Below are 288,358 nucleotides of genomic sequence, written 5' to 3' on the forward strand. Positions count from 1 at the left end.
CGAGAGAACGAGGAGACATGAACGTGCATCCATGTATGCGGGTGAGAAGGGAAGGAGCATTGGTCATGCATCCCTGCATGAGGGTGAGACAGGGAGGAGATAAAATCCCTGTATGAAGCCAAGAGAACGAGGCGGCATGAACATGCATCCTTGTATGCAGGTGTGACATGTAGTCATCATGAACATGCATCCCTTTATAAGGACATAACATGGAGGACGCATGAACATGAATGCCTGAATTTTATGGTGGTGGCCTTCGGGTGATTTGGCGCGTGCAATTGGTGAAGAGCACTTCTCCTGCGCAAAAAAATAAATTTACTATTAGCACCCCGGAGGGAGCCTCTGCAGTTCTTATAGGGAGAAAACTCTGCAATGGAAGGGGACAGGGTCAATAACAGCTGTAAACTCTCACAAGACCATCACTGCTCTCACACTTTCCTGCTCTCAGGCTGGCGGGCCATTATCGGCCTTGGCTGCCGCACCATTGCCAGGTTTGTGTAACTATATTATTTCTAATTGGCTCCACTTTGATGACTTTCATTTGGATTCTGACTTGATTATTGAGATCTTAAATAAGTGACTGGGGATCAGGTGTCCACTTATTCTCATGGATAACATCACAACCAAGCTTTAATTCAAACATGAGTCATGACATCACAGATGGAGTACAGCTTATGATAGAGGTGGAACGTCACATTGTAGCACCCCAAGTAGCTCGCTGTGATCGTATTGTGGTTAGTACTCTGCGTTGTGGCCGCAGCAACCTCGGTTCGAATCCGAGTCACGGCATTGCGGTGAGGCAATGTCACGGCAGTTGGGCAGATATTTTAGAATTTCCATTAATACATTGGCAATCTCTGTGGAGGACTGAAACAATTCGATATGTCCTGTTACTGTTATGAACCTTTTGTTTCTTTAATGCTCTTTGCACACTTTTTCATCGGGTGACTGTAATGTATTTCAACCAAATCTAATTAAGAGCGCATTATGTGGTGACATTTGCAGTACATGAAACATTATAACACTGCCATTTACGTCAATAACCACTAGCTTGATTAAGACATATGTATTGCAGCGACAGTATTTCCCAGTTACAAATGGGAATAAAAACAACATCCGCGAGGGATTGAACCAACGACATTTAACTGATGTTGCCAATGGAGCACGTTACAGAGAGCGCAAAGTCCCGCCTTTACAGTCACACGCTGATGATAATACAGATGTTTAAATAAACAGGCATATCTGTGGACTTGTGGTCTTTCTACATTGGGACTCATAGTCTAGTCCTAGGCTATTGTAGGCACTGGCGTATCTTTTAGTGGAATGAGAGGCATTCTGTAGTCGCGGGAAAGGACCTTTCAAGTCAATCTGATCTGTATTGTCCTGTGAAAAAAAGCGTTCTTAGACACAGTGAGGAGTTTTTGGGGATAATGGGAAAATCATTTCCAACTAAATGACAGGAATTTCTTAGTCCAATCATGAGGTGTGCTAGGCTTTTTTATACTGTGGCGGAAAGAGAGAGAGTATAACAGTCATTATAAATAAAGGGCCAAGGAAGTGACAGTTTATGGAAGGAACAATTTGCACATAGTTTTAGAATGTGGTCAGGAGGAGGACAATGTGCTTACACATATGAAACATTAGAAGGTAGACATTATGGAAGCACATATATTTCTTTATTTTTATTGTATTTGGGGAGAGGGGGTTAATATAGCACGTCCAATGTGGAAAAGTGCTTTCCATAGCACCTTGCAGGTGGGCGACATCCAGAGCTGTGCAGTAGCCACCCATGCCCCAGACGTCAAAGAGAACAAGAAGTTACACATGTTGGAAGTGAGGGTGAGACATTGAGGAGATATGATCCCCCTATGAAGCCGAGAAAAGGAGGAGGCGTGAACGTGCATCCATGTATGCAGGTGAGAAGGGAAGGAACATTGGTCATGCATCCCTGCATGAGGGTGAGACAGGGAGGAGATATGATCCCCGTATGAAGCCGAGAGAAGGAGGAGGCGTGAACGTGCATCCATGTATGCGGGCGAGACAGGAAGGAGCATTGGTCATGCATCCCTGCATGAGGGTGAGACAGGGAGGAGATATGATCCCCGTATGAAGCCGAGAGAAGGAGGAGGCGTGAACGTGCATCCATGTATGCGGGCGAGACAGGAAGGAGCATTGGTCATGCATCCCTGCATGAGGGTGAGACAGGGAGGAGATATGATCCCCGTATGAAGCCGAGAGAAGGAGGAGGCGTGAACGTGCATCCATGTATGCGGGCGAGACGGGAAGGAGCATTGGTCATGCATCCCTTCCCGAGGGTGAGACAGGGAGGAGATAAAATCCCCGTATGAAGCCGAGAGAACGAGGAGACATGAACGTGCATCCATGTATGCGGGCGAGACGGGAAGGAGCATTGGTCATGCATCCCTGCATGAGGGTGAGACAGGGAGGAGATAAAATCCCTGTACGAAGCCAAGAGAACGAGGCGGCATGAACATGCATCCTTGTATGCAGGTGTGACATGTAGTCATCATGAACATGCATCCCTTTATAAGGACATAACATGGAGGACGCATGAACATGAATGCCTGAATTTTATGGTGGTGGCCTTCGGGTGATTTGGCGCGTGCAATTGGTGAAGAGCACTTCTCCTGCGCAAAAAAATAAATTTACTATTAGCACCCCGGAGGGAGCCTCTGCACTTCTTATAGGGAGAAAACTCTGCAATGGAAGGGGACAGGGTCAATAACAGCTGTAAACTCTCACAAGACCATCACTGCTCTCACACTTTCCTGCTCTCAGGCTGGCGGGCCATTATCGGCCCTGGCTGCCGCACCATTGCCAGGTTTGTGTAACTATATTATTTCTAATTGGCTCCACTTTGATGACTTTCATTTGGATTCTGACTTGATTATTGAGATCTTAAATAAGTGACTGGGGATCAGGTGTCCACTTATTCTCATGGATAACATCACAACCAAGCTTTAATTCAAACATGAGTCATGACATCACAGATGGAGTACAGCTTATGATAGAGGTGGAACGTCACATTGTAGCAGCCCAAGTAGCTCGCCGTGATCGTATAGTGGTTAGTACTCTGCGTTGTGGCCGCAGCAACCTCGGTTCGAATCCGAGTCACGGCATTGCGGTGAGGCAATGTCACGGCAGTTGGGCAGATATTTTAGAATTTCCATTAATACATTGGCAATCTCTGTGGAGGACTGAAACAATTCGATATGTCCTGTTACTGTTATGAACCTTTTGTTTCTTTAATGCTCTTTGCACACTTTTTCATCGGGTGACTGTAATGTATTTCAACCAAATCTAATTAAGAGCGCATTATGTGGTGACATTTGCAGTACATGAAACATTATAACACTGCCATTTACGTCAATAACCACTAGCTTGATTAAGACATATGTATTGCAGCGACAGTATTTCCCAGTTACAAATGGGAATAAAAACAACATCCGCGAGGGATTGAACCAACGACATTTAACTGATGTTGCCAATGGAGCACGTTACAGAGAGCGCAAAGTCCCGCCTTTACAGTCACACGCTGATGATAATACAGATGCTTAAATAAACAGGCATATCTGTGGACTTGTGGTCTTTCTACATTGGGACTCATAGTCTAGTCCTAGGCTATTGTAGGCACTGGCGTATCTTCTAGTGGAATGAGAGGCATTCTGTAGTCGCGTGAAAGGACCTTTCAAGTCAATCTGATCTGTATTGTCCTGTGAAAAAAAATGTTCTTAGACACAGTGAGGAGTTTTTGGGGATAATGGGAAAATCATTTCCAACTAAATGACAGGAATTTCTTAGTCCAATCATGAGGTGTGCTAGGCATTTTTATACTGTGGCGGAAAGAGAGAGAGTATAACAGTCATTATAAATAAAGGGCCAAGGAAGTGACAGTTTATGGAAGGAACAATTTGCACATAGTTTTAGAATTTGGTCAGGAGGAGGACAATGTGCTTACACATATGAAACATTAGAAGGTAGACATTATGGAAGCACATATATTTCTTTATTTTTATTGTATTTGGGGAGAGGGGGTTAATATAGCACGTCAAATGTGGAAAAGTGCTTTCCATAGCACCTTGCAGGTGGGCGACATCTAGAGCTGTGCAGTAGCCACCCATGCCCCAGACGTCAAAGAGAACAAGAAGTTACACATGTTGGAAGTGAGGGTGAGACATTGAGGAGATATGATCCCGGTATGAAGCCGAGAAAAGGAGGAGGCGTGAACGTGCATCCATGTATGCAGGCGAGAAGGGAAGGAGCATTGGTCATGCATCCCTGCATGAGGGTGAGACAGGGAGGAGATATGATCCCCGTATGAAGCCGAGAGAAGGAGGAGGCGTGAACGTGCATCCATGTATGCGGGCGAGACAGGAAAGAGCATTGGTCATGCATCCCTGCATGAGGGTGAGACAGGGAGGAGATATGATCCCCGTATGAAGCCGAGAGAAGGAGGAGGCGTGAACTTGCATCCATGTATGCAGGCGAGAAGGGAAGGAGCATTGGTCATGCATCCCCTCATGAGGGTGAGACAGGGAGGAGATATGATCCCCGTATGAAGCCGAGAGAAGGAGGAGGCGTGAACGTGCATCCATGTATGCGGGCGAGACGGGAAGGAGCATTGGTCATGCATCCCTTCCCGAGGGTGAGACAGGGAGGAGATAAAATCCCCGTATGAAGCCGAGAGAACGAGGAGACATGAACGTGCATCCATGTATGCGGGCGAGAAGGGAAGGAGCATTGGTCATGCATCCCTGCATGAGGGTGAGACAGGGAGGAGATAAAATCCCTGTATGAAGCCAAGAGAACGAGGCGGCATGAACATGCATCCTTGTATGCAGGTGTGACATGGAGTCATCATGAACATGCATCCCTTTATAAGGACATAACATGGAGGACGCATGAACATGAATGCCTGAATTTTATGGTGGTGGCCTTCGGGTGATTTGGCACGTGCAATTGGTAAAGAGCACTTCTCCTGCGCAAAAAAATAAATTTACTATTAGCACCCCGGAGGGAGCCTCTGCACTTCTTATAGGGAGAAAACTCTGCAATGGAAGGGGACAGGTTCAATAACAGCTGTAAACTCTCACAAGACCATCACTGCTCTCACACTTTCCTGCTCTCAGGCTGGCGGGCCATTATCAGCCCTGGCTGCCGCACCATTGCCAGGTTTGTGTAACTATATTATTTCTAATTGGCTCCACTTTGATGACTTTCATTTGGATTCTGACTTGATTATTGAGATCTTAAATAAGTGACTGGGGATCAGGTGTCCACTTATTCTCATGGATAACATCACAACCAACCTTTAATTCAAACATGAGTCATGACATCACAGATGGAGTACAGCTTATGATAGAGGTGGAACGTCACATTGTAGCAGCCCAAGTAGCTCGCCGTGATCGTATAGTGGTTAGTACTCTGCGTTGTGGCCGCAGCAACCTCGGTTCGAATCCGAGTCACGGCATTGCGGTGAGGCAATGTCACGGCAGTTGGGCAGATATTTTAGAATTTCCATTAATACATTGGCAATCTCTGTGGAGGACTGAAACAATTAGATATGTCCTGTTACTGTTATGAACCTTTTGTTTCTTTAATGCTCTTTGCACACTTTTTCATCGGGTGACTGTAATGTATTTCAACCAAATCTAATTAAGAGCGCATTATGTGGTGACATTTGCAGTACATGAAACATTATAACACTGCCATTTACGTCAATAACCACTAGCTTGATTAAGACATATGTATTGCAGCGACAGTATTTCCCAGTTACAAATGGGAATAAAAACAACATCCGCGAGGGATTGAACCAACGACATTTAACTGATGTTGCCAATGGAGCGCGTTACAGAGAGCGCAAAGTCCCGCCTTTACAGTCACACGCTGATGATAATACAGATGTTTAAATAAACAGGCATATCTGTGGACTTGTGGTCTTTCTACATTGGGACTCATAGTCTAGTCCTAGGCTATTGTAGGCACTGGCATATCTTCTAGTGGAATGAGAGGCATTCTGTAGTCGCGTGAAAGGACCTTTCAAGTCAATCTGATCTGTATTGTCCTGTGAAAAAAAATGTTCTTAGACACAGTGAGGAGTTTTTGGGGATAATGGGAAAATCATTTCCAACTAAATGACAGGAATTTCTTAGTCCAATCATGAGGTGTGCTAGGCATTTTTATACTGTGGCGGAAAGAGAGAGAGTATAACAGTCATTATAAATAAAGGGCCAAGGAAGTGACAGTTTATGGAAGGAACAATTTGCACATAGTTTTAGAATTTGGTCAGGAGGAGGACAATGTGCTTACACATATGAAACATTAGAAGGTAGACATTATGGAAGCACATATATTTCTTTATTTTTATTGTATTTGGGGAGAGGGGGTTAATATAGCACGTCCAATGTGGAAAAGTGCTTTCCATAGCACCTTGCAGGTGGGCGACATCTAGAGCTGTGCAGTAGCCACCCATGCCCCAGACGTCAAAGAGAACAAGAAGTTACACATGTTGGAAGTGAGGGTGAGACATTGAGGAGATATGATCCCCGTATGAAGCCGAGAAAAGGAGGAGGCGTGAACGTGCATCCATGTATGCAGGCGAGAAGGGAAGGAGCATTGGTCATGCATCCCTGCATGAGGGTGAGACAGGGAGGAGATATGATCCCCGTATGAAGCCGAGAGAAGGAGGAGGTGTGAACGTGCATCCATGTATGCGGGCGAGACAGGAAGGAGCATTGGTCATGCATCCCTGCATGAGGGTGAGACAGGGAGGAGATATGATCCCCGTATGAAGCCGAGAGAAGGAGGAGGCGTGAACGTGCATCCATGTATGCAGGCGAGAAGGGAAGGAGCATTGGTCATGCATCCCCTCATGAGGGTGAGACAGGGAGGAGATATGATCCCCGTATGAAGCCGAGAGAAGGAGGAGGCCTGTACGTGCATCCATGTATGCGGGCGAGACGGGAAGGAGCATTGGTCATGCATCCCTTCCCGAGGGTGAGACAGGGAGGAGATAAAATCCCCGTATGAAGCCGAGAGAACGAGGAGACATGAACGTGCATCCATGTATGCGGGCGAGAAGGGAAGGAGCATTGGTCATGCATCCCTGCATGAGGGTGAGACAGGGAGAAGATAAAATCCCTGTATGAAGCCAAGAGAACGAGGCGGCATGAACATGCATCCTTGTATGCAGGTGTGACATGGAGTCATCATGAACATGCATCCCTTTATAAGGACATAACATGGAGGACGCATGAACATGAATGCCTGAATTTTATGGTGGTGGCCTTCGGGTGATTTGGCACGTGCAATTGGTGAAGAGCACTTCTCCTGCGCAAAAAAATAAATTTACTATTAGCACCCCGGAGGGAGCCTCTGCACTTCTTATAGGGAGAAAACTCTGCAATGGAAGGGGACAGGGTCAATAACAGCTGTAAACTCTCACAAGACCATCACTGCTCTCACACTTTCCTGCTCTCAGGCTGGCGGGCCATTATCGGCCCTGGCTGCCGCACCATTGCCAGGTTTGTGTAACTATATTATTTCTAATTGGCTCCACTTTGATGACTTTCATTTGGATTCTGACTTGATTATTGAGGTCTTAAATAAGTGACTGGGGATCAGGTGTCCACTTATTCTCATGGATAACATCACAACCAACCTTTAATTCAAACATGAGTCATGACATCACAGATGGAGTACAGCTTATGATAGAGGTGGAACGTCACATTGTAGCAGCCCAAGTAGCTCGCCGTGATCGTATAGTGGTTAGTACTCTGCGTTGTGGCCGCAGCAAACTCGGTTCGAATCCGAGTCACGGCATTGCGGTGAGGCAATGTCACGGCAGTTGGGCAGATATTTTAGAATTTCCATTAATACATTGGCAATCTCTGTGGAGGACTGAAACAATTCGATATGTCCTGTTACTGTTATGAACCTTTTGTTTCTTTAATGCTCTTTGCACACTTTTTCATCGGGTGACTGTAATGTATTTCAACCAAATCTAATTAAGAGCGCATTATGTGGTGACATTTGCAGTACATGAAACATTATAACACTGCCATTTACGTCAATAACCACTAGCTTGATTAAGACATATGTATTGCAGCGACAGTATTTCCCAGTTACAAATGGGAATAAAAACAACATCCCCGAGGGATTGAACCAACGACATTTAACTGATGTTGCCAATGGAGCGCGTTACAGAGAGCGCGAGGTCCCGCCTTTACAGTCACACGCTGATGATAATACAGATGTTTAAATAAACAGGCATATCTGTGGACTTGTGGTCTTTCTACATTGGGACTCATAGTCTAGTCCTAGGCTATTGTAGGCACTGGCGTATCTTTTAGTGGAATGAGAGGCATTCTGTAGTCGCGTGAAAGGACCTTTCAAGTCAATCTGATCTGTATTGTCCTGTGAAAAAAAGCGTTCTTAGACACAGTGAGGAGTTTTTGGGGATAATGGGAAAATCATTTCCAACTAAATGACAGGAATTTCTTAGTCCAATCATGAGGTGTGCTATGCTTTTTTATACTGTGGCGGAAAGAGAGAGAGTATAACAGTCATTATAAATAAAGGGCCAAGGAAGTGACAGTTTATGGAAGGAACAATTTGCACATAGTTTTAGAATGTGGTCAGGAGGAGGACAATGTGCTTACACATATCAAACATTAGAAGGTAGACATTATGGAAGCACATATATTTCTTTATTTTTATTGTATTTGGGGAGAGGGGGTTAATATAGCACGTCCAATGTGGAAAAGTGCTTTCCATAGCACCTTGCAGGTGGGCGACATCTAGATCTGTGCAGTAGCCACCCATGCCCCAGACGTCAAAGAGAACAAGAAGTTACACATGTTGGAAGTGAGGGTGAGACATTGAGGAGATATGATCCCCGTATGAAGTCGAGAGAAGGAGGAGGCGTGAACGTGCATCCATGTATGCAGGCGAGAAGGGAAGGAGCATTGGTCATGCATCCCTGCATGAGGGTGAGACAGGGAGGAGATATGATCCCGTATGAAGCCGAGAGAAGGAGGAGGCGTGAACGTGCATCCATGTATGCGGGCGAGACAGGAAGGAGCGTTGGTCATGCATCCCTGCATGAGGGTGAGACAGGGAGGAGATATGATCCCCGTATGAAGCCGAGAGAAGGAAGAGGCGTGAACGTTGCTCCATGTATGCAGGCGAGAAGGGAAGGAGCATTGGTCATGCATCCCTGCATGAGGGTGAGACAGGGAGGAGATATGATCCCCGTATGAAGCCGAGAGAAGGAGGAGGCGTGAACGTGCATCCATGCATGCGGGCGAGACAGGAAGGAGCATTGGTCATGCATCCCTGCATGAGGGTGAGACAGGGAGGAGATATGATCCCCGTATGAAGCTGAGAGAAGGAGGAGGCGTGAACGTGCATCCATGTATGCGGGCGAGACGGGAAGGAGCATTGGTCATGCATCCCTTCCTGAGGGTGAGACAGGGAGGAGATAAAATCCCCGTATGAAGCCGAGAGAACGACAAGACATGAACGTGCATCCATGTATGCGGGCGAGAAGGGAAGGAGCATTGGTCATGCATCCCTGCATGAGGGTGAGACAGGGAGGAGATAAAATCCCTTTATGAAGCCAAGAGAACGAGGCGGCATGAACATGCATCCTTGTATGCAGGTGTGACATGGAGTCATCATGAACATGCATCCCTTTATAAGGACATAACATGGAGGACGCATGAACATGAATGCCTGAATTTTATGGTGGTGGCCTTCGGGTGATTTGGCACGTGCAATTGGTCAAGAGCACTTCTCCTGCGCAAAAAAATAAATGTACTATTAGCACCCCGGAGGGAGCCTCTGCACTTCTTATAGGGAGAAAACTCTGCAATGGAAGGGGACAGGTTCAATAACAGCTGTAAACTCTCACAAGACCATCACTGCTCTCACACTTTCCTGCTCTCAGGCTGGCGGGCCATTATCAGCCCTGGCTGCCGCACCATTGCCAGGTTTGTGTAACTATATTATTTCTAATTGGCTCCACTTTGATGACTTTCATTTGGATTCTGACTTGATTATTGAGATCTTAAATAAGTGACTGGGGATCAGGTGTCCACTTATTCTCATGGATAACATCACAACCAACCTTTAATTCAAACATGAGTCATGACATCACAGATGGAGTACAGCTTATGATAGAGGTGGAACGTCGCATTGTAGCTGCCCAAGTAGCTCGCCGTGATCGTATAGTGGTTAGTACTCTGCGTTGTGGCCACAGCAACCTCGGTTCAAATCCGAGTCACGGCATTGCGGTGAGGCAATGTCACGGCAGTTGGGCAGATATTTTAGAATTTCCATTAATACATTGGCAATCTCTGTGGAGGACTGAAACAATTCGATATGTCCTGTTACTGTTATGAACCTTTTGTTTCTTTAATGCTCTTTGCACACTTTTTCATCGGGTGACTGTAATGTATTTCAACCAAATCTAATTAAGAGCGCATTATGTGGTGACATTTGCAGTACATGAAACATTATAACACTGCCATTTACGTCAATAACCACTAGCTTGATTAAGACATATGTATTGCAGCGACAGTATTTCCCAGTTACAAATGGGAATAAAAACAACATCCGCGAGGGATTGAACCAACGACATTTAACTGATGTTGCCAATGGAGCACGTTACAGAGAGCGCAAAGTCCCGCCTTTACAGTCACACGCTGATGATAATACAGATGTTTAAATAAACAGGCATATCTGTGGACTTGTGGTCTTTCTACATTGGGACTCATAGTCTAGTCCTAGGCTATTGTAGGCACTGGCGTATCTTTTAGTGGAATGAGAGGCATTCTGTAGTCGCGGGAAAGGACCTTTCAAGTCAATCTGATCTGTATTGTCCTGTGAAAAAAAGCGTTCTTAGACACAGTGAGGAGTTTTTGGGGATAATGGGAAAATCATTTCCAACTAAATGACAGGAATTTCTTAGTCCAATCATGAGGTGTGCTAGGCTTTTTTATACTGTGGCGGAAAGAGAGAGAGTATAACAGTCATTATAAATAAAGGGCCAAGGAAGTGACAGTTTATGGAAGGAACAATTTGCACATAGTTTTAGAATGTGGTCAGGAGGAGGACAATGTGCTTACACATATGAAACATTAGAAGGTAGACATTATGGAAGCACATATATTTCTTTATTTTTATTGTATTTGGGGAGAGGGGGTTAATATAGCACGTCCAATGTGGAAAAGTGCTTTCCATAGCACCTTGCAGGTGGGCGACATCCAGAGCTGTGCAGTAGCCACCCATGCCCCAGACGTCAAAGAGAACAAGAAGTTACACATGTTGGAAGTGAGGGTGAGACATTGAGGAGATATGATCCCCCTATGAAGCCGAGAAAAGGAGGAGGCGTGAACGTGCATCCATGTATGCAGGTGAGAAGGGAAGGAACATTGGTCATGCATCCCTGCATGAGGGTGAGACAGGGAGGAGATATGATCCCCGTATGAAGCCGAGAGAAGGAGGAGGCGTGAACGTGCATCCATGTATGCGGGCGAGACAGGAAGGAGCATTGGTCATGCATCCCTGCATGAGGGTGAGACAGGGAGGAGATATGATCCCCGTATGAAGCCGAGAGAAGGAGGAGGCGTGAACGTGCATCCATGTATGCGGGCGAGACAGGAAGGAGCATTGGTCATGCATCCCTGCATGAGGGTGAGACAGGGAGGAGATATGATCCCCGTATGAAGCCGAGAGAAGGAGGAGGCGTGAACGTGCATCCATGTATGCGGGCGAGACGGGAAGGAGCATTGGTCATGCATCCCTTCCCGAGGGTGAGACAGGGAGGAGATAAAATCCCCGTATGAAGCCGAGAGAACGAGGAGACATGAACGTGCATCCATGTATGCGGGCGAGAAGGGAAGGAGCATTGGTCATGCATCCCTGCATGAGGGTGAGACAGGGAGGAGATAAAATCCCTGTATGAAGCCAAGAGAACGAGGCGGCATGAACATGCATCCTTGTATGCAGGTGTGACATGTAGTCATCATGAACATGCATCCCTTTATAAGGACATAACATGGAGGACGCATGAACATGAATGCCTGAATTTTATGGTGGTGGCCTTCGGGTGATTTGGCGCGTGCAATTGGTGAAGAGCACTTCTCCTGCGCAAAAAAATAAATTTACTATTAGCACCCCGGAGGGAGCCTCTGCAGTTCTTATAGGGAGAAAACTCTGCAATGGAAGGGGACAGGGTCAATAACAGCTGTAAACTCTCACAAGACCATCACTGCTCTCACACTTTCCTGCTCTCAGGCTGGCGGGCCATTATCGGCCCTGGCTGCCGCACCATTGCCAGGTTTGTGTAACTATATTATTTCTAATTGGCTCCACTTTGATGACTTTCATTTGGATTCTGACTTGATTATTGAGATCTTAAATAAGTGACTGGGGATCAGGTGTCCACTTATTCTCATGGATAACATCACAACCAAGCTTTAATTCAAACATGAGTCATGACATCACAGATGGAGTACAGCTTATGATAGAGGTGGAACGTCACATTGTAGCAGCCCAAGTAGCTCGCCGTGATCGTATAGTGGTTAGTACTCTGCGTTGTGGCCGCAGCAACCTCGGTTCGAATCCGAGTCACGGCATTGCGGTGAGGCAATGTCACGGCAGTTGGGCAGATATTTTAGAATTTCCATTAATACATTGGCAATCTCTGTGGAGGACTGAAACAATTCGATATGTCCTGTTACTGTTATGAACCTTTTGTTTCTTTAATGCTCTTTGCACACTTTTTCATCGGGTGACTGTAATGTATTTCAACCAAATCTAATTAAGAGCGCATTATGTGGTGACATTTGCAGTACATGAAACATTATAACACTGCCATTTACGTCAATAACCACTAGCTTGATTAAGACATATGTATTGCAGCGACAGTATTTCCCAGTTACAAATGGGAATAAAAACAACATCCGCGAGGGATTGAACCAACGACATTTAACTGATGTTGCCAATGGAGCACGTTACAGAGAGCGCAAAGTCCCGCCTTTACAGTCACACGCTGATGATAATACAGATGTTTAAATAAACAGGCATATCTGTGGACTTGTGGTCTTTCTACATTGGGACTCATAGTCTAGTCCTAGGCAATTGTAGGCACTGGCGTATCTTTTAGTGGAATGAGAGGCATTCTGTAGTCGCGGGAAAGGACCTTTCAAGTCAATCTGATCTGTATTGTCCTGTGAAAAAAAGCGTTCTTAGACACAGTGAGGAGTTTTTGGGGATAATGGGAAAATCATTTCCAACTAAATGACAGGAATTTCTTAGTCCAATCATGAGGTGTGCTATGCTTTTTTATACTGTGGCGGAAAGAGAGAGAGTATAACAGTCATTATAAATAAAGGGCCAAGGAAGTGACAGTTTATGGAAGGAACAATTTGCACATAGTTTTAGAATGTGGTCAGGAGGAGGACAATGTGCTTACACATATCAAACATTAGAAGGTAGACATTATGGAAGCACATATATTTCTTTATTTTTATTGTATTTGGGGAGAGGGGGTTAATATAGCACGTCCAATGTGGAAAAGTGCTTTCCATAGCACCTTGCAGGTGGGCGACATCTAGATCTGTGCAGTAGCCACCCATGCCCCAGACGTCAAAGAGAACAAGAAGTTACACATGTTGGAAGTGAGGGTGAGACATTGAGGAGATATGATCCCCGTATGAAGTCGAGAGAAGGAGGAGGCGTGAACGTGCATCCATGTATGCAGGCGAGAAGGGAAGGAGCATTGGTCATGCATCCCTGCATGAGGGTGAGACAGGGAGGAGATATGATCCCGTATGAAGCCGAGAGAAGGAGGAGGCGTGAACGTGCATCCATGTATGCGGGCGAGACAGGAAGGAGCGTTGGTCATGCATCCCTGCATGAGGGTGAGACAGGGAGGAGATATGATCCCCGTATGAAGCCGAGAGAAGGAAGAGGCGTGAACGTTGCTCCATGTATGCAGGCGAGAAGGGAAGGAGCATTGGTCATGCATCCCTGCATGAGGGTGAGACAGGGAGGAGATATGATCCCCGTATGAAGCCGAGAGAAGGAGGAGGCGTGAACGTGCATCCATGCATGCGGGCGAGACAGGAAGGAGCATTGGTCATGCATCCCTGCATGAGGGTGAGACAGGGAGGAGATATGATCCCCGTATGAAGCTGAGAGAAGGAGGAGGCGTGAACGTGCATCCATGTATGCGGGCGAGACGGGAAGGAGCATTGGTCATGCATCCCTTCCTGAGGGTGAGACAGGGAGGAGATAAAATCCCCGTATGAAGCCGAGAGAACGACAAGACATGAACGTGCATCCATGTATGCGGGCGAGAAGGGAAGGAGCATTGGTCATGCATCCCTGCATGAGGGTGAGACAGGGAGGAGATAAAATCCCTTTATGAAGCCAAGAGAACGAGGCGGCATGAACATGCATCCTTGTATGCAGGTGTGACATGGAGTCATCATGAACATGCATCCCTTTATAAGGACATAACATGGAGGACGCATGAACATGAATGCCTGAATTTTATGGTGGTGGCCTTCGGGTGATTTGGCACGTGCAATTGGTCAAGAGCACTTCTCCTGCGCAAAAAAATAAATGTACTATTAGCACCCCGGAGGGAGCCTCTGCACTTCTTATAGGGAGAAAACTCTGCAATGGAAGGGGACAGGTTCAATAACAGCTGTAAACTCTCACAAGACCATCACTGCTCTCACACTTTCCTGCTCTCAGGCTGGCGGGCCATTATCAGCCCTGGCTGCCGCACCATTGCCAGGTTTGTGTAACTATATTATTTCTAATTGGCTCCACTTTGATGACTTTCATTTGGATTCTGACTTGATTATTGAGATCTTAAATAAGTGACTGGGGATCAGGTGTCCACTTATTCTCATGGATAACATCACAACCAACCTTTAATTCAAACATGAGTCATGACATCACAGATGGAGTACAGCTTATGATAGAGGTGGAACGTCGCATTGTAGCTGCCCAAGTAGCTCGCCGTGATCGTATAGTGGTTAGTACTCTGCGTTGTGGCCACAGCAACCTCGGTTCAAATCCGAGTCACGGCATTGCGGTGAGGCAATGTCACGGCAGTTGGGCAGATATTTTAGAATTTCCATTAATACATTGGCAATCTCTGTGGAGGACTGAAACAATTCGATATGTCCTGTTACTGTTATGAACCTTTTGTTTCTTTAATGCTCTTTGCACACTTTTTCATCGGGTGACTGTAATGTATTTCAACCAAATCTAATTAAGAGCGCATTATGTGGTGACATTTGCAGTACATGAAACATTATAACACTGCCATTTACGTCAATAACCACTAGCTTGATTAAGACATATGTATTGCAGCGACAGTATTTCCCAGTTACAAATGGGAATAAAAACAACATCCGCGAGGGATTGAACCAACGACATTTAACTGATGTTGCCAATGGAGCACGTTACAGAGAGCGCAAAGTCCCGCCTTTACAGTCACACGCTGATGATAATACAGATGTTTAAATAAACAGGCATATCTGTGGACTTGTGGTCTTTCTACATTGGGACTCATAGTCTAGTCCTAGGCTATTGTAGGCACTGGCGTATCTTTTAGTGGAATGAGAGGCATTCTGTAGTCGCGGGAAGGGACCTTTCAAGTCAATCTGATCTGTATTGTCCTGTGAAAAAAAGCGTTCTTAGACACAGTGAGGAGTTTTTGGGGATAATGGGAAAATCATTTCCAACTAAATGACAGGAATTTCTTAGTCCAATCATGAGGTGTGCTAGGCTTTTTTATACTGTGGCGGAAAGAGAGAGAGTATAACAGTCATTATAAATAAAGGGCCAAGGAAGTGACAGTTTATGGAAGGAACAATTTGCACATAGTTTTAGAATGTGGTCAGGAGGAGGACAATGTGCTTACACATATGAAACATTAGAAGGTAGACATTATGGAAGCACATATATTTCTTTATTTTTATTGTATTTGGGGAGAGGGGGTTAATATAGCACGTCCAATGTGGAAAAGTGCTTTCCATAGCACCTTGCAGGTGGGCGACATCCAGAGCTGTGCAGTAGCCACCCATGCCCCAGACGTCAAAGAGAACAAGAAGTTACACATGTTGGAAGTGAGGGTGAGACATTGAGGAGATATGATCCCCCTATGAAGCCGAGAAAAGGAGGAGGCGTGAACGTGCATCCATGTATGCAGGTGAGAAGGGAAGGAACATTGGTCATGCATCCCTGCATGAGGGTGAGACAGGGAGGAGATATGATCCCCGTATGAAGCCGAGAGAAGGAGGAGGCGTGAACGTGCATCCATGTATGCGGGCGAGACAGGAAGGAGCATTGGTCATGCATCCCTGCATGAGGGTGAGACAGGGAGGAGATATGATCCCCGTATGAAGCCGAGAGAAGGAGGAGGCGTGAACGTGCATCCATGTATGCGGGCGAGACAGGAAGGAGCATTGGTCATGCATCCCTGCATGAGGGTGAGACAGGGAGGAGATATGATCCCCGTATGAAGCCGAGAGAAGGAGGAGGCGTGAACGTGCATCCATGTATGCGGGCGAGACGGGAAGGAGCATTGGTCATGCATCCCTTCCCGAGGGTGAGACAGGGAGGAGATAAAATCCCCGTATGAAGCCGAGAGAACGAGGAGACATGAACGTGCATCCATGTATGCGGGCGAGAAGGGAAGGAGCATTGGTCATGCATCCCTGCATGAGGGTGAGACAGGGAGGAGATAAAATCCCTGTATGAAGCCAAGAGAACGAGGCGGCATGAACATGCATCCTTGTATGCAGGTGTGACATGTAGTCATCATGAACATGCATCCCTTTATAAGGACATAACATGGAGGACGCATGAACATGAATGCCTGAATTTTATGGTGGTGGCCTTCGGGTGATTTGGCGCGTGCAATTGGTGAAGAGCACTTCTCCTGCGCAAAAAAATAAATTTACTATTAGCACCCCGGAGGGAGCCTCTGCAGTTCTTATAGGGAGAAAACTCTGCAATGGAAGGGGACAGGGTCAATAACAGCTGTAAACTCTCACAAGACCATCACTGCTCTCACACTTTCCTGCTCTCAGGCTGGCGGGCCATTATCGGCCCTGGCTGCCGCACCATTGCCAGGTTTGTGTAACTATATTATTTCTAATTGGCTCCACTTTGATGACTTTCATTTGGATTCTGACTTGATTATTGAGATCTTAAATAAGTGACTGGGGATCAGGTGTCCACTTATTCTCATGGATAACATCACAACCAAGCTTTAATTCAAACATGAGTCATGACATCACAGATGGAGTACAGCTTATGATAGAGGTGGAACGTCACATTGTAGCAGCCCAAGTAGCTCGCCGTGATCGTATAGTGGTTAGTACTCTGCGTTGTGGCCGCAGCAACCTCGGTTCGAATCCGAGTCACGGCATTGCGGTGAGGCAATGTCACGGCAGTTGGGCAGATATTTTAGAATTTCCATTAATACATTGGCAATCTCTGTGGAGGACTGAAACAATTCGATATGTCCTGTTACTGTTATGAACCTTTTGTTTCTTTAATGCTCTTTGCACACTTTTTCATCGGGTGACTGTAATGTATTTCAACCAAATCTAATTAAGAGCGCATTATGTGGTGACATTTGCAGTACATGAAACATTATAACACTGCCATTTACGTCAATAACCACTAGCTTGATTAAGACATATGTATTGCAGCGACAGTATTTCCCAGTTACAAATGGGAATAAAAACAACATCCGCGAGGGATTGAACCAACGACATTTAACTGATGTTGCCAATGGAGCACGTTACAGAGAGCGCAAAGTCCCGCCTTTACAGTCACACGCTGATGATAATACAGATGTTTAAATAAACAGGCATATCTGTGGACTTGTGGTCTTTCTACATTGGGACTCATAGTCTAGTCCTAGGCAATTGTAGGCACTGGCGTATCTTTTAGTGGAATGAGAGGCATTCTGTAGTCGCGGGAAAGGACCTTTCAAGTCAATCTGATCTGTATTGTCCTGTGAAAAAAAGCGTTCTTAGACACAGTGAGGAGTTTTTGGGGATAATGGGAAAATCATTTCCAACTAAATGACAGGAATTTCTTAGTCCAATCATGAGGTGTGCTAGGCTTTTTTATACTGTGGCGGAAAGAGAGAGAGTATAACAGTCATTATAAATAAAGGGCCAAGGAAGTGACAGTTTATGGAAGGAACAATTTGCACATAGTTTTAGAATGTGGTCAGGAGGAGGACAATGTGCTTACACATATGAAACATTAGAAGGTAGACATTATGGAAGCACATATATTTCTTTATTTTTATTGTATTTGGGGAGAGGGGGTTAATATAGCACGTCCAATGTGGAAAAGTGCTTTCCATAGCACCTTGCAGGTGGGCGACATCCAGAGCTGTGCAGTAGCCACCCATGCCCCAGACGTCAAAGAGAACAAGAAGTTACACATGTTGGAAGTGAGGGTGAGACATTGAGGAGATATGATCCCCCTATGAAGCCGAGAAAAGGAGGAGGCGTGAACGTGCATCCATGTATGCAGGTGAGAAGGGAAGGAACATTGGTCATGCATCCCTGCATGAGGGTGAGACAGGGAGGAGATATGATCCCCGTATGAAGCCGAGAGAAGGAGGAGGCGTGAACGTGCATCCATGTATGCGGGCGAGACAGGAAGGAGCATTGGTCATGCATCCCTGCATGAGGGTGAGACAGGGAGGAGATATGATCCCCGTATGAAGCCGAGAGAAGGAGGAGGCGTGAACTTGCATCCATGTATGCAGGCGAGAAGGGAAGGAGCATTGGTCATGCATCCCCTCATGAGGGTGAGACAGGGAGGAGATATGATCCCCGTATGAAGCCGAGAGAAGGAGGAGGCGTGAACGTGCATCCATGTATGCGGGCGAGACGGGAAGGAGCATTGGTCATGCATCCCTTCCCGAGGGTGAGACAGGGAGGAGATAAAATCCCCGTATGAAGCCGAGAGAACGAGGAGACATGAACGTGCATCCATGTATGCGGGCGAGAAGGGAAGGAGCATTGGTCATGCATCCCTGCATGAGGGTGAGACAGGGAGGAGATAAAATCCCTGTATGAAGCCAAGAGAACGAGGCGGCATGAACATGCATCCTTGTATGCAGGTGTGACATGGAGTCATCATGAACATGCATCCCTTTATAAGGACATAACATGGAGGACGCATGAACATGAATGCCTGAATTTTATGGTGGTGGCCTTCGGGTGATTTGGCACGTGCAATTGGTAAAGAGCACTTCTCCTGCGCAAAAAAATAAATTTACTATTAGCACCCCGGAGGGAGCCTCTGCACTTCTTATAGGGAGAAAACTCTGCAATGGAAGGGGACAGGTTCAATAACAGCTGTAAACTCTCACAAGACCATCACTGCTCTCACACTTTCCTGCTCTCAGGCTGGCGGGCCATTATCAGCCCTGGCTGCCGCACCATTGCCAGGTTTGTGTAACTATATTATTTCTAATTGGCTCCACTTTGATGACTTTCATTTGGATTCTGACTTGATTATTGAGATCTTAAATAAGTGACTGGGGATCAGGTGTCCACTTATTCTCATGGATAACATCACAACCAACCTTTAATTCAAACATGAGTCATGACATCACAGATGGAGTACAGCTTATGATAGAGGTGGAACGTCACATTGTAGCAGCCCAAGTAGCTCGCTGTGATCGTATAGTGGTTAGTACTCTGCGTTGTGGCCGCAGCAACCTCGGTTCGAATCCGAGTCACGGCATTGCGGTGAGGCAATATCACGGCAGTTGGGCAGATATTTTAGAATTTCCATTAATACATTGGCAATCTCTGTGGAGGACTGAAACAATTCGATATGTCCTGTTACTGTTATGAACCTTTTGTTTCTTTAATGCTCTTTGCACACTTTTTCATCGGGTGACTGTAATGTATTTCAACCAAATCTAATTAAGAGCGCATTATGTGGTGACATTTGCAGTACATGAAACATTATAACACTGCCATTTACGTCAATAACCACTAGCTTGATTAAGACATATGTATTGCAGCGACAGTATTTCCCAGTTACAAATGGGAATAAAAACAACATCCGCGAGGGATTGAACCAACGACATTTAACTGATGTTGCCAATGGAGCGCGTTACAGAGAGCGCAAAGTCCCGCCTTTACAGTCACACGCTGATGATAATACAGATGTTTAAATAAACAGGCATATCTGTGGACTTGTGGTCTTTCTACATTGGGACTCATAGTCTAGTCCTAGGCTATTGTAGGCACTGGCATATCTTCTAGTGGAATGAGAGGCATTCTGTAGTCGCGTGAAAGGACCTTTCAAGTCAATCTGATCTGTATTGTCCTGTGAAAAAAAATGTTCTTAGACACAGTGAGGAGTTTTTGGGGATAATGGGAAAATCATTTCCAACTAAATGACAGGAATTTCTTAGTCCAATCATGAGGTGTGCTAGGCATTTTTATACTGTGGCGGAAAGAGAGAGAGTATAACAGTCATTATAAATAAAGGGCCAAGGAAGTGACAGTTTATGGAAGGAACAATTTGCACATAGTTTTAGAATTTGGTCAGGAGGAGGACAATGTGCTTACACATATGAAACATTAGAAGGTAGACATTATGGAAGCACATATATTTCTTTATTTTTATTGTATTTGGGGAGAGGGGGTTAATATAGCACGTCCAATGTGGAAAAGTGCTTTCCATAGCACCTTGCAGGTGGGCGACATCTAGAGCTGTGCAGTAGCCACCCATGCCCCAGACGTCAAAGAGAACAAGAAGTTACACATGTTGGAAGTGAGGGTGAGACATTGAGGAGATATGATCCCCATATGAAGCCGAGAAAAGGAGGAGGCGTGAACGTGCATCCATGTATGCAGGCGAGAAGGGAAGGAGCATTGGTCATGCATCCCTGCATGAGGGTGAGACAGGGAGGAGATATGATCCCCGTATGAAGCCGAGAGAAGGAGGAGGTGTGAACGTGCATCCATGTATGCGGGCGAGACAGGAAGGAGCATTGGTCATGCATCCCTGCATGAGGGTGAGACAGGGAGGAGATATGATCCCCGTATGAAGCCGAGAGAAGGAGGAGGCGTGAACGTGCATCCATGTATGCAGGCGAGAAGGGAAGGAGCATTGGTCATGCATCCCCTCATGAGGGTGAGACAGGGAGGAGATATGATCCCCGTATGAAGCCGAGAGAAGGAGGAGGCGTGAACGTGCATCCATGTATGCGGGCGAGACGGGAAGGAGCATTGGTCATGCATCCCTTCCCGAGGGTGAGACAGGGAGGAGATAAAATCCCCGTATGAAGCCGAGAGAACGAGGAGACATGAACGTGCATCCATGTATGCGGGCGAGAAGGGAAGGAGCATTGGTCATGCATCCCTGCATGAGGGTGAGACAGGGAGAAGATAAAATCCCTGTATGAAGCCAAGAGAACGAGGCGGCATGAACATGCATCCTTGTATGCAGGTGTGACATGGAGTCATCATGAACATGCATCCCTTTATAAGGACATAACATGGAGGACGCATGAACATGAATGCCTGAATTTTATGGTGGTGGCCTTCGGGTGATTTGGCACGTGCAATTGGTGAAGAGCACTTCTCCTGCGCAAAAAAATAAATTTACTATTAGCACCCCGGAGGGAGCCTCTGCACTTCTTATAGGGAGAAAACTCTGCAATGGAAGGGGACAGGGTCAATAACAGCTGTAAACTCTCACAAGACCATCACTGCTCTCACACTTTCCTGCTCTCAGGCTGGCGGGCCATTATCGGCCCTGGCTGCCGCACCATTGCCAGGTTTGTGTAACTATATTATTTCTAATTGGCTCCACTTTGATGACTTTCATTTGGATTCTGACTTGATTATTGAGATCTTAAATAAGTGACTGGGGATCAGGTGTCCACTTATTCTCATGGATAACATCACAACCAACCTTTAATTCAAACATGAGTCATGACATCACAGATGGAGTACAGCTTATGATAGAGGTGGAACGTCACATTGTAGCAGCCCAAGTAGCTCGCCGTGATCGTATAGTGGTTAGTACTCTGCGTTGTGGCCGCAGCAAACTCGGTTCGAATCCGAGTCACGGCATTGCGGTGAGGCAATGTCACGGCAGTTGGGCAGATATTTTAGAATTTCCATTAATACATTGGCAATCTCTGTGGAGGACTGAAACAATTCGATATGTCCTGTTACTGTTATGAACCTTTTGTTTCTTTAATGCTCTTTGCACACTTTTTCATCGGGTGACTGTAATGTATTTCAACCAAATCTAATTAAGAGCGCATTATGTGGTGACATTTGCAGTACATGAAACATTATAACACTGCCATTTACGTCAATAACCACTAGCTTGATTAACACATATGTATTGCAGCCACAGTATTTCCCAGTTACAAATGGGAATAAAAACAACATCCGCGAGGGATTGAACCAACGACATTTAACTGATGTTGCCAATGGAGCGCGTTACAGAGAGCGCGAGGTCCCGCCTTTACAGTCACACGCTGATGATAATACAGATGTTTAAATAAACAGGCATATCTGTGGACTTGTGGTCTTTCTACATTGGGACTCATAGTCTAGTCCTAGGCTATTGTAGGCACTGGCGTATCTTTTAGTGGAATGAGAGGCATTCTGTAGTCGCGTGAAAGGACCTTTCAAGTCAATCTGATCTGTATTGTCCTGTGAAAAAAAGCGTTCTTAGACACAGTGAGGAGTTTTTGGGGATAATGGGAAAATCATTTCCAACTAAATGACAGGAATTTCTTAGTCCAATCATGAGGTGTGCTATGCTTTTTTATACTGTGGCGGAAAGAGAGAGAGTATAACAGTCATTATAAATAAAGGGCCAAGGAAGTGACAGTTTATGGAAGGAACAATTTGCACATAGTTTTAGAATGTGGTCAGGAGGAGGACAATGTGCTTACACATATGAAACATTAGAAGGTAGACATTATGGAAGCACATATATTTCTTTATTTTTATTGTATTTGGGGAGAGGGGGTTAATATAGCACGTCCAATGTGGAAAAGTGCTTTCCATAGCACTTTGCAGGTGGGCGACATCTAGAGCTGTGCAGTAGCCACCCATGCCCCAGACGTCAAAGAGAACAAGAAGTTACACATGTTGGAAGTGAGGGTGAGACATTGAGGAGATATGATCCCCCTATGAAGCAGAGAAAAGGAGGAGGCGTGAACGTGCATCCATGTATGCAGGTGAGAAGGGAAGGAACATTGGTCATGCATCCCTGCATGAGGGTGAGACAGGGAGGAGATATGATCCCCGTATGAAGCCGAGAGAAGGAGGAGGCGTGAACGTGCATCCATGTATGCGGGCGAGACAGGAAGGAGCATTGGTCATGCATCCCTGCATGAGGGTGAGACAGGGAGGAGATATGATCCCCGTATGAAGCCGAGAGAAGGAGGAGGCGTGAACGTGCATCCATGTATGCGGGCGAGACAGGAAGGAGCATTGGTCATGCATCCCTGCATGAGGGTGAGACAGGGAGGAGATATGATCCCCGTATGAAGCCGAGAGAAGGAGGAGGCGTGAACGTGCATCCATGTATGCGGGCGAGACGGGAAGGAGCATTGGTCATGCATCCCTTCCCGAGGGTGAGACAGGGAGGAGATAAAATCCCCGTATGAAGCCGAGAGAACGAGGAGACATGAACGTGCATCCATGTATGCGGGCGAGAAGGGAAGGAGCATTGGTCATGCATCCCTGCATGAGGGTGAGACAGGGAAGAGATAAAATCCCTGTATGAAGCCAAGAGAACGAGGCGGCATGAACATGCATCCTTGTATGCAGGTGTGACATGTAGTCATCATGAACATGCATCCCTTTATAAGGACATAACATGGAGGACGCATGAACATGAATGCCTGAATTTTATGGTGGTGGCCTTCGGGTGATTTGGCGCGTGCAATTGGTGAAGAGCACTTCTCCTGCGCAAAAAAATAAATTTACTATTAGCACCCCGGAGGGAGCCTCTGCACTTCTTATAGGGAGAAAACTCTGCAATGGAAGGGGACAGGGTCAATAACAGCTGTAAACTCTCACAAGACCATCACTGCTCTCACACTTTCCTGCTCTCAGGCTGGCGGGCCATTTTCGGCCCTGGCTGCCGCACCATTGCCAGGTTTGTGTAACTATATTATTTCTAATTGGCTCCACTTTGATGACTTTCATTTGGATTCTGACTTGATTATTGAGATCTTAAATAAGTGACTGGGGATCAGGTGTCCACTTATTCTCCTGGATAACATCACAACCAACCTTTAATTCAAACATGAGTCATGACATCACAGATGGAGTACAGCTTATGATAGAGGTGGAACAACACATTGTAGCAGCCCAAGTAGCTCGCCGTGATCGTATAGTGGTTAGTACTCTGCGTTGTGGCCACAGCAACCTTGGTTGGAATCCGAGTCACGGCATTGCGGTGAGGCAATGTCACCGCAGTTGGGCAGATATTTTACAATTTCCATTAATACATTGGCAATCTCTGTGGAGGACTGAAACAATTCGATATGTCCTGTTACTGTTATGAACCTTTTGTTTCTTTAATGCTCTTTGCACACTTTTTCATCGGGTGACTGTAATGTATTTCAACCAAATCTAATTAAGAGCGCATTATGTGGTGACATTTGCAGTACATGAAACATTATAACACTGCCATTTACGTCAATAACCACTAGCTTGATTAAGACATATGTATTGCAGCGACAGTATTTCCCAGTTACAAATGGGAATAAAAACAACATCCGCGAGGGATTGAACCAACGACATTTAACTGATGTTGCCAATGGAGCGCGTTACAGAGAGCGCAAAGTCCCGCCTTTACAGTCACACGCTGATGATAATACAGATGTTTAAATAAACAGGCATATCTGTGGACTTGTGGTATTTCTACATTGGGACTCATAGTCTAGTCCTAGGCTATTGTAGGCACTGGCGTATCTTCTAGTGGAATGAGAGGCATTCTGTAGTCGCGTGAAAGGACCTTTCAAGTCAATCTGATCTGTATTGTCCTGTGAAAAAAAATGTTCTTAGACACAGTGAGGAGTTTTTGGGGATAATGGGAAAATCATTTCCAACTAAATGACAGGAATTTCTTAGTCCAATCATGAGGTGTGCTAGGCATTTTTATACTGTGGCGGAAAGAGAGAGAGTATAACAGTCATTATAAATAAAGGGCCAAGGAAGTGACAGTTTATGGAAGGAACAATTTGCACATAGTTTTAGAATTTGGTCAGGAGGAGGACAATGTGCTTACACATATGAAACATTAGAAGGTAGACATTATGGAAGCACATATATTTCTTTATTTTTATTGTATTTGGGGAGAGGGGGTTAATATAGCACGTCCAATGTGGAAAAGTGCTTTCCATAGCACCTTGCAGGTGGGCGACATCTAGAGCTGTGCAGTAGCCACCCATGGCCCAGACGTCAAAGAGAACAAGAAGTTACACATGTTGGAAGTGAGGGTGAGGCATTGAGGAGATATGATCCCGGTATGAAGCCGAGAAAAGGAGGAGGCGTGAACGTGCATCCATGTATGCAGGCGAGAAGGGAAGGAGCATTGGTCATGCATCCCTGCATGAGGGTGAGACAGGGAGGAGATATGATCCCCGTATGAAGCCGAGAGAAGGAGGAGGCGTGAACGTGCATCCATGTATGCGGGCGAGACAGGAAGGAGCATTGGTCATGCATCCCTGCATGAGGGTGAGACAGGGAGGAGATATGATCCCCGTATGAAGCCGAGAGAAGGAGGAGGTGTGAACGTGCATCCATGTATGCAGGCGAGAAGGGAAGGAGCATTGGTCATGCATCCCCTCATGAGGGTGAGACAGGGAGGAGATATGATCCCCGTATGAAGCCGAGAGAAGGAGGAGGATTGAACGTGCATCCATGTATGCGGGCGAGACGGGAAGGAGCATTGGTCATGCATCCCTTCCCGAGGGTGAGACAGGGAGGAGATAAAATCCCCGTATGAAGCCGAGAGAACGAGGAGACATGAACGTGCATCCATGTATGCGGGCGAGAAGGGAAGGAGCATTGGTCATGCATCCCTGCATGAGGGTGAGACAGGGAGGAGATAAAATCCCTGTATGAAGCCAAGAGAACGAGGCGGCATGAACATGCATCCTTGTATGCAGGTGTGACATGGAGTCATCATGAACATGCATCCCTTTATAAGGACATAACATGGAGGACGCATGAACATGAATGCCTGAATTTTATGGTGGTGGCCTTCGGGTGATTTGGCACGTGCAATTGGTGAAGAGCACTTCTCCTGCGCAAAAAAATAAATTTACTATTAGCACCCCGGAGGGAGCCTCTGCACTTCTTATAGGGAGAAAACTCTGCAATGGAAGGGGACAGGTTCAATAACAGCTGTAAACTCTCACAAGACCATCACTGCTCTCACACTTTCCTGCTCTCAGGCTGGCGGGCCATTATCAGCCCTGGCTGCCGCACCATTGCCAGGTTTGTGTAACTATATTATTTCTATTTGGCTCCACTTTGATGACTTTCATTTGGATTCTGACTTGATTATTGAGATCTTAAATAAGTGACTGGGGATCAGGTGTCCACTTATTCTCATGGATAACATCACAACCAACCTTTAATTCAAACATGAGTCATGACATCACAGATGGAGTACAGCTTATGATAGAGGTGGAACGTCACATTGTAGCAGCCCAAGTAGCTCGCCGTGATCGTATAGTGGTTAGTACTCTGCGTTGTGGCCGCAGCAACCTCGGTTCGAATCCGAATCACGGCATTGCGGTGAGGCAATGTCACGGCAGTTGGGCAGATATTTTAGAATTTCCATTAATACATTGGCAATCTCTGTGGAGGACTGAAACAATTCGATATGTCCTGTTACTGTTATGAACCTTTTGTTTCTTTAATGCTCTTTGCACACTTTTTCATCGGGTGACTGTAATGTATTTCAACCAAATCTAATTAAGAGCGCATTATGTGGTGACATTTGCAGTACATGAAACATTATAACACTGCCATTTACGTCAATAACCACTAGCTTGATTAAGACATATGTATTGCAGCGACAGTATTTCCCAGTTACAAATGGGAATAAAAACAACATCCGCGAGGGATTGAACCAACGACATTTAACTGATGTTGCCAATGGAGCGCGTTACAGAGAGCGCAAAGTCCCGCCTTTACAGTCACACGCTGATGATAATACAGATGTTTAAATAAACAGGCATATCTGTGGACTTGTGGTCTTTCTACATTGGGACTCATAGTCTAGTCCTAGGCTATTGTAGGCACTGGCGTATCTTCTAGTGGAATGAGAGGCAATTTTTAGTCGCGTGAAAGGACCTTTCAAGTCAATCTGATCTGTATTGTCCTGTGAAAAAAAATGTTCTTAGACACAGTGAGGAGTTTTTGGGGATAATGGGAAAATCATTTCCAACTAAATGACAGGAATTTCTTAGTCCAATCATGAGGTGTGCTAGGCATTTTTATACTGTGGCGGAAAGAGAGAGAGTATAACAGTCATTATAAATAAAGGGCCAAGGAAGTGACAGTTTATGGAAGGAACAATTTGCACATAGTTTTAGAATTTGGTCAGGAGGAGGACAATGTGCTTACACATATGAAACATTAGAAGGTAGACATTATGGAAACACATATATTTCTTTATTTTTATTGTATTTGGGGAGAGGGGGTTAATATAGCACGTCCAATGTGGAAAAGTGCTTTCCATAGCACCTTGCAGGTGGGCGACATCTAGAGCTGTGCAGTAGCCACCCATGCCCCAGACGTCAAAGAGAACAAGAAGTTACACATGTTGGAAGTGAGGGTGAGACATTGAGGAGATATGATCCCCGTATGAAGCCGAGAAAAGGAGGAGGCGTGAACGTGCATCCATGTATGCAGGCGAGAAGGGAAGGAGCATTGGTCATGCATCCCTGCATGAGGGTGAGACAGGGAGGAGATATGATCCCCGTATGAAGCCGAGAGAAGGAGGAGGTGTGAACGAACGTGCATCCATGTATGCGGGCGAGACAGGAAGGAGCATTGGTCATGCATCCCTGCATGAGGGTGAGACAGGGAGGAGATATGATCCCCGTATGAAGCCGAGAGAAGGAGGAGGCGTGAACGTGCATCCATGTATGCAGGCGAGAAGGGAAGGAGCATTGGTCATGCATCCCCTCATGAGGGTGAGACAGGGAGGAGATATGATCCCCGTATGAAGCCGAGAGAAGGAGGAGGCGTGAACGTGCATCCATGTATGCGGGCGAGACGGGAAGGAGCATTGGTCATGCATCCCTTCCCGAGGGTGAGACAGGGAGGAGATAAAATCCCCGTATGAAGCCGAGAGAACGAGGAGACATGAACGTGCATCCATGTATGCGGGCGAGAAGGGAAGGAGCATTGGTCATGCATCCCTGCATGAGGGTGAGACAGGGAGAAGATAAAATCCCTGTATGAAGCCAAGAGAACGAGGCGGCATGAACATGCATCCTTGTATGCAGGTGTGACATGGAGTCATCATGAACATGCATCCCTTTATAAGGACATAACATGGAGGACGCATGAACATGAATGCCTGAATTTTATGGTGGTGGCCTTCAGGTGATTTGGCACGTGCAATTGGTGAAGAGCACTTCTCCTGCGCAAAAAAATAAATTTACTATTAGCACCCCGGAGGGAGCCTCTGCACTTCTTATAGGGAGAAAACTCTGCAATGGAAGGGGACAGGGTCAATAACAGCTGTAAACTCTCACAAGACCATCACTGCTCTCACACTTTCCTGCTCTCAGGCTGGCGGGCCATTATCGGCCCTGGCTGCCGCACCATTGCCAGGTTTGTGTAACTATATTATTTCTAATTGGCTCCACTTTGATGACTTTCATTTGGATTCTGACTTGATTATTGAGATCTTAAATAAGTGACTGGGGATCAGGTGCCCACTTATTGTCATGGATAACATCACAACCAACCTTTAATTCAAACATGAGTCATGACATCACCGATGGATTACAGTTTATGATAGAGGTGGAACGTCACATTGTAGCAGCCCAAGTAGCTCGCCGTGATCGTATAGTGGTTAGTACTCTGCGTTGTGGCCGCAGCAACCTCGGTTCGAATCCGAGTCACGGCATTGCGGTGAGGCAATGTCACGGCAGTTGGGCAGATATTTTAGAATTTCCATTAATACATTGGCAATCTCTGTGGAGGACTGAAACAATTCGATATGTCCTGTTACTGTTATGAACCTTTTGTTTCTTTAATGCTCTTTGCACACTTTTTCATCGGGTGACTGTAATGTATTTCAACCAAATCTAATTAAGAGCGCATTATGTGGTGACATTTGCAGTACATGAAACATTATAACACTGCCATTTACGTCAATAACCACTAGCTTGATTAAGACATATGTATTGCAGCGACAGTATTTCCCAGTTACAAATGGGAATAAAAACAACATCCGCGAGGGATTGAACCAACGACATTTAACTGATGTTGCCAATGGAGCGCGTTACAGAGAGCGCGAGGTCCCGCCTTTACAGTCACACGCTGATGATAATACAGATGTTTAAATAAACAGGCATATCTGTGGACTTGTGGTCTTTCTACATTGGGACTCATAGTCTAGTCCTAGGCTATTGTAGGCACTGGCGTATCTTTTAGTGGAATGAGAGGCATTCTGTAGTCGCGTGAAAGGACCTTTCAAGTCAATCTGATCTGTATTGTCCTGTGAAAAAAAGCGTTCTTAGACACAGTGAGGAGTTTTTGGGGATAATGGGAAAATCATTTCCAACTAAATGACAGGAATTTCTTAGTCCAATCATGAGGTGTGCTAGGCATTTTTATACTGTGGCGGAAAGAGAGAGAGTATAACAGTCATTATAAATAAAGGGCCAAGGAAGTGACAGTTTATGGAAGGAACAATTTGCACATAGTTTTAGAATTTGGTCAGGAGGAGGACAATGTGCTTACACATATGAAACATTAGAAGGTAGACATTATGGAAGCACATATATTTCTTTATTTTTATTGTATTTGGGGAGAGGGGGTTAATATAGCACGTCCAATGTGGAAAAGTGCTTTCCATAGCACCTTGCAGGTGGGCGACATCTAGAGCTGTGCAGTAGCCACCCATGCCCCAGACGTCAAAGAGAACAAGAAGTTACACATGTTGGAAGTGAGGGTGAGACATTGAGGAGATATGATCCCCGTATGAAGCCGAGAAAAGGAGGAGGCGTGAACGTGCATCCATGTATGCAGGCGAGAAGGGAAGGAGCATTGGTCATGCATCCCTGCATGAGGGTGAGACAGGGAGGAGATATGATCCCCGTATGAAGCCGAGAGAAGGAGGAGGTGTGAACGTGCATCCATGTATGCGGGCGAGACAGGAAGGAGCATTGGTCATGCATCCCTGCATGAGGGTGAGACAGGGAGGAGATATGATCCCCGTATGAAGCCGAGAGAAGGAGGAGGCGTGAACGTGCATCCATGTATGCAGGCGAGAAGGGAAGGAGCATTGGTCATGCATCCCCTCATGAGGGTGAGACAGGGAGGAGATATGATCCCCGTATGAAGCCGAGAGAAGGAGGAGGCCTGTACGTGCATCCATGTATGCGGGCGAGACGGGAAGGAGCATTGGTCATGCATCCCTTCCCGAGGGTGAGACAGGGAGGAGATAAAATCCCCGTATGAAGCCGAGAGAACGAGGAGACATGAACGTGCATCCATGTATGCGGGCGAGAAGGGAAGGAGCATTGGTCATGCATCCCTGCATGAGGGTGAGACAGGGAGAAGATAAAATCCCTGTATGAAGCCAAGAGAACGAGGCGGCATGAACATGCATCCTTGTATGCAGGTGTGACATGGAGTCATCATGAACATGCATCCCTTTATAAGGACATAACATGGAGGACGCATGAACATGAATGCCTGAATTTTATGGTGGTGGCCTTCGGGTGATTTGGCACGTGCAATTGGTGAAGAGCACTTCTCCTGCGCAAAAAAATAAATTTACTATTAGCACCCCGGAGGGAGCCTCTGCACTTCTTATAGGGAGAAAACTCTGCAATGGAAGGGGACAGGGTCAATAACAGCTGTAAACTCTCACAAGACCATCACTGCTCTCACACTTTCCTGCTCTCAGGCTGGCGGGCCATTATCGGCCCTGGCTGCCGCACCATTGCCAGGTTTGTGTAACTATATTATTTCTAATTGGCTCCACTTTGATGACTTTCATTTGGATTCTGACTTGATTATTGAGGTCTTAAATAAGTGACTGGGGATCAGGTGTCCACTTATTCTCATGGATAACATCACAACCAACCTTTAATTCAAACATGAGTCATGACATCACAGATGGAGTACAGCTTATGATAGAGGTGGAACGTCACATTGTAGCAGCCCAAGTAGCTCGCCGTGATCGTATAGTGGTTAGTACTCTGCGTTGTGGCCGCAGCAAACTCGGTTCGAATCCGAGTCACGGCATTGCGGTGAGGCAATGTCACGGCAGTTGGGCAGATATTTTAGAATTTCCATTAATACATTGGCAATCTCTGTGGAGGACTGAAACAATTCGATATGTCCTGTTACTGTTATGAACCTTTTGTTTCTTTAATGCTCTTTGCACACTTTTTCATCGGGTGACTGTAATGTATTTCAACCAAATCTAATTAAGAGCGCATTATGTGGTGACATTTGCAGTACATGAAACATTATAACACTGCCATTTACGTCAATAACCACTAGCTTGATTAAGACATATGTATTGCAGCGACAGTATTTCCCAGTTACAAATGGGAATAAAAACAACATCCCCGAGGGATTGAACCAACGACATTTAACTGATGTTGCCAATGGAGCGCGTTACAGAGAGCGCGAGGTCCCGCCTTTACAGTCACACGCTGATGATAATACAGATGTTTAAATAAACAGGCATATCTGTGGACTTGTGGTCTTTCTACATTGGGACTCATAGTCTAGTCCTAGGCTATTGTAGGCACTGGCGTATCTTTTAGTGGAATGAGAGGCATTCTGTAGTCGCGTGAAAGGACCTTTCAAGTCAATCTGATCTGTATTGTCCTGTGAAAAAAAGCGTTCTTAGACACAGTGAGGAGTTTTTGGGGATAATGGGAAAATCATTTCCAACTAAATGACAGGAATTTCTTAGTCCAATCATGAGGTGTGCTATGCTTTTTTATACTGTGGCGGAAAGAGAGAGAGTATAACAGTCATTATAAATAAAGGGCCAAGGAAGTGACAGTTTATGGAAGGAACAATTTGCACATAGTTTTAGAATGTGGTCAGGAGGAGGACAATGTGCTTACACATATCAAACATTAGAAGGTAGACATTATGGAAGCACATATATTTCTTTATTTTTATTGTATTTGGGGAGAGGGGGTTAATATAGCACGTCCAATGTGGAAAAGTGCTTTCCATAGCACCTTGCAGGTGGGCGACATCTAGATCTGTGCAGTAGCCACCCATGCCCCAGACGTCAAAGAGAACAAGAAGTTACACATGTTGGAAGTGAGGGTGAGACATTGAGGAGATATGATCCCCGTATGAAGTCGAGAGAAGGAGGAGGCGTGAACGTGCATCCATGTATGCAGGCGAGAAGGGAAGGAGCATTGGTCATGCATCCCTGCATGAGGGTGAGACAGGGAGGAGATATGATCCCGTATGAAGCCGAGAGAAGGAGGAGGCGTGAACGTGCATCCATGTATGCGGGCGAGACAGGAAGGAGCGTTGGTCATGCATCCCTGCATGAGGGTGAGACAGGGAGGAGATATGATCCCCGTATGAAGCCGAGAGAAGGAAGAGGCGTGAACGTTGCTCCATGTATGCAGGCGAGAAGGGAAGGAGCATTGGTCATGCATCCCTGCATGAGGGTGAGACAGGGAGGAGATATGATCCCCGTATGAAGCCGAGAGAAGGAGGAGGCGTGAACGTGCATCCATGCATGCGGGCGAGACAGGAAGGAGCATTGGTCATGCATCCCTGCATGAGGGTGAGACAGGGAGGAGATATGATCCCCGTATGAAGCTGAGAGAAGGAGGAGGCGTGAACGTGCATCCATGTATGCGGGCGAGACGGGAAGGAGCATTGGTCATGCATCCCTTCCTGAGGGTGAGACAGGGAGGAGATAAAATCCCCGTATGAAGCCGAGAGAACGACAAGACATGAACGTGCATCCATGTATGCGGGCGAGAAGGGAAGGAGCATTGGTCATGCATCCCTGCATGAGGGTGAGACAGGGAGGAGATAAAATCCCTTTATGAAGCCAAGAGAACGAGGCGGCATGAACATGCATCCTTGTATGCAGGTGTGACATGGAGTCATCATGAACATGCATCCCTTTATAAGGACATAACATGGAGGACGCATGAACATGAATGCCTGAATTTTATGGTGGTGGCCTTCGGGTGATTTGGCACGTGCAATTGGTCAAGAGCACTTCTCCTGCGCAAAAAAATAAATGTACTATTAGCACCCCGGAGGGAGCCTCTGCACTTCTTATAGGGAGAAAACTCTGCAATGGAAGGGGACAGGTTCAATAACAGCTGTAAACTCTCACAAGACCATCACTGCTCTCACACTTTCCTGCTCTCAGGCTGGCGGGCCATTATCAGCCCTGGCTGCCGCACCATTGCCAGGTTTGTGTAACTATATTATTTCTAATTGGCTCCACTTTGATGACTTTCATTTGGATTCTGACTTGATTATTGAGATCTTAAATAAGTGACTGGGGATCAGGTGTCCACTTATTCTCATGGATAACATCACAACCAACCTTTAATTCAAACATGAGTCATGACATCACAGATGGAGTACAGCTTATGATAGAGGTGGAACGTCGCATTGTAGCTGCCCAAGTAGCTCGCCGTGATCGTATAGTGGTTAGTACTCTGCGTTGTGGCCACAGCAACCTCGGTTCAAATCCGAGTCACGGCATTGCGGTGAGGCAATGTCACGGCAGTTGGGCAGATATTTTAGAATTTCCATTAATACATTGGCAATCTCTGTGGAGGACTGAAACAATTCGATATGTCCTGTTACTGTTATGAACCTTTTGTTTCTTTAATGCTCTTTGCACACTTTTTCATCGGGTGACTGTAATGTATTTCAACCAAATCTAATTAAGAGCGCATTATGTGGTGACATTTGCAGTACATGAAACATTATAACACTGCCATTTACGTCAATAACCACTAGCTTGATTAAGACATATGTATTGCAGCGACAGTATTTCCCAGTTACAAATGGGAATAAAAACAACATCCGCGAGGGATTGAACCAACGACATTTAACTGATGTTGCCAATGGAGCACGTTACAGAGAGCGCAAAGTCCCGCCTTTACAGTCACACGCTGATGATAATACAGATGTTTAAATAAACAGGCATATCTGTGGACTTGTGGTCTTTCTACATTGGGACTCATAGTCTAGTCCTAGGCTATTGTAGGCACTGGCGTATCTTTTAGTGGAATGAGAGGCATTCTGTAGTCGCGGGAAAGGACCTTTCAAGTCAATCTGATCTGTATTGTCCTGTGAAAAAAAGCGTTCTTAGACACAGTGAGGAGTTTTTGGGGATAATGGGAAAATCATTTCCAACTAAATGACAGGAATTTCTTAGTCCAATCATGAGGTGTGCTAGGCTTTTTTATACTGTGGCGGAAAGAGAGAGAGTATAACAGTCATTATAAATAAAGGGCCAAGGAAGTGACAGTTTATGGAAGGAACAATTTGCACATAGTTTTAGAATGTGGTCAGGAGGAGGACAATGTGCTTACACATATGAAACATTAGAAGGTAGACATTATGGAAGCACATATATTTCTTTATTTTTATTGTATTTGGGGAGAGGGGGTTAATATAGCACGTCCAATGTGGAAAAGTGCTTTCCATAGCACCTTGCAGGTGGGCGACATCCAGAGCTGTGCAGTAGCCACCCATGCCCCAGACGTCAAAGAGAACAAGAAGTTACACATGTTGGAAGTGAGGGTGAGACATTGAGGAGATATGATCCCCCTATGAAGCCGAGAAAAGGAGGAGGCGTGAACGTGCATCCATGTATGCAGGTGAGAAGGGAAGGAACATTGGTCATGCATCCCTGCATGAGGGTGAGACAGGGAGGAGATATGATCCCCGTATGAAGCCGAGAGAAGGAGGAGGCGTGAACGTGCATCCATGTATGCGGGCGAGACAGGAAGGAGCATTGGTCATGCATCCCTGCATGAGGGTGAGACAGGGAGGAGATATGATCCCCGTATGAAGCCGAGAGAAGGAGGAGGCGTGAACGTGCATCCATGTATGCGGGCGAGACAGGAAGGAGCATTGGTCATGCATCCCTGCATGAGGGTGAGACAGGGAGGAGATATGATCCCCGTATGAAGCCGAGAGAAGGAGGAGGCGTGAACGTGCATCCATGTATGCGGGCGAGACGGGAAGGAGCATTGGTCATGCATCCCTTCCCGAGGGTGAGACAGGGAGGAGATAAAATCCCCGTATGAAGCCGAGAGAACGAGGAGACATGAACGTGCATCCATGTATGCGGGCGAGAAGGGAAGGAGCATTGGTCATGCATCCCTGCATGAGGGTGAGACAGGGAGGAGATAAAATCCCTGTATGAAGCCAAGAGAACGAGGCGGCATGAACATGCATCCTTGTATGCAGGTGTGACATGTAGTCATCATGAACATGCATCCCTTTATAAGGACATAACATGGAGGACGCATGAACATGAATGCCTGAATTTTATGGTGGTGGCCTTCGGGTGATTTGGCGCGTGCAATTGGTGAAGAGCACTTCTCCTGCGCAAAAAAATAAATTTACTATTAGCACCCCGGAGGGAGCCTCTGCAGTTCTTATAGGGAGAAAACTCTGCAATGGAAGGGGACAGGGTCAATAACAGCTGTAAACTCTCACAAGACCATCACTGCTCTCACACTTTCCTGCTCTCAGGCTGGCGGGCCATTATCGGCCCTGGCTGCCGCACCATTGCCAGGTTTGTGTAACTATATTATTTCTAATTGGCTCCACTTTGATGACTTTCATTTGGATTCTGACTTGATTATTGAGATCTTAAATAAGTGACTGGGGATCAGGTGTCCACTTATTCTCATGGATAACATCACAACCAAGCTTTAATTCAAACATGAGTCATGACATCACAGATGGAGTACAGCTTATGATAGAGGTGGAACGTCACATTGTAGCAGCCCAAGTAGCTCGCCGTGATCGTATAGTGGTTAGTACTCTGCGTTGTGGCCGCAGCAACCTCGGTTCGAATCCGAGTCACGGCATTGCGGTGAGGCAATGTCACGGCAGTTGGGCAGATATTTTAGAATTTCCATTAATACATTGGCAATCTCTGTGGAGGACTGAAACAATTCGATATGTCCTGTTACTGTTATGAACCTTTTGTTTCTTTAATGCTCTTTGCACACTTTTTCATCGGGTGACTGTAATGTATTTCAACCAAATCTAATTAAGAGCGCATTATGTGGTGACATTTGCAGTACATGAAACATTATAACACTGCCATTTACGTCAATAACCACTAGCTTGATTAAGACATATGTATTGCAGCGACAGTATTTCCCAGTTACAAATGGGAATAAAAACAACATCCGCGAGGGATTGAACCAACGACATTTAACTGATGTTGCCAATGGAGCACGTTACAGAGAGCGCAAAGTCCCGCCTTTACAGTCACACGCTGATGATAATACAGATGTTTAAATAAACAGGCATATCTGTGGACTTGTGGTCTTTCTACATTGGGACTCATAGTCTAGTCCTAGGCAATTGTAGGCACTGGCGTATCTTTTAGTGGAATGAGAGGCATTCTGTAGTCGCGGGAAAGGACCTTTCAAGTCAATCTGATCTGTATTGTCCTGTGAAAAAAAGCGTTCTTAGACACAGTGAGGAGTTTTTGGGGATAATGGGAAAATCATTTCCAACTAAATGACAGGAATTTCTTAGTCCAATCATGAGGTGTGCTATGCTTTTTTATACTGTGGCGGAAAGAGAGAGAGTATAACAGTCATTATAAATAAAGGGCCAAGGAAGTGACAGTTTATGGAAGGAACAATTTGCACATAGTTTTAGAATGTGGTCAGGAGGAGGACAATGTGCTTACACATATCAAACATTAGAAGGTAGACATTATGGAAGCACATATATTTCTTTATTTTTATTGTATTTGGGGAGAGGGGGTTAATATAGCACGTCCAATGTGGAAAAGTGCTTTCCATAGCACCTTGCAGGTGGGCGACATCTAGATCTGTGCAGTAGCCACCCATGCCCCAGACGTCAAAGAGAACAAGAAGTTACACATGTTGGAAGTGAGGGTGAGACATTGAGGAGATATGATCCCCGTATGAAGTCGAGAGAAGGAGGAGGCGTGAACGTGCATCCATGTATGCAGGCGAGAAGGGAAGGAGCATTGGTCATGCATCCCTGCATGAGGGTGAGACAGGGAGGAGATATGATCCCGTATGAAGCCGAGAGAAGGAGGAGGCGTGAACGTGCATCCATGTATGCGGGCGAGACAGGAAGGAGCGTTGGTCATGCATCCCTGCATGAGGGTGAGACAGGGAGGAGATATGATCCCCGTATGAAGCCGAGAGAAGGAAGAGGCGTGAACGTTGCTCCATGTATGCAGGCGAGAAGGGAAGGAGCATTGGTCATGCATCCCTGCATGAGGGTGAGACAGGGAGGAGATATGATCCCCGTATGAAGCCGAGAGAAGGAGGAGGCGTGAACGTGCATCCATGCATGCGGGCGAGACAGGAAGGAGCATTGGTCATGCATCCCTGCATGAGGGTGAGACAGGGAGGAGATATGATCCCCGTATGAAGCTGAGAGAAGGAGGAGGCGTGAACGTGCATCCATGTATGCGGGCGAGACGGGAAGGAGCATTGGTCATGCATCCCTTCCTGAGGGTGAGACAGGGAGGAGATAAAATCCCCGTATGAAGCCGAGAGAACGACAAGACATGAACGTGCATCCATGTATGCGGGCGAGAAGGGAAGGAGCATTGGTCATGCATCCCTGCATGAGGGTGAGACAGGGAGGAGATAAAATCCCTTTATGAAGCCAAGAGAACGAGGCGGCATGAACATGCATCCTTGTATGCAGGTGTGACATGGAGTCATCATGAACATGCATCCCTTTATAAGGACATAACATGGAGGACGCATGAACATGAATGCCTGAATTTTATGGTGGTGGCCTTCGGGTGATTTGGCACGTGCAATTGGTCAAGAGCACTTCTCCTGCGCAAAAAAATAAATGTACTATTAGCACCCCGGAGGGAGCCTCTGCACTTCTTATAGGGAGAAAACTCTGCAATGGAAGGGGACAGGTTCAATAACAGCTGTAAACTCTCACAAGACCATCACTGCTCTCACACTTTCCTGCTCTCAGGCTGGCGGGCCATTATCAGCCCTGGCTGCCGCACCATTGCCAGGTTTGTGTAACTATATTATTTCTAATTGGCTCCACTTTGATGACTTTCATTTGGATTCTGACTTGATTATTGAGATCTTAAATAAGTGACTGGGGATCAGGTGTCCACTTATTCTCATGGATAACATCACAACCAACCTTTAATTCAAACATGAGTCATGACATCACAGATGGAGTACAGCTTATGATAGAGGTGGAACGTCGCATTGTAGCTGCCCAAGTAGCTCGCCGTGATCGTATAGTGGTTAGTACTCTGCGTTGTGGCCACAGCAACCTCGGTTCAAATCCGAGTCACGGCATTGCGGTGAGGCAATGTCACGGCAGTTGGGCAGATATTTTAGAATTTCCATTAATACATTGGCAATCTCTGTGGAGGACTGAAACAATTCGATATGTCCTGTTACTGTTATGAACCTTTTGTTTCTTTAATGCTCTTTGCACACTTTTTCATCGGGTGACTGTAATGTATTTCAACCAAATCTAATTAAGAGCGCATTATGTGGTGACATTTGCAGTACATGAAACATTATAACACTGCCATTTACGTCAATAACCACTAGCTTGATTAAGACATATGTATTGCAGCGACAGTATTTCCCAGTTACAAATGGGAATAAAAACAACATCCGCGAGGGATTGAACCAACGACATTTAACTGATGTTGCCAATGGAGCACGTTACAGAGAGCGCAAAGTCCCGCCTTTACAGTCACACGCTGATGATAATACAGATGTTTAAATAAACAGGCATATCTGTGGACTTGTGGTCTTTCTACATTGGGACTCATAGTCTAGTCCTAGGCTATTGTAGGCACTGGCGTATCTTTTAGTGGAATGAGAGGCATTCTGTAGTCGCGGGAAAGGACCTTTCAAGTCAATCTGATCTGTATTGTCCTGTGAAAAAAAGCGTTCTTAGACACAGTGAGGAGTTTTTGGGGATAATGGGAAAATCATTTCCAACTAAATGACAGGAATTTCTTAGTCCAATCATGAGGTGTGCTAGGCTTTTTTATACTGTGGCGGAAAGAGAGAGAGTATAACAGTCATTATAAATAAAGGGCCAAGGAAGTGACAGTTTATGGAAGGAACAATTTGCACATAGTTTTAGAATGTGGTCAGGAGGAGGACAATGTGCTTACACATATGAAACATTAGAAGGTAGACATTATGGAAGCACATATATTTCTTTATTTTTATTGTATTTGGGGAGAGGGGGTTAATATAGCACGTCCAATGTGGAAAAGTGCTTTCCATAGCACCTTGCAGGTGGGCGACATCCAGAGCTGTGCAGTAGCCACCCATGCCCCAGACGTCAAAGAGAACAAGAAGTTACACATGTTGGAAGTGAGGGTGAGACATTGAGGAGATATGATCCCCCTATGAAGCCGAGAAAAGGAGGAGGCGTGAACGTGCATCCATGTATGCAGGTGAGAAGGGAAGGAACATTGGTCATGCATCCCTGCATGAGGGTGAGACAGGGAGGAGATATGATCCCCGTATGAAGCCGAGAGAAGGAGGAGGCGTGAACGTGCATCCATGTATGCGGGCGAGACAGGAAGGAGCATTGGTCATGCATCCCTGCATGAGGGTGAGACAGGGAGGAGATATGATCCCCGTATGAAGCCGAGAGAAGGAGGAGGCGTGAACGTGCATCCATGTATGCGGGCGAGACAGGAAGGAGCATTGGTCATGCATCCCTGCATGAGGGTGAGACAGGGAGGAGATATGATCCCCGTATGAAGCCGAGAGAAGGAGGAGGCGTGAACGTGCATCCATGTATGCGGGCGAGACGGGAAGGAGCATTGGTCATGCATCCCTTCCCGAGGGTGAGACAGGGAGGAGATAAAATCCCCGTATGAAGCCGAGAGAACGAGGAGACATGAACGTGCATCCATGTATGCGGGCGAGAAGGGAAGGAGCATTGGTCATGCATCCCTGCATGAGGGTGAGACAGGGAGGAGATAAAATCCCTGTATGAAGCCAAGAGAACGAGGCGGCATGAACATGCATCCTTGTATGCAGGTGTGACATGTAGTCATCATGAACATGCATCCCTTTATAAGGACATAACATGGAGGACGCATGAACATGAATGCCTGAATTTTATGGTGGTGGCCTTCGGGTGATTTGGCGCGTGCAATTGGTGAAGAGCACTTCTCCTGCGCAAAAAAATAAATTTACTATTAGCACCCCGGAGGGAGCCTCTGCAGTTCTTATAGGGAGAAAACTCTGCAATGGAAGGGGACAGGGTCAATAACAGCTGTAAACTCTCACAAGACCATCACTGCTCTCACACTTTCCTGCTCTCAGGCTGGCGGGCCATTATCGGCCCTGGCTGCCGCACCATTGCCAGGTTTGTGTAACTATATTATTTCTAATTGGCTCCACTTTGATGACTTTCATTTGGATTCTGACTTGATTATTGAGATCTTAAATAAGTGACTGGGGATCAGGTGTCCACTTATTCTCATGGATAACATCACAACCAAGCTTTAATTCAAACATGAGTCATGACATCACAGATGGAGTACAGCTTATGATAGAGGTGGAACGTCACATTGTAGCAGCCCAAGTAGCTCGCCGTGATCGTATAGTGGTTAGTACTCTGCGTTGTGGCCGCAGCAACCTCGGTTCGAATCCGAGTCACGGCATTGCGGTGAGGCAATGTCACGGCAGTTGGGCAGATATTTTAGAATTTCCATTAATACATTGGCAATCTCTGTGGAGGACTGAAACAATTCGATATGTCCTGTTACTGTTATGAACCTTTTGTTTCTTTAATGCTCTTTGCACACTTTTTCATCGGGTGACTGTAATGTATTTCAACCAAATCTAATTAAGAGCGCATTATGTGGTGACATTTGCAGTACATGAAACATTATAACACTGCCATTTACGTCAATAACCACTAGCTTGATTAAGACATATGTATTGCAGCGACAGTATTTCCCAGTTACAAATGGGAATAAAAACAACATCCGCGAGGGATTGAACCAACGACATTTAACTGATGTTGCCAATGGAGCACGTTACAGAGAGCGCAAAGTCCCGCCTTTACAGTCACACGCTGATGATAATACAGATGTTTAAATAAACAGGCATATCTGTGGACTTGTGGTCTTTCTACATTGGGACTCATAGTCTAGTCCTAGGCAATTGTAGGCACTGGCGTATCTTTTAGTGGAATGAGAGGCATTCTGTAGTCGCGGGAAAGGACCTTTCAAGTCAATCTGATCTGTATTGTCCTGTGAAAAAAAGCGTTCTTAGACACAGTGAGGAGTTTTTGGGGATAATGGGAAAATCATTTCCAACTAAATGACAGGAATTTCTTAGTCCAATCATGAGGTGTGCTAGGCTTTTTTATACTGTGGCGGAAAGAGAGAGAGTATAACAGTCATTATAAATAAAGGGCCAAGGAAGTGACAGTTTATGGAAGGAACAATTTGCACATAGTTTTAGAATGTGGTCAGGAGGAGGACAATGTGCTTACACATATGAAACATTAGAAGGTAGACATTATGGAAGCACATATATTTCTTTATTTTTATTGTATTTGGGGAGAGGGGGTTAATATAGCACGTCCAATGTGGAAAAGTGCTTTCCATAGCACCTTGCAGGTGGGCGACATCCAGAGCTGTGCAGTAGCCACCCATGCCCCAGACGTCAAAGAGAACAAGAAGTTACACATGTTGGAAGTGAGGGTGAGACATTGAGGAGATATGATCCCCCTATGAAGCCGAGAAAAGGAGGAGGCGTGAACGTGCATCCATGTATGCAGGTGAGAAGGGAAGGAACATTGGTCATGCATCCCTGCATGAGGGTGAGACAGGGAGGAGATATGATCCCCGTATGAAGCCGAGAGAAGGAGGAGGCGTGAACGTGCATCCATGTATGCGGGCGAGACAGGAAGGAGCATTGGTCATGCATCCCTGCATGAGGGTGAGACAGGGAGGAGATATGATCCCCGTATGAAGCCGAGAGAAGGAGGAGGCGTGAACTTGCATCCATGTATGCAGGCGAGAAGGGAAGGAGCATTGGTCATGCATCCCCTCATGAGGGTGAGACAGGGAGGAGATATGATCCCCGTATGAAGCCGAGAGAAGGAGGAGGCGTGAACGTGCATCCATGTATGCGGGCGAGACGGGAAGGAGCATTGGTCATGCATCCCTTCCCGAGGGTGAGACAGGGAGGAGATAAAATCCCCGTATGAAGCCGAGAGAACGAGGAGACATGAACGTGCATCCATGTATGCGGGCGAGAAGGGAAGGAGCATTGGTCATGCATCCCTGCATGAGGGTGAGACAGGGAGGAGATAAAATCCCTGTATGAAGCCAAGAGAACGAGGCGGCATGAACATGCATCCTTGTATGCAGGTGTGACATGGAGTCATCATGAACATGCATCCCTTTATAAGGACATAACATGGAGGACGCATGAACATGAATGCCTGAATTTTATGGTGGTGGCCTTCGGGTGATTTGGCACGTGCAATTGGTAAAGAGCACTTCTCCTGCGCAAAAAAATAAATTTACTATTAGCACCCCGGAGGGAGCCTCTGCACTTCTTATAGGGAGAAAACTCTGCAATGGAAGGGGACAGGTTCAATAACAGCTGTAAACTCTCACAAGACCATCACTGCTCTCACACTTTCCTGCTCTCAGGCTGGCGGGCCATTATCAGCCCTGGCTGCCGCACCATTGCCAGGTTTGTGTAACTATATTATTTCTAATTGGCTCCACTTTGATGACTTTCATTTGGATTCTGACTTGATTATTGAGATCTTAAATAAGTGACTGGGGATCAGGTGTCCACTTATTCTCATGGATAACATCACAACCAACCTTTAATTCAAACATGAGTCATGACATCACAGATGGAGTACAGCTTATGATAGAGGTGGAACGTCACATTGTAGCAGCCCAAGTAGCTCGCTGTGATCGTATAGTGGTTAGTACTCTGCGTTGTGGCCGCAGCAACCTCGGTTCGAATCCGAGTCACGGCATTGCGGTGAGGCAATATCACGGCAGTTGGGCAGATATTTTAGAATTTCCATTAATACATTGGCAATCTCTGTGGAGGACTGAAACAATTCGATATGTCCTGTTACTGTTATGAACCTTTTGTTTCTTTAATGCTCTTTGCACACTTTTTCATCGGGTGACTGTAATGTATTTCAACCAAATCTAATTAAGAGCGCATTATGTGGTGACATTTGCAGTACATGAAACATTATAACACTGCCATTTACGTCAATAACCACTAGCTTGATTAAGACATATGTATTGCAGCGACAGTATTTCCCAGTTACAAATGGGAATAAAAACAACATCCGCGAGGGATTGAACCAACGACATTTAACTGATGTTGCCAATGGAGCGCGTTACAGAGAGCGCAAAGTCCCGCCTTTACAGTCACACGCTGATGATAATACAGATGTTTAAATAAACAGGCATATCTGTGGACTTGTGGTCTTTCTACATTGGGACTCATAGTCTAGTCCTAGGCTATTGTAGGCACTGGCATATCTTCTAGTGGAATGAGAGGCATTCTGTAGTCGCGTGAAAGGACCTTTCAAGTCAATCTGATCTGTATTGTCCTGTGAAAAAAAATGTTCTTAGACACAGTGAGGAGTTTTTGGGGATAATGGGAAAATCATTTCCAACTAAATGACAGGAATTTCTTAGTCCAATCATGAGGTGTGCTAGGCATTTTTATACTGTGGCGGAAAGAGAGAGAGTATAACAGTCATTATAAATAAAGGGCCAAGGAAGTGACAGTTTATGGAAGGAACAATTTGCACATAGTTTTAGAATTTGGTCAGGAGGAGGACAATGTGCTTACACATATGAAACATTAGAAGGTAGACATTATGGAAGCACATATATTTCTTTATTTTTATTGTATTTGGGGAGAGGGGGTTAATATAGCACGTCCAATGTGGAAAAGTGCTTTCCATAGCACCTTGCAGGTGGGCGACATCTAGAGCTGTGCAGTAGCCACCCATGCCCCAGACGTCAAAGAGAACAAGAAGTTACACATGTTGGAAGTGAGGGTGAGACATTGAGGAGATATGATCCCCATATGAAGCCGAGAAAAGGAGGAGGCGTGAACGTGCATCCATGTATGCAGGCGAGAAGGGAAGGAGCATTGGTCATGCATCCCTGCATGAGGGTGAGACAGGGAGGAGATATGATCCCCGTATGAAGCCGAGAGAAGGAGGAGGTGTGAACGTGCATCCATGTATGCGGGCGAGACAGGAAGGAGCATTGGTCATGCATCCCTGCATGAGGGTGAGACAGGGAGGAGATATGATCCCCGTATGAAGCCGAGAGAAGGAGGAGGCGTGAACGTGCATCCATGTATGCAGGCGAGAAGGGAAGGAGCATTGGTCATGCATCCCCTCATGAGGGTGAGACAGGGAGGAGATATGATCCCCGTATGAAGCCGAGAGAAGGAGGAGGCGTGAACGTGCATCCATGTATGCGGGCGAGACGGGAAGGAGCATTGGTCATGCATCCCTTCCCGAGGGTGAGACAGGGAGGAGATAAAATCCCCGTATGAAGCCGAGAGAACGAGGAGACATGAACGTGCATCCATGTATGCGGGCGAGAAGGGAAGGAGCATTGGTCATGCATCCCTGCATGAGGGTGAGACAGGGAGAAGATAAAATCCCTGTATGAAGCCAAGAGAACGAGGCGGCATGAACATGCATCCTTGTATGCAGGTGTGACATGGAGTCATCATGAACATGCATCCCTTTATAAGGACATAACATGGAGGACGCATGAACATGAATGCCTGAATTTTATGGTGGTGGCCTTCGGGTGATTTGGCACGTGCAATTGGTGAAGAGCACTTCTCCTGCGCAAAAAAATAAATTTACTATTAGCACCCCGGAGGGAGCCTCTGCACTTCTTATAGGGAGAAAACTCTGCAATGGAAGGGGACAGGGTCAATAACAGCTGTAAACTCTCACAAGACCATCACTGCTCTCACACTTTCCTGCTCTCAGGCTGGCGGGCCATTATCGGCCCTGGCTGCCGCACCATTGCCAGGTTTGTGTAACTATATTATTTCTAATTGGCTCCACTTTGATGACTTTCATTTGGATTCTGACTTGATTATTGAGATCTTAAATAAGTGACTGGGGATCAGGTGTCCACTTATTCTCATGGATAACATCACAACCAACCTTTAATTCAAACATGAGTCATGACATCACAGATGGAGTACAGCTTATGATAGAGGTGGAACGTCACATTGTAGCAGCCCAAGTAGCTCGCCGTGATCGTATAGTGGTTAGTACTCTGCGTTGTGGCCGCAGCAAACTCGGTTCGAATCCGAGTCACGGCATTGCGGTGAGGCAATGTCACGGCAGTTGGGCAGATATTTTAGAATTTCCATTAATACATTGGCAATCTCTGTGGAGGACTGAAACAATTCGATATGTCCTGTTACTGTTATGAACCTTTTGTTTCTTTAATGCTCTTTGCACACTTTTTCATCGGGTGACTGTAATGTATTTCAACCAAATCTAATTAAGAGCGCATTATGTGGTGACATTTGCAGTACATGAAACATTATAACACTGCCATTTACGTCAATAACCACTAGCTTGATTAACACATATGTATTGCAGCCACAGTATTTCCCAGTTACAAATGGGAATAAAAACAACATCCGCGAGGGATTGAACCAACGACATTTAACTGATGTTGCCAATGGAGCGCGTTACAGAGAGCGCGAGGTCCCGCCTTTACAGTCACACGCTGATGATAATACAGATGTTTAAATAAACAGGCATATCTGTGGACTTGTGGTCTTTCTACATTGGGACTCATAGTCTAGTCCTAGGCTATTGTAGGCACTGGCGTATCTTTTAGTGGAATGAGAGGCATTCTGTAGTCGCGTGAAAGGACCTTTCAAGTCAATCTGATCTGTATTGTCCTGTGAAAAAAAGCGTTCTTAGACACAGTGAGGAGTTTTTGGGGATAATGGGAAAATCATTTCCAACTAAATGACAGGAATTTCTTAGTCCAATCATGAGGTGTGCTATGCTTTTTTATACTGTGGCGGAAAGAGAGAGAGTATAACAGTCATTATAAATAAAGGGCCAAGGAAGTGACAGTTTATGGAAGGAACAATTTGCACATAGTTTTAGAATGTGGTCAGGAGGAGGACAATGTGCTTACACATATGAAACATTAGAAGGTAGACATTATGGAAGCACATATATTTCTTTATTTTTATTGTATTTGGGGAGAGGGGGTTAATATAGCACGTCCAATGTGGAAAAGTGCTTTCCATAGCACTTTGCAGGTGGGCGACATCTAGAGCTGTGCAGTAGCCACCCATGCCCCAGACGTCAAAGAGAACAAGAAGTTACACATGTTGGAAGTGAGGGTGAGACATTGAGGAGATATGATCCCCCTATGAAGCAGAGAAAAGGAGGAGGCGTGAACGTGCATCCATGTATGCAGGTGAGAAGGGAAGGAACATTGGTCATGCATCCCTGCATGAGGGTGAGACAGGGAGGAGATATGATCCCCGTATGAAGCCGAGAGAAGGAGGAGGCGTGAACGTGCATCCATGTATGCGGGCGAGACAGGAAGGAGCATTGGTCATGCATCCCTGCATGAGGGTGAGACAGGGAGGAGATATGATCCCCGTATGAAGCCGAGAGAAGGAGGAGGCGTGAACGTGCATCCATGTATGCGGGCGAGACAGGAAGGAGCATTGGTCATGCATCCCTGCATGAGGGTGAGACAGGGAGGAGATATGATCCCCGTATGAAGCCGAGAGAAGGAGGAGGCGTGAACGTGCATCCATGTATGCGGGCGAGACGGGAAGGAGCATTGGTCATGCATCCCTTCCCGAGGGTGAGACAGGGAGGAGATAAAATCCCCGTATGAAGCCGAGAGAACGAGGAGACATGAACGTGCATCCATGTATGCGGGCGAGAAGGGAAGGAGCATTGGTCATGCATCCCTGCATGAGGGTGAGACAGGGAAGAGATAAAATCCCTGTATGAAGCCAAGAGAACGAGGCGGCATGAACATGCATCCTTGTATGCAGGTGTGACATGTAGTCATCATGAACATGCATCCCTTTATAAGGACATAACATGGAGGACGCATGAACATGAATGCCTGAATTTTATGGTGGTGGCCTTCGGGTGATTTGGCGCGTGCAATTGGTGAAGAGCACTTCTCCTGCGCAAAAAAATAAATTTACTATTAGCACCCCGGAGGGAGCCTCTGCACTTCTTATAGGGAGAAAACTCTGCAATGGAAGGGGACAGGGTCAATAACAGCTGTAAACTCTCACAAGACCATCACTGCTCTCACACTTTCCTGCTCTCAGGCTGGCGGGCCATTTTCGGCCCTGGCTGCCGCACCATTGCCAGGTTTGTGTAACTATATTATTTCTAATTGGCTCCACTTTGATGACTTTCATTTGGATTCTGACTTGATTATTGAGATCTTAAATAAGTGACTGGGGATCAGGTGTCCACTTATTCTCCTGGATAACATCACAACCAACCTTTAATTCAAACATGAGTCATGACATCACAGATGGAGTACAGCTTATGATAGAGGTGGAACAACACATTGTAGCAGCCCAAGTAGCTCGCCGTGATCGTATAGTGGTTAGTACTCTGCGTTGTGGCCACAGCAACCTTGGTTGGAATCCGAGTCACGGCATTGCGGTGAGGCAATGTCACCGCAGTTGGGCAGATATTTTACAATTTCCATTAATACATTGGCAATCTCTGTGGAGGACTGAAACAATTCGATATGTCCTGTTACTGTTATGAACCTTTTGTTTCTTTAATGCTCTTTGCACACTTTTTCATCGGGTGACTGTAATGTATTTCAACCAAATCTAATTAAGAGCGCATTATGTGGTGACATTTGCAGTACATGAAACATTATAACACTGCCATTTACGTCAATAACCACTAGCTTGATTAAGACATATGTATTGCAGCGACAGTATTTCCCAGTTACAAATGGGAATAAAAACAACATCCGCGAGGGATTGAACCAACGACATTTAACTGATGTTGCCAATGGAGCGCGTTACAGAGAGCGCAAAGTCCCGCCTTTACAGTCACACGCTGATGATAATACAGATGTTTAAATAAACAGGCATATCTGTGGACTTGTGGTATTTCTACATTGGGACTCATAGTCTAGTCCTAGGCTATTGTAGGCACTGGCGTATCTTCTAGTGGAATGAGAGGCATTCTGTAGTCGCGTGAAAGGACCTTTCAAGTCAATCTGATCTGTATTGTCCTGTGAAAAAAAATGTTCTTAGACACAGTGAGGAGTTTTTGGGGATAATGGGAAAATCATTTCCAACTAAATGACAGGAATTTCTTAGTCCAATCATGAGGTGTGCTAGGCATTTTTATACTGTGGCGGAAAGAGAGAGAGTATAACAGTCATTATAAATAAAGGGCCAAGGAAGTGACAGTTTATGGAAGGAACAATTTGCACATAGTTTTAGAATTTGGTCAGGAGGAGGACAATGTGCTTACACATATGAAACATTAGAAGGTAGACATTATGGAAGCACATATATTTCTTTATTTTTATTGTATTTGGGGAGAGGGGGTTAATATAGCACGTCCAATGTGGAAAAGTGCTTTCCATAGCACCTTGCAGGTGGGCGACATCTAGAGCTGTGCAGTAGCCACCCATGGCCCAGACGTCAAAGAGAACAAGAAGTTACACATGTTGGAAGTGAGGGTGAGGCATTGAGGAGATATGATCCCGGTATGAAGCCGAGAAAAGGAGGAGGCGTGAACGTGCATCCATGTATGCAGGCGAGAAGGGAAGGAGCATTGGTCATGCATCCCTGCATGAGGGTGAGACAGGGAGGAGATATGATCCCCGTATGAAGCCGAGAGAAGGAGGAGGCGTGAACGTGCATCCATGTATGCGGGCGAGACAGGAAGGAGCATTGGTCATGCATCCCTGCATGAGGGTGAGACAGGGAGGAGATATGATCCCCGTATGAAGCCGAGAGAAGGAGGAGGTGTGAACGTGCATCCATGTATGCAGGCGAGAAGGGAAGGAGCATTGGTCATGCATCCCCTCATGAGGGTGAGACAGGGAGGAGATATGATCCCCGTATGAAGCCGAGAGAAGGAGGAGGATTGAACGTGCATCCATGTATGCGGGCGAGACGGGAAGGAGCATTGGTCATGCATCCCTTCCCGAGGGTGAGACAGGGAGGAGATAAAATCCCCGTATGAAGCCGAGAGAACGAGGAGACATGAACGTGCATCCATGTATGCGGGCGAGAAGGGAAGGAGCATTGGTCATGCATCCCTGCATGAGGGTGAGACAGGGAGGAGATAAAATCCCTGTATGAAGCCAAGAGAACGAGGCGGCATGAACATGCATCCTTGTATGCAGGTGTGACATGGAGTCATCATGAACATGCATCCCTTTATAAGGACATAACATGGAGGACGCATGAACATGAATGCCTGAATTTTATGGTGGTGGCCTTCGGGTGATTTGGCACGTGCAATTGGTGAAGAGCACTTCTCCTGCGCAAAAAAATAAATTTACTATTAGCACCCCGGAGGGAGCCTCTGCACTTCTTATAGGGAGAAAACTCTGCAATGGAAGGGGACAGGTTCAATAACAGCTGTAAACTCTCACAAGACCATCACTGCTCTCACACTTTCCTGCTCTCAGGCTGGCGGGCCATTATCAGCCCTGGCTGCCGCACCATTGCCAGGTTTGTGTAACTATATTATTTCTATTTGGCTCCACTTTGATGACTTTCATTTGGATTCTGACTTGATTATTGAGATCTTAAATAAGTGACTGGGGATCAGGTGTCCACTTATTCTCATGGATAACATCACAACCAACCTTTAATTCAAACATGAGTCATGACATCACAGATGGAGTACAGCTTATGATAGAGGTGGAACGTCACATTGTAGCAGCCCAAGTAGCTCGCCGTGATCGTATAGTGGTTAGTACTCTGCGTTGTGGCCGCAGCAACCTCGGTTCGAATCCGAATCACGGCATTGCGGTGAGGCAATGTCACGGCAGTTGGGCAGATATTTTAGAATTTCCATTAATACATTGGCAATCTCTGTGGAGGACTGAAACAATTCGATATGTCCTGTTACTGTTATGAACCTTTTGTTTCTTTAATGCTCTTTGCACACTTTTTCATCGGGTGACTGTAATGTATTTCAACCAAATCTAATTAAGAGCGCATTATGTGGTGACATTTGCAGTACATGAAACATTATAACACTGCCATTTACGTCAATAACCACTAGCTTGATTAAGACATATGTATTGCAGCGACAGTATTTCCCAGTTACAAATGGGAATAAAAACAACATCCGCGAGGGATTGAACCAACGACATTTAACTGATGTTGCCAATGGAGCGCGTTACAGAGAGCGCAAAGTCCCGCCTTTACAGTCACACGCTGATGATAATACAGATGTTTAAATAAACAGGCATATCTGTGGACTTGTGGTCTTTCTACATTGGGACTCATAGTCTAGTCCTAGGCTATTGTAGGCACTGGCGTATCTTCTAGTGGAATGAGAGGCAATTTTTAGTCGCGTGAAAGGACCTTTCAAGTCAATCTGATCTGTATTGTCCTGTGAAAAAAAATGTTCTTAGACACAGTGAGGAGTTTTTGGGGATAATGGGAAAATCATTTCCAACTAAATGACAGGAATTTCTTAGTCCAATCATGAGGTGTGCTAGGCATTTTTATACTGTGGCGGAAAGAGAGAGAGTATAACAGTCATTATAAATAAAGGGCCAAGGAAGTGACAGTTTATGGAAGGAACAATTTGCACATAGTTTTAGAATTTGGTCAGGAGGAGGACAATGTGCTTACACATATGAAACATTAGAAGGTAGACATTATGGAAACACATATATTTCTTTATTTTTATTGTATTTGGGGAGAGGGGGTTAATATAGCACGTCCAATGTGGAAAAGTGCTTTCCATAGCACCTTGCAGGTGGGCGACATCTAGAGCTGTGCAGTAGCCACCCATGCCCCAGACGTCAAAGAGAACAAGAAGTTACACATGTTGGAAGTGAGGGTGAGACATTGAGGAGATATGATCCCCGTATGAAGCCGAGAAAAGGAGGAGGCGTGAACGTGCATCCATGTATGCAGGCGAGAAGGGAAGGAGCATTGGTCATGCATCCCTGCATGAGGGTGAGACAGGGAGGAGATATGATCCCCGTATGAAGCCGAGAGAAGGAGGAGGTGTGAACGAACGTGCATCCATGTATGCGGGCGAGACAGGAAGGAGCATTGGTCATGCATCCCTGCATGAGGGTGAGACAGGGAGGAGATATGATCCCCGTATGAAGCCGAGAGAAGGAGGAGGCGTGAACGTGCATCCATGTATGCAGGCGAGAAGGGAAGGAGCATTGGTCATGCATCCCCTCATGAGGGTGAGACAGGGAGGAGATATGATCCCCGTATGAAGCCGAGAGAAGGAGGAGGCGTGAACGTGCATCCATGTATGCGGGCGAGACGGGAAGGAGCATTGGTCATGCATCCCTTCCCGAGGGTGAGACAGGGAGGAGATAAAATCCCCGTATGAAGCCGAGAGAACGAGGAGACATGAACGTGCATCCATGTATGCGGGCGAGAAGGGAAGGAGCATTGGTCATGCATCCCTGCATGAGGGTGAGACAGGGAGAAGATAAAATCCCTGTATGAAGCCAAGAGAACGAGGCGGCATGAACATGCATCCTTGTATGCAGGTGTGACATGGAGTCATCATGAACATGCATCCCTTTATAAGGACATAACATGGAGGACGCATGAACATGAATGCCTGAATTTTATGGTGGTGGCCTTCAGGTGATTTGGCACGTGCAATTGGTGAAGAGCACTTCTCCTGCGCAAAAAAATAAATTTACTATTAGCACCCCGGAGGGAGCCTCTGCACTTCTTATAGGGAGAAAACTCTGCAATGGAAGGGGACAGGGTCAATAACAGCTGTAAACTCTCACAAGACCATCACTGCTCTCACACTTTCCTGCTCTCAGGCTGGCGGGCCATTATCGGCCCTGGCTGCCGCACCATTGCCAGGTTTGTGTAACTATATTATTTCTAATTGGCTCCACTTTGATGACTTTCATTTGGATTCTGACTTGATTATTGAGATCTTAAATAAGTGACTGGGGATCAGGTGCCCACTTATTGTCATGGATAACATCACAACCAACCTTTAATTCAAACATGAGTCATGACATCACCGATGGATTACAGTTTATGATAGAGGTGGAACGTCACATTGTAGCAGCCCAAGTAGCTCGCCGTGATCGTATAGTGGTTAGTACTCTGCGTTGTGGCCGCAGCAACCTCGGTTCGAATCCGAGTCACGGCATTGCGGTGAGGCAATGTCACGGCAGTTGGGCAGATATTTTAGAATTTCCATTAATACATTGGCAATCTCTGTGGAGGACTGAAACAATTCGATATGTCCTGTTACTGTTATGAACCTTTTGTTTCTTTAATGCTCTTTGCACACTTTTTCATCGGGTGACTGTAATGTATTTCAACCAAATCTAATTAAGAGCGCATTATGTGGTGACATTTGCAGTACATGAAACATTATAACACTGCCATTTACGTCAATAACCACTAGCTTGATTAAGACATATGTATTGCAGCGACAGTATTTCCCAGTTACAAATGGGAATAAAAACAACATCCGCGAGGGATTGAACCAACGACATTTAACTGATGTTGCCAATGGAGCGCGTTACAGAGAGCGCGAGGTCCCGCCTTTACAGTCACACGCTGATGATAATACAGATGTTTAAATAAACAGGCATATCTGTGGACTTGTGGTCTTTCTACATTGGGACTCATAGTCTAGTCCTAGGCTATTGTAGGCACTGGCGTATCTTTTAGTGGAATGAGAGGCATTCTGTAGTCGCGTGAAAGGACCTTTCAAGTCAATCTGATCTGTATTGTCCTGTGAAAAAAAGCGTTCTTAGACACAGTGAGGAGTTTTTGGGGATAATGGGAAAATCATTTCCAACTAAATGACAGGAATTTCTTAGTCCAATCATGAGGTGTGCTAGGCTTTTTTATACTGTGGCGGAAAGAGAGAGAGTATAACAGTCATTATAAATAAAGGGCGAAGGAAGTGACAGTTTATGGAAGGAACAATTTGCACATAGTTTTAGAATGTGGTCAGGAGGAGGACAATGTGCTTACACATATGAAACATTAGAAGGTAGACATTATGGAAGCACATATATTTCTTTATTTTTATTGTATTTGGGGAGAGGGGGTTAATATAGCACGTCCAATGTGGAAAAGTGCTTTCCATAGCACCTTGCAGGTGGGCGACATCTAGATCTGTGCAGTAGCCACCCATGCCCCAGACGTCAAAGAGAACAAGAAGTTACACATGTTGGAAGTGAGGGTGAGACATTGAGGAGATATGATCCCCGTATGAAGCCGAGAGAAGGAGGAGGCGTGAACGTGCATCCATGTATGCAGGCGAGAAGGGAAGGAGCATTGGTCATGCATCCCTGCATGAGGGTGAGACAGGGAGGAGATATGATCCCCGTATGAAGCCGAGAGAAGGAGGAGGCGTGAACGTGCATCCATGTATGCGGGCGAGACAGGAAGGAGCATTGGTCATGCATCCCTGCATGAGGGTGAGACAGGGAGGAGATATGATCCCCGTATGAAGCCGAGAGAAGGAGGAGGCGTGAACGTGCATCCATGTATGCATGCGAGAAGGGAAGGAGCATTGGTCATGCATCCCTGCATGAGGGTGAGACAGGGAGGAGATATGATCCCCGTATGAAGCCGAGAGAAGGAGGAGGCGTGAACGTGCATCCATGTATGCGGGCGAGACAGGAAGGAGCATTGGTCATGCATCCCTGCATGAGGGTGAGACAGGGAGGAGATATGATCCCCGTATGAAGCCGAGAGAAGGAGGAGGCGTGAACGTGCATCCATGTATGCGGGCGAGACGGGAAGGAGCATTGGTCATGCATCCCTTCCTGAGGGTGAGACAGGGAGGAGATAAAATCCCCGTATGAAGCCGAGAGAACGAGGAGACATGAACGTGCATCCATGTATGCGGGCGAGAAGGGAAGGAGCATTGGTCATGCATCCCTGCATGAGGGTGAGACAGGGAGGAGATAAAATCCCTGTATGAAGCCAAGAGAACGAGGCGGCATGAACATGCATCCTTGTATGCAGGTGTGACATGGAGTCATCATGAACATGCATCCCTTTATAAGGACATAACATGGAGGACGCATGAACATGAATGCCTGAATTTTATGGTGGTGGCCTTCGGGTGATTTGGCACGTGCAATTGGTGAAGAGCACTTCTCCTGCGCAAAAAAATAAATGTACTATTAGCACCCCGGAGGGAGCCTCTGCACTTCTTATAGGGAGAAAACTCTGCAATGGAAGGGGACAAGGTCAATAACAGCTGTAAACTCTCACAAGACCATCACTGCTCTCACACTTTCCTGCTCTCAGGCTGGCGGGCCATTATCGGCCCTGGCTGCCGCACCATTGCCAGGTTTGTGTAACTGTATTATTTCTAATTGGCTCCACTTTGATGACTTTCATTTGGATTCTGACTTGATTATTGAGATCTTAAATAAGTGACTGGGGATCAGGTGTCCACTTATTCTCATGGATAACATCACAACCAACCTTTAATTCAAACATGAGTCATGACATCACAGATGGAGTACAGCTTATGATAGAGGTGGAACGTCACATTGTAGCAGCCCAAGTAGCTCGCTGTGATCGTATAGTGGTTAGTACTCTGCGTTGTGGCCGCAGCAACCTCTGTTCGAATCCGAGTCACAGCATTGCGGTGAGGCAATGTCACGGCAGTTGGGCAGATATTTTACAATTTCCATTAATACATTGGCAATCTCTGTGGAGGACTAAAACAATTCGATATGTCCTGTTACTGTTATGAACCTTTTGTTTCTTTAATGCTCTTTGCACACTTTTTCATCGGGTGACTGTAATGTATTTCAACCAAATCTAATTAAGAGCGCATTATGTGGTGACATTTGCAGTACATGAAACATTATAACACTGCCATTTACGTCAATAACCACTAGCTTGATTAAGACATATGTATTGCAGCAACAGTATTTCCCAGTTACAAATGGGAATAAAAACAACATCCGCGAGGGATTGAACCAACGACATTTAACTGATGTTGCCAATAGAGCGCGTTACAGAGAGCGCGAGGTCCCGCCTTTACAGTCACAAGCTCATGATAATACAGATGTTTAAATAAACAGGCATATCTGTGGACTTGTTGTCTTTCTACATTGGGACTCATAGTCTAGTCCTAGGCTATTGTAGGCACTGGCGTATCTTTTAGTGGAATGAGAGGCATTCTGTAGTCGCGTGAAAGGACCTTTCAAGTCAATCTGATCTGTATTGTCCTGTGAAAAAAAGCGTTCTTAGACACAGTGAGGAGTTTTTGGGGATAATGGGAAAATAATTTCCAACTAAATGACAGGAATTTCTTAGTCCAATCATGAGGTGTGCTATGCGTTTTTATACTGTGGCGGAAAGAGAGAGAGTATAACAGTCATTATAAATAAAGGGCCAAGGAAGTGACAGCTTATGGAAGGAACAATTTGCACATAGTTTTAGAATGTGGTCAGGAGGAGGACAATGTGCTTACACATATGAAACATTAGAAGGTAGACATTATGGAAGCACATATATTTCTTTATTTTTATTGTATTTGGGGAGAGGGGGTTAATATAGCACGTCCAATGTGGAAAAGTGCTTTCCATAGCACCTTGCAGGTGGGTGACATCTAGAGCTGTGCAGTAGCCACCCATGCCCCAGACGTCAAAGAGAACAAGAAGTTACACATGTTGGAAGTGAGGGTGAGACATTGAGGAGATATGATCCCCGTATGAAGCCGAGAGAAGGAGGAGGCGTGAACGTGCATCCATGTATGCAGGCGAGAAGGGAAGGAGCATTGGTCATGCATCCCTGCATGAGGGTGAGACAGGGAGGAGATATGATCCCCGTATGAAGCCGAGAGAAGGAGGAGGCGTGAACGTGCATCCATGTATGCGGGCGAGACAGGAAGGAGCCTTGGTCATGCATCCCTGCATGAGGGTGAGACAGGGAGGAGATATGATCCCCGTATGAAGCCGAGAGAAGGAGGAGGCGTGAACGTGCATCCATGTATGCGGGCGAGACGGGAAGGAGCATTGGTCATGCATCCCTTCCTGAGGGTGAGACAGGGAGGAGATAAAATCCCCGTATGAAGCCGAGAGAACGAGGAGACATGAACGTGCATCCATGTATGCGGGCGAGAAGGGAAGGAGCATTGGTCATGCATCCCTGCATGAGGGTGAGACAGGGGAGGAGATAAAATCCCTGTATGAAGCCAAGAGAACGAGGCGGCATGAACATGCATCCTTGTATGCAGGTGCGACATGGAGTCATCATGAACATGCATCCCTTTATAAGGACATAACATGGAGGACGCATGAACATGAATGCCTGAATTTTATGGTGGTGGCCTTCGGGTGATTTGGCACGTGCAATTGGTGAAGAGCACTTCTCCTGCGCAAAAAAATAAATGTACTATTAGCACCCCGGAGGGAGCCTCTGCACTTCTTATAGGGAGAAAACTCTGCAATGGAAGGGGACAGGGTCAATAACAGCTGTAAACTCTCACAAGACCATCACTGCTCTCACACTTTCCTGCTCTCAGGCTGGCGGGCCATTATCGGCCCTGGCTGCCGCACGATTGCCAGGTTTGTGTAACTATATTATTTCTAATTGGCTCCACTTTGATGACTTTCATTTGGATTCTGACTTGATTATTGAGATCTTAAATAAGTGACTGGGGATCAGGTGTCCACTTATTCTCATGGATAACATCACAACCAACCTTTAATTCAAACATGAGTCATGACATCACAGATGGAGTACAGCTTATGATAGAGGTGGACGTCACATTGTAGCAGCCCAAGTAGTTCGTCGTGATCGTATAGTGGTTAGTACTCTGCGTTGTGGCCGCAGCAACCTCGGTTCGAATCCGAGTCACAGGATTGCGGTGAGGCAATGTCACCGCAGTTGGGCAGATATTTTACAATTTCCATTAATACATTGGCAATCTCTGTGGAGGACTGAAACAATTCGATATGTCCTGTTACTGTTATGAACCTTTTGTTTCTTTAATGCTCTTTGCACACTTTTTCATCGGGTGACTGTAATGTATTTCAACCAAATCTAATTAAGAGCGCATTATGTGGTGACATTTGCAGTACATGAAACATTATAACACTGCCATTTACGTCAATAACCACTAGCTTGATTAAGACATATGTATTGCAGCGACAGTATTTCCCAGTTACAAATGGGAATAAAAACAACATCCGCGAGGGATTGAACCAACGACATTTAACTGATGTTGCCAATGGAGCGCGTTACAGAGAGCGCAAGGTCCCGCCTTTACAGTCACACGCTGATGATAATACAGATGTTTAAATAAACAGGCATATCTGTGGACTTGTGGTCTTTCTACATTGGGACTCATAGTCTAGTCCTAGGCTATTGTAGGCACTGGCGTATCTTTTAGTGGAATGAGAGGCATTCTGTAGTCGCGTGAAAGGACCTTTCAAGTCAATCTGATCTGTATTGTCCTGTGAAAAAAAGCGTTCTTAGACACAGTGAGGAGTTTTTGGGGATAATGGGAAAATCATTTACAACTAAATGACAGGAATTTCTTAGTCCAATCATGAGGTGTGCTAGGCTTTTTTGTACTGTGGCGGAAAGAGAGAGAGTATAACAGTCATTATAAATAAAGGGCCAAGGAAGTGACAGTTTATGGAAGGAACAATTTGCACATAGTTTTAGAATGTGGTCAGGAGGAGGACAATGTGCTTACACATATGAAACATTAGAAGGTAGACATTATGGAAGCACATATATTTCTTTATTTTTATTGTATTTGGGGAGAGGGGGTTAATATAGCACGTCCAATGTGGAAAAGTGCTTTTCATAGCACCTTGCAGGAGGGCGACATCTAGAGCTGTGCAGTAGCCACCCATGCCCCAGACGTCAAAGAGAACAAGAAGTTACACATGTTGGAAGTGAGGGTGAGACATTGAGGAGATATGATCCCCATATGAAGCCGAGAAAAGGAGGAGGCGTGAACGTGCATCCATGTATGCAGGCGAGAAGGGAAGGAGCATTGGTCATGCATCCCTGCATGAGGGTGAGACAGGGAGGAGATATGATCCCCGTATGAAGCCGAGAGAAGGAGGAGGTGTGAACGTGCATCCATGTATGCGGGCGAGACAGGAAGGAGCATTGGTCATGCATCCCTGCATGAGGGTGAGACAGGGACGAGATATGATCCCCGTATGAAGCCGAGAGAAGGAGGAGGCGTGAACGTGCATCCATGTATGCAGGCGAGAAGGGAAGGAGCATTGGTCATGCATCCCCTCATGAGGGTGAGACAGGGAGGAGATATGATCCCCGTATGAAGCCGAGAGAAGGAGGAGGCGTGAACGTGCATCCATGTATGCGGGCGAGACGGGAAGGAGCATTGGTCATGCATCCCTTCCCGAGGGTGAGACAGGGAGGAGATAAAATCCCCGTATGAAGCCGAGAGAACGAGGAGACATGAACGTGCATCCATGTATGCGGGCGAGAAGGGAAGGAGCATTGGTCATGCATCCCTGCATGAGGGTGAGACAGGGAGAAGATAAAATCCCTGTATGAAGCCAAGAGAACGAGGCGGCATGAACATGCATCCTTGTATGCAGGTGTGACATGGAGTCATCATGAACATGCATCCCTTTATAAGGACATAACATGGAGGACGCATGAACATGAATGCCTGAATTTTATGGTGGTGGCCTTCGGGTGATTTGGCACGTGCAATTGGTGAAGAGCACTTCTCCTGCGCAAAAAAATAAATTTACTATTAGCACCCCGGAGGGAGCCTCTGCACTTCTTATAGGGAGAAAACTCTGCAATGGAAGGGGACAGGGTCAATAACAGCTGTAAACTCTCACAAGACCATCACTGCTCTCACACTTTCCTGCTCTCAGGCTGGCGGGCCATTATCGGCCCTGGCTGCCGCACCATTGCCAGGTTTGTGTAACTATATTATTTCTAATTGGCTCCACTTTGATGACTTTCATTTGGATTCTGACTTGATTATTGAGGTCTTAAATAAGTGACTGGGGATCAGGTGTCCACTTATTCTCATGGATAACATCACAACCAACCTTTAATTCAAACATGAGTCATGACATCACAGATGGAGTACAGCTTATGATAGAGGTGGAACGTCACATTGTAGCAGCCCAAGTAGCTCGCCGTGATCGTATAGTGGTTAGTACTCTGCGTTGTGGCCGCAGCAAACTCGGTTCGAATCCGAGTCACGGCATTGCGGTGAGGCAATGTCACGGCAGTTGGGCAGATATTTTAGAATTTCCATTAATACATTGGCAATCTCTGTGGAGGACTGAAACAATTCGATATGTCCTGTTACTGTTATGAACCTTTTGTTTCTTTAATGCTCTTTGCACACTTTTTCATCGGGTGACTGTAATGTATTTCAACCAAATCTAATTAAGAGCGCATTATGTGGTGACATTTGCAGTACATGAAACATTATAACACTGCCATTTACGTCAATAACCACTAGCTTGATTAACACATATGTATTGCAGCCACAGTATTTCCCAGTTACAAATGGGAATAAAAACAACATCCGCGAGGGATTGAACCAACGACATTTAACTGATGTTGCCAATGGAGCGCGTTACAGAGAGCGCGAGGTCCCGCCTTTACAGTCACACGCTGATGATAATACAGATGTTTAAATAAACAGGCATATCTGTGGACTTGTGGTCTTTCTACATTGGGACTCATAGTCTAGTCCTAGGCTATTGTAGGCACTGGCGTATCTTTTAGTGGAATGAGAGGCATTCTGTAGTCGCGTGAAAGGACCTTTCAAGTCAATCTGATCTGTATTGTCCTGTGAAAAAAAGCGTTCTTAGACACAGTGAGGAGTTTTTGGGGATAATGGGAAAATCATTTCCAACTAAATGACAGGAATTTCTTAGTCCAATCATGAGGTGTGCTATGCTTTTTTATACTGTGGCGGAAAGAGAGAGAGTATAACAGTCATTATAAATAAAGGGCCAAGGAAGTGACAGTTTATGGAAGGAACAATTTGCACATAGTTTTAGAATGTGGTCAGGAGGAGGACAATGTGCTTACACATATGAAACATTAGAAGGTAGACATTATGGAAGCACATATATTTCTTTATTTTTATTGTATTTGGGGAGAGGGGGTTAATATAGCACGTCCAATGTGGAAAAGTGCTTTCCATAGCACTTTGCAGGTGGGCGACATCTAGAGCTGTGCAGTAGCCACCCATGCCCCAGACGTCAAAGAGAACAAGAAGTTACACATGTTGGAAGTGAGGGTGAGACATTGAGGAGATATGATCCCCCTATGAAGCAGAGAAAAGGAGGAGGCGTGAACGTGCATCCATGTATGCAGGTGAGAAGGGAAGGAACATTGGTCATGCATCCCTGCATGAGGGTGAGACAGGGAGGAGATATGATCCCCGTATGAAGCCGAGAGAAGGAGGAGGCGTGAACGTGCATCCATGTATGCGGGCGAGACAGGAAGGAGCATTGGTCATGCATCCCTGCATGAGGGTGAGACAGGGAGGAGATATGATCCCCGTATGAAGCCGAGAGAAGGAGGAGGCATGAACGTGCATCCATGTATGCGGGCGAGACAGGAAGGAGCATTGGTCATGCATCCCTGCATGAGGGTGAGACAGGGAGGAGATATGATCCCCGTATGAAGCCGAGAGAAGGAGGAGGCGTGAACGTGCATCCATGTATGCGGGCGAGACGGGAAGGAGCATTGGTCATGCATCCCTTCCCGAGGGTGAGACAGGGAGGAGATAAAATCCCCGTATGAAGCCGAGAGAACGAGGAGACATGAACGTGCATCCATGTATGCGGGCGAGAAGGGAAGGAGCATTGGTCATGCATCCCTGCATGAGGGTGAGACAGGGAAGAGATAAAATCCCTGTATGAAGCCAAGAGAACGAGGCGGCATGAACATGCATCCTTGTATGCAGGTGTGACATGTAGTCATCATGAACATGCATCCCTTTATAAGGACATAACATGGAGGACGCATGAACATGAATGCCTGAATTTTATGGTGGTGGCCTTCGGGTGATTTGGCGCGTGCAATTGGTGAAGAGCACTTCTCCTGCGCAAAAAAATAAATTTACTATTAGCACCCCGGAGGGAGCCTCTGCACTTCTTATAGGGAGAAAACTCTGCAATGGAAGGGGACAGGGTCAATAACAGCTGTAAACTCTCACAAGACCATCACTGCTCTCACACTTTCCTGCTCTCAGGCTGGCGGGCCATTTTCGGCCCTGGCTGCCGCACCATTGCCAGGTTTGTGTAACTATATTATTTCTAATTGGCTCCACTTTGATGACTTTCATTTGGATTCTGACTTGATTATTGAGATCTTAAATAAGTGACTGGGGATCAGGTGTCCACTTATTCTCCTGGATAACATCACAACCAACCTTTAATTCAAACATGAGTCATGACATCACAGATGGAGTACAGCTTATGATAGAGGTGGAACAACACATTGTAGCAGCCCAAGTAGCTCGCCGTGATCGTATAGTGGTTAGTACTCTGCGTTGTGGCCACAGCAACCTTGGTTGGAATCCGAGTCACGGCATTGCGGTGAGGCAATGTCACCGCAGTTGGGCAGATATTTTACAATTTCCATTAATACATTGGCAATCTCTGTGGAGGACTGAAACAATTCGATATGTCCTGTTACTGTTATGAACCTTTTGTTTCTTTAATGCTCTTTGCACACTTTTTCATCGGGTGACTGTAATGTATTTCAACCAAATCTAATTAAGAGCGCATTATGTGGTGACATTTGCAGTACATGAAACATTATAACACTGCCATTTACGTCAATAACCACTAGCTTGATTAAGACATATGTATTGCAGCGACAGTATTTCCCAGTTACAAATGGGAATAAAAACAACATCCGCGAGGGATTGAACCAACGACATTTAACTGATGTTGCCAATGGAGTGCGTTACAGAGAGCGCAAAGTCCCGCCTTTACAGTCACACGCTGATGATAATACAGATGTTTAAATAAACAGGCATATCTGTGGACTTGTGGTATTTCTACATTGGGACTCATAGTCTAGTCCTAGGCTATTGTAGGCACTGGCGTATCTTCTAGTGGAATGAGAGGCATTCTGTAGTCGCGTGAAAGGACCTTTCAAGTCAATCTGATCTGTATTGTCCTGTGAAAAAAAATGTTCTTAGACACAGTGAGGAGTTTTTGGGGATAATGGGAAAATCATTTCCAACTAAATGACAGGAATTTCTTAGTCCAATCATGAGGTGTGCTAGGCATTTTTATACTGTGGCGGAAAGAGAGAGAGTATAACAGTCATTATAAATAAAGGGCCAAGGAAGTGACAGTTTATGGAAGGAACAATTTGCACATAGTTTTAGAATTTGGTCAGGAGGAGGACAATGTGCTTACACATATGAAACATTAGAAGGTAGACATTATGGAAGCACATATATTTCTTTATTTTTATTGTATTTGGGGAGAGGGGGTTAATATAGCACGTCCAATGTGGAAAAGTGCTTTCCATAGCACCTTGCAGGTGGGCGACATCTAGAGCTGTGCAGTAGCCACCCATGGCCCAGACGTCAAAGAGAACAAGAAGTTACACATGTTGGAAGTGAGGGTGAGGCATTGAGGAGATATGATCCCGGTATGAAGCCGAGAAAAGGAGGAGGCGTGAACGTGCATCCATGTATGCAGGCGAGAAGGGAAGGAGCATTGGTCATGCATCCCTGCATGAGGGTGAGACAGGGAGGAGATATGATCCCCGTATGAAGCCGAGAGAAGGAGGAGGCGTGAACGTGCATCCATGTATGCGGGCGAGACAGGAAGGAGCATTGGTCATGCATCCCTGCATGAGGGTGAGACAGGGAGGAGATATGATCCCCGTATGAAGCCGAGAGAAGGAGGAGGTGTGAACGTGCATCCATGTATGCAGGCGAGAAGGGAAGGAGCATTGGTCATGCATCCCCTCATGAGGGTGAGACAGGGAGGAGATATGATCCCCGTATGAAGCCGAGAGAAGGAGGAGGCGTGAACGTGCATCCATGTATGCGGGCGAGACGGGAAGGAGCATTGGTCATGCATCCCTTCCCGAGGGTGAGACAGGGAGGAGATAAAATCCCCGTATGAAGCCGAGAGAACGAGGAGACATGAACGTGCATCCATGTATGCGGGCGAGAAGGGAAGGAGCATTGGTCATGCATCCCTGCATGAGGGTGAGACAGGGAGGAGATAAAATCCCTGTATGAAGCCAAGAGAACGAGGCGGCATGAACATGCATCCTTGTATGCAGGTGTGACATGGAGTCATCATGAACATGCATCCCTTTATAAGGACATAACATGGAGGACGCATGAACATGAATGCCTGAATTTTATGGTGGTGGCCTTCGGGTGATTTGGCACGTGCAATTGGTGAAGAGCACTTCTCCTGCGCAAAAAAATAAATTTACTATTAGCACCCCGGAGGGAGCCTCTGCACTTCTTATAGGGAGAAAACTCTGCAATGGAAGGGGACAGGTTCAATAACAGCTGTAAACTCTCACAAGACCATCACTGCTCTCACACTTTCCTGCTCTCAGGCTGGCGGGCCATTATCAGCCCTGGCTGCCGCACCATTGCCAGGTTTGTGTAACTATATTATTTCTATTTGGCTCCACTTTGATGACTTTCATTTGGATTCTGACTTGATTATTGAGATCTTAAATAAGTGACTGGGGATCAGGTGTCCACTTATTCTCATGGATAACATCACAACCAACCTTTAATTCAAACATGAGTCATGACATCACAGATGGAGTACAGCTTATGATAGAGGTGGAACGTCACATTGTAGCAGCCCAAGTAGCTCGCCGTGATCGTATAGTGGTTAGTACTCTGCGTTGTGGCCGCAGCAACCTCGGTTCGAATCCGAGTCACGGCATTGCGGTGAGGCAATGTCACGGCAGTTGGGCAGATATTTTAGAATTTCCATTAATACATTGGCAATCTCTGTGGAGGACTGAAACAATTCGATATGTCCTGTTACTGTTATGAACCTTTTGTTTCTTTAATGCTCTTTGCACACTTTTTCATCGGGTGACTGTAATGTATTTCAACCAAATCTAATTAAGAGCGCATTATGTGGTGACATTTGCAGTACATGAAACATTATAACACTGCCATTTACGTCAATAACCACTAGCTTGATTAAGACATATGTATTGCAGCGACAGTATTTCCCAGTTACAAATGGGAATAAAAACAACATCCGCGAGGGATTGAACCAACGACATTTAACTGATGTTGCCAATGGAGCGCGTTACAGAGAGCGCAAAGTCCCGCCTTTACAGTCACACGCTGATGATAATACAGATGTTTAAATAAACAGGCATATCTGTGGACTTGTGGTCTTTCTACATTGGGACTCATAGTCTAGTCCTAGGCTATTGTAGGCACTGGCGTATCTTCTAGTGGAATGAGAGGCATTCTGTAGTCGCGTGAAAGGACCTTTCAAGTCAATCTGATCTGTATTGTCCTGTGAAAAAAAATGTTCTTAGACACAGTGAGGAGTTTTTGGGGATAATGGGAAAATCATTTCCAACTAAATGACAGGAATTTCTTAGTCCAATCATGAGGTGTGCTAGGCATTTTTATACTGTGGCGGAAAGAGAGAGAGTATAACAGTCATTATAAATAAAGGGCCAAGGAAGTGACAGTTTATGGAAGGAACAATTTGCACATAGTTTTAGAATTTGGTCAGGAGGAGGACAATGTGCTTACACATATGAAACATTAGAAGGTAGACATTATGGAAACACATATATTTCTTTATTTTTATTGTATTTGGGGAGAGGGGGTTAATATAGCACGTCCAATGTGGAAAAGTGCTTTCCATAGCACCTTGCAGGTGGGCGACATCTAGAGCTGTGCAGTAGCCACCCATGCCCCAGACGTCAAAGAGAACAAGAAGTTACACATGTTGGAAGTGAGGGTGAGACATTGAGGAGATATGATCCCCGTATGAAGCCGAGAAAAGGAGGAGGCGTGAACGTGCATCCATGTATGCAGGCGAGAAGGGAAGGAGCATTGGTCATGCATCCCTGCATGAGGGTGAGACAGGGAGGAGATATGATCCCCGTATGAAGCCGAGAGAAGGAGGAGGTGTGAACGAACGTGCATCCATGTATGCGGGCGAGACAGGAAGGAGCATTGGTCATGCATCCCTGCATGAGGGTGAGACAGGGAGGAGATATGATCCCCGTATGAAGCCGAGAGAAGGAGGAGGCGTGAACGTGCATCCATGTATGCAGGCGAGAAGGGAAGGAGCATTGGTCATGCATCCCCTCATGAGGGTGAGACAGGGAGGAGATATGATCCCCGTATGAAGCCGAGAGAAGGAGGAGGCGTGAACGTGCATCCATGTATGCGGGCGAGACGGGAAGGAGCATTGGTCATGCATCCCTTCCCGAGGGTGAGACAGGGAGGAGATAAAATCCCCGTATGAAGCCGAGAGAACGAGGAGACATGAACGTGCATCCATGTATGCGGGCGAGAATGGAAGGAGCATTGGTCATGCATCCCTGCATGAGGGTGAGACAGGGAGAAGATAAAATCCCTGTATGAAGCCAAGAGAACGAGGCGGCATGAACATGCATCCTTGTATGCAGGTGTGACATGGAGTCATCATGAACATGCATCCCTTTATAAGGACATAACATGGAGGACGCATGAACATGAATGCCTGAATTTTATGGTGGTGGCCTTCAGGTGATTTGGCACGTGCAATTGGTGAAGAGCACTTCTCCTGCGCAAAAAAATAAATTTACTATTAGCACCCCGGAGGGAGCCTCTGCACTTCTTATAGGGAGAAAACTCTGCAATGGAAGGGGACAGGGTCAATAACAGCTGTAAACTCTCACAAGACCATCACTGCTCTCACACTTTCCTGCTCTCAGGCTGGCGGGCCATTATCGGCCCTGGCTGCCGCACCATTGCCAGGTTTGTGTAACTATATTATTTCTAATTGGCTCCACTTTGATGACTTTCATTTGGATTCTGACTTGATTATTGAGATCTTAAATAAGTGACTGGGGATCAGGTGCCCACTTATTGTCATGGATAACATCACAACCAACCTTTAATTCAAACATGAGTCATGACATCACCGATGGATTACAGTTTATGATAGAGGTGGAACGTCACATTATAGCAGCCCAAGTAGCTCGCCGTGATCGTATAGTGGTTAGTACTCTGCGTTGTGGCCGCAGCAACCTCGGTTCGAATCCGAGTCACGGCATTGCGGTGAGGCAATGTCACGGCAGTTGGGCAGATATTTTAGAATTTCCATTAATACATTGGCAATCTCTGTGGAGGACTGAAACAATTCGATATGTCCTGTTACTGTTATGAACCTTTTGTTTCTTTAATGCTCTTTGCACACTTTTTCATCGGGTGACTGTAATGTATTTCAACCAAATCTAATTAAGAGCGCATTATGTGGTGACATTTGCAGTACATGAAACATTATAACACTGCCATTTACGTCAATAACCACTAGCTTGATTAAGACATATGTATTGCAGCGACAGTATTTCCCAGTTACAAATGGGAATAAAAACAACATCCGCGAGGGATTGAACCAACGACATTTAACTGATGTTGCCAATGGAGCGCGTTACAGAGAGCGCGAGGTCCCGCCTTTACAGTCACACGCTGATGATAATACAGATGTTTAAATAAACAGGCATATCTGTGGACTTGTGGTCTTTCTACATTGGGACTCATAGTCTAGTCCTAGGCTATTGTAGGCACTGGCGTATCTTTTAGTGGAATGAGAGGCATTCTGTAGTCGCGTGAAAGGACCTTTCAAGTCAATCTGATCTGTATTGTCCTGTGAAAAAAAGCGTTCTTAGACACAGTGAGGAGTTTTTGGGGATAATGGGAAAATCATTTCCAACTAAATGACAGGAATTTCTTAGTCCAATCATGAGGTGTGCTAGGCTTTTTTATACTGTGGCGGAAAGAGAGAGAGTATAACAGTCATTATAAATAAAGGGCGAAGGAAGTGACAGTTTATGGAAGGAACAATTTGCACATAGTTTTAGAATGTGGTCAGGAGGAGGACAATGTGCTTACACATATGAAACATTAGAAGGTAGACATTATGGAAGCACATATATTTCTTTATTTTTATTGTATTTGGGGAGAGGGGGTTAATATAGCACGTCCAATGTGGAAAAGTGCTTTCCATAGCACCTTGCAGGTGGGCGACATCTAGATCTGTGCAGTAGCCACCCATGCCCCAGACGTCAAAGAGAACAAGAAGTTACACATGTTGGAAGTGAGGGTGAGACATTGAGGAGATATGATCCCCGTATGAAGCCGAGAGAAGGAGGAGGCGTGAACGTGCATCCATGTATGCAGGCGAGAAGGGAAGGAGCATTGGTCATGCATCCCTGCATGAGGGTGAGACAGGGAGGAGATATGATCCCCGTATGAAGCCGAGAGAAGGAGGAGGCGTGAACGTGCATCCATGTATGCGGGCGAGACAGGAAGGAGCATTGGTCATGCATCCCTGCATGAGGGTGAGACAGGGAGGAGATATGATCCCCGTATGAAGCCGAGAGAAGGAGGAGGCGTGAACGTGCATCCATGTATGCATGCGAGAAGGGAAGGAGCATTGGTCATGCATCCCTGCATGAGGGTGAGACAGGGAGGAGATATGATCCCCGTATGAAGCCGAGAGAAGGAGGAGGCGTGAACGTGCATCCATGTATGCGGGCGAGACAGGAAGGAGCATTGGTCATGCATCCCTGCATGAGGGTGAGACAGGGAGGAGATATGATCCCCGTATGAAGCCGAGAGAAGGAGGAGGCGTGAACGTGCATCCATGTATGCGGGCGAGACGGGAAGGAGCATTGGTCATGCATCCCTTCCTGAGGGTGAGACAGGGAGGAGATAAAATCCCCGTATGAAGCCGAGAGAACGAGGAGACATGAACGTGCATCCATGTATGCGGGCGAGAAGGGAAGGAGCATTGGTCATGCATCCCTGCATGAGGGTGAGACAGGGAGGAGATAAAATCCCTGTATGAAGCCAAGAGAACGAGGCGGCATGAACATGCATCCTTGTATGCAGGTGTGACATGGAGTCATCATGAACATGCATCCCTTTATAAGGACATAACATGGAGGACGCATGAACATGAATGCCTGAATTTTATGGTGGTGGCCTTCGGGTGATTTGGCACGTGCAATTGGTGAAGAGCACTTCTCCTGCGCAAAAAAATAAATGTACTATTAGCACCCCGGAGGGAGCCTCTGCACTTCTTATAGGGAGAAAACTCTGCAATGGAAGGGGACAGGGTCAATAACAGCTGTAAACTCTCACAAGACCATCACTGCTCTCACACTTTCCTGCTCTCAGGCTGGCGGGCCATTATCGGCCCTGGCTGCCGCACCATTGCCAGGTTTGTGTAACTGTATTATTTCTAATTGGCTCCACTTTGATGACTTTCATTTGGATTCTGACTTGATTATTGAGATCTTAAATAAGTGACTGGGGATCAGGTGTCCACTTATTCTCATGGATAACATCACAACCAACCTTTAATTCAAACATGAGTCATGACATCACAGATGGAGTACAGCTTATGATAGAGGTGGAACGTCACATTGTAGCAGCCCAAGTAGCTCGCTGTGATCGTATAGTGGTTAGTACTCTGCGTTGTGGCCGCAGCAACCTCTGTTCGAATCCGAGTCACAGCATTGCGGTGAGGCAATGTCACGGCAGTTGGGCAGATATTTTACAATTTCCATTAATACATTGGCAATCTCTGTGGAGGACTAAAACAATTCGATATGTCCTGTTACTGTTATGAACCTTTTGTTTCTTTAATGCTCTTTGCACACTTTTTCATCGGGTGACTGTAATGTATTTCAACCAAATCTAATTAAGAGCGCATTATGTGGTGACATTTGCAGTACATGAAACATTATAACACTGCCATTTACGTCAATAACCACTAGCTTGATTAAGACATATGTATTGCAGCAACAGTATTTCCCAGTTACAAATGGGAATAAAAACAACATCCGCGAGGGATTGAACCAACGACATTTAACTGATGTTGCCAATAGAGCGCGTTACAGAGAGCGCGAGGTCCCGCCTTTACAGTCACAAGCTCATGATAATACAGATGTTTAAATAAACAGGCATATCTGTGGACTTGTTGTCTTTCTACATTGGGACTCATAGTCTAGTCCTAGGCTATTGTAGGCACTGGCGTATCTTTTAGTGGAATGAGAGGCATTCTGTAGTCGCGTGAAAGGACCTTTCAAGTCAATCTGATCTGTATTGTCCTGTGAAAAAAAGCGTTCTTAGACACAGTGAGGAGTTTTTGGGGATAATGGGAAAATAATTTCCAACTAAATGACAGGAATTTCTTAGTCCAATCATGAGGTGTGCTAGGCGTTTTTATACTGTGGCGGAAAGAGAGAGAGTATAACAGTCATTATAAATAAAGGGCCAAGGAAGTGACAGCTTATGGAAGGAACAATTTGCACATAGTTTTAGAATGTGGTCAGGAGGAGGACAATGTGCTTACACATATGAAACATTAGAAGGTAGACATTATGGAAGCACATATATTTCTTTATTTTTATTGTATTTGGGGAGAGGGGGTTAATATAGCACGTCCAATGTGGAAAAGTGCTTTCCATAGCACCTTGCAGGTGGGCGACATCTAGAGCTGTGCAGTAGCCACCCATGCCCCAGACGTCAAAGAGAACAAGAAGTTACACATGTTGGAAGTGAGGGTGAGACATTGAGGAGATATGATCCCCGTATGAAGCCGAGAGAAGGAGGAGGCGTGAACGTGCATCCATGTATGCAGGGGAGAAGGGAAGGAGCATTGGTCATGCATCCCTGCATGAGGGTGAGACAGGGAGGAGATATGATCCCCGTATGAAGCCGAGAGAAGGAGGAGGCGTGAACGTGCATCCATGTATGCGGGCGAGACAGGAAGGAGCCTTGGTCATGCATCCCTGCATGAGGGTGAGACAGGGAGGAGATATGATCCCCGTATGAAGCCGAGAGAAGGAGGAGGCGTGAACGTGCATCCATGTATGCGGGCGAGACGGGAAGGACCATTGGTCATGCATCCCTTCCTGAGGGTGAGACAGGGAGGAGATAAAATCCCCGTATGAAGCCGAGAGAACGAGGAGACATGAACGTGCATCCATGTATGCGGGCGAGAAGGGAAGGAGCATTGGTCATGCATCCCTGCATGAGGGTGAGACAGGGGAGGAGATAAAATCCCTGTATGAAGCCAAGAGAACGAGGCGGCATGAACATGCATCCTTGTATGCAGGTGCGACATGGAGTCATCATGAACATGCATCCCTTTATAAGGACATAACATGGAGGACGCATGAACATGAATGCCTGAATTTTATGGTGGTGGCCTTCGGGTGATTTGGCACGTGCAATTGGTGAAGAGCACTTCTCCTGCGCAAAAAAATAAATGTACTATTAGCACCCCGGAGGGAGCCTCTGCACTTCTTATAGGGAGAAAACTCTGCAATGGAAGGGGACAGGGTCAATAACAGCTGTAAACTCTCACAAGACCATCACTGCTCTCACACTTTCCTGCTCTCAGGCTGGCGGGCCATTATCGGCCCTGGCTGCCGCACGATTGCCAGGTTTGTGTAACTATATTATTTCTAATTGGCTCCACTTTGATGACTTTCATTTGGATTCTGACTTGATTATTGAGATCTTAAATAAGTGACTGGGGATCAGGTGTCCACTTATTCTCATGGATAACATCACAACCAACCTTTAATTCAAACATGAGTCATGACATCACAGATGGAGTACAGCTTATGATAGAGGTGGACGTCACATTGTAGCAGCCCAAGTAGTTCGTCGTGATCGTATAGTGGTTAGTACTCTGCGTTGTGGCCGCAGCAACCTCGGTTCGAATCCGAGTCACGGCATTGCGGTGAGGCAATGTCACCGCAGTTGGGCAGATATTTTACAATTTCCATTAATACATTGGCAATCTCTGTGGAGGACTGAAACAATTCGATATGTCCTGTTACTGTTATGAACCTTTTGTTTCTTTAATGCTCTTTGCACACTTTTTCATCGGGTGACTGTAATGTATTTCAACCAAATCTAATTAAGAGCGCATTATGTGGTGACATTTGCAGTACATGAAACATTATAACACTGCCATTTACGTCAATAACCACTAGCTTGATTAAGACATATGTATTGCAGCGACAGTATTTCCCAGTTACAAATGGGAATAAAAACAACATCCGCGAGGGATTGAACCAACGACATTTAACTGATGTTGCCAATGGAGCGCGTTACAGAGAGCGCAAGGTCCCGCCTTTACAGTCACACGCTGATGATAATACAGATGTTTAAATAAACAGGCATATCTGTGGACTTGTGGTCTTTCTACATTGGGACTCATAGTCTAGTCCTAGGCTATTGTAGGCACTGGCGTATCTTTTAGTGGAATGAGAGGCATTCTGTAGTCGCGTGAAAGGACCTTTCAAGTCAATCTGATCTGTATTGTCCTGTGAAAAAAAGCGTTCTTAGACACAGTGAGGAGTTTTTGGGGATAATGGGAAAATCATTTACAACTAAATGACAGGAATTTCTTAGTCCAATCATGAGGTGTGCTAGGCTTTTTTGTACTGTGGCGGAAAGAGAGAGAGTATAACAGTCATTATAAATAAAGGGCCAAGGAAGTGACAGTTTATGGAAGGAACAATTTGCACATAGTTTTAGAATGTGGTCAGGAGGAGGACAATGTGCTTACACATATGAAACATTAGAAGGTAGACATTATGGAAGCACATATATTTCTTTATTTTTATTGTATTTGGGGAGAGGGGGTTAATATAGCACGTCCAAAGTGGAAAAGTGCTTTTCATAGCACCTTGCAGGAGGGCGACATCTAGAGCTGTGCAGTAGCCACCCATGCCCCAGACGTCAAAGAGAACAAGAAGTTACACATGTTGGAAGTGAGGGCGAGACATTGAGGAGATATGATCCCTGTATGAAGCCGAGAGAAGGAGGAGGCGTGAACGTGCATCCATGTATGCAGGCGAGAAGGGAAGGAGCATTGGTCATGCATCCCTGCATGACGGTGAGACAGGGAGGAGATATGATCCCCGTATGAAGCCGAGAGAAGGAGGAGGCGTGAACGTGCATCCCTGTATGCGGGCGAGACAGGAAGGAGCATTGGTCATGCATCCCTGCATGAGGGTGAGACAGGGAGGAGATATGATCCCCGTATGAAGCCGAGAGAAGGAGGAGGCGTGAACGTGCATCCATGTATGCAGGCGAGAAGGGAAGGAGCATTGGTCATGCATCCCTGCATGAGGGTGAGACAGGGAGGAGATATGATCCCCGTATGAAGCCGAGAGAAGGAGGAGGCGTGAACGTGCATCCATGTATGCGGGCGAGACGGGAAGGAGCATTGATCATGCATCCCTTCCTGAGGGTGAGACAGGGAGGAGATAAAATCCCTGTATGAAGCCGAGAGAACGAGGAGACATGAACGTGCATCCATATATGCGGGCGAGAAGTGAAGGAGCATTGGTCATGCATCCCTGCATGAGGGTGAGACAGGGAGGAGATAAAATCCCTGTATGAAGCCAAGAGAATGAGGCGGCATGAACATGCATCCTTGTATGCAGGTGTGACATGGAGTCATCATGAACATGCATCCCTTTATAAGGACATAACATGGAGGACCATGAACATGAATGCCTGAATTTTATGGTGGTGGCCTTCGGGTGATTTGGCACGTGCAATTGGTGAAGAGCACTTCTCCTGCGCAAAAAAATAAATTTACTATTAGCACCCCGGAGGGAGCCTCTGCACTTCTTATAGGGAGAAAACTCTGCAATGGAAGGGGACAGGGTCAATAACAGCTGTAAACTCTCACAAGACCATCACTGCTCTCACACTTTCCTGCTCTCAGGCTTGCGGGCCATTATCGGCCCTGGCTGCCGCATGATTGCCAGGTTTGTGTAACTATATTATTTCTAATTGGCTCCACTTTGATGACTTTCATTTGGATTCTGACTTGATTATTGAGATCTTAAATAAGTGACTGGGGATCAGGTGTCCACTTATTCTCCTGGATAACATCACAACCAACCTTTAATTCAAACATGAGTCATGACATCACAGATGGAGTACAGCTTATGATAGAGGTGGAACGACACATTGTAGCAGCCCAAGTAGCTCGCCGTGATCGTATAGTGGTTAGTACTCTGCGTTGTGGCCGCAGCAACCTCGGTTCGAATCCGAGTCACGGCATTGCGGTGAGGCAATGTCACGGCAGTTGGGCAGATATTTTAGAATTTCCATTAATACATTGGCAATCTCTGTGGAGGACTGAAACAATTCGATATGTCCTGTTACTGTTATGAACCTTTTGTTTCTTTAATGCTCTTTGCACACTTTTTCATCGGGTGACTGTAATGTATTTCAACCAAATCTAATTAAGAGCGCATTATGTGGTGACATTTGCAGTACATGAAACATTATAACACTGCCATTTACGTCAATAACCACTAGCTTGATTAAGACATATGTATTGCAGCGACAGTATTTCCCAGTTACAAATGGGAATAAAAACAACATCCGCGAGGGATTGAACCAACGACATTTAACTGATGTTGCCAATGGAGCGCGTTACAGAGAGCGCGAGGTCCCGCCTTTACAGTCACACGCTGATGATAATACAGATGTGTAAATAAACAGGCATATCTGTGGACTTGTGGTCTTTCTACATTGGGACTCATAGTCTAGTCCTAGGCTATTGTAGGCACTGGCGTATCTTTTAGTGGAATGAGAGGCATTCTGTAGTCGCGTGAAAGGACCTTTCAAGTCAATCTGATCTGTATTGTCCTGTGAAAAAAAGCGTTCTTAGACACAGTGAGGAGTTTTTGGGGATAATGGGAAAATCATTTCCAACTAAATGACAGGAATTTCTTAGTCCAATCATGAGGTGTGCTAGGCTTTTTTATACTGTGGCGGAAAGAGAGAGAGTATAACAGTCATTATAAATAAAGGGCCAAGGAAGTGACAGTTTATGGAAGGAACAATTTGCACATAGTTTTAGAATGTGGTCAGGAGGAGGACAATGTGCTTACACATATGAAACATTAGAAGGTAGACATTATGGAAGCACATATATTTCTTTATTTTTATTGTATTTGGGGAGAGGGGGTTAATATAGCACGTCCAATGTGGAAAAGTGCTTTCCATAGCACCTTGCAGGTGGGCGACATCTAGAGCTGTGCAGTAGCCACCCATGCCCCAGACGTCAAAGAGAACAAGAAGTTACACATGTTGGAAGTGAGGGTGAGACATTGAGGAGATATGATCCCCGTATGAAGCCGAGAAAAGGAGGAGGCGTGAACGTGCATCCATGTATGCAGGCGAGAAGGGAAGGAGCATTGGTCATGCATCCCTGCATGAGGGTGAGACAGGGAGGAGATATGATCCCCATATGAAGCCGAGAGAAGGAGGAGGCGTGAACGTGCATCCATGTATGCAGGCGAGAAGGGAAGGAGCATTGGTCATGCATCCCTGCATGAGGGTGAGACAGGGAGGAGATATGATCCCCGTATGAAGCCGAGAGAAGGAGGAGGCGTGAACGTGCATCCATGTATGCGGGCGAGACGGGAAGGAGCATTGATCATGCATCCCTTCCTGAGGGTGAGACAGGGAGGAGATAAAATCCCTGTATGAAGCCGAGAGAACGAGGAGACATGAACGTGCATCCATGTATGCGGGCGAGAAGGGAAGGAGCATTGGTCATGCATCCCTGCATGAGGGTGAGACAGGGAGGAGATAAAATCCCTGTATGAAGCCAAGAGAATGAGGCGGCATGAACATGCATCCTTGTATGCAGGTGTGACATGGAGTCATCATGAACATGCATCCCTTTATAAGGACATAACATGGAGGACGCATGAACATGAATGCCTGAATTTTATGGTGGTGGCCTTCGGGTGATTTGGCACGTGCAATTGGTGAAGAGCACTTCTCCTGCGCAAAAAAATAAATTTACTATTAGCACCCCGGAGGGAGCCTCTGCACTTCTTATAGGGAGAAAACTCTGCAATGGAAGGGGACAGGGTCAATAACAGCTGTAAACTCTCACAAGACCATCACTGCTCTCACACTTTCCTGCTCTCAGGCTGGCGGGCCATTATCGGCCCTGGCTGCCGCACCATTGCCAGGTTTGTGTAACTATATTATTTCTAATTGGCTCCACTTTGATGACTTTCATTTGGATTCTGACTTGATTATTGAGATCTTAAATAAGTGACTGGGGATCAGGTGTCCACTTATTCTCCTGGATAACATCACAACCAACCTTTAATTCAAACATGAGTCATGACATCACAGATGGAGTACAGCTTATGATAGAGGTGGAATGACACATTGCAGCAGCCCAAGTAGCTCGCCGTGATCGTATAGTGGTTAGTACTCTGCGTTGTGGCCGCAGCAACCTCGGTTCGAATCCGAGTCACGGCAGTTGGGCAGATATTTTAGAATTTCCATTAATACATTGGCAATCTCTGTGGAGGACTGAAAATATTCGATATGTCCTGTTACTGTTATGAACCTTTTGTTTCTTTAATGCTCTTTGCACACTTTTTCATCGGGTGACTGTAATGTATTTCAACCAAATCTAATTAAGAGCGCATTATGTGGTGACATTTGCAGTACATGAAACATTATAACACTGCCATTTACGTCAATAACCACTAGCTTGATTAAGAAATATGTATTGCAGCGACAGTATTTCCCAGTTACAAATGGGAATAAAAACAACATCCGCGAGGGATTGAACCAACGACATTTAACTGATGTTGCCAATGGAGCGCGTTACAGAGAGCGCGAGGTCCCGCCTTTACAGTCACACGCTGATGATAATACAGATGTTTAAATAAACAGGCATATCTGTGGACTTGTGGTCTTTCTACATTGGGACTCATAGTCTAGTCCTAGGCTATTGTAGGCACTGGCGTATCTTTTAGTGGAATGATAGGCATTCTGTAGTCGCGTGAAAGGACCTTTCAAGTCAATCTGATCTGTATTGTCCTGTGAAAAAAAGCATTCTTAGACACAGTGAGGAGTTTTTGGGGATAATGGGAAAATCATTTCCAACTAAATGACAGGAATTTCTTAGTCCAATCATGAGGTGTGCTAGGCTTTTTTATACTGTGGCGGAAAGAGAGAGAGTATAACAGTCATTATAAATAAAGGGCCAAGGAAGTGACAGTTTATGGAAGGAACAATTTGCACATAGTTTTAGAATGTGGTCAGGAGGAGGACAATGTGCTTACACATATGAAACATTAGAAGGTAGACATTATGGAAGCACATATATTTCTTTATTTTTATTGTATTTGGGGAGAGGGGGTTAATATAGCACGTCCAATGTGGAAAAGTGCTTTTCATAGCACCTTGCAGGTGGGCGACATCTAGAGCTGTGCAGTAGCCACCCATGCTCCAGACGTCAAAGAGAACAAGAAGTTACACATGTTGGAAGTGAGGGTGAGACATTGAGGAGATATGATCCCCGTATGAAGCCGAGAGAAGGAGGAGGCGTGAACGTGCATCCATGTATGCAGGCGAGAAGGGAAGGAGCATTGGTCATGCATCCCTGCATGAGGGTGAGACAGGGAGGAGATATGATCCCCGTATGAAGCCGAGAGAAGGAGGAGGCGTGAACGTGCATCCATGTATGCAGGCGAGACAGGAAGGAGCATTGGTCATGCATCCCTGCATGAGGGTGAGACAGGGAGGAGATATGATCCCCGTATGAAGCCGAGAGAAGGAGGAGGCGTGAACGTGCATCCATGTATGCAGGCGAGAAGTGAAGGAGCATTGGTCATGCATCCCTGCATGAGGGTGAGACAGGGAGGAGATATGATCCCCGTATGAAGCCGAGAGAAGGAGGAGGCGTGAACGTGCATCCATGTATGCGGGCGAGACGGGAAGGAGCATTGATCATGCATCCCTTCCTGAGGGTGAGACAGGGAGGAGATAAAATCCCTGTATGAAGCCGAGAGAACGAGGAGACTGAACGTGCATCCATGTATGCGGGCGAGAAGGGAAGGAGCATTGGTCATGCATCCCTGCATGAGGGTGAGACAGGGAGGAGATAAAATCCCTGTATGAAGCCAAGAGAACGAGGCGGCATGAACATGCATCCTTGTATGCAGGTGTGACATGGAGTCATCATGAACATGCATCCCTTTATAAGGACATAACATGGAGGACGCATGAACATGAATGCCTGAATTTTATGGTGGTGGCCTTCGGGTGATTTGGCACGTGCAATTGGTGAAGAGCACTTCTCCTGCGCAAAAAAATAAATTTACTATTAGCACCCCGGAGGGAGCCTCTGCACTTCTTATAGGGAGAAAACTCTGCAATGGAAGGGGACAGGGTCAATAACAGCTGTAAACTCTCACAAGACCATCACTGCTCTCACACTTTCCTGCTCTCAGGCTGGCGGGCCATTATCGGCCCTGGCTGCCGCACCATTGCCAGGTTTGTGTAACTATATTATTTCTAATTTGCTCCACTTTGATGACTTTCATTTGGATTCTGACTTGATTATTGAGATCTTAAATAAGTGACTGGGGATCAGGTGTCCACTTATTCTCATGGATAACATCACAACCAACCTTTAATTCAAACATGAGTCATGACATCACAGATGGAGTACAGCTTATGATAGAGGTGGAACGACACATTGCAGCAGCCCAAGTAGCTCGCCGTGATCGTATAGTGGTTAGTACTCTGCGTTGTGGCCGCAGCAACCTCGGTTCGAATCCGAGTCACGGCATTGCGGTGAGGCAATGTCACGGCAGTTGGGCAGATATTTTAGAATTTCCATTAATACATTGGCAATCTCTGTGGAGGACTGAATCAATTCGATATGTCCTGTTACTGTTATGAACCTTTTGTTTCTTTAATGCTCTTTGCACACTTTTTCATCGGGTGACTGTAATGTATTTCAACCAAATCTAATTAAGAGCGCATTATGTGGTGACATTTGCAGTACATGAAACATTATAACAATGCCATTTACGTCAATAACCACTAGCTTGATTAAGACATATATATTGCAGCGACAGTATTTCCCAGTTACAAATGGGAATAAAAACAACATCCGCGAGGGATTGAACCAACGACATTTAACTGATGTTGCCAATGGAGCGCGTTACAGAGAGCGCGAGGTCCCGCCTTTACAGTCACACGCTGATGATAATACAGATGTTTAAATAAACAGGCATATCTGTGGACTTGTGGTCTTTCTACATTGGGACTCATAGTCTAGTCCTAGGCTATTGTAGGCACTGGCGTATCTTTTTGTGGAATGATAGGCATTCTGTAGTCGCGTGAAAGGACCTTTCAAGTCAATCTGATCTGTATTGTCCTGTGAAAAAAAGCGTTCTTAGACACAGTGAGGAGTTTTTGGGGATAATGGGAAAATCATTTCCAACTAAATGACAGGAATTTCTTAGTCCAATCATGAGGTGTGCTAGGCTTTTTTATACTGTGGCGGAAAGAGAGAGAGTATAACAGTCATTATAAATAAAGGGCCAAGGAAGTGACAGTTTATGGAAGGAACAATTTGCACATAGTTTTAGAATGTGGTCAGGAGGAGGACAATGTGCTTACACATATGAAACATTAGAAGGTAGACATTATGGAAGCACATATATTTCTTTATTTTTATTGTATTTGGGGAGAGGGGGTTAATATAGCACGTCCAATGTGGAAAAGTGCTTTCCATAGCACCTTGCAGGTGGGCGACATCTAGAGCTGTGCAGTAGCCACCCATGCCCCAGACGTCAAAGAGAACAAGAAGTTACACATGTTGGAAGTGAGGGTGAGACATTGAGGAGATATGATCCCCGTATGAACCCGAGAGAAGGAGGAGGCGTGAACGTGCATCCATGTATGCAGGCGAGAAGGGAAGGAGCATTGGTCATGCATCCCTGCATGAGGGTGAGACAATGAGGAGATATGATCCCCGTATGAAGCCGAGAGAAGGAGGAGGCGTGAACGTGCATCCATGTATGCGGGCGAGACAGGAAGGAGCATTGGTCATGCATCCCTGCATGAGGGTGAGACAGGGAGGAGATATGATCCCCGTATGAATCCGAGAGAAGGAGGAGGCGTGAACGTGCATCCATGTATGCAGGCGAGAAGGGAAGGAGCATTGGTCATGCATCCCTGCATGAGGGTGAGACAGGGAGGAGATATGATCCCCGTATGAAGCCGAGAGAAGGAGGAGGCGTGAACGTGCATCCATGTATGCGGGCGAGACAGGAAGGAGCATTGGTCATGCATCCCTGCATGAGGGTGAGACAGGGAGGAGATATGATCCCCGTATGAAGCCGAGAGAAGGAGGAGGCGTGAACGTGCATCCATGTATGCGGGCGAGACGGGAAGGAGCATTGGTCATGCATCCCTTCCTGAGGGTGAGACAGGGAGGAGATAAAATCCCTGTATGAAGCCGAGAGAACGAGGCGGCATGAACATGCATCCTTGTATGCAGGTGTGACATGGAGTCATCATGAACATGCATCCCTTTATAAGGACATAACATGGAGGACACATGAACATGAATGCCTGAATTTTATGGTGGTGGCCTTTGGGTGATTTGGCACGTGCAATTGGTGAAGAGCACTTCTCCTGCGCAAAAAAATAAATGTAGTATTAGCACCCCGGAGGGAGCCTCTGCACTTCTTATAGGGAGAAAACTCTGCAATGGAAGGGGACAGGGTCAATAACAGCTGTAAATGCTCACAAGACCATCACTGCTCTCACACTTTCCTGCTCTCAGGCTGGCGGGCCATTATCGGCCCTGGCTGCCGCACCATTGTCAGGTTTGTGTAACTATATTATTTCTAATTGGCTCCACTTTGATGACTTTCATTTGGATTCTGACTTGATTATTGAGATCTTAAATAAGTGACTGGGGATCAGGTGTCCACTTATTCCCATGGATAACATCACAACCAACCTTTAATTCAAACATGAGTCATGACATCACAGATGGAGTACAGCTTATGATAGAGGTGGAACGTCACATTGTAGCAGCCCAAGTAGCTCACCGTGATCGTATAGTGGTTAGTACTCTGCCGAGTCACGGCATTGCGGTGAGGCAATGTCACGGAAGTTGGGCAGATATTTTAGAATTTCCATTAATACATTGGCAATCTCTGTGGAGGACTGAAACAATTCGATATGTCCTGTTACTGTTATGAACCTTTTGTTTCTTTAATGCTCTTTGCACACTTTTTTATCGGGTGAATGTAATGTATTTCAACCAAATCTAATTAAGAGCGCATTATGTGGTGACATTTGCAGTACATGAAACATTATAACACTGCCATTTACGTCAATAACCACTAGCTTGATTAAGACATATGTATTGCAGCGACAGTATTTCCCAGTTACAAATGGGAATAAAAACAACATCCGCGAGGGATTGAACCAGCGACATTTAACTGATGTTGCCAATGGAGCGCGTTACAGAGAGCGCGAGGTCCCGCCTTTACAGTCACACGCTGATGATAATACAGATGTTTAAATAAACAGGCATATCTGTGGACTTGTGGTCTTTCTACATTGGGACTCACAGTCTAGTCCTAGGCAATTGTAGGCACTGGCGTATCTTTTAGTGGAATGAGAGGCATTCTGTAGTCGCGTGAAAGGACCTTTCAAGTCAATCTGATCTGTATTGTCCTGTGAAAAAAAGCGTTCTTAGACACAGTGAGGAGTTTTTGGGGATAATGGGAAAATAATTTCCAACTAAATGACAGGAATTTCTTAGTCCAATCATGAGGTGTGCTAGGCTTTTTTATACTGTGGCGGAAAGAGAGAGAGTATAACAGTCATTATAAATAAAGGGCCAAGGAAGTGACAGTTTATGGAAGGAACAATTTGCACATAGTTTTAGAATGTGGTCAGGAGGAGGACAATGTGCTTACACATATGAAACATTAGAAGGTAGACATTATGGAAGCACATATATTTCTTTATTTTTATTGTATTTGGGGAGAGGGGGTTAATATAGCACGTCCAATGTGGAAAAGTGCTTTCCATAGCAACTTGCAGGTGGGCGACATCTAGAGCTGTGCAGTAGCCACCCATGCCCCAGACGTTAAAGAGAACAAGAAGTTACACATGTTGGAAGTGAGGGTGAGACATTGAGGAGATATGATCCCCGTATGAAGCCGAGAAAAGGAGGAGGCGTGAACGTGCATCCATGTATGCAGGCGAGAAGGGAAGGAGCATTGGTCATGCATCCCTGCATGAGGGTGAGACAGGGAGGAGATATGATCCCCGTATGAAGCCGAGAGAAGGAGGAGGCGTGAACGTGCATTCATGTATGCAGGCGAGAAGGGAAGGAGCATTGGTCATGCATCCCTGCATGAGGGTGAGACAGGGAGGAGATATGATCCCCGTATGAAGCCGAGAGAAGGAGGAGGCGTGAACGTGCATCCATGTATGCGGGCGAGACGGGAAGGAGCATTGATCATGCATCCCTTCCTGAGGGTGAGACAGGGAGGAGATAAAATCCCTGTATGAAGCCGAGAGAACGAGGAGACATGAACGTGCATCCATGTATGCGGGCGAGAAGGGAAGGAGCATTGGTCATGCATCCCTGCATGAGGGTGAGACAGGGAGGAGATAAAATCCCTGTATGAAGCCAAGAGAATGAGGCGGCATGAACATGCATCCTTGTATGCAGGTGTGACATGGAGTCATCATGAACATGCATCCCTTTATAAGGACATAACATGGAGGACGCATGAACATGAATGCCTGAATTTTATGGTGGTGGCCTTCGGGTGATTTGGCACGTGCAATTGGTGAAGAGCACTTCTCCTGCGCAAAAAAATAAATTTACTATTAGCACCCCGGAGGGAGCCTCTGCACTTCTTATAGGGAGAAAACTCTGCAATGGAAGGGGACAGGGTCAATAACAGCTGTAAACTCTCACAAGACCATCACTGCTCTCACACTTTCCTGCTCTCAGGCTGGCGGGCCATTATCGGCCCTGGCTGCCGCACGATTGCCAGGTTTGTGTAACTATATTATTTCTAATTGGCTCCACTTTGATGACTTTCATTTGGATTCTGACTTGATTATTGAGATCTTAAATAAGTGACTGGGGATCAGGTGTCCACTTATTCTCCTGGATAACATCACAACCAACCTTTAATTCAAACATGAGTCATGACATCACAGATGGAGTACAGCTTATGATAGAGGTGGAACGACACATTGTAGCAGCCCAAGTAGCTCGCCGTGATCGTATAGTGGTTAGTACTCTGCGTTGTGGCCGCAGCAACCTCGGTTCGAATCCGAGTCACGGCATTGCGGTGAGGCAATGTCACGGCAGTTGGGCAGATATTTTAGAATTTCCATTAATACATTGGCAATCTCTGTGGAGGACTGAAACAATTCGATATGTCCTGTTACTGTTATGAACCTTTTGTTTCTTTAATGCTCTTTGCACACTTTTTCATCGGGTGACTGTAATGTATTTCAACCAAATCTAATTAAGAGCGCATTATGTGGTGACATTTGCAGTACATGAAACATTATAACACTGCCATTTACGTCAATAACCACTAGCTTGATTAAGACATATGTATTGCAGCGACAGTATTTCCCAGTTACAAATGGGAATAAAAACAACATCCGCGAGGGATTGAACCAACGACATTTAACTGATGTTGCCAATGGAGCGCGTTACAGAGAGCGCGAGGTCCCGCCTTTACAGTCACACGCTGATGATAATACAGATGTTTAAATAAACAGGCATATCTGTGGACTTGTGGTCTTTCTACATTGGGACTCATAGTCTAGTCCTAGGCTATTGTAGGCACTGGCGTATCTTTTAGTGGAATGAGAGGCATTCTGTAGTCGCGTGAAAGGACCTTTCAAGTCAATCTGATCTGTATTGTCCTGTGAAAAAGAGCGTTCTTAGACACAGTGAGGAGTTTTTGGGGATAATGGGAAAATCATTTCCAACTAAATGACAGGAATTTCTTAGTCCAATCATGAGGTGTGCTAGGCTTTTTTATACTGTGGCGGAAAGAGAGAGAGTATAACAGTCATTATAAATAAAGGGCCAAGGAAGTGACAGTTTATGGAAGGAACAATTTGCACATAGTTTTAGAATGTGGTCAGGAGGAGGACAATGTGCTTACACATATGAAACATTAGAAGGTAGACATTATGGAAGCACATATATTTCTTTATTTTTATTGTATTTGGGGAGAGGGGGTTAATATAGCACGTCCAATGTGGAAAAGTGCTTTCCATAGCACCTTGCAGGTGGGCGACATCTAGAGCTGTGCAGTAGCCACCCATGCCCCAGACGTCAAAGAGAACAAGAAGTTACACATGTTGGAAGTGAGGGTGAGACATTGAGGAGATATGATCCCCGTATGAAGCCGAGAAAAGGAGGAGGCGTGAACGTGCATCCATGTATGCAGGCGAGAAGGGAAGGAGCATTGGTCATGCATCCCTGCATGAGGGTGAGACAGGGAGGAGATATGATCCCCGTATGAAGCCGAGAGAAGGAGGAGGCGTGAACGTGCATCCATGTATGCAGGCGAGAAGGGAAGGAGCATTGGTCATGCATCCCTGCATGAGGGTGAGACAGGGAGGAGATATGATCCCCGTATGAAGCCGAGAGAAGGAGGAGGCGTGAACGTGCATCCATGTATGCGGGCGAGACGGGAAGGAGCATTGATCATGCATCCCTTCCTGAGGGTGAGACAGGGAGGAGATAAAATCCCTGTATGAAGCCGAGAGAACGAGGAGACATGAACGTGCATCCATGTATGCGGGCGAGAAGGGAAGGAGCATTGGTCATGCATCCCTGCATGAGGGTGAGACAGGGAGGAGATAAAATCCCTGTATGAAGCCAAGAGAATGAGGCGGCATGAACATGCATACTTGTATGCAGGTGTGACATGGAGTCATCATGAACATGCATCCCTTTATAAGGACATAACATGGAGGACGCATGAACATGAATGCCTGAATTTTATGGTGGTGGCCTTCGGGTGATTTGGCACGTGCAATTGGTGAAGAGCACTTCTCCTGCGCAAAAAAAATAAATTTACTATTAGCACCCCGGAGGGAGCCTCTGCACTTCTTATAGGGAGAAAACTCTGCAATGGAAGGGGACAGGGTCAATAACAGCTGTAAACTCTCACAAGACCATCACTGCTCTCACACTTTCCTGCTCTCAGGCTGGCGGGCCATTATCGGCCCTGGCTGCCGCACGATTGCCAGGTTTGTGTAACTATATTATTTCTAATTGGCTCCACTTTGATGACTTTCATTTGGATTCTGACTTGATTATTGAGATCTTAAATAAGTGACTGGGGATCAGGTGTCCACTTATTCTCCTGGATAACATCACAACCAACCTTTAATTCAAACATGAGTCATGACATCACAGATGGAGTACAGCTTATGATAGAGGTGGAACGACACATTGTAGCAGCCCAAGTAGCTCGCCGTGATCGTATAGTGGTTAGTACTCTGCGTTGTGGCCGCAGCAACCTCGGTTCGAATCCGAGTCACGGCATTGCGGTGAGGCAATGTCACGGCAGTTGGGCAGATATTTTAGAATTTCCATTAATACATTGGCAATCTCTGTGGAGGACTGAAACAATTCGATATGTCCTGTTACTGTTATGAACCTTTTGTTTCTTTAATGCTCTTTGCACACTTTTTCATCGGGTGAATGTAATGTATTTCAACCAAATCTAATTAAGAGCGCATTATGTGGTGACATTTGCAGTACATGAAACATTATAACACTGCCATTTACGTCAATAACCACTAGCTTGATTAAGACATATGTATTGCAGCGACAGTATTTCCCAGTTACAAATGGGAATAAAAACAACATCCGCGAGGGATTGAACCAACGACATTTAACTGATGTTGCCAATGGAGCGCGTTACAGAGAGCGCAAGGTCCCGCCTTTACAGTCACACGCTGATGATAATACTGATGTTTAAATAAACAGGCATATCTGTGGACTTGTGGTCTTTCTACATTGGGACTCATAGTCTAGTCCTAGGCTATTGTAGGCACTGGCGTATCTTTTAGTGGAATGAGAGGCATTCTGTAGTCGCGTGAAAGGACCTTTCAAGTCAATCTGATCTGTATTGTCCTGTGAAAAAAAGCGTTCTTAGACACAGTGAGGAGTTTTTGGGGATAATGGGAAAATCATTTCCAACTAAATGACAGGAATTTCTTAGTCCAATCATGAGGTGTGCTAGGCTTTTTTATACTGTGGCGGAAAGAGAGAGAGTATAACAGTCATTATAAATAAAGGGCCAAGGAAGTGACAGTTTATGGAAGGAACAATTTGCACATAGTTTTAGAATGTGGTCAGGAGGAGGACAATGTGCTTACACATATGAAACATTAGAAGGTAGACATTATGGAAGCACATATATTTCTTTTTTTTTATTGTATTTGGGGAGAGGGGGTTAATATAGCACGTCCAATGTGGAAAAGTGCTTTCCATAGCACCTTGCAGGTGGGCGACATCTAGAGCTGTGCAGTAGCCACCCATGCCCCAGACGTCAAAGAGAACAAGAAGTTACACATGTTGGAAGTGAGGGTGAGACATTGAGGAGATATGATCCCCGTATGAAGCCGAGAGAAGGAGGAGGCGTGAACGTGCATCCATGTATGCAGGCGAGAAGGGAAGGAGCATTGGTCATGCATCCCTGCATGAGGGTGAGACAGGGAGGAGATATGATCCCCGTATGAAGCCGAGAGAAGGAGGAGGCGTGAACGTGCATCCATGTATGCGGGCGAGACAGGAAGGAGCATTGGTCATGCATCCCTGCATGAGGGTGAGACAGGGAGGAGATATGATCCCCGTATGAAGCCGAGAGAAGGAGGAGGCGTGAACGTGCATCCATGTATGCAGGCGAGAAGGGAAGGAGCATTGGTCATGCATCCCTGCATGAGGGTGAGACAGGGAGGAGATATGATCCCCGTATGAAGCCGAGAGAAGGAGGAGGCGTGAACGTGCATCCATGTATGCGGGCGAGACAGGAAGGAGCCTTGGTCATGCATCCCTGCATGAGGGTGAGACAGGGAGGAGATATGATCCCCGTATGAAGCCGAGAGAAGGAGGAGGCGTGAACGTGCATCCATGTATGCGGGCGAGACGGGAAGGAGCATTGGTCATGCATCCCTTCCTGAGGGTGAGACAGGGAGGAGATAAAATCCCCGTATGAAGCCGAGAGAACGAGGAGACATGAACGTGCATCCATGTATGCGGGCGAGAAGGGAAGGAGCATTGGTCATGCATCCCTGCATGAGGGTGAGACAGGGGAGGAGATAAAATCCCTGTATGAAGCCAAGAGAACGAGGCGGCATGAACATGCATCCTTGTATGCAGGTGCGACATGGAGTCATCATGAACATGCATCCCTTTATAAGGACATAACATGGAGGACGCATGAACATGAATGCCTGAATTTTATGGTGGTGGCCTTCGGGTGATTTGGCACGTGCAATTGGTGAAGAGCACTTCTCCTGCGCAAAAAAATAAATGTACTATTAGCACCCCGGAGGGAGCCTCTGCACTTCTTATAGGGAGAAAACTCTGCAATGGAAGGGGACAGGGTCAATAACAGCTGTAAACTCTCACAAGACCATCACTGCTCTCACACTTTCCTGCTCTCAGGCTGGCGGGCCATTATCGGCCCTGGCTGCCGCACCATTGCCAGGTTTGTGTAACTGTAATATTTCTAATTGGCTCCACTTTGATGACTTTCATTTGGATTCCGACTTGATTATTGAGATCTTAAATAAGTGACTGGGGATCAGGTGTCCACTTATTCTCATGGATAACATCACAACCAACCTTTAATTCAAACATGAGTCATGACATCACAGATGGAGTACAGCTTATGATAGAGGTGGAACGTCACATTGTAGCAGCCCAAGTAGCTCGCCGTGATCGTATAGTGGTTAGTAGTCTGCGTTGTGGCCACAGCAACCTCGGTTCGAATCCGAGTCACGGCATTGCGGTGAGGCAATGTCACAGCATTTGGTCAGATATTTTACAATTTCCATTAATACATTGGCAATCTCTGTGGAGGACTGAAACAATTCGATATGTCCTGTTACTGTTATGAACCTTTTGTTTCTTTAATGCTCTTTGCACACTTTTTCATCGGGTGACTGTAATGTATTTCAACCAAATCTAATTAAGAGCGCATTATGTGGTGACATTTGCAGTACATGAAACATTATAACACTGCCATTTACGTCAATAACCACTAGCTTGATTAATACATATGTATTGCATCGACAGTATTTCCCAGTTACAAATGGGAATAAAAACAACATCCGCGAGGGATTGAACCAACGACATTTAACTGATGTTGCCAATGGAGCGCGTTACAGAGAGCGCGAGGTCCCGCCTTTACAGTCACACGCTGATGATAATACAGATGTTTAAATAAACAGGCATATCTGTGGACTTGTGGTCTTTCTACATTGGGACTCATAGTCTAGTCCTAGGCTATTGTAGGCACTGGCGTATCTTTTAGTGGAATGAGAGGCATTCTGTAGTCGCGTGAAAGGACCTTTCAAGTCAATCTGATCTGTATTGTCCTGTGAAAAAAAGCGTTCTTAGACACAGTGAGGAGTTTTTGGGGATAATGGGAAAATCATTTCCAACTAAATGACAGGAATTTCTTAGTCCAATCATGAGGTGTGCTAGGCTTTTTTATACTGTGGCGGAAAGAGAGAGAGTATAACAGTCATTATAAATAAAGGGCCAAGGAAGTGACAGTTTATGGAAGGAACAATTTGCACATAGTTTTAGAATGTGGTCAGGAGGAGGACAATGTGCTTACACATATGAAACATTAGAAGGTAGACATTATGGAAGCACATATATTTCTTTATTTTTATTGTATTTGGGGAGAGGGGGTTAATATAGCACGTCCAATGTGGAAAAGTGCTTTCCATAGCACCTTGCAGGTGGGCGACATCTAGAGCTGTTTAGTAGCCACCCATGGCCCAGACGTCAAAGAGAACAAGAAGTTACACATGTTGGAAGTGAGGGTGAGACATTGAGGAGATATGATCCCCGTATGAAGCCGAGAAAAGGAGGAGGCGTGAACGTGCATCCATGTATGCAGGCGAGAAGGGAAGGAGCATTGGTCATGCATCCCTGCATGAGGGTGAGACAGGGAGGAGATATGATCCCCGTATGAAGCCGAGAGAAGGAGGAGGCGTGAACGTGCATCCATGTATGCAGGCGAGAAGGGAAGGAGCATTGGTCATGCATCCCTGCATGAGGGTGAGACAGGGAGGAGATATGATCCCCGTATGAAGCCGAGAGAAGGAGGAGGCGTGAACGTGCATCCATGTATGCGGGCGAGACGGGAAGGAGCATTGATCATGCATCCCTTCCTGAGGGTGAGACAGGGAGGAGATAAAATCCCTGTATGAAGCCGAGAGAACGAGGAGACATGAACGTGCATCCATGTATGCGGGCGAGAAGGGAAGGAGCATTGGTCATGCATCCCTGCATCAGGGTGAGACAGGGAGGAGATAAAATCCCTGTATGAAGCCAAGAGAATGAGGCGGCATGAACATGCATCCTTGTATGCAGGTGTGACATGGAGTCATCATGAACATGCATCCCTTTATAAGGACATAACATGGAGGACGCATGAACATGAATGCCTGAATTTTATGGTGGTGGCCTTCGGGTGATTTGGCACGTGCAATTGGTGAAGAGCACTTCTCCTGCGCAAAAAAATAAATTTACTATTAGCACCCCAGAGGGAGCCTCTGCACTTCTTATAGGGAGAAAACTCTGCAATGGAAGGGGACAGGGTCAATAACAGCTGTAAACTCTCACAAGACCATCACTGCTCTCACACTTTCCTGCTCTCAGACTGGCGGGCCATTATCGGCCCTGGCTGCCGCACGATTGCCAGGTTTGTGTAACTATATTATTTCTAATTGGCTCCACTTTGATGACTTTCATTTGGATTCTGACTTGATTATTGAGATCTTAAATAAGTGACTGGGGATCAGGTGTCCACTTATTCTCCTGGATAACATCACAACCAACCTTTAATTCAAACATGAGTCATGACATCACAGATGGAGTACAGCTTATGATAGAGGTGGAACGACACATTGTAGCAGCCCAAGTAGCTCGCCGTGATCGTATAGTGGTTAGTACTCTGCGTTGTGGCCGCAGCAACCTCGGTTCGAATCCGAGTCACGGCATTGCGGTGAGGCAATGTCACGGCAGTTGGGCAGATATTTTAGAATTTCCATTAATACATTGGCAATCTCTGTGGAGGACTGAAACAATTCGATATGTCCTGTTACTGTTATGAACCTTTTGTTTCTTTAATGCTCTTTGCACACTTTTTCATCGGGTGACTGTAATGTATTTCAACCAAATCTAATTAAGAGCGCATTATGTGGTGACATTTGCAGTACATGAAACATTATAACACTGCCATTTACGTCAATAACCACTAGCTTGATTAAGACATATGTATTGCAGCGACAGTATTTCCCAGTTACAAATGGGAATAAAAACAACATCCGCGAGGGATTGAACCAACGACATTTAACTGATGTTGCCAATGGAGCGCGTTACAGAGAGCGCAAGGTCCCGCCTTTACAGTCACACGCTGATGATAATACTGATGTTTAAATAAACAGGCATATCTGTGGACTTGTGGTCTTTCTACATTGGGACTCATAGTCTAGTCCTAGGCTATTGTAGGCACTGGCGTATCTTTTAGTGGAATGAGAGGCATTCTGTAGTCGCGTGAAAGGACCTTTCAAGTCAATCTGATCTGTATTGTCCTGTGAAAAAAAGCGTTCTTAGACACAGTGAGGAGTTTTTGGGGATAATGGGAAAATCATTTCCAACTAAATGACAGGAATTTCTTAGTCCAATCATGAGGTGTGCTAGGCTTTTTTATACTGTGGCGGAAAGAGAGAGAGTATAACAGTCATTATAAATAAAGGGCCAAGGAAGTGACAGTTTATGGAAGGAACAATTTGCACATAGTTTTAGAATGTGGTCAGGAGGAGGACAATGTGCTTACACATATGAAACATTAGAAGGTAGACATTATGGAAGCACATATATTTCTTTATTTTTATTGTATTTGGGGAGAGGGGGTTAATATAGCACGTCCAATGTGGAAAAGTGCTTTCCATAGCACCTTGCAGGTGGGCGACATCTAGAGCTGTGCAGTAGCCACCCATGCCCCAGACGTCAAAGAGAACAAGAAGTTACACATGTTGGAAGTGAGGGTGAGACATTGAGGAGATATGATCCCCGTATGAAGCCGAGAGAAGGAGGAGGCGTGAACGTGCATCCATGTATGCAGGCGAGAAGGGAAGGAGCATTGGTCATGCATCCCTGCATGAGGGTGAGACAGGGAGGAGATATGATCCCCGTATGAAGCCGAGAGAAGGAGGAGGCGTGAACGTGCATCCATGTATGCGGGCGAGACAGGAAGGAGCATTGGTCATGCATCCCTGCATGAGGGTGAGACAGGGAGGAGATATGATCCCCGTATGAAGCCGATAGAAGGAGGAGGCGTGAACGTGCATCCATGTATGCAGGCGAGAAGGGAAGGAGCATTGGTCATGCATCCCTGCATGAGGGTGAGACAGGGAGGAGATATGATCCCCGTATGAAGCCGAGAGAAGGAGGAGGCGTGAACGTGCATCCATGTATGCGGGCGAGACAGGAAGGAGCCTTGGTCATGCATCCCTGCATGAGGGTGAGACAGGGAGGAGATATGATCCCCGTATGAAGCCGAGAGAAGGAGGAGGCGTGAACGTGCATCCATGTATGCGGGCGAGACGGGAAGGAGCATTGGTCATGCATCCCTTCCTGAGGGTGAGACAGGGAGGAGATAAAATCCCCGTATGAAGCCGAGAGAACGAGGAGACATGAACGTGCATCCATGTATGCGGGCGAGAAGGGAAGGAGCATTGGTCATGCATCCCTGCATGAGGGTGAGACAGGGGAGGAGATAAAATCCCTGTATGAAGCCAAGAGAACGAGGCGGCATGAACATGCATCCTTGTATGCAGGTGCGACATGGAGTCATCATGAACATGCATCCCTTTATAAGGACATAACATGGAGGACGCATGAACATGAATGCCTGAATTTTATGGTGGTGGCCTTCGGGTGATTTGGCACGTGCAATTGGTGAAGAGCACTTCTCCTGCGCAAAAAAATAAATGTACTATTAGCACCCCGGAGGGAGCCTCTGCCCTTCTTATAGGGAGAAAACTCTGCAATGGAAGGGGACAGGGTCAATAACAGCTGTAAACTCTCACAAGACCATCACTGCTCTCACACTTTCCTGCTCTCAGGCTGGCGGGCCATTATCGGCCCTGGCTGCCGCACCATTGCCAGGTTTGTGTAACTGTAATATTTCTAATTGGCTCCACTTTGATGACTTTCATTTGGATTCCGACTTGATTATTGAGATCTTAAATAAGTGACTGGGGATCAGGTGTCCACTTATTCTCATGGATAACATCACAACCAACCTTTAATTCAAATATGAGTCATGACATCACAGATGGAGTACAGCTTATGATAGAGGTGGAACGTCACATTGTAGCAGCCCAAGTAGCTCGCTGTGATCGTATAGTGGTTAGTACTCTGCGTTGTGGCCGCAGCAACCTCGGTTCGAATCCGAGTCACGGCATTGCGGTGAGGCAATGTCACGGCAGTTGGGCAGATATTTTACAATTTCCATTAATACATTGGCAATCTCTGTGGAGGACTGAAACAATTCGATATGTCCTGTTACTGTTATGAACCTTTTGTTTCTTTAATGCTCTTTGCACACTTTTTCATCGGGTGACTGTAATGTATTTCAACCAAATCTAATTAAGAGCGCATTATGTGGTGACATTTGCAGTACATGAAACATTATAACACTGCCATTTACGTCAATAACCACTAGCTTGATTAAGACATATGTATTGCAGCGACAGTATTTCCCAGTTACAAATGGGAATAAAAACAACATCCGCGAGGGATTGAACCAACGACATTTAACTGATGTTGCCAATGGAGCGCGTTACAGAGAGCGCAAGGTCCCGCCTTTACAGTCACACGCTGATGATAATACTGATGTTTAAATAAACAGGCATATCTGTGGACTTGTGGTCTTTCTACATTGGGACTCATAGTCTAGTCCTAGGCTATTGTAGGCACTGGCGTATCTTTTAGTGGAATGAGAGGCATTCTGTAGTCGCGTGAAAGGACCTTTCAAGTCAATCTGATCTGTATTGTCCTGTGAAAAAAAGCGTTCTTAGACACAGTGAGGAGTTTTTGGGGATAATGGGAAAATCATTTCCAACTAAATGACAGGAATTTCTTAGTCCAATCATGAGGTGTGCTAGGCTTTTTTATACTGTGGCGGAAAGAGAGAGAGTATAACAGTCATTATAAATAAAGGGCCAAGGAAGTGACAGTTTATGGAAGGAACAAAATTCACATAGTTTTAGAATGTGGTCAGGAGGAGGACAATGTGCTTACACATATGAAACATTAGAAGGTAGACATTATGGAAGCACATATATTTCTTTATTTTTATTGTATTTGGGGAGAGGGGGTTAATATAGCACGTCCAATGTTGAAAAGTGCTTTCCATAGCACCTTGCAGGTGGGCGACATCTAGAGCTGTGCAGTAGCCACCCATGCCCCAGACGTCAAAGAGAACAAGAAGTTACACATGTTGGAAGTGAGGGTGAGACATTGAGGAGATATGATCCCCGTATGAAGCCGAGAGAAGGAGGAGGCGTGAACGTGCATCCATGTATGCAGGCGAGAAGGGAAGGAGCATTGGTCATGCATCCCTGCATGAGGGTGAGACAGGGAGGAGATATGATCCCCGTATGAAGCCGAGAGAAGGAGGAGGCGTGAACGTGCATCCATGTATGCGGGCGAGACAGGAAGGAGCATTGGTCATGCATCCCTGCATGAGGGTGAGACAGGGAGGAGATATGATCCCCGTATGAAGCCGATAGAAGGAGGAGGCGTGAACGTGCATCCATGTATGCAGGCGAGAAGGGAAGGAGCATTGGTCATGCATCCCTGCATGAGGGTGAGACAGGGAGGAGATATGATCCCCGTATGAAGCCGAGAGAAGGAGGAGGCGTGAACGTGCATCCATGTATGCGGGCGAGACAGGAAGGAGCCTTGGTCATGCATCCCTGCATGAGGGTGAGACAGGGAGGAGATATGATCCCCGTATGAAGCCGAGAGAAGGAGGAGGCGTAAACGTGCATACATGTATGCGGGCGAGACGGGAAGGAGCATTGGTCATGCATCCCTTCCTGAGGGTGAGACAGGGAGGAGATAAAATCCCCGTATGAAGCCGAGAGAACGAGGAGACATGAACGTGCATCCATGTATGCGGGCGAGAAGGGAAGGAGCATTGGTCATGCATCCCTGCATGAGGGTGAGACAGGGGAGGAGATAAAATCCCTGTATGAAGCCAAGAGAACGAGGCGGCATGAACATGCATCCTTGTATGCAGGTGCGACATGGAGTCATCATGAACATGCATCCCTTTATAAGGACATAACATGGAGGACGCATGAACATGAATGCCTGAATTTTATGGTGGTGGCCTTCGGGTGATTTGGCACGTGCAATTGGTGAAGAGCACTTCTCCTGCGCAAAAAAATAAATGTACTATTAGCACCCCGGAGGGAGCCTCTGCACTTCTTATAGGGAGAAAACTCTGCAATGGAAGGGGACAGGGTCAATAACAGCTGTAAACTCTCACAAGACCATCACTGCTCTCACACTTTCCTGCTCTCAGGCTGGCGGGCCATTATCGGCCCTGGCTGCCGCACCATTGCCAGGTTTGTGTAACTGTAATATTTCTAATTGGCTCCACTTTGATGACTTTCATTTGGATTCCGACTTGATTATTGAGATCTTAAATAAGTGACTGGGGATCAGGTGTCCACTTATTCTCATGGATAACATCACAACCAACCTTTAATTCAAATATGAGTCATGACATCACAGATGGAGTACAGCTTATGATAGAGGTGGAACGTCACATTGTAGCAGCCCAAGTAGCTCGCTGTGATCGTATAGTGGTTAGTACTCTGCGTTGTGGCCGCAGCAACCTCGGTTCGAATCCGAGTCACGGCATTGCGGTGAGGCAATGTCACGGCAGTTGGGCAGATATTTTACAATTTCCATTAATACATTGGCAATCTCTGTGGAGGACTGAAACAATTCGATATGTCCTGTTACTGTTATGAACCTTTTGTTTCTTTAATGCTCTTTGCACACTTTTTCATCGGGTGACTGTAATGTATTTCAACCAAATCTAATTAAGAGCGCATTATGTGGTGACATTTGCAGTACATGAAACATTATAACACTGCCATTTACGTCAATAACCACTAGCTTGATTAAGACATATGTATTGCAGCGACAGTATTTCCCAGTTACAAATGGGAATAAAAACAACATCCGCGAGGGATTGAACCAACGACATTTAACTGATGTTGCCAATGGAGCGCGTTACAGAGAGCGCAAGGTCCCGCCTTTACAGTCACACGCTGATGATAATACTGATGTTTAAATAAACAGGCATATCTGTGGACTTGTGGTCTTTCTACATTGGGACTCATAGTCTAGTCCTAGGCTATTGTAGGCACTGGCGTATCTTTTAGTGGAATGAGAGGCATTCTGTAGTCGCGTGAAAGGACCTTTCAAGTCAATCTGATCTGTATTGTCCTGTGAAAAAAAGCGTTCTTAGACACAGTGAGGAGTTTTTGGGGATAATGGGAAAATCATTTCCAACTAAATGACAGGAATTTCTTAGTCCAATCATGAGGTGTGCTAGGCTTTTTTATACTGTGGCGGAAAGAGAGAGAGTATAACAGTCATTATAAATAAAGGGCCAAGGAAGTGACAGTTTATGGAAGGAACAAAATTCACATAGTTTTAGAATGTGGTCAGGAGGAGGACAATGTGCTTACACATATGAAACATTAGAAGGTAGACATTATGGAAGCACATATATTTCTTTATTTTTATTGTATTTGGGGAGAGGGGGTTAATATAGCACGTCCAATGTTGAAAAGTGCTTTCCATAGCACCTTGCAGGTGGGCGACATCTAGAGCTGTGCAGTAGCCACCCATGCCCCAGACGTCAAAGAGAACAAGAAGTTACACATGTTGGAAGTGAGGGTGAGACATTGAGGAGATATGATCCCCGTATGAAGCCGAGAGAAGGAGGAGGCGTGAACGTGCATCCATGTATGCAGGCGAGAAGGGAAGGAGCATTGGTCATGCATCCCTGCATGAGGGTGAGACAGGGAGGAGATATGATCCCCGTATGAAGCCGAGAGAAGGAGGAGGCGTGAACGTGCATCCATGTATGCGGGCGAGACAGGAAGGAGCATTGGTCATGCATCCCTGCATGAGGGTGAGACAGGGAGGAGATATGATCCCCGTATGAAGCCGATAGAAGGAGGAGGCGTGAACGTGCATCCATGTATGCAGGCGAGAAGGGAAGGAGCATTGGTCATGCATCCCTGCATGAGGGTGAGACAGGGAGGAGATATGATCCCCGTATGAAGCCGAGAGAAGGAGGAGGCGTGAACGTGCATCCATGTATGCGGGCGAGACAGGAAGGAGCCTTGGTCATGCATCCCTGCATGAGGGTGAGACAGGGAGGAGATATGATCCCCGTATGAAGCCGAGAGAAGGAGGAGGCGTAAACGTGCATACATGTATGCGGGCGAGACGGGAAGGAGCATTGGTCATGCATCCCTTCCTGAGGGTGAGACAGGGAGGAGATAAAATCCCCGTATGAAGCCGAGAGAACGAGGAGACATGAACGTGCATCCATGTATGCGGGCGAGAAGGGAAGGAGCATTGGTCATGCATCCCTGCATGAGGGTGAGACAGGGGAGGAGATAAAATCCCTGTATGAAGCCAAGAGAACGAGGCGGCATGAACATGCATCCTTGTATGCAGGTGCGACATGGAGTCATCATGAACATGCATCCCTTTATAAGGACATAACATGGAGGACGCATGAACATGAATGCCTGAATTTTATGGTGGTGGCCTTCGGGTGATTTGGCACGTGCAATTGGTGAAGAGCACTTCTCCTGCGCAAAAAAATAAATGTACTATTAGCACCCCGGAGGGAGCCTCTGCACTTCTTATAGGGAGAAAACTCTGCAATGGAAGGGGACAGGGTCAATAACAGCTGTAAACTCTCACAAGACCATCACTGCTCTCACACTTTCCTGCTCTCAGGCTGGCGGGCCATTATCGGCCCTGGCTGCCGCACCATTGCCAGGTTTGTGTAACTGTAATATTTCTAATTGGCTCCACTTTGATGACTTTCATTTGGATTCCGACTTGATTATTGAGATCTTAAATAAGTGACTGGGGATCAGGTGTCCACTTATTCTCATGGATAACATCACAACCAACCTTTAATTCAAACATGAGTCATGACATCACAGATGGAGTACAGCTTATGATAGAGGTGGAACGTCACATTGTAGCAGCCCAAGTAGCTCGCCGTGATCATATAGTGGTTAGTACTCTGCGTTGTGGCCACAGCAACATCGGTTCGAATCCGAGTCACAGCATTGCGGTGAGGCAATGTCACGGCAGTTGGGTAGATATTTTAGAATTTCCATTAATACATTGGCAATCTCTGTGGAGGACTGAAACAATTCGATATGTCCTGTTACTGTTATGAACCTTTTGTTTCTTTAATGCTCTTTGCACACTTTTTCATCGGGTGACTGTAATGTATTTCAACCAAATCTAATTAAGAGCGCGTTATGTGGTGACATTTGCAGTACATGAAACATTATAACACTGCCATTTACGTCAATAACCACTAGCTTGATTAAGACATATGTATTGCAGCGACAGTATTTCCCAGTTACAAATGGGAATAAAAACAACATCCGCGAGGGATTGAACCAACGACATTTAACTGATGTTGCCAATGGAGCGCGTTACAGAGAGCGCAAGGTCCCGCCTTTACAGTCACACGCTGATGATAATACTGATGTTTAAATAAACAGGCATATCTGTGGACTTGTGGTCTTTCTACATTGGGACTCATAGTCTAGTCCTAGGCAATTGTAGGCACTCGCGTATCTTTTAGTGGAATGAGAGGCATTCTGTAGTCGCGTGAAAGGACCTTTCAAGTCAATCTGATCTGTATTGTCCTGTGAAAAAAAGCGTTCTTAGACACAGTGAGGAGTTTTTGGGGATAATGGGAAAATCATTTCCAACTAAATGACAGGAATTTCTTAGTCCAATCATGAGGTGTGCTAGGCTTTTTTATACTGTGGCGGAAAGAGAGAGAGTATAACAGTCATTATAAATAAAGGGCCAAGGAAGTGACAGTTTATGGAAGGAACAATTTGCACATAGTTTTAGAATGTGGTCAGGAGGAGGACAATGTGCTTACACATATGAAACATTAGAAGGTAGACATTATGGAAGCACATATATTTCTTTATTTTTATTGTATTTGGGGAGAGGGGGTTAATATAGCACGTCCAATGTGGAAAAGTGCTTTCCATAGCACCTTGCAGGTGGGCGACATCTAGAGCTGTGCAGTAGCCACCCATGCCCCAGACGTCAAAGAGAACAAGAAGTTACACATGTTGGAAGTGAGGGTGAGACATTGAGGAGATATGATCCCCGTATGAAGCCGAGAGAAGGAGGAGGCGTGAACGTGCATCCATGTATGCAGGCGAGAAGGGAAGGAGCATTGGTCATGCATCCCTGCATGAGGGTGAGACAGGGAGGAGATATGATCCCCGTATGAAGCCGAGAGAAGGAGGAGGCGTGAACGTGCATCCATGTATGCGGGCGAGACGGGAAGGAGCATTGATCATGCATCCCTTCCTGAGGGTGAGACAGGGAGGAGATAAAATCCCTGTATGAAGCCGAGAGAACGAGGAGACATGAACGTGCATCCATGTATGCGGGCGAGAAGGGAAGGAGCATTGGTCATGCATCCCTGCATGAGGGTGAGACAGGGAGGAGATAAAATCCCTGTATGAAGCCAAGAGAATGAGGCGGCATGAACATGCATCCTTGTATGCAGGTGTGACATGGAGTCATCATGAACATGCATCCCTTTATAAGGACATAACATGGAGGACGCATGAACATGAATGCCTGAATTTTATGGTGGTGGCCTTCGGGTGATTTGGCACGTGCAATTGGTGAAGAGCACTTCTCCTGCGCAAAAAAATAAATTTACTATTAGCACCCCGGAGGGAGCCTCTGCACTTCTTATAGGGAGAAAACTCTGCAATGGAAGGGGACAGGGTCAATAACAGCTGTAAACTCTCACAAGACCATCACTGCTCTCACACTTTCCTGCTCTCAGGCTGGCGGGCCATTATCGGCCCTGGCTGCCGCACGATTGCCAGGTTTGTGTAACTATATTATTTCTAATTGGCTCCACTTTGATGACTTTCATTTGGATTCTGACTTGATTATTGAGATCTTAAATAAGTGACTGGGGATCAGGTGTCCACTTATTCTCCTGGATAACATCACAACCAACCTTTAATTCAAACATGAGTCATGACATCACAGATGGAGTACAGCTTATGATAGAGGTGGAACGACACATTGTAGCAGCCCAAGTAGCTCGCCGTGATCGTATAGTGGTTAGTACTCTGCGTTGTGGCCGCAGCAACCTCGGTTCGAATCCGAGTCACGGCATTGCGGTGAGGCAATGTCACGGCAGTTGGGCAGATATTTTAGAATTTCCATTAATACATTGGCAATCTCTGTGGAGGACTGAAACAATTCGATATGTCCTGTTACTGTTATGAACCTTTTGTTTCTTTAATGCTCTTTGCACACTTTTTCATCGGGTGACTGTAATGTATTTCAACCAAATCTAATTAAGAGCGCATTATGTGGTGACATTTGCAGTACATGAAACATTATAACACTGCCATTTACGTCAATAACCACTAGCTTGATTAAGACATATGTATTGCAGCGACAGTATTTCCCAGTTACAATTGGGAATAAAAACAACATCCGCGAGGGATTGAACCAACGACATTTAACTGATGTTGCCAATGGAGCGCGTTACAGAGAGCGCAAGGTCCCGCCTTTACAGTCACACGCTGATGATAATACTGATGTTTAAATAAACAGGCATATCTGTGGACTTGTGGTCTTTCTAAATTGGGACTCATAGTCTAGTCCTAGGCTATTGTAGGCACTGGCGTATCTTTTAGTGGAATGAGAGGCATTCTGTAGTCGCGTGAAAGGACCTTTCAAGTCAATCTGATCTGTATTGTCCTGTGAAAAAAAGCGTTCTTAGACACAGTGAGGAGTTTTTGGGGATAATGGGAAAATCATTTCCAACTAAATGACAGGAATTTCTTAGTCCAATCATGAGGTGTGCTAGGCTTTTTTATACTGTGGCGGAAAGAGAGAGAGTATAATAGTCATTATAAATAAAGGGCCAAGGAAGTGACAGTTTATGGAAGGAACAATTTGCACATAGTTTTAGAATGTGGTCAGGAGGAGGACAATGTGCTTACACATATGAAACATTAGAAGGTAGACATTATGGAAGCACATATATTTCTTTATTTTTATTGTATTTGGGGAGAGGGGGTTAATATAGCACGTCCAATGTGGAAAAGTGCTTTCCATAGCACCTTGCAGGTGGGCGACATCTAGAGCTGTGCAGTAGCCACCCATGCCCCAGACGTCAAAGAGAACAAGAAGTTACACATGTTGGAAGTGAGGGTGAGACATTGAGGAGATATGATCCCCGTATGAAGCCGAGAGAAGGAGGAGGCGTGAACGTGCATCCATGTATGCAGGCGAGAAGGGAAGGAGCATTGGTCATGCATCCCTGCATGAGGGTGAGACAGGGAGGAGATATGATCCCCGTATGAAGCCGAGAGAAGGAGGAGGCGTGAACGTGCATCCATGTATGCGGGCGAGACAGGAAGGAGCATTGGTCATGCATCCCTGCATGAGGGTGAGACAGGGAGGAGATATGATCCCCGTATGAAGCCGATAGAAGGAGGAGGCGTGAACGTGCATCCATGTATGCAGGCGAGAAGGGAAGGAGCATTGGTCATGCATCCCTGCATGAGGGTGAGACAGGGAGGAGATATGATCCCCGTATGAAGCCGAGAGAAGGAGGAGGCGTGAACGTGCATCCATGTATGCGGGCGAGACAGGAAGGAGCCTTGGTCATGCATCCCTGCATGAGGGTGAGACAGGGAGGAGATATGATCCCCGTATGAAGCCGAGAGAAGGAGGAGGCGTGAACGTGCATCCATGTATGCGGGCGAGACGGGAAGGAGCATTGGTCATGCATCCCTTCCTGAGGGTGAGACAGGGAGGAGATAAAATCCCCGTATGAAGCCGAGAGAACGAGGAGACATGAACGTGCATCCATGTATGCGGGCGAGAAGGGAAGGAGCATTGGTCATGCATCCCTGCATGAGGGTGAGACAGGGGAGGAGATAAAATCCCTGTATGAAGCCAAGAGAACGAGGCGGCATGAACATGCATCCTTGTATGCAGGTGCGACATGGAGTCATCATGAACATGCATCCCTTTATAAGGACATAACATGGAGGACGCATGAACATGAATGCCTGAATTTTATGGTGGTGGCCTTCGGGTGATTTGGCACGTGCAATTGGTGAAGAGCACTTCTCCTGCGCAAAAAAATAAATGTACTATTAGCACCCCGGAGGGAGCCTCTGCACTTCTTATAGGGAGAAAACTCTGCAATGGAAGGGGACAGGGTCAATAACAGCTGTAAACTCTCACAAGACCATCACTGCTCTCACACTTTCCTGCTCTCAGGCTGGCGGGCCATTATCGGCCCTGGCTGCCGCACCATTGCCAGGTTTGTGTAACTGTAATATTTCTAATTGGCTCCACTTTGATGACTTTCATTTGGATTCCGACTTGATTATTGAGATCTTAAATAAGTGACTGGGGATCAGGTGTCCACTTATTCTCATGGATAACATCACAACCAACCTTTAATTCAAACATGAGTCATGACATCACAGATGGAGTACAGCTTATGATAGAGGTGGAACGTCACATTGTAGCAGCCCAAGTAGCTCGCCGTGATCGTATAGTGGTTAGTACTCTGCGTTGTGGCCACAGCAACCTCGGTTCGAATCCGAGTCACGGCATTGCGGTGAGGCAATGTCACAGCATTTGGTCAGATATTTTACAATTTCCATTAATACATTGGCAATCTCTGTGGAGGACTGAAACAATTCGATATGTCCTGTTACTGTTATGAACCTTTTGTTTCTTTAATGCTCTTTGCACACTTTTTCATCGGGTGACTGTAATGTATTTCAACCAAATCTAATTAAGAGCGCATTATGTGTTGACATTTGCAGTACATGAAACATTATAACACTGCCATTTACGTCAATAACCACTAGCTTGATTAAGACATATGTATTGCAGCGACAGTATTTCCCAGTTACAAATGGGAATAAAAACAACATCCGCGAGGGATTGAACCAACGACATTTAACTGATGTTGCCAATGGAGCGCGTTACAGAGAGCGCAAGGTCCCCCCTTTACAGTCACACGCTGATGATAATACTGATGTTTAAATAAACAGGCATATCTGTGGACTTGTGGTCTTTCTACATTGGGACTCATAGTCTAGTCCTAGGCAATTGTAGGCACTGGCGTATCTTTTAGTGGAATGAGAGGCATTCTGTAGTCGCGTGAAAGGACCTTTCAAGTCAATCTGATCTGTATTGTCCTGTGAAAAAAAGCGTTCTTAGACACAGTGAGGAGTTTTTGGGGATAATGGGAAAATCATTTCCAACTAAATGACAGGAATTTCTTAGTCCAATCATGAGGTGTGCTAGGCTTTTTTATACTGTGGCGGAAAGAGAGAGAGTATAACAGTCATTATAAATAAAGGGCCAAGGAAGTGACAGTTTATGGAAGGAACAATTTGCACATAGTTTTAGAATGTGGTCAGGAGGAGGACAATGTGCTTACACATATGAAACATTAGAAGGTAGACATTATGGAAGCACATATATTTCTTTATTTTTATTGTATTTGGGGAGAGGGGGTTAATATAGCACGTCCAATGTGGAAAAGTGCTTTCCATAGCACCTTGCAGGTGGGCGACATCTAGAGCTGTGCAGTAGCCACCCATGCCCCAGACGTCAAAGAGAACAAGAAGTTACACATGTTGGAAGTGAGGGTGAGACATTGAGGAGATATGATCCCCGTATGAAGCCGAGAGAAGGAGGAGGCGTGAACGTGCATCCATGTATGCAGGCGAGAAGGGAAGGAGCATTGGTCATGCATCCCTGCATGAGGGTGAGACAGGGAGGAGATATGATCCCCGTATGAAGCCGAGAGAAGGAGGAGGCGTGAACGTGCATCCATGTATGCGCGCGAGACGGGAAGGAGCATTGATCATGCATCCCTTCCTGAGGGTGAGACAGGGAGGAGATAAAATCCCTGTATGAAGCCGAGAGAACGAGGAGACATGAACGTGCATCCATGTATGCGGGCGAGAAGGGAAGGAGCATTGGTCATGCATCCCTGCATGAGGGTGAGACAGGGAGGAGATAAAATCCCTGTATGAAGCCAAGAGAATGAGGCGGCATGAACATGCATCCTTGTATGCAGGTGTGACATGGAGTCATCATGAACATGCATCCCTTTATAAGGACATAACATGGAGGACGCATGAACATGAATGCCTGAATTTTATGGTGGTGGCCTTCGGGTGATTTGGCACGTGCAATTGGTGAAGAGCACTTCTCCTGCGCAAAAAAATAAATTTACTATTAGCACCCCGGAGGGAGCCTCTGCACTTCTTATAGGGAGAAAACTCTGCAATGGAAGGGGACAGGGTCAATAACAGCTGTAAACTCTCACAAGACCATCACTGCTCTCACACTTTCCTGCTCTCAGGCTGGCGGGCCATTATCGGCCCTGGCTGCCGCACGATTGCCAGGTTTGTGTAACTATATTATTTCTAATTGGCTCCACTTTGATGACTTTCATTTGGATTCTGACTTGATTATTGAGATCTTAAATAAGTGACTGGGGATCAGGTGTCCACTTATTCTCCTGGATAACATCACAACCAACCTTTAATTCAAACATGAGTCATGACATCACAGATGGAGTACAGCTTATGATAGAGGTGGAACGACACATTGTAGCAGCCCAAGTAGCTCGCCGTGATCGTATAGTGGTTAGTACTCTGCGTTGTGGCCGCAGCAACCTCGGTTCGAATCCGAGTCACGGCATTGCGGTGAGGCAATGTCACGGCAGTTGGGCAGATATTTTAGAATTTCCATTAATACATTGGCAATCTCTGTGGAGGACTGAAACAATTCGATATGTCCTGTTACTGTTATGAACCTTTTGTTTCTTTAATGCTCTTTGCACACTTTTTCATCGGGTGACTGTAATGTATTTCAACCAAATCTAATTAAGAGCGCATTATGTGGTGACATTTGCAGTACATGAAACATTATAACACTGCCATTTACGTCAATAACCACTAGCTTGATTAAGACATATGTATTGCAGCGACAGTATTTCCCAGTTACAAATGGGAATAAAAACAACATCCGCGAGGGATTGAACCAACGACATTTAACTGATGTTGCCAATGGAGCGCGTTACAGAGAGCGCAAGGTCCCGCCTTTACAGTCACACGCTGATGATAATACTGATGTTTAAATAAACAGGCATATCTGTGGACTTGTGGTCTTTCTACATTGGGACTCATAGTCTAGTCCTAGGCTATTGTAGGCACTGGCGTATCTTTTAGTGGAATGAGAGGCATTCTGTAGTCGCGTGAAAGGACCTTTCAAGTCAATCTGATCTGTATTGTCCTGTGAAAAAAAGCGTTCTTAGACACAGTGAGGAGTTTTTGGGGATAATGGGAAAATCATTTCCAACTAAATGACAGGAATTTCTTAGTCCAATCATGAGGTGTGCTAGGCTTTTTTATACTGTGGCGGAAAGAGAGAGAGTATAACAGTCATTATAAATAAAGGGCCAAGGAAGTGACAGTTTATGGAAGGAACAATTTGCACATAGTTTTAGAATGTGGTCAGGAGGAGGACAATGTGCTTACACATATGAAACATTAGAAGGTAGACATTATGGAAGCACATATATTTCTTTATTTTTATTGTATTTGGGAAGAGGGGGTTAATATAGCACGTCCAATGTGGAAAAGTGCTTTCCATAGCACCTTGCAGGTGGGCGACATCTAGAGCTGTGCAGTAGCCACCCATGCCCCAGACGTCAAAGAGAACAAGAAGTTACACATGTTGGAAGTGAGGGTGAGACATTGAGGAGATATGATCCCCGTATGAAGCCGAGAAAAGGAGGAGGCGTGAACGTGCATCCATGTATGCAGGCGAGAAGGGAAGGAGCATTGGTCATGCATCCCTGCATGAGGGTGAGACAGGGAGGAGATATGATCCCCGTATGAAGCCGAGAGAAGGAGGAGGCGTGAACGTGCATCCATGTATGCAGGCGAGAAGGGAAGGAGCATTGGTCATGCATCCCTGCATGAGGGTGAGACAGGGAGGAGATATGATCCCCGTATGAAGCCGAGAGAAGGAGGAGGCGTGAACGTGCATCCATGTATGCGGGCGAGACGGGAAGGAGCATTGATCATGCATCCCTTCCTGAGGGTGAGACAGGGAGGAGATAAAATCCCTGTATGAAGCCGAGAGAACGAGGAGACATGAACGTGCATCCATGTATGCGGGCGAGAAGGGAAGGAGCATTGGTCATGCATCCCTGCATGAGGGTGAGACAGGGAGGAGATAAAATCCCTGTATGAAGCCAAGAGAATGAGGCGGCATGAACATGCATCCTTGTATGCAGGTGTGACATGGAGTCATCATGAACATGCATCCCTTTATAAGGACATAACATGGAGGACGCATGAACATGAATGCCTGAATTTTATGGTGGTGGCCTTCGGGTGATTTGGCACGTGCAATTGGTGAAGAGCACTTCTCCTGCGCAAAAAAATAAATTTACTATTAGCACCCCGGAGGGAGCCTCTGCACTTCTTATAGGGAGAAAACTCTGCAATGGAAGGGGACAGGGTCAATAACAGCTGTAAACTCTCACAAGACCATCACTGCTCTCACACTTTCCTGCTCTCAGGCTGGCGGGCCATTATCGGCCCTGGCTGCCGCACGATTGCCAGGTTTGTGTAACTATATTATTTCTAATTGGCTCCACTTTGATGACTTTCATTTGGATTCTGACTTGATTATTGAGATCTTAAATAAGTGACTGGGGATCAGGTGTCCACTTATTCTCCTGGATAACATCACAACCAACCTTTAATTCAAACATGAGTCATGACATCACAGATGGAGTACAGCTTATGATAGAGGTGGAACGACACATTGTAGCAGCCCAAGTAGCTCGCCGTGATCGTATAGTGGTTAGTACTCTGCGTTGTGGCCGCAGCAACCTCGGTTCGAATCCGAGTCACGGCATTGCGGTGAGGCAATGTCACGGCAGTTGGGCAGATATTTTAGAATTTCCATTAATACATTGGCAATCTCTGTGGAGGACTGAAACAATTCGATATGTCCTGTTACTGTTATGAACCTTTTGTTTCTTTAATGCTCTTTCCACACTTTTTCATCGGGTGACTGTAATGTATTTCAACCAAATCTAATTAAGAGCGCATTATGTGGTGACATTTGCAGTACATGAAACATTATAACACTGCCATTTACGTCAATAACCACTAGCTTGATTAAGACATATGTATTGCAGCGACAGTATTTCCCAGTTACAAATGGGAATAAAAACAACATCCGCGAGGGATTGAACCAACGACATTAAACTGATGTTGCCAATGGAGCGCGTTACAGAGAGCGCGAGGTCCCGCCTTTACAGTCACACGCTGATGATAATACAGATGTTTAAATAAACAGGCATATCTGTGGACTTGTGGTCTTTCTACATTGGGACTCATAGTCTAGTCCTAGGCTATTGTAGGCACTGGCGTATCTTTTAGTGGAATGAGAGGCATTCTGTAGTCGCGTGAAAGGACCTTTCAAGTCAATCTGATCTGTATTGTCCTGTGAAAAAAAGCGTTCTTAGACACAGTGAGGAGTTTTTGGGGATAATGGGAAAATCATTTCCAACTAAATGACAGGAATTTCTTAGTCCAATCATGAGGTGTGCTAGGCTTTTTTATACTGTGGCGGAAAGAGAGAGAGTATAACAGTCATTATAAATAAAGGGCCAAGGAAGTGACAGTTTATGGAAGGAACAATTTGCACATAGTTTTAGAATGTGGTCAGGAGGAGGACAATGTGCTTACACATATGAAACATTAGAAGGTAGACATTATGGAAGCACATATATTTCTTTATTTTTATTGTATTTGGGGAGAGGGGGTTAATATAGCACGTCCAATGTGGAAAAGTGCTTTCCATAGCACCTTGCAGGTGGGCGACATCTAGAGCTGTGCAGTAGCCACCCATGCCCCAGACGTCAAAGAGAACAAGAAGTTACACATGTTGGAAGTGAGGGTGAGACATTGAGGAGATATGATCCCCGTATGAAGCCGAGAAAAGGAGGAGGCGTGAACGTGCATCCATGTATGCAGGCGAGAAGGGAAGGAGCATTGGTCATGCATCCCTGCATGAGGGTGAGACAGGGAGGAGATATGATCCCTGTATGAAGCCGAGAGAAGGAGGAGGCGTGAACGTGCATCCATGTATGCAGGCGAGAAGGGAAGGAGCATTGGTCATGCATCCCTGCATGAGGGTGAGACAGGGAGGAGATATGATCCCCGTATGAAGCCGAGAGAAGGAGGAGGCGTGAACGTGCATCCATGTATGCGGGCGAGACGGGAAGGAGCATTGATCATGCATCCCTTCCTGAGGGTGAGACAGGGAGGAGATAAAATCCCTGTATGAAGCCGAGAGAACGAGGAGACATGAACGTGCATCCATGTATGCGGGCGAGAAGGGAAGGAGCATTGGTCATGCATCCCTGCATGAGGGTGAGACAGGGAGGAGATAAAATCCCTGTATGAAGCCAAGAGAATGAGGCGGCATGAACATGCATCCTTGTATGCAGGTGTGACATGGAGTCATCATGAACATGCATCCCTTTATAAGGACATAACATGGAGGACGCATGAACATGAATGCCTGAATTTTATGGTGGTGGCCTTCGGGTGATTTGGCACGTGCAATTGGTGAAGAGCACTTCTCCTGCGCAAAAAAATAAATTTACTATTAGCACCCCGGAGGGAGCCTCTGCACTTCTTATAGGGAGAAAACTCTGCAATGGAAGGGGACAGGGTCAATAACAGCTGTAAACTCTCACAAGACCATCACTGCTCTCACACTTTCCTGCTCTCAGGCTGGCGGGCCATTATCGGCCCTGGCTGCCGCACGATTGCCAGGTTTGTGTAACTATATTATTTCTAATTGGCTCCACTTTGATGACTTTCATTTGGATTCTGACTTGATTATTGAGATCTTAAATAAGTGACTGGGGATCAGGTGTCCACTTATTCTCCTGGATAACATCACAACCAACCTTTAATTCAAACATGAGTCATGACATCACAGATGGAGTACAGCTTATGATAGAGGTGGAACGACACATTGTAGCAGCCCAAGTAGCTGATCGTATAGTGGTTAGTACTCTGCGTTGTGGCCGCAGCAACCTCGGTTCGAATCCGAGTCACGGCATTGCGGTGAGGCAATGTCACGGCAGTTGGGCAGATATTTTAGAATTTCCATTAATACATTGGCAATCTCTGTGGAGGACTGAAACAATTCGATATGTCCTGTTACTGTTATGAACCTTTTGTTTCTTTAATGCTCTTTGCACACTTTTTCATCGGGTGACTGTAATGTATTTCAACCAAATCTAATTAAGAGCGCATTATGTGGTGACATTTGCAGTACATGAAACATTATAACACTGCCATTTACGTCAATAACCACTAGCTTGATTAAGACATATGTATTGCAGCGACAGTATTTCCCAGTTACAAATGGGAATAAAAACAACATCCGCGAGGGATTGAACCAACGACATTTAACTGATGTTGCCAATGGAGCGCGTTACAGAGAGCGCGAGGTCCCGCCTTTACAGTCACACGCTGATGATAATACAGATGTTTAAATAAACAGGCATATCTGTGGACTTGTGGTCTTTCTACATTGGGACTCAGAGTCTAGTCCTAGGCTATTGTAGGCACTGGCGTATCTTTTAGTGGAATGAGAGGCATTCTGTAGTCGCGTGAAAGGACCTTTCAAGTCAATCTGATCTGTATTGTCCTGTGAAAAAAAGCGTTCTTAGACACAGTGAGGAGTTTTTGGGGATAATGGGAAAATCATTTCCAACTAAATGACAGGAATTTCTTAGTCCAATCATGAGGTGTGCTAGGCTTTTTTATACTGTGGCGGAAAGAGAGAGAGTATAACAGTCATTATAAATAAAGGGCCAAGGAAGTGACAGTTTATGGAAGGAACAATTTGCACATAGTTTTAGAATGTGGTCAGGAGGAGGACAATGTGCTTACACATATGAAACATTAGAAGGTATACATTATGGAAGCACATATATTTCTTTATTTTTATTGTATTTGGGGAGAGGGGGTTAATATAGCACGTCCAATGTGGAAAAGTGCTTTCCATAGCACCTTGCAGGTGGGCGACATCTAGAGCTGTGCAGTAGCCACCCATGCCCCAGACGTCAAAGAGAACAAGAAGTTACACATGTTGGAAGTGAGGGTGAGACATTGAGGAGATATGATCCCCGTATGAAGCCGAGAAAAGGAGGAGGCGTGAACGTGCATCCATGTATGCAGGCGAGAAGGGAAGGAGCATTGGTCATGCAACCCTGCATGAGGGTGAGACAGGGAGGAGATATGATCCCCGTATGAAGCCGAGAGAAGGAGGAGGCGTGAACGTGCATCCATGTATGCAGGCGAGAAGGGAAGGAGCATTGGTCATGCATCCCTGCATGAGGGTGAGACAGGGAGGAGATATGATCCCCGTATGAAGCCGAGAGAAGGAGGAGGCGTGAACGTGCATCCATGTATGCGGGCGAGACGGGAAGGAGCATTGATCATGCATCCCTTCCTGAGGGTGAGACAGGGAGGAGATAAAATCCCTGTATGAAGCCGAGAGAACGAGGAGACATGAACGTGCATCCATGTATGCGGGAGAGAAGGGAAGGAGCATTGGTCATGCATCCCTGCATGAGGGTGAGACAGGGAGGAGATAAAATCCCTGTATGAAGCCAAGAGAATGAGGCGGCATGAACATGCATCCTTGTATGCAGGTGTGACATGGAGTCATCATGAACATGCATCCCTTTATAAGGACATAACATGGAGGACGCATGAACATGAATGCCTGAATTTTATGGTGGTGGCCTTCGGGTGATTTGGCACGTGCAATTGGTGAAGAGCACTTCTCCTGCGCAAAAAAATAAATTTACTATTAGCACCCCGGAGGGAGCCTCTGCACTTCTTATAGGGAGAAAACTCTGCAATGGAAGGGGACAGGGTCAATAACAGCTGTAAACTCTCACAAGACCATCACTGCTCTCACACTTTCCTGCTCTCAGGCTGGCGGGCCATTATCGGCCCTGGCTGCCGCACGATTGCCAGGTTTGTGTAACTATATTATTTCTAATTGGCTCCACTTTGATGACTTTCATTTGGATTCTGACTTGATTATTGAGATCTTAAATAAGTGACTGGGGATCAGGTGTCCACTTATTCTCCTGGATAACATCACAACCAACCTTTAATTCAAACATGAGTCATGACATCACAGATGGAGTACAGCTTATGATAGAGGTGGAACGACACATTGTAGCAGCCCAAGTAGCTGATCGTATAGTGGTTAGTACTCTGCGTTGTGGCCGCAGCAACCTCGGTTCGAATCCGAGTCACGGCATTGCGGTGAGGCAATGTCACGGCAGTTGGGCAGATATTTTAGAATTTCCATTAATACATTGGCAATCTCTGTGGAGGACTGAAACAATTCGATATGTCCTGTTACTGTTATGAACCTTTTGTTTCTTTAATGCTCTTTGCACACTTTTTCATCGGGTGACTGTAATGTATTTCAACCAAATCTAATTAAGAGCGCATTATGTGGTGACATTTGCAGTACATGAAACATTATAACACTGCCATTTACGTCAATAACCACTAGCTTGATTAAGACATATGTATTGCAGCGACAGTATTTCCCAGTTACAAATGGGAATAAAAACAACATCCGCGAGGGATTGAACCAACGACATTTAACTGATGTTGCCAATGGAGCGCGTTACAGAGAGCGCGAGGTCCCGCCTTTACAGTCACACGCTGATGATAATACAGATGTTTAAATAAACAGGCATATCTGTGGACTTGTGGTCTTTCTACATTGGGACTCAGAGTCTAGTCCTAGGCTATTGTAGGCACTGGCGTATCTTTTAGTGGAATGAGAGGCATTCTGTAGTCGCGTGAAAGGACCTTTCAAGTCAATCTGATCTGTATTGTCCTGTGAAAAAAAGCGTTCTTAGACACAGTGAGGAGTTTTTGGGGATAATGGGAAAATCATTTCCAACTAAATGACAGGAATTTCTTAGTCCAATCATGAGGTGTGCTAGGCTTTTTTATACTGTGGCGGAAAGAGAGAGAGTATAACAGTCATTATAAATAAAGGGCCAAGGAAGTGACAGTTTATGGAAGGAACAATTTGCACATAGTTTTAGAATGTGGTCAGGAGGAGGACAATGTGCTTACACATATGAAACATTAGAAGGTAGACATTATGGAAGCACATATATTTCTTTATTTTTATTGTATTTGGGGAGAGGGGGTTAATATAGCACGTCCAATGTGGAAAAGTGCTTTCCATAGCACCTTGCAGGTGGGCGACATCTAGAGCTGTGCAGTAGCCACCCATGCCCCAGACGTCAAAGAGAACAAGAAGTTACACATGTTGGAAGTGAGGGTGAGACATTGAGGAGATATGATCCCCGTATGAAGCCGAGAAAAGGAGGAGGCGTGAACGTGCATCCATGTATGCAGGCGAGAAGGGAAGGAGCATTGGTCATGCATCCCTGCATGAGGGTGAGACAGGGAGGAGATATGATCCCCGTATGAAGCCGAGAGAAGGAGGAGGCGTGAACGTGCATCCATGTATGCAGGCGAGAAGGGAAGGAGCATTGGTCATGCATCCCTGCATGAGGGTGAGACAGGGAGGAGATATGATCCCCGTATGAAGCCGAGAGAAGGAGGAGGCGTGAACGTGCATCCATGTATGCGGGCGAGACGGGAAGGAGCATTGATCATGCATCCCTTCCTGAGGGTGAGACAGGGAGGAGATAAAATCCCTGTATGAAGCCGAGAGAACGAGGAGACATGAACGTGCATCCATGTATGCGGGAGAGAAGGGAAGGAGCATTGGTCATGCATCCCTGCATGAGGGTGAGACAGGGAGGAGATAAAATCCCTGTATGAAGCCAAGAGAATGAGGCGGCATGAACATGCATCCTTGTATGCAGGTGTGACATGGAGTCATCATGAACATGCATCCCTTTATAAGGACATAACATGGAGGACGCATGAACATGAATGCCTGAATTTTATGGTGGTGGCCTTCGGGTGATTTGGCACGTGCAATTGGTGAAGAGCACTTCTCCTGCGCAAAAAAATAAATTTACTATTAGCACCCCGGAGGGAGCCTCTGCACTTCTTATAGGGAGAAAACTCTGCAATGGAAGGGGACAGGGTCAATAACAGCTGTAAACTCTCACAAGACCATCACTGCTCTCACACTTTCCTGCTCTCAGGCTGGCGGGCCATTATCGGCCCTGGCTGCCGCACCATTGCCAGGTTTGTGTAACTATATTATTTCTAATTGGCTCCACTTTGATGACTTTCATTTGGATTCTGACTTGATTATTGAGATCTTAAATAAGTGACTGGGGATCAGGTGTCCACTTATTCTCATGGATAACATCACAACCAACCTTTAATTCAAACATGAGTCATGACATCACAGATGGAGTACAGCTTATGATAGAGGTGGAACGACACATTGTAGCAGCCCAAGTATCTCGCCGTGATCGTATAGTGGTTAGTACTCTGCGTTGTGGCCGCAGCAACCTCGGTTCGAATCCGAGTCACGGCATTGCGGTGAGGCAATGTCACGGCAGTTGGGCAGATATTTTAGAATTTCCATTAATACATTGGCAATCTCTGTGGAGGACTGAAACAATTCGATATGTCCTGTTACTTTTATGAACCTTTTGTTTCTTTAATGCTCTTTGCACACTTTTTCATCGGGTGACTGTAATGTATTTCAACCAAATCTAATTAAGAGCGCATTATGTGGTGACATTTGCAGTACATGAAACATTATAACACTGCCATTTACGTCAATAACCACTAGCTTGATTAAGACATATGTATTGCAGCGACAGTATTTCCCAGTTACAAATGGGAATAAAAACAACATCCTCGAGGGATTGAACCAACGACATTTAACTGATGTTGCCAATGGAGCGCGTTACAGAGAGCGCGAGGTCCCGCCTTTACAGTCACACGCTGATGATAATACAGATGTTTAAATAAACAGGCATATCTGTGGACTTGTGGTCTTTCTACATTGGGACTCATAGTCTAGTCCTAGGCTATTGTAGGCACTGGCGTATCTTTTAGTGGAATGAGAGGCATTCTGTAGTCGCGTGAAAGGACCTTTCAAGTCAATCTGATCTGTATTGTCCTGTGAAAAAAAGCGTTCTTAGACACAGTGAGGAGTTTTTGGGGATAATGGGAAAATCATTTCCAACTAAATGACAGGAATTTCTTAGTCCAATCATGAGGTGTGCTAGGCTTTTTTATACTGTGGCGGAAAGAGAGAGTATAACAGTCATTATAAATAAAGGGCCAAGGAAGTGACAGTTTATGGAAGGAACAATTTGCACATAGTTTTAGAATGTGGTCAGGAGGAGGACAATGTGCTTACACATATGAAACATTAGAAGGTAGACATTATGGAAGCGCATATATTTCTTTATTTTTATTGTATTTGGGGAGAGGGGGTTAATATAGCACGTCCAATGTGGAAAAGTGCTTTCCATAGCACCTTGCAGGTGGGCGAAATCTAGAGCTGTGCAGTAGCCACCCATGCCCCAGACGTCAAAGAGAACAAGAAGTTACACATGTTGGAAGTGAGGGTGAGACATTGAGGAGATATGATCCCCGTATGAAGCCGAGAGAAGGAGAAGGCGTGAACGTGCATCCATGTATGCAGGCGAGAAGGGAAGGAGCATTGGTCATGCATACCTGCATGAGGGTGAGACAGGGAGGAGATATGATCCCCGTATGAAGCCGAGAGAAGGAGGAGGCGTGAACGTGCATCCATGTATGCGGGCGAGACAGGAAGGAGCATTGGTCATGCATCCCTTCCTGAGGGTGAGACAGGGAGGAGATAAAATCCCCGTATGAAGCCGAGAGAACGAGGAGACATGAACGTGCATCCATGTATGCGGGCGAGAAGGGAAGGAGCATTGGTCATGCACCCCTGCATGAGGGTGAGACAGGGAGGAGATAAAATCCCTGTATGAAGCTAAGAGAACGAGGCGGCATGAACATGCATCCTTGTATGCAGGTGTGACATGGAGTCATCATGAACATGCATCCCTTTATAAGGACATAACATGGAGGACGCATGAACATAAATGCCTGAATTTTATGGTGGTGGCCTTCGGGTGATTTGGCACGTACAATTGGTGAAGAGCACTTCTCCTGCGCAAAAAAATAAATGTACTATTAGCACCCCAGAGGGAGCCTCTGCACTTCTTATAGGGAGAAAACTCTGCAATGGAAGGGGACAGGGTCAATAACAGCTGTAAACTCTCACAAGACCATCACTGCTCTCACACTTTCCTGCTCTCAGGCTGGCGGGCCATTATCGGCCCTGGCTGCCGCACCATTGCCAGGTTTATGTAACTATATTATTTCTAATTGGCTCCACTTTGATGACTTTCATTTGGATTCTGACTTGATTATTGAGATCTTAAAAAAGTGACTGGGGATCAGGTGTCCACTTATTCTCATGGATAACATCACAACCAACCTTTAATTCAAACATGAGTCATGACATCACAGATGGAGTACAGCTTATGATAGAGGTGGAACGTCACTTTGTAACAGCCCAAGTAGCTCGCTGTGATCGCATAGTGGTTAGTACTCTGCGTTGTGGCCGCAGCAACCTCGGTTCGAATCCGAGTCACGGCAGTTGGGCAGATATTTTAGAATTTCCATTAATACATTGGCAATCTCTGTGGAGGACTGAAACAATTCGATATGTCCTGTTACTGTTATGAACCTTTTGTTTCTTTAATGCTCTTTGCACACTTTTCCATCGGGTGACTGTAATGTATTTCAACCAAATCTAATTAAGAGCGCATTATGTGGTGACATTTGCAGTACATGAAACATTATAACACTGCCATTTACGTCAATAACCACTAGCTTGATTAAGACATATGTATTGCAGCGACAGTATTTCCCAGTTACAAATGGGAATAAAAACAACATCCGCGAGGGATTGAACCAACGACATTTAACTGATGTTGCCAATGGAGCGCGTTACAGAGAGCGCGAGGTCCCGCCTTTACAGTCACACGCTGATGATAATACAGATGTTTAAATAAACAGGCATTTCTGTGGACTTGTGGTCTTTCTACATTGGGACTCATAGTCTAGTCCTAGGCTATTGTAGGCACTGGCGTATCTTTTAGTGGAATGAGAGGCATTCTGTAGTCGCGTGAAAGGACCTTTCAAGTCAATCTGATCTGTATTGTCCTGTGAAAAAAAGCGTTCTTAGACACAGTGAGGAGTTTTTGGGGATAATGGGAAAATCATTTCCAACTAAATGACAGGAATTTCTTAGTCCAATCATGAGGTGTGCTAGGCTTTTTTATACTGTGGCGGAAAGAGAGAGAGTATAACAGTCATTATAAATAAAGGGCCAAGGAAGTGACAGTTTATGGAAGGAACAATTTGCACATAGTTTTAGAATGTGGTCAGGAGGAGGACAATGTGCTTACACATATGAAACATTAGAAGGTAGACATTATGGAAGCACATATATTTCTTTATTTTTATTGTATTTGGGGAGAGGGGGTTAATATAGCACGTCCAATGTTGAAAAGTGCTTTCCATAGCACCTTGCAGGTGGGCGACATCTAGAGCTGTGCAGTAGCCACCCATGCCCCAGACGTCAAAGAGAACAAGAAGTTACACATGTTGGAAGTGAGGGTGAGACATTGAGGAGATATGATCCCCGTATGAAGCCGAGAGAAGGAGGAGGCATGAACGTGCATCCATGTATGCAGGCGAGAAGGGAAGGAGCATTGGTCATGCATCCCTGCATGAGGGTGAGACAGGGAGGAGATATGATCCCCGTATGAAGCCGAGAGAAGGAGGAGGCGTGAACGTGCATCCATGTATGCGGGCGAGACAGGAAGGAGCATTGGTCATGCATCCCTGCATGAGGGTGAGACAGGGAGGAGATATGATCCCCGTATGAAGCCGAGAGAAGGAGGAGGCGTGAACGTGCATCCATGTATGCAGGCGAGAAGGGAAGGAGCATTGGTCATGCATCCCTGCATGAGGGTGAGACAGGGAGGAGATATGATCCCCGTATGAAGCCGAGAGAAGAAGGAGGCGTGAACGTGCATCCATGTATGCGGGCGAGATGGGAAGGAGCATTGGTCATGCATCCCTGCATGAGGGTGAGACAGGGAGGAGATAAAATCCCTGTATGAAGCCAAGAGAACGAGGCGGCATGAACATGCATCCTTGTATGCAGGTGTGACATGGAGTCATCATGAACATGCATCCCTTTATAAGGACATAACATGGAGGACGCATGAACATGAATGCCTGAATTTTATGGTGGTGGCCTTCGGGTGATTTGGCACGTGCAATTGGTGAAGAGCACTTCTCCTGCGCAAAAAAATAAATGTACTATTAGCACCCCGGAGGGAGCCTCTGCACTTCTTATAGGGAGAAAACTCTGCAATGGAAGGGGACAGGGTCAATAACAGCTGTAAACTCTCACAAGACCATCACTGCTCTCACACTTTCCTGCTCTCAGGCTGGCGGGCCATTATCGGCCCTGGCTGCCGCACGATTGCCAGGTTTGTGTAACTGTATTATTTCTAATTGGCTCCACTTTGATGACTTTCATTTGGATTCTGACTTGATTATTGAGATCTTAAATAAGTGACTGGGGATCAGGTGTCCACTTATTCTCATTTATAACATCACAACCAACCTTTAATTCAAACATGAGTCATGACATCACAGATGGAGTACAGCTTATGATAGAGGTGGAACGTCACATTGTAGCAGCCCAAGTAGCTCACCGTGATAGTACTCTGCGTTGTGGCTGCAGCAACCTCGGTTCGAATCCGAGTCACGGCATTGCGGTGAGGCAATGTCACGGCAGTTGGGCAGATATTTTAGAATTTCCATTAATACATTGGCAATCTCTGTGGAGGACTGAAACAATTCGATATGTCCTGTTACTGTTATGAACCTTTTGTTTCTTTAATGCTCTTTGCACACTTTTTCATCGGGTGACTGTAATGTATTTCAACCAAATCTAATTAAGAGCGCATTATGTGGTGACATTTGCAGTACATGAAACATTATAACACTGCCATTTACGTCAATAACCACTAGCTTGATTAAGACATATGTATTGCAGCGACAGTATTTCCCAGTTACAAATGGGAATAAAAACAACATCCGCGAGGGATTGAACCAACGACATTTAACTGATGTTGCCAATGGAGCGCGTTACAGAGAGCGCGAGGTCCCGCCTTTACAGTCACACGCTGATGATAATACAGATGTTTAAATAAACAGGCATATCTGTGGACTTGTGGTCTTTCTACATTGGGACTCGTAGTCTAGTCCTAGGCTATTGTAGGCACTGGCGTATCTTTTAGTGGAATGAGAGGCATTCTGTAGTCGCGTGAAAGGACCTTTCAAGTCAATCTGATCTGTATTGTCCTGTGAAAAAAAGCGTTCTTAGACACAGTGAGGAGTTTTTGGGGATAATGGGAAAATCATTTCCAACTAAATGACAGGAATTTCTTAGTCCAATCATGAGGTGTGCTAGGCTTTTTTATACTGTGGCGGAAAGAGAGAGAGTATAACAGTCATTATAAATAAAGGGCCAAGGAAGTGACAGTTTATGGAAGGAACAATTTGCACATAGTTTTAGAATGTGGTCAGGAGGAGGACAATGTGCTTACACATATGAAACATTAGAAGGTAGACATTATGGAAGCACATATATTTCTTTATTTTTATTGTATTTGGGGAGAGGGGGTTAATATAGCACGTCCAATGTGGAAAAGTGCTTTCCATAGCACCTTGCAGGTGGGCGACATCTAGAGCTGTGCAGTAGCCACCCATGCCCCAGACGTCAAAGAGAACAAGAAGTTACACATGTTGGAAGTGAGGGTGAGACATTGAGGAGATATGATCCCCGTATGAAGCCGAGAAAAGGAGGAGGCGTGAACGTGCATCCATGTATGCAGGCGAGAAGGGAAGGAGCATTGGTCATGCATCCCTGCATGAGGGTGAGACAGGGAGGAGATATGATCCCCGTATGAAGCCGAGAGAAGGAGGAGGCGTGAACGTGCATCCATGTATGCAGGCGAGAAGGGAAGGAGCATTGGTCATGCATCCCTGCATGAGGGTGAGACAGGGAGGAGATATGATCCCCGTATGAAGCCGAGAGAAGGAGGAGGCGTGAACGTGCATCCATGTATGCGGGCGAGACGGGAAGGAGCATTGATCATGCATCCCTTCCTGAGGGTGAGACAGGGAGGAGATAAAATCCCTGTATGAAGCCGAGAGAACGAGGAGACATGAACGTGCATCCATGTATGCGGGCGAGAAGGGAAGGAGCATTGGTCATGCATCCCTGCATGAGGGTGAGACAGGGAGGAGATAAAATCCCTGTATGAAGCCAAGAGAATGAGGCGGCATGAACATGCATCCTTGTATGCAGGTGTGACATGGAGTCATCATGAACATGCATCCCTTTATAAGGACATAACATGGAGGACGCATGAACATGAATGCCTGAATTTTATGGTGGTGGCCTTCGGGTGATTTGGCACGTGCAATTGGTGAAGAGCACTTCTCCTGCGCAAAAAAATAAATTTACTATTAGCACCCCGGAGGGAGCCTCTGCACTTCTTATAGGGAGAAAACTCTGCAATGGAAGGGGACAGGGTCAATAACAGCTGTAAACTCTCACAAGACCATCACTGCTCTCACACTTTCCTGCTCTCAGGCTGGCGGGCCATTATCGGCCCTGGCTGCCGCACGATTGCCAGGTTTGTGTAACTATATTATTTCTAATTGGCTCCACTTTGATGACTTTCATTTGGATTCTGACTTGATTATTGAGATCTTAAATAAGTGACTGGGGATCAGGTGTCCACTTATTCTCCTGGATAACATCACAACCAACCTTTAATTCAAACATGAGTCATGACATCACAGATGGAGTACAGCTTATGATAGAGGTGGAACGACACATTGTAACAGCCCAAGTAGCTCGCCATGATCTTATAGTGGTTAGTACTCTGCGTTGTGGCCGCAGCAACCTCGGTTCGAATCCGAGTCACGGCATTGCGGTGAGGCAATGTCACGGCAGTTGGGCAGATATTTTAGAATTTCCATTAATACATTGGCAATCTCTGTGGAGGACTGAAACAATTCGATATGTCCTGTTACTGTTATGAACCTTTTGTTTCTTTAATGCTCTTTGCACACTTTTTCATCGGGTGACTGTAATGTATTTCAACCAAATCTAATTAAGAGCGCATTATGTGGTGACATTTGCAGTACATGAAACATTATAACACTGCCATTTACGTCAATAACCACTAGCTTGATTAAGACATATGTATTGCAGCGACAGTATTTCCCAGTTACAAATGGGAATAAAAACAACATCCGCGAGGGATTGAACCAACGACATTTAACTGATGTTGCCAATGGAGCGCGTTACAGAGAGCGCGAGGTCCCGCCTTTACAGTCACACGCTGATGATAATACAGATGTTTAAATAAACAGGCATATCTGTGGACTTGTGGTCTTTCTACATTGGGACTCATAGTCTAGTCCTAGGCTATTGTAGGCACTGGCGTATCTTTTAGTGGAATGAGAGGCATTCTGTAGTCGCGTGAAAGGACCTTTCAAGTCAATCTGATCTGTATTGTCCTGTGAAAAAAAGCGTTCTTAGACACAGTGAGGAGTTTTTGGGGATAATGGGAAAATCATTTCCAACTAAATGACAGGAATTTCTTAGTCCAATCATGAGGTATGCTAGGCTTTTTTATACTGTGGCGGAAAGAGAGAGAGTATAACAGTCATTATAAATAAAGGGCCAAGGAAGTGACAGTTTATGGAAGGAACAATTTGCACATAGTTTTAGAATGTGGTCAGGAGGAGGACAATGTGCTTACACATATGAAACATTAGAAGGTAGACATTATGGAAGCACATATATTTCTTTATTTTTATTGTATTTGGGGAGAGGGGGTTAATATAGCACGTCCAATGTGGAAAAGTGCTTTCCATAGCACCTTGCAGGTGGGCGACATCTAGAGCTGTGCAGTAGCCACCCATGCCCCAGACGTCAAAGAGAACAAGAAGTTACACATGTTGGAAGTGAGGGTGAGACATTGAGGAGATATGATCCCCGTATGAAGCCGAGAAAAGGAGGAGGCGTGAACGTGCATCCATGTATGCAGGCGAGAAGGGAAGGAGCATTGGTCATGCATCCCTGCATGAGGGTGAGACAGGGAGGAGATATGATCCCCGTATGAAGCCGAGAGAAGGAGGAGGCGTGAACGTGCATCCATGTATGCAGGCGAGAAGGGAAGGAGCATTGGTCATGCATCCCTGCATGAGGGTGAGACAGGGAGGAGATATGATCCCCGTATGAAGCCGAGAGAAGGAGGAGGCGTGAACGTGCATCCATGTATGCAGGCGAGAAGGGAAGGAGCATTGGTCATGCATCCCTGCATGAGGGTGAGACAGGGAGGAGATATGATCCCCGTATGAAGCCGAGAGAAGGAGGAGGCGTGAACGTGCATCCATGTATGCGGGCGAGACGGGAAGGAGCATTGATCATGCATCCCTTCCTGAGGGTGAGACAGGGAGGAGATAAAATCCCTGTATGAAGCCGAGAGAACGAGGAGACATGAACGTGCATCCATGTATGCGGGCGAGAAGGGAAGGAGCATTGGTCATGCATCCCTGCATGAGGGTGAGACAGGGAGGAGATAAAATCCCTGTATGAAGCCAAGAGAATGAGGCGGCATGAACATGCATCCTTGTATGCAGGTGTGACATGGAGTCATCATGAACATGCATCCCTTTATAAGGACATAACATGGAGGACGCATGAACATGAATGCCTGAATTTTATGGTGGTGGCCTTCGGGTGATTTGGCACGTGCAATTGGTGAAGAGCACTTCTCCTGCGCAAAAAAATAAATTTACTATTAGCACCCCGGAGGGAGCCTCTGCACTTCTTATAGGGAGAAAACTCTGCAATGGAAGGGGACAGGGTCAATAACAGCTGTAAACTCTCACAAGACCATCACTGCTCTCACACTTTCCTGCTCTCAGGCTGGCGGGCCATTATCGGCCCTGGCTGCCGCACGATTGCCAGGTTTGTGTAACTATATTATTTCTAATTGGCTCCACTTTGATGACTTTCATTTGGATTCTGACTTGATTATTGAGATCTTAAATAAGTGACTGGGGATCAGGTGTCCACTTATTCTCCTGGATAACATCACAACCAACCTTTAATTCAAACATGAGTCATGACATCACAGATGGAGTACAGCTTATGATAGAGGTGGAACGACACATTGTAGCAGCCCAAGTAGCTCGCCGTGATCGTATAGTGGTTAGTACTCTGCGTTGTGGCCGCAGCAACCTCGGTTCGAATCCGAGTCACGGCATTGCGGTGAGGCAATGTCACGGCAGTTGGGCAGATATTTTAGAATTTCCATTAATACATTGGCAATCTCTGTGGAGGACTGAAACAATTCGATATGTCCTGTTACTGTTATGAACCTTTTGTTTCTTTAATGCTCTTTGCACACTTTTTCATCGGGTGACTGTAATGTATTTCAACCAAATCTAATTAAGAGCGCATTATGTGGTGACATTTGCAGTACATGAAACATTATAACACTGCCATTTACGTCAATAACCACTAGCTTGATTAAGACATATGTATTGCAGCGACAGTATTTCCCAGTTACAAATGGGAATAAAAACAACATCCGCGAGGGATTGAACCAACGACATTTAACTGATGTTGCCAATGGAGCGCGTTACAGAGAGCGCGAGGTCCCGCCTTTACAGTCACACGCTGATGATAATACAGATGTTTAAATAAACAGGCATATCTGTGGACTTGTGGTCTTTCTACATTGGGACTCATAGTCTAGTCCTAGGCTATTGTAGGCACTGGCGTATCTTTTAGTGGAATGAGAGGCATTCTGTAGTCGCGTGAAAGGACCTTTCAAGTCAATCTGATCTGTATTGTCCTGTGAAAAAAAGCGTTCTTAGACACAGTGAGGAGTTTTTGGGGATAATGGGAAAATCATTTCCAACTAAATGACAGGAATTTCTTAGTCCAATCATGAGGTGTGCTAGGCTTTTTTATACTGTGGCGGAAAGAGAGAGAGTATAACAGTCATTATAAATAAAGGGCCAAGGAAGTGACAGTTTATGGAAGGAACAATTTGCACATAGTTTTAGAATGTGGTCAGGAGGAGGACAATGTGCTTACACATATGAAACATTAGAAGGTAGACATTATGGAAGCACATATATTTCTTTATTTTTATTGTATTTGGGGAGAGGGGGTTAATATAGCACGTCCAATGTGGAAAAGTGCTTTCCATAGCACCTTGCAGGTGGGCGACATCTAGAGCTGTGCAGTAGCCACCCATGCCCCAGACGTCAAAGAGAACAAGAAGTTACACATGTTGGAAGTGAGGGTGAGACATTGAGGAGATATGATCCCCGTATGAAGCCGAGAAAAGGAGGAGGCGTGAACGTGCATCCATGTATGCAGGCGAGAAGGGAAGGAGCATTGGTCATGCATCCCTGCATGAGGGTGAGACAGGGAGGAGATATGATCCCCGTATGAAGCCGAGAGAAGGAGGAGGCGTGAACGTGCATCCATGTATGCAGGCGAGAAGGGAAGGAGCATTGGTCATGCATCCCTGCATGAGGGTGAGACAGGGAGGAGATATGATCCCCGTATGAAGCCGAGAGAAGGAGGAGGCGTGAACGTGCATCCATGTATGCGGGCGAGACGGGAAGGAGCATTGATCATGCATCCCTTCCTGAGGGTGAGACAGGGAGGAGATAAAATCCCTGTATGAAGCCGAGAGAACGAGGAGACATGAACGTGCATCCATGTATGCGGGAGAGAAGGGAAGGAGCATTGGTCATGCATCCCTGCATGAGAGTGAGACAGGGAGGAGATAAAATCCCTGTATGAAGCCAAGAGAATGAGGCGGCATGAACATGCATCCTTGTATGCAGGTGTGACATGGAGTCATCATGAACATGCATCCCTTTATAAGGACATAACATGGAGGACGCATGAACATGAATGCCTGAATTTTATGGTGGTGGCCTTCGGGTGATTTGGCACGTGCAATTGGTGAAGAGCACTTCTCCTGCGCAAAAAAATAAATGTACTATTAGCACCCCGGAGGGAGCCTCTGCACTTCTTATAGGGAGAAAACTCTGCAATGGAAGGGGACAGGGTCAATAACAGCTGTAAACTCTCACAAGACCATCACTGCTCTCACACTTTCCTGCTCTCAGGCTGGCGGGCCATTATCGGCCCTGGCTGCCGCACCATTGCCAGGTTTGTGTAACTATATTATTTCTAATTGGCTCCACTTTGATGACTTTCATTTGGATTCTGACTTGATTATTGAGATCTTAAATAAGTGACTGGGGATCAGGTGTCCACTTATTCTCATGGATAACATCACAACCAACCTTTAATTCAAACATGAGTCATGACATCACAGATGGAGTACAGCTTATGATAGAGGTGGAACGACACATTGTAGCAGCCCAAGTATCTCGCCGTGATCGTATAGTGGTTAGTACTCTGCGTTGTGGCCGCAGCAACCTCGGTTCGAATCCGAGTCACGGCATTGCGGTGAGGCAATGTCACGGCAGTTGGGCAGATATTTTAGAATTTCCATTAATACATTGGCAATCTCTGTGGAGGACTGAAACAATTCGATATGTCCTGTTACTTTTATGAACCTTTTGTTTCTTTAATGCTCTTTGCACACTTTTTCATCGGGTGACTGTAATGTATTTCAACCAAATCTAATTAAGAGCGCATTATGTGGTGACATTTGCAGTACATGAAACATTATAACACTGCCATTTACGTCAATAACCACTAGCTTGATTAAGACATATGTATTGCAGCGACAGTATTTCCCAGTTACAAATGGGAATAAAAACAACATCCGCGAGGGATTGAACCAACGACATTTAACTGATGTTGCCAATGGAGCGCGTTACAGAGAGCGCGAGGTCCCGCCTTTACAGTCACACGCTGATGATAATACAGATGTTTAAATAAACAGGCATATCTGTGGACTTGTGGTCTTTCTACATTGGGACTCATAGTCTAGTCCTAGGCTATTGTAGGCACTGGCGTATCTTTTAGTGGAATGAGAGGCATTCTGTAGTCGCGTGAAAGGACCTTTCAAGTCAATCTGATCTGTATTGTCCTGTGAAAAAAAGCGTTCTTAGACACAGTGAGGAGTTTTTGGGGATAATGGGAAAATCATTTCCAACTAAATGACAGGAATTTCTTAGTCCAATCATGAGGTGTGCTAGGCTTTTTTATACTGTGGCGGAAAGAGAGAGAGTATAACAGTCATTATAAATAAAGGGCCAAGGAAGTGACAGTTTATGGAAGGAACAATTTGCACATAGTTTTAGAATGTGGTCAGGAGGAGGACAATGTGCTTACACATATGAAACATTAGAAGGTAGACATTATGGAAGCGCATATATTTCTTTATTTTTATTGTATTTGGGGAGAGGGGGTTAATATAGCACGTCCAATGTGGAAAAGTGCTTTCCATAGCACCTTGCAGGTGGGCGAAATCTAGAGCTGTGCAGTAGCCACCCATGCCCCAGACGTCAAAGAGAACAAGAAGTTACACATGTTGGAAGTGAGGATGAGACATTGAGGAGATATGATCCCCGTATGAAGCCGAGAGAAGGAGAAGGCGTGAACGTGCATCCATGTATGTAGGCGAGAAGGGAAGGAGCATTGGTCATGCATACCTGCATGAGGGTGAGACAGGGAGGAGATATGATCCCCGTATGAAGCCGAGAGAAGGAGGAGGCGTGAACGTGCATCCATGTATGCGGGCGAGACAGGAAGGAGCATTGGTCATGCATCCCTTCCTGAGGGTGAGACAGGGAGGAGATAAAATCCCCGTATGAAGCCGAGAGAACGAGGAGACATGAACGTGCATCCATGTATGCGGGCGAGAAGGGAAGGAGCATTGGTCATGCACCCCTGCATGAGGGTGAGACAGGGAGGAGATAAAATCCCTGTATGAAGCTAAGAGAACCAGGCGGCATGAACATGCATCCTTGTATGCAGGTGTGACATGGAGTCATCATGAACATGCATCCCTTTATAAGGACATAACATGGAGGACGCATGAACATAAATGCCTGAATTTTATGGTGGTGGCCTTCGGGTGATTTGGCACGTGCAATTGGTGAAGAGCACTTCTCCTGCGCAAAAAAATAAATGTACTATTAGCACCCCAGAGGGAGCCTCTGCACTTCTTATAGGGAGAAAACTCTGCAATGGAAGGGGACAGGGTCAATAACAGCTGTAAACTCTCACAAGACCATCACTGCTCTCACACTTTCCTGCTCTCAGGCTGGCGGGCCATTATCGGCCCTGGCTGCCGCACCATTGCCAGGTTTATGTAACTATATTATTTCTAATTGGCTCCACTTTGATGACTTTCATTTGGATTCTGACTTGATTATTGAGATCTTAAATAAGTGACTGGGGATCAGGTGTCCACTTATTCTCATGGATAACATCACAACCAACCTTTAATTCAAACATGAGTCATGACATCACAGATGGAGTACAGCTTATGATAGAGGTGGAACGTCACATTGTAACAGCCCAAGTAGCTCGCTGTGATCGTATAGTGGTTAGTACTCTGCGTTGTGGCCGCAGCAACCTCGGTTCGAATCCGAGTCACGGCAGTTGGGCAGATATTTAAGAATTTCCATTAATACATTGTCAATCTCTGTGGAGGACTGAAACAATTCGATATGTCCTGTTACTGTTATGAACCTTTTGTTTCTTTAATGCTCTTTGCACACTTTTCCATCGGGTGACTGTAATGTATTTCAACCAAATCTAATTAAGAGCGCATTATGTGGTGACATTTGCAGTACATGAAACATTATAACACTGCCATTTACGTCAATAACCACTAGCTTGATTAAGACATATGTATTGCAGCGACAGTATTTCCCAGTTACAAATGGGAATAAAAACAACATCCGCGAGGGATTGAACCAACGACATTTAACTGATGTTGCCAATGGAGCGCGTTACAGAGAGCGCGAGGTCCCGCCTTTACAGTCACACGCTGATGATAATACAGATGTTTAAATAAACAGGCATATCTGTGGACTTGTGGTCTTTCTACATTGGGACTCATAATCTAGTCCTAGGCTATTGTAGGCACTGGCGTATCTTTTGGTGGAATGAGAGGCATTCTGTAGTCATGTGAAAGGACCTTTCAAGTCAATCTGATCTGTATTGTCCTGTGAAAAAAAGCGTTCTTAGACACAGTGAGGAGTTTTTGGGGATAATGGGAAAATCATTTCCAACTAAATGACAGGAATTTCTTAGTCCAATCATGAGGTGTGCTAGGCTTTTTTATACTGTGGCGGAAAGAGAGAGAGTATAACAGTCATTATAAATAAAGGGCCAAGGAAGTGACAGTTTATGGAAGGAACAATTTGCACATAGTTTTAGAATGTGGTCAGGAGGAGGACAATGTGCTTACACATATGAAACATTAGAAGGTAGACATTATGGAAGCACATATATTTCTTTATTTTTATTGTATTTGGGGAGAGGGGGTTAATATAGCACGTCCAATGTGCAAAAGTGCTTTCCATAGCACCTTGCAGGTGGGCGACATCTAGAGCTGTGCAGTAGCCACCTATGCCCCAGACGTGAAAGAGAACAAGAAGTTACACATGTTGGAAGTGAGGGTGAGACATTGAGGAGATATGATCCCCGTATGAAGCCGAGAGAAGGAGGAGGCATGAACGTGCATCCATGTATGCAGGCGAGAAGGGAAGGAGCATTGGTCATGCATCCCTGCATGAGGGTGAGACAGGGAGGAGATATGATCCCCGTATGAAGCCGAGAGAAGGAGGAGGCGTGAACGTGCATCCATGTATGCGGGCGAGACAGGAAGGAGCATTGGTCATGCATCCCTGCATGAGGGTGAGACAGGGAGGAGATATGATCCCCGTATGAAGCCGAGAGAAGGAGGAGGCGTGAACGTGCATCCATGTATGCAGGCGAGAAGGGAAGGAGCATTGGTCATGCATCCCTGCATGAGGGTGAGACAGGGAGGAGATATGATCCCCGTATGAAGCCGAGAGAAGGAGGAGGCGTGAACGTGCATCCATGTATGCAGGCGAGAAGGGAAGGAGCATTGGTCATGCATCCCTGCATGAGGGTGAGACAGGGAGGAGATATGATCCCCGTATGAAGCCGAGAGAAGAAGGAGGCGTGAACGTGCATCCATGTATGCGGGCGAGAAGGGAAGGAGCATTGGTCATGCATCCCTGCATGAGGGTGAGACAGGGAGGAGATAAAATCCCTGTATGAAGCCAAGAGAACGAGGCGGCATGAACATGCATCCTTGTATGCAGGTGTGACATGGAGTCATCATGAACATGCATCCCTTTATAAGGACATAACATGGAGGACGCATGAACATGAATGCCTGAATTTTATGGTGGTGGCCTTCGGGTGATTTGGCACGTGCAATTGGTGAAGAGCACTTCTCCTGCGCAAAAAAATAAATGTACTATTAGCACCCCGGAGGGAGCCTCTGCACTTCTTATAGGGAGAAAACTCTGCAATGGAAGGGGACAGGGTCAATAACAGCTGTAAACTCTCACAAGACCATCACTGCTCTCACACTTTCCTGCTCTCAGGCTGGCGGGCCATTATCGGCCCTGGCTGCCGCACGATTGCCAGGTTTGTGTAACTGTATTATTTCTAATTGGCTCCACTTTGATGACTTTCATTTGGATTCTGACTTGATTATTGAGATCTTAAATAAGTGACTGGGGATCAGGTGTCCACTTATTCTCATTTATAACATCACAACCAACCTTTAATTCAAACATGAGTCATGACATCACAGATGGAGTACAGCTTATGATAGAGGTGGAACGTCACATTGTAGCAGCCCAAGTAGCTCGCCGTGATAGTACTCTGCGTTGTGGCCGCAGCAACCTCGGTTCGAATCCGAGTCACGGCATTGCGGTGAGGCAATGTCACGGCATTGCGGTGAGGCAATGTCACGGCAGTTGGGCAGACTTTTTAGAATTTCCATTAATACATTGGCAATCTCTGTGGAGGACTGAAACAATTCGATATGTCCTGTTACTGTTATGAACCTTTTGTTTCTTTAATGCTCTTTGCACACTTTTTCATCGGGTGACTGTAATGTATTTCAACCAAATCTAATTAAGAGCGCATTATGTGGTGACATTTGCAGTACATGAAACATTATAACACTGCCAATTACGTCAATAACCACTAGCTTGATTAAGACATATGTATTGCAGCGACAGTATTTCCCAGTTACAAATGGGAATAAAAACAACATCCGCGAGGGATTGAACCAACGACATTTAACTGATGTTGCCAATGGAGCGCGTTACAGAGAGCGCGAGGTCCCGCCTTTACAGTCACACGCTGATGATAATACAGATGTTTAAATAAACAGGCATGTCTGTGGACTTGTGGTCTTTCTACATTGGGACTCATAGTCTAGTCCTAGGCTATTGTAGGCACTGGCGTATCTTTTAGTGGAATGAGAGGCATTCTGTAGTCGCCTGAAAGGACCTTTCAAGTCAATCTGATCTGTATTGTCCTGTGAAAAAAAGCGTTCTTAGACACAGTGAGGCGTTTTTGGGGATAATGGGAAAATCATTTCCAACTAAATGACAGGAATTTCTTAGTCCAATCATGAGGTGTGCTAGGCTTTTTTATACTGTGGCGGAAAGAGAGAGAGTATAACAGTCATTATAAATAAAGGGCCAAGGAAGTGACAGTTTATGGAAGGAACAATTTGCACATAGTTTTAGAATGTGGTCAGGAGGAGGACAATGTGCTTACACATATGAAACATTAGAAGGTAGACATTATGGAAGCACATATATTTCTTTATTTTTATTGTATTTGGGGAGAGGGGGTTAATATAGCACGTCCAATGTGGAAAAGTGCTTTCCATAGCACCTTGCAAGTGGGCGACATCTAGAGTTGTACAGTAGCCACCCATGCCCCAGACGTCAAAGAGAACAAGAAGTTACACATGTTGGAAGTGAGGGTGAGACATTGAGGAGATATGATCCCCGTATGAAGCCGAGAGAAGGAGGAGGCGTGAACGTGCATCCATGTATGCAGGCGAGAAGGGAAGGAGCATTGGTCATGCATCCCTGCATGAGGGTGAGACAGGGAGGAGATATGATCCCCGTATGAAGCCGAGAGAAGGAGGACGCGTGAACATGCATCCATGTATGCGGGCGAGACAGGAAGGAGCATTGGTCATGCATCCCTGCATGAGGGTGAGACAGGGAGGAGATATGATCCCCGTATGAAGCCGAGAGAAGGAGGAGGCGTGAACGTGCATCCATGTATGCAGGCGAGAAGGGAAGGAGCATTGGTCATGCATCCCTGCATGAGGGTGAGACAGGGAGGAGATATGATCCCCGTATGAAGCCGAGAGAAGGAGGAGGCGTGAACGTGCATCCATGTATGCGGGCGAGACAGGAAGGAGCATTGGTCATGCATCCCTGCATGAGGGTGAGACAGGGAGGAGATATGATCCCCGTATGAAGCCGAGAGAAGGAGGAGGCATGAACGTGCATCCATGTATGCGGGCGAGACGGGAAGGAGCATTGGTCATGCATCCCTTCCTGAGGGTGAGACAGGGAGGAGATAAAATCCCCGTATGAAGCCGAGAGAACGAGGAGACATGAACGTGCATCCATGTATGCGGGCGAGAAGGGAAGGAGCATTGGTCATGCATCCCTGCATGAGGGTGAGACAGGGAGGAGATAAAATCCCTGTATGAAGCCAAGAGAACGAGGCGGCATGAACATGCATCCTTGTATGCAGGTGTGACATGGAGTCATCATGAACATGCATCCCTTTATAAGGACATAACATGGAGGACGCATGAACATGAATGCCTGAATTTTATGGTGGTGGCCTTCGGGTGATTTGGCACGTGCAATTGGTGAAGAGCACTTCTCCTGCGCAAAAAAATAAAAGTACTATTAGCACCCCGGAGGGAGCCTCTGCACTTCTTATAGGGAGAAAACTCTGCAATGAAAGGGGACAGGGTCAATAACAGCTGTAAACTCTCACAAGACCATCACTGCTCTCACACTTTCCTGCTCTCAGGCTGGCGGGCCATTATCGGCCCTGGCTGCCGCACCATTGCCAGGTTTGTGTAACTATATTATTTCTAATTGGCTCCACTTTGATGACTTTCATTTGGATTCTGACTTGATTATTGAGATCTTAAATAAGTGACTGGGGATCAGGTGTCCACTTATTCTCATGGATAACATCACAACCAACCTTTAATTCAAACATGAGTCATGACATCACAGATGGAGTACAGCTTATGACAGAGGTGGGACATCACATTGTGGCAGCCCAAGTAGCTCGCCGTGATCGTATAGTGGTTAGTACTCTGTGTTGTGGCCGCAGCAACCTCCGTTCGAATCCGAGTCACGGCATTGCGGTGAGGCAATGTCACGGCAGTTGGGCAGATATTTTAGAATTTCCATTAATACATTGGCAATCTCTGTGGAGGACTGAAACAATTCGATATGTCCTGTTACTGTTATGAACCTTTTGTTTCTTTAATGCTCTTTGCACACTTTTTCATCGAGTGACTGTAATGTATTTCAACCAAATCTAATTAAGAGCGCATTATGTGGTGACATTTGCATTACATGAAACATTATAACACTGCCATTTACGTCAATAACCACTAGCTTGATTAAGACATATGTATTGCAGCGACAGTATTTCCCAGTTACAAATGGGAATAAAAACAACATCCGCGAGGGATTGAACCAACGACATTTAACTTATGTTGCCAATGGAGCGCGTTACAGAGAGCGCGAGGTCCCGCCTTTACAGTCACACGCTGATGATAATACAGATGTTTAAATAAACAGGCATATCTGTGGACTTGTGGTCTTTCTACATTGGGACTCATAGTCTAGTCCTAGGCTATTGTAGGCACTGGCGTATCTTTTAGTGGAATGAGAGGCATTCTGTAGTCGCGTGAAAGGACCTTTCAAGTCAATCTGATCTGTATTGTCCTGTGAAAAAAAGCGTTCTTAGACACAGTGAGGAGTTTTTGGGGATAATGGGAAAATCATTTCCAACTAAATGACAGGAATTTCTTAGTCCAATCATGAGGTGTGCTAGGCTTTTTTATACTGTGGCGGAAAGAGAGAGAGTATAACAGTCATTATAAATAAAGGGCCAAGGAAGTGACAGTTTATGGAAGGAACAATTTGCACATAGTTTTAGAATGTGGTCAGGAGGAGGACAATGTGCATACACATATGAAACATTAGAAGGTAGACATTATGGAAGCACATATATTTCTTTATTTTTATTGTATTTGGGGAGAGGGGGTTAATATAGCACGTCCAATGTGGAAAAGTGCTTTCCATAGCACCTTGCAGGTGGGCGACATCTAGAGCTGTGCAGTAGCCACCCATGCCCCAGACGTCAAAGAGAACAAGAAGTTACACATGTTGGAAGTGAGGGTGAGACATTGAGGAGATATGATCCCCGTATGAAGCCGAGAGAAGGAGGAGGCGTGAACGTGCATCCATGTATGCAGGCGAGAAGGGAAGGAGCATTGGTCATGCATCCCTGCATGAGGGTGAGACAGGGAGGAGATATGATCCCCGTATGAAGCCGAGAGAAGGAGGAGGCGTGAACGTGCATCCATGTATGCGGGCGAGACAGGAAGGAGCATTGGTCATGCATCCCTGCATGAGGGTGAGACAGGGAGGAGATATGATCCCCGTATGAAGCCGAGAGAAGGAGGAGGCGTGAACGTGCATCCATGTATGCAGGCGAGAAGGGAAGAAGCATTGGTCATGCATCCCTGCATGAGGGTGAGACAGGGAGGAGATATGATCCCCGTATGAAGCCGAGAGAAGGAGGAGGCGTGAACGTGCATCCATGTATGCGGGCGAGACAGGAAGGAGCATTGGTCATGCATCCCTGCATGAGGGTGAGACAGGGAGGAGATATGATCCCCGTATGAAGCCGAGAGAAGGAGGAGGCGTGAACGTGCATCCATGTATGCGGGCGAGACGGGAAGGAGCATTGGTCATGCATCCCTTCCTGAGGGTGAGACAGGGAGGAGATAAAATCCCCGTATGAAGCCGAGAGAATGAGGAGACATGAACGTGCATCCATGTATGCGGGCGAGAAGGGAAGGAGCATTGGTCATGCATCCCTGCATGAGGGTGAGACAGGGAGGAGATAAAATCCCTGTATGAAGCCAAGAAAACGAGGCGGCATGAACATGCATCCTTGTATGCAGGTGTGACATGGAGTCATCATGAACATGCATCCCTTTATAAGGACATAACATGGAGGACGCATGAACATGAATGCCTGAATTTTATGGTGGTGGCCTTCGGGTGATTTGGCACGTGCAATTGGTGAAGAGCACATCTCCTGCTCAAAAAAATAAATCTACTATTAGCACCCCGGAGGGAGCCTCTGCACTTCTTATAGGGAGAAAACTCTGCAATGGAAGGGGACAGGGTCAATAACAGCTGTAAACTCTCACAAGACCATCACTGCTCTCACACTTTCCTGCTCTCAGGCTGGCGGGCCATAATCGGCCCTGGCTGCCGCACCATTGCCAGGTTTGTGTAACTATATTATTTCTAATTGGCTCCACTTTGATGACTTTCATTTGGATTCTGACTTGATTATTGAGATCTTAAATAAGTGACTGGGGATCAGGTGTCCACTTATTCTCATGGATAACATCACAACCAACCTTTAATTCAAACATGAGTCATGACATCAAAGATGGAGTACAGCTTATGACAGAGGTGGAACGTCACATTGTGGCAGCCCAAGTAGCTCGCCGTGATCGTATAGTGGTTAGTACTCTGTGTTGTGGCCGCAGCAACCTCGGTTCGAATCCGAGTCACGGCAGTTGGGCAGATATTTTAGAATTTCCATTAATACATTGGCAATCTCTGTGGAGGACTGAAACAATTCGATATGTCCTGTTACTGTTATGAACCTTTTGTTTCTTTAATGCTCTTTGCACACTTTTTCATCGGGTGACTGTAATGTATTTCAACCAAATCTAATTAAGAGCGCATTATGTGGTGACATTTGCAGTACATGAAACATTATAACACTGCCATTTACGTCAATAACCACAACTTGATTAAGACATATGTATTGCAGCGACAGTATTTCCCAGTTACAAATGGGAATAAAAACAACATCCGCGAGGGATTGAACCAACGACATTTAACTGATGTTGCCAATGGAGCGCGTTACAGAGAGCGCGAGGTCCCGCCTTTACAGTCACACGCTGATGATAATACAGATGTTTAAATAAACAGGCATATCTGTGGACTTGTGGTCTTTCTACATTGGGAGTCATAGTCTAGTCCTAGGCTATTGTAGGCACTGGCGTATCTTTTAGTGGAATGAGAGGCATTCTGTAGTCGCGTGAAAGGACCTTTCAAGTCAATCTGATCTGTATTGTCCTGTGAAAAAAAGCGTTCTTAGACACAGTGAGGAGTTTTTGGGGATAATGGGAAAATCATTTCCAACTAAATGACAGGAATTTCTTAGTCCAATCATGAGGTGTGCTAGGCTTTTTTATACTGTGGCGGAAAGAGAGAGAGTATAACAGTCATTATAAATAAAGGGCCAAGGAAGTGACAGTTTATGGAAGGAACAATTTGCACATAGTTTTAGAATGTGGTCAGGAGGAGGACAATGTGCTTACACATATGAAACATTAGAAGGTAGACATTATGGAAGCACATATATTTCTTTATTTTTATTGTATTTGGGGAGAGGGGGTTAATATAGCACGTCCAATGTGGAAAAGTGCTTACCATAGCACCTTGCAGGTGGGCGACATCTAGAGCTGTGCAGTAGCCACCCATGCCCCAGACGTCAAAGAGAACAAGAAGTTACACATGTTGGAAGTGAGGGTGAGACATTGAGGAGATATGATCCCCGTATGAAGCCGAGAGAAGGAGGAGGCGTGAACGTGCATCCATGTATGCATGCGAGAAGGGAAGGAGCATTGGTCATGCATCCCTGCATGAGGGTGAGACAGGGAGGAGATATGATCCCCGTATGAAGTCGAGAGAAGGAGGAGGCGTGAACGTGCATCCATGTATGGAGGCGAGACAGGAAGGAGCATTGGTCATGCATCCCTGCATGAGGGTGAGACAGGGAGGAGATATGATCCCCGTATGAAGCCGAGAGAAGGAGGAGGCGTGAACGTGCATCCATGTATGCAGGCGAGAAGGGAAGGAGCATTGGTCATGCATCCCTGCATGAGGGTGAGACAGGGAGGAGATATGATCCCTGTATGAAGCCGAGAGAAGGAGGAGGCGTGAACGTGCATCCATGTATGCGGGCGAGACAGGAAGGAGCATTGGTCATGCATCCCTGCATGAGGGTGAGACAGGGAGGAGATATGATCCCCGTATGAAGCCGAGAGAAGGAGGAGGCGTGAACGTGCATCCATGTATGCAGGCGAGACGGGAAGGAGCATTGGTCATGCATCCCTTCCTGAGGGTGAGACAGGGAGGAGATAAAATCCCCGTATGAAGCCGAGAGAACGAGGAGACATGAACGTGCATCCATGTATGCGGGCGAGAAGGGAAGGAGCATAGGTCATGCATCCCTGCATGAGGGTGAGACAGGGAGGAGATAAAATCCCTGTATGAAGCCAAGAGAACGAGGCGGCATGAACATGCATCCTTGTATGCAGGTGTGACATGGAGTCATCATGAACATGCATCCCTTTATAAGGACATAACATGGAGGACGCATGAACATGAATGCCTGAATTTTATGGTGGTGGCCTTTGGGTGATTTGGCACGTGCAATTGGTGAAGAGCACTTCTCCTGCGCAAAAAAATAAATGTACTATTAGCACCCCGGAGGGAGCCTCTGCACTTCCTATAGGGAGAAAACTCTGCAATGGAAGGGGACAGGGTCAATAACAGCTGTAAACTCTCACAAGACCATCACTGCTCTCACACTTTCCTGCTCTCAGGCTGGCGGGCCATTATCGGCCCTGGTTGCCGCACCATTGCCAGGTTTGTGTAACTATATTATTTCTAATTGGCTCCACTTTGATGACTTTCATTTGGATTCTGACTTGATTATTGAGATCTTAAATAAGTGACTGGGGATCAGGTGTTAACATCACAACCAACCTTTAATTCAAACATGAGTCATGACATCACAGATGGAGTACAGCTTATGATAGAGGTGGAACGTCACATTGTAGCAGCCCAAGTAGCTCACTGTGATCTTATAGTGGTTAGTACTCTGCGTTGTGGCCGCAGCAACCTCGAATCGAATCCGAATCACGGCATTGCGGTGAGGCAATGTCACGGCAGTTGGGCAGATATTTTAGAATTTCCATTAATACATTGGCAATCTCTGTGGAGGACTGAAACAATTCGATATGTCCTGTTACTGTTATGAACCTTTTGTTTCTTTAATGCTCTTTGCACACTTTTTCATCGGGTGACTGTAATGTATTTCAACCAAATCTAATTAAGAGCGCATTATGTGGTGACATTTGCAGTACATGAAACATTATAACACTGCCATTTACGTCAATAACCACTAGCTTGATTAAGACATATGTATTGCAGCGACAGTATTTCCCAGTTACAAATGGGAATAAAAACAACATCCGCGAGGGATTGAACCAACGACATTTAACTGATGTTGCCAATGGAGCGCGTTACAGAGAGCGCGAGGTCCCGCCTTTACAGTCACACGCTGATGATAATACAGATGTTTAAATAAACAGGCATATCTGTGGACGTGTGGTCTTTCTACATTGGGACTCATAGTCTAGTCCTAGGCTATTGTAGGCACTGGCGTATCTTTTAGTGGAATGAGAGGCATTCTGTAGTCGCGTGAAAGGACCTTTCAAGTCAATCTGATCTGTATTGTCCTGTGAAAAAAAGCGTTCTTAGACACAGTGAGGAGTTTTTGGGGATAATGGGAAAATCATTTCCAACTAAATGACAGGAATTTCTTAGTCCAATCATGAGGTGTGCTAGGCTTTTTTATACTGTGGCGGAAAGAGAGAGAGTATAACAGTCATTATAAATAAAGGGCCAAGGAAGTGACAGTTTATGGAAGGAACAATTTGCACATAGTTTTAGAATGTGGTCAGGAGGAGGACAATGTGCTTACACATATGAAACATTAGAAGGTAGACATTATGGAAGCACATATATTTCTTTATTTTTATTGTATTTGGGGAGAGGGGGTTAATATAGCACGTCCAATGTGGAAAAGTGCTTTCCATAGCACCTTGCAGGTGGGCGACATCTAGAGCTTTGCAGTAGCCACCCATGCCCCAGATGTCAAAGAGAACAAGAAGTTACACATGTTGGAAGTGAGGGTGAGACATTGAGGAGATATGATCCCCGTATGAAGCCGAGAGAAGGAGGAGGCGTGAACGTGGACCCATTTATGCAGGCGAGAAGGGAAGGAGCATTGGTCATGCATCCCTGCATGAGGGTGAGACATGGGAGGAGATATGATTCCTGTATGAAGCCGAGAGAAGGAGGAGGCGTGAACATGCATCCATGTATGCGGGCGAGACAGGAAGGAGCATTGGTCATGCATCCCTGCATGAGGGTGAGACAGGGAGGAGATATGATCTCCGTATGAAGCCGAGAGAAGGAGGAGGCGTGACGTGCATCCATGTATGCAGGCGAGAAGGGAAGGAGCATTGGTCATGCATCCCTGCATGAGGGTGAGACAGGGAGGAGATATGATCCCCGTATGAAGCCGAGAGAAGGAGGAGGCGTGAACGTGCATCCATGTATGCGGGCGAGACAGGAAGGAGCATTGGTCATGCATCCCTGCATGAGGGTGAGACAGGGAGGAGATATGATCCCCGTATGAAGCCGAGAGAAGGAGGAGGCGTGAACGTGCATCCATGTATGCGGGCGAGACGGGAAGGAGCATTGGTCATGCATCCCTTCCTGAAGGTGAGACAGGGAGGAGATAAAATCCCCGTATGAAGCCGAGAGAACGAGGAGACATGAACGTGCATCCATGTATGCGGGCGAGAAGGGAAGGAGCATTGGTCATGCATCCCTGCATGAGGGTGAGACAGGGAGGAGATAAAATCCCTGTATGAAGCCAAGAGAACGAGGCGGCATGAACATGCATCCTTGTATGCAGGTGTGACATGGAGTCATCATGAACATGCATCCCTTTATAAGGACATAACATGGAGGACGCATGAACATGAATGCCTGAATTTTATGGTGGTGGCCTTCGGGTGATTTGGCACGTGCAATTGGTGAAGAGCACTTCTCCTGCGCAAAAAAATAAATGTACTATTAGCACCCCGGAGGGAGCCTCTGCACTTCTTATAGGGAGAAAACTCTGCAATGGAAGGGGACAGGGTCAATAACAGCTGTAAACTCTCACAAGACCATCACTGCTCTCACACTTTCCTGCTCTCAGGCTGGCGGGCCATTATCGGCCCTGGCTGCCGCACCATTGCCAGGTTTGTGTAACTATATTATTTCTAATTGGCTCCACTTTGATGACTTTCATTTGGATTCTGACTTGATTATTGAGATCTTAAATAAGTGACTGGGGATCAGGTGTCCACTTATTCTCATGGATAACATCACAACCAACCTTTAATTCAAACATGAGTCATGACATCACAGATGGAGTACAGCTTATGATAGAGGTGGAACGTCACATTGTAGCAGCCCAAGTAGCTCACCGTGATCGTATAGTGGTTAGTACTCTGCGTTGTGGCCGCAGCAACCTCGAATCGGATCCGAATCACGGCATAGCAGTGAGGCAATGTCACGGCAGTTGGGCAGATATTTTAGAATTTCCATTAATACATTGGCAATCTCTGTGGAGGACTGAAACAATTCGATATGTCCTGTTACTGTTATGAACCTTTTGTTTCTTTAATGCTCTTTGCACACTTTTTCATCGAGTGACTGTAATTTATTTCAACCAAATCTAATTAAGAGCGCATTATGTGGTGACATTTGCAGTACATGAAACATTATAACACTGCCATTTACGTCAATAACCACTAGCTTGATTAAGACATATGTATTGCAGCGACAGTATTTCCCAGTTACAAATGGGAATAAAAACAACATCCGCGAGGGATTGAACCAACGACATTTAACTGATGTTGCCAATGGAGCGCGTTACAGAGAGCGCGAGGTCCCGCCTTTACAGTCACACGCTGATGATAATACAGATGTTTAAATAAACAGGCATATCTGTGGACTTGTGGTCTTTCTACATTGGGACTCATAGTCTAGTCCTAGGCTATTGTAGGCACTGGCGTATCTTTTAGTGGAATGAGAGGCATTCTGTAGTCGCGTGAAAGGACCTTTCAAGTCAATCTGATCTGTATTGTCCTGTGAAAAAAAGCGTTCTTAGACACAGTGAGGAGTTTTTGGGGATAATGGGAAAATCATTTCCAACTAAATGACAGGAATTTCTTAGTCCAATCATGAGGTGTGCTAGGCTTTTTTATACTGTGGCGGAAAGAGAGACAGTATAACAGTCATTATAAATAAAGGGCCAAGGAAGTGACAGTTTATGGAAGGAACAATTTGCACATAGTTTTAGAATGTGGTCAGGAGGAGGACAATGTGCTTACACATATGAAACATTAGAAGGTAGACATTATGGAAGCACATATATTTCTTTATTTTTATTGTATTTGGGGAGAGGGGGTTAATATAGCACGTCCAATGTGGAAAAGTGCTTTCCATAGCACCTTGCAGGTGGGCGACATCTAGAGCTGTGCAGTAGCCACCCATGCCCCAGACGTGAAAGAGAACAAGAAGTTACACATGTTGGAAGTGAGGGTGAGACATTGAGGAGATATGATCCCCGTATGAAGCCGAGAGAAGGAGGAGGCGTGAACGTGCATCCATGTATGCAGGCGAGAAGGGAAGGAGCATTGGTCATGCATCCCTGCATGAGGGTGAGACAGGGAGGAGATATGATCCCCGTATGAAGCCGAGAGAAGGAGGAGGCGTGAACGTGCATCCATGTATGCGGGCGAGACAGGAAGGAGCATTGGTCATGCATCCCTGCATGAGGGTGAGACAGGGAGGAGATATGATCCCCGTATGAAGCCGAGAGAAGGAGGAGGCGTGAACGTGCATCCATGTATGCAGGCGAGAAGGGAAGGAGCATTGGTCATGCATCCCTGCATGAGGGTGAGACAGGGAGGAGATATGATCCCTGTATGAAGCCGAGAGAAGGAGGAGGCGTGAACATGCATCCATGTATGCGGGCGAGACAGGAAGGAGCATTGGTCATGCATCCCTGCATGAGGGTGAGACAGGGAGGAGATATGATCCCCGTATGAAGCCGAGAGAAGGAGGAGGCGTGAACGTGCATCCATGTATGCAGGCGAGACGGGAAGGAGCATTGGTCATGCATCCCTTCCTGAGGGTGAGACAGGGAGGAGATAAAATCCCCGTATGAAGCCGAGAGAACGAGGAGACATGAACGTGCATCCATGTATGCGGGCGAGAAGGGAAGGAGCATTGGTCATGCATCCCTGCATGAGGGTGAGACAGGGAGGAGATAAAATCCCTGTATGAAGCCAAGAGAACGAGGCGGCATGAACATGCATCCTTGTATGCAGGTGTGACATGGAGTCATCATGAACATGCATCCCTTTATAAGGACATAACATGGAGGACGCATGAACATGAATGCCTGAATTTTATGGTGGTGGCCTTCGGGTGATTTGGCACGTGCAATTGGTGAAGAGCACTTCTCCTGCGCAAAAAAATAAATGTACTATTAGCACCCCGGAGGGAGCCTCTGCACTTCTTATAGGGAGAAAATTCTGCAATGGAAGGGGACAGGGTCAATAACAGCTGTAAACTCTCACAAGACCATCACTGCTCTCACACTTTCCTGCTCTCAGGCTGGCGGGCCATTATCGGCCCTGGCTGCCGCACCATTGCCAGGTTTGTGTAACTATATTATTTCTAATTGGCTCCACTTTGATGACTTTCATTTGGATTCTGACTTGATTATTGAGATCTTAAATAAGTGACTGGGGATCAGGTGTCCACTTATTCTCATGGATAACATCACAACCAACCTTTAATTCAAACATGAGTCATGACATCACAGATGGAGTACAGCTTATGATAGAGGTGGAACGTCACATTGTAGCAGCCCAAGTAGCTCGCCGTGATCGTATAGTGGTTAGTACTCTGCGTTGTGGCCGCAGCAACCTCGGTTCGAATCCGAGTCACGGCATTGCAGTGAGGCAATGTCACGGCAGTTGGGCAGATATTTTAGAATTTCCATTAATACATTGGCAATCTCTGTGGAGGACTGAAACAATTCGATATGTCCTGTTACTGTTATGAACCTTTTGTTTCTTTAATGCTCTTTGCACACTTTTTCATCGGGTGACTGTAATGTATTTCAACCAAATCTAATTAAGAGCGCATTATGTGGTGACATTTGCAGTACATGAAACATTATAACACTGCCATTTACGTCAATAACCACTAGCTTGATTAAGACATATGTATTGCAGCGACAGTATTTCCCAGTTACAAATGGGAATAAAAACAACATCCGCGAGGGATTGAACCAACGACATTTAACTGATGTTGCCAATGGAGCGCGTTACAGAGAGCGCGAGGTCCCGCCTTTGCAGTCACACGCTGATGATAATACAGATGTTTAAATAAACAGGCATATCTGTGGACTTGTGGTCTTTCTACATTGGGACTCATAGTCTAGTCCTAGGCTATTATAGGCACTGGCGTATCTTTTAGTGGAATGAGAGGCATTCTGTAGTCGCGTGAAAGGACCTTTCAAGTCAATCTGATCTGTATTGTCCTGTGAAAAAAAGCGTTCTTAGACACAGTGAGGAGTTTTTGGGGATAATGGGAAAATCATTTCCAACTAAATGACAGGAATTTCTTAGTCCAATCATGAGGTGTGCTAGGCTTTTTTATACTGTGGCGGAAAGAGAGACAGTATAACAGTCATTATAAATAAAGGGCCAAGGAAGTGACAGTTTATGGAAGGAACAATTTGCACATAGTTTTAGAATGTGGTCAGGAGGAGGACAATGTGCTTACACATATGAAACATTAGAAGTTAGACATTATGGAAGCACATATATTTCTTTATTTTTATTGTATTTGGGGAGAGGGGGTTAATATAGCACGTCCAATGTGCAAAAGTGCTTTCCATAGCACCTTGCAGGTGGGCGACATCTAGAGCTGTGCAGTAGCCACCTATGCCCCAGACGTGAAAGAGAACAAGAAGTTACACATGTTGGAAGTGAGGGTGAGACATTGAGGAGATATGATCCCCGTATGAAGCCGAGAGAAGGAGGAGGCGTGAACGTGCATCCATGTATGCAGGCGAGAAGGGAAGGAGCATTGGTCATGCATCCCTGCATGAGGGTGAGACAGGGAGGAGATATCATCCCCGTATGAAGCCGAGAGAAGGAGGAGGCGTGAACGTGCATCCATGTATGCGGGCGAGACAGGAAGGAGCATTGGTCATGCATCCCTGCATGAGGGTGAGACAGGGAGGAGATATGATCCCCGTATGAAGCCGTGAGAAGGAGGAGGCGTGAAGGTGCATCCATGTATGCAGGCGAGAAGGGAAGGAGCATTGGTCATGCATCCCTGCATGAGGGTGAGACAGGGAGGAGATATGATCCCCGTATGAAGCCGAGAGAAGGAGGAGGCGTGAACGTGCATCCATGTATGCGGGCGAGACAGGAAGGAGCATTGGTCATGCATCCCTGCATGAGGGTGAGACAGGGAGGAGATATGATCCCCGTATGAAGCCGAGAGAAGGAGGAGGTGTGAACGGGCATCCATGTATGCGGGCGAGACGGGAAGGAGCATTGGTCATGCATCCCTTCCTGAGGGTGAGACAGGGAGGAGATAAAATCCCTGTATGAAGCCGAGAGAACGAGGAGACATGAACGTGCATCCATGTATGCGGGCGAGAAGGGAAGGAGCATTGGTCATGCATCCCTGCATGAGGGTGAGACAGGGAGGAGATAAAATCCCTGTATGAAGCCAAGAGAACGAGGCGGCATGAACATGCATCCTTGTATGCAGGTGTGACATGGAGTCATCATGAACATGCATCCCTTTATAAGGACATAACATGGAGGACGCATGAACATGAATGCCTGAATTTTTTGGTGGTGGCCTTCGGGTGATTTGGCACGTGCAATTGGTGAAGAGCACTTCTCCTGCGCAAAAAAATAAATGTACTATTAGCACCCCGGAGGGAGCCTCTGCACTTCTTATAGGGAGAAAACTCTGCAATGGAAGGGGACAGGGTCAATAACAGCTGTAAACTCTCACAAGACCATCACTGCTCTCACACTTTCCTGCTCTCAGGCTGGCGGGCCATTATCGGCCCTGGCTGCCGCACCATTGCCAGGTTTGTGTAACTATATTATTTCTAATTGGCTCCACTTTGATGACTTTCATTTGGATTCTGACTTGATTATTGAGATCTTAAATAAGTGACTGGGGATCAGGTGTCCACTTATTCTCATGGATAACATCACAACCAACCTTTAATTCAAACATGAGCCATGACATCACAGATGGAGTACAGCTTATGATAGAGGTGGAACGTCACATTGTAGCATCCCAAGTAGCTCGCCGTGATCGTATAGTGGTTAGTACTCTGCGTTGTGGCCGCAGCAACCTCGGTTCGATTCCGAGTCACGGCATTGAGGTGAGGCAATGTCACAGCAGTTGGGCAGATATTTTAGAATTTCCATTAATACATTGGCAATCTCTGTGGAGGACTGAAACAATTCGATATGTCCTGTTACTGTTATGAACCTTTTGTTTCTTTAATGCTCTTTGCACACTTTTTCATCGGGTGACTGTAATGTATTTCAACCAAATCTAATTAAGAGCGCATTATGTGGTGACATTTGCAGTACATGAAACATTATAACACTGCCATTTACGTCAATAACCACTAGCTTGATTAAGACATATGTATTGCAGCGACAGTATTTCCCAGTTACAAATGGGAATAAAAACAACATCCGCGAGGGATTGAACCAACGACATTTAACTGATGTTGCCAATGGAGCGCGTTACAGAGAGCGCGAGGTCCCGCCTTTACAGTCACACGCTGATGATAATACAGATGTTTAAATAAACAGGCATATCTGTGGACTTGTGGTCTTTCTACATTGGGACTCATAGTCTAGTCCTAGGCTATTGTAGGCACTGGCGTATCTTTTAGTGGAATGAGAGGCATTCTGTAGTCGCGTGAAAGGACCTTTCAAGTCAATCTGATCTGTATTGTCCTGTGAAAAAAAGCGTTCTTAGACACAGTGAGGAGTTTTTGGGGATAATGGGAAAATCATTTCCAACTAAATGACAGGAATTTCTTAGTCCAATCATGAGGTGTGCTAGACTTTTTTATACTGTGGCGGAAAGAGAGACAGTATAACAGTCATTATAAATAAAGGGCCAAGGAAGTGACAGTTTATGGAAGGAACAATTTGCACATAGTTTTAGAATGTGGTCAGGAGGAGGACAATGTGCTTACACATATGAAACATTAGAAGGTAGACATTATGGAAGCACATATATTTCTTTATTTTTATTGTATTTGGGGAGAGGGGGTTAATATAGCACGTCCAATGTGGAAAAGTGCTTTCCATAGCACCTTGCAGGTGGGCGACATCTAGAGCTGTGCAGTAGCCACCCATGCCCCAGACGTCAAAGAGAACAAGAAGTTACACATGTTGGAAGTGAGGGTGAGACATTGAGGAGATATGATCCCCGTATGAAGCCGAGAGAAGGAGGAGGCGTGAACGTGCATCCATGTATGCAGGCGAGAAGGGAAGGAGCATTGGTCATGCATCCCTGCATGAGGGTGAGACAGGGAGGAGATATGATCCCCGTATGAAGCCGAGAGAAGGAGGAGGCGTGAACGTGCATCCATGTATGCGGGCGAGACAGGAAGGAGCATTGGTCATGCATCCCTGCATGAGGGTGAGACAGGGAGGAGATATGATCCCCGTATGAAGCCGAGAGAAGGAGGAGGCGTGAACGTGCATCCATGTATGCAGGCGAGAAGGGAAGGAGCATTGGTCATGCATCCCTGCATAAGGGTGAGACAGGGAGGAGATATGATCCCCGTATGAAGCCGAGAGAAGGAGGAGGCGTGAACGTGCATCCATGTATGCGGGCGAGACAGGAAGGAGCATTGGTCATGCATCCCTGCATGAGGGTGGGACAGGGAGGAGATATGATCCCCGTATGAAGCCGAGAGAAGGAGGAGGCGTGAACGTGCATCCATGTATGCGGGCGAGAAGGGAAGGAGCATTGGTCATGCATCCCTGCATGAGGGTGAGACAGGGAGGAGATATGATCCCTGTATGAAGCCGAGAGAAGGAGGAGGCGTGAACGTGCATCCATGTATGCGGGCGAGACAGGAAGGAGCATTGGTCATGCATCCCTGCATGAGGGTGAGACAGGGAGGAGATATGATCCCCGTATGAAGCCGAGAGAAGGAGGAGGCGTGAACGTGCATCCATGTATGCAGGCGAGACGGGAAGGAGCATTGGTCATGCATCCCTTCCTGAGGGTGAGACAGGGAGGAGATAAAATCCCCGTATGAAGCCGAGAGAACGAGGAGACATGAACGTGCATCCATGTATGCGGGCGAGAAGGGAAGGAGCATTGGTCATGCATCCCTGCATGAGGGTGAGACAGGGAGGAGATAAATTCCCTGTATGAAGCCAAGAGAACGAGGCGGCATGAACATGCATCCTTGTATGCAGGTGTGACATGGAGTCATCATGAACATGCATCCCTTTATAAGGACATAACATGGAGGACGCATGCACATGAATGCCTGAATTTTATGGTGGTGGCCTTCGGGTGATTTGGCACGTGCAATTGGTGAAGAGCACTTCTCCTGCGCAAAAAAATAAATGTACTATTAGCACCCCTGAGGGAGCCTCTGTACTTCCTATAGGGAGAAAACTCTGCAATGGAAGGGGACAGGGTCAATAACAGCTGTAAACTCTCACAAGACCATCACTGCTCTCACACTTTCCTGCTCTCAGGCTGGCGGGCCATTATCGGCCCTGGCTGCCACACCATTGCCAGGTTTGTGTAACTATATTATTTCTAATTGGCTCCACTTTGATGACTTTCATTTGGATTCTGACTTGATTATTGAGATCTTAAATAAGTGACTGGGGATCAGGTGTCCACTTATTCTCATGGATAACATCACAACCAACCTTTAATTCAAACATGAGTCATGACATCACAGATGGAGTACAGCTTATGACAGAGGTGGAACGTCACATCGTAGTAGCCCAAGTAGCTTGCCGTGATTGTATAGTGGTTAGTACTCTGCGTTGTGGCCGCAGCAACCTCGGTTCGAATCCGAGTCACGGCATTCTGGTGAGGCAATGTCACGGCAGTTGGGCAGATATTTTAGAATTTCCATTAATACATTGGCAATCTCTGTGGAGGACTGAAACAATTCGATATGTCCTGTTACTGTTATGAACCTTTTGTTTCTTTAATGCTCTTTGCACACTTTTTCATCGGGTGACTGTAATGTATTTCAACCAAATCTAATTAAGAGCGCATTATGTGGTGACATTTGCATTACATGAAACATTATAACACTGCCATTTACGTCAATAACCACTAGCTTGATTAAGACATATGTATTGCAGCGACAGTATTTCCCAGTTACAAATGGGAATAAAAACAACATCCGCGAGGGATTGAACCAACGACATTTAACTGATGTTGCCAATGGAGCGCGTTACAGAGAGCGCGAGGTCCCGCCTTTACAGTCACACGCTGATGATAATACAGATGTTTAAATAAACAGGCATATCTGTGGACTTGTGGTCTTTCTACATTGGGACTCATAGTCTAGTCCTAGGCTATTGTAGGCACTGGCGTATCTTTTAGTGGAATGAGAGGCATTCTGTAGTCGCGTGAAAGGACCTTTCAAGTCAATCTGATCTGTATTGTCCTGTGAATAAAAGCGTTCTTAGACACAGTGAGGAGTTTTTGGGGATAATGGGAAAATCATTTCCAACTAAATGACAGGAATTTCTTAGTCCAATCATGAGGTGTGCTAGGCTTTTTTATACTGTGGCGGAAAGAGAGAGAGTATAACAGTCATTATAAATAAAGGGCCAAGGAAGTGACAGTTTATGGAAGGAACAATTTGCACATAGTTTTAGAATGTGGTCAGGAGGAGGACAATGTGCTTACACATATGAAACATTAGAAGGTAGACATTATGGAAGCACATATATTTCTTTATTTTTATTGTATTTGGGGAGAGGGGGTTAATATAGCACGTCCAATGTGCAAAAGTGCTTTCCATAGCACCTTGCAGGTGGGCGACATCTAGAGCTGTGCAGTAGCCACCTATGCCCCAGACGTGAAAGAGAACAAGAAGTTACACATGTTGGAAGTGAGGGTGAGACATTGAGGAGATATGATCCCCGTATGAAGCCGAGAGAAGGAGGAGGCGTGAACGTGCATCCATGTATGCAGGCGAGAAGGGAAGGAGCATTGGTCATGCATCCCTGCATGAGGGTGAGACAGGGAGGAGATATCATCCCCGTATGAAGCCGAGAGAAGGAGGAGGCGTGAACGTGCATCCATGTATGCGGGCGAGACAGGAAGGAGCATTGGTCATGCATCCCTGCATGAGGGTGAGACAGGGAGGAGATATGATCCCCGTATGAAGCCGTGAGAAGGAGGAGGCGTGAAGGTGCATCCATGTATGCAGGCGAGAAGGGAAGGAGCATTGGTCATGCATCCCTGCATGAGGGTGAGACAGGGAGGAGATATGATCCCCGTATGAAGCCGAGAGAAGGAGGAGGCGTGAACGTGCATCCATGTATGCGGGCAAGACAGGAAGGAGCATTGGTCATGCATTCCTGCATGAGGGTGAGACAGGGAGGAGATATGATCCCCGTATGAAGCCGAGAGAAGGAGGAGGCGTGAACGTGCATCCATGTATGCGGGCGAGACGGGAAGGAGCATTGGTCATGCATCCCTTCCTGAGGGTGAGACAAGGAGGAGATAAAATCCCTGTATGAAGCCGAGAGAACGAGGAGACATGAACGTGCATCCATGTATGCGGGCGAGAAGGGAAGGAGCATTGGTCATGCATCCCTGCATGAGGGTGAGACAGGGAGGAGATAAAATCCCTGTATGAAGCCAAGAGAACGAGGCGGCATGAACATGCATCCTTGTATGCAGGTGTGACATGGAGTCATCATGAACATGCATCCCTTTATAAGGACATAACATGGAGGACGCATGAACATGAATGCCTGAATTTTATGGTGGTGGCCTTCGGGTGATTTGGCACGTGCAATTGGTGAAGAGCACTTCTCCTGCGCAAAAAAATAAATGTACTATTAGCACCCCGGAGGGAGCCTCTGCACTTCTTATAGGGAGAAAACTCTGCAATGGAAGGGGACAGGGTCAATAACAGCTGTAAACTCTCACAAGACCATCACTGCTCTCACACTTTCCTGCTCTCAGGCTGGCGGGCCATTATCGGCCCTGGCTGCCGCACCATTGCCAGGTTTGTGTAACTATATTATTTCTAATTGGCTCCACTTTGATGACTTTCATTTGGATTCTGACTTGATTATTGAGATCTTAAATAAGTGACTGGGGATCAGGTGTCCACTTATTCTCATGGATAACATCACAACCAACCTTTAATTCAAACATGAGTCATGACATCACAGATGGAGTACAGCTTATGATAGAGGTGGAACGTCACATTGTAGCAGCCCAAGTAGCTCACCGTGATCGTATAGTGGTTAGTACTCTGCGTTGTGGCCGCAGCAACCTCGAATCGGATCCGAATCACGGCATAGCAGTGAGGCAATGTCACGGCAGTTGGGCAGATATTTTAGAATTTCCATTAATACATTGGCAATCTCTGTGGAGGACTGAAACAATTCGATATGTCCTGTTACTGTTATGAACCTTTTGTTTCTTTAATGCTCTTTGCACACTTTTTCATCGAGTGACTGTAATTTATTTCAACCAAATCTAATTAAGAGCGCATTATGTGGTGACATTTGCAGTACATGAAACATTATAACACTGCCATTTACGTCAATAACCACTAGCTTGATTAAGACATATGTATTGCAGCGACAGTATTTCCCAGTTACAAATGGGAATAAAAACAACATCCGCGAGGGATTGAACCAACGACATTTAACTGATGTTGCCAATGGAGCGCGTTACAGAGAGCGCGAGGTCCCGCCTTTACAGTCACACGCTGATGATAATACAGATGTTTAAATAAACAGGCATATCTGTGGACTTGTGGTCTTTCTACATTGGGACTCATAGTCTAGTCCTAGGCTATTGTAGGCACTGGCGTATCTTTTAGTGGAATGAGAGGCATTCTGTAGTCGCGTGAAAGGACCTTTCAAGTCAATCTGATCTGTATTGTCCTGTGAAAAAAAGCGTTCTTAGACACAGTGAGGAGTTTTTGGGGATAATGGGAAAATCATTTCCAACTAAATGACAGGAATTTCTTAGTCCAATCATGAGGTGTGCTAGGCTTTTTTATACTGTGGCGGAAAGAGAGACAGTATAACAGTCATTATAAATAAAGGGCCAAGGAAGTGACAGTTTATGGAAGGAACAATTTGCACATAGTTTTAGAATGTGGTCAGGAGGAGGACAATGTGCTTACACATATGAAACATTAGAAGGTAGACATTATGGAAGCACATATATTTCTTTATTTTTATTGTATTTGGGGAGAGGGGGTTAATATAGCACGTCCAATGTGGAAAAGTGCTTTCCATAGCACCTTGCAGGTGGGCGACATCTAGAGCTGTGCAGTAGCCACCCATGCCCCAGACGTGAAAGAGAACAAGAAGTTACACATGTTGGAAGTGAGGGTGAGACATTGAGGAGATATGATCCCCGTATGAAGCCGAGAGAAGGAGGAGGCGTGAACGTGCATCCATGTATGCAGGCGAGAAGGGAAGGAGCATTGGTCATGCATCCCTGCATGAGGGTGAGACAGGGAGGAGATATGATCCCCGTATGAAGCCGAGAGAAGGAGGAGGCGTGAACGTGCATCCATGTATGCGGGCGAGACAGGAAGGAGCATTGGTCATGCATCCCTGCATGAGGGTGAGACAGGGAGGAGATATGATCCCCGTATGAAGCCGAGAGAAGGAGGAGGCGTGAACGTGCATCCATGTATGCAGGCGAGAAGGGAAGGAGCATTGGTCATGCATCCCTGCATGAGGGTGAGACAGGGAGGAGATATGATCCCTGTATGAAGCCGAGAGAAGGAGGAGGCGTGAACATGCATCCATGTATGCGGGCGAGACAGGAAGGAGCATTGGTCATGCATCCCTGCATGAGGGTGAGACAGGGAGGAGATATGATCCCCGTATGAAGCCGAGAGAAGGAGGAGGCGTGAACGTGCATCCATGTATGCAGGCGAGACGGGAAGGAGCATTGGTCATGCATCCCTTCCTGAGGGTGAGACAGGGAGGAGATAAAATCCCCGTATGAAGCCGAGAGAACGAGGAGACATGAACGTGCATCCATGTATGCGGGCGAGAAGGGAAGGAGCATTGGTCATGCATCCCTGCATGAGGGTGAGACAGGGAGGAGATAAAATCCCTGTATGAAGCCAAGAGAACGAGGCGGCATGAACATGCATCCTTGTATGCAGGTGTGACATGGAGTCATCATGAACATGCATCCCTTTATAAGGACATAACATGGAGGACGCATGAACATGAATGCCTGAATTTTATGGTGGTGGCCTTCGGGTGATTTGGCACGTGCAATTGGTGAAGAGCACTTCTCCTGCGCAAAAAAATAAATGTACTATTAGCACCCCGGAGGGAGCCTCTGCACTTCTTATAGGGAGAAAATTCTGCAATGGAAGGGGACAGGGTCAATAACAGCTGTAAACTCTCACAAGACCATCACTGCTCTCACACTTTCCTGCTCTCAGGCTGGCGGGCCATTATCGGCCCTGGCTGCCGCACCATTGCCAGGTTTGTGTAACTATATTATTTCTAATTGGCTCCACTTTGATGACTTTCATTTGGATTCTGACTTGATTATTGAGATCTTAAATAAGTGACTGGGGATCAGGTGTCCACTTATTCTCATGGATAACATCACAACCAACCTTTAATTCAAACATGAGTCATGACATCACAGATGGAGTACAGCTTATGATAGAGGTGGAACGTCACATTGTAGCAGCCCAAGTAGCTCGCCGTGATCGTATAGTGGTTAGTACTCTGCGTTGTGGCCGCAGCAACCTCGGGCATTGCAGTGAGGCAATGTCACGGCAGTTGGGCAGATATTTTAGAATTTCCATTAATACATTGGCAATCTCTGTGGAGGACTGAAACAATTCGATATGTCCTGTTACTGTTATGAACCTTTTGTTTCTTTAATGCTCTTTGCACACTTTTTCATCGGGTGACTGTAATGTATTTCAACCAAATCTAATTAAGAGCGCATTATGTGGTGACATTTGCAGTACATGAAACATTATAACACTGCCATTTACGTCAATAACCACTAGCTTGATTAAGACATATGTATTGCAGCGACAGTATTTCCCAGTTACAAATGGGAATAAAAACAACATCCGCGAGGGATTGAACCAACGACATTTAACTGATGTTGCCAATGGAGCGCGTTACAGAGAGCGCGAGGTCCCGCCTTTGCAGTCACACGCTGATGATAATACAGATGTTTAAATAAACAGGCATATCTGTGGACTTGTGGTCTTTCTACATTGGGACTCATAGTCTAGTCCTAGGCTATTATAGGCACTGGCGTATCTTTTAGTGGAATGAGAGGCATTCTGTAGTCGCGTGAAAGGACCTTTCAAGTCAATCTGATCTGTATTGTCCTGTGAAAAAAAGCGTTCTTAGACACAGTGAGGAGTTTTTGGGGATAATGGGAAAATCATTTCCAACTAAATGACAGGAATTTCTTAGTCCAATCATGAGGTGTGCTAGGCTTTTTTATACTGTGGCGGAAAGAGAGACAGTATAACAGTCATTATAAATAAAGGGCCAAGGAAGTGACAGTTTATGGAAGGAACAATTTGCACATAGTTTTAGAATGTGGTCAGGAGGAGGACAATGTGCTTACACATATGAAACATTAGAAGTTAGACATTATGGAAGCACATATATTTCTTTATTTTTATTGTATTTGGGGAGAGGGGGTTAATATAGCACGTCCAATGTGCAAAAGTGCTTTCCATAGCACCTTGCAGGTGGGCGACATCTAGAGCTGTGCAGTAGCCACCTATGCCCCAGACGTGAAAGAGAACAAGAAGTTACACATGTTGGAAGTGAGGGTGAGACATTGAGGAGATATGATCCCCGTATGAAGCCGAGAGAAGGAGGAGGCGTGAACGTGCATCCATGTATGCAGGCGAGAAGGGAAGGAGCATTGGTCATGCATCCCTGCATGAGGGTGAGACAGGGAGGAGATATCATCCCCGTATGAAGCCGAGAGAAGGAGGAGGCGTGAACGTGCATCCATGTATGCGGGCGAGACAGGAAGGAGCATTGGTCATGCATCCCTGCATGAGGGTGAGACAGGGATGAGATATGATCCCCGTATGAAGCCGTGAGAAGGAGGAGGCGTGAAGGTGCATCCATGTATGCAGGCGAGAAGGGAAGGAGCATTGGTCATGCATCCCTGCATGAGGGTGAGACAGGGAGGAGATATGATCCCCGTATGAAGCCGAGAGAAGGAGGAGGCGTGAACGTGCATCCATGTATGCGGGCGAGACAGGAAGGAGCATTGGTCATGCATCCCTGCATGAGGGTGAGACAGGGAGGAGATATGATCCCCGTATGAAGCCGAGAGAAGGAGGAGGTGTGAACGGGCATCCATGTATGCGGGCGAGACGGGAAGGAGCATTGGTCATGCATCCCTTCCTGAGGGTGAGACAGGGAGGAGATAAAATCCCTGTATGAAGCCGAGAGAACGAGGAGACATGAACGTGCATCCATGTATGCGGGCGAGAAGGGAAGGAGCATTGGTCATGCATCCCTGCATGAGGGTGAGACAGGGAGGAGATAAAATCCCTGTATGAAGCCAAGAGAACGAGGCGGCATGAACATGCATCCTTGTATGCAGGTGTGACATGGAGTCATCATGAACATGCATCCCTTTATAAGGACATAACATGGAGGACGCATGAACATGAATGCCTGAATTTTTTGGTGGTGGCCTTCGGGTGATTTGGCACGTGCAATTGGTGAAGAGCACTTCTCCTGCGCAAAAAAATAAATGTACTATTAGCACCCCGGAGGGAGCCTCTGCACTTCTTATAGGGAGAAAACTCTGCAATGGAAGGGGACAGGGTCAATAACAGCTGTAAACTCTCACAAGACCATCACTGCTCTCACACTTTCCTGCTCTCAGGCTGGCGGGCCATTATCGGCCTTGGCTGCCGCACCATTGCCAGGTTTGTGTAACTATATTATTTCTAATTGGCTCCACTTTGATGACTTTCATTTGGATTCTGACTTGATTATTGAGATCTTAAATAAGTGACTGGGGATCAGGTGTCCACTTATTCTCATGGATAACATCACAACCAACCTTTAATTCAAACATGAGCCATGACATCACAGATGGAGTACAGCTTATGATAGAGGTGGAACGTCACATTGTAGCAGCCCAAGTAGCTCGCCGTGATCGTATAGTGGTTAGTACTCTGCGTTGTGGCCGCAGCAACCTCGGTTCGATTCCGAGTCACGGCATTGCGGTGAGGCAATGTCACAGCAGTTGGGCAGATATTTTAGAATTTCCATTAATACATTGGCAATCTCTGTGGAGGACTGAAACAATTCGATATGTCCTGTTACTGTTATGAACCTTTTGTTTCTTTAATGCTCTTTGCACACTTTTTCATCGGGTGACTGTAATGTATTTCAACCAAATCTAATTAAGAGCGCATTATGTGGTGACATTTGCAGTACATGAAACATTATAACACTGCCATTTACGTCAATAACCACTAGCTTGATTAAGACATATGTATTGCAGCGACAGTATTTCCCAGTTACAAATGGGAATAAAAACAACATCCGCGAGGGATTGAACCAACGACATTTAACTGATGTTGCCAATGGAGCGCGTTACAGAGAGCGCGAGGTCCCGCCTTTACAGTCACACGCTGATGATAATACAGATGTTTAAATAAACAGGCATATCTGTGGACTTGTGGTCTTTCTACATTGGGACTCATAGTCTAGTCCTAGGCTATTGTAGGCACTGGCGTATCTTTTAGTGGAATGAGAGGCATTCTGTAGTCGCGTGAAAGGACCTTTCAAGTCAATCTGATCTGTATTGTCCTGTGAAAAAAAGCGTTCTTAGACACAGTGAGGAGTTTTTGGGGATAATGGGAAAATCATTTCCAACTAAATGACAGGAATTTCTTAGTCCAATCATGAGGTGTGCTAGACTTTTTTATACTGTGGCGGAAAGAGAGACAGTATAACAGTCATTATAAATAAAGGGCCAAGGAAGTGACAGTTTATGGAAGGAACAATTTGCACATAGTTTTAGAATGTGGTCAGGAGGAGGACAATGTGCTTACACATATGAAACATTAGAAGGTAGACATTATGGAAGCACATATATTTCTTTATTTTTATTGTATTTGGGGAGAGGGGGTTAATATAGCACGTCCAATGTGGAAAAGTGCTTTCCATAGCACCTTGCAGGTGGGCGACATCTAGAGCTGTGCAGTAGCCACCCATGCCCCAGACGTCAAAGAGAACAAGAAGTTACACATGTTGGAAGTGAGGGTGAGACATTGAGGAGATATGATCCCCGTATGAAGCCGAGAGAAGGAGGAGGCGTGAACGTGCATCCATGTATGCAGGCGAGAAGGGAAGGAGCATTGGTCATGCATCCCTGCATGAGGGTGAGACAGGGAGGAGATATGATCCCCGTATGAAGCCGAGAGAAGGAGGAGGCGTGAACGTGCATCCATGTATGCGGGCGAGACAGGAAGGAGCATTGGTCATGCATCCCTGCATGAGGGTGAGACAGGGAGGAGATATGATCCCCGTATGAAGCCGAGAGAAGGAGGAGGCGTGAACGTGCATCCATGTATGCAGGCGAGAAGGGAAGGAGCATTGGTCATGCATCCCTGCATAAGGGTGAGACAGGGAGGAGATATGATCCCCGTATGAAGCCGAGAGAAGGAGGAGGCGTGAACGTGCATCCATGTATGCGGGCGAGACAGGAAGGAGCATTGGTCATGCATCCCTGCATGAGGGTGGGACAGGGAGGAGATATGATCCCCGTATGAAGCCGAGAGAAGGAGGAGGCGTGAACGTGCATCCATGTATGCGGGCGAGAAGGGAAGGAGCATTGGTCATGCATCCCTGCATGAGGGTGAGACAGGGAGGAGATATGATCCCTGTATGAAGCCGAGAGAAGGAGGAGGCGTGAACGTGCATCCATGTATGCGGGCGAGACAGGAAGGAGCATTGGTCATGCATCCCTGCATGAGGGTGAGACAGGGAGGAGATATGATCCCCGTATGAAGCCGAGAGAAGGAGGAGGCGTGAACGTGCATCCATGTATGCAGGCGAGACGGGAAGGAGCATTGGTCATGCATCCCTTCCTGAGGGTGAGACAGGGAGGAGATAAAATCCCCGTATGAAGCCGAGAGAACGAGGAGACATGAACGTGCATCCATGTATGCGGGCGAGAAGGGAAGGAGCATTGGTCATGCATCCCTGCATGAGGGTGAGACAGGGAGGAGATAAATTCCCTGTATGAAGCCAAGAGAACGAGGCGGCATGAACATGCATCCTTGTATGCAGGTGTGACATGGAGTCATCATGAACATGCATCCCTTTATAAGGACATAACATGGAGGACGCATGCACATGAATGCCTGAATTTTATGGTGGTGGCCTTCGGGTGATTTGGCACGTGCAATTGGTGAAGAGCACTTCTCCTGCGCAAAAAAATAAATGTACTATTAGCACCCCTGAGGGAGCCTCTGTACTTCCTATAGGGAGAAAACTCTGCAATGGAAGGGGACAGGGTCAATAACAGCTGTAAACTCTCACAAGACCATCACTGCTCTCACACTTTCCTGCTCTCAGGCTGGCGGGCCATTATCGGCCCTGGCTGCCACACCATTGCCAGGTTTGTGTAACTATATTATTTCTAATTGGCTCCACTTTGATGACTTTCATTTGGATTCTGACTTGATTATTGAGATCTTAAATAAGTGACTGGGGATCAGGTGTCCACTTATTCTCATGGATAACATCACAACCAACCTTTAATTCAAACATGAGTCATGACATCACAGATGGAGTACAGCTTATGACAGAGGTGGAACGTCACATCGTAGTAGCCCAAGTAGCTTGCCGTGATTGTATAGTGGTTAGTACTCTGCGTTGTGGCCGCAGCAACCTCGGTTCGAATCCGAGTCACGGCATTCTGGTGAGGCAATGTCACGGCAGTTGGGCAGATATTTTAGAATTTCCATTAATACATTGGCAATCTCTGTGGAGGACTGAAACAATTCGATATGTCCTGTTACTGTTATGAACCTTTTGTTTCTTTAATGCTCTTTGCACACTTTTTCATCGGGTGACTGTAATGTATTTCAACCAAATCTAATTAAGAGCGCATTATGTGGTGACATTTGCATTACATGAAACATTATAACACTGCCATTTACGTCAATAACCACTAGCTTGATTAAGACATATGTATTGCAGCGACAGTATTTCCCAGTTACAAATGGGAATAAAAACAACATCCGCGAGGGATTGAACCAACGACATTTAACTGATGTTGCCAATGGAGCGCGTTACAGAGAGCGCGAGGTCCCGCCTTTACAGTCACACGCTGATGATAATACAGATGTTTAAATAAACAGGCATATCTGTGGACTTGTAGTCTTTCTACATTGGGACTCATAGTCTAGTCCTAGGCTATTGTAGGCACTGGCGTATCTTTTAGTGGAATGAGAGGCATTCTGTAGTCGCGTGAAAGGACCTTTCAAGTCAATCTGATCTGTATTGTCCTGTGAATAAAAGCGTTCTTAGACACAGTGAGGAGTTTTTGGGGATAATGGGAAAATCATTTCCAACTAAATGACAGGAATTTCTTAGTCCAATCATGAGGTGTGCTAGGCTTTTTTATACTGTGGCGGAAAGAGAGAGAGTATAACAGTCATTATAAATAAAGGGCCAAGGAAGTGACAGTTTATGGAAGGAACAATTTGCACATAGTTTTAGAATGTGGTCAGGAGGAGGACAATGTGCTTACACATATGAAACATTAGAAGGTAGACATTATGGAAGCACATATATTTCTTTATTTTTATTGTATTTGGGGAGAGGGGGTTAATATAGCACGTCCAATGTGCAAAAGTGCTTTCCATAGCACCTTGCAGGTGGGCGACATCTAGAGCTGTGCAGTAGCCACCTATGCCCCAGACGTGAAAGAGAACAAGAAGTTACACATGTTGGAAGTGAGGGTGAGACATTGAGGAGATATGATCCCCGTATGAAGCCGAGAGAAGGAGGAGGCGTGAACGTGCATCCATGTATGCAGGCGAGAAGGGAAGGAGCATTGGTCATGCATCCCTGCATGAGGGTGAGACAGGGAGGAGATATCATCCCCGTATGAAGCCGAGAGAAGGAGGAGGCGTGAACGTGCATCCATGTATGCGGGCGAGACAGGAAGGAGCATTGGTCATGCATCCCTGCATGAGGGTGAGACAGGGAGGAGATATGATCCCCGTATGAAGCCGTGAGAAGGAGGAGGCGTGAAGGTGCATCCATGTATGCAGGCGAGAAGGGAAGGAGCATTGGTCATGCATCCCTGCATGAGGGTGAGACAGGGAGGAGATATGATCCCCGTATGAAGCCGAGAGAAGGAGGAGGCGTGAACGTGCATCCATGTATGCGGGCAAGACAGGAAGGAGCATTGGTCATGCATTCCTGCATGAGGGTGAGACAGGGAGGAGATATGATCCCCGTATGAAGCCGAGAGAAGGAGGAGGCGTGAACGTGCATCCATGTATGCGGGCGAGACGGGAAGGAGCATTGGTCATGCATCCCTTCCTGAGGGTGAGACAAGGAGGAGATAAAATCCCTGTATGAAGCCGAGAGAACGAGGAGACATGAACGTGCATCCATGTATGCGGGCGAGAAGGGAAGGAGCATTGGTCATGCATCCCTGCATGAGGGTGAGACAGGGAGGAGATAAAATCCCTGTATGAAGCCAAGAGAACGAGGAGGCATGAACATGCATCCTTGTATGCAGGTGTGACATGGAGTCATCATGAACATGCATCCCTTTATAAGGACATAACATGGAGGACGCATGAACATGAATGCCTGAATTTTTTGGTGGTGGCCTTCGGGTGATTTGGCACGTGCAATTGGTGAAGAGCACTTCTCCTGCGCAAAAAAATAAATGTACTATTAGCACCCCGGAGGGAGCCTCTGCACTTCTTATAGGGAGAAAACTCTGCAATGGAAGGGGACAGGGTCAATAACAGCTGTAAACTCTCACAAGACCATCACTGCTCTCACACTTTCCTGCTCTCAGGCTGGCGGGCCATTATCGGCCTTGGCTGCCGCACCATTGCCAGGTTTGTGTAACTATATTATTTCTAATTGGCTCCACTTTGATGACTTTCATTTGGATTCTGACTTGATTATTGAGATCTTAAATAAGTGACTGGGGATCAGGTGTCCACTTATTCTCATGGATAACATCACAACCAACCTTTAATTCAAACATGAGCCATGACATCACAGATGGAGTACAGCTTATGATAGAGGTGGAACGTCACATTGTAGCAGCCCAAGTAGCTCGCCGTGATCCTATAGTGGTTAGTACTCTGCGTTGTGGCCGCAGCAACCTCGGTTCGATTCCGAGTCACGGCATTGCAGTGAGGCAATGTCACGGCAGTTGGGCAGATATTTTAGAATTTCCATTAATACATTGGCAATCTCTGTGGAGGACTGAAACAATTCGATATGTCCTGTTACTGTTATGAACCTTTTGTTTCTTTAATGCTCTTTGCACACTTTTTCATCGGGTGACTGTAATGTATTTCAACCAAATCTAATTAAGAGCGCATTATGTGGTGACATTTGCAGTACATGAAACATTATAACACTGCCATTTACGTCAATAACCACTAGCTTGATTAAGACATATGTATTGCAGCGACAGTATTTCCCAGTTACAAATGGGAATAAAAACAACATCCGCGAGGGATTGAACCAACGACATTTAACTGATGTTGCCAATGGAGCGCGTTACAGAGAGCGCGAGGTCCCGCCTTTACAGTCACACGCTGATGATAATACAGATGTTTAAATAAACAGGCATAACTGTGGACTTGTGGTCTTTCTACATTGGGACTCATAGTCTAGTCCTAGGCTATTGTAGGCACTGGCGTATCTTTTAGTGGAATGAGAGGCATTCTGTAGTCGCGTGAAAGGACCTTTCAAGTCAATCTGATCTGTATTGTCCTGTGAAAAAAAGCGTTCTTAGACACAGTGAGGAGTTTTAGGGGATAATGGGAAAATCATTTCCAACTAAATGACAGGAATTTCTTAGTCCAATCATGAGGTGTGCTAGGCTTTTTTATACTGTGGCGGAAAGAGAGACAGTATAACAGTCATTATAAATAAAGGGCCAAGGAAGTGACAGTTTATGGAAGGAACAATTTGCACATAGTTTTAGAATGTGGTCAGGAGGAGGACAATGTGCTTACACATATGAAACATTAGAAGGTAGACATTATGGAAGCACATATATTTCTTTATTTTTATTGTATTTGGGGAGAGGGGGTTAATATAGCACGTCCAATGTGGAAAAGTGCTTTCCATAGCACCTTGCAGCTGGGCGACATCTAGAGCTGTGCAGTAGCCACCCATGCCCCAGACGTCAAAGAGAACAAGAAGTTACACATGTTGGAAGTGAGGGTGAGACATTGAGGAGATATGATCCCCGTATGAAGCCGAGAGAAGGAGGAGGCGTGAACGTGCATCCATGTATGCAGGCGAGAAGGGAAGGAGCATTGGTCATGCATCCCTGCATGAGGGTGAGACAGGGAGGAGATATGATCCCCGTATGAAGCCGAGAGAAGGAGGAGGCGTGAACGTGCATCCATGTATGCGGGCGAGACAGGAAGGAGCATTGGTCATGCATCCCTGCATGAGGGTGAGACAGGGAGGAGATATGATCCCCGTATGAAGCCGAGAGAAGGAGGAGGCGTGAACGTGCATCCATGTATGCAGGCGAGAAGGGAAGGAGCATTGGTCATGCATCCCTGCATAAGGGTGAGACAGGGAGGAGATATGATCCCCGTATGAAGCCGAGAGAAGGAGGAGGCGTGAACGTGCATCCATGTATGCGGGCGAGACAGGAAGGAGCATTGGTCATGCATCCCTGCATGAGGGTGGGACAGGGAGGAGATATGATCCCCGTATGAAGCCGAGAGAAGGAGGAGGCGTGAACGTGCATCCATGTATGCGGGCGAGACAGGAAGGAGCATTGGTCATGCATCCCTGCATGAGGGTGAGACAGGGAGGAGATATGATCCCCGTATGAAGCCGTGAGAAGGAGGAGGCGTGAACGTGCATCCATGTATGCAGGCGAGACGGGAAGGAGCATTGGTCATGCATCCCTTCCTGAGGGTGAGACAGGGAGGAGATAAAATCCCCGTATGAAGCCGAGAGAACGAGGAGACATGAACGTGCATCCATGTATGCGGGCGAGAAGGGAAGGAGCATTGGTCATGCATCCCTGCATGAGGGTGAGACAGGGAGGAGATAAATTCCCTGTATGAAGCCAAGAGAACGAGGCGGCATGAACATGCATCCTTGTATGCAGGTGTGACATGGAGTCATCATGAACATGCATCCCTTTATAAGGACATAACATGGAGGACGCATGCACATGAATGCCTGAATTTTATGGTGGTGGCCTTCTGGTGATTTGGCACGTGCAATTGGTGAAGAGCACTTCTCCTGCGCAAAAAAATAAATGTACTATTAGCACCCCTGAGGGAGCCTCTGTACTTCCTATAGGGAGAAAACTCTGCAATGGAAGGGGACAGGGTCAATAATAGCTGTAAACTCTCACAAGACCATCACTGCTCTCACACTTTCCTGCTCTCAGGCTGGCGGGCCATTATCGGCCCTGGCTGCCACACTATTGCCAGGTTTGTGTAACTATATTATTTCTAATTGGCTCCACTTTGATGACTTTCATTTGGATTCTGACTTGATTATTGAGATCTTAAATAAGTGACTGGGGATCAGGTGTCCACTTATTCTCATGGATAACATCACAACCAACCTTTAATTCAAACATGAGTCATGACATCACAGATGGAGTACAGCTTATGACAGAGGTGGAACGTCACATCGTAGTAGCCCAAGTAGCTCGCCGTGATCGTATAGTGGTTAGTACTCTGCGTTGTGGCCGCAGCAACCTCGGTTCGAATCCGAGTCACGGCATTCCGGTGAGGCAATGTCACGGCAGTTGGGCAGATATTTTAGAATTTCCATTAATACATTGGCAATCTCTGTGGAGGACTGAAACAATTCGATATGTCCTGTTACTGTTATGAACCTTTTGTTTCTTTAATGCTCTTTGCACACTTTTTCATCGGGTGACTGTAATGTATTTCAACCAAATCTAATTAAGAGCGCATTATGTGGTGACATTTGCATTACATGAAACATTATAACACTGCCATTTACGTCAATAACCACTAGCTTGATTAAGACATATGTATTGCAGCGACAGTATTTCCCAGTTACAAATGGGAATAAAAACAACATCCGCGAGGGATTGAACCAACGACATTTAACTGATGTTGCCAATGGAGCGCGTTACAGAGAGCGCGAGGTCCCGCCTTTACAGTCACACGCTGATGATAATACAGATGTTTAAATAAACAGGCATATCTGTGGACTTGTGGTCTTTCTACATTGGGACTCATAGTATAGTCCTAGGCTATTGTAGGCACAGGCGTATCTTTTAGTGGAATGAGAGGCATTCTGTAGTCGCGTGAAAGGACCTTTCAAGTCAATCTGATCTGTATTGTCCTGTGAAAAAAAGCGTTCTTAGACACAGTGAGGAGTTTTTGGGGATAATGGGAAAATCATTTCCAACTAAATGACAGGAATTTCTTAGTCCAATCATGAGGTGTGCTAGGCTTTTTTATACTGTGGCGGAAAGAGAGAGAGTATAACAGTCATTATAAATAAAGGGCCAAGGAAGTGACAGTTTATGGAAGGAACAATTTGCACATAGTTTTAGAATGTGGTCAGGAGGAGGACAATGTGCTTACACATATGAAACATTAGAAGGTAGACATTATGGAAGCACATATATTTCTTTATTTTTATTGTATTTGGGGAGAGGGGGTTAATATAGCACGTCCAATGTGCAAAAGTGCTTTCCATAGCACCTTGCAGGTGGGCGACATCTAGAGCTGTGCAGTAGCCACCTATGCCCCAGACGTGAAAGAGAACAAGAAGTTACACATGTTGGAAGTGAGGGTGAGACATTGAGGAGATATGATCCCCGTATGAAGCCGAGAGAAGGAGGAGGCGTGAACGTGCATCCATGTATGCAGGCGAGAAGGGAAGGAGCATTGGTCATGCATCCCTGCATGAGGGTGAGACAGGGAGGAGATATCATCCCCGTATGAAGCCGAGAGAAGGAGGAGGCGTGAACGTGCATCCATGTATGCGGGCGAGACAGGAAGGAGCATTGGTCATGCATCCCCGCATGAGGGTGAGACAGGGAGGAGATATGATCCCCGTATGAAGCCGTGAGAAGGAGGAGGTGTGAAGGTGCATCCATGTATGCAGGCGAGAAGGGAAGGAGCATTGGTCATGCATCCCTGCATGAGGGTGAGACAGGGAGGAGATATGATCCCTGTATGAAGCCGAGAGAAGGAGGAGGCGTGAACGTGCATCCATGTATGCGGGCGAGACAGGAAGGAGCATTGGTCATGCATCCCTGCATGAGGGTGAGACAGGGAGGAGATATGATCCCCGTATGAAGCCGTGAGAAGGAGGAGGCGTGAACGTGCATCCATGTATGCAGGCGAGACGGGAAGGAGCATTGGTCATGCATCCCTTCCTGAGGGTGAGACAGGGAGGAGATAAAATCCCTGTATGAAGCCGAGAGAACGAGGAGACATGAACGTGCATCCATGTATGCGGGCGAGAAGGGAAGGAGCATTGGTCATGCATCCCTGCATGAGGGTGAGACAGGGAGGAGATAAAATCCCTGTATGAAGCCAAGAGAACGAGGCGGCATGAACATGCATCCTTGTATGCAGGTGTGACATGGGGTCATCATGAACATGCATCCCTTTATAAGGACATAACATGGAGGACGCATGAACATGAATGCCTGAATTTTTTGGTGGTGGCCTTCGGGTGATTTGGCACGTGCAATTGGTGAAGAGCACTTCTCCTGCGCAAAAAATAAATGTACTATTAGCACCCCGGAGGGAGCCTCTGCACTTCTTATAGGGAGAAAACTCTGCAATGGAAGGGGACAGGGTCAATAACAGCTGTAAACTCTCACAAGACCATCACTGCTCTCACACTTTCCTGCTCTCAGGCTGGCGGGCCATTATCGGCCCTGGCTGCCGCACCATTGCCAGGTTTGTATAACTATATTATTTCTAATTGGCTCCACTTTGATGACTTTCATTTGGATTCTGACTTGATTATTGAGATCTTAAATAAGTGACTGGGGATCAGGTGTCCACTTATTCTCATGGATAACATCACAACCAACCTTTAATTCAAACATGAGCCATGACATCAAAGATGGAGTACAGCTTATGATAGAGGTGGAACGTCACATTGTAGCAGCCCAAGTAGCTCGCCGTGATCGTATAGTGGTTAGTACTCTGCGTTGTGGCCGCAGCAACCTCGGTTCGATTCCGAGTCACGGCATTGCGGTGAGGCAATGTCACAGCAGTTGGGCAGATATTTTAGAATTTCCATTAATACATTGGCAATCTCTGTGGAGGACTGAAACAATTCGATATGTCCTGTTACTGTTATGAACCTTTTGTTTCTTTGCACACTTTTTCATCGGGTGACTGTAATGTATTTCAACCAAATCTAATTAAGAGCACATTATGTGGTGACATTTGCAGTACATGAAACATTATAACACTGCCATTTACGTCAATAACCACTAGCTTGATTAAGACATATGTATTGCAGCGACAGTATTTCCCAGTTACAAATGGGAATAAAAACAACATCCGCGAGGGATTGAACCAACGACATTTAACTGATGTTGCAAATGGAGCGCGTTACAGAGAGCGCGAGGTCCCGCCTTTACAGTCACACGCTGATGATAATACAGATGTTTAAATAAACAGGCATATCTGTGGACTTGTGGTCTTTCTACATTGGGACTCATAGTCTAGTCCTAGGCTATTGTAGGCACTGGCGTATCTTTTAGTGGAATGAGAGGCATTCTGTAGTCGCGTGAAAGGACCTTTCAAGTCAATCTGATCTGTATTGTCCTGTGAAAAAAAGCGTTCTTAGACACAGTGAGGAGTTTTTGGGGATAATGGGAAAATCATTTCCAACTAAATGACAGGAATTTCTTAGTCCAATCATGAGGTGTGCTAGGCTTTTTTATACTGTGGCGGAAAGAGAGACAGTATAACAGTCATTATAAATAAAGGGCCAAGGAAGTGACAGTTTATGGAAGGAACAATTTGCACATAGTTTTAGAATGTGGTCAGGAGGAGGACAATGTGCTTACACATATGAAACATTAGAAGGTAGACATTATGGAAGCACATATATTTCTTTATTTTTATTGTATTTGGGGAGAGGGGGTTAATATAGCACGTCCAATGTGGAAAAGTGCTTTCCATAGCACCTTGCAGGTGGGCGACATCTAGAGCTGTGCAGTAGCCACCCATGCCCCAGACGTCAAAGAGAACAAGAAGTTACACATGTTGGAAGTGAGGGTGAGACATTGAGGAGATATGATCCCCGTATGAAGCCGAGAGAAGGAGGAGGCGTGAACGTGCATCCATGTATGCAGGCGAGAAGGGAAGGAGCATTGGTCATGCATCCCTGCATGAGGGTGAGACAGGGAGGAGATATGATCCCCGTATGAAGCCGAGAGAAGGAGGAGGCGTGAACGTGCATCCATGTATGCGGGCGAGACAGGAAGGAGCATTGGTCATGCATCCCTGCATGAGGGTGAGACAGGGAGGAGATATGATCCCCGTATGAAGCCGAGATAAGGAGGAGGCGTGAACGTGCATCCATGTATGCAGGCGAGAAGGGAAGGAGCATTGGTCATGCATCCCTGCATAAGGGTGAGACAGGGAGGAGATATGATCCCCGTATGAAGCCGAGAGAAGGAGGAGGCGTGAACGTGCATCCATGTATGCGGGCGAGACAGGAAGGAGCATTGGTCATGCATCCCTGCATGAGGGTGGGACAGGGAGGAGATATGATCCCCGTATGAAGCCGAGAGAAGGAGGAGGCGTGAACGTGCATCCATGTATGCGGGCGAGAAGGGAAGGAGCATTGGTCATGCATCCCTGCATGAGGGTGAGACAGGGAGGAGATATGATCCCTGTATGAAGCCGAGAGAAGGAGGAGGCGTGAACGTGCATCCATGTATGCGGGCGAGACAGGAAGGAGCATTGGTCATGCATCCCTGCATGAGGGTGAGACAGGGAGGAGATATGATCCCCGTATGAAGCCGATAGAAGGAGGAGGCGTGAACGTGCATCCATGTATGCAGGCGAGACGGGAAGGAGCATTGGTCATGCATCCCTTCCTGAGGGTGAGACAGGGAGGAGATAAAATCCCCGTATGAAGCCGAGAGAACGAGGAGACATGAACGTGCATCCATGTATGCGGGCGAGAAGGGAAGGAGCATTGGTCATGCATCCCTGCATGAGGGTGAGACAGGGAGGAGATAAATTCCCTGTATGAAGCCAAGAGAACGAGGCGGACTGAACATGCATCCTTGTATGCAGGTGTGACATGGAGTCATCATGAACATGCATCCCTTTATAAGGACATAACATGGAGGACGCATGCACATGAATGCCTGAATTTTATGGTGGTGGCCTTCGGGTGATTTGGCATGTGCAATTGGTGAAGAGCACTTCTCCTGCGCAAAAAAATAAATGTACTATTAGCACCCCTGAGGGAGCCTCTGTACATCCTATAGGGAGAAAACTCTGCAATGGAAGGGGACAGGGTCAATAACAGCTGTAAACTCTCACAAGACCATCACTGCTCTCACACTTTCCTGCTCTCAGGCTGGCGGGCCATTATCGGCCCTGGCTGCCACACCATTGCCAGGTTTGTGTAACTATATTATTTCTAATTGGCTCCACTTTGATGACTTTCATTTGGATTCTGACTTGATTATTGAGATCTTAAATAAGTGACTGGGGATCAGGTGTCCACTTCTTCTCATGGATAACATCACAACCAACCTTTAATTCAAACATGAGACATGACATCACAGATGGAGTACAGCTTATGACAGAGGTGGAACGTCACATCGTAGTAGCCCAAGTAGCTCGCCGTGATCGTATAGTGGTTAGTACTCTGCGTTGTGGCCGCAGCAACCTCGGTTCGAATCCGAGTCACGGCATTCCGGTGAGGCAATGTCACGGCAGTTGGGCAGATATTTTAGAATTTCCATTAATACATTGGCAATCTCTGTGGAGGACTGAAACAATTCGATATGTCCTGTTACTGTTATGAACCTTTTGTTTCTTTAATGCTCTTTGCACACTTTTTCATCGGGTGACTGTAATGTATTTCAACCAAATCTAATTAAGAGCGCATTATGTGGTGACATTTGCATTACATGAAACATTATAACACTGCCATTTACGTCAATAACCACTAGCTTGATTAAGACATATGTATTGCAGCGACAGTATTTCCCAGTTACAAATGGGAATAAAAACAACATCCGCGAGGGATTGAACCAACGACATTTAACTGATGTTGCCAATGGAGCGCGTTACAGAGAGCGCGAGGTCCCGCCTTTACAGTCACACGCTGATGATAATACAGATGTTTAAATAAACAGGCATATCTGTGGACTTTTGGTCTTTCTACATTGGGACTCATAGTCTAGTCCTAGGCTATTGTAGGCACTGGCGTATATTTTAGTGGAATGAGAGGCATTCTGAAGTCGCGTGAAAGGACCTTTCAAGTCAATCTGATCTGTATTGTCCTGTGAAAAAAAGCGTTCTTAGACACAGTGAGGAGTTTTTGGGGATAATGGGAAAATCATTTCCAACTAAATGACAGGAATTTCTTAGTCCAATCATGAGGTGTGCTAGGCTTTTTTATACTGTGGCGGAAAGAGAGAGAGTATAACAGTCATTATAAATAAAGGGCCAAGGAAGTGACAGTTTATGGAAGGAACAATTTGCACATAGTTTTAGAATGTGGTCAGGAGGAGGACAATGTGCTTACACATATGAAACATTAGAAGGTAGACATTATGGAAGCACATATATTTCTTTATTTTTATTGTATTTGGGGAGAGGGGGTTAATATAGCACGTCCAATGTGGAAAAGTGCTTTCCATAGCACCTTGCAGGTGGGCGACATCTAGAGCTGTGCAGTAGCCACCCATGCCCCAGACGTCAAAGAGAACAAGAAGTTACACATGTTGGAAGTGAGGGTGAGACATTGAGGAGATATGATACCCGTATGAAGCCGAGAGAAGGAGGAGGCGTGAACGTGCATCCATGTATGCAGGCGAGAAGGGAAGGAGCATTGGTCATGCATCCCTGCATGAGGGTGAGACAGGGAGGAGATATGATCCCCGTATGAAGCCGAGAGAAGGAGGAGGCGTGAACATGCATCCATGTATGCGGGCGAGACAGGAAGGAGCATTGGTCATGCATCCCTGCATGAGGGTGAGACAGGGAGGAGATATGATCCCCGTATGAAGCCGAGAGAAGGAGGAGGCGTGAACATGCATCCATGTATGCAGGCGAGAAGGGAAGGAGCATTGGTCATGCATCCCTGCATGAGGGTGAGACAGGGAGGAGATATGATCCCCGTATGAAGCCGAGAGAAGGAGGAGGCGTGAACGTGCATCCATGTATGCGGGCGAGACAGGAAGGAGCATTGGTCATGCATCCCTGCATGAGGGTGAGACAGGGAGGAGATATGATCCCCGTATGAAGCCGAGAGAAGGAGGAGGCGTGAACGTGCATCCATGTATGCGGGCGAGACGGGAAGGAGCATTGGTCATGCATCCCTTCCTGAGGGTGAGACAGGGAGGAGATAAAATCCCCGTATGAAGCCGAGAGAACGAGGAGACATGAACGTGCATCCATGTATGCGGGCGAGAAGGGAAGGAGCATTGGTCATGCATCCCTGCATGAGGGTGAGACAGGGAGGAGATAAAATCCCTGTATGAAGCCAAGAGAACGAGGCGGCATGAACATGCATCCTTGTATGCAGGTGTGACATGGAGTCATCATGAACATGCATCCCTTTATAAGGACATAACATGGAGGACGCATGAACATGAATGCCTGAATTTTATGGTGGTGGCCTTCGGGTGATTTGGCACGTGCAATTGGTGAAGAGCACTTCTCCTGCGCAAAAAAATAAATGTACTATTAGCACCCCGGAGGGAGCCTCTGCACTTCTTATAGGGAGAAAACTCTGCAATGGAAGGGGACAGGGTCAATAACAGCTGTAAACTCTCACAAGACCATCACTGCTCTCACACTTTCCTGCTCTCAGGCTGGCGGGCCATTATCGGCCCTGGCTGCCGCACCATTGCCAGGTTTGTGTAACTATATTATTTCTAATTGGCTCCACTTTGATGACTTTCATTTGGATTCTGACTTGATTATTGAGATCTTAAATAAGTGACTGGGGATCAGGTGTCCACTTATTCTCATGGATAACATCACAACCAACCTTTAATTCAAACATGAGCCATGACATCACAGATGGAGTACAGCTTATGATAGAGGTGGAACGTCACATTGTAGCAGCCCAAGTAGCTCGCCGTGATTGTATAGTGGTTAGTACTCTGAGTTGTGGCCGCAGCAACCTCGGTTCGAATCCGAGTCACGGCATTGCGGTGAGGCAATGTCACGGCAGTTGGGCAGATATTTTAGAATTTCCATTAATACATTGGCAATCTCTGTAGAGGACTGAAACAATTCGATATGTCCTGTTACTGTTATGAACCTTTTGTTTCTTTAATGCTCTTTGCACACTTTTTCATCGGGTGACTGTAATGTATTTCAACCAAATCTAATTAAGAGTGCATTATGTGGTGACATTTGCATTACATGAAACATTATAACACTGCCATTTACGTCAATAACCACTAGCTTGATTAAGACATATGTATTGCAGCGACAGTATTTCCCAGTTACAAATGGGAATAAAAACAACATCCGCGAGGGATTGAACCAACGACATTTAACTGATGTTGCCAATGGAGCGTGTTACAGAGAGCGCGAGGTCCCGCCTTTACAGTCACACGCTGATGATAATACAGATGTTTAAATAAACAGGCATATCTGTGGACTTGTGGTCTTTCTACATTGGGACTCATAGTCTAGTCCTAGGCTATTGTAGGCACTGGCGTATCTTTTAGTGGAATGAGAGGCATTCTGTAGTCGCGTGAAAGGACCTTTCAAGTCAATCTGATCTGTATTGTCCTGTGAAAAAGAGCGTTCTTAGACACAGTGAGGAGTTTTTGGGGATAATGGGAAAATCATTTCCAACTAAATGACAGGAATTTCTTAGTCCAATCATGAGGTGTGCTAGGCTTTTTTATACTGTGGCGGAAAGAGAGAGAGTATAACAGTCATTATAAATAAAGGGCCAAGGAAGTGACAGTTTATGGAAGGAACAATTTGCACATAGTTTTAGAATGTGGTCAGGAGGAGGACAATGTGCTTAAACATATGAAACATTAGAAGGTAGACATTATGGAAGCACATATATTTCTTTATTTTTATTGTATTTGGGGAGAGGGGGTTAATATAGCACGTCCAATGTGGAAAAGTGCTTTCCATAGCACCTTGCAGGTGGGCGACATCTAGAGCTGTGCAGTAGCCACCCATGCCCCAGACGTCAAAGAGAACAAGAAGTTACACATGTTGGAAGTGAGGTTGAGACATTGAGGAGATATGATCCCCGTATGAAGCCGAGAGAAGGAGGAGGCGTGAACGTGCATCCATGTATGCAGGCAAGAAGGGAAGGAGCATTGGTCATGCATCCCTGCATGAGGGTGAGACAGGGAGGAGATATGATCCCCGTATGAAGCCGAGAGAAGGAGGAGGCGTGAACATGCATCCATGTATGCGGGCGAGACAGGAAGGAGCATTGGTCATGCATCCCTGCATGAGGGTGAGACAGGGAGGAGATATGATCCCCGTATGAAGCCGAGAGAAGGAGGAGGCGTGAACGTGCATCCATGTATGCGGGCGAGACAGGAAGGAGCATTGGTCATGCATCCCTGCATGAGGGTGAGACAGGGAGGAGATATGATCCCCGTATGAAGCCGGGAAAAGGAGGAGGCGTGAACGTGCATCCATGTATGCGGGCGAGACGGGAAGGAGCATTGGTCATGCATCCCTTCCTGAGGGTGAGACAGGGAGGAGATAAAATCCCTGTATGAAGCCGAGAGAACGAGGAGACATGAACGTGCATCCATGTATGCGGGCGAGAAGGGAAGGAGCATTGGTCATGCATCCCTGCATGAGGGTGAGACAGGGAGGAGATAAAATCCCTGTATGAAGCCAAGAGAACGAGGCGGCATGAACATGCATCCTTGTATGCAGGTGTGACATGGAGTCATTATGAACATGCATCCCTTTATAAGGCCATAACATGGAGGACGCATGAACATGAATGCCTGAATTTTATGGTGGTGGCCTTCGGGTGATTTGGCACGTGCAATTGGTGAAGAGCACTTCTCCTGCGCAAAAAAATAAATGTACTATTAGCACCCCGGAGGGAGCCTCTGCACTTCTTATAGGGAGAAAACTCTGCAATGGAAGGGGACAGGGTCAATAACAGCTGTAAACTCTCACAAGACCATCACTGCTCTCACACTTTCCTGCTCTCAGGCTGGCGGGCCATTATCGGCCCTGGCTGCCGCACCATTGCCAGGTTTGTGTAACTATATTATTTCTAATTGGCTCCACTTTGATGACTTTCATTTGGATTCTGACTTGATTATTGAGATCTTAAATAAGTGACTGGGGATCAGGTGTCCACTTATTCTCATGGATAACATCACAACCAACCTTTAATTCAACATGAGCCATGACATCACAGATGGAGTACAGCTTATGATAGAGGTGGAACGTCATATTGCAGCAGCCCAAGTAGCTCGCTGTGATCATATAGTGGTTAGTACTCTGCGTTGTGGCCGCAGCAACCTCGGTTCGAATCCGAGTCACGGCATTGCAGTGAGGTAATGTCACGGCAGTTGGGCAGATATTTTAGAATTTCCATTAATGCATTGGCAATCTCTGTGGAGGACTGAAACAATTCGATATGTCCTGTTACTGTTATGAACCTTTTGTTTCTTTAATGCTCTTTGCACACTTTTTCATCGGGTGACTGTAATGTATTTCAACCAAATCTAATTAAGAGCGCATTATGTGGTGACATTTGCAGTACATGAAACATTATAACACTGCCATTTACGTCAATAACCACTAGCTTGATTAAGACATATGTATTGCAGCGACAGTATTTCCCAGTTACAAATGGGAATAAAAACAACATCCGCGAGGGATTGAACCAACGACATTTAACTGATGTTGCCAATGGAGCGCGTTACAGAGAGCGCGATGTCCCGCCTTTACAGTCACACGCTGATGATAATACAGATGTTTAAATAAACAGGCATATCTGTGGACTTGTGGTCTTTCTACATTGGGACTCATAGTCTAGTTCTAGGCTATTGTAGGCACTGGCGTATCTTTTAGTGGAATGAGAGGCATTCTGTAGTCGCGTGAAAGGACCTTTCAAGTCAATCTGATCTGTATTGTCCTGTGAAAAAAAGCGTTCTTAGACACAGTGAGGAGTTTTTGGGGATAATGGGAAAATCATTTCCAACTAAATGACAGGAATTTCTTAGTCCAATCATGAGGTGTGCTAGGCTTTTTTATACTGTGGCGGAAAGAGAGACAGTATAACAGTCATTATAAATAAAGGGCCAAGGAAGTGACAGTTTATGGAAGGAACAATTTGCACATAGTTTTAGAATGTGGTCAGGAGGAGGACAATGTGCTTACACATATGAAACATTAGAAGGTAGACATTATGGAAGCACATATATTTCTTTATTTTTATTGTATTTGGGGAGAGGGGGTTAATATAGCACGTCCAATGTGGAAAAGTGCTTTCCATAGCACCTTGAGGGTGGGCGACATCTAGAGCTGTGCAGTAGCCACCCATGCCCCAGACGTCAAAGAGAACAAGAAGTTACACATGTTGGAAGTGAGGGTGAGACATTGAGGAGATATGATCCCCGTATGAAGCCGAGAGAAGGAGGAGGCGTGAACGTGCATCCATGTATGCAGGCGAGAAGGGAAGGAGCATTGGTCATGCATCCCTGCATGAGGGTGAGACAGGGAGGAGATATGATCCCCGTATGAAGCCGAGAGAAGGAGGAGGCGTGAACATGCATCCATGTATGCGGGCGAGACAGGAAGGAGCATTGGTCATGCATCCCTGCATGAGGGTGAGACAGGGAGGAGATATGATCCCCGTATGAAGCCGAGAGAAGGAGGAGGCGTGAACGTGCATCCATGTATGCAGGCGAGAAGGGAAGGAGCATTGGTCATGCATCCCTGCATGAGGGTGAGACAGGGAGGAGATATGATCCCTGTATGAAGCTGAGAGAAGGAGGAGGCGTGAACGTGCATCCATGTATGCGGGCGAGACAGGAAGGAGCATTGGTCATGCATCCCTGCATGAGGGTGAGACAGGGAGGAGATATGATCCCCGTATGAAGCCGAGAGAAGGAGGAGGCGTGAACGTGCATCCATGTATGCGGGCGAGACGGGAAGGAGCATTGGTCATGCATCCCTTCCTGAGGGTGAGACAGGGAGGAGATAAAATCCCCGTATGAAGCCGAGAGAACGAGGAGACATGAACGTGCATCCATGTATGCGGGCGAGAAGGGAAGGAGCATTGGTCATGCATCCCTGCATGAGGGTGAGACAGGGAGGAGATAAAATCCCTGTATGAAGCCAAGAGAACGAGGCGGCATGAACATGCATCCTTGTATGCATGTGTGACATGGAGTCATCATGTACATGCATCCCTTTATAAGGACATAACATGGAGGACGCATGAACATGAATGCCTGAATTTTATGGTGGTGGCCTTCGGGTGATTTGGCACGTGCAATTGGTGAACAGCACTTCTCCTGCGCAAAAAAATAAATGTACTATTAGCACCCCGGAGGGAGCCTCTGCACTTCTTATAGGGAGAAAACTCTGCAATGGAAGGGGACAGGGTCAATAACAGCTGTAAACTCTCACAAGACCATCACTGCTCTCACACTTTCCTGCTCTCAGGCTGGCGGGCCATTATCGGCCCTGGCTGCCGCACCATTGCCAGGTTTGTGTAACTATATTATTTCTAATTGGCTCCACTTTGATGACTTTCATTTGGATTCTGACTTGATTATTGAGATCTTAAATAAGTGACTGGGGATCAGGTGTCCACTTATTCTCATGGATAACATCACAACCAACCTTTAATTCAAACATGAGTCATGACATCACAGATGGAGTACAGCTTATGAAAGTGGTGGAACGTCACATTGTAGCAGCCCAAGTAGCTCACAGTGATCGTATAGTGGTTAGCACTCTGCGTTGTGACCGCAGCAACCTCGGTTCGAATCCGAGTCACGGCATTGCAGTGAGGCAATGTCACGGCAGTTGGGCAGATATTTTAGAATTTCCATTAACACATTGGCAATCTCTGTGGAGGACTGAAACAATTCGATATGTCCTGTTACTGTTATGAACCTTTTGTTTCTTTAATGCTTTTTGCACACTTTTTCATCGGGTGACTGTAATGTATTTCAACCAAATCTAATTAAGAGCGCATTATGTGGTGACATTTGCAGTACATAAAACATTATAACACTGCCATTTACGTCAATAACCACTAGCTTGATTAAGACATATGTATTGCAGCGACAGTATTTCCCAGTTACAAATGGGAATAAAAACAACATCCGCGAGGGATTGAACCAACGACATTTAACTGATGTTGCCAATGGAGCGCGTTACAGAGAGCGCGAGGTCCCGCCTTTACAGTCACACGCTGATGATAATACAGATGTTTAAATAAACAGGCATATCTGTGGACTTGTGGTCTTTCTACATTGGGACTCATAGTCTAGTCCTAGGCTATTGTAGGCACTGGCGTATCTTTTAGTGGAATGAGAGGCATTCTGTAGTCGCGTGAAAGGACCTTTCAAGTCAATCTGATCTGTATTGTCCTGTGAAAAAAAGCGTTCTTAGACACAGTGAGGAGTTTTTGGGGATAATGGAAAAATCATTTCCAACTAAATGACAGGAATTTCTTAGTCCAATCATGAGGTGTGCTAGGCTTTTTTATACTGTGGCGGAAAGAGAGAGAGTATAACAGTCATTATAAATAAAGGGCCAAGGAAGTGACAGTTTATGGAAGGAACAATTTGCACATAGTTTTAGAATGTGGTCAGGAGGAGGACAATGTGCTTACACATATGAAACATTAGAAGGTAGACATTATGGAAGCACATATATTTCTTTATTTTTATTGTATTTGGGGAGAGGGGGTTAATATAGCACGTCCAATGTGGAAAAGTGCTTTCCATAGCACCTTGCAGGGGGGCGACATCTAGAGCTGTGCAGTAGCCACCCATGCCCCAGACGTCAAAGAGAACAAGAAGTTACACATGTTGGAAGTGAGGGTGAGACATTGAGGAGATATGATCCCCGTATGAAGCCGAGAGAAGGAGGAGGCGTGAACGTGCATCCATGTATGCAGGCGAGAAGGGAAGGATCATTGGTCATGCATCCCTGCATGAGGGTGAGACAGGGAGGAGATATGATCCCCGTATGAAGCCGAGAGAAGGAGGAGACGTGAACATGCATCCATGTATGCGGGCGAGACAGGAAGGAGCATTGGTCATGCATCCTTGCATGAGGGTGAGACAGGGAGGAGATATGATCCCCGTATGAAGCCGAGAGAAGGAGGAGGCGTGAACGTTCATCCATGTATGCAGGCGAGAAGGGAAGGAGCATTGGTCATGCATCCCTGCATGAGGGTGAGACAGGGAGGAGATATGATCCCCGTATGAAGCCGAGAGAAGGAGGAGGCGTGAACGTGCATCCATGTATGCAGGCGAGACAGGAAGGAGCATTGGTCATGCATCCCTGCATGAGGGTGAGACAGGGAGGAGATATGATCCCCGTATGAAGCCGAGAGAAGGAGGAGGCGTGAACGTGCATCCATGTATGCGGGCGAGACGGGAAGGAGCATTGGTCATGCATCCCTTCCTGAGGGTGAGACAGGGAGGAGATAAAATCCCCGTATGAAGCCGAGAGAACGAGGAGACATGAACGTGCATCCATGTATGCGGGCGAGAAGGGAAGGAGCATTGGTCATGCATCCCTGCATGAGGGTGAGACAGGGAGGAGATAAAATCCCTGTATGAAGCCAAGAGAACGAGGCGGCATGAACATGCATCCTTGTATGCAGGTGTGACATGGAGTCATCATGAACATGCATCCCTTTATAAGGACATAACATGGAGGACGCATGAACATGAATGCCTGAATTTTATGGTGGTGGCCTTCGGGTGATTTGGCACGTGCAATTGGTGAAGAGCACTTCTCCTGCGCAAAAAAATAAATGTACTATTAGCACCCCGGAGGGAGCCTCTGCACTTCTTATAGGGAGAAAACTCTGCAATGGAAGGGGACAGGGTCAATAAGAGCTGTAAACTCTCACAAGACCATCACTGCTCTCACACTTTCCTGCTCTCAGGCTGGCGGGCCATTATCGGCCCTGGCTGCCGCACCATTGCCAGGTTTGTGTAACTATATTATTTCTAATTGGCTCCACTTTGATGACTTTCATTTGGATTCTGACTTGATTATTGAGATCTTTAATAAGTGACTGGGGATCAGGTGTCCACTTATTCTCATGGATAACATCACAACCAACCTTTAATTCAAACATGAGTCATGACATCACAGATGGAGTACAGCTTATTATAGAGGTGGAACGTCACATTGTAGCAGCCCAAGTACCTCGCCGTGATCGTATATTGGTTAATACTCTGCGTTGTGGCCGCAGCAACCTCGGTTCGATTCCGAGTCACGGCATTGCGGTGAGGCAATGTCACAGCAGTTGGGCAGATATTTTAGAATTTCCATTAATACATTGGCAATCTCCGTGGAGGACTGAAACAATTCGATATGTCCTGTTACTGTTATGAACCTTTTGTTTCTTTAATGCTCTTTGCACACTTTTTCATCGGGTGACTGTAATGTATTTCAACCAAATCTAATTAAGAGCGCATTATGTGGTTACATTTGCAGTACATGAAACATTATAACACTGCCATTTACGTCAATAACCACTAACTTGATTAAGACATATGTATTGCAGCGACAGTATTTCCCAGTTACAAATGGGAATAAAAACAACATCCGCGAGGGATTGAACCAACGACATTTAACTGATGTTGCCAATGGAGCGCGTTACAGAGAGCGCGAGGTCCCGCCTTTACAGTCACACGCTGATGATAATACAGATGTTTAAATAAACAGGCATATCTGTGGACTTGTGGTCTTTCTACATTGGGACTCATAGTCTAGTCCTAGGCTATTGTAGGCACTGGCGTACCTTTTAGTGGAATGAGAGGCATTCTGTAGTCGCGTGAAAGGACCTTTCAAGTCAATCTGATCTGTATTGTCCTGTGAAAAAAAGCGTTCTTAGACACAGTGAGGAGTTTTTGGGGCTAATGGGAAAATCATTTCCAACTAAATGACAGGAATTTCTTAGTCCAATCATGAGGTGTGCTAGGCTTTTTTATACTGTGGCGGAAAGAGAGACAGTATAACAGTCATTATAAATAAAGGGCCAAGGAAGTGACAGTTTATGGAAGGAACAATTTGCACATAGTTTTAGAATGTGGTCAGGAGGAGGACAATGTGCTTACACATATGAAACATTAGAAGGTAGACATTATGGAAGCACATATATTTCTTTATTTTTATTGTATTTGGGGAGAGGGGGTTAATATAGCACGTCCAATGTGGAAAAGTGCTTTCCATAGCACCTTGAGGGTGGGCGACATCTAGAGCTGTGCAGTAGCCACCCATGCCCCAGACGTCAAAGAGAACAAGAAGTTACACATGTTGGAAGTGAGGGTGAGACATTGAGGAGATATGATCCCCGTATGAAGCCGAGAGAAGGAGGAGGCGTGAACGTGCATCCATGTATGCAGGCGAGAAGGGAAGGAGCATTGGTCATGCATCCCTGCATGAGGGTGAGACAGGGAGGAGATATGATCCCCGTATGAAGCCGAGAGAAGGAGGAGGCGTGAACATGCATCCATGTATGCGGGCGAGACAGGAAGGAGCATTGGTCATGCATCCCTGCATGAGGGTGAGACAGGGAGGAGATATGATCCCCGTATGAAGCCGAGAGAAGGAGGAGGCGTGAACGTGCATCCATGTATGCAGGCGAGAAGGGAAGGAGCATTGGTCATGCATCCCTGCATGAGGGTGAGACAGGGAGGAGATATGATCCCTGTATGAAGCTGAGAGAAGGAGGAGGCGTGAACGTGCATCCATGTATGCGGGCGAGACAGGAAGGAGCATTGGTCATGCATCCCTGCATGAGGGTGAGACAGGGAGGAGATATGATCCCCGTATGAAGCCGAGAGAAGGAGGAGGCGTGAACGTGCATCCATGTATGCGGGCGAGACGGGAAGGAGCATTGGTCATGCATCCCTTCCTGAGGGTGAGACAGGGAGGAGATAAAATCCCTGTATGAAGCCGAGAGAACGAGGAAACATGAACGTGCATCCATGTATGCGGGCGAGAAGGGAAGGAGCATTGGTCATGCATCCCTGCATGAGGGTGAGACAGGGAGGAGATAAAATCCCTGTATGAAGCCAAGAGAACGAGGCGGCATGAACATGCATCCTTGTATGCATGTGTGACATGGAGTCATCATGTACATGCATCCCTTTATAAGGACATAACATGGAGGACGCATGAACATGAATGCCTGAATTTTATGGTGGTGGCCTTCGGGTGATTTGGCACGTGCAATTGGTGAACAGCACTTCTCCTGCGCAAAAAAATAAATGTACTATTAGCACCCCGGAGGGAGCCTCTGCACTTCTTATAGGGAGAAAACTCTGCAATGGAAGGGGACAGGGTCAATAACAGCTGTAAACTCTCACAAGACCATCACTGCTCTCACACTTTCCTGCTCTCAGGCTGGCGGGCCATTATCGGCCCTGGCTGCCGCACCATTGCCAGGTTTGTGTAACTATATTATTTCTAATTGGCTCCACTTTGATGACTTTCATTTGGATTCTGACTTGATTATTGAGATCTTTAATAAGTGACTGGGGATCAGGTGTCCACTTATTCTCATGGATAACATCACAACCAACCTTTAATTCAAACATGAGTCATGACATCACAGATGGAGTACAGCTTATGAAAGTGGTGGAACGTCACATTGTAGCAGCCCAAGTAGCTCACAGTGATCGTATAGTGGTTAGCACTCTGCGTTGTGACCGCAGCAACCTCGGTTCGAATCCGAGTCACGGCATTGCAGTGAGGCAATGTCACGGCAGTTGGGCAGATATTTTAGAATTTCCATTAACACATTGGCAATCTCTGTGGAGGACTGAAACAATTTGATATGTCCTGTTACTGTTATGAACCTTTTGTTTCTTTAATGCTCTTTGCACACTTTTTCATCGGGTGACTGTAATGTATTTCAACCAAATCTAATTAAGAGCGCATTATGTGGTGACATTTGCAGTACATAAAACATTATAACACTGCCATTTACGTCAATAACCACTAGCTTGATTAAGACATATGTATTGCAGCGACAGTATTTCCCAGTTACAAATGGGAATAAAAACAACATCCGCGAGGGATTGAACCAACGACATTTAACTGATGTTGCCAATGGAGCGCGTTACAGAGAGCGCGAGGTCCCGCCTTTACAGTCACACGCTGATGATAATACAGATGTTTAAATAAACAGGCATATCTGTGGACTTGTGGTCTTTCTACATTGGGACTCATAGTCTAGTCCTAGGCTATTGTAGGCACTGGCGTATCTTTTAGTGGAATGAGAGGCATTCTGTAGTCGCGTGAAAGGACCTTTCAAGTCAATCTGATCTGTATTGTCCTGTGAAAAAAAGCGTTCTTAGACACAGTGAGGAGTTTTTGGGGATAATGGGAAAATCATTTCCAACTAAATGACAGGAATTTCTTAGTCCAATCATGAGGTGTGCTAGGCTTTTTTATACTGTGGCGGAAAGAGAGAGAGTATAACAGTCATTATAAATAAAGGGCCAAGGAAGTGACAGTTTATGGAAGGAACAATTTGCACATAGTTTTAGAATGTGGTCAGGAGGAGGACAATGTGCTTACACATATGAAACATTAGAAGGTAGACATTATGGAAGCACATATATTTCTTTATTTTTATTGTATTTGGGGAGAGGGGGTTAATATAGCACGTCCAATGTGGAAAAGTGCTTTCCATAGCACCTTGCAGGGGGGCGACATCTAGAGCTGTGCAGTAGCCACCCATGCCCCAGACGTCAAAGAGAACAAGAAGTTACACATGTTGGAAGTGAGGGTGAGACATTGAGGAGATATGATCCCCGTATGAAGCCGAGAGAAGGAGGAGGCGTGAACGTGCATCCATGTATGCAGGCGAGAAGGGAAGGAGCATTGGTCATGCATCCCTGCATGAGGGTGAGACAGGGAGGAGATATGATCCCCGTATGAAGCCGAGAGAAGGAGGAGACGTGAACATGCATCCATGTATGCGGGCAAGACAGGAAGGAGCATTGGTCATGCATCCCTGCATGAGGGTGAGACAGGGAGGAGATATGATCCCCGTATGAAGCCGAGAGAAGGAGGAGGCGTGAACGTGCATGCATGTATGCAGGCGAGAAGGGAAGGAGCATTGGTCATGCATCCCTGCATGAGGGTGAGACAGGGAGGAGATATGATCCCCGTATGAAGCCGAGAGAAGGAGGAGGCGTGAACGTGCATCCATGTATGCAGGCGAGACAGGAAGGAGCATTGGTCATGCATCCCTGCATGAGGGTGAGACAGGGAGGAGATATGATCCCCGTATGAAGCCGAGAGAAGGAGGAGGCGTGAACGTGCATCCATGTATGCGGGCGAGACGGGAAGGAGCATTGGTCATGCATCCCTTCCTGAGGGTGAGACAGGGAGGAGATAAAATCCCCGTATGAAGCCGAGAGAACGAGGAGACATGAACGTGCATCCATGTATGCGGGCGAGAAGGGAAGGAGCATTGGTCATGCATCCCTGCATGAGGGTGAGACAGGGAGGAGATAAAATCCCTGTATGAAGCCAAGAGAACGAGGCGGCATGAACATGCATCCTTGTATGCAGGTGTGACATGGAGTCATCATGAACATGCATCCCTTTATAAGGACATAACATGGAGGACGCATGAACATGAATGCCTGAATTTTATGGTGGTGGCCTTCGGGTGATTTGGCACGTGCAATTGGTGAAGAGCACTTCTCCTGCGCAAAAAAATAAATGTACTATTAGCACCCCGGAGGGAGCCTCTGCACTTCTTATAGGGAGAAAACTCTGCAATGGAAGGGGACAGGGTCAATAACAGCTGTAAACTCTCACAAGACCATCACTGCTCTCACACTTTCCTGCTCTCAGGCTGGCGGGCCATTATCGGCCCTGGCTGCCGCACCATTGCCAGGTTTGTGTAACTATATTATTTCTAATTGGCTCCACTTTGATGACTTTCATTTGGATTCTGACTTGATTATTGAGATCTTAAATAAGTGACTGGGGATCAGGTGTCCACTTATTCTCATGGATAACATCACAACCAACCTTTAATTCAAACATGAGTCATGACATCACAGATGGAGTACAGCTTATGATAGAGGTGGAACGTCACATTGTAGCAGCCCAAGTAGCTCGCCGTGATCGTATAGTGGTTAGTACTCTGCGTTGTGGCCGCAGCAACCTCGGTTCGATTCCGAGTCACTGCATTGCGGTGAGGCAATGTCACGGCAGTTGGACAGATATTTTAGAATTTCCATTAATACATTGGCAATCTCTGTGGAGGACTGAAACAATTCGATATGTCCTGTTACTGTTATGAACCTTTTGTTTCTTTAATGCTCTTTGCACACTTTTTCATCGGGTGACTGTAATGTATTTCAACCAAATCTAATTAAGAGCGCATTATGTGGTGACATTTGCAGTACATGAAACATTATAACACTGCCATTTACGTCAATAACCACTAGCTTGATTAAGACATATGTATTGCAGCGACAGTATTTCCCAGTTACAAATGGGAATAAAAACAACATCCGCGAGGGATTGAACCAACGACATTTAACTGATGTTGCCAATGGAGCGCGTTACAGAGAGCGCGAGGTCCCGCCTTTACAGTCACACGCTGATGATAATACAGATGTTTAAATAAACAGGCATATCTGTGGACTTGTGGTCTTTCTACATTGGGACTCATAGTCTAGTCCTAGGCTATTGTAGGCACTGGCGTATCTTTTAGTGGAATGAGAGGCATTCTGTAGTCGCGTGAAAGGACCTTTCAAGTCAATCTGATCTGTATTGTCCTGTGAAAAAAAGCGTTCTTAGACACAGTGAGGAGTTTTTGGGGATAATGGGAAAATCATTTCCAACTAAATGACAGGAATTTCTTAGTCCAATCATGAGGTGTGCTAGGCTTTTTTATACTGTGGCGGAAAGAGAGACAGTATAACAGTCATTATAAATAAAGGGCCAAGGAAGTGACAGTTTATGGAAGGAACAATTTGCACATAGTTTTAGAATTTGGTCAGGAGGAGGACAATGTGCTTACACATATGAAACATTAGAAGGTAGACATTATGGAAGCACATATATTTCTTTATTTTTATTGTATTTGGGGAGAGGGGGTTAATATAGCACGTCCAATGTGGAAAAGTGCTTTCCATAGCACCTTGCAGGTGGGCGACATCTAGAGCTGTGCAGTAGCCACCCATGCCCCAGACGTCAAAGAGAACAAGAAGTTACACATGTTGGAAGTGAGGGTGAGACATTGAGGAGATATGATCCCCGTATGAAGCCGAGAGAAGGAGGAGGCGTGAACGTGCATCCATGTATGCAGGCGAGAAGGGAAGGAGCATTGGTCATGCATCCCTGCATGAGGGTGAGACAGGGAGGAGATATGATCCCCGTATGAAGCCGAGAGAAGGAGGAGGCGTGAACGTGCATCCATGTATGCGGGCGAGACAGGAAGGAGCATTGGTCATGCATCCCTGCATGAGGGTGAGACAGGGAGGAGATATGATCCCCGTATGAAGCCGAGAGAAGGAGGAGGCGTGAACGTGCATCCATGTATGCAGGCGAGAAGGGAAGGAGCATTGGTCATGCATCCCTGCATAAGGGTGAGACAGGGAGGAGATATGATCCCCGTATGAAGCCGAGAGAAGGAGGAGGCGTGAACGTGCATCCATGTATGCGGGCGAGACAGGAAGGAGCATTGGTCATGCATCCCTGCATGAGGGTGGGACAGGGAGGAGATATGATCCCCGTATGAAGCCGAGAGAAGGAGGAGGCATGAACGTGCATCCATGTATGCGGGCGAGAAGGGAAGGAGCATTGGTCATGCATCCCTGCATGAGGGTGAGACAGGGAGGAGATATGATCCCCGTATGAAGCCGAGAGAAGGAGGAGGCGTGAACGTGCATCCATGTATGCAGGCGAGACGGGAAGGAGCATTGGTCATGCATCCCTTCCTGAGGGTGAGACAGGGAGGAGATAAAATCCCCGTATGAAGCCGAGAGAACGAGGAGACATGAACGTGCATCCATGTATGCGGGCGAGAAGGGAAGGAGCATTGGTCATGCATCCCTGCATGAGGGTGAGACAGGGAGGAGATAAATTCCCTGTATGAAGCCAAGAGAACGAGGCGGCATGAACATGCATCCTTGTATGCAGGTGTGACATGGAGTCATCATGAACATGCATCCCTTTATAAGGACATAACATGGAGGACGCATGCACATGAATGCCTGAATTTTATGGTGGTGGCCTTCGGGTGATTTGGCATGTGCAATTGGTGAAGAGCACTTCTCCTGCGCAAAAAAATAAATGTACTATTAGCACCCCTGAGGGAGCCTCTGTACATCCTATAGGGAGAAAACTCTGCAATGGAAGGGGACAGGGTCAATAACAGCTGTAAACTCTCACAAGACCATCACTGCTCTCACACTTTCCTGCTCTCAGGCTGGCGGGCCATTATCGGCCCTGGCTGCCACACCATTGCCAGGTTTGTGTAACTATATTATTTCTAATTGGCTCCACTTTGATGACTTTCATTTGGATTCTGACTTGATTATTGAGATCTTAAATAAGTGACTGGGGATCAGGTGTCCACTTATTCTCATGGATAACATCACAACCAACCTTTAATTCAAACATGAGACATGACATCACAGATGGAGTACAGCTTATGACAGAGGTGGAACGTCACATCGTAGTAGCCCAAGTAGCTCGCCGTGATCGTATAGTGGTTAGTACTCTGCGTTGTGGCCGCAGCAACCTCGGTTCGAATCCGAGTCACGGCATTCCGGTGAGGCAATGTCACGGCAGTTGGGCAGATATTTTAGAATTTCCATTAATACATTGGCAATCTCTGTGGAGGACTGAAACAATTCGATACGTCCTGTTACTGTTATGAACCTTTTGTTTCTTTAATGCTCTTTGCACACTTTTTCATCGGGTGACTGTAATGTATTTCAACCAAATCTAATTAAGAGCGCATTATGTGGTGACATTTGCATTACATGAAACATTATAACACTGCCATTTACGTCAATAACCACTAGCTTGATTAAGACATATGTATTGCAGCGACAGTATTTCCCAGTTACAAATGGGAATAAAAACAACATCCGCGAGGGATTGAACCAACGACATTTAACTGATGTTGCCAATGGAGCGCGTTACAGAGAGCGCGAGGTCCCGCCTTTACAGTCACACGCTGATGATAATACAGATGTTTAAATAAACAGGCATATCTGTGGACTTTTGGTCTTTCTACATTGGGACTCATAGTCTAGTCCTAGGCTATTGTAGGCACTGGCGTATATTTTAGTGGAATGAGAGGCATTCTGTAGTCGCGTGAAAGGACCTTTCAAGTCAATCTGATCTGTATTGTCCTGTGAAAAAAAGCGTTCTTAGACACAGTGAGGAGTTTTTGGGGATAATGGGAAAATCATTTCCAACTAAATGACAGGAATTTCTTAGTCCAATCATGAGGTGTGCTAGGCTTTTTTATACTGTGGCGGAAAGAGAGACAGTATAACAGTCATTATAAATAAAGGGCCAAGGAAGTGACAGTTTATGGAAGGAACAATTTGCACATAGTTTTAGAATGTGGTCAGGAGGAGGACAATGTGCTTACACATATGAAACATTAGAAGGTAGACATTATGGAAGCACATATATTTCTTTATTTGTATTGTATTTGGGGAGAGGGGGTTAATATAGCACGTCCAATGTGGAAAAGTGCTTTCCATAGCACCTTGCAGGTGGGCGACATCTAGAGCTGTGCAGTAGCCACCCATGCCCCAGACGTCAAAGAGAACAAGAAGTTACACATGTTGGAAGTGAGGGTGAGACATTGAGGAGATATGATACCCGTATGAAGCCGAGAGAAGGAGGAGGCGTGAACGTGCATCCATGTATGCAGGCAAGAAGGGAAGGAGCATTGGTCATGCATCCCTGCATGAGGGTGAGACAGGGAGGAGATATGATCCCCGTATGAAGCCGAGAGAAGGAGGAGGCGTGAACATGCATCCATGTATGCGGGCGAGACAGGAAGGAGCATTGGTCATGCATCCCTGCATGAGGGTGAGACAGGGAGGAGATATGATCCCCGTATGAAGCCGAGAGAAGGAGGAGGCGTGAACGTGCATCCATGTATGCGGGCGAGACAGGAAGGAGCATTGGTCATGCATCCCTGCATGAGGGTGAGACAGGGAGGAGATATGATCCCCGTATGAAGCCGGGAAAAGGAGGAGGCGTGAACGTGCATCCATGTATGCGGGCGAGACGGGAAGGAGCATTGGTCATGCATCCCTTCCTGAGGGTGAGACAGGGAAGAGATAAAATCCCTGTATGAAGCCGAGAGAACGAGGAGACATGAACGTGCATCCATGTATGCGGGCGAGAAGGGAAGGAGCATTGGTCATGCATCCCTGCTTGAGGGTGAGACAGGGAGGAGATAAAATCCCTGTATGAAGCCAAGAGAACGAGGCGGCATGAACATGCATCCTTGTATGCAGGTGTGACATGGAGTCATCATGAACATGCATCCCTTTATAAGGACATAACATGGAGGACGCATGAACATGAATGCCTGAATTTTATGGTGGTGGCCTTCGGGTGATTTGGCACGTGCAATTGGTGAAGAGCACTTCTCCTGCGCAAAAAAATAAATGTACTATTAGCACCCCGGAGGGAGCCTCTGCACTTCTTATAGGGAGAAAACTCTGCAATGGAAGGGGACAGGGTCAATAACAGCTGTAAACTCTCACAAGACCATCACTGCTCTCACACTTTCCTGCTCTCAGGCTGGCGGGCCATTATCGGCCCTGGCTGCCGCACCATTGCCAGGTTTGTGTAACTATATTATTTCTAATTGGCTCCACTTTGATGACTTTCATTTGGATTCTGACTTGATTATTGAGATCTTAAATAAGTGACTGGGGATCAGGTGTCCACTTATTCTCATGGATAACATCACAACCAACCTTTAATTCAAACATGAGTCATGACATCACAGATGGAGTACAGCTTATGATAGAGGTGGAACGTCACATTGTAGCAGCCCAAGTAGCTCGCCGTGATCGTATAGTGGTTAGTACTCTGCGTTGTGGCCGCAGCAACCTCGGTTCGAATCCGAGTCACGGCATTGCGGTGAGGCAATGTCACGTCACGGCAGTTGGGCAGATATTTTAGAATTTCCATTAATACATTGGCAATCTCTGTGGAGGACTGAAACAATTCGATATGTCCTGTTACTGTTATGAACCTTTTGTTTCTTTAATGCTCTTTGCACACTTTTTCATCGGGTGACTGTAATGTATTTCAACCAAATCTAATTAAGAGCGCATTATGTGGTGACATTTGCAGTACATGAAACATTATAACACTGCCATTTACGTCAATAACCACTAGCTTGATTAAGACATATGTATTGCAGCGACAGTATTTCCCAGTTACAAATGGGAATAAAAACAACATCTGCGAGGGATTGAACCAACGACATTTAACTGATGTTGCCAATGGAGCGCGTTACAGAGAGCGCGAGGTCCCGCCTTTACAGTCACACGCTGATGATAATACAGATGTTTAAATAAACAGGCATATCTGTGGACTTGTGGTCTTTCTACATTGGGACTCATAGTCTAGTCCTAGTCTATTGTAGGCACTGGCGTATCTTTTAGTGGAATGAGAGGCATTCTGTAGTCGCGTGAAAGGACCTTTCAAGTCAATCTGATCTGTATTGTCCTGTGAAAAAAAGCGTTCTTAGACACAGTGAGGAGTTTTTGGGGATAATGGGAAAATCATTTCCAACTAAATGACAGGAATTTCTTAGTCCAATCACGAGGTGTGCCAGGTTTTTTTATACTGTGGCGGAAAGAGAGAGAGTATAACAGTCATTATAAATAAAGGGCCAAGGAAGTGACAGTTTATGGAAGGAACAATTTGCACATAGTTTTAGAATGTGGTCAGGAGGAGGACAATGTGCTTACACATATGAAACATTAGAAGGTAGACATTATGGAAGCACATATATTTCTTTATTTTTATTGTATTTGGGGAGAGGGGGTTAATATAGCACGTCCAATGTGGAAAAGTGCTTTCCATAGCACCTTGCAGGTGGGCGACATCTAGATCTGTGCAGTAGCCACCCATGCCCCAGACGTCAAAGAGAACAAGAAGTTACACATGTTGGAAGTGAGGGTGAGACATTGAGGAGATATGATCCCCGTATGAAGCCGAGAGAAGGAGGAGGCGTGAACGTGCATCCATGTATGCAGGCGAGAAGGGAAGGAGCATTGGTCATGCATCCCTGCATGAGGGTGAGACAGGGAGGAGATATGATCCCCGTATGAAGCCGAGAGAAGGAGGAGGCGTGAAATTGCATCCATGTATGCGGGCGAGACAGGAAGGAGCATTGGTCATGCATCCCTGCATGAGGGTGAGACAGGGAGGAGATATGATCCCCGTATGAAGCCGAGAGAAGGAGGAGGCGTGAACGTGCATCCATGTATGCAGGCGAGAAGGGAAGGAGCATTGGTCATGCATCCCTGCATGAGGGTGAGACAGGGAGGAGATATGATCCCCGTATGAAGCCGAGAGAAGGAGGAGGCGTGAACGTGCATCCATGTATGCGGGCGAGACAGGAAGGAGCATTGGTCATGCATCCCTGCATGAGGGTGAGACAGGGAGGAGATATGATCCCCGTATGAAGCCGAGAGAAGGAGGAGGCGTGAACGTGCATCCATGTATGCGGGCGAGACGGGAAGGAGCATTGGTCATGCATCCCTTCCCGAGGGTGAGACAGGGAGGAGATAAAATCCCCGTATGAAGCCGAGAGAACGAGAAGACATGAACGTGCATCCATGTATGCGGGCGAGAAGGGAAGGAGCATTGGTCATGCATCCCTGCATGAGGGTGAGACAGGGAGGAGATAAAATCCCTGTATGAAGCCAAGAGAACGAGGCGGCATGAACATGCATCCTTGTATGCAGGTGTGACATGGAGTCATCATGAACATGCATCCCTTTATAAGGACATAACATGGAGGACGCATGAACATGAATGCCTGAATTTTATGGTGGTGGCCTTCGGGTGATTTGGCACGTGCAATTGGTGAAGAGCACTTCTCCTGCGCAAAAAAATAAATTTACTATTAGCACCCCGGAGGGAGCCTCTGCACTTTTTATAGGGAGAAAACTCTGCAATGGAAGGGGACAGGGTCAATAACAGCTGTAAACTCTCACAAGACCATCACTGCTCTCACACTTTCCTGCTCTCAGGCTGGCGGGCCATTATCGGCCCTGGCTGCCGCACCATTGCCAGGTTTGTGTAACTATATTATTTCTAATTGGCTCCACTTTGATGACTTTCATTTGGATTCTGACTTGATTATTGAGATCTTAAATAAGTGACTGGGGATCAGGTGTCCACTTATTCTCATGGATAACATCACAACCAACCTTTAATTCAAACATGAGTCATGACATCACAGATGGAGTACAGCTTATGATAGAGGTGGAACGTCACATTGTAGCAGCCCAAGTAGCTCGCCGTGATCGTATAGTGGTTAGTACTCTGCGTTGTGGCCGCAGCAACCTCGGTTCGAATCCGAGTCACGGCATTGCGGTGAGGCAATGTCACGTCACGGCAGTTGGGCAGATATTTTAGAATTTCCATTAATACATTGGCAATCTCTGTGGAGGACTGAAACAATTCGATATGTCCTGTTACTGTTATGAACCTTTTGTTTCTTTAATGCTCTTTGCACACTTTTTCATCGGGTGACTGTAATGTATTTCAACCAAATCTAATTAAGAGCGCATTATGTGGTGACATTTGCAGTACATGAAACATTATAACACTGCCATTTACGTCAATAACCACTAGCTTGATTAAGACATATGTATTGCAGCGACAGTATTTCCCAGTTACAAATGGGAATAAAAACAACATCTGCGAGGGATTGAACCAACGACATTTAACTGATGTTGCCAATGGAGCGCGTTACAGAGAGCGCGAGGTCCCGCCTTTACAGTCACACGCTGATGATAATACAGATGTTTAAATAAACAGGCATATCTGTGGACTTGTGGTCTTTCTACATTGGGACTCATAGTCTAGTCCTAGTCTATTGTAGGCACTGGCGTATCTTTTAGTGGAATGAGAGGCATTCTGTAGTCGCGTGAAAGGACCTTTCAAGTCAATCTGATCTGTATTGTCCTGTGAAAAAAAGCGTTCTTAGACACAGTGAGGAGTTTTTGGGGATAATGGGAAAATCATTTCCAACTAAATGACAGGAATTTCTTAGTCCAATCACGAGGTGTGCCAGGTTTTTTTATACTGTGGCGGAAAGAGAGAGAGTATAACAGTCATTATAAATAAAGGGCCAAGGAAGTGACAGTTTATGGAAGGAACAATTTGCACATAGTTTTAGAATGTGGTCAGGAGGAGGACAATGTGCTTACACATATGAAACATTAGAAGGTAGACATTATGGAAGCACATATATTTCTTTATTTTTATTGTATTTGGGGAGAGGGGGTTAATATAGCACGTCCAATGTGGAAAAGTGCTTTCCATAGCACCTTGCAGGTGGGCGACATCTAGATCTGTGCAGTAGCCACCCATGCCCCAGACGTCAAAGAGAACAAGAAGTTACACATGTTGGAAGTGAGGGTGAGACATTGAGGAGATATGATCCCCGTATGAAGCCGAGAGAAGGAGGAGGCGTGAACGTGCATCCATGTATGCAGGCGAGAAGGGAAGGAGCATTGGTCATGCATCCCTGCATGAGGGTGAGACAGGGAGGAGATATGATCCCCGTATGAAGCCGAGAGAAGGAGGAGGCGTGAAATTGCATCCATGTATGCGGGCGAGACAGGAAGGAGCATTGGTCATGCATCCCTGCATGAGGGTGAGACAGGGAGGAGATATGATCCCCGTATGAAGCCGAGAGAAGGAGGAGGCGTGAACGTGCATCCATGTATGCAGGCGAGAAGGGAAGGAGCATTGATCATGCATCCCTGCATGAGGGTGAGACAGGGAGGAGATATGATCCCCGTATGAAGCCGAGAGAAGGAGGAGGCGTGAACGTGCATCCATGTATGCGGGCGAGACAGGAAGGAGCATTGGTCATGCATCCCTGCATGAGGGTGAGACAGGGAGGAGATATGATCCCCGTATGAAGCCGAGAGAAGGAGGAGGCGTGAACGTGCATCCATGTATGCGGGCGAGACGGGAAGGAGCATTGGTCATGCATCCCTTCCCGAGGGTGAGACAGGGAGGAGATAAAATCCCCGTATGAAGCCGAGAGAACGAGAAGACATGAACGTGCATCCATGTATGCGGGCGAGAAGGGAAGGAGCATTGGTCATGCATCCCTGCATGAGGGTGAGACAGGGAGGAGATAAAATCCCTGTATGAAGCCAAGAGAACGAGGCGGCATGAACATGCATCCTTGTATGCAGGTGTGACATGGAGTCATCATGAACATGCATCCCTTTATAAGGACATAACATGGAGGACGCATGAACATGAATGCCTGAATTTTATGGTGGTGGCCTTCGGGTGATTTGGCACGTGCAATTGGTGAAGAGCACTTCTCCTGCGCAAAAAAATAAATTTACTATTAGCACCCCGGAGGGAGCCTCTGCACTTCTTATAGGGAGAAAACTCTGCAATGGAAGGGGACAGGGTCAATAACAGCTGTAAACTCTCACAAGACCATCACTTCTCTCACACTTTCCTGCTCTCAGGCTGGCGGGCCATTATCGGCCCTGGCTGCCGCACCATTGCCAGGTTTGTGTAACTATATTATTTCTAATTGGCTCCACTTTGATGACTTTCATTTGGATTCTGACTTGATTATTGAGATCTTAAATAAGTGACTGGGGATCAGGTGTCCACTTATTCTCATGGATAACATCACAACCAACCTTTAATTCAAACATGAGTCATGACATCACAGATGGAGTACAGCTTATGATAGAGGTGGAACGTAACATTGTAGCAGCCCAAGTAGCTCGCCGTGATCGTATAGTGATTAGTACTCTGCGTTGTGGCCGCAGCAAACTCGGTTCGAATCCGAGTCACGGCATTGCGGTGAGGCAATGTCACGTCACGGCAGTTGGTCAAATATTTTAGAATTTCCATTAATACATTGGCAATCTCTGTGGAGGACTGAAACAATTCGATATGTCCTTACTGTTATGAACCTTTTGTTTCTTTAATGCTCTTTGCACACTTTTTCATCGGGTGACTGTAATGTATTTCAACCAAATCTAATTAAGAGCGCATTATGTGGTGACATTTGCAGTACATGAAACATTATAACACTGCCATTTACGTCAATAACCACTAGCTTGATTAAGACATATGTATTGCAGCGACAGTATTTCCCAGTTACAAATGGGAATAAAAACAACATCCGCGAGGGATTGAACCAACGACATTTAACTGATATTGCCAATGGAGCGCGTTACAGAGAGCGCGAGGTCCCCCCTTTACAGTCACACGCTGATGATAATACAGATGTTTAAATAAACAGGCATATCTGTGGACTTGTGGTCTTTCTACATTGGGACTCATAGTCTAGTCCTAGGCTATTGTAGGCACTGGCGTATCTTTTAGTGGAATGAGAGGCATTCTGTAGTCGCGTGAAAGGACCTTTCAAGTCAATCTGATCTGTATTGTCCTGTGAAAAAAAGCGTTCTTAGACACAGTGAGGAGTTTTTGGGGATAATGGGAAAATCATTTCCAACTAAATGACAGGAATTTCTTAGTCCAATCATGAGGTGTGCTAGGCTTTTTTATACTGTGGCGGAAAGAGAGAGAGTATAACAGTCATTATAAATAAAGGGCCAAGGAAGTGACAGTTTATGGAAGGAACAATTTGCACATAGTTTTAGAATGTGGTCAGGAGGAGGACAATGTGCTTACACATATGAAACATTAGAAGGTAGACATTATGGAAGCACATATATTTCTTTATTTTTATTGTATTTGGGGAGAGGGGGTTAATATAGCACGTCCAATGTGGAAAAGTGCTTTCCATAGCACCTTGCAGGTGGGCGACATCTAGAACTGTGCAGTAGCCACCCATGCCCCAGACGTCAAAGAGAACAAGAAGTTACACATGTTGGAAGTGAGGGTGAGACATTGAGGAGATATGATCCCCGTATGAAGCCGAGAGAAGGAGGAGGCGTGAACGTGCATCCATGTATGCAGGCGAGAAGGGAAGGAGTATTGGTCATGCATCCCTGCATGAGGGTGAGACAGGGAGGAGATATGATCCCCGTATGAAGCCGAGAGAAGGAGGAGGCGTGAACGTGCATCCATGTATGCGGGCGAGACAGGAAGGAGCATTGGTCATGCATCCCTGCATGAGGGTGAGACAGGGAGGAGATATGATCCCCGTATGAAGCCGAGAAAAGGAGGAGGCGTGAACGTGCATCCATGTATGCAGGCGAGAAGGGAAGGAGCATTGGTCATGCATCCCTGCATGAGGGTGAGACAGGGAGGAGATATGATCCCCGTATGAAGCCGAGAGAAGGAGGAGGCGTGAACGTGCATCCATGTATGCGGGCGAGACAGGAAGGAGCATTGGTCATGCATCCCTGCATGAGGGTGAGACAGGGAGGAGATATGATCCCCGTATGAAGCCGAGAGAAGGAGGAGGCGTGAACGTGCATCCATGTATGCGGGCGAGACAGGAAGGAGCATTAGTCATGCATCCCTGCATGAGGGTGAGACAGGGAGGAGATATGATCCCCGTATGAAGCCGAGAGGAGGAGGAGGCGTGAACGTGCATCCATGTATGCGGGCGAGACGGGAAGGAGCATTGGTCATGCATCCCTTCCCGAGGGTGAGACAGGGAGGATATAAAATCCCCGTATGAAGCCGAGAGAACGAGGAGACATGAACGTGCATCCATGTATGCGGGCGAGAAGGGAAGGAGCATTGGTCATGCATCCCTGCATGAGGGTGAGACAGGGAGGAGATAAAATCCCTGTATGAAGCCAAGAGAACGAGGCGGCATGAACATGCATCCTTGTATGCAGGTGTGACATGTAGTCATCATGAACATGCATCCCTTTATAAGGACATAACATGGAGGACTCATGAACATGAATGCCTGAAATTTATGGTGGTGGCCTTCGGGTGATTTGGCACGTGCAATTGGTGAAGAGCACTTCTCCTGCGCAAAAAAATAAATTTACTATTAGCACCCCGGAGGGAGCCTCTGCACTTCTTATAGGGAGAAAACTCTGCAATGGAAGGGGACAGGGTCAATAACAGCTGTAAACTCTCACAAGACCATCACTGCTCTCACACTTTCCTGCTCTCAGGCTGGCGGGCCATTATCGGCCCTGGCTGCCGCACCATTGCCAGGTTTGTGTAACTATATTATTTCTAATTGGCTCCACTTTGATGACTTTCATTTGGATTCTGACTTGATTATTGAGATCTTAAATAAGTGACTGGGGATCAGGTGTCCACTTATTCTCATGGATAACATCACAACCAACCTTTAATTCAAACATGAGTCATGACATCACAGATGGAGTACAGCTTATGATAGAGGTGGAACGTCACATTGTAGCAGCCCAAGTAGCTCGCCGTGATCGTATAGTGGTTAGTACTCTGCGTTGTGGCCGCAGCAAACTCGGTTCGAATCCGAGTCACGGCATTGCGGTGAGGCAATGTCACGGCAGTTGGGCAGATATTTTAGAATTTCCATTAATACATTGGCAATCTCTGTGGAGGACTGAAACAATTCGATATGTCCTGCTACTGTTATGAACCTTTTGTTTCTTTAATGCTCTTTGCACACTTTTTCATCGGGTGACTGTAATGTATTTCAACCAAATCTAATTAAGAGCGCATTATGTGGTGACATTTTCAGTACATGAAACATTATAACACTGCCATTTACGTCAATAACCACTAGCTTGATTAAGACATATGTATTGCAGCGACAGTATTTCCCAGTTACAAATGGGAATAAAAACAACATCCGCGAGGGATTGAACCAACGACATTTAACTGATATTGCCAATGGAGCGCGTTACAGAGAGCGCGAGGTCCCCCCTTTACAGTCACACGCTGATGATAATACAGATGTTTAAATAAACAGGCATATCTGTGGACTTGTGGTCTTTCTACATTGGGACTCATAGTCTAGTCCTAGGCTATTGTAGGCACTGGCGTATCTTTTAGTGGAATGAGAGGCATTCTGTAGTCGCGTGAAAGGACCTTTCAAGTCAATCTGATCTGTATTGTCCTGTGAAAAAAAGCGTTCTTAGACACAGTGAGGAGTTTTTGGGGATAATGGGAAAATCATTTCCAACTAAATGACAGGAATTTCTTAGTCCAATCATGAGGTGTGCTAGGCTTTTTTATACTGTGGCGGAAAGAGAGAGAGTATAACAGTCATTATAAATAAAGGGCCAAGGAAGTGACAGTTTATGGAAGGAACAATTTGCACATAGTTTTAGAATGTGGTCAGGAGGAGGACAATGTGCTTACACATATGAAACATTAGAAGGTAGACATTATGGAAGCACATATATTTCTTTATTTTTATTGTATTTGGGGAGAGGGGGTTAATATAGCACGTCCAATGTGGAAAAGTGCTTTCCATAGCACCTTGCAGGTGGGCGACATCTAGAACTGTGCAGTAGCCACCCATGCCCCAGACGTCAAAGAGAACAAGAAGTTACACATGTTGGAAGTGAGGGTGAGACATTGAGGAGATATGATCCCCGTATGAAGCCGAGAGAAGGAGGAGGCGTGAACGTGCATCCATGTATGCAGGCGAGAAGGGAAGGAGCATTGGTCATGCATCCCTGCATGAGGGTGAGACAGGGAGGAGATATGATCCCCGTATGAAGCCGAGAGAAGGAGGAGGCGTGAACGTGCATCCATGTATGCGGGCGAGACAGGAAGGAGCATTGGTCATGCATCCCTGCATGAGGGTGAGAAGGGGAGGAGATATGATCCCCGTATGAAGCCGAGAAAAGGAGGAGGCGTGAACGTGCATCCATGTATGCAGGCGAGAAGGGAAGGAGCATTGGTCATGCATCCCTGCATGAGGGTGAGACAGGGAGGAGATATGATCCCCGTATGAAGCCGAGAGAAGGAGGAGGCGTGAACGTGCATCCATGTATGCGGGCGAGACAGGAAGGAGCATTGGTCATGCATCCCTGCATGAGGGTGAGACAGGGAGGAGATATGATCCCCGTATGAAGCCGAGAGAAGGAGGAGGCGTGAACGTGCATCCATGTATGCGGGCGAGACAGGAAGGAGCATTGGTCATGCATCCCTGCATGAGGGTGAGACAGGGAGGAGATATGATCCCCGTATGAAGCCGAGAGGAGGAGGAGGCGTGAACGTGCATCCATGTATGCGGGCGAGACGGGAAGGAGCATTGGTCATGCATCCCTTCCCGAGGGTGAGACAGGGAGGATATAAAATCCCCGTATGAAGCCGAGAGAACGAGGAGACATGAACGTGCATCCATGTATGCGGGCGAGAAGGGAAGGAGCATTGGTCATGCATCCCTGCATGAGGGTGAGACAGGGAGGAGATAAAATCCCTGTATGAAGCCAAGAGAACGAGGCGGCATGAACATGCATCCTTGTATGCAGGTGTGACATGGAGTCATCATGAACATGCATCCCTTTATAAGGACATAACATGGAGGACGCATGAACATGAATGCCTGAATTTTATGGTGGTGGCCTTCGGGTGATTTGGCACATGCAATTGGTGAAGAGCACTTCTCCTGCGCAAAAAAATAAATGTACTATTAGCACCCCGGAGGGAGCCTCTGCACTTCTTATAGGGAGAAAACTCTGCAATGGAAGGGGACAGGGTCAATAACAGCTGTAAACTCTCACAAGACCATCACTGCTCTCACACTTTCCTGCTCTCAGGCTGGCGGGCCATTATCGGCCCTGGCTGCCGCACCATTGCCAGGTTTGTGTAACTATATTATTTCTAATTGGCTCCACTTTGATGACTTTCATTTGGATTCTGACTTGATTATTGAGATCTTAAATAAGTGACTGGGGATCAGGTGTCCACTTATTCTCATGGATAACATCACAACCAACCTTTAATTCAAACATGAGTCATGACATCACAGATGGAGTACAGCTTATGATAGAGGTGGAACGTCACATTGTAGCAGCCCAAGTAGCTCGCCGATCGTATAGTGGTTAGTACTCTGCGTTGTGGCCGCAGCAAACTCGGTTCGAATCCGAGTCACGGCATTGCGGTGAGGCAATGTCACGCCAGTTGGGCAGATATTTTAGAATTTCCATTAATACATTGGCAATCTCTGTGGAGGACTGAAACAATTCGATATGTCCTGTTACTGTTATGAACCTTTTGTTTCTTTAATGCTCTTTGCACACTTTTTCATCGGGTGACTGTAATGTATTTCAACCAAATCTAATTAAGAGCGCATTATGTGGTGACATTTGCAGTACATGAAACATTATAACACTGCTATTTACGTCAATAACCACTAGCTTGATTAAGACATATGTATTGCAGCGACAGTATTTCCCAGTTACAAATGGGAATAAAAACAACATCCGCGAGGGATTGAACCAACGACATTTAACTGATGTTGCCAATGGAGCGCGTTACAGAGAGCGCAAAGTCCCGCCTTTACAGTCACACGCTGATGATAATACAGATGTTTAAATAAACAGGCATATCTGTGGACTTGTGGTCTTTCTACATTGGGACTCATAGTCTAGTCCTAGGCTATTGTAGGCACTGGCGTATCCTTTAGTGGAATGAGAGGCATTCTGTAGTCGCGTGAAAGGACCTTTCAAGTCAATCTGATCTGTATCGTCCTGTGAAAAAAAGCGTTCTTAGACACAGTGAGGAGTTTTTGGGGATAATGGGAAAATCATTTCCAACTAAATGACAGGAATTTCTTAGTCCAATCATGAGGTGTGCTAGGCATTTTTATACTGTGGCGGAAAGAGAGAGAGTATAACAGTCATTATAAATAAAGGGCCAAGGAAGTGACAGTTTATGGAAGGAACAATTTGCACATAGTTTTAGAATGTGGTCAGGAGGAGGACAATGTGCTTACACATATGAAACATTAGAAGGTAGACATTATGGAAGCACATATATTTCTTTATTTTTATTGTATTTGGGGAGAGGGGGTTAATATAGCACGTCCAATGTGGAAAAGTGCTTTCCATAGCACCTTGCAGGTGGGCGACATCTAGAGCTGTGCAGTAGCCACCCATGCCCCAGACGTCAAAGAGAACAAGAAGTTACACATGTTGGAAGTGAGGGTGAGACATTGAGGAGATATGATCCCAGTATGAAGCCGAGAAAAGGAGGAGGCGTGAACGTGCATCCATGTATGCAGGCGAGAAGGGAAGGAGCGTTGGTCATGCATCCCTGCATGAGGGTGAGACAGGGAGGAGATATGATCCCCGTATGAAGCCGAGAGAAGGAGGAGGCGTGAACGTGCATCCATGTATGCGGGCGAGACAGGAAGGAGCATTGGTCATGCATCCCTGCATGAGGGTGAGACAGGGAGGAGATATGATCCCCGTATGAAGCCGAGAGAAGGAGGAGGCGTGAACGTGCATCCATGTATGCGGGCGAGACAGGAAGGAGCATTGGTCATGCATCCCTGCATGAGGGTGAGACAGGGAGGAGATATGATCCCCGTATGAAGCCGAGAGGAGGAGGAGGCGTGAACGTGCATCCATGTATGCGGGCGAGACGGGAAGGAGCATTGGTCATGCATCCCTTCCCGAGGGTGAGACAGGGAGGAGATAAAATCCCCGTATGAAGCCGAGAGAACGAGGAGACATGAACGTGCATCCATGTATGCGGGTGAGAAGGGAAGGGGCATTGGTCATGCATCCCTGCATGAGGGTGAGACAGGGAGAAGATAAAATCCCTGTATGAAGCCAAGAGAACGAGGCGGCATGAACATGCATCCTTGTATGCAGGTGTGACATGGAGTCATCATGAACATGCATCCCTTTATAAGGACATAACATGGAGGACGCATGAACATGAATGCCTGAATTTTATGGTGGTGGCCTTCGGGTGATTTGGCACGTGCAATTGGTGAAGAGCACTTCTCCTGCGCAAAAAAATAAATTTACTATTAGCACCCCGGAGGGAGCCTCTGCACTTCTTATAGGGAGAAAACTCTGCAATGGAAGGGGACAGGGTCAATAACAGCTGTAAACTCTCACAAGACCATCACTGCTCTCACACTTTCCTGCTCTCAGGCTGGCGGGCCATTATCGGCCCTGGCTGCCGCACCATTGCCAGGTTTGTGTAACTATATTATTTCTAATTGGCTCCACTTTGATGACTTTCATTTGGATTCTGACTTGATTATTGAGATCTTAAATAAGTGACTGGGGATCAGGTGTCCACTTATTCTCATGGATAACATCACAACCAACCTTTAATTCAAACATGAGTCATGACATCACAGATGGAGTACAGCTTATGATAGAGGTGGAACGTCACATTGTAGCAGCCCAAGTAGCTCGCCGTGATCGTATAGTGGTTAGTACTCTGCGTTGTGGCCGCAGCAACCTCGGTTCGAATCCGAGTCACGGCATTGCGGTGAGGCAATGTCACGTCACGGCAGTTGGGCAGATATTTTAGAATTTCCATTAATACATTGGCAATCTCTGTGGAGGACTGAAACAATTCGATATGTCCTGTTACTGTTATGAACCTTTTGTTTCTTTAATGCTCTTTGCACACTTTTTCATCGGGTGACTGTAATGTATTTCAACCAAATCTAATTAAGAGCGCATTATGTGGTGACATTTGCAGTACATGAAACATTATAACACTGCCATTTACGTCAATAACCACTAGCTTGATTAAGACATATGTATTGCAGCGACAGTATTTCCCAGTTACAAATGGGAATAAAAACAACATCTGCGAGGGATTGAACCAACGACATTTAACTGATGTTGCCAATGGAGCGCGTTACAGAGAGCGCGAGGTCCCGCCTTTACAGTCACACGCTGATGATAATACAGATGTTTAAATAAACAGGCATATCTGTGGACTTGTGGTCTTTCTACATTGGGACTCATAGTCTAGTCCTAGTCTATTGTAGGCACTGGCGTATCTTTTAGTGGAATGAGAGGCATTCTGTAGTCGCGTGAAAGGACCTTTCAAGTCAATCTGATCTGTATTGTCCTGTGAAAAAAAGCGTTCTTAGACACAGTGAGGAGTTTTTGGGGATAATGGGAAAATCATTTCCAACTAAATGACAGGAATTTCTTAGTCCAATCACGAGGTGTGCCAGGTTTTTTTATACTGTGGCGGAAAGAGAGAGAGTATAACAGTCATTATAAATAAAGGGTCAAGGAAGTGACAGTTTATGGAAGGAACAATTTGCACATAGTTTTAGAATGTGGTCAGGAGGAGGACAATGTGCTTACACATATGAAACATTAGAAGGTAGACATTATGGAAGCACATATATTTCTTTATTTTTATTGTATTTGGGGAGAGGGGGTTAATATAGCACGTCCAATGTGGAAAAGTGCTTTCCATAGCACCTTGCAGGTGGGCGACATCTAGATCTGTGCAGTAGCCACCCATGCCCCAGACGTCAAAGAGAACAAGAAGTTACACATGTTGGAAGTGAGGGTGAGACATTGAGGAGATATGATCCCCGTATGAAGCCGAGAGAAGGAGGAGGCGTGAACGTGCATCCATGTATGCAGGCGAGAAGGGAAGGAGCATTGGTCATGCATCCCTGCATGAGGGTGAGACAGGGAGGAGATATGATCCCCGTATGAAGCCGAGAGAAGGAGGAGGCGTGAAATTGCATCCATGTATGCGGGCGAGACAGGAAGGAGCATTGGTCATGCATCCCTGCATGAGGGTGAGACAGGGAGGAGATATGATCCCCGTATGAAGCCGAGAGAAGGAGGAGGCGTGAACGTGCATCCATGTATGCAGGCGAGAAGGGAAGGAGCATTGGTCATGCATCCCTGCATGAGGGTGAGACAGGGAGGAGATATGATCCCCGTATGAAGCCGAGAGAAGGAGGAGGCGTGAACGTGCATCCATGTTTGCGGGCGAGACAGGAAGGAGCATTGGTCATGCATCCCTGCATGAGGGTGAGACAGGGAGGAGATATGATCCCCGTATGAAGCCGAGAGAAGGAGGAGGCGTGAACGTGCATCCATGTATGCGGGCGAGACGGGAAGGAGCATTGGTCATGCATCCCTTCCCGAGGGTGAGACAGGGAGGAGATAAAATCCCCGTATGAAGCCGAGAGAACGAGAAGACATGAACGTGCATCCATGTATGCGGGCGAGAAGGGAAGGAGCATTGGTCATGCATCCCTGCATGAGGGTGAGACAGGGAGGAGATAAAATCCCTGTATGAAGCCAAGAGAACGAGGCGGCATGAACATGCATCCTTGTATGCAGGTGTGACATGGAGTCATCATGAACATGCATCCCTTTATAAGGACATAACATGGAGGACGCATGAACATGAATGCCTGAATTTTATGGTGGTGGCCTTCGGGTGATTTGGCACGTGCAATTGGTGAAGAGCACTTCTCCTGCGCAAAAAAATAAATTTACTATTAGCACCCCGGAGGGAGCCTCTGCACTTCTTATAGGGAGAAAACTCTGCAATGGAAGGGGACAGGGTCAATAACAGCTGTAAACTCTCACAAGACCATCACTGCTCTCACACTTTCCTGCTCTCAGGCTGGCGGGCCATTATCGGCCCTGGCTGCCGCACCATTGCCAGGTTTGTGTAACTATATTATTTCTAATTGGCTCCACTTTGATGACTTTCATTTGGATTCTGACTTGATTATTGAGATCTTAAATAAGTGACTGGGGATCAGGTGTCCACTTATTCTCATGGATAACATCACAACCAACCTTTAATTCAAACATGAGTCATGACATCACAGATGGAGTACAGCTTATGATAGAGGTGGAACGTCACATTGTAGCAGCCCAAGTAGCTCGCCGTGATCGTATAGTGGTTAGTACTCTGCGTTGTGGCCGCAGCAACCTCGGTTCGAATCCGAGTCACGGCATTGCGGTGAGGCAATGTCACGTCACGGCAGTTGGGCAGATATTTTAGAATTTCCATTAATACATTGGCAATCTCTGTGGAGGACTGAAACAATTCGATATGTCCTGTTACTGTTATGAACCTTTTGTTTCTTTAATGCTCTTTGCACACTTTTTCATCGGGTGACTGTAATGTATTTCAACCAAATCTAATTAAGAGCGCATTATGTGGTGACATTTGCAGTACATGAAACATTATAACACTGCCATTTACGTCAATAACCACTAGCTTGATTAAGACATATGTATTGCAGCGACAGTATTTCCCAGTTACAAATGGGAATAAAAACAACATCTGCGAGGGATTGAACCAACGACATTTAACTGATGTTGCCAATGGAGCGCGTTACAGAGAGCGCGAGGTCCCGCCTTTACAGTCACACGCTGATGATAATACAGATGTTTAAATAAACAGGCATATCTGTGGACTTGTGGTCTTTCTACATTGGGACTCATAGTCTAGTCCTAGTCTATTGTAGGCACTGGCGTATCTTTTAGTGGAATGAGAGGCATTCTGTAGTCGCGTGAAAGGACCTTTCAAGTCAATCTGATCTGTATTGTCCTGTGAAAAAAAGCGTTCTTAGACACAGTGAGGAGTTTTTGGGGATAATGGGAAAATCATTTCCAACTAAATGACAGGAATTTCTTAGTCCAATCACGAGGTGTGCCAGGTTTTTTTATACTGTGGCGGAAAGAGAGAGAGTATAACAGTCATTATAAATAAAGGGCCAAGGAAGTGACAGTTTATGGAAGGAACAATTTGCACATAGTTTTAGAATGTGGTCAGGAGGAGGACAATGTGCTTACACATATGAAACATTAGAAGGTAGACATTATGGAAGCACATATATTTCTTTATTTTTATTGTATTTGGGGAGAGGGGGTTAATATAGCACGTCCAATGTGGAAAAGTGCTTTCCATAGCACCTTGCAGGTGGGCGACATCTAGATCTGTGCAGTAGCCACCCATGCCCCAGACGTCAAAGAGAACAAGAAGTTACACATGTTGGAAGTGAGGGTGAGACATTGAGGAGATATGATCCCCGTATGAAGCCGAGAGAAGGAGGAGGCGTGAACGTGCATCCATGTATGCAGGCGAGAAGGGAAGGAGCATTGGTCATGCATCCCTGCATGAGGGTGAGACAGGGAGGAGATATGATCCCCGTATGAAGCCGAGAGAAGGAGGAGGCGTGAAATTGCATCCATGTATGCGGGCGAGACAGGAAGGAGCATTGGTCATGCATCCCTGCATGAGGGTGAGACAGGGAGGAGATATGATCCCCGTATGAAGCCGAGAGAAGGAGGAGGCGTGAACGTGCATCCATGTATGCAGGCGAGAAGGGAAGGAGCATTGGTCATGCATCCCTGCATGAGGGTGAGACAGGGAGGAGATATGATCCCCGTATGAAGCCGAGAGAAGGAGGAGGCGTGAACGTGCATCCATGTATGCGGGCGAGACAGGAAGGAGCATTGGTCATGCATCCCTGCATGAGGGTGAGACAGGGAGGAGATATGATCCCCGTATGAAGCCGAGAGAAGGAGGAGGCGTGAACGTGCATCCATGTATGCGGGCGAGACGGGAAGGAGCATTGGTCATGCATCCCTTCCCGAGGGTGAGACAGGGAGGAGATAAAATCCCCGTATGAAGCCGAGAGAACGAGAAGACATGAACGTGCATCCATGTATGCGGGCGAGAAGGGAAGGAGCATTGGTCATGCATCCCTGCATGAGGGTGAGACAGGGAGGAGATAAAATCCCTGTATGAAGCCAAGAGAACGAGGCGGCATGAACATGCATCCTTGTATGCAGGTGTGACATGGAGTCATCATGAACATGCATCCCTTTATAAGGACATAACATGGAGGACGCATGAACATGAATGCCTGAATTTTATGGTGGTGGCCTTCGGGTGATTTGGCACGTGCAATTGGTGAAGAGCACTTCTCCTGCGCAAAAAAATAAATTTACTATTAGCACCCCGGAGGGAGCCTCTGCACTTCTTATAGGGAGAAAACTCTGCAATGGAAGGGGACAGGGTCAATAACAGCTGTAAACTCTCACAAGACCATCACTTCTCTCACACTTTCCTGCTCTCAGGCTGGCGGGCCATTATCGGCCCTGGCTGCCGCACCATTGCCAGGTTTGTGTAACTATATTATTTCTAATTGGCTCCACTTTGATGACTTTCATTTGGATTCTGACTTGATTATTGAGATCTTAAATAAGTGACTGGGGATCAGGTGTCCACTTATTCTCATGGATAACATCACAACCAACCTTTAATTCAAACATGAGTCATGACATCACAGATGGAGTACAGCTTATGATAGAGGTGGAACGTAACATTGTAGCAGCCCAAGTAGCTCGCCGTGATCGTATAGTGATTAGTACTCTGCGTTGTGGCCGCAGCAAACTCGGTTCGAATCCGAGTCACGGCATTGCGGTGAGGCAATGTCACGTCACGGCAGTTGGTCAGATATTTTAGAATTTCCATTAATACATTGGCAATCTCTGTGGAGGACTGAAACAATTCGATATGTCCTTACTGTTATGAACCTTTTGTTTCTTTAATGCTCTTTGCACACTTTTTCATCGGGTGACTGTAATGTATTTCAACCAAATCTAATTAAGAGCGCATTATGTGGTGACATTTGCAGTACATGAAACATTATAACACTGCCATTTACGTCAATAACCACTAGCTTGATTAAGACATATGTATTGCAGCGACAGTATTTCCCAGTTACAAATGGGAATAAAAACAACATCCGCGAGGGATTGAACCAACGACATTTAACTGATATTGCCAATGGAGCGCGTTACAGAGAGCGCGAGGTCCCCCCTTTACAGTCACACGCTGATGATAATACAGATGTTTAAATAAACAGGCATATCTGTGGACTTGTGGTCTTTCTACATTGGGACTCATAGTCTAGTCCTAGGCTATTGTAGGCACTGGCGTATCTTTTAGTGGAATGAGAGGCATTCTGTAGTCGCGTGAAAGGACCTTTCAAGTCAATCTGATCTGTATTGTCCTGTGAAAAAAAGCGTTCTTAGACACAGTGAGGAGTTTTTGGGGATAATGGGAAAATCATTTCCAACTAAATGACAGGAATTTCTTAGTCCAATCATGAGGTGTGCTAGGCTTTTTTATACTGTGGCGGAAAGAGAGAGAGTATAACAGTCATTATAAATAAAGGGCCAAGGAAGTGACAGTTTATGGAAGGAACAATTTGCACATAGTTTTAGAATGTGGTCAGGAGGAGGACAATGTGCTTACACATATGAAACATTAGAAGGTAGACATTATGGAAGCACATATATTTCTTTATTTTTATTGTATTTGGGGAGAGGGGGTTAATATAGCACGTCCAATGTGGAAAAGTGCTTTCCATAGCACCTTGCAGGTGGGCGACATCTAGAACTGTGCAGTAGCCACCCATGCCCCAGACGTCAAAGAGAACAAGAAGTTACACATGTTGGAAGTGAGGGTGAGACATTGAGGAGATATGATCCCCGTATGAAGCCGAGAGAAGGAGGAGGCGTGAACGTGCATCCATGTATGCAGGCGAGAAGGGAAGGAGTATTGGTCATGCATCCCTGCATGAGGGTGAGACAGGGAGGAGATATGATCCCCGTATGAAGCCGAGAGAAGGAGGAGGCGTGAACGTGCATCCATGTATGCGGGCGAGACAGGAAGGAGCATTGGTCATGCATCCCTGCATGAGGGTGAGACAGGGAGGAGATATGATCCCCGTATGAAGCCGAGAAAAGGAGGAGGCGTGAACGTGCATCCATGTATGCAGGCGAGAAGGGAAGGAGCATTGGTCATGCATCCCTGCATGAGGGTGAGACAGGGAGGAGATATGATCCCCGTATGAAGCCGAGAGAAGGAGGAGGCGTGAACGTGCATCCATGTATGCGGGCGAGACAGGAAGGAGCATTGGTCATGCATCCCTGCATGAGGGTGAGACAGGGAGGAGATATGATCCCCGTATGAAGCCGAGAGAAGGAGGAGGCGTGAACGTGCATCCATGTATGCGGGCGAGACAGGAAGGAGCATTGGTCATGCATCCCTGCATGAGGGTGAGACAGGGAGGAGATATGATCCCCGTATGAAGCCGAGAGGAGGAGGAGGCGTGAACGTGCATCCATGTATGCGGGCGAGACGGGAAGGAGCATTGGTCATGCATCCCTTCCCGAGGGTGAGACAGGGAGGATATAAAATCCCCGTATGAAGCCGAGAGAACGAGGAGACATGAACGTGCATCCATGTATGCGGGCGAGAAGGGAAGGAGCATTGGTCATGCATCCCTGCATGAGGGTGAGACAGGGAGGAGATAAAATCCCTGTATGAAGCCAAGAGAACGAGGCGGCATGAACATGCATCCTTGTATGCAGGTGTGACATGTAGTCATCATGAACATGCATCCCTTTATAAGGACATAACATGGAGGACGCATGAACATGAATGCCTGAAATTTATGGTGGTGGCCTTCGGGTGATTTGGCACGTGCAATTGGTGAAGAGCACTTCTCCTGCGCAAAAAAATAAATTTACTATTAGCACCCCGGAGGGAGCCTCTGCACTTCTTATAGGGAGAAAACTCTGCAATGGAAGGGGACAGGGTCAATAACAGCTGTAAACTCTCACAAGACCATCACTGCTCTCACACTTTCCTGCTCTCAGGCTGGCGGGCCATTATCGGCCCTGGCTGCCGCACCATTGCCAGGTTTGTGTAACTATATTATTTCTAATTGGCTCCACTTTGATGACTTTCATTTGGATTCTGACTTGATTATTGAGATCTTAAATAAGTGACTGGGGATCAGGTGTCCACTTATTCTCATGGATAACATCACAACCAACCTTTAATTCAAACATGAGTCATGACAACACAGATGGAGTACAGCTTATGATAGAGGTGGAACGTCACATTGTAGCAGCCCAAGTAGCTCGCCGTGATCGTATAGTGGTTAGTACTCTGCGTTGTGGCCGCAGCAAACTCGGTTCGAATCCGAGTCATGGCATTGCGGTGAGGCAATGTCACGGCAGTTGGGCAGATATTTTAGAATTTCCATTAATACATTGGCAATCTCTGTGGAGGACTGAAACAATTCGATATGTCCTGCTACTGTTATGAACCTTTTGTTTCTTTAATGCTCTTTGCACACTTTTTCATCGGGTGACTGTAATGTATTTCAACCAAATCTAATTAAGAGCGCATTATGTGGTGACATTTGCAGTACATGAAACATTATAACACTGCCATTTACGTCAATAACCACTAGCTTGATTAAGACATATGTAATGCAGCGACAGTATTTCCCAGTTACAAATGGGAATAAAAACAACATCCGCGAGGGATTGAACCAACGACATTTAACTGATGTTGCCAATGGAGCGCGTTACAGAGAGCGCAAAGTCCCGCCTTTACAGTCACACGCTGATGATAATACAGATGTTTAAATAAACAGGCATATCTGTGGACTTGTGGTCTTTCTACATTGGGACTCATAGTCTAGTCCTAGGCTATTGTAGGCACTGGCGTATCTTTTAGTGGAATGAGAGGCATTCTGTAGTCGTGTGAAAGGACCTTTCAAGTCAATCTGATCTGTATTGTCCTGTGAAAAAAAGCGTTCTTAGACACAGTGAGGAGTTTTTGGGGATAATGGGAAAATCATTTCCAACTAAATGACAGGAATTTCTTAGTCCAATCATGAGGTGTGCTAGGCATTTTTATACTGTGGCGGAAAGAGAGAGAGTATAACAGTCATTATAAATAAAGGGCCAAGGAAGTGACAGTTTATGGAAGGAACAATTTGCACATAGTTTTAGAATGTGGTCAGGAGGAGGACAATGTGCTTACACATATGAAACATTAGAAGGTAGACATTATGGAAGCACATATATTTCTTTATTTTTATTGTATTTGGGGAGAGGGGGTTAATATAGCACGTCCAATGTGGAAAAGTGCTTTCCATAGCACCTTGCAGGTGGGCGACATCTAGAGCTGTGCAGTAGCCACCCATGCCCCAGACGTCAAAGAGAACAAGAAGTTACACATGTTGGAAGTGAGGGTGAGACATTGAGGAGATATGATCCCAGTATGAAGCCGAGAAAAGGAGGAGGCGTGAACGTGCATCCATGTATGCAGGCGAGAAGGGAAGGAGCATTGGTCATGCATCCCTGCATGAGGGTGAGACAGGGAGGAGATATGATCCCCGTATGAAGCCAAGAGAAGGAGGAGGCGTGAACGTGCATCCATGTATGCGGGCGAGACAGGAAGGAGCATTGGTCATGCATCCCTGCATGAGGGTGAGACAGGGAGGAGATATGATCCCCCTATGAAGCCGAGAGAAGGAGGAGGCGTGAATGTGCATCCATGTATGCAGGCGAGAAGGGAAGGAGCATTGGTCATGCATCCCCTCATGAGGGTGAGACAGGGAGGAGATATGATCCCCGTATGAAGCCGAGAGAAGGAGGAGGCGTGAACGTGCATCCATGTATGCGGGCGAGACGGGAAGGAGCATTGGTCATGCATCCCTTCCCGAGGGTGAGACAGGGAGGAGATAAAATCCCCGTATGAAGCCGAGAGAACGAGGAGACATGAACGTGCATCCATGTATGCGGGTGAGAAGGGAAGGAGCATTGGTCATGCATCCCTGCATGAGGGTGAGACAGGGAGAAGATAAAATCCCTGTATGAAGCCAAGAGAACGAGGCGGCATGAACATGCATCCTTGTATGCAGGTGTGACATGGAGTCATCATGAACATGCATCCCTTTATAAGGACATAACATGGAGGACGCATGAACATGAATGCCTGAATTTTATGGTGGTGGCCTTCGGGTGATTTGGCACGTGCAATTGGTGAAGAGCACTTCTCCTGCGCAAAAAAATAAATTTACTATTAGCACCCCGGAGGGAGCCTCTGCACTTCTTATAGGGAGAAAACTCTGCAATGGAAGGGGACAGGGTCAATAACAGCTGTAAACTCTCACAAGACCATCACTGCTCTCACACTTTCCTGCTCTCAGGCTGGCGGGCCATTATCGGCCCTGGCTGCCGCACCATTGCCAGGTTTGTGTAACTATATTATTTCTAATTGGCTCCACTTTGATGACTTTCATTTGGATTCTGACTTGATTATTGAGATCTTAAATAAGTGACTGGGGATCAGGTGTCCACTTATTCTCATGGATAACATCACAACCAACCTTTAATTCAAACATGAGTCATGACATCACAGATGGAGTACAGCTTATGATAGAGGTGGAACGTCACATTATAGCAGCCCAAGTAGCTCGCCGTGATCGTATAGTGGTTAGTACTCTGCGTTGTGGCCGCAGCAACCTCGGTTCGAATCCGAGTCACGGCATTGCGTTGAGGCAATGTCACGTCACGGCAGTTGGGCAGATATTTTAGAATTTCCATTAATACATTGGCAATCTCTGTGGAGGACTGAAACAATTCGATATGTCCTGTTACTGTTATGAACCTTTTGTTTCTTTAATGCTCTTTGCACACTTTTTCATCGGGTGACTGTAATGTATTTCAACCAAATCTAATTAAGAGCGCATTATGTGGTGACATTTGCAGTACATGAAACATTATAACACTGCCATTTACGTCAATAACCACTAGCTTGATTAAGACATATGTATTGCAGCGACAGTATTTCCCAGTTACAAATGGGAATAAAAACAACATCTGCGAGGGATTGAACCAACGACATTTAACTGATGTTGCCAATGGAGCGCGTTACAGAGAGCGCGAGGTCCCGCCTTTACAGTCACACGCTGATGATAATACAGATGTTTAAATAAACAGGCATATCTGTGGACTTGTGGTCTTTCTACATTGGGACTCATAGTCTAGTCCTAGTCTATTGTAGGCACTGGCGTATCTTTTAGTGGAATGAGAGGCATTCTGTAGTCGCGTGAAAGGACCTTTCAAGTCAATCTGATCTGTATTGTCCTGTGAAAAAAAGCGTTCTTAGACACAGTGAGGAGTTTTTGGGGATAATGGGAAAATCATTTCCAACTAAATGACAGGAATTTCTTAGTCCAATCACGAGGTGTGCCAGGTTTTTTTATACTGTGGCGGAAAGAGAGAGAGTATAACAGTCATTATAAATAAAGGGCCAAGGAAGTGACAGTTTATGGAAGGAACAATTTGCACATAGTTTTAGAATGTGGTCAGGAGGAGGACAATGTGCTTACACATATGAAACATTAGAAGGTAGACATTATGGAAGCACATATATTTCTTTATTTTTATTGTATTTGGGGAGAGGGGGTTAATATAGCACGTCCAATGTGGAAAAGTGCTTTCCATAGCACCTTGCAGGTGGGCGACATCTAGATCTGTGCAGTAGCCACCCATGCCCCAGACGTCAAAGAGAACAAGAAGTTACACATGTTGGAAGTGAGGGTGAGACATTGAGGAGATATGATCCCCGTATGAAGCCGAGAGAAGGAGGAGGCGTGAACGTGCATCCATGTATGCAGGCGAGAAGGGAAGGAGCATTGGTCATGCATCCCTGCATGAGGGTGAGACAGGGAGGAGATATGATCCCCGTATGAAGTCGAGAGAAGGAGGAGGCGTGAAATTGCATCCATGTATGCGGGCGAGACAGGAAGGAGCATTGGTCATGCATCCCTGCATGAGGGTGAGACAGGGAGGAGATATGATCCCCGTATGAAGCCGAGAGAAGGAGGAGGCGTGAACGTGCATCCATGTATGCAGGCGAGAAGGGAAGGAGCATTGGTCATGCATCCCTGCATGAGGGTGAGACAGGGAGGAGATATGATCCCCGTATGAAGCCGAGAGAAGGAGGAGGCGTGAACGTGCATCCATGTATGCGGGCGAGACAGGAAGGAGCATTGGTCATGCATCCCTGCATGAGGGTGAGACAGGGAGGAGATATGATCCCCGTATGAAGCCGAGAGAAGGAGGAGGCGTGAACGTGCATCCATGTATGCGGGCGAGACGGGAAGGAGCATTGGTCATGCATCCCTTCCCGAGGGTGAGACAGGGAGGAGATAAAATCCCCGTATGAAGCCGAGTGAACGAGAAGACATGAACGTGCATCCATGTATGCGCGCGAGAAGGGAAGGAGCATTGGTCATGCATCCCTGCATGAGGGTGAGACAGGGAGGAGATAAAATCCCTGTATGAAGCCAAGAGAACGAGGCGGCATGAACATGCATCCTTGTATGCAGGTGTGACATGGAGTCATCATGAACATGCATCCCTTTATAAGGACATAACATGGAGGACGCATGAACATGAAGGCCTGAATTTTATGGTGGTGGCCTTCGGGTGATTTGGCACGTGCAATTGGTGAAGAGCACTTCTCCTGCGCAAAAAAAAAAAAATTACTATTAGCACCCCGGAGGGAGCCTCTGCACTTCTTATAGGGAGAAAACTCTGCAATGGAAGGGGACAGGGTCAATAACAGCTGTAAACTCTCACAAGACCATCACTTCTCTCACACTTTCCTGCTCTCAGGCTGGCGGGCCATTATCGGCCCTGGCTGCCGCACCATTGCCAGGTTTGTGTAACTATATTATTTCTAATTGGCTCCACTTTGATGACTTTCATTTGGATTCTGACTTGATTATTGAGATCTTAAATAAGTGACTGGGGATCAGGTGTCCACTTATTCTCATGGATAACATCACAACCAACCTTTAATTCAAACATGAGTCATGACATCACAGATGGAGTACAGCTTATGATAGAGGTGGAACGTAACATTGTAGCAGCCCAAGTAGCTCGCCGTGATCGTATAGTGATTAGTACTCTGCGTTGTGGCCGCAGCAAACTCGGTTCGAATCCGAGTCACGGCATTGCGGTGAGGCAATGTCACGTCACAGCAGTTGGTCAGATATTTTAGAATTTCCATTAATACATTGGCAATCTCTGTGGAGGACTGAAACAATTCGATATGTCCTTACTGTTATGAACCTTTTGTTTCTTTAATGCTCTTTGCACACTTTTTCATCGGGTGACTGTAATGTATTTCAACCAAATCTAATTAAGAGCGCATTATGTGGTGACATTTTCAGTACATGAAACATTATAACACTGCCATTTACGTCAATAACCACTAGCTTGATTAAGACATATGTATTGCAGCGACAGTATTTCCCAGTTACAAATGGGAATAAAAACAACATCCGCGAGGGATTGAACCAACGACATTTAACTGATATTGCCAATGGAGCGCGTTACAGAGAGCGCGAGGTCCCCCCTTTACAGTCACACGCTGATGATAATACAGATGTTTAAATAAACAGGCACATCTGTGGACTTGTGGTCTTTCTACATTGGGACTCATAGTCTAGTCCTAGGCTATTGTAGGCACTGGCGTATCTTTTATTGGAATGAGAGGCATTCTGTAGTCGCGTGAAAGGACCTTTCAAGTCAATCTGATCTGTATTGTCCTGTGAAAAAAAGCGTTCTTAGACACAGTGAGGAGTTTTTGGGGATAATGGGAAAATCATTTCCAACTAAATGACAGGAATTTCTTAGTCCAATCATGAGGTGTGCTAGGCTTTTTTATACTGTGGCGGAAAGAGAGAGAGTATAACAGTCATTATAAATAAAGGGCCAAGGAAGTGACAGTTTATGGAAGTAACAATTTGCACATAGTTTTAGAATGTGGTCAGGAGGAGGACAATGTGCTTACACATATGAAACATTAGAAGGTAGACATTATGGAAGCACATATATTTCTTTATTTTTATTGTATTTGGGGAGAGGGGGTTAATATAGCACGTCCAATGTGGAAAAGTGCTTTCCATAGCACCTTGCAGGTGGGCGACATCTAGAACTGTGCAGTAGCCACCCATGCCCCAGACGTCAAAGAGAACAAGAAGTTACACATGTTGGAAGTGAGGGTGAGACATTGAGGAGATATGATCCCCGTATGAAGCCGAGAGAAGGAGGAGGCGTGAACGTGCATCCATGTATGCAGGCGAGAAGGGAAGGAGCATTGGTCATGCATCCCTGCATGAGGGTGAGACAGGGAGGAGATATGATCCCCGTTTGTATGCGGGCGAGACAGGAAGGAGCGTTGGTCATGCATCCCTGCATGAGGGTGAGACAGGGAGGAGATATGATCCCCGTATGAAGCCGAGAGAAGGAGGAGGCGTGAACGTGCATCCATGTATGCAGGCGAGAAGGGAAGAAGCATTGGTCATGCATCCCTGCATGAGGGTGAGACAGGGAGGAGATATGATCCCCGTATGAAGCCGAGAGAAGGAGGAGGCGTGAACGTGCATCCATGTATGCGGGCAAGACAGGAAGGAGCATTGGTCATGCATCCCTGCATGACGGTGAGACAGGGAGGAGATATGATCCCTGTATGAAGCGGAGAGAAGGAGGAGGCGTGAACGTGCATCCATGTATGCGGGCGAGACGGGAAGGAGCATTGGTCATGCATCCCTTCCTGAGGGTGAGACAGGGAGGAGATAAAATCCCCGTATGAAGCCGAGAGAACGAGAAGACATGAACGTGCATCCATGTATGCGGGCGAGAAGGGAAGGAGCATTGGTCATGCATCCCTGCATGAGGGTGAGACAGGGAGGAGATAAAATCCATTTATGAAGCCAAGAGAACGAGGCGGCATGAACATGCATCCTTGTATGCAGGTGTGACATGGAGTCATCATGAACATGCATCCCTTTATAAGGACATAACATGGAGGACGCATGAATATGAATGCCTGAATTTTATGGTGGCGGCCTTCGGGTGATTTGGCACGTGCAATTGGCAAAGAGCACTTCTCCTGTGCAAAAAAATAAATTTACTATTAGCACCCCGGAGGGAGCCTCTGCACTTCTTATAGGGAGAAAACTCTGCAATGGAAGGGGACAGGGTCAATAACAGCTGTAAACTCTCACAAGACCATCACTGCTCTCACACTTTCCTGCTCTCAGGCTGGCGGGCCATTATCGGCCCTGGCTGCCGCACCATTGCCAGGTTTGTGTAACTATATTATTTCTAATTGGCTCCACTTTGATGACTTTCATTTGGATTCTGACTTGATTATTGAGATCTTAAATAAGTGACTGGGGATCAGGTGTCCACTTATTCTCATGGATAACATCACAACCAACCTTTAATCCAAACATGAGTCATGACATCACAGATGGAGTACAGCTTATGATAGAGGTGGAACGTCACATTGTAGCAGCCCAAGTAGCTCGCTGTGATCGTATAGTGGTTAATAGCAACCTCGTTTCGAATCCGAGTCACGGCAGTTGGGCAGATATTTTAAAATTTCCATTAATACATTGGCAATCTCTGTGGAGGACTGAAACAATTCGATATGTCCTGTTACTGTTATGAACCTTTTGTTTCTTTAATGCTCTTTGCACACTTTTTCATCGGGTGACTGTAATGTATTTCAACCAAATCTAATTAAGAGCGCATTATGTGGTGACATTTGCAGTACATGAAACATTATAACACTGCCATTTACGTCAATAACTACTAGCATGATTAAGACATATGTATTGCAGCGACAGTATTTCCCAGTTACAAATGGGAATAAAAACAACATCTGCGAGGGATTGAACCAACGACATTTAACTGATGTTGCCAATGGAGCGCGTTACAGAGAGCGCGAGGTCCCGCCTTTACAGTCACACGCTGATGATAATACAGATGTTTAAATAAACAGGCATATCTGTGGACTTGTGGTCTTTCTACATTGGGACTCATAGTCTAGTCCTAGGCTATTGTAGGCACTAGCGTATCTTTTAGTGGAATGAGAGGCATTCTGTAGTCACGTGAAAGGACCTTTCAAGTCAATCTGATCTGTATTGTCCTGTGAAAAAAAGCGTTCTTAGACACAGTGAGGAGTTTTTGGGGATAATGGGAAAATCATTTCCAACTAAATGACAGGAATTTCTTAGTCCAATCATGAGGTGTGCTAGGCTTTTTTATACTGTGGCGGAAAGAGAGTGAGTATAACAGTCATTATAAATAAAGGGCCAAGGAAGTGACAGTTTATGGAAGGAACAATTTGCACATAGTTTTAGAATGTGGTCAGGAGGAGGACAATGTGCTTACACATATGAAACATTAGAAGGTAGACATTATGGAAGCACATATATTTCTTTATTTTTATTGTATTTGGGGAGAGGGGGTTAATATAGCACGTCCAATGTGGAAAAGTGCTTTCCATAGCACCTTGCAGGTGGGCGACATCTAGATCTGTGCAGTAGCCACCCATGCCCCAGACGTCAAAGAGAACAAGAAGTTACACATGTTGGAAGTGAGGGTGAGACATTGAGGGGATATGATCCCCGTATGAAGCCGAGAGAAGGAGGAGGCGTGAACGTGCATCCATGTATGCAGGCGAGAAGGGAAGGAGCATTGGTCATGCATCCCTGCATGAGGGTGAGACAGGGAGGAGATATGATCCCCGTATGAAGCCAAGAGAAGGAGGAGGCGTGAACGTGCATCCATGTATGCGGGCGAGACAGGAAGGAGCGTTGGTCATGCATCCCTGCATGAGGGTGAGACAGGGAGGAGATATGATCCCCGTATGAAGCCGAGAGAAGGAGGAGGCGTGAACGTGCATCCATGTATGCAGGCGAGAAGGGAAGGAGCATTGGTCATGCATCCCTGCATGAGGGTGAGACAGGGAGGAGATATGATCCCCGTATGAAGCCGAGAGAAGGAGGAGGCGTGAACGTGCATCCATGTATGCGGGCGAGACAGGAAGGAGCATTGGTCATGCATCCCTGCATGAGGGTGAGACAGGGAGGAGATATGATCCCCGTATGAAGCCGAGAGAAGGAGGAGGCGTGAACGTGCATCCATGTATGCGGGCGAGACGGGAAGGAGCATTGGTCATGCATCCCTTCCTGAGGGTGAGACAGGGAGGAGATAAAATCCCCGTATGAAGCCGAGAGAACGAGAAGACATGAACGTGCATACATGTATGCGGGCGAGAAGGGAAGGAGCATTGGTCATGCATCCCTGCATGAGGGTGAGACAGGGAGGAGATAAAATCCCTTTATGAAGCCAAGAGAACGAGGCGGCATGAACATGCATCCTTGTATGCAGGTGTGACATGGAGTCATCATGAACATGCATCCCTTTATAAGGACATAACATGGAGGACGCATGAACATGAATGCCTGAATTTTATGGTGGTGGCCTTCGGGTGATTTGGCACGTGCAATTGGCAAAGAGCACTTCTCCTGTGCAAAAAAATAAATTTACTATTAGCACCCCGGAGGGAGCCTCTGCACTTCTTATAGGGAGAAAACTCTGCAATGGAAGGGGACAGGGTCAATAACAGCTGTAAACTCTCACAAGACCATCACTGCTCTCACACTTTCCTGCTCTCAGGCTGGCGGGCCATTATCGGCCCTGGCTGCCGCACCATTGCCAGGTTTGTGTAACTATATTATTTCTAATTGGCTCCACTTTGATGACTTTCATTTGGATTCTGACTTGATTATTGAGATCTTAAATAAGTGACTGGGGATCAGGTGTCCACTTATTCTCATGGATAACATCACAACCAACCTTTAATTCAAACATGAGTCATGACATCACAGATGGAGTACAGCTTATGATAGAGGTGGAACGTCACATTGTAGCAGCCCAAGTAGCTCGACGTGATAGTATAGTGGTTAGTACTCTGCGTTGTGGCCGCAGCAACCTCGGTTCGAATCCGAGTCACGGCATTGCAGTGAGGCAATGTCACGGCAGTTGGGCAGATATTTTAGAATTTCCATTAATACATTGGCAATCTCTGTGGAGGACTGAAACAATTCGATATGTCCTGTTACTGTTATGAACCTTTTGTTTCTTTAATGCTCTTTGCACACTTTTTCATCGGGTGACTGTAATGTATTTCAACCAAATCTAATTAAGAGCGCATTATGTGGTGACATTTGCAGTACATGAAACATTATAACACTGCCATTTACGTCAATAACCACTAGCTTGATTAAGACATATGTATTGCAGCGACAGTATTTCCCAGTTACAAATGGGAATAAAAACAACATCCGCGAGGGATTGAACCAACGACATTTAACTGATGTTGCCAATGGAGCGCGTTACAGAGAGCGCAAAGTCCCGCCTTTACAGTCACACGCTGATGATAATACAGATGTTTAAATAAACAGGCATATCTGTGGACTTGTGGTCTTTCTACATTGGGACTCATAGTCTAGTCCTAGGCTATTGTAGGCACTGGCGTATCTTTTAGTGGAATGAGAGGCATTCTGTAGTCGCGTGAAAGGACCTTTCAAGTCAATCTGATCTGTATTGTCCTGTGAAAAAAAGCGTTCTTAGACACAGTGAGGAGTTTTTGGGGATAATGGGAAAATCATTTCCAACTAAATGACAGGAATTTCTTAGTCCAATCATGAGGTGTGCTAGGCATTTTTATACTGTGGCGGAAAGAGAGAGAGTATAACAGTCATTATAAATAAAGGGCCAAGGAAGTGACAGTTTATGGAAGGAACAATTTGCACATAGTTTTAGAATGTGGTCAGGAGGAGGACAATGTGCTTACACATATGAAACATTAGAAGGTAGACATTATGGAAGCACATATATTTCTTTATTTTTATTGTATTTGGGGATGTATTTGGGTAGAGGGTGTTAATATAGCACGTCCAATGTGGAAAAGTGCTTTCCATAGCACCTTGCAGGTGGGCGACATCTAGAGCTGTGCAGTAGCCACCCATGCCCCAGACGTCAAAGAGAACAAGAAGTTACACATGTTGGAAGTGAGGGTGAGACATTGAGGAGATATGATCCCTGTATGAAGCCGAGAAAAGGAGGAGGCGTGAACGTGCATCCATGTATGCAGGCGAGAAGGGAAGGAGCATTGGTCATGCATCCCTGCATGAGGGTGAGACAGGGAGGAGATATGATCCCCGTATGAAGCCGAGAGAAGGAGGAGGCGTGAACGTGCATCCATGTATGCGGGCAAGACAGGAAGGAGCATTGGTCATGCATCCCTGCATGAGGGTGAGACAGGGAGGAGATATGATCCCCGTATGAAGCCGAGAGAAGGAGGAGGCGTGAACGTGCATCCATGTATGCAGGCGAGAAGGGAAGGAGCATTGGTCATGCATCCCCTCATGAGGGTGAGACAGGGAGGAGATATGATCCCCGTATGAAGCCGAGAGAAGGAGGAGGCGTGAACGTGCATCCATGTATGCGGGCGAGACGGGAAGGAGCATTGGTCATGCATCCCTTCCCGAGGGTGAGACAGGGAGGAGATAAAATCCCCGTATGAAGCCGAGAGAACGAGGAGACATGAACGTGCATCCATGTATGCGGGCGAGAAGGGAAGGAGCATTGGTCATGCATCCCTGCATGAGGGTGAGACAGGGAGAAGATAAAATCCCTGTATGAAGCCAAGAGAACGAGGCGGCATGAACATGCATCCTTGTATGCAGGTGTGACATGGAGTCATCATGAACATGCATCCCTTTATAAGGACATAACATGGAGGACGCATGAACATGAATGCCTGAATTTTATGGTGGTGGCCTTCGGGTGATTTGGCACGTGCAATTGGCGAAGAGCACTTCTCCTGCGCAAAAAAATAAATTTACTATTAGCACCCCGGAGGGAGCCTATGCACTTCTTATAGGGAGAAAACTCTGCAATGGAAGGGTAGAGGGTCAATAACAGCTGTAAACTCTCACAAGACCATCACTGCTCTCACACTTTCCTGCTCTCAGGCTGGCGGGCCATTATCGGCCCTGGCTGCCGCACCATTGCCAGGTTTGTGTAACTATATTATTTCTATTTGGCTCCACTTTGATGACTTTCATTTGGATTCTGACTTGATTATTGAGATCTTAAATAAGTGACTGGGGATCAGGTGTCCACTTATTATCATGGATAACATCACAACCAACCTTTAATTCAAACATGAGTCATGACATCACAGATGGAGTACAGCTTATGATAGAGGTGGAACGTCACATTGTAGCAGCCCAAGTAGCTCGCCGTGATCGTATAGTGGTTAGTACTCTGGTGGCCGCAGCAAACTCGGTTCGAATCAGAGTCACGGCGTTGCGGTGAGGCAATGTCACGGCAGTTGGGCAGATATTTTAGAATTTCCATTAATACATTGGCAATCTCTGTGGAGGACTGAAACAATTCGATATGTCCTGTTACTGTTATGAACCTTTTGTTTCTTTAATGCTCTTTGCACACTTTTTCATCGGGTGACTGTAATGTATTTCAACCAAATCTAATTAAGAGCGCATTATGTGGTGACATTTGCAGTACATGAAACATTATAACACTGCCATTTACGTCAATAACCACTAGTTTGATTAAGACATATGTATTGCAGCGACAGTATTTCCCAGTTACAAATGGGAATAAAAACAACATCCGCGAGGGATTGAACCAACGACATTTAAATGATGTTGCCAATGGAGCGCGTTACAGAGAGCGCAAAGTCCCGCCTTTACAGTCACACGCTGATGATAATACAGATGTTTAAATAAACAGGCAAATCTGTGGACTTGTGGTCTTTCTACATTGGGACTCATAGTCTAGTCCTAGGCTATTGTAGGCACTGGCGTATCTTTTAGTGGAATGAGAGGCATTCTGTAGTCGCGTGAAAGGACCTTTCAAGTCAATCTGATCTGTATTGTCCTGTGAAAAAAAGCGTTCTTAGACACAGTGAGGAGTTTTTGGGGATAATGGGAAAATCATTTCCAACTAAATGACAGGAATTTCTTATTCCAATCATGAGGTGTGCTAGGCATTTTAATACTGTGGCGGAAAGAGAGAGAGTATAACAGTCATTATAAATAAAGGGCCAAGGAAGTGACAGTTTATAGAAGGAACAATTTGCACATAGTTTTAGAATGTGGTCAGGAGGAGGACAATGTGCTTACACATATGAAACATTAGAAGGTAGACATTATGGAAGCACATATATTTCTTTATTTTTATTGTATTTGGGGAGAGGGGGTTAATATAGCACGTCCAATGTGGAAAAGTGCTTTCCATAGCACCTTGCAGGTGGGCGACATCTAGAGCTGTGCAGTAGCCACCCATGCCCCAGACGTCAAAGAGAACAAGAAGTTACATATGTTGGAAGTGAGGGTGAGACATTGAGGAGATATGATCCCCGTATGAAGCCGAGAAAAGGAGGAGGCGTGAACGTGCATCCATGTATGCAGGCGAGAAGGGAAGGAGCATTGGTCATGCATCCCTGCATGAGGGTGAGACAGGGAGGAGATATGATCCCCGTATGAAGCCGAGAGAAGGAGGAGGCGTGAACGTGCATCCATGTATGCGGGCGAGACAGGAAGGAGCATTGGTCATGCATCCCTGCATGAGGGTGAGACAGGGAGGAGATATGATCCCCGTATGAAGCCGAGAGAAGGAGGAGGCGTGAACGTGCATCCATGTATGCAGGCGAGAAGGGAAGGAGCATTGGTCATGCATCCCTGCATGAGGGTGAGACAGGGAGGAGATATGATCCCTGTATGAAGCCGAGAGAAGGAGGAGGCGTGAACGTGCATCCATGTATGCGGGCGAGACGGGAAGGAGCATTGGTCATGCATCCCTTCCCGAGGGTGAGACAGGGAGGAGATAAAATCCCCGTATGAAGCCGAGAGAACGAGGAGACATGAACGTGCATCCATGTATGCGGGCGAGAAGGGAAGGAGCATTGGTCATGCATCCCTGCATGAGGGTGAGACAGGGAGAAGATAAAATCCCTGTATGAAGCCAAGAGAACGAGGCGGCATGAACATGCATCCTTGTATGCAGGTGTGACATGGAGTCATCATGAACATGCATCCCTTTATAAGGACATAACATGGAGGACGCATGAACATGAATGCCTGAATTTTATGGTGGTGGCATTCGGGTGATTTGGCACGTGCAATTGGCAAAGAGCACTTCTCCTGTGCAAAAAAATAAATTTACTATTAGCACCCCGGAGGGAGCCTCTGCACTTCTTATAGGGAGAAAACTCTGCAATGGAAGGGGACAGGGTCAATAACAGCTGTAAACTCTCACAAGACCATCACTGCTCTCACACTTTCCTGCTCTCAGGCTGCGGGCCATTATCGGCCCTGGCTGCCGCACCATTGCCAGGTTTGTGTAACTATATTATTTCTAATTGGTTCCACTTTGATGACTTTCATTTGGATTCTGACTTGATTATTGAGATCTTAAATAAGTGACTGGGGATCAGGTGTCCACTTATTCTCATGGATAACATCACAACCAACCTTTAATTCAAACATGAGTCATGACATCACAGATGGAGTACAGCTTATGATAGAGGTGGAACGTCACATTGTAGCAGCCCAAGTAGCTCGCCGTGATCGTATAGTGGTTAGTACTCTGCGTTGTGGCCGCAGCAACCTCGGTTCGGATCCGAGTCACGGCATTGCGGTGAGGCAATGTCACGGCAGTTGGGCAGATATTTTAGAATTTCCATTAATACATTGGCAATCTCTGTGGAGGACTGAAACAATTCGATATGTCCTGTTACTGTTATGAACCTTTTGTTTCTTTAATGCTCTTTGCACACTTTTTCATCGGGTGACTGTAATGTATTTCAACCAAATCTAATTAAGAGCGCATTATGTGGTGACATTTGCAGTACATGAAACATTATAACACTGCCATTTACGTCAATAACCACTAGCTTGATTAAGACATATGTATTTCAGCGACAGTATTTCCCAGTTACAAATGGGAATAAAAACAACATCCGCGAGGGATTGAACCAACGACATTTAACTGATGTTGCCAATGGAGCGCGTTGCAGAGAGCGCGAGGTCCCGCCTTTACAGTCACACGCTGATGATAATACAGATGTTTAAATAAACAGGCATATCTGTGGACTTGTCGTCTTTCTACATTGGGACTCATAGTCTAGTCCTAGGCTATTGTAGGCACTGGCGTATCTTTTAGTGGAATGAGAGGCATTCTGTAGTCGCGTGAAAGGACCTTTCAAGTCAATCTGATCTGTATTGTCCTGTGAAAAAAAGCGTTCTTAGACACAGTGAGGAGTTTTTGGGGATAATGGGAAAATCATTTCCAACTAAATGACAGGAATTTCTTAGTCCAATCATGAGGTGTGCTAGGCTTTTTTATACTGTGGCGGAAAGAGAGAGAGTATAACAGTCATTATAAATAAAGGGCCATGGAAGTGACAGTTTATGGAAGGAACAATTTGCACATAGTTTTAGAATGTGGTCAGGAGGAGGACAATGTGCTTACACATATGAAACATTAGAAGGTAGACATTATGGAAGCACATATATTTCTTTATTTTTATTGTATTTGGGGAGAGGGGGTTAATATAGCACGTCCAATGTGGAAAAGTGCTTTCCATAGCACCTTGCAGGTGGGCGACATCTAGAGCTGTGCAGTAGCCACCCATGCCCCAGACGTCAAAGAGAACAAGAAATTACACATGTTGGAAGTGAGGGTGAGACATTGAGGGGATATGATCCCCGTATGAAGCCGAGAGAAGGAGGAGGCGTGAACGTGCATCCATGTATGCAGGCGAGAAGGGAAGGAGCATTGGTCATGCATCCCTGCATGAGGGTGAGACAGGGAGGAGATATGATCCCCGTATGAAGCCAAGAGAAGCAGGAGGCGTGAACGTGCATCCATGTATGCGGGCGAGACAGGAAGGAGCGTTGGTCATGCATCCCTGCATGAGGGTGAGACAGGGAGGAGATATGATCCCCGTATGAAGCCGAGAGAAGGAGGAGGCGTGAACGTGCATCCATGTATGCAGGCGAGAAGGGAAGGAGCATTGGTCATGCATCCCTGCATGAGGGTGAGACAGGGAGGAGATATGATCCCCGTATGAAGCCGAGAGAAGGAGGAGGCGTGAACGTGCATCCATGTATGCGGGCGAGACAGGAAGGAGCATTGGTCATGCATCCCTGCATGAGGGTGAGACAGGGAGGAGATATGATCCCCGTATGAAGCCGAGAGAAGGAGGAGGCGTGAACGTGCATCCATGTATGCGGGCGAGACGGGAAGGAGCATTGGTCATGCATCCCTTCCTGAGGGTGAGACAGGGAGGAGATAAAATCCCCGTATGAAGCCGAGAGAACGAGAAGACATGAACGTGCATACATGTATGCGGGCGAGAAGGGAAGGAGCATTGGTCATGCATCCCTGCATGAGGGTGAGACAGGGAGGAGATAAAATCCCTTTATGAAGCCAAGAGAACGAGGCGGCATGAACATGCATCCTTGTATGCAGGTGTGACATGGAGTCATCATGAACATGCATCCCTTTATAAGGACATAACATGGAGGACGCATGAACATGAATGCCTGAATTTTATGGTGGTGGCCTTCGGGTGATTTGGCACGTGCAATTGGCAAAGAGCACTTCTCCTGTGCAAAAAAATAAATTTACTATTAGCACCCCGGAGGGAGCCTCTGCACTTCTTATAGGGAGAAAACTCTGCAATGGAAGGGGACAGGGTCAATAACAGCTGTAAACTCTCACAAGACCATCACTGCTCTCACACTTTCCTGCTCTCAGGCTGGCGGGCCATTATCGGCCCTGGCTGCCGCACCATTGCCAGGTTTGTGTAACTATATTATTTCTAATTGGCTCCACTTTGATGACTTTCATTTGGATTCTGACTTGATTATTGAGATCTTAAATAAGTGACTGGGGATCAGGTGTCCACTTATTCTCATGTATAACATCACAACCAACCTTTAATTCAAACATGAGTCATGACATCACAGATGGAGTACAGCTTATGATAGAGGTGGAACGTCACATTGTAGCAGCCCAAGTAGCTCGCCGTGATCGTATAGTGGTTAGTACTCTGCGTTGTGGCCGCAGCAGAGGCAATGTCACGGCAGTTGGGCAGATATTTTAGAATTTCCATTAACACATTGGCAATCTCTGTGGAGGACTGAAACAATTCGATATGTCCTGTTACTGTTATGAACCTTTTGTTTCTTTAATGCTCTTTGCACACTTTTTCATCGGGTGACTGTAATGTATTTCAACCAAATCTAATTAAGAGCGCATTATATGGTGACATTTGCAGTACATGAAACATTATAACACTGCCATTTACGTCAATAACCACTAGCTTGATTAAGACATATGTATTGCAGCGACAGTATTTCCCAGTTACAAATGGGAATAAAAACAACATCCGCGAGGGATTGAACCAACGACATTTAACTGATGTTGCCAATGGAGCGCGTTACAGAGAGCGCAAAGTCCCGCCTTTACAGTCACACGCTGATGATAATACAGATGTTTAAATAAACAGGCATATCTGTGGACTTGTGGTCTTTCTACATTGGGACTCATAGTCTAGTCCTAGGCTATTGTAGGCACTGGCGTATCTTTTAGTGGAATGAGAGGCATTCTGTAGTCGCGTGAAAGGACCTTTCAAGTCAATCTGATCTGTATTGTCCTGTGAAAAAAAGCGTTCTTAGACACAGTGAGGAGTTTTTGGGGATAATGGGAAAATCATTTCCAACTAAATGACAGGAATTTCTTAGTCCAATCATGAGGTGTGCTAGGCATTTTTATACTGTGGCGGAAAGAGAGAGAGTATAACAGTCATTATAAATAAAGGGCCAAGGAAGTGACAGTTTATGGAAGGAACAATTTGCACATAGTTTTAGAATGTGGTCAGGAGGAGGACAATGTGCTTACACATATGAAACATTAGAAGGTAGACATTATGGAAGCACATATATTTCTTTATTTTTATTGTATTTGGGTAGAGGGTGTTAATATAGCACGTCCAATGTGGAAAAGTGCTTTCCATAGCACCTTGCAGGTGGGCGACATCTAGAGCTGTGCAGTAGCCACCCATGCCCCAGACGTCAAAGAGAACAAGAAGTTACACATGTTGGAAGTGAGGGTGAGACATTGAGGAGATATGATCCCTGTATGAAGCCGAGAAAAGGAGGAGGCGTGAACGTGCATCCATGTATGCAGGCGAGAAGGGAAGGAGCATTGGTCATGCATCCCTGCATGAGGGTGAGACAGGGAGGAGATATGATCCCCGTATGAAGCCGAGAGAAGGAGGAGGCGTGAACGTGCATCCATGTATGCGGGCGAGACAGGAAGGAGCATTGGTCATGCATCCCTGCATGAGGGTGAGACAGGGAGGAGATATGATCCCCGTATGAAGCCGAGAGAAGGAGGAGGCGTGAACGTGCATCCATGTATGCAGGCGAGAAGGGAAGGAGCATTGGTCATGCATCCCCTCATGAGGGTGAGACAGGGAGGAGATATGATCCCCGTATGAAGCCGAGAGAAGGAGGAGGCGTGAACGTGCATCCATGTATGCGGGCGAGACGGGAAGGAGCATTGGTCATGCATCCCTTCCCGAGGGTGAGACAGGGAGGAGATAAAATCCCCGTATGAAGCCGAGAGAACGAGGAGACATGAACGTGCATCCATGTATGCAGGCGAGAAGGGAAGGAGCATTGGTCATGCATCCCTGCATGAGGGTGAGACAGGGAGAAGATAAAATCCCTGTATGAAGCCAAGAGAACGAGGCGGCATGAACATGCATCCTTGTATGCAGGTGTGACATGGAGTCATCATGAACATGCATCCCTTTATAAGGACATAACATGGAGGACGCATGAACATGAATGCCTGAATTTTATGGTGGTGGCCTTCGGGTGATTTGGCACGTGCAATTGGCGAAGAGCACTTCTCCTGCGCAAAAAAATAAATTTACTATTAGCACCCCGGAGGGAGCCTATGCACTTCTTATAGGGAGAAAACTCTGCAATGGAAGGGGAGAGGGTCAATAACAGCTGTAAACTCTCACAAGACCATCACTGCTCTCACACTTTCCTGCTCTCAGGCTGGCGGGCCATTATCGGCCCTGGCTGCCGCACCATTGCCAGGTTTGTGTAACTATATTATTTCTAATTGGCTCCACTTTGATGACTTTCATTTGGAATCTGACTTGATTATTGAGATCTTAAATAAGTGACTGGGGATCAGGTGTCCACTTATTCTCATGGATAACATCACAACCAACCTTTAATTCAAACATGAGTCATGACATCACAGATGGAGTACAGCTTATGATAGAGGTGGAACGTTACATTGTAGCAGCCCAAGTAGCTCGCTGTGATCTTATAGTGGTTAGTACTCTGCGTTGTGGCCGCAGCAACCTCGGTTCGAATCCGAGTCACGGCATTGCGGTGAGGCAATGTCACGGCAGTTGGGCAGATATTTTAGAATTTCCATTAATACATTGGCAATCTCTGTGGAGGACTGAAACAATTCGATATGTCCTGTTACTGTTATGAACCATTTGTTTCTTTAATGCTCTTTGCACACTTTTTCATCGGGTGACTGTAATGTATTTCAACCAAATCTAATTAAGAGCGCATTATGTGGTGACATTTGCAGTACATGAAACATTATAACACTGCCATTTACGTCAATAACCACTAGTTTGATTAAGACATATGTATTGCAGCGACAGTATTTCCCAGTTACAAATGGGAATAAAAACAACATCCGCGAGGGATTGAACCAACGACATTTAAATGATGTTGCCAATGGAGCGCGTTACAGAGAGCGCAAAGTCCCGCCTTTACAGTCACACGCTGATGATAATACAGATGTTTAAATAAACAGGCAAATCTGTGGACTTGTGGTCTTTCTACATTGGGACTCATAGTCTAGTCCTAGGCTATTGTAGGCACTGGCGTATCTTTTAGTGGAATGAGAGGCATTCTGTAGTCGCGTGAAAGGACCTTTCAAGTCAATCTGATCTGTATTGTCCTGTGAAAAAAAGCGTTCTTAGACACAGTGAGGAGTTTTTGGGGATAATGGGAAAATCATTTCCAACTAAATGACAGGAATTTCTTATTCCAAACATGAGGTGTGCTAGGCATTTTAATACTGTGGCGGAAAGAGAGAGAGTATAACAGTCATTATAAATAAAGGGCCAAGGAAGTGACAGTTTATAGAAGGAACAATTTGCACATAGTTTTAGAATGTGGTCAGGAGGAGGACAATGTGCTTACACATATGAAACATTAGAAGGTAGACATTATGGAAGCACATATATTTCTTTATTTTTATTGTATTTGGGGAGAGGGGGTTAATATAGCACGTCCAATGTGGAAAAGTGCTTTCCATAGCACCTTGCAGATGGGCGACATCTAGAGCTGTGCAGTAGCCACCCATGCCCCAGACGTCAAAGAGAACAAGAAGTTACATATGTTGGAAGTGAGGGTGAGACATTGAGGAGATATGATCCCCGTATGAAGCCGAGAAAAGGAGGAGGCGTGAACGTGCATCCATGTATGCAGGCGAGAAGGGAAGGAGCATTGGTCATGCATCCCTGCATGAGGGTGAGACAGGGAGGAGATATGATCCCCGTATGAAGCCGAGAGAAGGAGGAGGCGTGAACGTGCATCCATGTATGCGGGCGAGACAGGAAGGAGCATTGGTCATGCATCCCTGCATGAGGGTGAGACAGGGAGGAGATATGATCCCCGTATGAAGCCGAGAGAAGGAGGAGGCGTGAACGTGCATCCATGTATGCAGGCGAGAAGGGAAGGAGCATTGGTCATGCATCCCTGCATGAGGGTGAGACAGGGAGGAGATATGATCCCTGTATGAAGCCGAGAGAAGGAGGAGGCGTGAACGTGCATCCATGTATGCGGGCGAGACGGGAAGGAGCATTGGTCATGCATCCCTTCCCGAGGGTGAGACAGGGAGGAGATAAAATCCCCGTATGAAGCCGAGAGAACGAGGAGACATGAACGTGCATCCATGTATGCGGGCGAGAAGGGAAGGAGCATTGGTCATGCATCCCTGCATGAGGGTGAGACAGGGAGAAGATAAAATCCCTGTATGAAGCCAAGAGAACGAGGCGGCATGAACATGCATCCTTGTATGCAGGTGTGACATGGAGTCATCATGAACATGCATCCCTTTATAAGGACATAACATGGAGGACGCATGAACATGAATGCCTGAATTTTATGGTGGTGGCATTCGGGTGATTTGGCACGTGCAATTGGCAAAGAGCACTTCTCCTGTGCAAAAAAATAAATTTACTATTAGCACCCCGGAGGGAGCCTCTGCACTTCTTATAGGGAGAAAACTCTGCAATGGAAGGGGACAGGGTCAATAACAGCTGTAAACTCTCACAAGACCATCACTGCTCTCACACTTTCCTGCTCTCAGGCTGCGGGCCATTATCGGCCCTGGCTGCCGCACCATTGCCAGGTTTGTGTAACTATATTATTTCTAATTGGTTCCACTTTGATGACTTTCATTTGGATTCTGACTTGATTATTGAGATCTTAAATAAGTGACTGGGGATCAGGTGTCCACTTATTCTCATGGATAACATCACAACCAACCTTTAATTCAAACATGAGTCATGACATCACAGATGGAGTACAGCTTATGATAGAGGTGGAACGTCACATTGTAGCAGCCCAAGTAGCTCGCCGTGATCGTATAGTGGTTAGTACTCTGCGTTGTGGCCGCAGCAACCTCGGTTCGATTCCGAGTCACGGCATTGCGGTGAGGCAATGTCATGGCAGTTGGGCAGATATTTTAGAATTTCCATTAATACATTGGCAATCTCTGTGGAGGACTGAAACAATTCGATATGTCCTGTTACTGTTATGAACCTTTTGTTTCTTTAATGCTCTTTGCACACTTTTTCATCGGGTGACTGTAATGTATTTCAACCAAATCTAATTAAGAGCGCATTATGTGGTGACATTTGCAGTACATGAAACATTATAACACTGCCATTTACGTCAATAACCACTAGCTTGATTAAGACATATGTATTGCAGCGACAGTATTTCCCAGTTACAAATGGGAATAAAAACAACATCCGCGAGGGATTGAACCAACGACATTTAACTGATGTTGCCAATTGAGCGCGTTACAGAGAGCGCGAGGTCCCGCCTTTACAGTCACACGCTGATGATAATACAGATGTTTAAATAAACAGGCATATCTGTGGACTTGTGGTCTTTCTACATTGGGACTCATAGTCTAGTCCTAGGATATTGTAGGCACTGGCGTATCTTTTAGTGGAATGAGAGGCATTCTGTAGTCGCGTGAAAGGACCTTTCAAGTCAATCTGATCTGTATTGTCCTGTGAAAAAAAGCGTTCTTAGACACAGTGAGGAGTTTTTGGGGATAATGGGAAAATCATTTCCAACTAAATGACAGGAATTTCTTAGTCCAATCATGAGGTGTGCTAGGCTTTTTTATACTGTGGCGGAAAGAGAGAGAGTATAACAGTCATTATAAATAAAGGGCCAAGGAAGTGACAGTTTATGGAAGGAACAATTTGCACATAGTTTTAGAATGTGGTCAGGAGGAGGACAATGTGCTTACACATATGAAACATTAGAAGGTAGACATTATGGAAGCACATATATTTCTTTATTTTTATTGTATTTGGGGAGAGGGGGTTAATATAGCACGTCCAATGTGGAAAAGTGCTTTCCATAGCAACTTGCAGGTGGGCGACATCTAGATCTGTGCAGTAGCCACCCATGCCCCAGACGTCAAAGAGAACAAGAAGTTACACATGTTGGAAGTGAGGGTGAGACATTGAGGAGATATGATCCCCGTATGAAGCCGAGAGAAGGAGGAGGCGTGAACGTGCATCCATGTATGCAGGCGAGAAGGGAAGGAGCATTGGTCATGCATCCCTGCATGAGGGTGAGACAGGGAGGAGATATGATCCCCGTATGAAGCCGAGAGAAGGAGGAGGCTTGAACGTGCATCCATGTATGCGGGCGAGACAGGAAGGAGCGTTGGTCATGCATCCCTGCATAAGGGTGAGACAGGGAGGAGATATGATCCCCGTATGAAGCCGAGAGAAGGAGGAGGCGTGAACGTGCATCCATGTATGCGGGCGAGACAGGAAGGAGCATTGGTCATGCATCCCTGCATGTGGGTGAGACAGGGAGGAGATATGATCCCCGTATGAAGCCGAGAGAAGGAGGAGGCGTGAACATGCATCCATGTATGCGGGCGAGACGGGAAGGAGCATTGGTCATGCATCCCTTCCTGAGGGTGAGACAGGGAGGAGATAAAATCCCCGTATGAAGCCGAGAGAACGAGAAGACATGAACGTGCATCCATGTATGCGGGCGAGAAGGGAAGGAGCATTGGTCATGCATCCCTGCATGAGGGTGAGACAGGGAGGAGATAAAATCCCTTTATGAAGCCAAGAGAACGAGGCGGCATGAACATGCATCCTTGTATGCAGGTGTGACATGGAGTCATCATGAACATGCATCCCTTTATAAGGACATAACATGGAGGACGCATGAACATGAATGCCTGAATTTTATGGTGGTGGCCTTCGGGTGATTTGGCACGTGCAATTGGTGAAGAGCACTTCTCCTGCGCAAAAAAATAAATGTACTATTAGCACCCCGGAGGGAGCCTCTGCACTTCTTATAGGGAGAAAACTCTGCAATGGAAGGGGAAAGGTTCAATAACAGCTGTAAACTCTCACAAGACCATCACTGCTCTCACACTTTCCTGCTCTCAGGCTGGCGGGCCATTATCGGCCCTGGCTGCCGCAGCATTGCCAGGTTTGTGTAACTATATTATTTCTAATTGGCTCCACTTTGATGACTTTCATTTGGATTCTGACTTGATTATTGAGATCTTAAATAAGTGACTGGGGATCAGGTGTCCACTTATTCTCATGGATAACATCACAACCAACCTTTAATTCAAACATGAGTCATGACATCACAGATGGAGTACAGCTTATGATAGAGGTGGAACATCACATTGTAGCTGCCCAAGTAGCTCGCCGTGATCGTATAGTGGTTAGTACTCTGTGTTGTGGCCGCAGCAACCTCGGTTCGGATCCGAGTCACGGCATTGCGGTGAGGCAATGTCACGGCAGTTGGGCAGATATTTTAGAATTTCCATTAATACATTGGCAAACTCTGTGGAGGACTGAAACAATTCGATATGTCCTGTTACTGTTATGAACCTTTTGTTTCTTTAATGCTCTTTGCACACTTTTTCATCGGGTGACTGTAATGTATTTCAACCAAATCTAATTAAGAGCGCATTATGTGGTGACATTTGCAGTACATGAAACATTATAACACTGCCATTTACGTCAATAACCACTAGCTTGATTAAGACATATGTATTTCAGCGACAGTATTTCCCAGTTACAAATGGGAATAAAAACAACATCCGCGAGGGATTGAACCAACGACATTTAACTGATGTTGCCAATGGAGCGCGTTGCAGAGAGCGCGAGGTCCCGCCTTTACAGTCACACGCTGATGATAATACAGATGTTTAAATAAACAGGCATATCTGTGGACTTGTCGTCTTTCTACATTGGGACTCATAGTCTAGTCCTAGGCTATTGTAGGCACTGGCGTATCTTTTAGTGGAATGAGAGGCATTCTGTAGTCGCGTGAAAGGACCTTTCAAGTCAATCTGATCTGTATTGTCCTGTGAAAAAAAGCGTTCTTAGACACAGTGAGGAGTTTTTGGGGATAATGGGAAAATCATTTCCAACTAAATGACAGGAATTTCTTAGTCCAATCATGAGGTGTGCTAGGCTTTTTTATACTGTGGCGGAAAGAGAGAGAGTATAACAGTCATTATAAATAAAGGGCCAAGGAAGTGACAGTTTATGGAAGGAACAATTTGCACATAGTTTTAGAATGTGGTCAGGAGGAGGACAATGTGCTTACACATATGAAACATTAGAAGGTAGACATTATGGAAGCACATATATTTCTTTATTTTTATTGTATTTGGGGAGAGGGGGTTAATATAGCACGTCCAATGTGGAAAAGTGCTTTCCATAGCACCTTGCAGGTGGGCGACATCTAGAGCTGTGCAGTAGCCACCCATGCCCCAGACGTCAAAGAGAACAAGAAATTACACATGTTGGAAGTGAGGGTGAGACATTGAGGAGATATGATCCCCGTATGAAGCCGAGAAAAGGAGGAGGCGTGAACGTGCATCCATGTATGCAGGCGAGAAGGGAAGGAGCATTGGTCATGCATCCCTGCATGAGGGTGAGACAGGGAGGAGATATGATCCCCGTATGAAGCCCAGAGAAGGAGGAGGCTTGAACGTGCATTCATGTATGCGGGCGAGACAGGAAGGAGCATTGGTCATGCATCCCTGCATGAGGGTGAGACAGGGAGGAGATATGATCCCCGTATGAAGCCGAGAGAAGGAGGAGGCGTGAACGTGCATCCATGTATGCGGGCGAGACAGGAAGGAGCATTGGTCATGCATCCCTGCATGAGGGTGAGACAGGGAGGAGATATGATCCCCGTATGAAGCCGAGAGAAGGAGGAGGCGTGAACGTGCATCCATGTATGCGGGCGAGACGGGAAGGAGCATTGGTCATGCATCCCTTCCCGAGGGTGAGACAGGGAGGAGATAAAATCCCTGTATGAAGCCGAGAGAACGAGGAGACATGAACGTGCATCCATGTATGCGGGCGAGAAGGGAAGGAGCATTGGTCATGCATCCCTGCATGAGGGTGAGACAGGGAGGAGATAAAATCCCTGTATGAAGCCAAGAGAACGAGGCGGCATGAACATGCATCCTTGTATGCAGGTGTGACATGGAGTCATCATGAACATGCATCCCTTTATAAGGACATAACATGGAGGACGCATGAACATGAATGCCTGAATTTTATGGTGGTGGCCTTCGGGTGATTTGGCACGTGCAATTGGTGAAGAGCACTTCTCCTGCGCAAAAAAATAAATTTACTATTAGCACCCCGGAGGGAGCCTCTGCACTTCTTATAGGGAGAAAACTCTGCAATGGAAGGGGACAGGGTCAATAACAGCTGTAAACTCTCACAAGACCATCACTGCTCTCACACTTTCCTGCTCTCAGGCTGGCGGGCCATTATCGGCCCTGGCTGCCGCACCATTGCCAGGTTTGTGTAACTATATTATTTCTAATTGGCTCCACTTTGATGACTTTCCTTTGGATTCTGACTTGATTATTGAGATCTTAAATAAGTGACTGGGGATCAGGTGTCCACTTATTCTCATGGATAACATCACAACCAACCTTTAATTCAAACATGAGTCATGACATCACAGATGGAGTACAGCTTATGATAGAGGTGGAACGTCACATTGTAGCAGCCCAAGTAGCTCGCCGTGATCGTATAGTGGTTAGTGCTCTGTGTTGTGGCCGCAGCAACCTCGGTTCGAATCCGAGTCACGGCATTGTGGTGAGGCAATGTCACGTCACGGCAGTTGGGCAGATATTTTAGAATTTCCATTAATACATTGGCAATCTCTGTGGAGGACTGAAACAATTCGATGTCCTGTTACTGTTATGAACCTTTTGTTTCTTTAATGCTCTTTGCACACTTTTTCATCGGGTGACTGTAATGTATTTCAACCAAATCTAATCAAGAGCGCATTATGTGGTGACATTTGCAGTACATGAAACATTATAACACTGCCATTTACGTCAATAACCACTAGCTTGATTAAGACATATGTATTGCAGCGACAGTATTTCCCAGTTACAAATGGGAATAAAAACAACATCCGCGAGGGATTGAACCAACGACATTTAACTGATGTTGCCAATGGAGCGCGTTGCAGAGAGCGCGAGGTCCCGCCTTTAGAGTCACACGCTGATGATAATACAGATGTTTAAATAAACAGGCATATCTGTGGACTTGTGGTCTTTCTACATTGGGACTCATAGTCTAGTCCTAGGCTATTGTAGGCACTGGCGTATCTTTTAGTGGAATGAGAGGCATTCTGTAGTCGCGTGAAAGGACCTTTCAAGTCAATCTGATCTGTATTGTCCTGTGAAAAAAAGCGTTCTTAGACACAGTGAGGAGTTTTTGGGGATAATGGGAAAATCATTTCCAACTAAATGACAGGAATTTCTTAGTCCAATCATGAGGTGTGCTAGGCATTTTTATACTGTGGCGGAAAGAGAGAGAGTATAACAGTCATTATAAATAAAGGGCCAAGGAAGTGACAGTTTATGGAAGGAACAATTTGCACATAGTTTTAGAATGTGGTCAGGAGGAGGACAATGTGCTGACACATATGAAACATTAGAAGGTAGACATTATGGAAGCACATATATTTCTTTATTTTTATTGTATTTGGGGAGAGGGGGTTAATATAGCACGTCCAATGTGGAAAAGTGCTTTCCATAGCACCTTGCAGGTGGGCGACATCTAGAGCTGTGCAGTAGCCACCCATGCCCCAGACGTCAAAGAGAACAAGAAGTTACACATGTTGGAAGTGAGGGTGAGACATTGAGGAGATATGATCCCCGTATGAAGCCGAGAAAAGGAGGAGGCGTGAACGTGCATCCATGTATGCAGGCGAGAAGGGAAGGAGCATTGGTCATGCATCCCTGCATGAGGGTGAGACAGGGAGGAGATATGATCCCCGTATGAAGCCGAGAGAATGAGGAGGCGTGAACGTGCATCCATGTATGCGGGCGAGACAGGAAGGAGCATTGGTCATGCATCCCTGCATGAGGGTGAGACAGGGAGGAGATATGATCCCCGTATGAAGCCGAGAGAAGGAGGAGGCGTGAACGTGCATCCATGTATGCAGGCGAGAAGGGAAGGAGCATTGGTCATGCATCCCTGCATGAGGGTGAGACAGGGAGGAGATATGATCCCCGTATGAAGCCGAGAGAAGGAGGAGGCGTGAACGTGCATCCATGTATGCGGGCGAGACGGGAAGGAGCATTGGTCATGCATCCCTTCCCGAGGGTGAGACAGGGAGGAGATAAAATCCCCGTATGAAGCCAAGAGAAGGAGGAGGCGTGAACGTGCATCCATGTATGCAGGCGAGAAGGGAAGGAGCATTGGTCATGCATCCCTGCATGAGGGTGAGACAGGGAGGAGATATGATCCCCGTATGAAGCCGAGAGAAGGAGGAGGCGTGAACGTGCATCCATTTATGCGGGTAAGACAGGAAGGAGCATTGGTCATGCATCCCTGCATGAGGGTGAGACAGGGAGGAGATATGATCCCCGTATGAAGCCGAGAGAAGGAGGAGGCGTGAACGTGCATCCATGTATGCGGGCGAGACGGGAAGGAGCATTGGTCATGCATCCCTTCCTGAGGGTGAGACAGGGAGGAGATAAAATCCCCGTATGAAGCCGAGAGAACGAGAAGACATGAACGTGCATCCATGTATGCGGGCGAGAAGGGAAGGAGCATTGGTCATGCATCCCTGCATGAGGGTGAGACAGGGAGGAGATAAAATCCCTTTATGAAGCCAAGAGAACGAGGAGGCATGAACATGCATCCTTGTATGCAGGTGTGACATGGAGTCATCATGAACATGCATCCCTTTATAAGGACATAACATGGAGGACGCATGAACATGAATGCCTGAATTTTATGGTGGTGGCCTTCGGGTGATTTGGCACGTGCAATTGGCAAAGAGCACTTCTCCTGTGCAAAAAAATAAATTTACTATTAGCACCCCGGAGGGAGCCTCTGCACTTCTTATAGGGAGAAAACTCTGCAATGGAAGGGGACAGGGTCAATAACAGCTGTAAACTCTCACAAGACCATCACTGCTCTCACACTTTCCTGCTCTCAGGCTGGCGGGCCATTATCGGCCCTGGCTGCCGCACCATTGCCAGGTTTGTGTAACTATATTATTTCTAATTGGCTCCACTTTGATGACTTTCATTTGGATTCTGACTTGATTATTGAGATCTTAAATAAGTGACTGGGGATCAGGTGTCCACTTATTCTCATGGATAACATCACAACCAACCTTTAATTCAAACATGAGTCATGACATCACAGATGGAGTACAGCTTATGATAGACGTGGAACGTCACATTGTAGCAGCCCAAGTAGCTCGCCGTGATTGTATAGTGGTTAGTACTCTGCATTGTGGCCGCAGCAACCTCGTTTCGAATCGGAGTCACGGCAGTTGGGCAGATATTTTACAATTTCCATTCATACATTGGCAATCTCTGTGGAGGACTGAAACAATTCGATATGTCCTGTTACTGTTATGAACCTTTTGTTTCTTTAATGCTCTTTGCACACTTTTTCATCGGGTGACTGTAATGTATTTCAACCAAATCTAATTAAGAGCGCATTATGTGGTGACATTTGCAGTACATGAAACATTATAACACTGCCATTTACGTCAATAACCACTAGCTTGATTAAGACATATGTATTGCAGCGACAGTATTTCCCAGTTACAAATGGGAATAAAAACAACATCCGCGAGGGATTGAACCAACGACATTTAACTGATGTTGCCAATGGAGCGCGTTACAGAGAGCGCGAGGTCCCGCCTTTACAGTCACACGCTGATGATAATACAGATGTTTAAATAAACAGGCATATCTGTGGACTTGTGGTCTTTCTACATTGGGACTCATAGTCTAGTCCTAGGCTATTGTAGGCACTGGAGTATCTTTTAGTGGAATGAGAGGCATTCTGTAGTCGCGTGAAAGGACCTTTCAAGTCAATCTGATCTGTATTGTCCTGTGAAAAAAAGCGTTCTTAGACACAGTGAGGAGTTTTTTGGGATAATGGGAAAATCATTTCCAACTAAATGACAGGAATTTCTTAGTCCAATCATGAGGTGTGCTAGGCTTTTTTATACTGTGGCGGAAAGAGAGAGAGTATAACAGTCATTATAAATAAAGGGCCAAGGAAGTTACAGTTTATGGAAGGAACAATTTGCACATAGTTTTAGAATGTGGTCAGGAGGAGGACAATGTGCTTACACATATGAAACATTAGAAGGTAGACATTATGGAAGCACATATATTTCTTTATTTTTATTGTATTTGGGGAGAGGGGGTTAATATAGCACGTCCAATGTGGAAAAGTGCTTTCAATAGCACCTTGCAGGTGGGCGACATCTAGAGCTGTGCAGTAGCCACCCATGCCCCAGACGTCAAAGAGAACAAGAAGTTACACATGTTGGAAGTGAGGGTGAGACATTGAGGAGATATGATCCCCGTATGAAGCCGAGAAAAGGAGGAGGCGTGAACGTGCATCCATGTATGCAGGCGAGAAGGGAAGGAGCATTGGTCATGCATCCCTGCATGAGGGTGAGACAGGGAGGAGATATGATCCCCGTATGAAGCCGAGAGAATGAGGAGGCGTGAACGTGCATCCATGTATGCGGGCGAGACAGGAAGGAGCATTGGTCATGCATCCCTGCATGAGGGTGAGACAGGGAGGAGATATGATCCCCGTATGAAGCCGAGAGAAGGAGGAGGCGTGAACGTGCATCCATGTATGCAGGCGAGAAGGGAAGGAGCATTGGTCATGCATCCCTGCATGAGGGTGAGACAGGGAGGAGATATGATCCCCGTATGAAGCCGAGAGAAGGAGGAGGCGTGAACGTGCATCCATGTATGCGGGCGAGACGGGAAGGAGCATTGGTCATGCATCCCTTCCCGAGGGTGAGACAGGGAGGAGATAAAATCCCCGTATGAAGCCAAGAGAAGGAGGAGGCGTGAACGTGCATCCATGTATGCAGGCGAGAAGGGAAGGAGCATTGGTCATGCATCCCTGCATGAGGGTGAGACAGGGAGGAGATATGATCCCCGTATGAAGCCGAGAGAAGGAGGAGGCGTGAACGTGCATCCATTTATGCGGGTAAGACAGGAAGGAGCATTGGTCATGCATCCCTGCATGAGGGTGAGACAGGGAGGAGATATGATCCCCGTATGAAGCCGAGAGAAGGAGGAGGCGTGAACGTGCATCCATGTATGCGGGCGAGACGGGAAGGAGCATTGGTCATGCATCCCTTCCTGAGGGTGAGACAGGGAGGAGATAAAATCCCCGTATGAAGCCGAGAGAACGAGAAGACATGAACGTGCATCCATGTATGCGGGCGAGAAGGGAAGGAGCATTGGTCATGCATCCCTGCATGAGGGTGAGACAGGGAGGAGATAAAATCCCTTTATGAAGCCAAGAGAACGAGGAGGCATGAACATGCATCCTTGTATGCAGGTGTGACATGGAGTCATCATGAACATGCATCCCTTTATAAGGACATAACATGGAGGACGCATGAACATGAATGCCTGAATTTTATGGTGGTGGCCTTCGGGTGATTTGGCACGTGCAATTGGCAAAGAGCACTTCTCCTGTGCAAAAAAATAAATTTACTATTAGCACCCCGGAGGGAGCCTCTGCACTTCTTATAGGGAGAAAACTCTGCAATGGAAGGGGACAGGGTCAATAACAGCTGTAAACTCTCACAAGACCATCACTGCTCTCACACTTTCCTGCTCTCAGGCTGGCGGGCCATTATCGGCCCTGGCTGCCGCACCATTGCCAGGTTTGTGTAACTATATTATTTCTAATTGGCTCCACTTTGATGACTTTCATTTGGATTCTGACTTGATTATTGAGATCTTAAATAAGTGACTGGGGATCAGGTGTCCACTTATTCTCATGGATAACATCACAACCAACCTTTAATTCAAACATGAGTCATGACATCACAGATGGAGTACAGCTTATGATAGACGTGGAACGTCACATTGTAGCAGCCCAAGTAGTTCGCCGTGATTGTATAGTGGTTAGTACTCTGCATTGTGGCCGCAGCAACCTCGTTTCGAATCGGAGTCACGGCAGTTGGGCAGATATTTTACAATTTCCATTCATACATTGGCAATCTCTGTGGAGGACTGAAACAATTCGATATGTCCTGTTACTGTTATGAACCTTTTGTTTCTTTAATGCTCTTTGCACACTTTTTCATCGGGTGACTGTAATGTATTTCAACCAAATCTAATTAAGAGCGCATTATGTGGTGACATTTGCAGTACATGAAACATTATAACACTGCCATTTACGTCAATAACCACTAGCTTGATTAAGACATATGTATTGCAGCGACAGTATTTCCCAGTTACAAATGGGAATAAAAACAACATCCGCGAGGGATTGAACCAACGACATTTAACTGATGTTGCCAATGGAGCGCGTTACAGAGAGCGCGAGGTCCCGCCTTTACAGTCACACGCTGATGATAATACAGATGTTTAAATAAACAGGCATATCTGTGGACTTGTGGTCTTTCTACATTGGGACTCATAGTCTAGTCCTAGGCTATTGTAGGCACTGGCGTATCTTTTAGTGGAATGAGAGGCATTCTGTAGTCGCGTGAAAGGACCTTTCAAGTCAATCTGATCTGTATTGTCCTGTGAAAAAAAGCGTTCTTAGACACAGTGAGGAGTTTTTGGGGATAATGGGAAAATCATTTCCAACTAAATGACAGGAATTTCTTAGTCCAATCATGAGGTGTGCTAGGCTTTTTTATACTGTGGCGGAAAGAGAGAGAGTATAACAGTCATTATAAATAAAGGGCCAAGGAAGTGACAGTTTATGGAAGGAACAATTTGCACATAGTTTTAGAATGTGGTCAGGAGGAGGACAATGTGCTTACACATATGAAACATTAGAAGGTAGACATTATGGAAGCACATATATTTCTTTATTTTTATTGTATTTGGGGAGAGGGGGTTAATATAGCACGTCCAATGTGGAAAAGTGCTTTCCATAGCACCTTGCAGGTGGGCGACATCTAGATCTGTGCAGTAGCCACCCATGCCCCAGACGTCAAAGAGAACAAGAAGTTACACATGTTGGAAGTGAGGGTGAGACATTGAGGAGATATGATCCCCGTATGAAGCCGAGAGAAGGAGGAGGCGTGAACGTGCATCCATGTATGCAGGCGAGAAGGGAAGGAGCATTGGTCATGCATCCCTGCATGAGGGTGAGACAGGGAGGAGATATGATCCCCGTATGAAGCCGAGAGAAGGAGGAGGCGTGAACGTGCATCCATGTATGCGGGCGAGACAGGAAGGAGCGTTGGTCATGCATCCCTGCATGAGGGTGAGACAGGGAGGAGATATGATCCCCGTATGAAGCCGAGAGACGGAGGAGGCGTGAACGTGCATCCATGTATGCAGGCGAGAAGGGAAGGAGCATTGGTCATGCATCCCTGCATGAGGGTGAGACAGGGAGGAGATATGATCCCCGTATGAAGCCGAGAGAAGGAGGAGGCGTGAACGTGCATCCATGTATGCGGGCGAGACAGGAAGGAGCATTGGTCATGCATCCCTGCATGAGGGTGAGACAGGGAGGAGATATGATCCACGTATGAAGCCGAGAGAAGGAGGAGGCGTGAACGTGCATCCATGTATGCGGGCGAGACGGGAAGGAGCATTGGTCATGCATCCCTTCCTGAGGGTGAGACAGGGAGGAGATAAAATCCCTGTATGAAGCCGAGAGAAAGAGAAGACATGAACGTGCATCCATGTATGCGGGTGAGAAGGGAAGGAGCATTGGTCATGCATCCCTGCATGAGGGTGAGACAGGGAGGAGATAAAATCCCTTTATGAAGCCAAGAGAACGAGGCGGCATGAACATGCATCCTTGTATGCAGGTGTGACATGGAGTCATCATGAACATGCATCCCTTTATAAGGACATAACATGAAGGACGCATGAACATGAATGCCTGAATTTTATGGTGGTGGCCTTCGGGTGATTTGGCACGTGCAATTGGCAAAGAGCACTTCTCCTGTGCAAAAAAATAAATTTACTATTAGCACCCCGGAGGGAGCCTCTGCACTTCTTATAGGGAGAAAACTCTGCAATGGAAGGGGACAGGGTCAATAACAGCTGTAAACTCTCACAAGACCATCACTGCTCTCACACTTTCCTGCTCTCAGGCTGGCGGGCCATTATCGGCCCTGGCTGCCGCACCATTGCCAGGTTTGTGTAACTATATTATTTCTCATTGGCTCCACTTTGATGACTTTCATTTGGATTCTGACTTGATTATTGAGATCTTAAATAAGTGACTGGGGATCAGGTGTCCACTTATTCTCATGGATAACATCACAACCAACCTTTAATTCAAACATGAGTCATGACATCACAGATGGAGTACAGCTTATGATAGAGGTGGAACGTCACATTGTAGCAGCCCAAGTAGCTTGCCGTGATCGTATAGTGGTTAGTAGCAACCTCGTTTCGAATCCGAGTCACGGCAGTTGGGTAGATATTTTACAATTTCCATTAATACATTGGCAATCTCTGTGGAGGACTGAAACAATTCGATATGTCCTGTTACTGTTATGAACCTTTTGTTTCTTTAATGCTCTTTGCACACTTTTTCATCGGGTGACTGTAATGTATTTCAACCAAATCTAATTAAGAGCGCATTATGTGGTGACATTTGCAGTACATGAAACATTATAACACTGCCATTTACGTCAATAACCACTAGCTTGATTAAGACATATGTATTGCAGCGACAGTATTTCCCAGTTACAAATGGGAATAAAAACAACATCCGCGAGGGATTGAACCAACGACATTTAACTGATGTTGCCAATGGAGCGCGTTACAGAGAGCGCGAGGTCCCGCCTTTACAGTCACACGCTGATGATAATACAGATGTTTAAATAAACAGGCATATCTGTGGACTTGTGGTCTTTCTACATTGGGACTCATAGTCTAGTCCTAGGCTATTGTAGGCACTGGCGTATCTTTTAGTGGAATGAGAGGCATTCTGTAATCGCGTGAAAGGACCTTTCAAGTCAATCTGATCTGTATTGTCCTGTGAAAAAAAGCGTTCTTAGACACAGTGAGGAGTTTTTGGGGATAATGGGAAAATCATTTCCAACTAAATGACAGGAATTTCTTAGTCCAATCATGAGGTGTGCTAGGCTTTTTTATACTGTGGCGGAAAGAGAGAGAGTATAACAGTCATTATAAATAAAGGGCCAAGGAAGTGACAGTTTATGGAAGGAACAATTTGCACATAGTTTTAGAATGTGGTCAGGAGGAGGACAATGTGCTTACACATATGAAACATTAGAAGGTAGACATTATGGAAGCACATATATTTCTTTATTTTTATTGTATTTGGGGTGAGGGGGTTAATATAGCACGTCCAATGTGGAAAAGTGCTTTCCATAGCAACTTGCAGGTGGGCGACATCTAGATCTGTGCAGTAGCCACCCATGCCCCAGATGTCAAAGAGAACAAGAAGTTACACATGTTGGAAGTGAGGGTGAGACATTGAGGAGATATGATCCCCGTATGAAGCCGAGAGAAGGAGGAGGCGTGAACGTGCATCCATGTATGCAGGCGAGAAGGGAAGGAGCATTGGTCATGCATCAATGCATGAGGATGAGACAGGGAGGAGATATGATCCCCGTATGAAGCCGAGAGAAGGAGGAGGCTTGAACGTGCATCCATGTATGCGGGCGAGACAGGAAGGAGCGTTAGTCATGCATCCCTGCATGAGGGTGAGACAGGGAGGAGATATGATCCCCGTATAAAGCCGAGAGAAGGAGGAGGCGTGAACGTGCATCCATGTATGCAGGCGAGAAGGGAAGGAGCATTGGTCATGCATCCCTGCATGAGGGTGAGACAGGGAGGAGATATGATCCCCGTATGAAGCCGAGAGAAGGAGGAGGCGTGAACGTGCATCCATGTATGCGGGCGAGACAGGAAGGAGCATTGGTCATGCATCCCTGCATGAGGGTGAGACAGGGAGGAGATATGATCCCCGTATGAAGCCGAGAGAAGGAGGATGCGTGAACGTGCATCCATGTATGCGGGCGAGACGGGAAGGAGCATTGGTCATGCATCCCTTCCTGAGGGTGAGAAAGGGAGGAGATAAAATCCCCGTATGAAGCCGAGAGAACGAGAAGACATGAACGTGCATCCATGTATGCGGGCGAGAAGGGAAGGAGCATTGGTCATGCATCCCTGCATGAGGGTGAGACAGGGAGGAGATAAAATCCCTTTATGAAGCCAAGAGAACGAGGCGGCATGAACATGCATCCTTGTATGCAGGTGTGACATGGAGTCATCATGAACATGCATCCCTTTATAAGGACATAACATGGAGGACGCATGAACATGAATGCCTGAATTTTATGGTGGTGGCCTTCGGGTGATTTGGCACGTGCAATTGGTGACGAGCACTTCTCCTGCGCAAAAAAATAAATGTACTATTAGCACCCCGGAGGGAGCCTCTGCACTTCTTATAGGGAGAAAACTCTGCAATGGAAGGGGACAGGTTCAATAACAGCTGTAAACTCTCACAAGACCATCACTGCTCTCACACTTTCCTGCTCTCAGGCTGGCGGGCCATTATCAGCCCTGGCTGCCGCACCATTGCCAGTTTTGTGTAACTATATTATTTCTAATTGGCTCCACTTTGATGACTTTCATTTGGATTCTGACTTGATTATTGAGATCTTAAATAAGTGACTGGGGATCAGGTGTCCACTTATTCTCATGGATAACATCACAACCAACCTTTAATTCAAACATGAGTCATGACATCACAGATGGAGTACAGCTTATGATAGAGGTGGAACATCACATTGTAGCAGCCCAAGTAGCTCGCCATGATCTTATAGTGGTTAGTACTTTGCATTGTGGCCGCAGCAACCTCGGTTCGAATCCGGCAGATATTTTAGAATTTCCATTAATACATTGGCAATCTCTGTGGAGGACTGAAACAATTCGATATGTCCTGTTACTGTTATGAACCTTTTGTTTCTTTAATGCTCTTTGCACACTTTTTCATCGGGTGACTGTAATGTATTTCAACCAAATGTAATTAAGAGCACATTATGTGGTGACATTTGCAGTACATGAAACATTATAACACTGCCATTTACGTCAATAACCACTAGCTTGATTAAGATATATGTATTGCAGCGACAGTATTTCCCAGTTACAAATGGGAATAAAAACAACATCCGCGAGGGATTGAACCAACGACATTTAACTGATGTTGCCAATGGAGCGCGTTACAGAGAGCGCGAGGTCCCGCCTTTACAGTCACACGCTGATGATAATACAGATGTTTAAATAAACAGGCATATCTGTGGACTTGTGGTCTTTCTACATTGGGACTCATAGTCTAGTCCTAGGCTATTGTAGGCACTGGCGTATCTTTTAGTGGAATGAGAGGCATTCTGTAGTCGCGTGAAAGGACCTTTCAAGTCAATCTGATCTGTATTGTCCTGTGAAAAAAAGCGTTCTTAGACACAGTGAGGAGTTTTTGGGGATAATGGGAAAATCATTTCCAACTAAATGACAGGAATTTCTTAGTCCAATCATGAGGTGTGCTAGGCTTTTTTATACTGTGGCGGAAAGAGAGAGAGTATAACAGTCATTATAAATAAAAGGCCAAGGAAGTGACAGTTTATGGAAGGAACAATTTGCACATAGTTTTAGAATGTGGTCAGGAGGAGGACAATGTGCTTACACATATGAAACATTAGAAGGTAGAAATTATGGAAGCACATATATTTCTTTATTTTTATTGTATTTGGGGAGAGGGGGTTAATATAGCACGTCCAATGTGGAAAAGTGCTTTCCATAGCACCTTGCAGGTGGGCGACATCTAGAGCTGTGCAGTAGCCACCCATGCCCCAGACGTCAAAGAGAACAAGAAGTTACACATGTTGGAAGTGAGGGTGAGACATTGAGGAGATATGATCCCCGTATGAAGCCGAGAAAAGGAGGAGGCGTGAACGTGCATCCATGTATGCAGGCGAGAAGGGAAGGAGCATTGGTCATGCATCCCTGCATGAGGGTGAGACAGGGAGGAGATATGATCCCCGTATGAAGCCGAGAGAAGGAGGAGGCGTGAACGTGCATCCATGTATGCAGGCGAGAAGGGAAGGAGCATTGGTCATGCATCCCTGCATGAGGGTGAGACAGGGAGGAGATATGATCCCCGTATGAAGCCGAGAGAAGGAGGAGGCGTGAACGTGCATCCATGTATGCGGGCGAGACAGGAAGGAGCATTGGTCATTCATCCCTGCATGAGGGTGAGACAGGGAGGAGATATGATCCCCGTATGAAGCCGAGAGAAGGAGGAGGCGTGAACGTGCATCCATGTATGCGGGAGTGACAGGAAGGAGCATTGGTCATTCATCCATGCATGAGGGTGAGACAGGGAGGAGATATGATCCCCGTATGAAGCCGAGAGAAGGAGGAGGCGTGAACGTGCATCCATGTATGCGGGCGAGACAGGAAGGAGCATTGGTCATGCATCCCTGCATGAGGGTGAGACAGGGAGGAGATATGATCCCCGTATGAAGCCGAGAGAAGGAGGAGGCGTGAACGTGCATCCATGTATGCGGGCGAGACGGGAAGGAGCATTGGTCATGCATCCCTTCCCGAGGGAGAGACAGGGAGGAGATAAAATCCCCATATGAAGCCGAGAGATCGAGGAGACATGAACGTGCATCCATGTATGCGGGCGAGAAGGGAAGGAGCATTGGTCATGCATCCCTGCATGAGGGTGAGACAGGGAGGAGATAAAATCCCTGTATGAAGCCAAGAGAACGAGGCGGCATGAACATGCATCCCTTTATAAGGACATAACATTGAGGACGCATGAACATGAATGCCTGAATTTTATGGTGGTGGCCTTCGGGTGATTTGGCACGTGCAATTGGTGAAGAGCACTTCTCCTGCGCAAAAAAATAAATTTACTATTAGCACCCCGGAGGGAGCCTCTGCACTTCTTATAGGGAGAAAACTCTGCAATGGAAGGGGACAGGGTCAATAACAGCTGTAAACTCTCACAGGACCATCACTGCTCTCACACTTTCCTGCTCTCAGGCTGGCGGGCCATTATCGGCCCTGGCTGCCGCACCATTGCCAGGTTTGTGTAACTATATTATTTCTAATTGGCTCCACTTTGATGACTTTCATTTGGATTCTGACTTGATTATTGAGATCTTAAATAAGTGACTGGGGATCAGGTGTCCACTTATTCTCATGGATAACATCACAACCAACCTTTAATTCAAACATGAGTCATGACATCACAGATGGAGTACAGCTTATGATAGAGGTGGAACTTCACATTGTAGCAGCCCAAGTAGCTCGCCGTGATCGTATAGTGGTTAGTACTCTGCGTTGTGGCCGCAGCAACCTCTGTGAATCCGAGTCACGGCATTGCGGTGAGGCAATGTCACGGCAGTTGGGCAGATATTTTAGAATTTCCATTAATACATTGGCAATCTCTGTGGAGGACTGAAACAATTCGATGTCCTGTTACTGTTATGAACCTTTTGTTTCTTTAATGCTCTTTGCACACTTTTTCATCGGGTGACTGTAATGTATTTCAACCAAATCTAATTAAGAGCGCATTATGTGGTGACATTTGCAGTACATGAAACATTATAACACTGCCATTTACGTCAATAACCACTAGCTTGATTAAGACATATGTATTGCAGCGACAGTATTCCCAGTTACAAATGGGAATAAAAACAACACCCGCGAGGGATTGAACCAACGACATTTAACTGATGTTGCCAATGGAGCGCGTTACAGAGAGAGCGAGGTCCCGCCTTTACAGTCACACGCTGATGATAATACAGATGTTTAAATAAACAGGCATATCTGTGGACTTGTGGTCTTTCTACATTGGGACTCATAGTCTAGTCCTAGGCTATTGTAGGCACTGGCGTATCTTTTAGTGGAATGAGAGGCATTCTGTAGTCGCGTGAAAGGACCTTTCAAGTCAATCTGATCTGTATTGTCCTGTGAAAAAAAGCGTTCTTAGACACAGTGAGGAGTTTTTGGGGATAATGGGAAAATCATTTCCAACTAAATGACAGGAATTTCTTAGTCCAATCATGAGGTGTGCTAGGCTTTTTTATACTGTGGCGGAAAGAGAGAGAGTATAACAGTCATTATAAATAAAGGGCCAAGGAAGTGACAGTTTATGGAAGGAACAATTTGCACATAGTTTTAGAATGTGGTCAGAAGAAGGACAATGTGCTTACACATATGAAACATTAGAAGGTAGACATTATGGAAGCACATATATTTCTTTATTTTTATTGTATTTGGGGAGAGGGGGTTAATATAGCACGTACAATGTGGAAAAGTGCTTTCCATAGCACCTTGCAGGTGGGCGACATCTAGAGCTGTGCAGTAGCCACCCATGCCCCAGACGTCAAAGAGAACAAAAAGTTACACATGTTGGAAGTGAGGGTGAGACATTGAGGAGATATGATCCCCGTATGAAGCCGAGAAAAGGAGGAGGCGTGAACGTGCATCCATGTATGCAGGCGAGAAGGGAAGGAGCATTGGTCATGCATCCCTGCATGAGGGTGAGACAGGGAGGAGATATGATCCCCGTATGAAGCCGAGAGAAGGAGGAGGCGTGAACGTGCATCCATGTATGCAGGCGAGAAGGGAAGGAGCATTGGTCATGCATCCCTGCATGAGGGTGAGACAGGGAGGAGATATGATCCCCGTATGAAGCCGAGAGAAGGAGGAGGCGTGAACGTGCATCCATGTATGCGGGCGAGACAGGAAGGAGCATTGGTCATTCATCCCTGCATGAGGGTGAGACAGGGAGGAGATATGATCCCCGTATGAAGCCGAGAGAAGGAGGAGGCGTAAACGTGCATCCATGTATGCGGGCGAGACAGGAAGGAGCATTGGTCATTCATCCCTGCATGAGGGTGAGACAGGGAGGAGATATGATCCCCGTATGAAGCCGAGAGAAGGAGGAGGCGTGAACGTGCATCCATGTATGCGGGCGAGACAGGAAGGAGCATTGGTCATGCATCCCTGCATGAGGGTGAGACAGGGAGGAGATATGATCCCCGTATGAAGCCGAGAGAAGGAGGAGGCGTGAACTTGCATCCATGTATGCGGGCGAGACAGGAAGGATTATTGGTCATGCATCCCTGCATGAGGGTGAGACAGGGAGGAGATATGATCCCCGTATGAAGCCGAGAGAAGGAGGAGGCGTGAACGTGCATCCATGTATGCGGGCGAGACGGGAAGGAGCATTGGTCATGCATCCCTTCCTGAGGGTGAGACAGGGAGGAGATAAAATCCCTGTATGAAGCCGAGAGAACGAGAGGACATGAACGTGCATCATTGTATGCGGGCGAGAAGGGAAGGAGCATTGGTCTTGCATCCCTGCATGAGGGTGAGACAGGGAGGAGATAAAATCCCTGTATGAAGCCAAGCGAACGAGGCGGCATGAACATGCATCCTTGTATGCAGGTGTGACATGGAGTCATCATGAACATGCATCCCTTTATAAGGACATAACATGGAGGACGCATGAACATGATTGCCTGAATTTTATGGTGGTGGCCTTCGGGTGATTTGGCACGTGCAATTGGCGAAGAGCACTTCTCCTGTGCAAAAAAATAAATTTACTATTAGCACCCCGGAGGGAGCCTCTGCGCTTCTTATAGGGAGAAAACTCTGCAATGGAAGGGGACAGGGTCAATAACAGCTGTAAACTCTCACAAGACCATCACTGCTTTCACACTTTCCTGCTCTCAGGCTGGCGGGCCATTATCGGCCCTGGCTGCCGCACCATTGTCAGGTTTGTGTAACTATATTATTTCTAATTGGCTCCACTTTGATGACTTTCATTTGGATTCTGACTTGATTATTGAGATCTTAAATAAGTGACTGGGGATCAGGTGTCCACTTATTCTCATGGATAACATCACAACCAACCTTTAATTCAAACATGAGTCATGACATCACAGATGGAGTACAGCTTATGATAGAGGTGGAACGTCACATTGTAGCAGCCCAAGTAGCTCGCCGTGATCGTATAGTGGTTAGTACTCTGCGTTGTGGCCACAGCAACCTCGGTTCGAATCCGAGTCACAGGATTGCGGTGAGGCAATGTCACGGCAGTTGGGCAGATATTTTAGAATTTCCATTAATACATTGGCAATCTCTGTGGAGGACTGAAACAATTCGATATGTCCTGTTACTGTTATGAACCTTTTGTTTCTTTAATGCTCTTTGCACACTTTTTCATCGGGTGACTGTAATGTATTTCAACCAAATCTAATTAAGAGCGCATTATGTGGTGACATTTGCAGTACATGAAACATTATAACACTGCCATTTACGTCAATAACCACTAGCTTGATTAAGACATATGTATTGCAGCGACAGTATTTCCCAGTTACAAATGGGAATAAAAACAACATCCGCGAGGGATTGAACCAACGACATTTAACTGATGTTGCCAATGGAGCGCGTTACAGAGAGCGCAAGGTCCCGCCTTTACAGTCACACGCTGATGATAATACAGATGTTTAAATAAACAGGCATATCTGTGGACTTGTGGTCTTTCTACATTGGGACTCATAGTCTAGTCCTAGGCTATTGTAGGCACTGGCGTATCTTTGAGTGGAATGAGAGGCGTTCTGTAGTCGCGTGAAAGGACCTTTCAAGTCAATCTGATCTGTATTGTCCTGTGAAAAAAAGCGTTCTTAGACACAGTGAGGAGTTTTTGGGGATAATGGGAAAATCATTTCCAACTAAATGACAGGAATTTCTTAGTCCAATCATGAGGTGTGCTAGGCATTTTTATACTGTGGCGGAAAGAGAGAGAGTATAACAGTCATTATAAATAAAGGGCCAAGGAAGTGACAGTTTATGGAAGGAACAATTTGCACATAGTTTTAGAATGTGGTCAGAAGAAGGACAATGTGCTTACACATATGAAACATTAGAAGGTAGACATTATGGAAGCACATATATTTCTTTATTTTTATTGTATTTGGGGAGAGGGGGTTAATATAGCACGTACAATGTGGAAAAGTGCTTTCCATAGCACCTTGCAGGTGGGCGACATCTAGAGCTGTGCAGTAGCCACCCATGCCCCAGACGTCAAAGAGAACAAAAAGTTACACATGTTGGAAGTGAGGGTGAGACATTGAGGAGATATGATCCCCGTATGAAGCCGAGAAAAGGAGGAGGCGTGAACGTGCATCCATGTATGCAGGCGAGAAGGGAAGGAGCATTGGTCATGCATCCCTGCATGAGGGTGAGACAGGGAGGAGATATGATCCCCGTATGAAGCCGAGAGAAGGAGGAGGCGTGAACGTGCATCCATGTATGCGGGCGAGACAGGAAGGAGCGTTGTTCATGCATCCCTGCATGAGGGTGAGACAGGGAGGAGATATGATCCCCGTATGGAGCCGAGAGAAGGAGGAGGCGTGAACGTGCATCCATGTATTTAGGCGAGAAGGGAAGGAGCATTGGTCATGCATCCCTGCATGAGGGTGAGACAGCGAGGAGATATGATCCCCGTATGAAGCCGAGAGAAGGAGGAGGCGTGAACGTGCATCCATGTATGCGGGCGAGACAGGAAGGAGCATTGGTCATGCATCCCTGCATGAGGGTGAGACAGGGAGGAGATATGATCCCCGTATGAAGCCGAGAGAAGGAGGAGGCGTGAACGTGCATCCATGTATGCGGGCGAGACGGGAAGGAGCATTGGTCATGCATCCCTTCCTGAGGGTGAGACAGGGAGGAGATAAAATCCCCGTATGAAGCCGAGAGAACGAGGAGACATGAACGTGCATCCATGTATGCGGGCGAGAAGGGAAGGAGCATTGGTCATGCATACCTGCATGAGGGTGAGACAGGGAGGAGATAAAATCCCTGTATGAAGCCAAGAGAACGAGGCGGCATGAACATGCATCCTTGTATGCAGGTGTGACATGGAGTCATCATGAACATGCATCCCTTTATAAGGACATAACATGGAGGACGCATGAACATGAATGCCTGAATTTTATGGTGGTGGCCTTCGGGTGATTTGGCACGTGCAATTGGTGAAGAGCACTTCTCCTGCGCAAAAAAATAAATTTACTATTAGCACCCCAGAGGGAGCCTCTGCACTTCTTATAGGGAGAAAACTCTGCAATGGAAGGGGACAGGGTCAATAACAGCTGTAAACTCTCACAAGACCATCACTGCTCTCACACTTTCCTGCTCTCAGGCTGGCGGGCCATTATCGGCCCTGGCTGCCGCACCATTGCCAGGTTTGTGTAACTATATTATTTCTAATTGGCTCCACTTTGATGACTTTCATTTGGATTCTGACTTGATTATTGAGATCTTAAATAAGTGACTGGGGATCAGGTGTCCTCTTATTCTCATGGATAACATCACAACCAACCTTTAATTCAAACATGAGTCATGACATCACAGATGGAGTACAGCTTATGATAGAGGTGGAACGTCACATTGTAGCAGCCCAAGTAGCTCACCGTGATCGTATAGTGGTTAGTACTCTGCGTTGTGGCCGCAGCAACCTCTGTTCGAATCAGAGTCACGGCATTGCGGTGAGGCAATGTCACTGCAGTTGGGCAGATATTTTAGAATTTCCATTAATACATTGGCAATCTCTGTGGAGGACTGAAACAATTCGATATGTCCTGTTACTGTTATGAACCTTTTGTTTCTTTAATGCTCTTTGCACACTTTTTCATCGGGTGACTGTAATGTATTTCAACCAAATCTAATTAAGAGCGCATTATATGGTGACATTTGCAGTACATGAAACATTATAACACTGCCATTTACGTCAATAACCACTAGCTTTATTAAGACATATGTATTGCAGCGACAGTATTTCCCAGTTACAAATGGGAATAAAAACAACATCCGCGAGGGATTGAACCAACGACATTTAACTGATGTTGCCAATGGAGCGCGTTACAGAGAGCGCGAGGTCCCGCCTTTACAGTCACACGCTGATGATAATACAGATGTTTAAATAAACAGGCATATCTGTGGACTTGTGGTCTTTCTACATTGGGACTCATAGTCTAGTCCTAGGCTATTGTAGGCACTGGCGTATCTTTTAGTGGAATGAGAGGCATTCTGTAGTCGCGTGAAAGGACCTTTCAAGTCAATCTGATCTGTATTGTCCTGTGAAAAAAAGCGTTCTTAGACACAGTGAGGAGTTTTTGGGGATAATGGGAAAATCATTTCCAACTAAATGACAGGAATTTCTTAGTCCAATCATGAGGTGTGCTAGGCTTTTTTATACTGTGGCGGAAAGAGAGAGAGTATAACAGTCATTATAAATAAAGGGCCAAGGAAGTGACAGTTTATGGAAGGAACAATTTGCACATAGTTTTAGAATGTGGTCAGGAGGAGGACAATGTGCTTACACATATGAAACATTAGAAGGTAGACATTATGGAAGCACATATATTTCTTTATTTTTATTGTATTTGGGGTGAGGGGGTTAATATAGCACGTCCAATGTGGAAAAGTGCTTTCCATAGCAACTTGCAGGTGGGCGACATCTAGATCTGTGCAGTAGCCACCCATGCCCCAGATGTCAAAGAGAACAAGAAGTTACACATGTTGGAAGTGAGGGTGAGACATTGAGGAGATATGATCCCCGTATGAAGCCGAGAGAAGGAGGAGGCGTGAACGTGCATCCATGTATGCAGGCGAGAAGGGAAGGAGCATTGGTCATGCATCCCTGCATGAGGATGAGACAGGGAGGAGATATGATCCCCGTATGAAGCCGAGAGAAGGAGGAGGCTTGAACGTGCATCCATGTATGCGGGCGAGACAGGAAGGAGCGTTAGTCATGCATCCCTGCATGAGGGTGAGACAGGGAGGAGATATGATCCCCGTATAAAGCCGAGAGAAGGAGGAGGCGTGAACGTGCATCCATGTATGCAGGCGAGAAGGGAAGGAGCATTGGTCATGCATCCCTGCATGAGGGTGAGACAGGGAGGAGATATGATCCCCGTATGAAGCCGAGAGAAGGAGGAGGCGTGAACGTGCATCCATGTATGCGGGCGAGACAGGAAGGAGCATTGGTCATGCATCCCTGCATGAGGGTGAGACAGGGAGGAGATATGATCCCCGTATGAAGCCGAGAGAAGGAGGATGCGTGAACGTGCATCCATGTATGCGGGCGAGACGGGAAGGAGCATTGGTCATGCATCCCTTCCTGAGGGTGAGACAGGGAGGAGATAAAATCCCCGTATGAAGCCGAGAGAACGAGAAGACATGAACGTGCATCCATGTATGCGGGCGAGAAGGGAAGGAGCATTGGTCATGCATCCCTGCATGAGGGTGAGACAGGGAGGAGATAAAATCCCTTTATGAAGCCAAGAGAACGAGGCGGCATGAACATGCATCCTTGTATGCAGATGTGACATGGAGTCATCATGAACATGCATCCCTTTATAAGGACATAACATGGAGGACGCATGAACATGAATGCCTGAATTTTATGGTGGTGGCCTTCGGGTGATTTGGCACGTGCAATTGGTGAAGAGCACTTCTCCTGCGCAAAAAAATAAATGTACTATTAGCACCCCGGAGGGAGCCTCTGCACTTCTTATAGGGAGAAAACTCTGCAATGGAAGGGGACAGGTTCAATAACAGCTGTAAACTCTCACAAGACCATCACTGCTCTCACACTTTCCTGCTCTCAGGCTGGCGGGCCATTATCAGCCCTGGCTGCCGCACCATTGCCAGTTTTGTGTAACTATATTATTTCTAATTGGCTCCACTTTGATGACTTTCATTTGGATTCTGACTTGATTATTGAGATCTTAAATAAGTGACTGGGGATCAGGTGTCCACTTATTCTCATGGATAACATCACAACCAACCTTTAATTCAAACATGAGTCATGACATCACAGATGGAGTACAGCTTATGATAGAGGTGGAACGTCACATTGTAGCAGCCCAAGTAGCTCGCCGTGATCATATAGTGGTTAGTACTCTGTGTTGTGGCCGCAGCAACCTCGGTTCGAATCCGGCAGTTGGGCAGATATTTTAGAATTTCCATTAATACATTGGCAATCTCTGTGGAGGACTGAAACAATTCGATATGTCCTGTTACTGTTATGAACCTTTTGTTTCTTTAATGCTCTTTGCACACTTTTTCATCGGGTGACTGTAATGTATTTCAACCAAATGTAATTAAGAGCACATTATGTGGTGACATTTGCAGTACATGAAACATTATAACACTGCCATTTACGTCAATAACCACTAGCTTGATTAAGATATATGTATTGCAGCGACAGTATTTCCCAGTTACAAATGGGAATAAAAACAACATCCGCGAGGGATTGAACCAACGACATTTAACTGATGTTGCCAATGGAGCGCGTTACAGAGAGCGCGAGGTCCCGCCTTTACAGTCACACGCTGATGATAATACAGATGTTTAAATAAACAGGCATATCTGTGGACTTGTGGTCTTTCTACATTGGGACTCATAGTCTAGTCCTAGGCTATTGTAGGCACTGGCGTATCTTTTAGTGGAATGAGAGGCATTCTGTAGTCGCGTGAAAGGACCTTTCAAGTCAATCTGATCTGTATTGTCCTGTGAAAAAAAGCGTTCTTAGACACAGTGAGGAGTTTTTGGGGATAATGGGAAAATCATTTCCAACTAAATGACAGGAATTTCTTAGTCCAATCATGAGGTGTGCTAGGCTTTTTTATACTGTGGCGGAAAGAGAGAGAGTATAACAGTCATTATAAATAAAAGGCCAAGGAAGTGACAGTTTATGGAAGGAACAATTTGCACATAGTTTTAGAATGTGGTCAGGAGGAGGACAATGTGCTTACACATATGAAACATTAGAAGGTAGAAATTATGGAAGCACATATATTTCTTTATTTTTATTGTATTTGGGGAGAGGGGGTTAATATAGCACGTCCAATGTGGAAAAGTGCTTTCCATAGCACCTTGCAGGTGGGCGACATCTAGAGCTGTGCAGTAGCCACCCATGCCCCAGACGTCAAAGAGAACAAGAAGTTACACATGTTGGAAGTGAGGGTGAGACATTGAGGAGATATGATCCCCGTATGAAGCCGAGAAAAGGAGGAGGCGTGAACGTGCATCCATGTATGCAGGCGAGAAGGGAAGGAGCATTGGTCATGCGTCCCTGCATGAGGGTGAGACAGGGAGGAGATATGATCCCCGTATGAAGCCCAGAGAAGGAGGAGGCGTGAACGTGCATCCATGTATGCGGGCGAGACAGGAAGGAGCATTGGTCATGCATCCCTGCATGAGGGTGAGACAGGGAGGAGATATGATCCCCGTATGAAGCCGAGAGAAGGAGGAGGCATGAACGTGCATCCATGTATGCGGGCGAGACGGGAAGGAGCATTGGTCATGCATCCCTTCCCGAGGGTGAGACAGGGAGGAGATAAAATCCCTGTATGAAGCCGATAGAACGAGGAGACATGAACGTGCATCCATGTATGCGGGCGAGAAGGGAAGGAGCATTGGTCATGCATCCCTGCATGAGGGTGAGACAGGGAGGAGATATGATCTCCGTATGAAGCCAAGAGAACGAGGCGGCATGAACATGCATCCTTGTATGCAGGTGTGACATGGAGTCATCATGAACATGCATACCTTTATAAGGACATAACATGGAGGACGCATGAACATGAATGCCTGAATTTTATGGTGGTGGCCTTCGGGTGATTTGGCACTTGCAATTGGTGAAGAGCACTTCTCCTGCGCAAAAAAATAAATTTACTATTAGCACCCCGGAGGGAGCCTCTGCACTTCTTATAGGGAGAAAACTCTGCAATGGAAGGGGACAGGGTCAATAACAGCTGTAAACTCTCACAAGACCATCACTGCTCTCACACTTTCCTGCTCTCAGGCTGGCGGGCCATTATCGGCCCTGGCTGCCGCACCATTGCCAGGTTTGTGTAACTATATTATTTCTAATTGGCTCCACTTTGATGACTTTCATTTGGATTCTGACTTGATTATTGAGATCTTAAATAAGTGACTGGGGATCAGGTGTCCACTTATTCTCATGGATAACATCACAACCAACCTTTAATTCAAACATGAGTCATGACATCACAGATGGAGTACAGCTTATGATAGAGGTGGAACGTCACATTGTAGCAGCCCAAGTAGCTCGCCGTGATCGTATAGTGGTTAGTACTCTGTGTTGTGGCCGCAGCAACCTCGGTTCGAATCCGAGTCACAGCGTTGCGGTGAGGCAATGTCACGTCACGGCAGTTGGGCAGATATTTTAGAATTTCCATTAATACATTGGCAATCTCTGTGGAGGACTGAAACAATTCGATGTCCTGTTACAGTTATGAACCTTTTGTTTCTTTAATGCTCTCTGCACACTTTTTCATGGGTGACTGTAATGTATTTCAACCAAATCTAATTAAGAGTGCATTATGTGGTGACATTTGCAGTACATGAAACATTATAACACTGCCATTTACGTCAATAACCACTAGCTTGATTAAGACATATGTATTGCAGCGACAGTATTTCCCAGTTACAAATGGGAATAAAAACAACATCCGCGAGGGATTGAACCAACGACATTTAACTGATGTTGCCAATGGAGCGCGTTACAGAGAGCGCAAGGTCCCGCCTTTACAGTCACACGCTGATGATAATACAGATGTTTAAATAAACAGGCATATCTGTGGACTTGTGGTCTTTCTACATTGGGACTCATAGTCTAGTCCTAGGCTATTGTAGGCACTGGCGTATCTTTGAGTGGAATGAGAGGCGTTCTGTAGTCGCGTGAAAGGACCTTTCAAGTCAATCTGATCTGTATTGTCCTGTGAAAAAAAGCGTTCTTAGACACAGTGAGGAGTTTTTGGGGATAATGGGAAAATCATTTCCAACTAAATGACAGGAATTTCTTAGTCCAATCATGAGGTGTGCTAGGCTTTTTTATACTGTGGCGGAAAGAGAGAGAGTATAACAGTCATTATAAATAAAGGGCCAAGGAAGTGACAGTTTATGGAAGGAACAATTTGCACATAGTTTTAGAATGTGGTCAGAAGAAGGACAATGTGCTTACACATATGAAACATTAGAAGGTAGACATTATGGAAGCACATATATTTCTTTATTTTTATTGTATTTGGGGAGAGGGGGTTAATATAGCACGTACAATGTGGAAAAGTGCTTTCCATAGCACCTTGCAGGTGGGCGACATCTAGAGCTGTGCAGTAGCCACCCATGCCCCAGACGTCAAAGAGAACAAAAAGTTACACATGTTGGAAGTGAGGGTGAGACATTGAGGAGATATGATCCCCGTATGAAGCCGAGAAAAGGAGGAGGCGTGAACGTGCATCCATGTATGCAGGCGAGAAGGGAAGGAGCATTGGTCATGCATCCCTGCATGAGGGTGAGACAGGGAGGAGATATGATCCCCGTATGAAGCCGAGAGAAGGAGGAGGCGTGAACGTGCATCCATGTATGCAGGCGAGAAGGGAAGGAGCATTGGTCATGCATCCCTGCATGAGGGTGAGACAGGGAGGAGATATGATCCCCGTATGAAGCCGAGAGAAGGAGGAGGCGTGAACGTGCATCCATGTATGCGGGCGAGACAGGAAGGAGCATTGGTCATTCATCCCTGCATGAGGGTGAGACAGGGAGGAGATATGATCCCCGTATGAAGCCGAGAGAAGGAGGAGGCGTGAACGTGCATCCATGTATGCGGGCGAGACAGGAAGGAGCATTGGTCATTCATCCCTGCATGAGGGTGAGACAGGGAGGAGATATGATCCCCGTATGAAGCCGAGAGAAGGAGGAGGCGTGAACGTGCATCCATGTATGCGGGCGAGACAGGAAGGAGCATTGGTCATGCATCCCTGCATGAGGGTGAGACAGGGAGGAGATATGATCCCCGTATGAAGCCGAGAGAAGGAGGAGGCGTGAACGTGCATCCATGTATGCGGGCGAGACGGGAAGGAGCATTGGTCATGCATCCCTTCCCGAGGGAGAGACAGGGAGGAGATAAAATCCCCATATGAAGCCGAGAGATCGAGGAGACATGAACGTGCATCCATGTATGCGGGCGAGAAGGGAAGGAGCATTGGTCATGCATCCCTGCATGAGGGTGAGACAGGGAGGAGATAAAATCCCTGTATGAAGCCAAGAGAATGAGGCGGCATGAACATGCATCCCTTTATAAGGACATAACATTGAGGACGCATGAACATGAATGCCTGAATTTTATGGTGGTGGCCTTCGGGTGATTTGGCACGTGCAATTGGTGAAGAGCACTTCTCCTGCGCAAAAAAATAAATTTACTATTAGCACCCCGGAGGGAGCCTCTGCACTTCTTATAGGGAGAAAACTCTGCAATGGAAGGGGACAGGGTCAATAACAGCTGTAAACTCTCACAAGACCATCACTGCTCTCACACTTTCCTGCTCTCAGGCTGGCGGGCCATTATCGGCCCTGGCTGCCGCACCATTGCCAGGTTTGTGTAACTATATTATTTCTAATTGGCTCCACTTTGATGACTTTCATTTGGATTCTGACTTGATTATTGAGATCTTAAATAAGTGACTGGGGATCAGGTGTCCACTTATTCTCATGGATAACATCACAACCAACCTTTAATTCAAACATGAGTCATGACATCACAGATGGAGTACAGCTTATGATAGAGGTGGAACATCACATTGTAGCAGCCCAAGTAGCTCGCCGTGATCATATAGTGGTTAGTACTTTGCATTGTGGCCGCAGCAACCTCGGTTCGAATCTGAGTCGCGGTGAGGCAATGTCACGGCAGTTGGGCAGATATTTTAGAATTTCCATTAATACATTGGCAATCTCTGTGGAGGACTGAAACAATTCGATATGTCCTGTTACTGTTATGAACCTTTTGTCTCTTTAATGCTCTTTGCACACTTTTTCATCGGGTGACTGTAATGTATTTCAACCAAATCTAATTAAGAGCGCATTATGTGGTGACATTTGCAGTACATGAAACATTATAACACTGCCATTTACGTCAATAACCACTAGCTTGATTAAGACATATGTATTGCAGCGACAGTATTTCCCAGTTACAAATGGGAATAAAAACAACATCCGCGAGGGATTGAGCCAACGACATTTAACTGATGTTGCCAATGGAGCGCGTTACAGAGAGCGCGAAGTCCCGCCTTTACAGTCACACGCTGATGATAATACAGATGTTTAAATAAACAGGCATATCTGTGGACTTGTGGTCTTTCTACATTGGGACTCATAGTCTAGTCCTAGGCTATTGTAGGCACTGGCGTATCTTTTAGTGGAATGAGAGGCATTCTGTAGTCGCGTGAAAGGACCTTTCAAGTCAATCTGATCTGTATTGTCCTGTGAAAAAAAGCGTTCTTAGACACAGTGAGGAGTTTTTGGGGATAATGGGAAAATCATTTCCAACTAAATGACAGGAATTTCTTAGTCCAATCATGAGGTGTGCTAGGCTTTTTTATACTGTGGCGGAAAGAGAGAGAGTATAACAGTCATTATAAATAAAGGGCCAAGGAAGTGACAGTTAATGGAAGGAACAATTTGCACATAGTTTTAGAATGTGGTCAGGAGGAGGACAATGTGCTTACACATATGAAACATTAGAAGGTAGACATTATGGAAGCACATATATTTCTTTATTTTTATTGTATTTGGGGAGAGGGGGTTAATATAGCACGTACAATGTGGAAAAGTGCTTTCCATAGCACCTTGCAGGTGGGCGACATCTAGAGCTGTGCAGTAGCCACCCATGCCCCAGACGTCAAAGAGAACAAGAAGTTACACATGTTGGAAGTGAGGGTGAGACATTGAGGAGATATGATCCCCGTATGAAGCCGAGAGAAGGAGGAGGCGTGAACGTGCATCCATGTATGCGGGCGAGACAGGAAGGAGCGTTGGTCATGCATCCCTGCATGAGGGTGAGACAGGGAGGAGATATGATCCCCGTATGAAGCCGAGAGAAGGAGGAGGCGTGAACGTGCATTCATGTATGCAGGCGAGAAGGGAAGGAGCATTGGTCATGCATCCCTGCATGAGGGTGAGACAGGGAGGAGATATGATCCCCGTATGAAGCGGAGAGAAGGAGGAGGCGTGAACGTGCATCCATGTATGCGGGCGAGACAGGAAGGAGCATTGGTCATGCATCCCTGCATGAGGGTGAGACAGGGAGGAGATATGATCCCCGTATGAAGCCGAGAGAAGGAGGAGGCGTGAACGTGCATCCATGTATGCGGGCGAGACGGGAAGGAGCATTGGTCATGCATCCCTTCCTGAGGGTGAGACAGGGAGGAGATAAAATCCCCGTATGAAGCCGAGAGAACGAGGAGACATGAACGTGCATCCATGTATGCGGGCGAGAAGGGAAGGAGCATTGGTCATGCATCCCTGCATGAGGGTGAGACAGGGAGGAGATAAAATCCCTGTATGAAGCCAAGAGAACGAGGCGGCATGAACATGCATCCTTGTATGCAGGTGTGGCATGGAGTCATCATGAACATGCATCCCTTTATAAGGACATAACATGGAGGACGCATGAACATGAATGCCTGAATTTTATGGTGGTGGCCTTCGGGTGATTTGGCACGTGCAATTGGTGAAGAGCACTTCTCCTGCGCAAAAAAATAAATTTACTATTAGCACCCCGGAGGGAGCCTCTGCACTTCTTATAGGGAGAAAACTCTGCAATGGAAGGGGACAGGGTCAATAACAGCTGTAAACTCTCACAAGACCATCACTGCTCTCACACTTTCCTGCTCTCAGGCTGGCGGGCCATTATCAGCCCTGGCTGCCGCACCATTGCCAGGTTTGTGTAACTATATTATTTCTAATTGGCTCCACTTTGATGACTTTCATTTGGATTCTGACTTGATTATTGAGATCTTAAATAAGTGACTGGGGATCAGGTGTCCACTTATTCTCATGGATAACATCACAACCAACCTTTAATTCAAACATGAGTCATGACATCACAGATGGAGTACAGCTTATGATAGAGGTGGAACGTCACATTGTAGCAGCCCAAGTAGCTCGCCGTGATCGTATAGTGGTTAGTACTCTGCGTTGTGGCCGCAGCAACCTCGGTTCGAATCCGAGTCACGACATTGCGGTGAGGCAATGTCACGGCAGTTGGGCAGATATTTTAGAATTTCCATTAATACATTGGCAATCTCTGTGGAGGACTGAAACAATTCGATATGTCCTGTTACTGTTATGAACCTTTTGTTTCTTTAATGCTCTTTGCACACTTTTTCATCGGGTGACTGTAATGTATTTCAACCAAATCTAATTAAGAGCGCATTATGTGGTGACATTTGCAGTACATGAAACATTATAACACTGCCATTTACGTCAATAACCACTAGCTTGATTAAGACATATGTATTGCAGCGACAGTATTTCCCAGTTACAAATGGGAATAAAAACAACATCCGCGAGGGATTGAACCAACGACATTTAACTGATGTTGCCAATGGAGCGCGTTACAGAGAGAGCGAGGTCCCGCCTTTACAGTCACACGCTGATGATAATACAGATGTTTAAATAAACAGGCATATCTGTGGACTTGTGGTCTTTCTACATTGGGACTCATAGTCTAGTCCTAGGCTATTGTAGGCACTGGCGTATCTTTTAGTGGAATGAGAGGCATTCTGTAGTCGCGTGAAAGGACCTTTCAAGTCAATCTGATCTGTATTGTCCTGTGAAAAAAAGCGTTCTTAGACACAGTGAGGAGTTTTTGGGGATAATGGGAAAATCATTTCCAACTAAATGACAGGAATTTCTTAGTCCAATCATGAGGTGTGCTAGGCATTTTTATACTGTGGCGGAAAGAGAGAGAGTATAACAGTCATTATAAATAAAGGGCCAAGGAAGTGACAGTTTATGGAAGGAACAATTTGCACATAGTTTTAGAATGTGGTCAGAAGAAGGACAATGTGCTTACACATATGAAACATTAGAAGGTAGACATTATGGAAGCACATATATTTCTTTATTTTTATTGTATTTGGGGAGAGGGGGTTAATATAGCACGTACAATGTGGAAAAGTGCTTTCCATAGCACCTTGCAGGTGGGGGACATCTAGAGCTGTGCAGTAGCCACCCATGCCCCAGACGTCAAAGAGAACAAAAAGTTACACATGTTGGAAGTGAGGGTGAGACATTGAGGAGATATGATCCCCGTATGAAGCCGAGAAAAGGAGGAGGCGTGAACGTGCATCCATGTATGCAGGCGAGAAGGGAAGGAGCATTGGTCATGCATCCCTGCATGAGGGTGAGACAGGGAGGAGATATGATCCCCGTATGAAGCCGAGAGAAGGAGGAGGCGTGAACGTGCATCCATGTATGCGGGCGAGACAGGAAGGAGCACTGGTCATTCATTCCTGCATGAGGGTGAGACAGGGAGGAGATATGATCCCCGTATGAAGCCGAGAGAAGGAGGAGGCGTGAACGTGCATCCATGTATGCGGGCGAGACAGGAAGGAGCATTGGTCATGCATCCCTGCATGAGGGTGAGACAGGGAGGAGATATGATCCCCGTATGAAGCCGAGAGAAGGAGGAGGCGTGAACGTGCATCCATGTATGCGGGCGAGACGGGAAGGAGCATTGGTCATGCATCCCTTCCCGAGGGAGAGACAGGGAGGAGATAAAATCCCCGTATGAAGCCGAGAGATCGAGGAGACATGAACGTGCATCCATGTATGCGGGCGAGAAGGGAAGGAGCATTGGTCATGCATCCCTGCATGAGGGTGAGACAGGGAGGAGATAAAATCCCTGTATGAAGCCAAGAGAACGAGGCGGCATGAACATGCATCCTTGTATGCAGGTGTGACATGGAGTCATCATGAACATGCATCCCTTTATAAGGACATAACATGGAGGACGCATGAACATGAATGCCTGAATTTTATGGTGGTGGCCTTCGGGTGATTTGGCACGTGCAATTGGTGAAGAGCACTTCTCCTGCGCAAAAAAATAAATGTACTATTATCACCCCGGAGGGAGCCTCTGCACTTCTTATAGGGAGAAAACTCTGCAATGGAAGGGGACAGGGTCAATAACAGCTGTAAACTCTCACAAGACCATCACTGCTCTCACACTTTCCTGCTCTCAGGCTGGCGGGCCATTATCGGCCCTGGCTGCCGCACCATTGCCAGGTTTGTGTAACTATATTATTTCTAATTGGCTCCACTTTGATGACTTTCATTTGGATTCTGACTTGATTATTGAGATCTTAAATAAGTGACTGGGGATCAGGTGTCCACTTATTCTCATGGATAACATCACAGCCAACCTCTAATTCAAACATGAGTCATGACATCACAGATGGAGTACAGCTTATGATAGAGGTGGAACGTCACATTGTAGCAGCCCAAGTAGCTCGCCGTGATCGCATAGTGGTTAGTACTCTGAGTTGTGGCCGCAGCAACCTCGGTTGGAATCCGAGTCACGGCATTGCGGTGAGGCAATGTCACGGCAGTTGGTCAGATATTTTAGAATTTCCATTAATACATTGGCAATCTCTGTGGAGGACTGAAACAATTCGATATGTCCTGTTACTGTTATGAACCTTTTGTTTCTTTAATGCTCTTTGCACACTTTTTCATCGGGTGACTGTAATGTATTTCAACCAAATCTAATTAAGAGCACATTATGTGGTGACATTTGCAGTACATGAAACATTATAACACTGCCATTTACGTCAATAACCACTAGCTTGATTAAGACATATGTATTGCAGCGACAGTATTTCCCAGTTACAAATGGGAATAAAAACAACATCCGCGAGGGATTGAACCAACGACATTTAACTGATGTTGCCAATGGAGCGCGTTACAGAGAGCGCGAAGTCCCACCTTTACAGTCACACGCTGATGATAATACAGATGTTTAAATACACAGGCATATCTGTGGACTTGTGGTCTTTCTACATTGGGACTCATAGTCTAGTCCTAGGCTATTGTAGGCACTGGCGTATCTTTTAGTGGAATGAGAGGCATTCTGTAGTCGCATGAAAGGACCTTTCAAGTCAATCTGATCTGTATTGTCCTGTGAAAAAAAGCGTTCTTAGACACAGTGAGGAGTTTTTGGGGATAATGGGAAAATCATTTCCAACTAAATGACAGGAATTTCTTAGTCCAATCATGAGGTGTGCTAGGCTTTTTTATACTGTGGCGGAAAGAGAGAGAGTATAACAGTCATTATAAATAAAGGGCCAAGGAAGTGACAGTTTATGGAAGGAACAATTTGCACATAGTTTTAGAATGTGGTCAGGAGGAGGACAATGTGCTTACACATATGAAACATTAGAAGGTAGACATTATGGAAGCACATATATTTCTTTATTTTTATTGTATTTGGGGTGAGGGGGTTAATATAGCACGTCCAATGTGGAAAAGTGCTTTCCATAGCAACTTGCAGGTGGGCGACATCTAGATCTGTGCAGTAGCCACCCATGCCCCAGATGTCAAAGAGAACAAGAAGTTACACATGTTGGAAGTGAGGGTGAGACATTGAGGAGATATGATCCCCGTATGAAGCCGAGAGAAGGAGGAGGCGTGAACGTGCATCCATGTATGCAGGCGAGAAGGGAAGGAGCATTGGTCATGCATCCCTGCATGAGGATGAGACAGGGAGGAGATATGATCCCCGTATGAAGCCGAGAGAAGGAGGAGGCTTGAACGTGCATCCATGTATGCGGGCGAGACAGGAAGGAGCGTTAGTCATGCATCCCTGCATGAGGGTGAGACAGGGAGGAGATATGATCCCCGTATAAAGCCGAGAGAAGGAGGAGGCGTGAACGTGCATCCATGTATGCAGGCGAGAAGGGAAGGAGCATTGGTCATGCATCCCTGCATGAGGGTGAGACAGGGAGGAGATATGATCCCCGTATGAAGCCGAGAGAAGGAGGAGGCGTGAACGTGCATCCATGTATGCGGGCGAGACAGGAAGGAGCATTGGTCATGCATCCCTGCATGAGGGTGAGACAGGGAGGAGATATGATCCCCGTATGAAGCCGAGAGAAGGAGGATGCGTGAACGTGCATCCATGTATGCGGGCGAGACGGGAAGGAGCATTGGTCATGCATCCCTTCCTGAGGGTGAGACAGGGAGGAGATAAAATCCCCGTATGAAGCCGAGAGAACGAGAAGACATGAACGTGCATCCATGTATGCGGGCGAGAAGGGAAGGAGCATTGGTCATGCATCCCTGCATGAGGGTGAGACAGGGAGGAGATAAAATCCCTTTATGAAGCCAAGAGAACGAGGCGGCATGAACATGCATCCTTGTATGCAGATGTGACATGGAGTCATCATGAACATGCATCCCTTTATAAGGACATAACATGGAGGACGCATGAACATGAATGCCTGAATTTTATGGTGGTGGCCTTTGGGTGATTTGGCACGTGCAATTGGTGAAGAGCACTTCTCCTGCGCAAAAAAATAAATGTACTATTAGCACCCCGGAGGGAGCCTCTGCACTTCTTATAGGGAGAAAACTCTGCAATGGAAGGGGACAGGTTCAATAACAGCTGTAAACTCTCACAAGACCATCACTGCTCTCACACTTTCCTGCTCTCAGGCTGGCGGGCCATTATCAGCCCTGGCTGCCGCACCATTGCCAGTTTTGTGTAACTATATTATTTCTAATTGGCTCCACTTTGATGACTTTCATTTGGATTCTGACTTGATTATTGAGATCTTAAATAAGTGACTGGGGATCAGGTGTCCACTTATTCTCATGGATAACATCACAACCAACCTTTAATTCAAACATGAGTCATGACATCACAGATGGAGTACAGCTTATGATAGAGGTGGAACGTCACATTGTAGCAGCCCAAGTAGCTCGCCGTGATCATATAGTGGTTAGTACTCTGTGTTGTGGCCGCAGCAACCTCGGTTCGAATCTGAGTCACGGCATTGCGGTGAGGCAATGTCACGGCAGTTGGGCAGATATTTTAGAATTTCCATTAATACATTGGCAATCTCTGTGGAGGACTGAAACAATTCGATATGTCCTGTTACTGTTATGAACCTTTTGTCTCTTTAATGCTCTTTGCACACTTTTTCATCGGGTGACTGTAATGTATTTCAACCAAATCTAATTAAGAGCGCATTATGTGGTGACATTTGCAGTACATGAAACATTATAACACTGCCATTTACGTCAATAACCACTAGCTTGATTAAGACATATGTATTGCAGCGACAGTATTTCCCAGTTACAAATGGGAATAAAAACAACATCCGCGAGGGATTGAGCCAACGACATTTAACTGATGTTGCCAATGGAGCGCGTTACAGAGAGCGCGAAGTCCCGCCTTTACAGTCACACGCTGATGATAATACAGATGTTTAAATAAACAGGCATATCTGTGGACTTGTGGTCTTTCTACATTGGGACTCATAGTCTAGTCCTAGGCTATTGTAGGCACTGGCGTATCTTTTAGTGGAATGAGAGGCATTCTGTAGTCGCGTGAAAGGACCTTTCAAGTCAATCTGATCTGTATTGTCCTGTGAAAAAAAGCGTTCTTAGACACAGTGAGGAGTTTTTGGGGATAATGGGAAAATCATTTCCAACTAAATGACAGGAATTTCTTAGTCCAATCATGAGGTGTGCTAGGCTTTTTTATACTGTGGCGGAAAGAGAGAGAGTATAACAGTCATTATAAATAAAGGGCCAAGGAAGTGACAGTTAATGGAAGGAACAATTTGCACATAGTTTTAGAATGTGGTCAGGAGGAGGACAATGTGCTTACACATATGAAACATTAGAAGGTAGACATTATGGAAGCACATATATTTCTTTATTTTTATTGTATTTGGGGAGAGGGGGTTAATATAGCACGTACAATGTGGAAAAGTGCTTTCCATAGCACCTTGCAGGTGGGCGACATCTAGAGCTGTGCAGTAGCCACCCATGCCCCAGACGTCAAAGAGAACAAGAAGTTACACATGTTGGAAGTGAGGGTGAGACATTGAGGAGATATGATCCCCGTATGAAGCCGAGAGAAGGAGGAGGCGTGAACGTGCATCCATGTATGCGGGCGAGACAGGAAGGAGCGTTGGTCATGCATCCCTGCATGAGGGTGAGACAGGGAGGAGATATGATCCCCGTATGAAGCCGAGAGAAGGAGGAGGCGTGAACGTGCATTCATGTATGCAGGCGAGAAGGGAAGGAGCATTGGTCATGCATCCCTGCATGAGGGTGAGACAGGGAGGAGATATGATCCCCGTATGAAGCGGAGAGAAGGAGGAGGCGTGAACGTGCATCCATGTATGCGGGCGAGACAGGAAGGAGCATTGGTCATGCATCCCTGCATGAGGGTGAGACAGGGAGGAGATATGATCCCCGTATGAAGCCGAGAGAAGGAGGAGGCGTGAACGTGCATCCATGTATGCGGGCGAGACGGGAAGGAGCATTGGTCATGCATCCCTTCCTGAGGGTGAGACAGGGAGGAGATAAAATCCCCGTATGAAGCTGAGAGAACGAGGAGACATGAACGTGCATCCATGTATGCGGGCGAGAAGGGAAGGAGCATTGGTCATGCATCCCTGCATGAGGGTGAGACAGGGAGGAGATAAAATCCCTGTATGAAGCCAAGAGAACGAGGCGGCATGAACATGCATCCTTGTATGCAGGTGTGACATGGAGTCATCATGAACATGCATCCCTTTATAAGGACATAACATGGAGGACGCATGAACATGAATGCCTGAATTTTATGGTGGTGGCCTTCGGGTGATTTGGCACGTGCAATTGGTGAAGAGCACTTCTCCTGCGCAAAAAAATAAATTTACTATTAGCACCCCGGAGGGAGCCTCTGCACTTCTTATAGGGAGAAAACTCTGCAATGGAAGGGGACAGGGTCAATAACAGCTGTAAACTCTCACAAGACCATCACTGCTCTCACACTTTCCTGCTCTCAGGCTGGCGGGCCATTATCAGCCCTGGCTGCCGCACCATTGCCAGGTTTGTGTAACTATATTATTTCTAATTGGCTCCACTTTGATGACTTTCATTTGGATTCTGACTTGATTATTGAGATCTTAAATAAGTGACTGGGGATCAGGTGTCCACTTATTCTCATGGATAACATCACAACCAACCTTTAATTCAAACATGAGTCATGACATCACAGATGGAGTACAGCTTATGATAGAGGTGGAACGTCACATTGTAGCAGCCCAAGTAGCTCGCCGTGATCGTATAGTGGTTAGTACTCTGCGTTGTGGCCGCAGCAACCTCGGTTCGAATCCGAGTCACGACATTGCGGTGAGGCAATGTCACGGCAGTTGGGCAGATATTTTAGAATTTCCATTAATACATTGGCAATCTCTGTGGAGGACTGAAACAATTCGATATGTCCTGTTACTGTTATGAACCTTTTGTTTCTTTAATGCTCTTTGCACACTTTTTCATCGGGTGACTGTAATGTATTTCAACCAAATCTAATTAAGAGCGCATTATGTGGTGACATTTGCAGTACATGAAACATTATAACACTGCCATTTACGTCAATAACCACTAGCTTGATTAAGACATATGTATTGCAGCGACAGTATTTCCCAGTTACAAATGGGAATAAAAACAACATCCGCGAGGGATTGAACCAACGACATTTAACTGATGTTGCCAATGGAGCGCGTTACAGAGAGAGCGAGGTCCCGCCTTTACAGTCACACGCTGATGATAATACAGATGTTTAAATAAACAGGCATATCTGTGGACTTGTGGTCTTTCTACATTGGGACTCATAGTCTAGTCCTAGGCTATTGTAGGCACTGGCGTATCTTTTAGTGGAATGAGAGGCATTCTGTAGTCGCGTGAAAGGACCTTTCAAGTCAATCTGATCTGTATTGTCCTGTGAAAAAAAGCGTTCTTAGACACAGTGAGGAGTTTTTGGGGATAATGGGAAAATCATTTCCAACTAAATGACAGGAATTTCTTAGTCCAATCATGAGGTGTGCTAGGCATTTTTATACTGTGGCGGAAAGAGAGAGAGTATAACAGTCATTATAAATAAAGGGCCAAGGAAGTGACAGTTTATGGAAGGAACAATTTGCACATAGTTTTAGAATGTGGTCAGAAGAAGGACAATGTGCTTACACATATGAAACATTAGAAGGTAGACATTATGGAAGCACATATATTTCTTTATTTTTATTGTATTTGGGGAGAGGGGGTTAATATAGCACGTACAATGTGGAAAAGTGCTTTCCATAGCACCTTGCAGGTGGGGGACATCTAGAGCTGTGCAGTAGCCACCCATGCCCCAGACGTCAAAGAGAACAAAAAGTTACACATGTTGGAAGTGAGGGTGAGACATTGAGGAGATATGATCCCCGTATGAAGCCGAGAAAAGGAGGAGGCGTGAACGTGCATCCATGTATGCAGGCGAGAAGGGAAGGAGCATTGGTCATGCATCCCTGCATGAGGGTGAGACAGGGAGGAGATATGATCCCCGTATGAAGCCGAGAGAAGGAGGAGGCGTGAACGTGCATCCATGTATGCGGGCGAGACAGGAAGGAGCACTGGTCATTCATTCCTGCATGAGGGTGAGACAGGGAGGAGATATGATCCCCGTATGAAGCCGAGAGAAGGAGGAGGCGTGAACGTGCATCCATGTATGCGGGCGAGACAGGAAGGAGCATTGGTCATGCATCCCTGCATGAGGGTGAGACAGGGAGGAGATATGATCCCCGTATGAAGCCGAGAGAAGGAGGAGGCGTGAACGTGCATCCATGTATGCGGGCGAGACGGGAAGGAGCATTGGTCATGCATCCCTTCCCGAGGGAGAGACAGGGAGGAGATAAAATCCCCGTATGAAGCTGAGAGATCGAGGAGACATGAACGTGCATCCATGTATGCGGGCGAGAAGGGAAGGAGCATTGGTCATGCATCCCTGCATGAGGGTGAGACAGGGAGGAGATAAAATCCCTGTATGAAGCCAAGAGAACGAGGCGGCATGAACATGCATCCTTGTATGCAGGTGTGACATGGAGTCATCATGAACATGCATCCCTTTATAAGGACATAACATGGAGGACGCATGAACATGAATGCCTGAATTTTATGGTGGTGGCCTTCGGGTGATTTGGCACGTGCAATTGGTGAAGAGCACTTCTCCTGCGCAAAAAAATAAATGTACTATTAGCACCCAGGAGGGAGCCTCTGCACTTCTTATAGGGAGAAAACTCTGCAATGGAAGGGGACAGAGTCAATAACAGCTGTAAACTCTCACAAGACCATCACTGCTCTCACACTTTCCTGCTTTCAGGCTGGCGGGCCATTATCGGCCCTGGCTGCCGCACCATTGCCAGGTTTGTGTAACTATATTATTTCTAATTGGCTCCACTTTGATGACTTTCATTTGGATTCTGACTTGATTATTGAGATCTTAAATAAGTGACTGGGGATCAGGTGTCCACTTATTCTCATGGATAACATCACAGCCAACCTTTAATTCAAACATGAGTCATGACATCACAGATGGAGTACAGCTTATGATAGAGGTGGAACGACACATTGTAGCAGCCCAAGTAGCTTGCCGTGATTGTATAGTGGTTAGTACTCTGCGTTGTGGCCGCAGCAACCTCGGTTCGGATCCGAGTCACGGCATTGCGGTGAGGCAATGTCACGGCAGTTGGGCAGATATTTTAGAATTTCCATTAATACATTGGCAATCTCTGTGGAGGACTGAAACAATTCGATATGTCCTGTTACTGTTATGAACCTTTTGTTTCTTTAATGCTCTTTGCACACTTTTTCATCGGGTGACTGTAATGTATTTCAACCAAATCTAATTAAGAGCACATTATGTGGTGACATTTGCAGTACATGAAACATTATAACACTGCCATTTACGTCAATAACCACTAGCTTGATTAAGACATATGTATTGCAGCGACAGTATTTCCCAGTTACAAATGGGAATAAAAACAACATCCGCGAGGGATTGAACCAACGACATTTAACTGATGTTGCCAATGGAGCGCGTTACAGAGAGCGCGAAGTCCCACCTTTACAGTCACACGCTGATGATAATACAGATGTTTAAATACACAGGCATATCTGTGGACTTGTGGTCTTTCTACATTGGGACTCATAGTCTAGTCCTAGGCTATTGTAGGCACTGGCATATCTTTTAGTGGAATGAGAGGCATTCTGTAGTCGCATGAAAGGACCTTTCAAGTCAATCTGATCTGTATTGTCCTGTGAAAAAAAGCGTTCTTAGACACAGTGAGGAGTTTTTGGGGATAATGGGAAAATCATTTCCAACTAAATGACAGGAATTTCTTAGTCCAATCATGAGGTGTGCTAGGCTTTTTTATACTGTGGCGGAAAGAGAGAGAGTATAACAGTCATTATAAATAAAGGGCCAAGGAAGTGACAGTTTATGGAAGGAACAATTTGCACATAGTTTTAGAATGTGGTCAGGAGGAGGACAATGTGCTTACACATATGAAACATTAGAAGGTAGACATTATGGAAGCACATATATTTCTTTATTTTTATTGTATTTGGGGAGAGGGGGTTAATATAGCACGTCCAATGTGGAAAAGTGCTTTCCATAGCACCTTGCAGGTGGGCGACATCTAGAGCTGTGCAGTAGCCACCCATGCCCCAGACGTCAAAGAGAACAAGAAGTTACACATGTTGGAAGTGAGGGTGAGACATTGAGGAGATATGATCCCCATATGAAGCCGAGAGAAGGAGGAGGCGTGAACGTGCATCCATGTATGCAGGCGAGAAGGGAAGGAGCATTGGTCATGCATCCCTGCATGAGGGTGAGACAGGGAGGAGATATGATCCCCGTATGAAGCCGAGAGAAGGAGGAGGCGTGAACGTGCATCCATGTATGCGGGCGAGACAGGAAGGAGCGTTGTTCATGCATCCCTGCATGAGGGTGAGACAGGGAGGAGATATGATCCCCGTATGGAGCCGAGAGAAGGAGGAGGCGTGAACGTGCATCCATGTATTTAGGCGAGAAGGGAAGGAGCATTGGTCATGCATCCCTGCATGAGGGTGAGACAGCGAGGAGATATGATCCCCGTATGAAGCCGAGAGAAGGAGGAGGCGTGAACGTGCATCCATGTATGCGGGCGAGACAGGAAGGAGCATTGGTCATGCATCCCTGCATGAGGGTGAGACAGGGAGGAGATATGATCCCCGTATGAAGCCGAGAGAAGGAGGAGGCGTGAACGTGCATCCATGTATGCGGGCGAGACGGGAAGGAGCATTGGTCATGCATCCCTTCCTGAGGGTGAGACAGGGAGGAGATAAAATCCCCGTATGAAGCCGAGAGAACGAGGAGACATGAACGTGCATCCATGTATGCGGGCGAGAAGGGAAGGAGCATTGGTCATGCATACCTGCATGAGGGTGAGACAGGGAGGAGATAAAATCCCTGTATGAAGCCAAGAGAACGAGGCGGCATGAACATGCATCCTTGTATGCAGGTGTGACATGGAGTCATCATGAACATGCATCCCTTTATAAGGACATAACATGGAGGACGCATGAACATGAATGCCTGAATTTTATGGTGGTGGCCTTCGGGTGATTTGGCACGTGCAATTGGTGAAGAGCACTTCTCCTGCGCAAAAAAATAAATTTACTATTAGCACACCGGAGGGAGCCTCTGCACTTCTTATAGGGAGAAAACTCTGCAATGGAAGGGGACAGGGTCAATAACAGCTGTAAACTCTCACAAGACCATCACTGCTCTCACACTTTCCTGCTCTCAGGCTGGCGGGCCATTATCGGCCCTGGCTGCCGCACCATTGCCAGGTTTGTGTAACTATATTATTTCTAATTGGCTCCACTTTGATGACTTTCATTTGGATTCTGACTTGATTATTGAGATCTTAAATAAGTGACTGGGGATCAGGTGTCCTCTTATTCTCATGGATAACATCACAACCAACCTTTAATTCAAACATGAGTCATGACATCACAGATGGAGTACAGCTTATGATAGAGGTGGAACGTCACATTGTAGCAGCCAAAGTAGCTCACCGTGATCGTATAGTGGTTAGTACTCTGCGTTGTGGCCGCAGCAACCTCGGTTCGAATCCGAGTCACGGCATTGCGGTGAGGCAATGTCACGGCAGTTGGGCAGATATTTTAGAATTTCCATTAATACATTGGCAATCTCTGTGGAGGACTGAAACAATTCGATATGTCCTGTTACTGTTATGAACCTTTTGTTTCTTTAATGCTCTTTGCACACTTTTTCATCGGGTGACTGTAATGTATTTCAACCAAATCTAATTAAGAGCGCATTATATGGTGACATTTGCAGTACATGAAACATTATAACACTGCCATTTACGTCAATAACCACTAGCTTTATTAAGACATATGTATTGCAGCGACAGTATTTCCCAGTTACAAATGGGAATAAAAACAACATCCGCGAGGGATTGAACCAACGACATTTAACTGATGTTGCCAATGGAGCGCGTTACAGAGAGCGCGAGGTCCCGCCTTTACAGTCACACGCTGATGATAATACAGATGTTTAAATAAACAGGCATATCTGTGGACTTGTGGTCTTTCTACATTGGGACTCATAGTCTAGTCCTAGGCTATTGTAGGCACTGGCGTATCTTTTAGTGGAATGAGAGGCATTCTGTAGTCGCGTGAAAGGACCTTTCAAGTCAATCTGATCTGTATTGTCCTGTGAAAAAAAGCGTTCTTAGACACAGTGAGGAGTTTTTGGGGATAATGGGAAAGTCATTTCCAACTAAATGACAGGAATTTCTTAGTCCAATCATGAGGTGTGCTAGGCTTTTTTATACTGTGGCGGAAAGAGAGAGAGTATAACAGTCATTATAAATAAAGGGCCAAGGAAGTGACAGTTTATGGAAGGAACAATTTGCACATAGTTTTAGAATGTGGTCAGGAGGAGGACAATGTGCTTACACATATGAAACATTAGAAGGTAGACATTATGGAAGCACATATATTTCTTTATTTTTATTGTATTTGGGGAGAGGGGGTTAATATAGCACGTCCAATGTGGAAAAGTGCTTTCCATAGCACCTTGCAGGTGGGCGACATCTAGAGCTGTGCAGTAGCCACCCATGCCCCAGACGTCAAAGAGAACAAGAAGTTACACATGTTGGAAGTGAGGGTGAGACATTGAGGAGATATGATCCCCGTATGAAGCCGAGAGAAGGAGGAGGCGTGAACGTGCATCCATGTATGCAGGCGAGAAGGGAAGGAGCATTGGTCATGCATCCCTGCATGAGGGTGAGACAGGGAGGAGATATGATCCCCGTATGAAGCCGAGAGAAGGAGGAGGCATGAACGTGCATCCATGTATGCGGGCGAGAAGGGAAGGAGCATTGGTCATGCATCCCTGCATGAGGGTGAGACAGGGAGGAGATTTGATCCCCGTATGAAGCCGAGAGAAGGAGGAGGCGTGAACGTGCATCCATGTATGCGGGCGAGACAGGAAGGAGCATTGGTCATGCATCCCTGCATGAGGGTGAGACAGGGAGGAGATATGATCCCCGTATGAAGCCGAGAGAAGGAGGAGGCGTGAACGTGCATCCATGTATGCGGGCGAGACAGGAAGGAGCATTGGTCATGCATCCCTGCATGAGGGTGAGACAGGGAGGAGATATGATCCCCGTATGAAGCCGAGAGAAGGAGGAGGCGTGAACGTGCATCCATGTATGCAGGCGAGAAGGAAAGGAGCATTGGTCATGCATCCCTGCATGAGGGTGAGACAGGGAGGAGATATGATCCCTGTATGAAGCCGAGAGAAGGAGGAGGCGTGAACGTGCATCCATGTATGCGGGCGAGACGGGAAGGAGCATTGGTCATGCATCCCTTCCTGAGGGTGAGACAGGGAGGAGATAAAATCCCCGTATGAAGCCGAGAGAACGAGGAGACATGAACGTGCATCCTTGTATGCAGGCGAGAAGGGAAGGAGCATTGGTCATGCATCCCTGCATGAGGGTGAGACAGGGAGGAGATAAAATCCCTGTATGAAGCCAAGAGAACGAGGCGGCATGAACATGCATCCTTGTATGCAGTTGTGACATGGAGTCATCATGAACATGCATCCCTTTATAAGGACATAACATGGAGGACGCATGAACATGAATGCCTGAATTTTATGGTGGTGGCCTTCGGGTGATTTGGCACGTGCAATTGGTGAAGAGCACTTCTCCTGCGCAAAAAAATAAATTTACTATTAGCACCCCGGAGGGAGCCTCTGCACTTCTTATAGGGAGAAAACTCTGCAATGGAAGGGGACAGGGTCAATAACAGCTGTAAACTCTCACAAGACCATCACTGCTCTCACACTTTCCTGCTCTCAGGCTGGCGGGCCATTATCGGCCCTGGCTGCCGCACCATTGCCAGGTTTGTGTAACTATATTATTTCTAATTGGCTCCACTTTGATGACTTTCATTTGGATTCTGACTTGATTATTGAGATCTTAAATAAGTGACTGGGGATCAGGTGTCCACTTATTCTCATGGATAACATCACAACCAACCTTTAATTCAAACATGAGTCATGACATCACAGATGGAGTACAGCTTATGATAGAGGTGGAACGTCACATTGTAGCGGTCCAAGTAGCTCGCTGTGATCGTATAGTGGTTAGTACTCTGCGTTGTGGCCGCAGCAACCTCGGTTTGAATCCGAGTCACGGCATTGCGGTGAGGCAATGTCACGGCAGTTGGGCAGATATTTTAGAATTTCCATTAATACATTGGCAATCTCTGTGGAGGACTGAAACAATTCGATATGTCCTGTTACTGTTATGAACCTTTTGTTTCTTTAATGCTCTTTGCACACTTTTTCATCGGGTGACTGTAATGTATTTCAACCAAATCTAATAAAGAGCGCATTATGTGGTGCCATTTGCCGTACATGAAACATTATAACACTGCCATTTACGTCAATAACCACTAGCTTGATTAAGACATATGTATTGCAGCGACAGTATTTCCCAGTTACAAATGGGAATAAAAACAACATCCGCGAGGGATTGAACCAACAACATTTAACTGATGTTGCCAATGGAGCGCTTTACAGAGAGCGCGAGGTCCCGCCTTTACAGTCACACGCTGATGATAATACAGATGTTTAAATAAACAGGCATATCTGTGGACTTGTGGTCTTTCTACATTGGGACTCATAGTCTAGTCCTAGGCTATTGTAGGCACTGGTGTATCTTTTAGTGGAATGAGAGGCATTCTGTAGTCGCGTGAAAGGACCTTTCAAGTAAATCTGATCTGTATTGTCCTGTGAAAAAAAGCGTTCTTAGACACAGTGAGGAGTTTTTGGGGATAATGGGAAAATCATTTCCAACTAAATGACAGGAATTTCTTAGTCCAATCATGAGGTGTGCTAGGCTTTTTTATACTGTGGCGGAAAGAGAGAGAGTATAACAGTCATTATAAATAAAGGGCCAAGGAAGTGACAGTTTATGGAAGGAACAATTTGCACATAGTTTTAGAATGTGGTCAGGAGGAGGACAATGTGCTTACACATATGAAACATTAGAAGGTAGACATTATGGAAGCACATATATTTCTTTATTTTTATTGTATTTGGGGAGAGGGGGTTAATATAGCACGTCCAATGTGGAAAAGTGCTTTCCATAGCACCTTGCAGGTGGGCGACATCTAGAGCTGTGCAGTAGCCACCCATGCCCCAGACGTCAAAGAGAACAAGAAGTTACACATGTTGGAAGTGAGGGTGAGACATTGAGGAGATATGATCCCCGTATGAAGCCGAGAGAAGGAGGAGGCGTGAACGTGCATCCATGTATGCAGGCGAGAAGGGAAGGAGCATTGGTCATGCATCCCTGCATGAGGGTGAGACAGGGAGGAGATATGATCCCCGTATGAAGCCGAGAGAAGGAGGAGGCGTGAACGTGCATCCATGTATGCGGGCGAGACAGGAAGGAGCGTTGGTCATGCATCCCTGCATGAGGGTGAGACAGGGAGGAGATATGATCCCCGTATGAAGCCGAGAGAAGGAGGAGGCGTGAACGTGCATCCATGTATGCAGGCGAGAAGGGAAGGAGCATTGGTCATGCATCCCTGCATGAGGGTGAGACAGGGAGGAGATATGATCCCCGTATGAAGCCGAGAGAAGGAGGAGGCGTGAACGTGCATCCATGTATGCGGGCGAGACAGGAAGGATTATTGGTCATGCATCCCTGCATGAGGGTGAGACAGGGAGGAGATATGATCCCCGTATGAAGCCGAGAGAAGGAGGAGGCGTGAACGTGCATCCATGTATGCGGGCGAGACGGGAAGGAGCATTGGTCATGCATCCCTTCCTGAGGGTGAGACAGGGAGGAGATAAAATCCCTGTATGAAGCCGAGAGAACGAGAAGACATGAACGTGCATCATTGTATGCGGGCGAGAAGGGAAGGAGCATTGGTCTTGCATCCCTGCATGAGGGTGAGACAGGGAGGAGATAAAATCCCTGTATGAAGCCAAGAGAACGAGGCGGCATGAACATGCATCCTTGTATGCAGGTGTGACATGGAGTCATCATGAACATGCATCCCTTTATAAGGACATAACATGGAGGACGCATGAACATGATTGCCTGAATTTTATGGTGGTGGCCTTCGGGTGATTTGGCACGTGCAATTGGCGAAGAGCACTTCTCCTGTGCAAAAAAATAAATTTACTATTAGCACCCCGGAGGGAGCCTCTGCACTTCTTATAGGGAGAAAACTCTGCAATGGAAGGGGACAGGGTCAATAACAGCTGTAAACTCTCACAAGACCATCACTGCTCTCACACTTTCCTGCTCTCAGGCTGGCGGGCCATTATCGGCCCTGGCTGCCGCACCATTGCCAGGTTTGTGTAACTATATTATTTCTAATTGGCTCCACTTTGATGACTTTCATTTGGATTCTGACTTGATTATTGAGATCTTAAATAAGTGACTGGGGATCAGGTGTCCACTTATTCTCATGGATAACATCACAACCAACCTTTAATTCAAACATGAGTCATGACATCACAGATGGAGTACAGCTTATGATAGAGGTGGAACGTCACATTGTAGCAGCCCAAGTAGCTCGCCGTGATCGTATAGTGGTTAGTACTCTGCGTTGTGGCCGCAGCAACCTCGGTTCGATTCCGAGTCACGGCATTGCGGTGAGGCAATGTCACAGCAGTTGGGCAGATATTTTAGAATTTCCATTAATACATTGGCAATCTCTGTGGAGGACTGAAACAATTCGATATGTCCTGTTACAGTTATGAACCTTTTGTTTCTTTAATGCTCTCTGCACACTTTTTCATGGGTGACTGTAATGTATTTCAACCAAATCTAATTAAGAGTGCATTATGTGGTGACATTTGCAGTACATGAAACATTATAACACTGCCATTTACGTCAATAACCACTAGCTTGATTAAGACATATGTATTGCAGCGACAGTATTTCCCAGTTACAAATGGGAATAAAAACAACATCCGCGAGGGATTGAACCAACGACATTTAACTGATGTTGCCAATGGAGCGCGTTACAGAGAGCGCAAGGTCCCGCCTTTACAGTCACACGCTGATGATAATACAGATGTTTAAATAAACAGGCATATCTGTGGACTTGTGGTCTTTCTACATTGGGACTCATAGTCTAGTCCTAGGCTATTGTAGGCACTGGCGTATCTTTGAGTGGAATGAGAGGCGTTCTGTAGTCGCGTGAAAGGACCTTTCAAGTCAATCTGATCTGTATTGTCCTGTGAAAAAAAGCGTTCTTAGACACAGTGAGGAGTTTTTGGGGATAATGGGAAAATCATTTCCAACTAAATGACAGGAATTTCTTAGTCCAATCATGAGGTGTGCTAGGCTTTTTTATACTTTGGCGGAAAGAGAGAGAGTATAACAGTCATTATAAATAAAGGGCCAAGGAAGTGACAGTTTATGGAAGGAACAATTTGCACATAGTTTTAGAATGTGGTCAGGAGGAGGACAATGTGCTTACACATATGAAACATTAGAAGGTAGACATTATGGAAGCACATATATTTCTTTATTTTTATTGTATTTGGGGAGAGGGGGTTAATATAGCACGTCCAATGTGGAAAAGTGCTTTCCATAGCACCTTGCAGGTGGGCGACATCTAGAGCTGTGCAGTAGCCACCCATGCCCCAGACGTCAAAGAGAACAAGAAGTTACACATGTTGGAAGTGAGGGTAAGACATTGAGGAGATATGATCCCCGTATGAAGCCGAGAGAAGGAGGAGGCGTGAACGTGAATCCATGTATGCAGGCGAGAAGGGAAGGAGCATTGGACATGCATCCCTGCATGAGGGTGAGACAGGGAGGAGATATGATCCCCGTATGAAGCCGAGAGAAGGAGGAGGCGTGAACGTGCATCCATGTATGCGGGCGAGACAGGAAGGAGCGTTGGTCATGCATCCCTGCATGAGGGTGAGACAGGGAGGAGATATGATCGCGTATGAAGCCGAGAGAAGGAGGAGGCGTGAATGTGCATCCATGTATGCAGGCGAGAAGGGAAGGAGCATTGGTCATGCATCCCTGCATGAGGGTGAGACAGGGAGGAGATATGATCCCCGTATGAAGCCGAGAGAAGGAGGAGGCGTGAACGTGCATCCATGTATGCGGGCGAGACGGGAAGGAGCATTGGTCATGCATCCCTTCCTGAGGGTGAGACAGGGAGGAGATAAAATCCCCGTATGAAGCCGAGAGAACGAGAAGACATGAACGTGCATCATTGTATGCGGGCGAGAAGGGATTGAGCATTGGTCATGCATCCCTGCATGAGGGTGAGACAGGGAGGAGATAAAATCCCTGTATGAAGCCAAGAGAACGAGGCGGCATGAACATGCATCCTTGTATGCAGGTGTGACATGGAGTCATCATGAACATGCATCCCTTTATAAGGACATAACATGGAGGACGCATGAACATGAATGCCTGAATTTTATGGTGGTGGCCTTCGGGTGATTTGGCACGTGCAATTGGTGAAGAGCACTTCTCCTGCGCAAAAAAATAAATGTACTATTAGCACCCCGGAGGGAGCCTCTGCACTTCTTATAGGGAGAAAACTCTGCAATGGAAGGGGACAGGGTCAATAACAGCTGTAAACTCTCACAAGACCATCACTGCTCTCACACTTTCCTGCTCTCAGGCTGGCGGGCCATTATCGGCCCTGGCTGCCGCACTATTGCCAGGTTTGTGTAACTATATTATTTCTAATTGGCTCCACTTTGATGACTTTCATTTGGATTCTGACTTGATTATTGAGATCTTAAATAAGTGACTGGGGATCAGGTGTCCACTTATTCTCATGGATAACATCACAGCCAACCTTTAATTCAAACATGAGTCATGACATCACAGATGGAGTACAGCTTATGATAGAGGTGGAACGTCACACTGTAGCAGCCCAAGTAGCTCGCCGTGATCGCATAGTGGTTAGTACTCTGCGTTGTGGCCGCAGCAACCTCGGTTCGAATCCGAGTCACGGCATTGCGGTGAGGCAATGTCACGGCAGTTGGGCAGATATTTTACAATTTCCATTAATACATTGGCAATCTCTGTGGAGGACTGAAACAATTCGATATGTCCTGTTACTGTTATGAACCTTTTGTTTCTTTAATGCTCTTTGCACACTTTTTCATCGGGTGACTGTAATGTATTTCAACCAAATCTAATTAAGAGCACATTATGTGGTGACATTTGCAGTACATGAAACATTATAACACTGCCATTTACGTCAATAACCACTAGCTTGATTAAGACATATGTATTGCAGCGACAGTATTTCCCAGTTACAAATGGGAATAAAAACAACATCCGCGAGGGATTGAACCAACGACATTTAACTGATGTTGCCAATGGAGCGCGTTACAGAGAGCGCGAAGTCCCACCTTTACAGTCACACGCTGATGATAATACAGATGTTTAAATACACAGGCATATCTGTGGACTTGTGGTCTTTCTACATTGGGACTCATAGTCTAGTCCTAGGCTATTGTAGGCACTGGCGTATCTTTTAGTGGAATGAGAGGCATTCTGTAGTCGCATGAAAGGACCTTTCAAGTCAATCTGATCTGTATTGTCCTGTGAAAAAAAGCGTTCTTAGACACAGTGAGGAGTTTTTGGGGATAATGGGAAAATCATTTCCAACTAAATGACAGGAATTTCTTAGTCCAATCATGAGGTGTGCTAGGCTTTTTTATACTGTGGCGGAAAGAGAGAGAGTATAACAGTCATTATAAATAAAGGGCCAAGGAAGTGACAGTTTATGGAAGGAACAATTTGCACATAGTTTTAGAATGTGGTCAGGAGGAGGACAATGTGCTTACACATATGAAACATTAGAAGGTAGACATTATGGAAGCACATATATTTCTTTATTTCTATTGTATTTGGGGAGAGGGGGTTAATATAGCACGTCCAATGTGGAAAAGTGCTTTCCATAGCACCTTGCAGGTGGGCGACATCTAGAGCTGTGCAGTAGCCACCCATGCCCCAGACGTCAAAGAGAACAAGAAGTTACACATGTTGGAAGTGAGGGTGAGACATTGAGGAGATATGATCCCCGTATGAAGCCGAGAGAAGGAGGAGGCGTGAACGTGCATCCATGTATGCGGGCGAGACAGGAAGGAGCATTGGTCATGCATCCCTGCATGAGGGTGAGACAGGGAGGAGATATGATCCCCGTATGAAGCCGAGAGAAGGAGGAGGCGTGAACGTGCAGCCATGTATGCGGGCGAGACAGGAAGGAGCATTGGTCATGCATCCCTGCATGAGGGTGAGACAGGGAGGAGATATGATCCCCGTATGAAGCCGAGAGAAGGAGGAGGCGTGAACGTGCATCCATGTATGCAGGCGAGAAGGGAAGGAGCATTGGTCATGCATGCCTGCATGAGGGTGAGACAGGAAGGAGCATTGGTCATGCATCCCTGCATGAGGGTGAGACAGGGAGGAGATATGATCCCCGTATGAAGCCGAGAGAAGGAGGAGGCGTGAACGTGCATCCATGTATGCGGGCGAGACGGGAAGGAGCATTGGTCATGCATCCCTTCCTGAGGGTGAGACAGGGAGGAGATAAAATCCCTGTATGAAGCCGAGAGAACGAGGAGACATGAACGTGCATCCATGTATGCGGGCGAGAAGGGAAGGAGCATTGGTCATGCATCCCTGCATGAGGGTGAGACAGGGAGGAGATAAAATCCCTGTATGAAGCCAAGAGAACGAGGCGGCATGAACATACATCCTTGTATGCAGGTGTGACATGGAGTCATCATGAACATGCATCCCTTTATAAGGACATAACATGGAGGACGCATGAACATGAATGCCTGAATTTTATGGTGGTGGCCTTCGGGTGATTTGGCACGTGCAATTGGTGAAGAGCACTTCTCCTGCGCAAAAAAAGAAATGTACTATTAGCACCCCGGAGGGAGCCTCTGCACTTCTTATAGGGAGAAAACTCTGCAATGGAAGGGGACAGGGTCAATAACAGCTGTAAACTCTCACAAGACCATCACTGCTCTCACACTTTCCTGCTCTCAGGCTGGCGGGCCATTATCGGCCCTGGCTGCCGCACCATTGCCAGGTTTGTGTAACTATATTATTTCTAATTGGCTCCACTTTGATGACTTTCATTTGGATTCTGACTTGATTATTGAGATCTTAAATAAGTGACTGGGGATCAGGTGTCCACTTATTCTCATGGATAACATCACAACCAACCTTTAATTCAAACATGAGTCATGACATCACAGATGGATTACAGCTTATGATAGAGGTGGAACGTCACATTGTAGTAGCCCAAGTAGCTCGCCGTGATCGTATAGTGGTTAGTACTCTGCGTTGTGGCCGCAGCAACCTCGGTTCGAATCCGAGTCACGGCATTGCGGTGAGGCAATGTCACGGCAGTTGGGCAGATATTTTAGAATTTCCATTAATACATTGGCAATCTCTGTGGAGGACTGAAACAATTCGATGTGTCCTGTTACTGTTATGAACCTTTTGTTTCTTTAATGCTCTTTGCACACTTTTTCATCGGGTGACTGTAATGTATTTCAACCAAATCTAATTAAGAGCGCATTATGTGGTGACATTTGCAGTACATGAAACATTATAACACTGCCATTTACGTCAATAACCACTAGCTTGATTAAGACATATGTATTGCAGCGACAGTATTTCCCAGTTACAAATGGGAATAAAAACAACATCCGCGAGGGATTGAACCAGCGACATTTAACTGATGTTGCCAATGGAGCGCGTTACAGAGAGCGCGAGGTCCCGCCTTTACAGTCACACGCTGATGATAATACAGATGTTTAAATAAACAGGCATATCTGTGGACTTGTGGTCTTTCTACATTGGGACTCATAGTCTAGTCCTAGGCTATTGTAGGCACTGGAGTATCTTTTAGTGGAATGAGAGGCATTCTGTAGTCGCGTGAAAGGACCTTTCAAGTCAATCTGATCTGTATTGTCCTGTGAAAAAAAGCGTTCTTAGACACAGTGAGGAGTTTTTGGGGATAATGGGAAAATCATTTCCAACTAAATGACAGGAATTTCTTAGTCCAATCATGAAGTGTGCTAGGCTTTTTTATACTGTGGCGGAAAGAGAGAGAGTATAACAGTCATTATAAATAAAGGGCCAAGGAAGTGACAGTTTATGGAAGGAACAATTTGCACATAGTTTTAGAATGTGGTCAGGAGGAGGACAATGTGCTTACACATATGAAACATTAGAAGGTAGACATTATGGAAGCACATATATTTCTTTATTTTTAGTGTATTTGGGGAGAGGGGGTTAATATAGCACGTCCAATGTGGAAAAGTGCTTTCCATAGCACCTTGCAGGTGGGCGACATCTAGAGCTGTGCAGTAGCCACCCATGCCCCAGACGTCAAAGAGAACAAGAAGTTACACATGTTGGAAGTGAGGGTGAGACATTGAGGAGATATGATCCCCGTATGAAGCCGAGAGAAGGAGGAGGCGTGAACGTGCATCCATGTATGCGGGCGAGACAGGAAGGAGCATTGGTCATGCATCCCTGCATGAGGGTGAGACAGGGAGGAGATATGATCCCCGTATGAAGCCGAGAGAAGGAGGAGGCGTGAACGTGCAGCCATGTATGCGGGCGAGACAGGAAGGAGCATTGGTCATGCATCCCTGCATGAGGGTGAGACAGGGAGGAGATATGATCCCCGTATGAAGCCGAGAGAAGGAGGAGGCGTGAACGTGCATCCATGTATGCAGGCGAGAAGGGAAGGAGCATTGGTCATGCATGCCTGCATGAGGGTGAGACAGGAAGGAGCATTGGTCATGCATCCCTGCATGAGGGTGAGACAGGGAGGAGATATGATCCCCGTATGAAGCCGAGAGAAGGAGGAGGCGTGAACGTGCATCCATGTATGCGGGCGAGACGGGAAGGAGCATTGGTCATGCATCCCTTCCTGAGGGTGAGACAGGGAGGAGATAAAATCCCTGTATGAAGCCGAGAGAACGAGGAGACATGAACGTGCATCCATGTATGCGGGCGAGAATGGAAGGAGCATTGGTCATGCATCCCTGCATGAGGGTGAGACAGGGAGGAGATAAAATCCCTGTATGAAGCCAAGAGAACGAGGCGGCATGAACATACATCCTTGTATGCAGGTGTGACATGGAGTCATCATGAACATGCATCCCTTTATAAGGACATAACATGGAGGACGCATGAACATGAATGCCTGAATTTTATGGTGGTGGCCTTCGGGTGATTTGGCACGTGCAATTGGTGAAGAGCACTTCTCCTGCGCAAAAAAAGAAATGTACTATTAGCACCCCGGAGGGAGCCTCTGCACTTCTTATAGGGAGAAAACTCTGCAATGGAAGGGGACAGGGTCAATAACAGCTGTAAACTCTCACAAGACCATCACTGCTCTCACACTTTCCTGCTCTCAGGCTGGCGGGCCATTATCGGCCCTGGCTGCCGCACCATTGCCAGGTTTGTGTAACTATATTATTTCTAATTGGCTCCACTTTGATGACTTTCATTTGGATTCTGACTTGATTATTGAGATCTTAAATAAGTGACTGGGGATCAGGTGTCCACTTATTCTCATGGATAACATCACAACCAACCTTTAATTCAAACATGAGTCATGACATCACAGATGGATTACAGCTTATGATAGAGGTGGAACGTCACATTGTAGTAGCCCAAGTAGCTCGCCGTGATCGTATAGTGGTTAGTACTCTGCGTTGTGGCCGCAGCAACCTCGGTTCGAATCCGAGTCACGGCATTGCGGTGAGGCAATGTCACGGCAGTTGGGCAGATATTTTAGAATTTCCATTAATACATTGGCAATCTCTGTGGAGGACTGAAACAATTCGATATGTCCTGTTACTGTTATGAACCTTTTGTTTCTTTAATGCTCTTTGCACACTTTTTCATCGGGTGACTGTAATGTATTTCAACCAAATCTAATTAAGAGCGCATTATGTGGTGACATTTGCAGTACATGAAACATTATAACACTGCCATTTACGTCAATAACCACTAGCTTGATTAAGACATATGTATTGCAGCGACAGTATTTCCCAGTTACAAATGGGAATAAAAACAACATCCGCGAGGGATTGAACCAACGACATTTAACTGATGTTGCCAATGGAGCGCGTTACAGAGAGCGCGAGGTCCCGCCTTTACAGTCACACGCTGATGATAATACAGATGTTTAAATAAACAGGCATATCTGTGGACTTGTGGTCTTTCTACATTGGGACTCATAGTCTAGTCCTAGGCTATTGTAGGCACTGGAGTATCTTTTAGTGGAATGAGAGGCATTCTGTAGTCGCGTGAAAGGACCTTTCAAGTCAATCTGATCTGTATTGTCCTGTGAAAAAAAGCGTTCTTAGACACAGTGAGGAGTTTTTGGGGATAATGGGAAAATCATTTCCAACTAAATGACAGGAATTTCTTAGTCCAATCATGAGGTGTGCTAGGCTTTTTTATACTGTGGCGGAAAGAGAGAGAGTATAACAGTCATTATAAATAAAGGGCCAAGGAAGTTACAGTTTATGGAAGGAACAATTTGCACATAGTTTTAGAATGTGGTCAGGAGGAGGACAATGTGCTTACACATATGAAACATTAGAAGGTAGACATTATGGAAGCACATATATTTCTTTATTTTTATTGTATTTGGGGAGAGGGGGTTAATATAGCACGTCCAATGTGGAAAAGTGCTTTCAATAGCACCTTGCAGGTGGGCGACATCTAGAGCTGTGCAGTAGCCACCCATGCCCCAGACGTCAAAGAGAACAAGAAGTTACACATGTTGGAAGTGAGGGTGAGACATTGAGGAGATATGATCCCCGTATGAAGCCGAGAGAAGGAGGAGGCGTGAACGTGCATCCATGTATGCAGGCGAGAAGGGAAGGAGCATTGGTCATGCATCCCTGCATGAGGGTGAGACAGGGAGGAGATATGATCCCCGTATGAAGCCGAGAGAAGGAGGAGGCGTGAACGTGCAGCCATGTATGCGGGCGAGACAGGAAGGAGCATTGGTCATGCATCCCTGCATGAGGGTGAGACAGGGAGGAGATATGATCCCCGTATGAAGCCGAGAGAAGGAGGAGGCGTGAACGTGCATCCATGTATGCAGGCGAGAAGGGAAGGAGCATTGGTCATGCATGCCTGCATGAGGGTGAGACAGGGAGGAGATATGATCCCTGTATGAAGCCGAGAGAAGGAGGAGGCGTGAACGTGCATCCATGTATGCGGGCGAGACAGGAAGGAGCATTGGTCATGCATCCCTGCATGAGGGTGAGACAGGGAGGAGATATGATCCCCGTATGAAGCCGAGAGAAGGAGGAGGCGTGAACGTGCATCCATGTATGCGGGCGAGACGGGAAGGAGCATTGGTCATGCATCCCTTCCTGAGGGTGAGACAGGGAGGAGATAAAATCCCTGTATGAAGCCGAGAGAACGAGGAGACATGAACGTGCATCCATGTATGCGGGCGAGAAGGGAAGGAGCATTGGTCATGCATCCCTGCATGAGGGTGAGACAGGGAGGAGATAAAATCCCTGTATGAAGCCAAGAGAACGAGGCGGCATGAACATGCATCCTTGTATGCAGGTGTGACATGGAGTCATCATGAACATGCATCCCTTTATAAGGACATAACATGGTGGACGCATGAACATGAATGCCTGAATTTTATGGTGGTGGCCTTCGGGTGATTTGGCACGTGCAATTGGTGAAGAGCACTTCTCCTGCGCAAAAAAAGAAATGTACTATTAGCACCCCGGAGGGAGCCTCTGCACTTCTTATAGGGAGAAAACTCTGCAATGGAAGGGGACAGGGTCAATAACAGCTGTAAACTCTCACAAGACCATCACTGCTCTCACACTTTCCTGCTCTCAGGCTGGCGGGCCATTATCGGCCCTGGCTGCCGCACCATTGCCAGGTTTGTGTAACTATATTATTTCTAATTGGCTCCACTTTGATGACTTTCATTTGGATTCTGACTTGATTATTGAGATCTTAAATAAGTGACTGGGGATCAGGTGTCCACTTATTCTCATGGATAACATCACAACCAACCTTTAATTCAAACATGAGTCATGACATCACAGATGGATTACAGCTTATGATAGAGGTGGAACGTCACATTGTAGTAGCCCAAGTAGCTCGCCGTGATCGTATAGTGGTTAGTACTCTGCGTTGTGGCCGCAGCAACCTCGGTTCGAATCCGAGTCACGGCATTGCGGTGAGGCAATGTCACGGCAGTTGGGCAGATATTTTAGAATTTCCATTAATACATTGGCAATCTCTGTGGAGGACTGAAACAATTCGATATGTCCTGTTACTGTTATGAACCTTTTGTTTCTTTAATGCTCTTTGCACACTTTTTCATCGGGTGACTGTAATGTATTTCAACCAAATCTAATTAAGAGCGCATTATGTGGTGACATTTGCAGTACATGAAACATTATAACACTGCCATTTACGTCAATAACCACTAGCTTGATTAAGACATATGTATTGCAGCGACAGTATTTCCCAGTTACAAATGGGAATAAAAACAACATCCGCGAGGGATTGAACCAACGACATTTAACTGATGTTGCCAATGGAGCGCGTTACAGAGAGCGCGAGGTCCCGCCTTTACAGTCACACGCTGATGATAATACAGATGTTTAAATAAACAGGCATATCTGTGGACTTGTGGTCTTTCTACATTGGGACTCATAGTCTAGTCCTAGGCTATTGTAGGCACTGGAGTATCTTTTAGTGGAATGAGAGGCATTCTGTAGTCGCGTGAAAGGACCTTTCAAGTCAATCTGATCTGTATTGTCCTGTGAAAAAAAGCGTTCTGAGACACAGTGAGGAGTTTTTGGGGATAATGGGAAAATCATTTCCAACTAAATGACAGGAATTTCTTAGTCCAATCATGAGGTGTGCTAGGCTTTTTTATACTGTGGCGGAAAGAGAGAGAGTATAACAGTCATTATAAATAAAGGGCCAAGGAAGTTACAGTTTATGGAAGGAACAATTTGCACATAGTTTTAGAATGTGGTCAGGAGGAGGACAATGTGCTTACACATATGAAACATTAGAAGGTAGACATTATGGAAGCACATATATTTCTTTATTTTTATTGTATTTGGGGAGAGGGGGTTAATATAGCACGTCCAATGTGGAAAAGTGCTTTCAATAGCACCTTGCAGGTGGGCGACATCTAGAGCTGTGCAGTAGCCACCCATGCCCCAGACGTCAAAGAGAACAAGAAGTTACACATGTTGGAAGTGAGGGTGAGACATTGAGGAGATATGATCCCCGTATGAAGCCGAGAGAAGGAGGAGGCGTGAACGTGCATCCATGTATGCAGGCGAGAAGGGAAGGAGCATTGGTCATGCATCCCTGCATGAGGGTGAGACAGGGAGGAGATATGATCCCCGTATGAAGCCGAGAGAAGGAGGAGGCGTGAACGTGCAGCCATGTATGCGGGCGAGACAGGAAGGAGCATTGGTCATGCATCCCTGCATGAGGGTGAGACAGGGAGGAGATATGATCCCCGTATGAAGCCGAGAGAAGGAGGAGGCGTGAACGTGCATCCATGTATGCAGGCGAGAAGGGAAGGAGCATTGGTCATGCATGCCTGCATGAGGGTGAGACAGGGAGGAGATATGATCCCTGTATGAAGCCGAGAGAAGGAGGAGGCGTGAACGTGCATCCATGTATGCGGGCGAGACAGGAAGGAGCATTGGTCATGCATCCCTGCATGAGGGTGAGACAGGGAGGAGATATGATCCCCGTATGAAGCCGAGAGAAGGAGGAGGCGTGAACGTGCATCCATGTATGCGGGCGAGACGGGAAGGAGCATTGGTCATGCATCCCTTCCTGAGGGTGAGACAGGGAGGAGATAAAATCCCTGTA

The 288,358-nt window shown here is 46.1% G+C and overlaps 51 non-coding genes across 51 annotated transcripts; all 51 read left to right on the top strand.

Annotated features, from left to right (window-relative positions):
- Positions 1-3,068: 3,068 nt before the first annotated feature.
- Positions 3,069-3,140, top strand: TRNAH-GUG (transfer RNA histidin (anticodon GUG)). The gene has a single exon. It is a non-coding gene; the product is annotated as a tRNA-His (tRNA).
- Positions 3,141-5,419: 2,279 nt separating this feature from the next.
- Positions 5,420-5,491, top strand: TRNAH-GUG (transfer RNA histidin (anticodon GUG)). Its single transcript has one exon. It is a non-coding gene; the product is annotated as a tRNA-His (tRNA).
- Positions 5,492-12,590: 7,099 nt separating this feature from the next.
- Positions 12,591-12,662, top strand: TRNAH-GUG (transfer RNA histidin (anticodon GUG)). The gene has a single exon. It is a non-coding gene; the product is annotated as a tRNA-His (tRNA).
- A 4,748-nt stretch (positions 12,663-17,410) lies between these two features.
- On the top strand, positions 17,411-17,482 carry TRNAH-GUG (transfer RNA histidin (anticodon GUG)). The gene has a single exon. It is a non-coding gene; the product is annotated as a tRNA-His (tRNA).
- A 2,279-nt stretch (positions 17,483-19,761) lies between these two features.
- On the top strand, positions 19,762-19,833 carry TRNAH-GUG (transfer RNA histidin (anticodon GUG)). Its single transcript has one exon. It is a non-coding gene; the product is annotated as a tRNA-His (tRNA).
- Positions 19,834-29,169: 9,336 nt separating this feature from the next.
- Positions 29,170-29,241, top strand: TRNAH-GUG (transfer RNA histidin (anticodon GUG)). The gene has a single exon. It is a non-coding gene; the product is annotated as a tRNA-His (tRNA).
- Positions 29,242-36,340: 7,099 nt separating this feature from the next.
- Positions 36,341-36,412, top strand: TRNAH-GUG (transfer RNA histidin (anticodon GUG)). The gene has a single exon. It is a non-coding gene; the product is annotated as a tRNA-His (tRNA).
- A 4,748-nt stretch (positions 36,413-41,160) lies between these two features.
- TRNAH-GUG (transfer RNA histidin (anticodon GUG)) lies at positions 41,161-41,232 on the top strand. Its single transcript has one exon. It is a non-coding gene; the product is annotated as a tRNA-His (tRNA).
- A 2,279-nt stretch (positions 41,233-43,511) lies between these two features.
- Positions 43,512-43,583, top strand: TRNAH-GUG (transfer RNA histidin (anticodon GUG)). Its single transcript has one exon. It is a non-coding gene; the product is annotated as a tRNA-His (tRNA).
- Positions 43,584-52,919: 9,336 nt separating this feature from the next.
- On the top strand, positions 52,920-52,991 carry TRNAH-GUG (transfer RNA histidin (anticodon GUG)). Its single transcript has one exon. It is a non-coding gene; the product is annotated as a tRNA-His (tRNA).
- An 11,683-nt stretch (positions 52,992-64,674) lies between these two features.
- TRNAH-GUG (transfer RNA histidin (anticodon GUG)) lies at positions 64,675-64,746 on the top strand. The gene has a single exon. It is a non-coding gene; the product is annotated as a tRNA-His (tRNA).
- A 2,283-nt stretch (positions 64,747-67,029) lies between these two features.
- TRNAH-GUG (transfer RNA histidin (anticodon GUG)) lies at positions 67,030-67,101 on the top strand. Its single transcript has one exon. It is a non-coding gene; the product is annotated as a tRNA-His (tRNA).
- Positions 67,102-74,081: 6,980 nt separating this feature from the next.
- On the top strand, positions 74,082-74,153 carry TRNAH-GUG (transfer RNA histidin (anticodon GUG)). Its single transcript has one exon. It is a non-coding gene; the product is annotated as a tRNA-His (tRNA).
- A 2,160-nt stretch (positions 74,154-76,313) lies between these two features.
- On the top strand, positions 76,314-76,385 carry TRNAH-GUG (transfer RNA histidin (anticodon GUG)). The gene has a single exon. It is a non-coding gene; the product is annotated as a tRNA-His (tRNA).
- Positions 76,386-78,639: 2,254 nt separating this feature from the next.
- On the top strand, positions 78,640-78,711 carry TRNAH-GUG (transfer RNA histidin (anticodon GUG)). The gene has a single exon. It is a non-coding gene; the product is annotated as a tRNA-His (tRNA).
- Positions 78,712-83,192: 4,481 nt separating this feature from the next.
- TRNAH-GUG (transfer RNA histidin (anticodon GUG)) lies at positions 83,193-83,264 on the top strand. Its single transcript has one exon. It is a non-coding gene; the product is annotated as a tRNA-His (tRNA).
- Positions 83,265-85,425: 2,161 nt separating this feature from the next.
- Positions 85,426-85,497, top strand: TRNAH-GUG (transfer RNA histidin (anticodon GUG)). Its single transcript has one exon. It is a non-coding gene; the product is annotated as a tRNA-His (tRNA).
- A 4,631-nt stretch (positions 85,498-90,128) lies between these two features.
- On the top strand, positions 90,129-90,200 carry TRNAH-GUG (transfer RNA histidin (anticodon GUG)). The gene has a single exon. It is a non-coding gene; the product is annotated as a tRNA-His (tRNA).
- Positions 90,201-92,599: 2,399 nt separating this feature from the next.
- TRNAH-GUG (transfer RNA histidin (anticodon GUG)) lies at positions 92,600-92,671 on the top strand. The gene has a single exon. It is a non-coding gene; the product is annotated as a tRNA-His (tRNA).
- Positions 92,672-95,070: 2,399 nt separating this feature from the next.
- TRNAH-GUG (transfer RNA histidin (anticodon GUG)) lies at positions 95,071-95,142 on the top strand. The gene has a single exon. It is a non-coding gene; the product is annotated as a tRNA-His (tRNA).
- Positions 95,143-99,654: 4,512 nt separating this feature from the next.
- Positions 99,655-99,726, top strand: TRNAH-GUG (transfer RNA histidin (anticodon GUG)). The gene has a single exon. It is a non-coding gene; the product is annotated as a tRNA-His (tRNA).
- A 4,512-nt stretch (positions 99,727-104,238) lies between these two features.
- TRNAH-GUG (transfer RNA histidin (anticodon GUG)) lies at positions 104,239-104,310 on the top strand. The gene has a single exon. It is a non-coding gene; the product is annotated as a tRNA-His (tRNA).
- A 2,160-nt stretch (positions 104,311-106,470) lies between these two features.
- TRNAH-GUG (transfer RNA histidin (anticodon GUG)) lies at positions 106,471-106,542 on the top strand. Its single transcript has one exon. It is a non-coding gene; the product is annotated as a tRNA-His (tRNA).
- A 6,612-nt stretch (positions 106,543-113,154) lies between these two features.
- TRNAH-GUG (transfer RNA histidin (anticodon GUG)) lies at positions 113,155-113,226 on the top strand. Its single transcript has one exon. It is a non-coding gene; the product is annotated as a tRNA-His (tRNA).
- An 8,818-nt stretch (positions 113,227-122,044) lies between these two features.
- TRNAH-GUG (transfer RNA histidin (anticodon GUG)) lies at positions 122,045-122,116 on the top strand. The gene has a single exon. It is a non-coding gene; the product is annotated as a tRNA-His (tRNA).
- A 2,160-nt stretch (positions 122,117-124,276) lies between these two features.
- On the top strand, positions 124,277-124,348 carry TRNAH-GUG (transfer RNA histidin (anticodon GUG)). Its single transcript has one exon. It is a non-coding gene; the product is annotated as a tRNA-His (tRNA).
- Positions 124,349-126,389: 2,041 nt separating this feature from the next.
- Positions 126,390-126,461, top strand: TRNAH-GUG (transfer RNA histidin (anticodon GUG)). Its single transcript has one exon. It is a non-coding gene; the product is annotated as a tRNA-His (tRNA).
- A 7,207-nt stretch (positions 126,462-133,668) lies between these two features.
- On the top strand, positions 133,669-133,740 carry TRNAH-GUG (transfer RNA histidin (anticodon GUG)). Its single transcript has one exon. It is a non-coding gene; the product is annotated as a tRNA-His (tRNA).
- Positions 133,741-141,036: 7,296 nt separating this feature from the next.
- On the top strand, positions 141,037-141,108 carry TRNAH-GUG (transfer RNA histidin (anticodon GUG)). Its single transcript has one exon. It is a non-coding gene; the product is annotated as a tRNA-His (tRNA).
- Positions 141,109-143,506: 2,398 nt separating this feature from the next.
- Positions 143,507-143,578, top strand: TRNAH-GUG (transfer RNA histidin (anticodon GUG)). The gene has a single exon. It is a non-coding gene; the product is annotated as a tRNA-His (tRNA).
- A 2,636-nt stretch (positions 143,579-146,214) lies between these two features.
- Positions 146,215-146,286, top strand: TRNAH-GUG (transfer RNA histidin (anticodon GUG)). The gene has a single exon. It is a non-coding gene; the product is annotated as a tRNA-His (tRNA).
- A 7,321-nt stretch (positions 146,287-153,607) lies between these two features.
- Positions 153,608-153,679, top strand: TRNAH-GUG (transfer RNA histidin (anticodon GUG)). The gene has a single exon. It is a non-coding gene; the product is annotated as a tRNA-His (tRNA).
- A 2,636-nt stretch (positions 153,680-156,315) lies between these two features.
- On the top strand, positions 156,316-156,387 carry TRNAH-GUG (transfer RNA histidin (anticodon GUG)). The gene has a single exon. It is a non-coding gene; the product is annotated as a tRNA-His (tRNA).
- Positions 156,388-161,374: 4,987 nt separating this feature from the next.
- TRNAH-GUG (transfer RNA histidin (anticodon GUG)) lies at positions 161,375-161,446 on the top strand. Its single transcript has one exon. It is a non-coding gene; the product is annotated as a tRNA-His (tRNA).
- Positions 161,447-163,843: 2,397 nt separating this feature from the next.
- Positions 163,844-163,915, top strand: TRNAH-GUG (transfer RNA histidin (anticodon GUG)). Its single transcript has one exon. It is a non-coding gene; the product is annotated as a tRNA-His (tRNA).
- Positions 163,916-166,541: 2,626 nt separating this feature from the next.
- On the top strand, positions 166,542-166,613 carry TRNAH-GUG (transfer RNA histidin (anticodon GUG)). The gene has a single exon. It is a non-coding gene; the product is annotated as a tRNA-His (tRNA).
- A 17,217-nt stretch (positions 166,614-183,830) lies between these two features.
- Positions 183,831-183,902, top strand: TRNAH-GUG (transfer RNA histidin (anticodon GUG)). Its single transcript has one exon. It is a non-coding gene; the product is annotated as a tRNA-His (tRNA).
- A 2,279-nt stretch (positions 183,903-186,181) lies between these two features.
- On the top strand, positions 186,182-186,253 carry TRNAH-GUG (transfer RNA histidin (anticodon GUG)). The gene has a single exon. It is a non-coding gene; the product is annotated as a tRNA-His (tRNA).
- A 2,403-nt stretch (positions 186,254-188,656) lies between these two features.
- TRNAH-GUG (transfer RNA histidin (anticodon GUG)) lies at positions 188,657-188,728 on the top strand. The gene has a single exon. It is a non-coding gene; the product is annotated as a tRNA-His (tRNA).
- Positions 188,729-198,661: 9,933 nt separating this feature from the next.
- On the top strand, positions 198,662-198,733 carry TRNAH-GUG (transfer RNA histidin (anticodon GUG)). The gene has a single exon. It is a non-coding gene; the product is annotated as a tRNA-His (tRNA).
- Positions 198,734-201,136: 2,403 nt separating this feature from the next.
- Positions 201,137-201,208, top strand: TRNAH-GUG (transfer RNA histidin (anticodon GUG)). Its single transcript has one exon. It is a non-coding gene; the product is annotated as a tRNA-His (tRNA).
- Positions 201,209-208,554: 7,346 nt separating this feature from the next.
- Positions 208,555-208,626, top strand: TRNAH-GUG (transfer RNA histidin (anticodon GUG)). The gene has a single exon. It is a non-coding gene; the product is annotated as a tRNA-His (tRNA).
- Positions 208,627-215,893: 7,267 nt separating this feature from the next.
- Positions 215,894-215,965, top strand: TRNAH-GUG (transfer RNA histidin (anticodon GUG)). The gene has a single exon. It is a non-coding gene; the product is annotated as a tRNA-His (tRNA).
- Positions 215,966-227,739: 11,774 nt separating this feature from the next.
- On the top strand, positions 227,740-227,811 carry TRNAH-GUG (transfer RNA histidin (anticodon GUG)). The gene has a single exon. It is a non-coding gene; the product is annotated as a tRNA-His (tRNA).
- Positions 227,812-232,441: 4,630 nt separating this feature from the next.
- Positions 232,442-232,513, top strand: TRNAH-GUG (transfer RNA histidin (anticodon GUG)). The gene has a single exon. It is a non-coding gene; the product is annotated as a tRNA-His (tRNA).
- Positions 232,514-259,954: 27,441 nt separating this feature from the next.
- TRNAH-GUG (transfer RNA histidin (anticodon GUG)) lies at positions 259,955-260,026 on the top strand. The gene has a single exon. It is a non-coding gene; the product is annotated as a tRNA-His (tRNA).
- Positions 260,027-267,126: 7,100 nt separating this feature from the next.
- Positions 267,127-267,198, top strand: TRNAH-GUG (transfer RNA histidin (anticodon GUG)). The gene has a single exon. It is a non-coding gene; the product is annotated as a tRNA-His (tRNA).
- A 9,808-nt stretch (positions 267,199-277,006) lies between these two features.
- On the top strand, positions 277,007-277,078 carry TRNAH-GUG (transfer RNA histidin (anticodon GUG)). Its single transcript has one exon. It is a non-coding gene; the product is annotated as a tRNA-His (tRNA).
- A 4,670-nt stretch (positions 277,079-281,748) lies between these two features.
- On the top strand, positions 281,749-281,820 carry TRNAH-GUG (transfer RNA histidin (anticodon GUG)). The gene has a single exon. It is a non-coding gene; the product is annotated as a tRNA-His (tRNA).
- Positions 281,821-284,141: 2,321 nt separating this feature from the next.
- Positions 284,142-284,213, top strand: TRNAH-GUG (transfer RNA histidin (anticodon GUG)). Its single transcript has one exon. It is a non-coding gene; the product is annotated as a tRNA-His (tRNA).
- A 2,398-nt stretch (positions 284,214-286,611) lies between these two features.
- Positions 286,612-286,683, top strand: TRNAH-GUG (transfer RNA histidin (anticodon GUG)). Its single transcript has one exon. It is a non-coding gene; the product is annotated as a tRNA-His (tRNA).
- Positions 286,684-288,358: the final 1,675 nt, after the last annotated feature.

The sequence above is a fragment of the Ambystoma mexicanum genome (assembly GCF_040938575.1).
Source record: "Ambystoma mexicanum isolate Mex_15411 chromosome 12 unlocalized genomic scaffold, UKY_AmexF1_1 Mex_chr12_unloc.1, whole genome shotgun sequence".
Classification (NCBI taxonomy): Eukaryota; Metazoa; Chordata; class Amphibia; order Caudata; family Ambystomatidae; genus Ambystoma; species Ambystoma mexicanum.